This window comes from Petromyzon marinus, chromosome 42 (genome assembly GCF_048934315.1).
Source record: "Petromyzon marinus isolate PM22_M1 ecotype Great Lakes invasive population chromosome 42, UKy_Petmar_22M1.pri1.0, whole genome shotgun sequence".
NCBI classification, from domain to species: Eukaryota; Metazoa; Chordata; class Hyperoartia; order Petromyzontiformes; family Petromyzontidae; genus Petromyzon; species Petromyzon marinus.
Genome location: NC_133708.1, coordinates 11,349,577 through 11,606,203, shown reverse-complemented (window position 1 = coordinate 11,606,203; position 256,627 = coordinate 11,349,577). Strand labels below are relative to the sequence as shown.

Below are 256,627 nucleotides of genomic sequence, written 5' to 3'. Positions count from 1 at the left end.
AAACATTTATTAAAAAGTCTATTTAATTAAGTAGAACGTAGTGTCTACATTTATTTAAAGTTGCGCATTTATATGTGACGTCACATTTCTCAACCACCCCCCCCCTCTAGTCACACTTCGTCACAAATGCCTGACCCCACCCCCCCAGGTGCGTGACGACATTTGTGGACGGCCCCTAACTAATTATCGTGTTTTGTTAACGTGACAAACCTTACTCATTGGCTGTGTCGGGTAGTGGCGGGTTTAACGACACATTTATATATTTATGCGATCTCATCAGCCCCCCCGCCACCACCACGGACTGCCTCTCAGCGAGTCTGTCACAAGCATGGGCCGAAATCTTCAATCAAAACGGATGCACAGCCCCGGCAGGCATTACGAGACGTATGGCACATCGTGTTAATGTTGCTTAACGAATGTTGGTGAGACTTCAAAAGAGTACGTGCGTGTTGGAATCTGGGTTTTCAGCCTGCAGTCATTCAACCGGGGTTCTCAAATTTAATACGTCCATGGTCTCGATAAGGACTGCACAAACGCGCCCTGATATTAAATTCAGCGTGACAAAATAATTTGGCGAAAACTACAACTCTCAAAATAGAGAATATAATGCGTAACCGCAACGTGACACATACGTCGGCTCGATGGCAGGACGCGTGGGATTGGATGCTCTTCCAAAGTGCGTTGGCAAGAGGGGTCAACATTGATCTCGTGATATCACCTCTCATTGACAATTAGCTTACACGGGGTAAAACACTACTCGGCTAATAGTTCTGAATGGATTCTTTATCTGGTAATGAAAAAAAAAAGTCAAGCATGGCTGGACTAAAAGTAGTTGAACATTTGTCTTCAATGTTTTTCAAAAGCCAATGTGCAAATTTAACAACAGCGCACAATGAGATCTCGTGCGTGTCCGAACAAAATGAACAAAAGATTAACAGAGAAAGTCAACAAATGTCCCTCGATAATAAGAATACATATTTCGATTTAAAGCTTTCGTGACTGCAATGATTCATCTTCTTTGGTTCTTTCGGTAAAGTCACGTAGAATGAGAATAAAATAATAAATTGATAAAATAAAATAACACAATAATATTCTCACGACGTTTCGGCCACAACACAAGCGGCCTTCATCAGGTGAAGGGACGAGACTGTCTGGTAGGACAGCGCTGGAGTGAAAGAGCCACGTTCAGATCACGGCTTTTAAGCTGTGTGAGAGGAACAAAGCGCCCTCAACTTTAGCACCACGGATAGCTACGGGCCCCGTTCAGACGGACGAGTTCGTCCATGGTCGGAACAGAGGAGGGGGAGAGAGACAGCTGCGAGGCCCTAGTATACTCCATGTTGTAAAACCATACCATTAACCGTGGTGTGAGAGGTATTAAGAGGCAATGCTGGCGAAAGAGCTGCGGTCTGAAGGTCATCGTAAAAATAAAAAAGTTGAGGGCGCTTTGTTCCTCTCACAGCTTAAAAGCCGTGATCTGAACGTGGCTCTTTCACTCCAGCGCTGTCCTACCAGACAGTCTCGTCCCTTCACCTGATGAAGGCCGCTTGTGTTGTGGCCGAAACGTCGTGAGAATATTATTGTGTTATTTTATTTTATCAATTTATTATTTTATTCTCATTCTACGTGACTTTACCGAAAGAACCAAAGAAGAAGAATACATATATATGGTTACGATTCTAGCAATGATCGTTCCCTTCTTATGGAGTAGAGCCATTGCCTCAAATGTGACCGATTTTATATTTATATATTTATGTATCTCTCCAAGGGCAGTTTTATAGAAAAAAATACATTGAGTTTTTGTCATTTGTGCTAACACTACCGGCGCAGAATCACAACACGATGTGTAGTAGTTGGCGCGAGGAGACTCGGACAGACTGTAAAATCCATCGTGCACAGTTTTTTTGTATTGCTGCTCACAATGCCTTCTTCAACGAATGGCAAAGAGGTGTGCTGATGCCTTTGTAGGCCTTGTGCGCAATTGCATTTGGACCTCGAGGTGTTCGAAATAAAAAAAATAACAAAATATCTCTCTCGGCAAAAAAATAAAACAAACCAAAGATCACAAATGTTACAAAGCTGTGAACAACATTTTTTTTCAGTCACAAGCATACAATTATTCTACATTCGCATTTTTTTTTTATCAAATAGAATGTTTTCAAAGTGTGTCTTTGTTAAATTATAGTTGAAAATAATGAAAAGCATCTCTGGTAAGCAACGGTTCATTATTGTAAGTGCAATTGTGACAAATAGCGCCGGCCGATTTAATTAATCTCGCAAATCCCAAGGACCTTCCCCCCCCCCCGCCAGCTTGAGTGCACATCGGTGTTAGCGTGGGAAGACAAACACAACATGGAGGCACTTTTGTGCGTGGCAGTAATCAAGAACGGCAAAACTCAATTAAATTCATGTTGCTTGAATCTTCTCGGCTGGAGAATCGCAGCATAAAAACGCACACCACCACTGTCTTTTGTTATCTTCCCGATTCTCGAACGGTAAAATAGTTCAAGCAAATAAATTAAGCTGCATTGAACGGCGTTCCCCCAGTTTTGTGCCCTAAATGATAATCAGATATGACGGTGACAGCAGGCAGAGCGATGCGTTCAATCTGATGCTCAATTATCTGAAAAATAAAATAAAAAAAAACCCGCGGGAATAAAAAAAAACTTTATCATGCAAACGGTCACAAAACAACAAGAACAGCTTTGGTTAGAAAGAATGTGTTTGTAATAATACGTCAGTCTGAATGACATTGGAAATTTAGTTTCTTCCTATCAACGGTGCTACATCGCAAGGATGATTTACGACTTGCAGTGACAGAGAATTATGTTAGGAATAATTGTACACGCGTGTTCGGGATGCATCCGAGATGTGACTTTGCTATTGTGATGCCTCATCGGCTGGGGGAGACACAATCTCTTCCATACGGATTTTTGTTAAAAATAATTGGACTGACCTTCAGATAACCTTTATTTTTTTTTAAAAAAAGGTAATAATGAACTTCATAATCTTTTTTTGGGAGGATTAAAAGTACGCAGAGCACACATATATACTTTTAAATCTCGATTTCATTTCTCATTTCTTGATAACTGCTTCTTGTATTTACTCTGTTTTCCTTCCCCCGCACCTCTGATTAGCACAGTTTACTACATACAGTGCGAAAGAAGTTCAACATACTATATACATTAGGAAGCCACTGGAGCTATGCACTTTTAAATCTCTATTGAAATACAATTTCTTTAGAACCGCTTTTTGTGTTTAGTTTGTTGTCTTTCCCCCACACCACCGATTATCACGGTTAGCTACGTATGGTGCGAAAGAAGTTCAACACACATATTTAACAATGTACTTGGAAGTGTAGTTAGTCCAACTGTGTCGCAGATGTTGTTCCTTTTAGAGGCAACATTTTTATCTGTAACACCGTAACTCAAAGGGGTAACTGCCCCTTTACCAAACTACAGCGAGTTACTGCTACGAAGGGTCGAACCCTCACTCGGGTCTCCGGCCACGTGGTTGCCTCATAAGAGGGAGAGCTTCAGCTTGAGACGTAGAGCTTCCAGATGTTCAGCTTCCAGCTTGTAGATGTTGAGCTTCCAGCTTGTAGGTGTTGAGCTTCCAGCTTGTAGATGTTGAGCTTCTAGCTTGTAGGTGTTGAGCTTCCAGCTTGTAGATGTTTAGCTTCCCGCTTGTAGGTGTTGAGCTTCCAGCTTGTAGATGTTGAGCTTCCAGCTTGTAGATGTTGAGCTTCCAGCTTGTAGATGTTTAGCTTCCAGCTTGTAGATGTTGAGCTTCCTGCTTGTAGATGTTTAGCTTCCAGCTTGTAGATGTTTAGCTTCCAGCTTGTAGGTGTTGAGCTTCCAGCTTGTAGGTGTTGAGCTTCCAGCTTGTAGGTGTTGAGCTTCCCGCTTGTAGATGTTCAGCTTCCAGCTTGTAGATGTTGAGCTTCCAGCTTGTAGGTGTTGAGCTTCCCGCTTGTAGATGTTCAGCTTCCAGCTTGTAGATGTTGAGCTTCCAGCTTGTAGGTGTTGAGCTTCCAGCTTGTAGATGTTTAGCTTCCAGCTTGTAGGTGTTGAGCTTCCAGCTTGTAGATGTTGAGCTTCCAGCTTGTAGGTGTTGAGCTTCTAGCTTGTAGATGTTGAGCTTCCCGCTTGTAGATGTTCAGCTTCCAGCTTGTAGGATGCAGCGACCTCGGTGCCTCTCCGGGACCCGCCTTATATCCCTCTCTGGTCGGGGGCGCTCCGCCCTCGGCCCTGCCCGCCTTCTCGAACATTCTCGTTCCCTCTCGATCCTTCTCGAGAGCTCTCTCCGGAGACGCGATCATCCACTAGTCCCCCCACCTGGGGCCCCCAGTGTGGACACTCCGGATCACGTGTCTACGGGGTCAACCAGAGTGCCACGGCCCGGGGCAGCCCTGCTCCTGGGCTGACGCTCACCTCCTCTCCCTCGGGGGAGCCCCCACCACACGCTGTGCGTGGTGCCCGCACTATCCCAGTGCTCGCCAAGCCCCGCTAGGGCTGGTGTCACACACAGCCACCCACACGGTTCTGTCCACCCTAGGGCTGGTGCTACACACACCCACCCAGACGGTGCTGTCCACGCTAGGGCTGGTGCTACACACAGCCACCCACACGGTGCTGTCCACGCTAGGGCTGGTGTTACACACAGCCACCCACACGGTGCTGTCCACGCTGGGGCTGGTGTTACACACACAGCCACCCACACTGTGCTGTCCACGCTAGGGCTGGTGCTACACACAGCCACCCACACGGTGCTGTCCAGGCTAGGGCTGGTGCTACACACAGCCACCCACACGGTGCTGTCCACGCTAGGGCTGGTGCTACACACAGCCACCCACACGGTGCTGTCCACGCTAGGGCTGCTGCTACACACAGCCACCCACACGGTGCTGTCCACGCTAGGGCTGGTGCTACACACAGCCACCCACACGGTGCTGTCCACGCTAGGGCTGGTGCTACACACAGCCACCCACACGGTGCTGTCCACGCTAGGGCTGGTGCTACACACAGCCACCCACACGGTGCTGTCCACGCTAGGGCTGCTGCTACACACAGCCACCCACACGGTGCTGTCCACGCTAGGGCTGGTGCTACACACAGCCACCCACACGGTGCTGTCCACGCTAGGGCTGGTGCTACACACAGCCACCCACACGGTGCTGTCCAGGCTAGGGCTGGTGTTACACACACAGCCACCCACACGGTGCTGTCCACGACGTAGGAACATCGAACGGCAGGGCCCTTCCGGGCCGGCACCATACAGTGACATCCCTGACGTCACTACATCAGTACTGAAGTCAAACATAAGAATGTGGAGTTTTAGTGGTGGCTAAGGGGCTCAGTGGTTAGAGCACTGAGCTTCCATTTCTGAGAACCTGGGTTCGAATCCAGGCTGAAACATGTGCTTAAACCAAGTGCCCAAGTTTTGGGAGTTCATGGTCTCAGATGACAACACTGAAACCACGTTCATTTTTGGAATTATTTTTTTACAACATTCCAGCTCTAAGAACTAATAATAAAAAAATACAATTAGATCGACTGCCCACGTGAGCAACGCGTCTACCAGAAGGGCGTGAGGGAAAGTGAGATCACGTTAAGGAGATCTCTGGCATAGTTCTGTGATATCACTTTCCGTGGAATGATGCATTGGAGAGGACAGTAGCAAGCATCCTTACCGGACTGCGGGAAGTCGACAGTGGCTGACTCAGAACCACAGGGATGTGCAAGTTGTAGTGCTTGTCTCAAGACAAAAAAAACAAATAACTGCTCATGTATGCAAGGAAACACACAGCCTGGGACTGATTTGCATGTTCCTCCTTGTCCAATCATTATCAACATAATTCCTCCGTCTCCTTTAAAAACATTACATTAAGTTGTACATCTGGCCCAATGATTTTCTTCGTCTAAAAATAAGGACAAATACATCGCAGTTGTTTCAGTGACAAATATATATTTATCATGCTTATATAGTAGGTAATCATACATAGATATTAAAAATTTGAGATGATAGTTGCGTCACATTATGGATTCACTCTGTATCACTTTCTGCCAGCGCATACTGTTGAATACATAACAAGTCCATTGCCTGGGCTGTTTAACATGGTAAGATTGCAAAATGAGTTTAAGTTTAAGCCGACTCTTGTGATAAGAGCTCGACTCTCCTGTGCTTGCACACTTGAATTAAAGTAGAGCATTTGTGTAACTGCGCTGGGAGGAAAATTACCCCCACCAAAGGCTTAGAATATATTTCTCAATAATGAAATGAATCTCGCCTCTTTAAATGTATTCCTTAAAAAAACACGTGTCTTAAACATAACTGAAAAACAGTTCTGGGAAGGGCGAATAACAACCACAGACTTAATCAATAATGGGTAAAAAAAATAGAGCATTTTTATATTATGTTTTACGTAATATTTTCTGAAAATTTAATATCCTTAGCCTCTGTCATAGATGTGTCTCTGATCGTTTGTACATAATTGCTCACTCTGAGTACAATTATCATGAGTTAATAAAACAACGCTAATTATTGATTTTACTTGTGTCATACCTTATTCATATTTAAAGAAATAAAGTATTGATCTATTGTGAAGATCCATTACTATTATGCATGAGTCGGTCTTGTTCGTTGTTTAAACGTGAAGTCACTTAGCTACTATGCATTGCTAGCACGGTATTGATTTTTGTGTTGTCATTGAAATTGAGAGTTCCCTGAAGCCTCAGTGAGTTTCAAGGTATTTTTCAGAAGGGTGCTGTAGTTGGGCCAGTTTTTTTTTTAAGAAGTGCTTTGCATGTGGAATAAAACGGTGGTGCTAAGAATAACCCAAACCAGAAAAAGAACAATCCTGTTCAGGCACTGAACTGAGCATTTCACTTCAAGTCCCGAAGAAGACCCTGGAATATGGAGTGAAACGTCAAACATCGCCCTGAATGACACGCAGTACAACCTCAAAACACATCGGAGAGCTACACAGCCCAACTGCAAAATCCCACTCCAATGGTAAATCAAAATTTAAAATGCCCGGTCTTATGCCCTGATTGATGAATGTGTGTTTTTGTCCACCTCCTAACTTATCATTCAAAAGTACCCCCATCAACGTGTTACACGCCCACATATATAATAAAAGCCTGTGAATGTTTGCCATCGTTAAAAAATATGTTTATTAATAGATAAAGTGGCCAATCATTATCGTGAGTCATTACAATTTTTGTAATCAGCGTGGCCTTTCACGGTGATGGAAGAACATTATTATGGTCCGTTAGTGTGAAGCGTGTGTGGTGCAAAAAAAATAAATAACAAAACGTATACATGTCTGCTTATAAAGAGTACTTTTATTCGTGACCTGATATAAAAGGAGGCTTTTGGTAGTTTTAATGAACAAATTACAAAAAACATGTTTGACCACAAGGGAGATGAGACTCCACAAATTGCGGTCTTCAAGGAATAACTATGACTTGCAAAAGCTCTGTAATTATAACCCTTTTGGAAGATGCCTCTAATTAGTGCTCTCGTTCAAAAATAGATGTAATTCATTATTCAGTCTCCCCGGTTTGTGTGGATGAATGCTCAATTAGTGAGTTGGGGGGATGCTTGCCTCGATTATGCGACGGGCAAATCGCGTTCATTTCGGTGCAAGTGTTGGGTGGCTTAGCCACGCCATGTCCACGGAAATCAAAGTGCCGTCAAGCAACCTTGCGTTTCCGTGGCTGTTAATGCAACACTCGCTGTCATTGAGGCTCGAACAATATGCCCCATTCCAGATACTCATGAGCGACGCGTGCAGAGAATAACGGAGCATGCTGGAGAGACGCGTGGCAGGACGAACAGGGCGAGACGTTGACATCGGGCACAATCTGTCATTGCAATTCAAAATCAAAGTTTTGAGACCAGAAACAGGAAGACTCTCTCACAATTCTGGCAACATCGCCTGATGATGCTGCTTCTTGTAATCACCAGAGAAACGTCACGGTACCCAAATAGTAAATGTTGTGGGTTTACTCTCCAACACACCGGTGTGCTGAAGTAGTAACTAATTGGCAAGTTTTGTTTACGTGACAAACCTTACTAATTGGCTGTGTCGGGTGGTGGTGGGTTAACGGCACATTGTTATTTACGCGATCTAACTCAAACAACATGTTAAGTTATCATTGCAAGTTAAATTTTCTCAAAGCGAGCATTGGGAAGATAGTGGTTCGAATTCCGCATTCTCAAAGTAACAAAAAAAAACTTTCATCCGTAATGATGTGGACATATTTTGTATGAGTCAACCCAACAAACATAACTCTTTTGATTTAAAGCTTTCGTGACTGAGAGATTCGTTCATGAGGCTATCCACATATACAAACACAGAGACAATTTCAACCGAGAAGATGGATTCTATCTTAGCAATCATTGGAAAGATTTGATAAATCATTTCAGTTCTTGATTGATTGTTCACGCTTACAGTGGCTTTCAGACAGCATACATAAAAACAAATTTCGTCTCCCCCCTCCTCTTTTCAAAAAACAGATGGACTAGTCCTGGCAAACAGCCAATCGTTGCGCGTGACGCAAACGTTATTTATATATATAAATAAATAAATATGCCGTTTTCAAAATAAATTTATGCAAACCGACACACCTGATGATGACCGTTTGAGTTATGGTCGAAACGTCGTGAGAATTTTTTATTGTTTTATATATATTTTGTTATTTTGTTGTTTCTCTTCAACGTGACTTTACCGAAAAAACTAAGAATATAAACATAACTCTGTCTCAATACTAACTTTACCAATTGCTTTCTAATTATGTTTTTGCACGGGGGAAAACCAGAGTGGCCCAAAACAGTCCACGCGTTTTTGCAGATAACACTGAAAACTTAAATATATATTTCCCTAATTCTATGCAGATTGTGCTATCAGTGTCCTGTCAGGAAGCGAAACGTCCATTTCGCTGTGGCGCAGATTCGTGTGACTCTCTGTGGCCCAGAACAGTCTGGAGAAGTGGATATCACAGAGCTACCTCTGACATCCTCAAGTCAGGTCTGGTCCACACAGTGGAGGGGCAGTACGCTCTCAACCCCTCTGATGTAAGACGGCAATATTTGTTGTCTCATGACAGTCCAATACCGATATATTAATTGACAGAGCTGGGATTTGGGCAAATAAAGTGCAATCCCAAATTGAAAGTAATGCTTTTTTTGTGCTCAGCCATTGGAGGCTGGGGTAAGACCATCATCACACTACACTGGACAACTTGGCTTGCTACCTGGATTCAAAAGCAAGATCTTAGCAGTACCAGCTCATAACTCTGACCTCTGAGCCATCTTGTTTATACTAAAACTTGCTCTACTGCCTCCTACAAGTACGATCCAGTTGCCTTTCTTGTAAATGTCTCGTGTGCATGATCTGTGCTTGATCCACCAACCCCCACGTTCAAGTCATATGATCATTGTATTGGGATTTTTGATTACGTTGTACATATTCATGATACCCCACATCTTGAGTTAGAAGGCTCTAAGCAGGACACGTCGCTAGATGGGACGACAGCCGATGGTCAAGAATAATTACGGAGTGGCAGCCGCGAATTGGAATGCATTTCTAGCTCTCGTCCACCGAGGAGATGGAGCGATGTAATCAGCTCGTGTACGGATGTTAAGCAAATTATTACAGTGCAGAGTCGTGAATAATGGGAGTGGATCGGCTGGAGGGGGGGGGGCTTCTTCATCCAGCAGTGGATTGAGTAATGGCTGCTGATGACGAAGACAACACATGAACTGCATTTGTATCAGAAATGGTGGGAGGCCTGCATAAAGGGTTTTGAAGCTTTGAGGGCTCATCTCTGATCTGCTGTTGACTGTTCATCTCGTAAAAAAAAACACAAATAAAGCTGCCCACTTTGGCACTTTGCAGACATAAACATAGAAGCCGTGGAGTTTAATTGGCTCATTTGCACATCACAGGAGCGGTGTTTGCAGAAGGGGAAACGTCCCTGGCTGTGCCATGCCCCCCACTCGGGTAATAAGGCTGCTTTTATGGCCGTGCGAGCGAGATGAGATGAAAAAAAAATGAGGGAGCTTTCGTGTTAGCAGTCATTACCTTTTTGCGGACTCAGGGATTGCTGTTGGAACAGCATGCTTTGGGCAAATATACAGCAGGGAAAGGAGTGAGATATGTATTCAACGCACTTAACTGAAATAACAATGACCGTAACAATTAAAGGTAACATTTAAAAACATGCATGCCTCAAGTCTAAACAATTTTAGCAAATATTTCTTCGTCATTTCGTGTGTTTTTTTTCTCTCGTGTGTATACATGAAGTCAGGATGAAATGCTGCATTGATATATTTTTGTTGCAGAAAAACGTGCTATTTTTTTAATACTCTATGAGGGGAAGCTCTGCTATGTTTTGCCGTTTTCGAATTATTCAGATTTTTACATGATAAAAATCGCATTTTGCCGTTCAAAACCACTTAAATCCGAAATATATAAATACAATAACAGATAGATCAATGGTTCTCGCTTTAATTGTAATTTCCGAAACAAAAGCAAACTTATATTTTGAACGGGTTTCTGAATGACACGCACAAACATGTTTACGGAGTTACTTTAAAATGAAAAATCTCGGAATCTATTATTGTTCTTGCTGTTTGTGTCCTAAAAAGCTACATATATACCAAATTTCAGCTTTCTACCTTGTCGGAAAGTACCCTGGACGTTTTTGAGACATACAGATTAAGGTATTTTCTATATATATGTGTAGATTTTTAACCCCGTAAAATGGTTAGCACATTGAACGGTGCTTTCGTATGAGCTCCCGGCACGGCAGCTGCAGCAAAGGTGCGGGCTTCTCAAACCACCCTCAACCTCTGTCCACCCAAGCAAGACTACAAAGGGGCATCACCAGTTCGCCGGTCGGATTGGTGGCGTTTGGTGGGTGGGCAAAAATTGTCGGTACTTCTCACCTCTTCTGGAACGCCCTGGACCAGCATGCAAGAGTCAGCCCCAAAAAATGCACTCAAGTTGGGCTCTCTAGAGCATACTCTAGCGGGAGGCACTCCTGCCAGTAGTGGTGTGAGCGAGCAATTTGCCGGGGGACTGCAACCTTTGCCCAAAGTTATACGCCAATATTGCAACTTTGTCTACAAAACGTTCAACACACTGCATCGCAATCAAAGTAGACGGGGTTTTTTTCTCCCCACCTTGAAAACAACAACAAGGGAAATAAGGAATAATGTAGCGGGCACACACACACGCACATTTGCTTTTATGCAGCTTGCGGTAGCTTTGAAAATGTAAACCCCAAGAAAAAGTATAATACCTTCCTCACTGAAATATGTCTGCTGGCCTTGATCGAAGCCAAGCTTAAATTAAGTTGTGTCAAACGATAACGGAATTCTAAGCTGAATTCTCCCAGACCAGACACATTTATGTTTAAAATAACTAAAGGAAGATAGTTTGGAATATAGATATGTTTGTAGACAGGACTGCAATATATCACCCTGCCTATTGTAAACATCAAGTAAGCGTAATTGAGACATTGCGAGTGATAGAAATAGCTGACGATGCAGCAACAGTAAGATTTATTGCCGAGTGGTACGTATTTTATCGGGCCCAGAGAGATACTGGGCTGAGCCAACCCTCAACCAGGATTTGAGCTCGCAACCTTTATATCGTGAGCCGCCTGCTGTTCTGCTCAGCCACCTGGCCACGTTACTAACGTTCCTTCCCTTTATAGAGATGATCAGTACGTGCACCATCTGCTTCACAGTGGGTGTTTAAAGATCCGGTGATGCCATTTACAAGAGTAAGCCATGGTGTGCCATCGTCACGGTCCACATCTCTATTATATCACTGGTCTACAATTCTTTAGACGTCGTCTGCTTCAGAGATTAAATGTGCTGTTTATTATGGAATTTGATGTGCTGATTTCAAATATGACAATAAAAACACTGATTTGCTACTGTTCCAAATATACTTAAGTGTTGTCATTTAACGTCTATGTATATTGTGTAGATAGTACAGTGTTACTCATAAATTGTTAACCTAGGTCTTTTCATGTGTTTATGGTTGCTTTATATGATAACCTGTTCTGTTCATGTAACACATTAAAAATCAGCAAAAGGGTAAGTTTTTATAACATTTATTGTATTTATTATGAGTAAAAATGCATGTTAACTTATAAGCATATGCATTATTGTACACTTAATGACATTAGGTCATCCGCATTTTTCTCCTTCAGAAATGTCGGTTAGGAACGCAACCCCAAATCCTAACATTACGTCTATGGGAAATTAGAGTTCGCTTTAAGTAATTTAGAGTTAAGCAGAATTTCCCAGGAACACATCCCTTATGTTCCTGCATTACGATTTTGATAAGGTAAGTTAATGAATGTGCATTAATACATTTTTGTTTAAATAAGTCTATTTGTTTCTCCCGCCAAGTTTTCTTTAAAACGTTTTCCCACGCGCGGTAATTCCAATTGCGCTGTCGGCGTGACGTCATTTACTAAGTAACACACCGAGGGGTAGGATTTCAGATCTGAAATTTTGCAAAACTTAAGCATGAAATAGCAGTAAATGAAATGTTGTTGTTGTTGTGTGTATGTGAGGTCATTGGTGACTACTCTCAGAAACCCACATTGCTCTCATTGAAAATCCAGTTTAATAACAGGTGGCTCAAATCCAAATTCAAGTAAGCCCCAGGGTTTCAGTCGTGCTGGTTCAGCGCTTTGACCCTCTGAGCTTGCCTGGCCCATTGCCTTTGTGCTACATATTAATGGTACCCCAGTGATAGAAGATCAGTGTGTGTGATGTCGTGGCCAACGGTAGTGTAGCGGTTGGCGCACTGCGCTATGAGCCCGAAGAACCGAATTAAATTTCCACTCACGCTTGACACCAGTGACGATTATTTGAACCGGTCCAGGGCCTCCCTTAGTTCGATTCAGCCTCAAATGAGTACCTGGTGCCATGTGTAAACATCGCCACCGGCGAGACAAAGGCGACCGGGCGTGGTGCTGGCTGGCCACCCACCCATCTCATGCGCCGTTTCAGCCTTCATGGGTGCTCGCTAACAGCACTTGCCCCAACAGTCTGTTACAGGCTATACGGGGCATCTTTGCCTTTTTGTCGTAGCTGCGCGGTGGCGTCGTAGCGTTGTTGGGCCACGTACTACGCCACGTGCAACGCCACGTGCTACGCCACGTGCTACGCCACGTGCTACGCCACGTGCTACGCCACGTGCTACGCCACGTGCTACGTGCGTTTGGCGGCACAAACCGCGACGATCGGTGAGCGGCGGCGACGCCGACGGCTGGGACATGGAGCTGGGATGGAGCTGGGATGGGGCTGGGTGGGGGCTGGGGGGGGCTGGGGTGGGGCTGGAACGTGGGACTGGGACGTGGGGCTGGGTGGGGGCTGGGGTGGGGCTGGGTGGGGGCTGGGACGTGGGGCTGGGTGGGGGCTGGGGTGGGGCTGGGGGGGGAGCTGGGATGGGGGGGGGGGGCGTGGGGCTGGGACGTGGGGCTGGGTGGGGGCTGGGGTGAGGCCGGGGTGGTGGGGCTGGGGGTGGGACTAGGGGGGGTAGTGGTGGGGCTGGGGTGGGGGGTCTGGGACGTGGTGCTGGCTGCTCGCACTCGGGAGAAGCTCACGGTCTGCCGCACACGGTGCGAACGCAACGTCGCTACGCGTTCGACATACGGGGGGGGGGGGGGGGGGAGGTGGAACAACAACCGCAGCTGACACCGTTCCCCCGGAAAAAGCGAACCGAAACGAAACGAAACAAAAATCTCGCGCGTTAATTTTACGCGGCGGTTATTTTAAACTGCGTCCGTACGCGCTGCGAAAAAAAAAACCCCAAGATTTTCATTACCCTCGAAATGAATAGCGGCGTGGGAAAGACCGCACGGGAATTAATGCGTGCTCGCTTCGCTTATGGCCCCAACCGCGGCGTACGGCGGAAATTCTCCGTGAATAACGAGCACGAGCGCCCCACCAGTAAATGCGAGCATTTGCTCGCATAACAAATGCAACTGTCGTGTATTTACGATTTTTTTTTCGAATGCGCATTTAAACATATCCATTTACAGCTTGTTTGAGCATTACATTTTAATTGTTCACATTCCACTCGCTGACATAATGTGTAATATAAATAGTTTATGCCTCGTGCACAGACTAATGTTGTGCCGCCAAGCAACACACTGACTGTTATGGGGATTCTGGGGCCCATCTGATCTCTGGTGCTCTGTAGTCAAGTGCGGATTTTCCGAAACTATTTGACACCGACCTAGAATGGAAGAAAATGGCTTCTTGTCTGTTAACATCGGCCACGTTCACCAGCATTTGGTTCAAGCGAGCCCATGAGATGCTCAATGCTGCTCATGAGCTGCTCAATGCTGAACCGGCGCTGCTCACAATATACACTCCCAGAAGGCTGCGCTGCCGATGGGAGGCGTGAACATATATGTTGCTATGTGTAGAGAGATACACGGGATGGAAACATTGTCTGCCTGTTTCTTTCCGCTTCTTATGTTCACCGCAAACGATGCCAAGTGATTGCCACGTGCTACAATATCATTCGGGGGTTTGTGAAATGGGGTTTGAATCGCACGAGGACGTTTCTATGTTGAACCGTACGTCGTCAACCGTGCTAATCAGAGGTGCACTCGATGTAGAAGGTCAACCTCTACTGAAGGGTTAGCGGGGTTGTGCCTGTGGCAGGAAGTACAGCAAGTGGGACGATGGCCTATCTCGGCACGATTTGGAGTTGCCGTTCGAGACTCGCGTGCGAGTTTCCACGAAACAATGCCCTTTTTCTCTCTGCATGCAAAACAATTCCTTGAAAAAACGTTATTGCCCAAACGACGAACATCAGTGGCTAGAGCCCTCCGGCAAAGGAGTCTTGACACTCGGTGAGCCTTTCCTAACACGAGACCGTTCGTAACAGCTGTTTGGTAATTACATGAGTAGGGCATTCAGTATATGCACACACTTATTTACAATGCATGCGATGAAGAAAACACATTCCAGGTGAAGTATATCTTAAACAATTTATTCAAACGAATGTAAATTCAAATACATAGCGACTTGTGTGCTCGAGTTACCAATGTAACTTTTGGCAAATTGTAGCAAACCAAAGACGAATGCTATATTTGTGTTGGTGAAGTATTGTCCACATTAGATGAGCACCAAAAGCATTGTATTCAAAGTGAAAAATGAGAGAAAAGTCACGCCTCCAGCAACAGATGGACTTCCGATAGGTGCGATTTTTTGTTTTTAGCAAACGAGACCACGTTAACAAAGCTATACTGTATTGGGACAAGTCTCTATTCGTATATCTTTTTTGACAAATGCTTTATTTCTTCGTCATTTATTATATCAGTTTCATTACAGTTGCGCTATCGGCAACGTGTAACAAACGGTGCATTCTGAATTCGCGCAGATGCGGTGCATCGCTCGGTTGGTCTGCGGGCCAAATTTTGTTTTAAGGAGCGACCTCCACAGTGAGACGGCGTGCATTGGCAACACTCCTTCACAGTTTACGGAGCAGCTCACTGCTGATATGATTAAAGCCGTCAAACGTGCATGGCGGCACGCAACATTTTATTCAATGATTTCAACTCGTAATGCAACGCACGGTAACCGCTCAATGTGGTGGAGACAGAACGACTCAGAGGGGCGAGGAGGAACCGCAGACGAGCGGCAAGGCAGCCACGCGATGAGCCGGAGCAAACAATTGCCCAAGCTCCTCGCTCCTCTATATATTAAGGTGCTACGGGTACAATTCATGAGTGTTTACATGCGGGTGGAAACCGGAGCACCCGGAAAAAACCTACACGTGTGAAGGGGAAACGCTCTATCCCACACAGACTGGAGAGGTGGTCCACATTTTTCGGTGCACTGCCCTCTCCTGGCCAGGCAAGGTTATGACACCTCCCAATCTGTTGTGATTGTTGTCGTGTATCAGTGTGGCGAGCAGTGTCAGGGCGATTGAATCGGCACTCAGTCGTTCTCGCCAGCTACTTGTATTGCTCTTTCATCCCTATTACCATGGTTACTCCTGAAGTTCACTCACAGACTCCTCCAGCAATGTTGAGGACGCGGTCTGCCAGACACTGACTGTTTTGGTCCAGTCCACGCTGTGTTCAACCGCCACTCTGCAGGTCAGAACAGCCCTCTCAGTCACGCACTCACTTACCCATCCATCCACTCACCCACCCGCTACCCCACTCACTCGCTCACCACACTGGAGGACACAACGCGACTGTCTTCCTTCTTCTTCCCTCGCACCGACTCCACTTTGGAATTCTCCTCCCCTCGTTGAAAAGAGGCAATGGGGGAGGGAATTATCAGCTTGATCAATTGAAGAAACGTGTCAACTCTTGTACAGGGTGCTTAAACAAATGTTATTAGAAAAGAACGGATAATACATTGTAACGTGATGACAAATGTAATGTTGATCGCTTCAAAAAGTCAAAGAGTCTCCACGTGTTCGCCATCGTTGTCAACACGTGGCCTTTGAATCTTCTCCAGGTGGTCTCCAGAGCCCGGAGGGGCACATTTCTTGCGTTATTGTTGCAAATCCTCGTAGGTGTTTACATTGTATTCAAGCACCCTCGATATTACAATTTAAACAGTGCTGTTTGTTGCTGGCAGCTCGGCGTTATTGCCCTTTAGTTCTGTGCTCAGCAATCGTGATGAGGAAGGAGGAAAACAACAACAACAACAAGGTGCCACTGTTCTATACGAGGCGGCCAAGCTATGGCAGTACCGCGGATAATTTCCACGTGCCCATCTGTACGGCGCTTTGGGCGTTATCGCCTGTAAATGCGTGGCGTACCGCAGCACTCTTCTTATCGCCTGACGGCCTTCTAATCACCTGGCGGTCACCGGTTCATCTATTACCTTCAAAGCCATTAACGCGCACCAACCAAAAGCGGCGGACACCAACCACGCGCATTTAAAGATTCCCAGCGCCTGGCTTTGTGACGCGTGGCACGGCGCCGGCTGATAAGCAAACGTAACATTGTTAAGGAGGCTTTTCTGAGTCTTCAGGGTAGTCCATATGTCGTATGACCCCCCCCCCCTCCCCCATTTAATTGACTAAAAATAATGTTTATTTAATAAGAAATGAATATGCAAAGGGAAAAAAAAATATTCGGGGTCAATTAATTGAGGGTTACGAGACGACTGGACCACCACCCTGTAGAACTTCTTTCACAGTCTGAACGGGATGGGATTCTGAAGGGGCCAGGTTTGGGTTGCGCGATGGACGTTCCACGTGTATCCCATCCGAGCTTGTTCCAACCGTCCCATCGTTCCACGTGCAGGCCGTGAGCACGCGTTTATTGTTCTGAAACGACGCTCCCCATCACAGGCATGCTCGCGTTTCGATTACAGCTGTTTCGCCCATTCATGTTGCGTTGACAAAATGAAGGCAGCTGTCACCAAACGGAAGCTTCATCCTTTGATTAATTTCACCTGTCTTTTAACACTCGGTCAAGAGCAAAAAACTACACTCCCTCCTGAAGCCATCTCCTAGTCAGTACCAGAGGTTCTTAACCTGGGGTGCACGCTGCACCCCCTGGGTGTGCGAGATGCCCTTTATGGGGGTGCGAGACATGGCCAGGTTTTTCATATTAGGTAAATCATCGAAAAACACAAATTAAGCACGGGCACGTAAGCACAACTACTTTGTTTAATCAAACACTATGCATTTTATTCACATTTTATATATTGTGTTTACGATTGAGAATCAAAGTGGTACAAGGCTGCAGTAAATGTTGAGAATCACTGCTCCAAGCGGCGAGCAGACCGCGCGACATTGGCATTTTTCTCCGGAATATATTGCGATTCGCAAGAACAGGACTCCGGTGACCAGACTCAGCGAATACTGGGCAACGCACCACTCACATTCAGGTGATCCCAGCCATGTTGGAGCGAGCCAGTCATTGGCATTGGCTGTTGCCATGCCCTCCACCCTCTCGAGTTTAACCGACCCCACTTTCAACAAAGTTACGCCACATCGCCGATCACGAGTGCTCTTTTTTCAGGAGGGTGCTGAATTATTCGAATGTTTGGCCAATTGCATGACTGAGTCATTCACTTACAGTTTGAGATCACCCTTGACGGCTCGGTGTCATGGAAACGCTTGTGAGTTAGAGTGCATTTGAAGTGATTTTTGAACATGTAATTGGGCAAACTGTCTGCAACTGCCCTCGTGTCGTGCAGGTCACTTGGTCTTCCTGCCCTTTCCACTCCCTCTGCTCTGAAACATGGTAATTTCCAGAAACATTTTCTTAATGTGCAGTGTTTATATTATATGGTGATGTTTAATTAAATAGTTCGTGCACCGATACCTTTTTGTACGGATGCTGCTGTGGTGCAATGGTCAGCCCACCGGGCGTGCAATCCAGAGTAACGTTTAAAATCCTCGAGAGGGGCTCTCTCTCGAACTTCCTCTAGTGGAGGCCCTGACCCCAAAGACAAAGACCCCCCCCCCCCCGTATAGCATCCACAGACTGTTGGGGCAAGTGCTCTTATCGAGCACCTATTTTGATGAGCACAGCACGCTAGGGGCTTGGGTTGCTAGCACCACGCGCGGCCACCTTTGTCTCCCCAGTGGCGTTGTTTACACACCACACCAGGTACTCATTTGAGGCTGAGTCAGCCTAGGAGAGGCCCAGGACAGGTTAAGAAAATCGTGGCCGGTCTTTTCCATGAGCTGGAATCGAACTCAAAGTGCTTAACGCTCCACTCCACTATAACAACAACCGCTGTTCATCACTAAGTGGCGGTGACGTGAGCACAGCGCTTGTGCCTTGCTAGGTGCACTTTGAGGTCACGTGAAGTGGCACAAGCATGCTGGTAGGTCACGGAACAGACCCAGGTGCCATGGATTGACTGACTGAGATAGCTGGCAGATGCATTAACGGCGCTCCCCATTGTGCCAAATCTCTATGGGGCTATGGGGCTATGAGTCTAGGAGGCGACACCTATTGCCCTGTGCACTCAGAAGCATCTTTTTTATGTGAATTGAGAGGTATTTTTTTATTGGGGGGAGGTGGAGGGGAGGGTTCGTCATTCTTTTGTAGATGGGAACCTCTTCAGTGCTCCTTTGAGCAAAGAGGGAGAGAGTCACTCTGACTTCGTCTTTGTCATCGTTCAAGGTCCCTTTGTTTTCGTTGACAATTTAGTTTATTGTTACGATGTAAACAGGCGCTGGATGTTCTGTTTGTGCAGACGCTCGGAGCACAGGGTCCCCCACACCGCGGTCTGACGGCACGTAGCAAGTTCGACGTGACAAGTGCGATTTTGATTACGGGGCCTTTGACGAGGGAGACCGACCATTGCTGCCCCAAGGCATTAACATGTGCCATCTGCTGAGAGATCACAATACGGGGAGGCCTATCATTGTGGAAAGCCCATTCGGGCGTTGTTTATACACACACACACGCGTGTACACCTACACACGCTCACATGTGCGCGTGCGTGTGTGTGAGGTTTGTACAACCGCGGTGCGCAATTGCGCGTTTGTTGAAAGTGTCACTGGTAAGTGCTGGTTTGATACGTTATGGTGTGTTTTTGTTTGAGTGTGGAATTGTGGGGGCCAACACAAGTGACGATTACCTTGACTCGTCATGGCCGTCCCTAGGTCCACTCAGCCTCAAATGAGTACCTCGCGCGATGTGTAAACATCGCCACTGGGGAGACAAAGGCGGTCGGGCGTGGTGCTGGCCACTCACCCACTCGTGTACTGAGCCGGCCTTCATAGGCACTTATCGCGAACAGCACTTGCCCCTACAGTCTGTTGTCATATGCCCCTGATGTTAGCCATGGTCAGGAATCAAACTCAGTTAACTGCGCTCAGAGGCGAGGGGCCAAACAACCTACACGCCACGTACGCGCAACTCTTTCTCAGCATGAACTGCTGTGCCATATTTAGACAGTGATTCGGTGTTATTTAGGTCTGGTAGCGCAATAGTCCACAATTCATCCCGAGCCAACGCTTCGCTTCCGTTGCCTCTCTTAATAACGCCCTTAATGATCGCAATATTTTCTAAAACGAGGGTGCACTCGGCATATGGTGCTGATATCATAACAGCCTGAAATGTCCAGAATTATACCGTGGTTTATTTCGTCTGCCATCACCTCATTCAATTTACCGTTTCTTGGCTCGGCGCACACGGGCCATCTATCTCATTTGTAATTGTAATGGCATGTGACCTCCTATTGCCGTGCGAGCTACACCACAGGGTAAATTGAATTTTACATCCCAGCTGTTCGACTTAGCAAATAATGGAGATTTCAACAGTAAATTATACAGGTGAGTGTACTGTGCGCGCGTGTGTGTATGTTCGTGGGTAGGGTGGACACGCAATAGCTCACTGCGATACAAACCTTGTGACCTCAAAATTCGATACCTGGTTAACATTGGTGGAACGTGATATCTGAACCCGTTCTTGGGGCTTCCCTATATTGACTCAGCCTTCAAAGACTTTCTGGTGCAGTTGGTAAACATCATCATGGGGGAGACAAAGGTTGACGTGCTCGCCCTTAATCGGCACTTGCTGACAGCTCTGGTCCCCGCGGTCTGTAAACGGTGACACGGGGAGATCTTCCCTCTTGTGTATCTGCGTTTGCAGGTATTACCATCATGTTTTTGCGGAATGTATTACTTATATCCGCAAGTTTTTAGCGGAAAATTCATCCGCTTATCCGGTTTTTTTTCTCCCCTCGACGGATGTGCAGAGTGAAATCGAAGATCCCCACGCGGATAATAGGATCGACGAAAATTGGTCCCTTGCATCACCAACGTCACGAGGAGCCGTCCTGCACTGCTCTTTTTATGTGGGTTGTTGTTCTTGTTGTTCATGTGTGTATTGTCTTGGAATGCAAATTTACAGGAATAAAATATTAACTATTTACAATCCGTTGCTGGATTAGGACCTGCCCATGTTATTTCGGTCATGGGAGGTTTTTTAAATTTTATTTTACCACATTTGTCAGTGGAGGTTGGTGGAGAGAGGGCCCAGGACAGGTTCAGGGATCACTCACCGCTGCTGTTAGGTGTGGGGTAGCCTTAAAACTCGAGTTGTATGTATGTTGAACTTCCTTCACACCGTACGTAGCCAACCATGCTCATCCGGTGTATAGTACATCGCGCTAACTGTTGTACCAAGCTCCTTCGGTATCTGTACAGCTAATATTCCTGATGTATTTGTGTGTGCGTGTGATTGTAACCATTGACAAGATGAGTGGGTGAAGCATAATACATCCTGAAAATCAAGGCCCATTTTTAAAATCAAGAACACCCCGAGTAGGCGTACTTTAATTGTTATTTAAACATCAGCCGTGTTTGCGTGCCCTGTGTGTTTTATCGTACGCACTAAGTGTGCTCAACGTCTGTTCACGGAATCTCTCGGCGCTGATCCTTATAATTAGACACCGCATTTTGGCACGGCTTTGAGTAAAGTTGACTTTGTCAAATTATTCCCTGTTAAATTTGTCTGTGCTTAATGGCGCGTAGCTCCACCTTAAAGATGCCATTACTTAAAGCTAACACTTCATGCTCACGTCATGAATTACACTGCCCTCTCATGCTGGTTCTGTGTCGGGAAAAAAGTTAAATTGGTTGAATAGTAATTGGACTTACTTCGCCTAGCTGGCCAAAGGCATACACACTGCCTCACCCCGGCGTGTCTCCATCACAAAAGTCTCCCCGCTCAAATGGGTAATGAGCGGGGACTTTTCTCCATGGGTTGACTGCCATTGACCTCTCCACAATTTTGTGCTCAATTTGAACGACCCTATGCGATGATGGATGCAGTCCTCAATGGTAGCTCCAAAGTAAATGCTTGGTATTTATTGATTATATCCTGAATGGCCCTGCGGCTGGAGGGAGTTGCTTGTCAGTTGGCATAAAGGTTTGAGGTTTAAATTCCTCACTCCAGCCTGTTTGTTCCTGCAGGGTTTTACCAACTCTGAAAATGTAGTGCAAAACGCATGCTTAGCCTCCTTGCCCAATTGGGCAGCTACAATCCAGTCGATTGAAATAAAAAAAAACCCTAGCCCATCAACTCAACTACACCTGTTCACCTGGTTCAAGCACGGACAGATTAGAACCCACATCCTCAGAGATCCAATGCGTCGATTTCTCTGAGCTGCACCGGGCAACTTTTTTCGGGCGTTGAATACGCAACTAAATCACCGAATAAAACATCCACGCACCACCCTGGCTACCACCACCACCACCCCTCAGTGTGCCCTCCCCCCCCAGTCCCTCATTGTTCTCACTGTCGGTCGGCACGCGCGGGCGCCACGCGCGTGCGTGCGCAAATAGAGACACAACAATGTCACCTCCCTGTTACAGCAACATTTTTTTTTACTCAAAAAGGACACAGCGGTTACGCATTGAAACCTCAACATGTGGCTAACAGAGATATGTCAATACATGAGAGAGAGAGATCAGAGCCTGCGCGGGCTTTTGTACGTCCGAGATAACGCGTTGTCTTGTTACTCCCGCGGTAGCTGCTCCTCGCCGGGGAACCCATTAGCAACAACAACAATAACGACAACACCGGGGTTGGTGGATCACGGGCCTGATGGAGCTCCGATCTGCAAGAGATTACAGCCTCACAGGGCAACGACGCACACCAGTAACCCACCGTGCGAGATGCCAATCCGTAGGGAAATGACGTGGCACCTGCTGGTTCCTAATGGGATTCCTGTGTTGGGATTTTCTCTGGGTTTTTTTTATTTTTTGGCCGACCTGCGGACGTTGGAGTCGTACCAAACGCTTCGAAGCGGGAGGAACCCACCTTGCAATGGTTCCGAGACTCTGTGAGGCTTTCTTTTTCGCAGGCTCGGAATGATGCACCGAATCGTACACGCATCCCATTGCTCGTCCGAGAACCAACCTCCGATTTAGCACGGTTGGCTGCGTACGTTACGAAATAATTTTAACATACGGTGAATAATATATGCAGTCAGTGTAACAGCGTTGAACGTAATGGATCAACGTGTCCCCCAGCAGCTACTAAATGTACCAGATGTACCACGAACATATAGATAGCCAGGTACTGGATCAAATCGTTATCCAAATTGTGATATTTCACCAAATAAAGAGGTCGTGTTTTAGGCAGGTGGGAGATCATACACGCTTACTCATCAGGGTGGACAACAATTCCACGATGATGATCATGTATGTTTACCTTACTCAATGGAATAACGTCAATACATATATTAAGAGAGTTGGTACTGGGGGGTGGTGGTGGTGTGACACACAGGTGAACAATGAGTATCCGAGTATCGAGTTTGGGTTGACACCCTCAGGGGGAATTGGCATCTGTATTCGGGTGGAGGGAAATTGATTTGTACAGAGATCTGGTACCGTTATTGAGTTTTCTCCCCTCCACATTTAGCAACGTGCATTGAGATTATTACGATAATTTTGCTTCTTTAAATGTCCACATGATGGGCCACTTTGTTAAGCTATCATCTGTGACCAGGACGCTTATGAAAAATAAGTTAATACCTCAATAGGCTTTACCTGGTAAGAATTGTTTTTAAATTTGTATATTTCTTCAAGTGATTTGTTTACCTTTCCTATACTTTGCGATCCTATCGTGCTTTTGTAGTGATTGTTGTAACGTTCTTACCCGCCCCTTACTGGACATCTGTGGAAAAAAATAGCTTTACAGCTCATCGGATTCCTCCAGTGTGAATAAACATTCCGACGATTCTGAAATAATTCTGCGCGGTTGTTGACCCAGAAATAGCACACGTCTGGATTTGCTCGGTGGAGAAAAAGAGGTGGCGATTCTCATCCGTTTTGAAGACGCCCAACGGGTTTAAAAGTTATCGCAGCCGCACTCTGTGGGAGTTTGTGGCATCCCCTACTGGCTAACCGGTTCCCGGTGGGGGGAAACTGCTTAACATTGCAGATACTAAATGGGGACTGCGAAACGGTCTGTTACTCGCACACATGCCGTGGCGATGGTAGCATGAGTCACGCGAGTGCGAATCACAAGTACTGCAGTTGCTGACTGTATGAATGTGTAATGTGTGTGCGTGCTATGCGGATTAATGTGCATGTGTCTTTGTGTGTGCTGATTGAATGTCTGTGGGCAGCGCTACGAAATGGGTGACCCGATTTATAATTTACTTTCGAACGTCCTTCGTGTTGAGTTTACTCGTGACCAAAGTTCGATTCTTACTTCGTGACGAATATCTCAACTGGTCCAGGCCCACCGCCAATTTCGACTCAGCCTTCAGCACCTGGTGCAGTCTATAAACATCAGAAACTGGGGAGACAAAGGCGGCCAGGCGTGCGTGGTTTAGGCCACCCACTCCCTCGTTCGCCGTGCTGGCTTTCATGGGTGTTACTCGCTTACAGCAATTGCCACCAACAGTCGGTTTAAGTCTCTACAGGAGGCGTTCGTCTTCTTGCCGCATGTTGAACGGTCACAAGTGAACCTGATGGCGGGATCCCGGGGTCCCATAAGCCCCAGGCTCTCGCATAAACTGCCTTGCGACGTCATTTTATGTCTGTTGAAGGCGAAAGATACGGCAATGTATTCCTCTCGACGAGCTCTACACGATGCGCTAATTAAGTTTTGTTTATGACTACGGCAATTTTGGCAAAGACGGGTGCTTGGTGAAGAAACGAGAGGGTTGGTTTCCGGTGGGTCGCGGCGTTTGTGTGCGCGGTGGGACGGAGTCGCCAAAAATAAATTCATTAATTACGATTTTGACTTCCGTTTATTCGGGACATCGGGGTCCCTCCATAAGGTTCGATCAGGGATGTGCCACTCCCGACTCCCAGTCTAGCTCGAGAGTGGGCTCTGTGTCGCGTTTTCCTGTTCCTGCTGCGAGTACGGGTCTGGTGGTAGGTGTCACCTCGGCATCAACCACTTGGTTGTATGAAACCATTGCATCCACCGAATGTCGGATTAAGGTTTTGTAGGCCCCTGGGCTACAGGTACTGTGAGGCCCCCAGTAGTATTTTGAAAAGGAAATCAAAGTAAAAAATTTATTTTTACAAGGCTAACAACAAACAAAATTCAGCATTCACAAATGAAATAACTTTTCACTTAATCTCTGGAGGCCCTCCAGCTGGCGGAGGCCCCTGGGCTGCAGCTCCTAATGCCCCGTGCCTTAATCCGGCCCTGCTTCCACCAAATGGCGTAGTGACTACAGCATTAGCTCATGAGGTGCGGCAATTGATGGGGTGGGGACCCCAATATTTGATTTGTCTCGCACGGTCGCATCTAGGCTATTATATATCGCAGATCCTCTTGCCTAATCACAACATCGCTACGCTCACGGTCTCGAACATTTAACGCTGTAGGGGCTGCTCCATCTTTGCAAGATGCAGCCACTCCAGCTCCGTAGTACTTCTTTGCAATATTACATTACTGCTCTAATTCAATTGAAATAAAACGCGGAACGTTCATGAAAGCATTTCCATGACATACATTTAAACCGCGTTTTAAATAAGCGCGGTGTTCTTTTGCACTGTTGTTGAAAACATATCTCAAGGTGGTTGTCAAGGGGGGTCCAACTCGTATCTTTGGCCACCACGGGGTGGGCAAGACATCCCCCATGCCTGCCCCACGCTCGTTACTCCACTGCATCCACCTTCATGGTGTGCACGTCGAATGAATCAGCCAGCTGCACGTGCATGTATGCATGCATGCATGTACGGTATGTTTGTTGAACGTCTTCCGCACCGTACGTAGCCGACCGTGCCATTCGGAGGTGCCACCTGCAACAAGAGCGAAACCCGTGGATGGAACTCCGCTGACTGGCACAACTTCGAGCCGGAGAAACATCGTTGCCGTTTAGCCAACATCCCCCTCGGAGCAGGCGCCACGCGTGTCGTTTGAGATCTCATTTTATTTCGGTGATTTGAAAACACCACTGTTTTTGTTTTCGTTTTACCGCTGAATTTTCATTTCATTAAAGCGTGAGACGTATTCGGGGGCAGAGCCTGCAATTGTTTTGCTCTTTTTGTGTGTTTTTTGTGTGTTTTTTTGCTTGCTGCGACCTAACATTTTGCCTTCACTGCCAGGGCCCGATCAACCCAGAGGCGAATAAGTCCTAAGGCCCCCTCGCATATTGTAGCCGCTCCTTGCAACACGTGGGACGCGTTTAACAATCCTCGGGCGCGCGGAAAGACGTAGCACAGCGTGGTGGTGGGTCCCGAGGACTGTCCCCACTGGTGGTTATTGAGTAGATCACTGATAGGATCCGAACAGCCCAACCTCCACTTTATCACAGACGAGAGGAGTTCGACTTCACGATACTTATACTCAACCTACGCAGCTACGGACCACTGACTTGGTAACTCGGCCGACTGTGAGTGTGTACTTAAAGGTTTCCTTATCGGCGCGGTGACTCAGATATATGATCAACCTTGTCGTATATGTTGTGGGTGTCTCTTAGACACATTTAAACAACATTGCCAGTGTCCAGACGCCCATGAAAGCCAACAGTGGATGCACACTTTGCATGTACCCAAGCGATGGCATTGATTTTGAGGCCAGAACGAGCTGAAGACTCTCGGTGAAGTCAAAACCAGTCGATAGTGTCGTTTCGTTTAAACATAGTATCTGCTCGTGGCACATATTGATCGAGAAGGGCCAACCAAAGCATTGTTTTGTGTTGCTGCGTTTACACAAACTCGAACTGAGACACCACTCACTGCCTATCAATGTTTCGTCTTGACGACCAGGCCTCTACGATGACTTCAAAGCCACCTGGCCTCGTGGGCAGTGTAATGCTTGTGTAGAGCAGGCTGCGTATAAGCAAGTATCATTCACACGTCTACTGATTGGGTGCCGCGGTGGCGAGATGTTAACTACCTTTCTTGGTATACAGGAGGTCGTGGTGTTCGATCCCGACCCTTTTTCATGTATATTTGAAGTTTGCGTGTTATCCCCGTGGTCACGTGGATTTTCCTCCAATGTTTCTCTCCACATTTAGAAACATGCGTTTAGCGTATTTGGCTGCTATAGATTTTCACATCATGAGCCACTTCGTTGAGCTACCAATTGTGGCCAGGTCGCTTCTGAAAAAAGAGCTGTATAGCTCAGTCGGCCTCACCTGGTAAAATAAAAAGAAATGTTTATAGATTGCATTTGCTTTCCGGATTTCTCCTGAGTTATTTTTAAGCAGTTAGATTAGGAATTTATTCGGCTAAATATTTTTAAAATAATTTATTTCTCTTAAGTGCACACAAAGATACCCGACAATCAAATTCCAACATCCATCCCCGCTAAAACGTGGTCTGAGCATGCCTCATTTGTGTAAATAACTCTCAAGAATTGTCTGCACTTACACTTGACATGAGCGAATACTGAAATAATTGGACATTTCACAATTTGTGGCACGGTTAAGTGTGTGTGGGGAGTGGCACACGGGGAGCGGTAGTGTAGTGGTTAGCGACCCGAGTTAGATTCCCTCTCACGGCCAACGTCGGGTGACTAATATCTGAACCGGTCTTCGGCGTCCCTTAGGTCGACTCAGCCTTAAAATTAATACATGGTGCATTGTCAAAATATCAGCATTTGGGAATACAAATGTGGCATGATGGTCGCCCACCCTTTCGTGTGCCTTGTTGGCCTAAATAGAGGTTCGCTAAAAGCACTTGTCCTACGAAGGGACTGATCCCAGCTGAGGTGATGTGGAATTTCCACCACTGCCTCGTGCTTGCTGATCAGGATGAGTGCCACCCCATTGCTGGTTTGAACAAGGAGACATTGACTCTTTTCGACACAACGTTACACGACTAAACGCAATGGGTTCCCCTTAAATGAGAAACTGTATTCTTGGCTTTCGAAATATATATAGACTGCAAATAGGATGTCATATCTTGTCGTAAGCACATATTAGCCACGAGACGGCACGGAAGTAATCTAAACACGCGTCGGATACCCAGATTAACAGTGCTATAAAATACCACCGAGAAGATGGGCCATTTTTAGAACATGATAAACACATTGGTGGTGACATTTAAAGAAATGAGATTAGCAAAAGATGCGACGATTGGAACCGTTTAGGCATTTAGAAATTAGCACGTTGTGGAGCTTGAAAGCAGAAAACACAGTTATCGTTACGTTGGGCAGCTATAAACATCGGACAATACGTGTGCATGTTTTAGTTCTTCCCATTGATGCCGTTCAGTTGTGTTTCCCGAAAATCTTCGAACGCAACGCGTAAAATGAACGCCCACTCATATGATGGGGCTGCTCGGATGTACAGCTTTGGGCGAATTTCAAAAAGGGACGTTCGTTGAAGGTATTTTTTTACAATTTTTTTTCATCTATAAAAAAAACTCGCACAAAAAAATCGTAGACTGGCCAGACACGTTGCGTCGCAACACCAACTCTTTTGTTTCGTTAACTATCGAGTGAAAATTTCACTTTTTTTCCCCTCCCTCCACGCACTTTTTGTTTTTAATTCCCACAAATTACGAAGGACGACAAAAGTCCCCCTCTGCGACTAGCCAAGCGCCGCTTGTCCACCACGATGCGCTTCTTCTTATTCTTCCGGTCGTTCTAGCCTCCTTGCGTCGTTGTCAGCCTGTGAGTCCAAAAACATTGTCCCTTTTTTGTCATCTTAGAAAAATAAACGTCGCTTCAGTTCTTACGGCAAAATGGCCTCGGGCGCTCGGAACGCATACTGCTCGAATGTGCTTAAACTTACACTGCGTACTCAAAGTAAAATAAAAAAAGTGTAAAATGAAGTGAAGTAGCAATAAATAACGAAGAAACAAGATGTAAGTAAATCACCAACTGAGCAAACAAACTTTCATTGTAAGATAATTGACCGACGGGCTTATTGACAAGGCCTTGCCTGCAGCACAGTTCGCTTCAGTGTGGCTGTAGAGCATTGTAACTCTTGCTGGTATCTACCGGACAAAACCCACCACCACCGCCACCGCCGCCACCGCAGCCGCCACCACCTCCGACTCTCCCGGGGACCGGCCACCCCTCCGCGCCGCGCTCCTCCTCCCACAGCGGCGGCGGCGGCTGTAGCTCCTGCAGCGAGGAGCAGCTTCCCGCGGAGAACTTTCTCAACGGGCGCTCGCAGTAGCGCTGGCATCGCCGACGCTGGTGCCACCGCCGCCGTCGCCGCCGCCGCTGCTGCTGCTGCAGGTCAAGATGGCTCGGCAGGTGGCAGCGCTGGCGACGGCCTCGAAGCGCCGAGCAGGCGAGCAGCGCCAGCAGCGCGGCGAGGCCGAGCGCCGATCCCAGCGCCACCGCCAGCGCCGCCGCGCCCGTCCCGCGCCCGACGGCGTCGCCTCCGCGGTAGCCCTCCTCTCCCGCCGGCGCGCCGGGCCGCTCGGCGCGCGTGGTCACGTTGACGCAGGAGCGCTCGGCGCGGCCGGAGCCGCGCGGCGCCGCCGACACGGCGAGGCACACCTCGTACTCGGTGCGCGGCTGCAGGCGCGTCAGGTTGTACTCGTGCACGCTCACCGGCACGCGCGCCGTGAAGGCGACGCGCGGGCTGCCGATGCGCACCGTCGCCGACGTCCAGCGGAGGTCCGGGGCGCGGCCGCCCGGGCGCAGCCGCCACGAGACGAGGACGGAGCGCGCCGCCACGCTCAGCACGTCCAGCGACAGCAGGCGGCCCGGCACGTGCGGCACGGAGCCGTTGACCTGCACCGTCACGGCCCTGGAGTCGAGGCCCTCCGAGTTGCGCGCCACGCAGGTGTACAGCCCCGTGTCCTCGTAGCGCACGTCGAGGATCTCCAGCGTGCCCTCCTCGCTCAGCCGGTACTTGTCGGACGCGCCGCCCGGCGCCACGCTGTCGCCCGACGGCGTCACCCAGTAGATGTCGGCGGGCGGCTCGGCGACGGCGCGGCACACGAAGGAGAGCGTCGCCCCCGGGTCGGCGGTCGCCCCGGACGGGAAGGCCCCGTGCGCGATGGCCGGCAGGCAGCCGTCGGCGACGTCGGAGGAGGGCACCGAGCGCACCGGGCTGCCCTCGTGCTCGGCCGGCGAGACGCAGCGCGTGGACTGCGGCTCCATGAAGCGCACGCGCGTCGCGTTGCCCGTCATCCAGCGCACGATGCAGTCGCAGCGGATGGGGTTGCCGTGCAGGTTGACCTCCCGCAGGTTGGGCAGCGCGTCGACGGTGCGCCGGTGCAGGGCGCTCAGGTCGTTGTTGTTGAGCATGAGCGTCTCGAGGCGCGGGATCGCGCGCAGCGAGTCGGGGTGCACAAACGACAGCCGCGGGTTGTTGGTCACCTCCAGCTTGGTGAGCTGGGGCAGGTCGTCGAGTGCGTGCCGGTCGATGGCCACCAGCTCCATCATGTTGTTGACGCCCAGCTCCTTGAGCTGCAGCATGCTGCGGAAGTCGCCCTCGCGGATCACAGCGACGGGGTTCTTGTTGAGGTCGAGGAACTTGAGGCTGGGCACCTTGCGCAGCGCCAGGCGCGGCACGGCGGCGAGCTTGTTGTCGTAGAACGAGAGGCTCTCCAGGTTGTCGAGTCCCATGAGCGCGTTCTCGGGAACGGCGCGGAGCCCCATGCCCGCGAGCACGAGGCTCCGGAGTTTGGAGAGCGGCATGAAGTTCATGTCCTCCACCTGACGCACCGGGTTGGCGCCCACCATGAGGATCTCCAGGTTGGGCGTGAACTCGAACCAGCGGCTGTCGATGGCGCGCAGCCGATTGGAGTTGAGGTGCAGGCGGATGAGGCTCCTGAGGCCGAGGAAGGCGCCCGGGTGGACGCTCTCGATCTGGTTGTGGTTCACGTAGAGCTCCTGCAGCCCGCCGAGGTCTCGGAGCTCGCCCTCGGCCAGCTCGCTGATGACGTTCTCCTCGAGGTGCAGGATCACCAGCTGGCCGAGGCCGGCGAACGAGGGGCTCCCGGCGTGCGTCAGATTGTTCTGCGAGAGGTCGAGCTCGGTCAAGTTGCCCAGGGCGGCCAGCTCGGCGCCCATCTCCGCGATGCCGTTGCTCTGCAGCAGCAGCACCTGCGCGCCCTCCGACAGGTTCCGCGGTACCTCGCGGAGCCTCAGGTCGTTGCAGTCGACGGTGGCCGCCTCCTGGTAGAGGGAGTTGGGCGTGAACCAGGGCCGCACCTCGCACATGCACCGTGACGGGCACTGCGAGGTGACCAGCGTGGCCGCCCCCAGCACGGCCGCCAGCGCCAGGCTCACGGCGCGCCAAGGATTCGCCATCGGTCTCCTTTTTAATTGTTTTGTTTTTATCGATTCGCCTGCCTGATGCAAGGTTTGTATCCGTACGCGGTGCAGCGCGTCTTGCAGTTCAGACGTTGTTGTTGTTGTTGGGTTTATTTTTCCCGTCCTCGGTCGTAGACCGCCCTTACGCCACAGCCCTGCTTTTTTGTTGACTTTCAACTCTTCACCCCTCGCGCCGCCTTGTGCCGAGGAGCGGTCAAGGCGGAGGGCTCAGGTTGGCTTCGTCTCTATTCACGTCACAAAATCCAGCACGGCTTTTCGGTCGCAGCGATGTTAAGGTTTGCCGTCGGGGCACAATCTTGAGCGTTAAAGATTCTCTAAATTCCTGTAAAAACAAAAAAAGGTGGGGGGGGGGGAGCGAGAGAGACAGATCACACGAGCGAGAGAGAGAGAAAGAGAGAGACATTAGGAAAGCCATTTCGTATTACCCGTGGCCCTTTCGCACATTCTGTCCATCACGGTAACCTGTCAAAAAAAATATGGTTAGGATCTGTCTTTGGGGGGAAGGGACAAAAGGGGCTTGTTTTACTGCTCACGGGGGGGGGGGGTATGGGGGGGGCGCAATGGATGACTCTTGTGCCGCTTTGTTCTGCTTGTCCCGAGGCGGACGCTGAATTGAAATAGTATCCGCTGGCCATCATAAGTCAACCCTAAGTGTCTTCGCCTTTCCATTCCTCATTTTTTTGCTTCGTGTTTTCGGGGGGCCTCTGTGAAAGCACCTCTTTAATCAGTGATCTGACGCATTAGTGGGCGCCGCTGACTTCTGCCGATTTGAAAGCGGTGATTGAAGCGGCGGAGCCGTCGGTGTCTGGCGTACGCAAAATAAAAAGAGCACGGGGTGCTGATCACCTCTGTCGGTGTGGGCCTGAGCCGATGGTGGATATTCCACAGTCCTATGGCGGTGGTGAGTTTCTTCATAATGCAAGCCACAGCAGCCTCTCCAGGTGCTGTTCACACACGAACTGCGTGAACGTAGGATACAATTTGTTTTAAATGTACGTTTAGATATTCCTGTGGACTTCCATGGTGCATTTCCCATGAAAGATTGCATTTGCCTCCCACAGTCTCACTCTGATTGCCACACAGAGTTACACTGAGATGCTTTAAAAGACAAAGAACCACCGTATAGCATTAACAGAGTGCTGGGGAAAGTGCTGTTGGCAAGCACCAATGAATGCCGGCATGGTACACGAGGAGATGCGTGATCAGCACTACGCCCGGCCACCTTTGTCTCCCCAGTGGCGATGTTTATACACCACACCAGGCACTCATTTGAGGCTGAGTCGACATATAGACACACATACAGTCATAAAGGCACTCAGAAATGCATTAACACACACAGTATTAGCAAACAAATATACACAATGTAAAACACCTTTAGTCGTGTAAATAAATAAACATATACCATGTCTAGACATCCACTCATATAGACAAAGGTATACTTATATTCACCGAAATGCATTCACATAGACACATGGAGACACTCTTATCGATGCACATATACTCGTGTGCGGTATTTACGTGCACATTTATCTACGCACGCTCGTACACATACACACGTTCAGATAAACGACCTACGCACGTGTGTGTACATGCACAAAAGACAAAGATCCCCTGTATAGCCTTAACAGACTGTTGGGGCAAGTGCTGTTAGCGAGCACCTATGAAGGCTGGCACGGCACACGAAGGAGGTGGGTGGCAAGCACCACGCCCAGCCGCCTTTGTCTCCCCAGTGGCGATGTTTACACATCGCACCAGGTACTCATTTGAGGCTGAGTCGACCTAGGGGAGGCCCAGGACCGGTTCAGATAATCGTCACTGGTGTTGGCCGTGAGCGGGAATCGAACTCGGGTAGCCAGGTTCGTAGCGCAGCATAGCGCTAACCACTATACGACCGCTCCCCATTGTACGTGCACACATGCACACACTTATTCTCATTTTCACAGCAAGGGTGATGGACATAAAAAGGACTGCTTAAACAGATATCGAGCTTCTGTTTTTTCATGTAATGGTCTCAAAAGGAACCGTAATATTAAGTCTGAGTGACAACTCGACAATTTTTTTCTTCATATTTTGTTCCTAAACACTTTGGGCTCCACCGTTACATTCACACCGACACGCAACGCCGTGCACACGCTGCGTGTCTCAAGATATAATTCATTTACGTACGGAATGCCAATGTGCATCATTGTTTCGCCACTAAAGGCCTTCGGCCCCCAAAGTGCATCAGTCTCGTCCGTGATGTATGGGAAAGCCCGAGTATAAAACAACGCTGCGCTGTGAGATGTGGGCCCTGTCTGTCCGCCACCCCACTGCATTTATGTAGAGCATGGACCTTTCTTCTCCTCGACGTTACATCTCTTTTACACAAACAAACTAAAAAACATTTCCAATAAGGTATCTCATTTATTCGGCGATATTTTTTTTTCTCTCTCTCTCTCGCCCGCGGCTCTGCGCGGAAGCAGCTGTGGTCGAACCCCCCGCCGCCCCGAGAAAATCGACGGTGACAAATGGAATGCGAATTCGTCAATTGCCCCCCCCCCCTATTAAAGTGCATTCCTTCCGTAATTACTGCGTTTTGTTCGTGATTTGGGTCGCGCGATGTGTCAGGGCCGCGAGGCGCTCGCCTTGGTGCTGGCGAGTGCACCGCGGACTTGCGCTCTGTCTTTCTGGCAGAGTGAAGTCTGATAAATATTCACGAGGCGTACAGTGTCTGCTTTTTCAATGGGTATAGTGAGGTCCACTGTTGTGTGTTGCACACGCAACAGCAGCAGTAGGAGCAGCGGCGGCAGCGGCGGCGGCAGCAGCAACAACAGAGATCCTGGCGTAGTGTCACGTCGATTGTCCTCCACTGTCGTCGTCTGCAGGTTCACGCTTTCATCGGCTCGGCTGTTGTCGCGCAATGAACGAGTCCCGAAAGCCGAGTGACGACACCTTGCGTTGGTGCTGGCACAACGAGCACAACTCGCAGAAGCTCAACGCGTGCCGTCAGCAACATTGACCAGAGAAGACAACTCAGGAAATGGTTGCGAGTTCCCAATTCCGGTGGGGTGGTTGACTCGGCCCATCATCCCTCCCGGGGGTTGCCAAGATAGGTACCGCTTTGTGGGAAAGTTTATCTTTTTCCTCCCCTTCCCCACCACCTGCTCAGGACTGAGAGAGATGAGCAGATGAGCACCACCTCAATGCAACATTTGAGGGGGATTATTAAGTAAAACAAAATTGAAAGGGAAAGAAATGACCAATGAAGTGACGTTTTGAGCAATGGTCCTTCGTCTGATAAGAAAGATGAAGGAGTGCCAGTGCTCACAACGTCGCTTAAAATATGAAGGTATTATTTGCGATTGTGCTATTGCTCTTCGGGCTAATGCGCGTGCGTGCATTAGAGCATTACGAGTCATTGCGTCCGTGCTTGCATCCACACGCAGCTACTCGCTGCATCTTAATAATGCTCGCACTCTGCGATACGCATCTACGTATTCACGGGCACACACACCACACTTGTCAGTGCATAATGAGTTCATTTTGACATGCGGTCATATGCAAATATAAGCATGGTTAGGTCAGTCTGTGTGTACTTTAGTACAATCAATAAAAACATTCATTACAAAGTTTATTGCGTGTAAAAAAAAATATGGTGTGACCTTTGGGTCAAAATTTGACCCCTATAAGGAGTGTCTGAGACCTTCGCCGTTGACAGCGCGCCTATACAAGTGATAATGCCGTTTTATTTGCCCAGGAAAGCACATGCTGAGTCTCAAGACGCATTCTCAAGGATTCCTGCAATGGCACGTTTGGCCATTCCATATTGCCAGAGAAAGCCCGCTGCTCTGCTGCCACTCTTGGGCCACCTTGAAATTCAGAGCCTACGCCTTTCCGGCATTGCCAAGCGGTTTCCCACCTCATGCACTAAGCCACATTTCAGGGTGATTTGTTTCGCGAGGAGATTTGCGATTGCCGTCAATGTGACGACCGGCTTGCACCGCACGACGAGCGCGGTACATCGCGTCAGAGTGGCGACGCGGGGCTAAAGCAAATTGCAAAGGAGGTGTATGGCCCAAGCAGCTCGAGGGGCTCGCGGATTTATGCGGGGGGAAAATATATATATGGGTGCATCAATTACCATCTCAAATTCAAATCGTAATTAACATAACGAGCCAATGAACATCAACCGGCCGATGAATCTCTCTCATCTCTATGTAGTCCCTTCTGTCATCTCACTCCACCTCATTCTGTGTCGACATTTCCCTTATCTCACTGCATCTCGACCTCTTGCCTCTATATATTTTTTTGTCATCTTCCGAGGAGTTTATAAATTAAAAGGGCGGGGTTGGGGGGCAGCATAGATATATTAAATATATTTAAATAAATAAAAGTGTGTGTGTATATTTTTTTTTCATATGTCATTTTTGCTTAGGGCACCAAATCGTTCAGGACCACCACCGCCAGTGACATTACGCATCTATACACGTGCATACGTTCGTATTCCACACACCCATATTTATATATTATTATTAATTACCATTAGGTCGCTTCATTTTCCCGACCGAATCATCGCTTGCTTTGCTCGAGCCGTGTCGGATGCATAATGCAATAAACAAGATGTATACTTAATAAGCGAGATGTTTTATTCATTCCGCCCGAGTGCTGCGGTTGACGTGACGTCAGGAATCGTGACCGTGCGCAGAGGAACGTCAAAATACATCGCAGAAAAAAGAAATCCGAAGGCTTACTAAATAAAACAGAATGTGTTCGGATAAATAACTTAGCATTTCATCCTGTATGAGCGGTACAACTTGAAATGCATATAAGGGTTTATTTATTTATTGTTATGCTTTTTATACGCGGAAAAGCCTCATTGAATCTCAAGACGCTTTTTTTTCAGGAGGGTCCTGCTAAGTCTGTCTCTGATGATGGGAGCGATGTTGCTACGTTTAATCCCAAATTACCGGGGTTTTTTTTTTTGCAGAAAATGTTGCCACAGGTTGCGCTGCGTTTAGCTGCCGAAACAGATTATGGTTTGATCTGCTAACGTGTTGGTGCCAATCCTCTCCCCGCCTCTGATTATCACGTTTAACCACGTACGGTGCGAAAGAAGTTCAACGTACATGCAGAATAGATAGATTATTAAGTTTTTTTAAATTATCTCTGGGATAAAACCGAAGAATTTGGAAGAACCCCATGCAGAACAGGGAGCGAACACACAAACTCCACGAAGAGAGAGGCACACGGGTCAGGAATTGAACTCAGGTCCTTATTGCTGTGAGGCACAAATATTACCGCTATACACGCCTCCCCCCAGACCCCATTGTTGTTACGATCATTGTTACGAGCACATTATGAACGCGACAAATTATTGCACGCAGCAGGATATTATCATGCAGTCGGTCATCATCACCCTGAATAAGCCTCATCTTGTCAGTTCTTCAAAGCTAAGCAGGTGTGAGCCTGGTCAGTGCAGGACTTGGATGGGAGACTGCCTGCCAACACCAGGCGTTGTCGACTTGTGTTACGACGTGACCAGCAAACGGAAAGTTCAGAAATTTATTCTGGAATCTAACGCAGCACAGCACACTACCACCACCGCCAATCATCATCATCAGCCATGGTCAATCTACTGCTGGATGAAAGGCCTCTCCAAACTGCTGCCATCACCCCTGGTATACTGTACAGTATACAGTACATATTCGATACATCATCGAACACCTCAGATAAAAGTAAAGCCTTCGTCAATGAATAATAAATCAGCATGAAGTTTAAAAACAGGTCTTTGTTTGAGTTATTTAGTTGCGGTGTATGGAATACAGCAGTTTACAAGCACATATGTTCAGAACGACCATGCGATTAATCAAATTGCCCCGTAAACTCTGAGAAAGAATAGTTTTAAACTTAAACGAAATGCAGCGATACGATACACAGGACGAACATCGTGATACAAAGGACGAGTTACAGAGGCATTATTTATCATTTTGATGTAACCCATGAATTCCGAGGCACGTCTAAGATTGTGTGAATTTATATGCTGAAATAATCACCCAGATAGGCTCCGCGAACACAAACGTACATCGCTGTTGCGATGTGACTTTGTGGGAATATCGCTTATGTGCAGTCAAAGTACGGCACAATTTGGTGGTGGTGCTATTATATCTATATAATATATATAATAAGTCACATTTTGGGCAATAGCCAGTCTTCATAGCACGTGATGCTGTAAGAGAAATAACTGAAGGTGATCAAATACGTTTGTAGTAGAATCAAAACTCGTTGATCTCAAACAAGTATGAGCTAGGAGTATGCTCAGAAGTCAGAGGAATTAGCCAGCACTCCTGGGTTTCTGCGTTCAAATCTGGGTTTCTGCTACCGGTGATTAAACCGGGGTTTAGAGTGTTGTGGGCTGATGGTTGCTGATGGCTCCCGAAAAAAAAGTATCGCGTAAAAATTGTGTGCTTCAATTGGTTTGGCTCAATTTCAATTTTTTTTGGAAAGGTAAGAATATCGGTTTGACTGCCATGCAACATTTTTTTTCTGTCCGTAGTAGGGAGTGTGGGGGGGGGGAAGTACACCTTTAGCATCTAGAAAGACATAAGAGGTAATTTAAAAATGATGTCAGAAGTAGTGCTATGATATCTGCTTCCATGAGTTTCAAGCAAGACAAAAAATGCACAAATTGCACCACTGCCTATGTGTATGTGCAACAGCAAAAAACACCCTTCAGCATTTCCTGAAGAAGGGCATTGTGGTCCTTTTTTCTTAAATCGCCATCAAAATAGATTTTATGAAATGTGACCGGCCGACAGCAGCAGTGATAGACAACTGAATCATTTGGCGGGACCCCGGGGTCCCGCAAAAATCAGGTCAATAATTATTATTATTTTTCAGTCCGCCCACTCGTGATCCCGACAGCAACGCGCCGCCCGCCCAGACTCGCGCCAACAAGCGCCAGCAGCAGCAGCAGGCGGCGATCAACACGATGGGCGCCACCCCGCCGGCCAAACGCGAGCCCCGGGGGGCGTCCGCAGCAGTCGCGCGCGGCGACGACGCCCTCCGGTCAGCCGTCGATCCTCAGCTTCTTTGCCAAGGCGAGCCCGCCACCGCAGTGAATTTAACGTGTTTATGTAATTTTTCAAGTTTTTACGAAATTTAGTGCCCCGAGTAGCTCTCGAAGAGGCCAATCGATTGACACTAGTTTTGTTGTTGTCGGTAAGGCAAGACTCGTGTCGCTACGCGGTTTTTCCCACCCTGGGGCAGTGATGGGACCCCGGGGTCTCGCCAATTGCTTCAGTTACTGTCGACTGGTTTCATCATAATTAGGACTCATGCACACCACGTAGTCACAAATTCGCAAGGGCTGTGGTGCTTTTAACACATTTCTGTGAGTTGTTTGACACTCGGGATTTTCCAGCCCGCACTATTATTCTCTTATGATGGGATTCTCTCATCATTTAGCGATGACATATCTGCTTCCACGGGCCATTTTATACAAAGAAGTTGCACTCTTCTGCGAAAATCCAAAAGGGATATATATTTCCCTGACATAACGGTAGTCGCAGAATTGGAGTCAAATTGGGGAGAACAACAAAGGATATGAACCAAAGAGATACGCTGTGCATCTCCCGTGTACAGCCATGAGCCTGCGGTGTAAATTCCACATTCATAGAGAACGGCTGAGTCGATGTAGGGCACAACTGATGTTGACTATCCACAGCTCGGTTCTCAGTTTATTCACCAATTATTCAACTATTTTAAATTTTACCAGCTAAGGCCCACCGAGCTATGTATCTCTTTGTCAGAAGCCGCCTGGCCACAAATCATAGCTCAACGGAGTGGCTCATTACATGGAAATGTATAGCAGCCAAATACACGAAACGCATGTTTCTAAAAGTGGAGGGAATAACCGGATGTCCCAGAGAGACAAATCTACGCGAACACGGGGATAAAACGCAAACTCCAAATGCACAGCAGGCATCAGGGTCGGGATCGAACGCACAACCTCATGTACACCACGAAAGCGCCTAATCAAGTTCGAACCAGTCGAAGTAGTTAATATATCGCCACCACGGCGCCCAGTGAGTACCGAGTCACCCACCGATTGACATTTGAACTCATGGCTTTCCAGTAGTGCGCTTCCCACTTTCACAGCAGGGACACTTCAGCTGGTTATGCAATGCCCCTTCTGCATTCATTCATTCACACGGCCACACACGGCCTTGCCGACAGGCCCAGTTTGCAACGTGCAGCAATCAGTGGCAAGCGCGAAAGCAGTGTTAGACTTCGTAAACACGCGGGGAATAAAAAAATAAACATTTAGCATGAAAACCTACGATGAGAAATTAGGGCAGCCAGCTGTGGCTGCACTCATCACGAATGAGTGTTTTTTCGTGTGTGCTATCAAAAATCTATTTTATGTTTGTAATTTAATTTCACTGCCATCAGAGTGTATTACATGAGAACTATTTTTGCTTGTTTTCTTCCACTGAAAATATATTTGGAGCGTAAAATAGTGCAGGCTTTATTTATTTATTTATATGGTGTTTGCACGCATTTATTTTTACTCAAAAAACAATCAAGACCAGGCTGAACGGTTTGAAGCATTGCAAATAAAAAACATTCACCAACAAAAACACGACCAGTGTCGCCTGTGCAGCATAGTTTTTCACATCACAGAATCCAAGATCGGAAAGTGAGTATGTTTTTTTTTTCTTTCTAAAAATGAACCTAACCAAACAGCACCTCTTTCAAACCGCACAGCGCACGTTCAGGAATATTTCAATAATATAATATAATTCCCAATTTGTTCCGCACCTTTAAAAATAATCCAATTATGCAGTTGTCATTTTGGCACAAACTGAAGTATTTTTGTTTTGACTTTCAAAAGTCAGATGTCTCTTTGTGAAATTCATAGGACTCTAGTTACAGGTCTGCACTGAAATAGCTCCTGGAACAATCAGACTCTGCTCCTCTCCATTCTGTGAAGCATTTAGTCCACGGGCCCACACTAAATATTGCACCGGTGAGTACCACATCAGATGACAATATCTGAGTTGCATCCAACAATTTGAATCACCGAACAAAGTGAATTTTATGCAAACACCCTATTTTAATCAATAGGCTATTCTATTAGCCATAGGCAGAAACGTCTACCACTAAATATTTGCCACCTCCAGTGGTACCTCATTCCACCTCTGGACCATACTAATTCATGAACATAGGCGCTATGATTCAGAGACATAGCCTACAGCAGTTTCAGAGTGGGGGCGATGTTGCTACATGTAATCCTGATTGAGGATTTTTTGGATATTTTTTTTACTTGTCAAATCTAAACCATGACACTGGCACACAATGGCGTAATTGTTTTAAATTATTGTCAAGGGATCTTTAAAATCTATTGTGAATCGGATGGCGCGGAGTATTTTATGGTTACTACCGCAGCAATAACCAGGGCGGCCTGCTGGATTACAACTGTGAACCTCTCCAACAGGTGGCGAACGCGCTCGCTGTTGACCGTGTCGTGGTTGGCACTGTGTGCCACCGGCATACATCAGTGTTCTTCATTGCAAGGCCCGCGGGCCACTGGCGATCCCTGGTGGCCTTTAGTGCGTCCTCTTATGTGCGGACTCCGACAATACATTCATTTGAAACCACCCCTCATCATCGTGCTGGCACACTCAACAGCTTCAAATGTGTGGCGGCCCTCACACTGATGTGTTATTGGCGACAGTGCCCCCCATGAAAATTAGTGAACACCGGCATACATTATTCAATGGAGTACATTTTGCAATCTTTAATGACTGGGCCCAAGGCCATAAACTGGAGTAATCTACATTGACTGAAGGTCTTATTACCCATCTCCCTCAACTTTGAACATTTCAACGAGTAAGTCTTACAATACGAAATTATTTCATATTGTGTCCCAGGGTTCAAACTACCACGTACAAAAATGTGACAACCCTCAACCGCTTGAGGACAGGCCAGGGGAAGATGCGTTCCACTTGCTCCACAAGTGGAACGCGATGAGCAGCCCACATCGTGACTGTGACCTCCCACCCAAGTCAGACGATCGCCCCACATACTGAACTTCTGCCCCGAGAGATCCATTCCCGGTGCATCGCGACCGCTCACTCTGCCTCACCTGAAGCCGATTACATGGATCGCTCGCCTCGACATCAAACTGCAGCTGCTTCCCCAGCCATACGGAGAGGAAGATTGTGCTCAATTAAATAATTATTCAGAGGCCTTGACCTCCGCAAGGCTGTCAGTCATGGGAACATGTTTGTCCATACCTCATCACTCTGGTCTGTGTGGGTGATGTAGAGGTGGGTGTTTGAACGGGTCTGATGTCAACGACCACTGATATTAGCCGTGGCTGGGAATCGAACTCGGGTCACCGAACTCGTAGCACCGTGCGCTAACCACTTCACCGCCACTCTCCGTTATGTGTATAGAGCTGCAGATATTTGAATACTGCATATATACATATACGTTTAGTGTATATATGCAGTATTCAATGATGATGACCAAAAGCATATGCAAATTCCATATGCATGATTTCCTTCTTTTTATTTCATGCCATCATCCAGTGGCCAGGCTAAAACCGTTCCAACTTCCTACACAAACCGATGCATCCTCCACACAGGGGTCAAACCCCCTTGGTGTGTGTGTGTGTTTTTTTAAAATCTCTCTTGAGGCCTCGAGACAAGGCCTTGGCAAAGTTCTCCGTCCATTTACCCTGACTTGCAGACTCCGCGATTGGGGAAGGGGGCGGGGGGGGGTACCACAACATCTTACCTGCCCACGTTGCAGCAACGGCCGTATTCCGGCGAAGTATGACAACTGGTGAGCGTGCGTGCGCGCGGCAGTTGCGCTCGTTCCGCCAATTATTTGCGGTGCCGCCGGTTGTTGGATACACGGGCACCGGGGGGGATCTCGTTGCCACTGCTAATTATGGCGCGAAACACACGCGGAGGGGACGTGCGTGGGGACGGCTGCCGTCAACTGATTGAACTGCGTCGCTCTGAGAGCGGAGGAAGATTGGCGGCACAAATCGAAGACGCAACGCGGCCGGTCGGTGGTGCAATTGATGTAACAGTTGACTCGTAATTGGCAACCGTGATAGGATAAACTGTACCCTTTTGCACGAGTGAAAAAAACATAAACGGAAATGATTGAAGATCGTCTGAGTTGGCCTTAAAGCTGTTATACACTCGGGCAATTTATGGCGAAAGCTCGGCTTTCTTAGCACGTCGAGAATGCTTTCATCATCACGGGAGCAATTCTATCACCGTGGGTGATGCGAGTGGCAAATTTGAAGGCAGGGAAAATATCTAAAAAAAAAAAACACCGGGGGCAGATTTCAGGCAGTCGTAGTCGGCAATTGCCACCATCGACGCATTAACTTGGATCGGCGTCGGAAGCCGAGAATGTGGCAATGCCATAGAGTGGACAAGTTCCGTAGAGTCAATGAAAAAATATTTTGTTGACAAGTGTGTTTTATGAGCAGTGATTGATCTGCAAAGAACACAACTATTCTGGCGACAATTCCCCGCGGTCACCTGCCCAACATGTTGACGTGTCACGTATTTGACATGATTGCCTGGTAAACGTGCCACATTGGGCCTACGTTGGTATGCGGTTGGCCCCACCTTGGTCCAACGTTGGCCCAATGTTTCATGTCTGCTGCATGTGGAAGCCTTGGGTCCGTGTTTCTATTCTCCCATCAGGCGTTTAGTTCGAAGGCAGTGGTTTTCTTTCCTTTTCTTCGAACGAAGCATCGGTTGTTTTGCACTCACACATCACTGCCGAAGACAGCAAGGAGCCCAAAATAAGTATTTTTTTCTCCCTTTGATCTTTCAATTCCCATTAAAGCAGAAAAAAAAATGTTGAGAAGTTAATTAAAACTGAAGGTCGTTTAAGAAAAGAAAAAAAAATGTTGGTTGGTGCATGAGGCGGGTAAATGAGTGTAGCCACAGGCAGCTGGCGAGAGAGGCACCCCGAGGACAGAGGAGCGATGGGGGAGGCATGAAAAGTGCGAGCGCAGTTATCTCTTCTCGGTGTTTACAGAGCCCACGAGTGCAGTGCCAAAGGTGGCAGCGGAAACTAATGAGCTGCTGCTGTAATTAGAAAGGAGGAAGCCGCTGAGTGTAGTCACCTTTTGCAAGGTTGCGGCGATGATGTCGATGCTAATGATGACGGTGATGGTAGTGATGTTGATGCAAGTTAGCGACGACGGCGACGACGATGATGATGATGATGAAGACGATGTTGCTTACTTATGATGATAATGACGGTTATGGGTGAAAACGAGAGTGACAAGTGGATGCTGATAAGAGTGGTGATGCTAGTGACACTTGCAGATGGTGATGATGGCAGCTCAGAGGTTAGCGCGCTATGCTACGAACTCGGGAACCTGTGCTCGAGTCCCGCTCATGCTCAAGATCGGTGACGAATATCTGAACCGGTTCTGGGCCTCCCTAAGGTCGACTCAGCCTCAAATGAGTATTTGGTACGTTGTGTAAACATCGCCACTAGGGAGACGAAGGCGGCCACCCACCCCCTCGTGTGCCGCACCGGCCATCAGATGTGGTCGCTAACAGCACTTGCCCCTAAAGTATGACAAGGCTATACGGGGGATCTTTGTCTTTGTATACCTGGTGCGGTGTATAAACTGAAACTAAACTTTTTTTTTTTTACTTTACCAGGTAAGACCCACTGAACTATGTAGAAGCGACCTGGCCACAAACGATAGCTCAACGAAGTGGCTTATCGTGTAGAAATGTTCTGCAGCCAAATCATTTAATCGCATGTTTCCAAATGTGGAGTGAAAACCCGGAGAACCTGGAGAAAAATGCATGCGACCACGGGGAGAGCACGTAAACTCCAAATATATACAGGCGTCAGGGTCTGGATGGAACCCACGGACTTGTGCATACCAGGCGAGGCGGTTAACATTTCGCAGTCGGGAGACAAGGGGTGTGGTGCTGGCTACACACCCCTCGTGTGCCAGGGCAGTCTTAAACAGGTGCTTGCTAACAAAATTTGCTTCAAATGTCTGTTAAAGACAGTTAATGACGATGCTGTTGGTGATTGCGAAAGTGCTGATGAAGAAACATGGGTGATGATGAGGATAATAACATTATGAATGATGACACTAATAGACCTGTTAAATTATGTATCTATATTTGAAAACGTTATGCATAGCATTAACAACAAAATTAAGTATTTCATTAATGGTCATTTTAAGGGAGTTCGTATATTTTATTCGAGAGCTATAACACAACTTTATTGCCCCACTGACTTTGGCAAACCGTGCATCAGAGCAATCAATTATGTCGACACGGAAGGGAACATTTTAACAGTTTTAATATAGTCCATATTGAAATGAATAACTCAGAGCACATATCCATGTGCAGTGGGTTCACTTGAGAGACATACTAATGCAGGAGGCAACACGTTTATTCTACGCCCACAACGGGGTAACTACATAACCAGTAACCACAATGGGATAACTACATAACCGGTAACTACCACGGGGTAACTATATAAACGGGTCGGGTGAGCCGGTACACTGCCTGACCCACGATGCCGAGCACGAAGAGCGGAGGCCGAGGAGAAGACATACCCCGGCGGGTTCCATTCCTGCAGACAGCCCCGATGGGACCCTGGGACCTCCCTTTAATGCCTCCCAGCGTAGCTTGGCTCCGCCCTCGGCCACGCCCTCTTTTGGAACTTACCAGAAGATTCTGGGCCATACACCACGTGTCCCTTCTGTAACCTTTAGCCCACATCTTTACCCTGTTCCGTCACGTGCCCTTGCCAGCCAACCGGGCTGCAACGTCCTCAGATGCCCCCTCTCTGCCAGCCACCAGAACCATGCCCCCTAGGGACCCTTTTCCATGACATAGCGTTCCCTGCTGGCAGAGAGGGCTACTACACTCCCAGTTCCCCGATCAGTAACTGGCGCTAGGCGCCGTAGTGACCCATTATATGTCACTACACAGTTTTGCACATCATAAATGTACAATGAATAAGGCAGAGCATGAGTCTGAAGAGGTGTCCGTGGATACATATTGTGAAATAATTTTAAAACAGCAATGTGTGACAATCGCAGCGAGGTGACATGAAGGAAAATGACACGTTCACGTTGGATGTGTATGTGTGTGGTCTGGCCTTCTTCGCGGTCGACTCGGCCTCAATTGAGTACCTGGTGCGGTGTGGAAACATCGCCATGGTGGAGACAAAGGCAGCTTGGCGTGGTGCTGGCCACCCACCTCCTCGTGTGCCGTGTCAGCCTTCATAGGTGCTCGCTAACAGCATTTTCCCCAACAGTCTGTTAAGGCTACACGGGGGATCTTTGTGTGTTTATGTGTAGGGCTCTCTTAGGGGGGTTGATGCTGAAAGCAGAAACACTGAGCCAGCAACCTCAGATCACCTGGGTTCAAGCCCTGGGGCAGGATTTCTTTATGGGAAACTGATGCCCCTGTGGCTGAGAACTGAACCAGCACGTATAATATCCTTGGTTTAAGCCCTGCAGGAGACAGGTGAAAAATGAACGGTCATTTTTCAGCTTTCAATGCTTCCCCCCTCCCCGCGCCGTGCAGTGAATTTGAGCGATCTTGGCACAGTTGTCAAAAAATGTGTGCTTGAAATTAATCGAGCTGTGCTCAGCAACTGCTATGTAAACATGCAGGGCGTGCAAGGCGGATAATTAGCCAGCCCAAATGAGAGTTCTGAGTGCAAGCAAGTCGGACGTGACACACAGCCCAGGGACACAACCAGCGGTCTCCTGTCAGCTGAGAAGACGACCAGGGGACACCCAAAACGGAGACAGTGTTGTACATCAGGGCACACGTGGGGACTGTGGTCTGATTATGGGCACGGTGCAGGACCATAAACAGTGGCATCAATGCGGGAGGCATTTAATGCTACCGTGGATTGAGAATGGATAATGATGATGATGATGATCATGCTTTTGAAGCTATTTTAAGGCGTCTATCAATTCGCACATACGGTACTTCGGGATGTAGTTTTCACATTTTTGAATTGCGATTCAATGGAAAAGTTTCGTCTCTTTATCCCGTTCATACGGTCTTGATTGCATTTTCTGTATCGCCCGTCTCATTTGTTCTGCCTCGTTCATTCCATTAGCCTAAAGGTAACATTTGCATCTGGTTTGCATAATTCATTGATCATTGAGTGCACAATCCATGCATATATCACGAGAATAAGCATTGTTACAAGCTTAATGACGTTGATGATGAGAACTGAGATAATGACAAATATTGTGGACGAGAATATCATAAAAGAGATCACGGTGGAGCGACAACTTGCTTTGAAGATCGGTCGTACATTTAACTGTTTGAGTGAATTTCAGTTCGTAATAAATGTGTTCGGTTTATTAATGCAATGCTAATGGGAATGAATGGTGCTTGCATTCGCCACTCTCTGAGTCTAATAAATTGTCGATTTGGCGGCTCTGTATAGGTTTGTGTTAGCATTATAACTGATGACTTTCTGTGACGGGCGGCCTCAGCCTAACGTCTACGCCCAGAGAAAAAAAACAAGTCCCATTGTTCCGGCGTGTAGAGTCGACGGCTTTCATTAATATGTTAACAAATGCCTCGCAGCCCCAAGGAATCCCTCTTCATTGGGTGCAATGAGGCCGCTTAATAAACGTCCGTTTTAAACGCGGACGCAAAAAAGGTACCGCGCGTGCTTCGATTGGCAGACCGCAACGGATATTGTTGGCGCGCGTGCGAACTCTGGCTGATCCACATGCGGCAGTGTGTCGCGATAATTTGATGCCAGGCTCTGCCACGTGCACTGTGCGCCCAACAGCCTGAGTTCAATTCCTGGCCATGAGATGCTCTAAGGTTTCAAATGTCAGCGGAATGGCTATCGACCGCGGGACCCACGCGTGTACAGTATATATGCATACTCCCGTATACAAAGACAAAGATCCCCCGTATAGCCTTGTCATACTGTAGGGGCAAGTGCTGTTAGCGACCACCTCAGAAGGCCGGCACGGCACACGAGGGGGTCGGTGGCCAGCACCACGCCCGGCCGCCTTTGTCTCCCAAATGGCGATGTTTACACACGTTACCAGATACTTATTTGAGGCTGAGTCGACCTAGGGGAGGCCCAGGACCGCTTCAGATAATCGTCACTTGTCTTGGCCGTAAGCGGGAATCGAACCCGGGTAGCCAGGTTCGTAGTGTGGCGTGCTAACCGTTACACTAACGCTCCCCACATGAATACATATTCATATATAGATACAGATACATAATGTATACTCCTGGCTGGTTGATTTGTGGTTGGTTTGCAATGGGTAGAGCAGAGCTTTAAATCCCAGTCAGGCGTTGACTCAGACTTTTCATTGGTCGGGATCTAACTAAAACAGAGGAAGGTATGACACAGCTTCGCCATTGTAACATGGAATTTTCATCGCCGGCTCAAAGCTGTGAACTGGTGATGCCCATTGCCGCCCGATTATTTGATTTGAAAACCTTTTTTTTATGCACGTGCAGCTTATACAGGCAGCGTATTGAGTCTAAACATCAATGACTGCTGCGGGAGTACATTTTCCAGGTTTCGGGGCCAAATTTGTAGACACTGCCCATGTCGTCAGCAGGAGGAGTGTTTTCACATCAAACATAGCTCAGGGCTCGTGTTCTCTAGGGTTTGAGGGGGGCGGCTGACAGCTCTCACCCCACATCTCTCACCCCACATCTCTCAACACTCCCACCCGATTTCTCAGCCTGGGCCACTAACCTGAGATTGCACCATATTTTCCCAGCCATCTCAGTTCACGATGTCTAAATGATCAATCATCAATTATGTGGATTAAAGCTCTCCTGTCCGCTGTTCTCTCCGGGGCCGGAATAGAAGTTCGCCGCCAACCAATTTGTAAGGTCGTCGGTTCAAATCCCGGTCAGGCGGTACATTCACCCCATCGTCCCTGCGACGTCAATAGAATTGGCGATGGCCGTTCAGTCGGAGTCAACAGCGGTTATCACAAAGAGAGGCCAGCCTCCGCCATGCGAATGTGGAATTCCCACCGCTGACTCAGGGCCACCGCCGTAGAGGAGCACTGTCATCCCGTTGCATGCTTAAACAATCTTCGGCCGCATTACCATTTCTGCCGTTAAAAAAAAAATGCCCTCTGGGTGTGCGAGCGGAGTACCCACTGAGTGCTCTCTGTCACATCAGGCGACGTGAAGATTGGAAATTAATTGTCAGCTGGGAGGCAACGTGAAGGGGCCCTCCGTGCCGTTGCGCGAGAGGGCTGGTCACGCGGCAGGGAAGTGAGCGGGCGTGGTTAGATCTTCAGGTCTTCCGCTGCCGACTGGAGCGGTGAGCGCATCCCTCCCGGTCTGGCCACTGCGATGACTCACCCTCGACTGTGGCCGGCTTGCCAAAAGGTTGGCCCACGACCCCCTCCTACCGTCCACCCACCCACTCACTCCCTCCCTCCCCGCCTTGCAAAAAAAAAATTCAATAATGGGAAAAAGCAGACTGGCAAAGCGTTTCGATGCCGTATAAAGTATGCTGTACATGGGACAGGTCGGACTGATGCTCACCCGCGGAATATGGAATTGTCACCGATGGCTGAGCGAGGGCTGCCCAACGGCGGCGACCGCTGCGTGCGTTCAGGCCGACGACAATAATTATGATGAAAATAAATCATTATAAAACGCCGCCTACCAACGGAAGTGACCACCGCTCCGTTGAAGTGCTCGTCACTCTGGCTCCAGCCGCGCACGAGAGCACCTCGGGAAAGACACATTTCGTGCGACAGTCGATGCTCCCTGTCAGCAAATTCCCACGGCGCTGATGCGGTGAGCCGTGCAAAACTCCCCGGTAGTGCGGGACACAGATCGGATTTGCGACAAAGCTCTCGCTGTGGCCCATTGTCGGCGACAGAGACATCGGCGCGGTGATTTTTTTTTTCGCGTCATAACCGCACAAAAGGCGACGCCGCCCGCCCGCTCGCTCGCTCGCTCGCACGCGTGAATCGGACCCCTTATCTCCATCTAGATTTACATGAACTCGCCCGATATCCCTCGGCACCTGAGGATACGTGCATGCAACGTTGAATAATAGGGGTGTTGGAATCAGTCATTCCCCCTTTTGCCATTAATCCCTCTACCCCACCCCCAACCCCCTTTTTCTTGGTCCCTTCTCCCGATCAGTAGCTCAGATAGGACAGCGCTGGCACAGCTAATTCCCCACTTAAATTCTTCCCCACATGTCCGCGCGTCGCGGTGGCGCGCGGCACGCGTGAAATCAACGTCTGACTGAAATGGCAGCCTTGGTTAATCTTGGAGGGAGCCAGCACAAGAATACTAATGTGACCTCCGGCGAACGCAGCCTGCTTACACGGCAGGCTGGGGCGCTCTCGCATGTCCCGCCAATGGGATGTTTGAAACGAAGCAACAACAACAACAACAAAGAAGAGGGGTCGCAGTCGCAGTGCGTGCGCGCGTGATGTCCGCACGCAGCGTGTTGGTCAGCGCTCTGGGACCCTGACCCTTCGACCCGGGTGTGCGATTCCCGCCTCCCCCTGGATCGGCTAGGCCTCAAACGAGTACCTGGTGGCGGTGGGTAAACATCGCCACTGGGGAGACAAATGCGGCCGGGCGTGGTGCTGGCCACCCGCTCCCTCGTGTGCTGTTTCGGCCTTCATAGGTGATCGCTAAGAAGCACTTGCCCCAACGGTTTGTTAAGTCTATCCGAGGGATGTTTTTATTTGTACGTAAATACACGCGTGCAGCGTGCATCTAAACACTGTAGCGTGCGATGCTAATTAAATCAATATAAATACAACACGTTTATTTAATCAACCGGCTTATGATAACTGAAGTAGCAAGTTTCTCGTTGTGCGTTGTGTGTGTGTGTTTGTGGACGTGTGTGTTTGCTTGTATAGGGAGTGGCAATGCATTGCATGACCCAATGTGGGGGTCATTAAAGTCCCGGTGTCATTTCCTCGATGATGTGCATAGACACCAGTGGCGGCTCGTGACACTTCCACTAAGTGGGGCTGTTTGTGAGTGACCTCTGAAAATTTGGTGTTCTAATTAAGAAAAACCTCCTCATGTTATTGGCCTTCCCGTGAAAGTTATTTAACTGTGTTATCTACCAACGGTAGGAATTTATAAACAATACGAAACAAAACAACAGCGCACTCAAATGCTGTCCCCGTGACCCTAAAGTTCACACTGCACAACCACTTTTACACTGCCAAAGAGCCCGTGAGCTGCTCTATTTGCACGGTGTCACCACGCGTCATGACATCGTCTCATTACAGCCACGGGCGCCTTTTCACCGCCCTGAATTGGTCTCAAACGGCGTGGCTACAATGCTAGAAGCTCATCGCAATGAATTGAAGAGGAATCTCTCACTGGGACCCCTTCACAGCCGCCTCGAGACCTCCCCGAGGCACAAATCAGCCTGTGGTGTTGCAGCGGTTTCTAATGTGAACAACTTAAAATGTCATCTTCATTAGGCAATTCGCATTTAAATAATCATTATATTTTAGTTTTATAAACGCAACAAAACAATTGAGAGAAAAGTATTTTCGATTTAAAGCTTTCGTGACTGCAAGGATTCATCTTCTTTGGTTCTTTCGGTAAAGTCACGTAGAATGAGAATAAAATAATAAATTGATAAAATAAAATAACACAATAATATTCTCACGACGTTTCGGCCACAACATTTGAAAAATAATGTCTCATCTCCAGCTGTTGGGTGGGACGGCGTCCCAATGCCCCTAGCGGACGAACCGTGCTTGATAGACACTCTTACGGGTGTATTGGAACACTTCATAATAGAATTATGCCAAGGGTGACAGGGCTGTAATGTAACGGTTTTATTTGCGTGGGCAGTTATTTTTGTGGGTGCTGAACGCTTGCTTTATCAAGGTTGTGGAATTTAAATAATATTATCGCTTTATTGGATTTTTTTGCGCATGAAGAAGTGTAGACGCTGCTCTGGTGGAATGGATATTTACTTCAAATGTTCGAAGGTGAGGTCGGATCTTTTACGGAGTAATATTATTATAACAAAAATGGTCAGAGTGCAGGGGTGAGAGATGGGACTGGCGGGGGTGGTGGGGCGAGGGACTGGGAGGTAGTGTAGCGGGTAGCACGCTGCACTACGAACCTGGCGACCCGGGTTTGATTCCCGCTCACGGCCAACACAGGTGACGATTATCTGAACCGATCCTGGGCCTCCCCTCGGTCGACTCATCCTGAAATTAGTAATTGTTGCGATGTGTAAACATCGCCACTCCGGAGACAAAGGCGGCCGGGCGTGGTGCTGGCGACCCACCCCCTCATGTGCCGTGCCGGCCTTCATAGGTGCTCGCTAACAGCACTTGCCCCAACGGTCTGCTAAGGCTACGCGGGGGACCTTTGTCTTCGGGGCGGGAGATGGGAGAAAGAGAGATGGGACGGAGCGAGAGGGATGAATATTCGTGATGAATGTATTCAAATATTAGAATTACGCACAATACACCCCCCCCCCCCCCCGCCACCACTCAAAATAATACTGCTAACAATTGGGCGCGATTTTGTTGAATTATGAAGTCAATTTCAAGGAACAGCTATGCAGCTGCTGAAATATCTGTCTATAAGTAACAAGAACTCAACACGTTTTTTTCTTCATTCTACGACGGTGCTCACAAAAGCAACGTCGTATATGATGAGCGACATTTGGGACAATGAAACGTCTCTACGTAGCGCATTTACAAATGGCAGATTTCACCTTTGTGCGCTGCGAAGAACAGCAATTACGATCATCATCCAACCGTTACAGCTATCTATTTTTCCCTTTAAGTGCAGTGTTATTGACAAATGTTTCGAGTTAGTTCCCCCCCTCCCTCCTCCACCCCCTGTAATTTGTACTTATGCACCGTTGTCAACACAGCCTCGCGCCAACACATGTTCTGTAAATAACTTGCTGACCCGCCCATACTGGACATCTGTGAATATTAGCTTCATAGCTCATCGGATTCCTCCCGTCTAAATCAAGATTCTGTTTCTGAAATAGACGAAAGCTGCTAATTTGACTCTCAAATCCGGGCTGCTGGCTACAGGACATCTGTGTGCGCTGCTCTTTGCCAATCTCGCATCCCTCTGCTTACGCCGGCTCCATAGGATAAACATCGAGTGACTCCCAACAGTGCAATGTAGGTCACGCGGTTCTTGGGATTCTCGTATCGCGAAGGGAGGTAATTCCATCAAGGGCTTCGATGTCACGAGAGGCCACTGTGGCAGGAAGCCCGAGAGTCATGTGTTTTGTTCACGATATATATATATATTTTTTATCTCATTACCGGAGAGTCAAACCCACATTGGACAGGTGTCCAGCCGTCGAACAAAGACGGTGGTCACTGCATCGCTTTCGCTTTCAGGTGCGCTTCTGCGGCCGTCTGGAACGCTCTTGCTTCCGATATTCGTAAACCACTGGAGCTATGTACATATACATCTAGATGAAAAACTCATTCTTTTACAAATGCTTTTTGTGTTTAGTTTACTGTCCTTCCCCTGCACCTCCGATTAGGGTGGTCGGCTACATACGATGCAAAATCAATTTCGCATACATCCAGAGAGTATTTGCTTTCCCACTCGTGCAATCAACCCCGACTGTTTAGGATTGGGAGTTGGAGCCATTAAAGAGCATCTTATCTCGTTACTGTCATCATAACATCCTACTTACAACTGTTTCGCACATTGCCAAAATGCCTGCACTCAAAGTATCACAGGTGTGATGCTGAACCGAGGCTAGTATCTAAAATAAAAAGCACAATTGCTCTAATCAGTTGCAGTCTCCTTCTGCCTTACACCAGTCAGTTCTGATTTCTGCAGCTGTCAATATGGCTCCCAGTATTTTACTCGGAAACATTATTTGTTGTTGTTGTTGTTGCTCCGTCACTGAGGATCAATCGTGTCTCGTTGCAAGCCGCGCAGAGTTTCGTGGCAGCTGTGAAAATGGTATATTATTTAGAACATCAATTTAATCTGAAAAGATTAACTGCGCCCTCAATGACTCTTTTTCTCAGAATGGTTCTGCTAGGTATTTGCAGGGTATATATGATGTTCCGATGTATTTACAAATTCAGCCCATTTTTGGGGAATATCTAAGATTTGTAAATAAAAAAATGGACAATCATGCCGGCACATACGGCCTACGCTTTTTCGGATTAAGTAACGGAATCCTTTTTTTCACGCCCACTGTGAAATATAAACTGCCTATCGTTCAGCTTAAGACACCCGCAGTATTCATCAGGACGGTCCACGAACTTCTGCATCAAATGTGGAGGGAATAAACCGGAGGACCGTGGAGAAAAATCCACACGATCACACAGAGAGAGAGAGAGAGAGAAAAACGCGCACACTCCAAATATACAGCAGGCGTCAGTGTCGGGATCGAACCCACGACCCCCTGTATCCTGGGCGAGGGAGTTAACATCTCCCATACCACGGCACCCCGTACACTTGCCGTGGCACGCGTGCGAGAGAAACCTGCGTCGCAATGCGGGGAACCGCGAAGGCAAAACAGCTGCGCGGCAGCCAGAGCGGCGCGCGGGGCGCATTGCGGGCACATTGCGAGCGCGTCTGCCCAACACTAATAAGTCGTGTCGGAGGGAGCCGGCGATATTCTGTGAGATGCGGTGTGACGCACGCGGCTCCGTCCTTGTCGCACGCCTGGGCACGCGCGATGGCGAAGACGAAGCGTCGGCTCGCGTGTCGCGCCGTCTCGCAGGGCTCGTTCCACCCCTGTCCGTCGCCGCTGCTGGCGGAGGGAGGGTCACGCTCGCGGAGTCTGAAGCCGCTAAATGCGAATTGCCCAAGCGTGGCTCTGAGTAGATTAAACATTCGCGAGAAGTCTTGACAATTGAGCAGATGGGGGTGGAGATGGGGGGGGCGCGCTTGGCAGGTGGAGCTGCCAACACTGTCTCCCCGTCAAGTGGTTTGTTTCGGAAAGTTAATTAAATCCCCAGGACCAGGTTCTTTGTTCGTGTCACAAGGTAAATATTTGGCCTTTAATACGTAGTCACGATGTCATCATCATCATCATCATTTTCGTCATCAACATGAACCGTGATTATCGTGGAGCTTCACCATCCCAGCACCACAAACATCCAGAACGAGTCACATAACAAAAGTGAATTCTCAATCGCCAACAACACTGCACATAAATAGTTAAACGATATATAATATGCGACGTGTTTGGCGGTGGCCGTGATCCATCGTATGCCAATGTGTGCGTGGCGAGGTGGCTCCGAACGGACGTGTCACTGCACAAAGTGAGCACCGTTCAGATCCTGCGTTCGGATCTGGGTTTTAGCTGCCCGTGGTAAAAACAAAATTTTTATTTCTCAACTGTGTAGTGAGTTGATAGGCTCAGCCTGGTCATTGTACTGGTTAGCAGGTTAGTCATGATTAAACCATTGTCTTGGTTGGCCTGTGGTGGGAATTCCTCATCTAAATGGAGCCGCCGTTGACTTTCTAAGAAGTGGTATTCATTTTTTCGACCTCCGAACGATGCTTGGTTGAATTGACCCAAGATAGAGTTTGAACTTGCAACCTTCCGATTTGGAGTTGAGCTCCCTGTCACAGCACCGCCTTTTCCTGATTATTTTCATAACCACTTTACTAATATTCACAAAGTGTTTCCCTCACGCGTACTCAAATACAAGAACGCTGTGCAGCCATGCAGATTATCGGCGCAAGCGCTATTAGCAAGCACCTATGAACACTGGCATGGCCCATGAGGGGATAGTTTGCTTCAAAACCATTCCCAACCACCTTTGTCTCCCCATTGCTGAGGTTTTTTTTGTTTTTTACAAAGCACAGCAGGGAAGACCAAGGCAGGTTCAGATAGCACTTTCCACATTGATGCTTGCCACGGTCAGGAATCGAAGCTATGTTTGCAGGCGCATACGAGTGTGCAAATCATCGTCCAGCAACATGCATGTCAGTGGATTGTGGCTGATGGTGGCCTTTGATTGTGGAAGGGAAGGCTGTGTAAAAGATCAGCTCTATTTTTCCGTACAAAGTGGCATGCACGATGAAAGGCTCTTAACTAGATGCTGTTGTGATGCGGGACAATTAACGTAACATTCCGGCATTCATTAATGTCCACAAAGGTAACACCAAATAAAAGCAGACTGATATATCTCAACTACACTCACAAGCACAATGCTGTAACACTACAAAGTGGCAGCAGCAGCATCTTTGTGGTTTCTGGAACGATGTTTTCATTTATTTTGCCCTGAGGTTGTTTTGAGTTTGTTTTGTAACAGAAACGCTCGCAGTTTGCGTACTGTCGACACAGTCGAAGTGACACTGTGGGCGAGACACTTGCCTGGCATGCGAAAAATCTCACGAGCTTAAAATCCTGGTTTCGGTAGTCGATTCAACCCATCATTCCTGTAAGGTCGATCAAGTGAGTAACACTGTTACACTGCGGGTTTCCTATGGATAGGCTGGCGTCTGCCCATTTGCGGTGGCTTTCACACAGCAGCAACGAATGAATATTCTAGTCTGCTATGCATCTTGTTAAGCCAGCCTCATAGATGGGAGCGCCAGTGGTGGGACGTTAACTCCCTCGCCTGGTATGCAGGAGGTCATAGGCTTCGATTCCCGACCCTGACACCTCCTGTATTCATAATAAAGGTTTTTGGGTTAGATCGCGTTTATTTATAAATGTGTCGTAACCCTCCACCACCCGACACGGCCAATCAATGTATATTTGGAGTTTGCGTGTCTTTCTCCCCATGGTCACGTGTTTTTTTTTTGCTGAGCTGTCATTTGTGTGGCCAGGTCGCTTCTGAAAAAGAGCGAATAGCTCGTTGAGATTCACCTGGTAAAAAAAAAGTAAAATATTTTAAAAGAAAATAGTATTTGCGTGTTGTCAGAGTAAATCGATGCAAGTTTATTACCCCCATTGCACTGCAAACTTCAGCAGCTACACCTCCTGCAGTTGCTATCCGTTTCACCACAACGAAGAATGGCACGCAAGCCCCGCCTCTCCTTCTTCACCGTGTTCACACTCTCTCGAACCCGTATCACATATCTTGCCTCATGGCTAACAGATGTTAGCGAGCCAGTGGCTACCACACTTAATAATTTCATTCATTAAATGTGTGTGTGTGTGTTTTGTTCACCGAAGCTCTACGGGTAAGGTAATGCCGTCTCGAAGACAAAAGTGACATTTTTGTATCGCTGTGTTTTTTTACCGATTTCTTGCTGAGTCTCTCGTACTCGCACTACTTTTGGGCTATCAAGTTATGAGTAAAGGACAAACAAATGCCGGTTTAGTAGGCTCACGACGAAGATGATGATGATGTTAGAGGCTGATTGCATTCTATACGTACCAGTGGTCGATTGCGTAATTATATTTCCCATTTGTTTGCAATGTATATCTACGTGAACTAAGGAAATAATAACAAACAGATACGGAATGAATGTTCCGTAATTGGTCACAGGCATATAGACGCTTGATTACATCTCAGTTACATAAGCAACTCGCATCGCCCCTTTGGGGACCTGTAAATAATAAACACTTTGTGGGAAATAAAAACGTGGGTTGTCAACAGTTGGTTGTCCTATGGAATGTATGGCCTTCTGCTATAGAGATTTCGGACTTTTCACCACTAGTGCAGGGCACCAATGGACTTGATCACTGACCCCAAGCTCCTTTGAGCAGGTAAACACCTTGAATTGTCGCAAACAAAGCTCTTTGGGATTCTGACACCGTTGCGAGTGAGTGGGGACAGCCCAGATTTCGAGCACTTATACACAGGCACACCTTGAGCGTTCTTATTTAAAGGCAGGGTACTTAAGCAGACATGTAGCTGAGTCTCTGTTCAAATGCCAACTCGTAACGGGAAGCCCATACGATTGTGGGGATTCATTATGGGTGAGTTCGCCCCGCCAGTCTCCAGGACTACTGCGTAATAGGACTGGGCATAAGTCTCGTGATATAAAACAAAGTCTGCCTTGGAAGTCAAGGTTGGTGGATTACGCAGCGGTGGATCTATCAAGTCTAGACACTGAAACTAAATCTGGGCAGGTAGCGCAGTGGTCAAAGTGCACTGCTTGCAATTGGGAAGGTTATTATTTCAAATTTCAAATTCTGGTTCAGGGTCGGCTCATCGTTTTGTCCATTTCGTTGGATGAAAAAGAAAGCACCATTGTGCAGCTGTTATGGGAGAATATCCTATGAAAGACATGCCCCTGTCATAGGAATGTGGAGTTTCCACCACCGGCTGAGGGCTGTGTACAGGAGATGAGCATCGCATGGTGCTTGATTTGTTTTCTATAACTTGAGCCTCGATTAGTTCCAGTCATAGTCAAAGAACAGCACACTATACGTGCCGCGAATCAACGAATTATTTAAAAATCCATCAGATAGTTTTCACATGACTGGTTCTAAATTAAATCCATTCAGGTCAAAGTAAAATGTAAGAAATATTTCCATGAAACCAGAAATCATGTTTGCACCTGCCTATTTTAACGTGTCAGATTCATCCAATAATTAACATTTGGTGTGACTATATAAAGGGAATAGCTCTCCGTATACTTTTAACGGCTGCCTTTGAAGTGCGCACACGCTACAAATATTAAGCAGACTTCTCGATATTTGAAACGCCTCAAAACACATTAGGCGATTTCTTCATGAGACCGTAATCACATTAAAATGACCATTAATATTTATGGATCACTGTAGCACATAAAAAAGCACGGGTAACGCCATGTGGTTTCTCTTGAAGCCAAATACTAATAGCATTTCCCCTTCGCTAATTGAACCCCAAAGCATTAAAATGCAAATTTTCACGAGTAAGGATGCAGCCAGTTTTTGTTGTTGTTGTTGTTACAAAAAAAATATAGGTGGCTGTGCGTTCCAGGTAATTATAAGTATTTTCTTTTAATCTGATTCATGATTGACTCTTTGCAAGGGGGAATGAGAAATCAATGAGCCATCTGTAGCATAGAAGCCAGAGGATTAGCTTATCACAGTGCTGTTACCACTGACTGGGCCTACCCATAATATTTCTCACACATTAACATATAGAAACAGGATAAAGCGATTACTTGCATTTATATGCATACATGATGGACTTCTTTCGCACCGTACACAGCCAACCATGCTAATCGGAGCCGCGAGCCCACGATTAGCGGTAAGGGCCTCCAATTTAGAAACTCCTAATTTCGTGGCCTAATTCTGCCTTCTCCGCACACTGGCCAGACGCGTCGGAGAGAGTCGTGAGAGCGCCCGCCACTTTGCCCCACCGCAAGCAGCCGGCCCGATGGACTCACCGCGCGGTGCGCACCCAGCAGCACCAGCTGGTGCGGTGACACCTACTGGCGCGGTGACACCTACTGGCGCGGTGACACCAGCTGGCGGGGTGACATCTACTGGCGCGGTGACACCAGCTGGCGGGGTGACATCTACTGGCGCGGTGACACCAGCTGGCGGGGTGACATCTACTGGCACGGTGACACCTACTGGTGCGGTGACATCTACTGGCGCGGTGACACCAGCTGGTGCGCTGACACCAGCTGGCGCGGTGACACCTACTGGTGCGGTGACACCTACTGGTGGGGTGACATCTACTGGCGCGGTGACACCTACTGGCACGGTGACACCTACTGGCACGGTGACACCTACTGGCGCGGTGACACCAGCTGACGGGGTGACACCAGCTGGCGGGGTGACACCAGTTGGTGCGGTGACACCTACTGGTGGGGTGACACATACTGGCGCCCTCTGCAGCGCGACTGCGGCGCGCTAACCATTACTTTACTACGGTGGAGCATTGTGTGCGCATGTAATTCAAAGACGGCTAAACTTAAATTGAAGAATGTGAGAGATCGTATCCACGTGGGCCCTGCATTTTAATATGCAGAAGATACGAGGCTTGCATCATTGCAAATGAAAGGTATTTTATATTCTTGGGCATGTCTTCTCTCAAATGTATTTTTTGTTTTTACTTCAGTTTTTGTGTGTGGATTGTGGCATTGCAGGACCACGAGGAATGGTGATGGCATGGGTAGGATCTTCACCAAGCAGTTTATAGACAATGAGCGATTATAATGATAATAATCAGACGTTGTTTATTCTATTTTTTATCATGACTTTCATTTATGATCATGCCCCGAAATTCCCCTCTCCCCTTATTGTATACGATGCTCTCACTGCAGCAACCCAGTTAAAATCATAAAGCAAGAGCCTCCCCCTTCCCCTCCATTCATCATAGGCTGCCCTCCCCCTCCCTCCCCCTGTGCCCCCATCCACGAATAGTCCTCAAGTCATCTTTGTGAAATGTCATCGCTACCCAACCCTTTTCATCTCTCCTCTTCCTTCAGCCAGCGCTCCCACCCACCTCCCACCACCCCACACACGTACCGGGACATCGTCTCGCGATGTCGCTGCAGTTGAGATATTCTATTGAAATTAAATGCTTACTCGAGTCTTCACTCGCTTGCTCGCTTCGCCGCGTTCCGGCTCTCCTTTTGCTGGGACGCATTGCGGACGCGACCGAGGTTGCCGGCATCGCCCGGTTAATGACATCGAAGGTTCGGCGGCGCTGATGAACAAATGAGCGTTTAAAAAAATGTATATAAATATGTGTGAAACAAAAACTTCGAGTGACAACCTCCAGAGTGGGCTGGTGCTGTGCGAGAGTTAGCCGGTGGTCGTCCGACTTACCATTACTAGTTACCGTTACGAGTTACCGTTACTAGTTACCATTACTAGTTACATTCTCTCACACACACACAACAACAACAACCGCCATTCGCCACTAAGTGGCGGTGACGTCACCACGACGCTTGTGCCAGGCTATGTGCACCCTGAGGCCACGTGAAGTGTCGAACGCCCGCTGGCAGGAGGTCACGGGGCAGACCCGGGTGCCACGGGTCGACTGACTGAGATGACTGGCTGATGCACCACCTGTGCCCCCTACTGTGCCAATCTGCTGTGCTTTAGCCACCCGGCGCTCCGCTCGTTGTTCTGAGCGTCGCTCCTCCACCCTCCGTTGTTGTTGGAGGGCGACTGCCTCTAACTGCCCAGTAGCGTCCTTCACGAGCCTCCTCCACAGAGGCCGATCTTGACACCGCTGGTACCAGTCATCGGCAAGTCCACTCAGCTCCACGTCCTCCTGTACCACATCACTCCATCTCTTCTTTAGCCCGTGCCGCGCCCGCTTAGCCCCCTCAATCCGGCCGAACAAAAGCTGTTTCGGCAGGCGGTGGCTGGGCATGCGGGCTACATGACTCAGCCATCGCAGCCTTCCCCGCCGGAGGAGCTCACCGATGGGACCTTGCCCAGATCTTTCAAGGATTTGTGAGCTCCTCACACAATCCAGTCTGGTTAAACCCAGGATGGATCGTAGGCAGGCCAGCCTAAATGTTTCTAACCGGCGAAGATGTTCCATTAGGGGGGTCCACGTTTCGCAAGCGTAGAGAAGGGAGGGAATGACCGTGGCCGAGAAGACCTGAAGCTTAGTGCGGAGTGACAGACCAGGTAGCTTCCACACAGCGTTACGCAACCGATGAAAATATATTGCCGCTCGACTGAATCGGAGTGAGACCTCTGCTGTTAAACTGGAGCCAGTCATAAGCACACTGCCCAGGTATGGGAAACTCTCCACTCTCTCCACAACTGCCCCATCACCGATTGGGAGTTGTGGGGGTTGAGTGTCCGATGGTACAAAATACCCAGGCAGGTGCTTAGTTTTGGTGGGGCTGATGGTAAGGCCCCACCTCTTAGTGGCACGCTCCAGTCTCAGCAGCAGCGCCTCCAACTCCTCCTCTGAATGAGCATCTATTACCAAATCATCAGCATACATAACGTGGTTGAGCAATAGGGAGCCATCCCTTGACCGCACCCGGGCATCAATCAGCCTCCCATTATATCTGTACCATATGGAGATTCCCCCGGTACAGCTATTGAAGGCTTCACGAACTACGTGGTCAAAATAGATGTTAAATAATGTGGGAGCCGGAGGACATCCCTGTCGCACCCCAAGGTGTACAGGGAATGGCTCTGACTCCCGGTCACGTAGTTTTACCCGGGCCCGCTCACCATCATGAAGGTCCTTAATGATCGTGAGCAGAGGGTCAGGTACTCCAAAAGCACGAAGAACAACCCAGAGCCCAGGCCTACTGATGGTATCATAGGCCTTGACCAGGTCAATAAAGCAGAGATGTAGGTCTTGTTGGAATTGCCTACACCTCTGCTGTAGCAGACGGACAGAAAATATGGCATATGTGCAGGACCACCCTTTCCTGAATCCGCATTGGGGCTCCGCAAGCCTCTCCTCAGCGTGCCTGGCAAGGCGATGCTGAATAATCCTTGCCAGGACCTTTCCCGGCACACTGAGGAGTGAGATGCCCCTGTAGTTGTTACTGTCTGTGCGGTTCCCCTTCTTAAAAAGGGGGACCACCAGGGCATCCTTACAATCCTGCGGAACCCGTCCAGTGGTCCAGACCGTTGTTATGATGTCATATAGGCCAGTCTGTGCACAAACGCCACCCTCCCTCAGCATTTCGCTTGGGAGATCATCTCTGCCCGCTGCCTTTCCTGGTCTCAGACTCATACACACGCACACTCTCACACACACACATGCACACTCTCACACACACACATGAACACCCTCACACACACACACGTGCACACCATCACACACACACAAACACTTGCACACTCTCACACACACACAAACACTTGCACACTCTCACACAAACACATGCACACTCACACACACACATGCACACTATCACACACACATGCACACCCTCACACACACACAAACACTTGCACACTCTCACATACACACAAACACATGCACACTCTCACACACACACATGCACACTCTCTCTCACACACATGCACACTCTCACACACACACATGCACACTCTCACACACACATGCACACTCTCACACACACGCATGCACACCCTCACACACACACACACATGCACATTCTCACATACACACAAACACTTGCACACTCTCACACACACACAAACACATGCACACTCTCACATACACACATGCACACTCTCACACACACACAAACACTTGCACACTCACACACATGCACACTCTCACACACACACATGCAAACTCAAACACACACACACAAACACATGCACACTCACACACACACATGCACACTCTCACACACACACAAACACTTGCACACTCTCACACACACACATGCACACTCTCACACACACACAAACACACTCTCACACACACACACACAAACACATGCACACTCACACACACACATGCACACTCTCACACACACACACATGCACACTCACACACACACACAAACACACTCTCACACACACAAAAACACACTCTCACACACACACAAACACATGCACACTCACACACACACACATGCACACTCTCACACACAAACATGCACACCCTCACACACACACATGCACACTCTCTCACACACACACACATACACTCTCTCACACACACACAAACACATGCACACCCTCACACACACACATGCACACTCTCACACACAAAAACACATGCACACTCTCACACACACACACTTGCACACTCTCACATACACACACAAACACATGCACACACACCAACACTTGCACACTCTCACACACACACATGCACACTCTCACCCACACACAAACACATGCACACTCACACACACACACACTCGCACACTCACACACACACACACACATGCACACTCTCACACACACAAACACATGCACACTCTCACATACACACATGCACACTCTCACACAACACAAACACTTCCACACTCTCACACACACACGCACACTCTCACACACACACAAACACACTCTCACACACACACAAACACATGCACACTCACACACATGTACACTCTCACACAAACACATGCACACTCAAACAAACACTCTCACACACACACAAACACTTGCACACTCTCACACACACACATGCCCACTCTCACACACACACAAACACACTCTCACACACACACACAAACACATGCACACTCACACACACATGCACACTCTCACACACACACACATGCACACTCACACACACACACAAACACACTCTCACACACACAAAAACACACTCTCACACACACAAACACATGCACACTCACACACACACATGCACACTCTCACACACAAACATGCACACCCTCACACACACACACATGCACACTCTGTCACACACAAACACATACACACTCTCACACACACACACAAACACATGCACACCCTCACACACACACATGCACACTCTCACACACAAAAACACATGCACACTCTCACATACACACACAAACACATGCACACTCACACTCACACACAAACACTTGCACACTCTCACACACACACATGCACACTCTCACACACACACATTCACACATTCACACTCTCACACACACACACATGCACACACACAAACAAACACACTCTCACACACAAAAACACACTCTCACACAAACACATGCACACTCTCACACACACATGCACACTCTCACACACAAACATGCACACAACAAAGACAAACAAAGATCCCCCATATAGCCTTAACAGACTGTAGGGGCAAGTGCTGTTAGCGAGCACCTATGAAGGCCGGAACGGTACACGAGGGGGTGGGTGGCCAGCACCACGCCCGACCGCCTTTGTCTCCCTAGTGGCAATGTTTACACACCGCACAAGGTACTCATTTGAGGCTGAGTCGACCTAGGGGAGGCCTGGGACCGGTTCAGATAATCGTCACTGGTGTTGGCCGTGAGCGGGAATCGAACCCGGGTCGCCAGGTTCATAGCGCAGCGCGCTAACCGCTACACTATCGCTCCCCACCCACACACACACTTTCACGCAAACACATGCACACTCTCACACACATACACACACAAACGTGAACACACAAGAGCACATCCACACTCTCAGTGGCTGAGAGCATCACCTATCAATTTGACGGTTGAAATTAAATGTTAATACCCGCTTGAGTTCACACGCCGCAGTGCTTACCGTAAGGTGAAACGGTCAGGATTATACAGAGCCCTGCTAATACTTTACCAGTCCAAAATATAAAAATCACTCTCCAGAGGAGCATTATTGAGAGCGCACAATACCGTCCACGGACTTGCTTGTGAAAGTCTACGCCTTGCATTATGTCTCCCTGTAAGCTATTTGTAAACGTATTTAAAATGTCTCATTGCGACTGCAAGAGGTGAGTACGGCATCGTGCGTGAGTATTACTCGCGTGTGTACGCACGCGCGTGTGTTTATGGAGGCCCACGCGGTTATTGCCTGGATCTCTCTGCGGAATATAGCAAAGTGCCACAGTGGACCCGGTCACGGCTCATTTCACCACAAGGGGTGGACAACATTCAACAAAGGTTGAGTGGCTCGCTCTCGAATGTACGCTTGCCTATGCAGGCCAGATGAAGATTTTTGTATGACCCTGGGCTACAGGTACTGTGAGGCCCCCCAGTAATATTTTCAAAAGGAAAACAAAGTTAAAGAAAAATAAAAATGTATTTTTTTTACAAGGCTAACAACAAATAAAATTCAGCTTTCACAAATGAAATAACTTTTCACTTCATCTCTGGATGCACTCCAGCTGGTGGAGGGCTCCTGGGTTTCAGCCCTTAAAGCCCCCCATTATGCCATGCTCATCAGACGGGGGAGTGTTCAATTCCCGGCCACCCGTTAACATGAAATGTTTGACATCAAACGTCAGCCCCGACTCGAGAAGATATTCGTACAAATACATTCAAAGATAGAATCGGGTAAGATGCGATCAGCATTCAACAAACATACATGCGACTCAATCTTCAATGAGTAACCGATTGGGTGGGTAAAGATCAGCGCTGGGGATACAAAGGTGGCCAGGCTTGTTGCTGACCACACCTCCCACTCCTGTGCCGTGGCTGCCCTGAGAGGTTTCCGAGCTCAAAGCGCATTTGTGGTGCCACGGCATCGAGGCCGCGACTACGGCGGGGGTCCAGCAGCAGCAGCAGCAGCATGGGGGTCACCCGGTTTCAGTCGCGGCCCCTCCCCCACCACCCCCCACATGAACACACACACACCCCACATAGAGCCCCCACATGAACACACACACACCCACATAGAGCCCCCACATGAATACACACACACCCACACATAGAGCCCCCACATGAACACACACACACCACATAGAGCCCCCACATGAACACACACACACACACATAGAGCCCCCACATGAACACACACACACCCCACATAGAGCCCCCACATGAACACACACACAGAGAGCCCCCACATGAACACACACACACCCCCACATAGAGCCCCCACATGAACACACACTCACACCCCACATAGAGCCCCCACATGAACACACACACACACCCCACATAGACCCCCCACATGAACACACACACACACCCCCACATAGAGCCCCCACATGAACACACACACACACCCCCCACATAGAGCCCCCACATGAACACACACACACACCCCCACACAGAGCCCCCACATAAACACACACACCCCCCACATAGAGCTCCCACATGAACACACACACACCCCACATAAAGCCCCCACATGAACACACACACACTCCCACATAGAGCCCCCAGATGAACACACACACACACCACATAGAGCCCCCACATGAACACACACACACCCCAACATAGAGCCCCCACATGAACACACACACACTCCCACATAGAGCCCCCACATGAACACACACCCCCACACAGAGCCCCCACATGAACACACACCCCCCACACAGAGCCCCGAGGGGAGGTCACCTGGCCGACAGGTTTTCACCCAGAAGCCCTCTCATGGGACCAATCTTCACGGTTTCCTGCGACCAGGGGATTGGGCGACCTCCCCGAGGCTAGCTCGCACCGCGGCACCGTGACCTGGATGGTAGTTGCATGGTCACAACGGGGCTGCTCAGCCGCCGCGGATAGAGGGGCACACTCGTGACGGGTCAGCAGGCAGGTAGAGGGTGGGGCGGAGTAACGAGCGGCGGGAAGAACAGGGCGGCCCTCTGATGGCCAGGACGAATGCGCTTGCTTAAAGAGTAAAAAGTGGACGTCGGAGAGAGCACCGATGCGATTAGAGAGGAGCGGGAAATCCGAGGCTCCTGATTGGACGAGAGGCCAGCGGATTAGCGGCAAGTTATCTTTGATGTAGGCACACTAAAAAGGGCAGGGAAGGTAGGGGCAGGCAGTCGTGTTCTTCTGGGGTCAAGGATCGGAGGACTCATCGTGCCTGCCACTGGATCGTCCGTGAGACGAGTCGCAGCGCAGCCAGGCCCTGTTCCCAGCGAGGACTACGTGCAACCTCGCCTTCCCGTGGCTTCCTACACCTCGGAGTCGAACCGTGAGTACGCAGGAGAGAGGTGAGATTAAGGGGAATATCCGTAGGGAGAGCGACTAGGGAGAGACGGGACAGATTGAGTCCTAGACCACCGGGAGATAGGTTAGACCTGCCCTGCTGGCCCACACTGACACGGGCAGTTTAGCTTCGTTATTCGCGGAGAATAAATCGCCAGTAGTCAATGAACCTTGTCGTGTCGTCCCTACGAGTGCGGAGAGGAGTGCACGGTGCTGTGAGCCTTCTCGTTGTGGTATCCTGTGTGTTCGCGCACGAGCGTGTATTTTACCCGCGTGTGTGCGCTCGCCGCTGCGTGTAGCTCGTAGTTAACGTGTACGCGAGGTAGACGGGCATCGTGCACGCGAGATTAGCTGTGTAGCTCGTGGTTAGTGTCTACCGAGAGGTGCACGGGCGGCGTACCCGCGAGGTTGTTCATACAGCCCTTTAAACCGGCTCCGGGGCACCTCCTCCAATCGGTTGCGCGCGTACGAGTGACGCCCCTGCCCTCTGACCCCCGACCCCGGGTCCCGCGCGTGCGATTGGTGCGCGGCGCCGGGCAGGTAGCCGCGTCGAATTTTGGTGGCTGCGGGCGCGTGAGTGTGCGCGACTGCGTACGGCGTGCGTACCGTTTAGAGGAGCACGCGAGGGGGAGTGTGTGTGCGAATTGATCCCAGGTGGCTACGCACCAGCCGCGGATTATGCCAAGAAAAACTGCGGTGAGCGGGGGGGGGGTCAGAGGGCAGTGACCCTCCCCCGAGCACGCGAGAGGAGAGCAACGGCTCTCCAGGGAGCGAGGAGTCGGAGGTCAGCCTCCCCGCCATATTCCCCATCAGTGCAGATTGTTGTGCGGTGGTATCTTGGCCTATGTGTTATGGGGCCCATAGAAGTTCACTACTTTTGAGCGGACATCTGAGGGAGTTTGATACTTATCAACAGCCTAATTTGATTGTCCAGAGTGCCAGCGTCTGTACTTCAGTGTTTTAAACGACGCATGACCTACATTTCGTTTGGCTGGAGGACAAATAATGAGATGAGAGTCACTTTCCAGAACAAATTCGTAAAGCCCTCCAGAAGCCACTTATTTATATATCCAATTAATGCCGTTGTCCTATATACAATTACAGCTGCTGGAAAATTGTGGCATTGTAATTGTGTCATCGCTGCGTGTGATTGAGCAAAATGAAAATACAATTTATAAAAATGTCGGCCCCTAAAAATACTTCACCATGAGTATTATTATTTAAATATAAAAACCCTACTGACATTTAGGTTGAAGTATATTTAGAAGCCAACAATTTAGGTAAATGCCCTTTTTTGCAGAACATATGTGAATGGTAAGTGAAATGGATGTGACATGTCTGGGAGAAAGGTTTAAACGAGTCGCTTTGAAAAAAAACCGTTTGAGTGGGAGAACAAAAATACTACGCACGTGAATTATTGTCTACGCATAAAGTTGTTCGGTTGCTATTGGCACCATGGAACGATAATCGGTAAACCCGTAGTCATTTTCGAAGTTGATTTCCAATACCGAAAGACGCGAATTGGTCACTGGAATCGCACCCCCGATTAGCATGGTTGGCTACGTACGGTGCGAAAGATCATCACGCATACGTAAGAAGAGGTGGGCAAATCCACACTTTCCCCCCCCCCCCCCCAGTAAAGGCAATTGGCTTGCCGATTAACTTCGCTGTGGTTATAACCTTGTACATATTTACACGTGATGAACAGAGACGGTGCGGAGGAGGCTTGGGGTGAAAAACAAACAAAAAAACGTTGCGCCATGCTCAATAAAACAATGCCTTTTTAAATCAACAAACCTGCCTTTGCCATGTCTAGATGGCGTAGTATGCATACCGACTGTGATGAGTCAGTTACTATTACCCATAGCAGAGGCTTTTTTGGGGGTTAAATCCCGTAAATATAAATAAGTCGTTAACCCAAACGTGTTTTTTCTCTGTTCGATGACGATAACGTATCTCGAAGCCCAGCTTCGTCACGACCGCCCACAACAACAGAGAAAATCCGCGAGAAAAAAAATCAACCACGAGCACGTTGAGTGGATGCTCGTTTGTCTGTGTTGTACCCACGAGAGCGTTAAACTAAACGAGTAGGGGACTTTTAATAGCGAAGCTCTGAACCAGACGCGGCGTGTTGTGAAGTGTCACTGCGTAATTAAAGTGCTTAATAGACTTCTTGTTCGGTGAGTAGACTTCGCCGGTGCCCAAGAGGAGACTGAAACGCACTGCGGCGGAGGTGATGTCGGTCGCGGCCAACTCGATAGCTCGACGCACGATCGCGATCATTGCTAAAGTGTGGAAAAGTGCGCGCGGAAAGCGTGGAGGCGGAGGGACTGTGGACGAGGAACACGTTGATCAAGGAACAAAAGCAAAATGACGGACGAGCGTTATGGAAAGTACGTGGGCCTAGGACACTCAACTTTGGTGTCCAAAACGAGAACCTTATTGAAAAACTCTGGTTCCTCTCTGCTGCCCTGGTAATTTTGGGGACTGCATGACGTCGTGTCCCAGTAACAACAACAACACGTGGAGACATTCTGACCGGTGAATTGCGGCGAGAGGAGAGAGGATGTGGCTGGGAGTGGTGCGTGCGCCGTTCTGGACTCTCAAACCTAGGCTTTCAGAGGATGCTGGTTATGAGGGTTGTTCTCTGATCACGGCAGCTATCCCTAGGAGTTACACAGCCAGCTTATAAGCGCCGATTTGAATTGGACGAGAATTGAGGCGAGAGGACTAAAAAGGCTCTCTCGTGTGCTCCTGAGCTATAATCTTAGTCGCTTTGACAGCGGAGGTGAACAAGAAAACGCTTTGAGTTGTATTAATTCAGTCTCTCAACATAGCTGTGATAGACATCTCTCAAGGTGTTGGTACATACTGTACGTGTACTTTTTTTTAAAAGATGTATGCGATTTCTGACAGAAACGCAACTTGTTCTCACAGTGAGAATTTCGAATAGAAAATGTAATTTAAAGTGATCGCGGAAAAATGTAACCTTGAAGATTTTGAGACCAGGGACACTGGAAGATTTAAGGCGGTGAATTATTCACAGTTGTGAAGGCGATAGAAGAATGTTTGCCGGGAGATGTTTAACTTGCATTTGAGGTTCACAATTGAGATCGGAGGTGGGCTATACACATTTAACATTGGGGATAATGTATTTTCTCAGTCTGCCGTATGTTTTTTTGTTCCACCATTGACTACTTTGGGCCACTACGTCGGATGTATCCTCAGCTTTCTTAAGACGTGTTACAGCATTTAACTGCCTCCACCAAGAAATCTGGCCCGTGTGTAAAAGTAGGCCATACAGTATACACTCTAGAGTGATACTCTATAGCTTTCTCTAGCGGATACATTTGCACCAACGGTGGCATAAAAAAAAAACATGCAGGGCTGTAGCTCTATGTCCCCCCCCCCCCCCCCGCATTAATCTACATGATGATGGTAGTGGTTATATTTGTGTGCTTCAGCATGCTGGAATTTTTTTCATCCTGATTAATTTTCTCATTATTTTAACATGTTACTCGAGTAACTGATGTCTATTTTAAACTCTATCCCTGCTTTCGGCATCTGCAAAGAGATGCCCAAAGAAGGTTAATTAAACGGAATTCAAACGAAAATGTTGAATCCTCGAAGTTAGAATCTGTAACATTCAGTGTCAAAACATAACCGTAATAACGTCCTTAATGTGTCGAGGATAGCCACGCTGAGCCTCAAAACCATGTTTTGGAAAAGTTGAACATTTACATATTTGACCAATCCTATTGATGTTTGGCCTGCGGGAGAAAACTGGCAGTACTGCAACTGGAGAAAAAAAAACTTAAATTTTTGTATTCTTTTATGTTACCAGGTAGGGCCCAGTGAGCTATATATCTCTATTTCAGAAGCGACATGGGCACAAATGTTAGCTCAACGAAGTGGCTTGTCACGTAGAAATTCATAGCAGCCAGCTACTCTAAACGCATGTTTTTAAATGTGGAGGGGTCAGGATAGAACCCACGACCCCCTGTACACCAGGTGAGGCCGTTAACATCTCACCGCTGTGGCGCCCCATTAATGTGAATGTGTAATACTCATTGACTACACTGTGTAACAATTATTTTTTTTGTTCCTGGATAGTAAGTGTTATTTCCTAATTCCTTATGCCTCAAAAGTACAGAAAATGGCTATTATTCCCCAAAAACTTTGCTTTTGTGAACAGGACAATGATATTTAAAAATTTACATATTTTCCAGAACATTCCAGATATATTCAGTGCTTAGTAACTTCTAAAATATAAATAGTAGTATAAATACAGGAGCCTTAAGCCCACCAGTTCAGTTGAGTTCCAGCTGCCTAAGTGGATACATATCTGCATTTTTCTGAGATGGCATCAAGAGGCTGCAAGCATCCGGCAGACGTATTTTTCTCTGTCTGCGGCCAATTTATCAAGACAATAGCGAAACAGTACTCTGTGGAAGCATCTGCTAGGATGTGTGAGGCCTACAACAAGGCATATTTCGGTATGCCTGTCGGGGATCAAGACAAACCCTGGGCACCTCATTTCACCTGCGAGCAATGCAAAATCTCTGGAAGGTAAGATGGACAATTGTTGCTCGGAATTTTGTTATATAATTCGTTGAAAGTTTTTTAAATGGCAAAAGTTTTTAATTTTACAATGTTTTACAATGTTCAATGTTATTGAAAAAATATACAGTATCACGTATGAAAAATGTTGCGAGAATCTTTTACACATTAGTCATGGGTGAAATGTATTTCTGTAGGATAGTACAGAGGGGAAAAGAGAGCCATGAAGTTCGCTATCCCAATAATTTTTCGGGAACCCACTGACCACTCAAGCAACTGCTACTTCTGCATGGTGGACCCTTACAAACGTCAGACTGGCAAGAATATACCTGCCATCACGTATCCAGACCTTCCTTCATCCATTGCCCCAGTTCCACACTGCCATGAGCTCCCCGTACTCACTCCTCCAGAGAGAGAGCAGCCGTCTTTAGAAGAGCGCAGCAAGCCAGAGAAAGAGGAAGACGTTGTAGATCCAGGTGACAATTTCAGAGGTGGAGCTGAGGAGAGAAACCCATACTACCCCAACCAAAAATACCTCAATGACTTGATCAGAGGTCTTGGTCTCGCCAAGTCCAATGCCGAGCTTTTGACGTCTAGGCTCAAGCAGTGGAACTTTTTGGATAAAAGTGTGCAAGTCGCAGGTCAGAGGAAGCGTCACCAACCTTTTTTGCAGGTTCTTCACCCGTCAAGATGGGCTCTGCTTCTGCCACATTGTGACCAGTCTGTTCGAGGTAATCGGAATCGCCTGTAACCAGAATGAGTGGCGCCTCTTCATTGACAGCTCATCCAGGAGCCTCAAAGCCGTGCTGCTCCATAATGGTAACAAGTACCCGTCTCTTCTCCTGGCTCACTCGGTGCACCTCAAAGAGGATTACAACAGCATCAAGACCTTGCTGGATGCCTTGAAGTATGATAAGTACGGCTGGGAGGTCATGGGAGACGTCTAAATGGTGGCATTCCTGATGGGTATCCAAGGTGGTCTTACCAAGTTTCCCTGCTATCTTTGCCTTTGGGACAGCAGGGACACCAAGCCGCATTACCACAGGCGAGACTGGCCACAGCGGATCGAATTCTCTGTAGGGAGGAACAACGTCAAGTGGGAGCCACTGGTGGACCCCGGAAGGTGCTGATGCCACCACTGTACATCAAATTGGGCCTTATGAAACAATTTGTCAGAGCTGTAGATAAGGAGTCGGCAGCCTTCAAGTACCTTCAAGACTTCTTCCCTAAGCTGTCTGAGACAAAGGTCAAAGCCGGTTTCTTCATCGGACCACAGATAAAGAAGATCCTGGAGTACAATGAATTCCCCAAGAAGCTCACTAGTAAGGAGAAAGCGGCTTGGAACAGCTTTGTCGCAGTGGTTCGTGGCTTCCTGGGCAATCACAAGGTCGAAAACTACGTGGAGCTGGTTGAGACTCTGGTGATGAACTACGTCACAATGGGCTGTAGGATGTCCCTCAAAGTCCATATCCTTGACGCTCATCTTGATAAATTCAAGGATAACATGGGAGCGTACCTGGAGGAGCAAGGAGAGCGCTTCCACCAGGATATACTGGACTTTGAATGTCGCTACCAAGGACAGTATAACGAGAACATGATGGGAGACAACATTTGGGGGCTGGTTCGTGAAAGTGATTTACAGTATAATCGTAAATTTAGATAAAATTACTCACTTCTTAGTATAAAAACATGTTAATTTTGATTCATATGTTTTGTTTCTGACTTTATGTGTACGAAAAGACACAAATTTGCCCGTTTTCTCATTGAAAATATCACTGTCACTGTCCTACATAATGGGACCTCATTTGCTGGTACCAAAATATGATAATATGGTTTTCTCCTTTTTTCTGGCAACAAAACAGGCGTTAAGATGTTAAAACACCAAACTGAAACCTTTTACAAGGAATCATGTCTGCATTAACCACAATGCTTGTGGTCAGAATGCAAACAAAAAACATACTCTGATAATATATGTGGCATTGTCTTTGGTGTTAGACCAGAGGACGCCTTTTGGCGTCTTTTGGCGTCCTCTGGTCTAATACCGTTTGAGACGAGGCTCAAAAGAAAGCTGTCTCTGGTGTGGACCAATCAGTTTCAAGGACAATGCATCATATATTATCAGAGTATGTTTTTTGTTTGCATTCTGACCACAAGTATTGTGGTTAATGCAGACATGATTCCTTGTAAAAGGTTTCAGTTTGGTGTTTAAACATCTTAACACAACTGTTTTATTGCAATAAAAAGGGGAAAAACCTATTATCATATCACTGTCCTGGTCACTAAAGCAAAGTTTGTGGGAATAATAGCCATTTTATATACTTTTTAGGCATAAGCAATTATGAAATAACACTTACTACCCAGGAACAAAAATTGTATTACATAGTGTTATTACATTTTATCATGGATGTGGCCACTCGGCCACACCAGAAACAAGCTATACTTTGGAATAATTGTTATGGTTGTCTGCATTATTAGTAACTTCAAGAACGGTTACATTCATAATTGGCTGTTGTAGAATTAATTTGAACATTTACTCACGTACGCTTGCTGGTAACACGAGTCACGTGGCCGTGCTTTTGTGTTTACTGTTGACTCCGAACATTTCCATATTTTGAGAAAAATGTGCATTTTTACAATCGTACTTGCATGTGGCAAATGTTCACACATAGGCTGATTGCATAGCACTTTGGAGCCAGATTATACGATGTAAGCATTTTTTTTGCATTTATGCCTTTAACATTCTTTTTTTTTACCCATGTCCTATTGGAGCCTGTCATAGAGATAAGCTCGCGTTTTCATCGTTTGAATCCTCAACTTAACTGGGAACGGCTCATCGTTGAATATATTTTTCTGTCAGTGGCGCGCTGATCATGTTCTTTATTTTTCAAATCACCTGCTTGTTTCAACATCTCTCTGCCGCTAAATTATTGCACCCTAAAATCCGGGCACGGTTGGAGCGAGAGAAAATGCGATTTTTTTTTAAATGCGATCATTTCCATGCAATCGCTGGTGCCAGAGCTGAGGTCATTAACCGCTCTGTGCTCGTGAACTTTTCATTGCCCCAGGGCGGTCAGACACTAATTTACGCCGGTCCCCATGAGGATCTCGAACCCGAGGATTCCAGCGCTGCTGGCTCAGCGGCCACCCGACGCACTCCTCGTTAGCCACCGCCGGACGACGCGCAAGCCACCTCCAAAAGTACACCGACGATTCTCGAGCGGCAGCAGCGTCATCCCACACCACCGACATACTTAGATATTCGTACCGCATTCATTTGCCATAACAAAAAAATACCCCCGCCCGGACAACCTCCCCACCTCCCCCCCCCCGAAAAAAAAATCAGCCACGACACTTTAGCGTGCTCATTTGCTGACACCGAGCAAAGCAAAAAACACAAATAAATAAATAAATAAATACATCTCTAGGACGGCGCTTTGTGGTGGGCGCATGACAGCAGAGAGGTAAGAGGCAGACTTCGTAGGTTCACAAGCGATCGTCATCAGGAGGATGACGATCGCTTGTGTTGTGATCGAAACGTCGCAGTTTTTTTTGCGTAGTTTCTTTGAACCTATCTACGTGACTTTACCGAAAGACCCAAAGAGTATGAATTCCTGCAGTCACGAAAGCTTTAAGTCAAGATTCAAGCAGACATCGCTTTTGCTTTTTGGTTTTCTCGCGAGCGTTTTAACCTATCCACGGCACGGCCCCTTCGCGAACGCTTGCACGCTGCCACAGCTCGTGCCGCCCAGAGCGTTGTCCCGGGGGTCCCCCAAACGAGCGGAGGTGCGCCTGGACGCGGGGGTGGGGGCGGCGGCGCACGGTTGCGAAAGACGCTCGAAGCACGCGTGCGCGCGGCGGACACGGCACATCCCGTGCGCATCATTGCCGCAACGATGATGCCGCACCTGGACCACGTTGCAAAAAGTGTTCTAATCTCCCCCCAAGCCGAATGTCCGCTTCAGCAATTCCTGTTGCAACGGGGGGTTTGGAAGGGTGTGGGGGTAGGGATGCTGTTATGAAATAGATGCGTAGCTGAAATAATTACATTTTGACCATCTCGCGCTGCTGACTACGATCGTATTTATGAAACAGTTCTGCCGGCATGAACGTATGTTGCTGGATATAAGGAAATGAGTTTGTGTGTGTGTGTAGCAGTGCAGTGAGCACTACGGACTTGTGTTTGTGTGTGGATATTGCATCTGCGTATTATCCCGTGATATCAGTTTCCCATCATTTTGTAATTAAGCTTCACATTATCATCGTCTTGGGTTAGTACCTTGCTGTACTTCAAGCATGAATAAACATCGCTTGAGAGTTTTTTTCTTAACTGCGGTTCACCCAACATAAGTCTACGATAAGTCTCCTCGTCATGTTTACTTCGCTATTATAACGCACACGTTGTCATTAAAACGCACGTCATCATGTTGCTGTTGGAACACACTTTATAAAGCCCTTATAATATTGGATAAATGCTTTTTTTCGAACTTCTATGCTTGCTGTGAACTTCATTTATCGATGTGTCACTGATGTTTTGCATTTAAGAAAAAGTTATCAAACAACGATGCAATCACGCAACGGTGACCTCTTTCCCCTAAGCAGACGACGCGTTTCTCATGGATCATATAGCGTACAATATTTACTGTGGTATCTCCGTCTCGAATCGAGCCTAGGTGCTAGCTGGCAGTGATATCTTTACGTTTCAAGCTTCGGGTTTTATTCAGTTTTAACCAAGTGGGAATTCTATCCTATCCTGAGTGACCCCGGCAAAGTCCTGTAATTTTTAAGTGCGGCTCCTCTACCAGTGCTCATAAGTAAATGGAGATAAATCAAGATTCTGATTTTGAATAAAAATTTGTCTCCGCATATTGATAGAGGGGAGCTCGATATGCCTTCCTCCCTGCAGCTTGACGGCTAAGGAATTAAAATAAGAGGTGATTTGTTATTGCCGACAATTGTTCCTTGCTCTAAATCTATTTTAATTACATTTGCATTATTAATTATGCCGGGGCTGTCTGTGACTTCAAAATACAATATTTTGGGTGCCGCATTTAAACATGCGCTTAATAAGGCGATGCAAACTATGACGCTTAATTGCCATCAAACATAAAAACTGCCTTGATCATCGATGATTAAACAAAAATTCATAAAAGCATAACATCACTCATGGCCTTTCCTTGAAGTTGTATCGATACGTATATGGTAAATTATTATCGGACTTGCCAAACTCAATTTTGAACGAGCGCACAGTTAATCAGCTTTCCTCAATAAAAATAAAATTGCGATAAAAGAGCACCATTATTAATCAAATAATAATAGCTTCAACTTGTAACGTGCCACTACTCAGAATGAACTTGCTCTCAAAGATAGAGAACAACTCAGAGGCACAGACCAGCAGGAAATAAGCAAGGCGATGAGCCAAGCACCACCAATTGCCCAAGCTCTGCGGGACTGTACACACCAATATACTTTCAGCCAATTAATGAGTGTTTACAGTGTGGGTAAACAGGAGCGCCCAGAAAGAAAAAAACCCACACGTGCGAGGGAGCAACGCTCTATATCCGACACATATGGAAGACGTGGAGTCCACATTTTCTGCCCTGCATTCTCCTGGCGAGCCAGAGTATGGCACATTGACGTCAGCAGGAAGGGAGTTTCACAACATCGGTGCGAGGATCCACCAATCCTCGTTGCCTACACAGGGGCTGGATCACATGCCAGATGCGGTGTGGCCATCGCTGCGCCGGTATAAGGCAGTTAACAAGCTCAACCGCCTTATTTTATGAGCCGCATTGATCTATGGCTATGCATATTTTATCACGAGAATGGTAAGGGCTCCCAAAATACCTTTTTTAACATTCGTTGTTTCAAGAGTCCGTGGTTGTGGCTCGTGACTCTTGAGGGCCTGCCTCAGCCGCACAAAGTGACCCAGGCGTAGTTTGGAAACAGACGACGCCTCGAATAATAAAAACAACTAATAATACTCAATTTACATAGTGCCATTCAAGCCAAAAGCATCCCACAATGCTGACGGGATGGGATTGTGGGGGGGGTGTAGGAATTAACTGTGCTTGGTGCAAACGTGTGAAACAATCTGCTGATCCTCAAGTAAAATAAAATAAGACACTTCAGGGAAATAAGGAACAGGACGCCAAACCTTAAGTGCCATACTGTAACGAGAACTAATGTTGCACCATTACAAAATATTTTTTCGTGTTTTTTTACATTACTCTATCTACCCATGTGAATTGTCTTGGAATAACAAACACGCATGCTGTACAAAACTGCTTGGGAATGGAATAGCCCCCGAAGGGTTTGATCATGTAAGCAGAACGAATATTCGGGCAAAATAGTATGTAAAGTTTCTGGAGTTTTAAGGGATTTCCCGCTAATTTGATTTGATTTATATGGTAAGCAATCGCATTTTTTAGTGATACGATTGGCTTTACAGTTTTTTACATTTCATAAGTTGTACAGTTAAATTGGGAATCGTTTGTTTTGCTTTCATCAGCTTCTTGAAAGTGTCATTTTTATCACGTTTCTTTTTAAAAATCTGCTTTTAATTAAATTTATTTTCAAATTTTAATTTCCTCCGAGAACACTCTTTTATTACACCGACACGTAGATTTTGTAGGTGGTATTAAACAATTCGTGTTTTTTTTTAAATAAATTAATCGCCTCGACTTGACCAGTTTAAACATTCTATCATATTTAAATTGTTTACGGTATATTATACTATTCAGCGAGCAGGCCTTTGTAGCAGTGTATTTACAAACATGCCATGTTATTTTATAATATACTGGCAAGCTATGATGCATCGTTTCAGCGACAAAAAGTAATTCTTGATGCACGTGCTTCGAATCACGTGGCCGAGATTCCATTGTTTCAAGTGGTCCGCTAACGGTTGCATACAGGATCATGGAGCACACAGAAGGGAACGTTATTACATCGCAAAAAAAATTAGATGCTAGGATTTAAAAAAAATGTATTTCATCAATATAGTGGCCACAAAATAATGTAATTTCATCCAATTGGTGGGGGATGAGGGATAGTTGGGTGGGGGGGGAGTCAAACAGCAAAGCAGTGCTCATGTCGATTAGTGGCCCACATCCGCGGTAGGAAATTCCACATTCACGTGACAGGGCCCAGTTTAATTGCTGCGGTGCGACTAAAACTGACTTGCCCCTACGGGAAATCTGTGGCTTAGAGCTCCCCGCACCTACAAATAGCGCGGTTGGCTTCACGCGCGGTGCGAATGAAAATTCAACGACGCGTAACATGCCGAGCCCGTCGGATTCCTCCAGTCCAAATAATAACGGTTCCGATTAAAAAGGTTCTGAAACGGCTGCTCATCGCATCAGCGCTTGCTGGATTTGCACCGGACCCGAGTGAACTCACAGGCGCGGTTTGTGTTCGAAAACCTTTCTTCCCCACGGTGTGTCGATTGCCAGCTCCACGACCAAGCCAGCTGCGGGTCTACGGAGCATTTGCATGCTCGGCAATGACCCTCACTGACGAGGGCTTTTGACAAACTTGGTGCTGTGACATCTTTCGGTTGTTATTTATTATTTTGCTAATTCGGCCGCGTTGCTTGTTTATTTCGAGAACAAACATCAAGTCGCATTGATGAACAACGCACTCGCTGATGTGGATAGCACAGCTCTAGATTTGAAGCTTTCGTGACTGCAAGGATCCATACTCTTTGGTTCTATTCTACATAACTTTACCGAATAGAACCAAAGAGGATAGCACAGCTCCTCGCGTAAGTTGCGCTTTGATTGTCTCTAAAAATATGTGATAGTGAAACGGGCAATTTACAGCATCACGTAAAAAAATAACTATTCACCAATTACGTAAGCTCTGACGATGAGATGGATTCCGAGAGGGAAATAAAATATGCACATTTCCTACTAAATTAGACGTTCTCCAGTTTGACGAGCACGCATTAAACAACAGATAACGGTGCCTGTAAAAGGTCCGTAATTATTCAGCCACGTTTGTGTGAGTGACATTCCTTATATTCTGCAGCAGCAGCAGCAGATATTATAGCACGTCGCTGGAGACAAAGTTAATAAGTTTCCGAAAATCGCTTTCGTTGCACGAAAACTAAATACCGTATAAGCATTTCATGTACTGCTTGCATCTGCATGAAATGTAAATCTTAGCACACAAATATAACTTATTTACATACATACATACATTGGTAGGTGTTGTTTTTTTACCATAGAATGCAAGTTGTTAAATAATAACCTCGTCAGACATCGTCTCTCTTCGGCTGGATGAAGGCCTCTCCATGCCATCACCATCCATCGTGGTCTTGTGATGCCGTAATCTATGTCGCTTCAGCCTATGAGTTGGTCTCATCTCTCCCTCCCAGTCCTGGTTACCCTCTGGGTAGCATGCTTCCCTTCCAGTGCCAGGGCATGTTGCCAGCTGTGGCATATGGATCAGAAACATAGACACTTGCAAAGAACCTGGAACAAAAGATGAAAGCAACGAGGCATGGGGAGGCACTTGCTTGGGATGAACACCGATGGGACGAAAAGATGAATGCACGTATCGGGGAACAAACGCAAATCGCAGAAAGTGAATTTATGTATATGAAACTTATTTTGTCGCCAACCATGCCAATCGGAGGTGCGGGGGAAGGACAGCAAACTAAACACAAAAAAGCAAAGTGAAAACAAACGAATAATTTTGTTTTCAATATAGATGATTTAGAAGTGCATAGCTCCCGTGGCTTGCTAATATCGGGAAGCAAGAACGTTCCAGACGGCCGAAGAAGCGTGTGATGCAGTGACCGTAAATGGATGTGGGGGAGCAGTAATATAGCGATTAGCACGCTGCGCGACCTGAGTTCGATTCCCACTCACGGCCAACAGCGGTGAAGATTATCTGAACCGGTCCTGGGCCTCCCCTAGGTCGACTCAGCCTCCAATGAGTACCTGGTGCGGTATGTAAACATCGTCACTAGGGAGACAAAGGCGGCCGGGCGTGGTGATGGCCACGAACCCCTCTCGTGTGCCGCACTGGCCTTCATTAGGTGCTCGCTAACAGCACACTTGCCCCATCAGTCTGTTCAGACTATACGGGGGAATATTTGTCTTTGTCTTCTGTCAATGGGTGTGGGCTGGACACATAACGATCCACAGCGGTGGAAGATGACAACAGCAGCACCAGAGGTAGAGCGGTCAAGTCCACCTCGCGTGGCACAACACGTTCCTTCTCGCGATGTGTCTGCCCAAGCCAGCTTACTTTTGTAACAGTGTACATATTGTGCATGCGCGCAAGTGAAATGTTTCCGATGATGATACTGGTGGCACGAACGCACTGATCAGGTAAAGCCCACTGAGCTATAAGCTCTATTTCAAAGGCGACCTGGCCACACGTGTTAGCCCACCGAAGCGCCTCATATCGTCACACGTGGGAATTTGTAGCAGCATTCTAATAATCGAAACGCCCCTTTTAATAATATAATCTAAATGATCCTTCTCTTCAACGGACTGCGGCATCTCAAGGCCACTGAGGGAGGACGATGGCACGGGAAGCCCTTCGTCCAGCAGCTGACACGCAGTGACCGACGATGCGGTGTTTTAACGCCAGAGACTCAACGAGGCAATCTGCGGAGAACCCCGCAGGGGAAGCAGGAAAGTCGTGCCAAGTTTGGCCCTGCACTGCCGCTGCCGCTCTCCTTTAGTCAGAGTCTTGTTTGGAGGCGGCGGCGGTGGCGTGGGGGATCTTTAGACTCGCTCTCTCCCGCGCTCCTCTCACTCCGCCGCGCTCCTCTCACTTGCTCGCCCTCCTCTCACTCGCTCGCCCTCCTCTCACTCCGCCGCCCTCCTCTCACTCCGCCGCGCTCCTCTCACTCGCTCGCCCTCCTCGGACCTGGGCATGAGCCGGAGCTCATCGCCAATTAAAATGCTGCCATTTTGGCCTGACAGGGACGGCCATGAGTTATATGCATGCTCTGAAGGCTGGTGCACATTTTATTCCAACACCCCTTGCCCCCCCCCCGTCTCCCCCTGTTGACAAAATATATATATTTTTTCTGCAAGGGCCACCACCTTTTCACGGATAAATGCTGTGGAGATTGCTTCTTTTTAATATTATTTTTTATTATTATTACCAATTCATCATGCCACGTCGATTGATTTATCTGCAGCTTTCTCTTGTTTGTGTCTAATGATCTTTGCATATCAGTGTGAAATATGTGCGTAGGTAAAATCGCTGGGCACGGGAAAAAAGAGAGAATGCTTTCGAGACCCTCTTTGAGTAAAAGCCAACATTTTCCAAAAGTTCAATTTTTTTTCCCGTATGCTTTGTATGTGTAGTGTGTAGCTCAATGGCACAGGCAGTTGCCACAAATAATTACACGGCCAGTTTTGTTTCACACAGTGAGGGCTTCTCATCCCTGCATCAACTTGGGCATTAATTGAAGTAACAATCTAATTTTAGCCTATTTTGAATCCAAGCACAGTATCTCATCACATCAACGCACCCTCCAGAGATGGTGAATGTTAGACTCTCACCTGGTGCATGTACGAGCCATTGGATTAATACGTATTATATTTGCGTGCAGGCTGTGTACGCATGATAGTATCAATAATCGCACGCATTCAAGAGAAGATAATGTCAGCAAGTGCCTATTAAGGCTGGGTGCAGTGCTATCGTCAGCACCAAGTTGCCTTCATCTATAATTGCTGAAGTTTCCACACTGCAGCTTTGATTAAATCCCATGCAAGAGCATGTGCATCCACAACTTTCATTCTTCACTCAGAGGTTGCAACATGGCCATGGCACTGGCGCCAGGCTAGGTGCACTTGGAGGCGACGTGAAGCGTTGAAGTCTCGCTGGCAGGGGGGTCATGGGACAGGTCCCCGGGAGTGTCGTTTTGTGACGAATTGAAATGACTGGCAGACGCAACCACCCACTGTGCCACCTTGCTGTGTTTAAGCCGTCCGGCAATTAGCAAGACTGTCAATTATTCAACTTCAAAAATTGCGTTAATATACTGTGGGGGGCAGGGGGGGGCGCAGGGGGTATTTTCACAGTGGTGCGCGCACTTCGCTACAAAACCACCCTGAGTTTGGTTTCCACTCACGGCTTGAACAGTTTGAACAGTTTATTTAGAATTGCCCTGTGAGCTAAGAAGCTCTTCAATCGGGTTTCATGAGTGTGTTGAGTGATGAACTTGGGCAGCCCTCTTCACCATCACAAAACCGATTGGCATTTGAATGGTCAAACAACTGGCATTGCTGGCAAGCATTGTTAGGTGGATGGGGAGGTGGGGCCTTCATCGAGCATGGGTTTTCTCTCTCCTTCACATTTATAAAAAAAAGTGCATTCCGATTATTTAGATTATTTTGCTGCTCGAAATTTCTACACGACAGTAAGCCACTTTGTTTGGCTATCAATGGTGAAGATACCAGGTCGCTTCTGAAATATGTCAATACCTCAGTGGGTTGTGCCTGGTACGACGGGGATGGTTAGTTTTATTTGAATGGTTTTTGGGTGATTTGTTTATATTTAATGTACTTTGCACAACTATCATGTGTTGTATTGTTTATTTTTGTAGCATCCTGACCTGCCCCTCCTGGACATCTGTGAAAAGGAGCTGTGTAGCTCATCGGATTCCTTCAGGATAAATACATATTCTGATTCTGACCAAGAGCTGTAAATTGTTACGTCGTCATTTCCACATATAATGGACACCTGCTGTGGTGTAATGGTTGGAAGAGGAGGCCAACTTCTCTCTGGAGGGGCTCTCTGGACCTGCTTTCAGTTCAGACCCTTCTGCTAGCAGTGGTGTGAGCAAGCAGTTGCGGTGCTGCACCTTTGCCTTTATATTTTATTACACGTATAATAAGCACGTAACATTGAGTGTGTGTGTGTATATGTATGCGCTAGTGTTGTCACCGTAATAATTGTTTGCAGGAACACACAGTCTAACACTCTTGCACCTGTAATAGCAATTAGCAAGGTGTTATTTCAAAAGTGAAGGAATAAAAATAAATACAAAATACCCTACCCAGTCCTATGCATCCTTATATCTCAATTAACAAGCAATATAAAGAACAATTCACAGCTCTTTCCAATGCACTTCTGGACGGAGGCCTCTCCACCTCTTGTGGGCGATTATTATTCTTTGACCATACTTCACCATACTGGTAAGTGGTGAAGGAGGTGTGAAGGGAGGCGGGGCGGGGGGGGCGGGAGAGAGGTGGGGGAATGTTCCAGATCAAATTCAGACATCGCCCGCCGCGCACGACAGCCATGGCCGGGGACCGAACTCGAGTCCGCCTGGTTCATAGCGCAGTGAGCTAACCACCGCTCCCACCCATCCTTTTTTAAAATTTATTTTTCTCCACTTTGTTTCATTCCCTTGCGTCGTGCCGCCATGAAACGTCGAGGCACGGAGCGGGTGTGCGCTTCGAGACATAATTGAAGCGGGCACATCATTTACTGCAAGGCGCAGATTTTCCCTGATAGCTGTCACTAAAGGATGGAGAAATTATTTTTTTTTACAGAGAGATGGATCTTTTTTTTTAAACCCCCCCCCCCCATCACCCTCCAGCTACTCAAAAAAACGAGAGCAACCGCTTATTGCACGTGCCACAGACCTCCGACAGCTTTCAAATACTATTGAGAGAGCGTTAATAGTCATCTACATTTTTTTAAAAAAGATGCATTACGGTTCGGCCATCATGCAAGGTTGATAATGCCCATTACTTTGTATTACACGCCTCTGAATTTACATATATAGCGCATCGATATTTATTTTTGCATTTCCATACAAATTAGTTTGGTTGATGGATGAGACATTTGCTCAGAAACCTGCTCTTGTCATGGATATTAGCTTTGTGGGGTCTAAATTGTCCTTCAGGAACTGTAATATTTAATGAAGTTAATCGCTGTATAAAGTACGATTGTTGTGCTGTGATTTATTCTCAGTGCACAGCTGCACTATTGTTTGCACACTGCCAGAATATTTTTTTTAGATATATAATACGGACAATTTTGCAATAGCAAATGCTTAAGTGCACTCGGTATAATTGGGATTCTAGTGCAGTTCATTTAAACTTTTACAGACATTTTATGAGAAACACAACACACATTTCGTGCGTGGGGTCATGTACTTTTGTGCACACATACGAATTCGTGTTGCCCGGTTGGTAGCCTAGCACGCTAATCACGACCCTAATGCTGCCCACATATATGTGTGTGTGTACGAATCGGTCTCTCTCTCACCACACACAAACGCTCATACATAATAAACATGCAAACATAATGTAGAGTGCTGCTGCTGCTGTGCACGATAAGAGGGACCCTGCTTATTTCTTCGGGGTTGACAGGTAATGTGGGAATATTTACCGCAGAGTCACGTGACGCGGGGCCACTCTGTCGAGCCGCGTGCCTTTGATTTTCACTCAATTAAACTCGTAATTCTCGAATGTCAAGCGCTGCAATTTTCAATAAAGACCCATAACGAGTGACCCTTTCATCACGCCACCTTTGCCGCCCGAACGCACCGCCCACCGGGCAGACTCGCCTGTCTGTGGTGGCGTGGCCACGGTTTTTTCATGCCACCGAATAAATAAAAAATAAAGACAACGGGACTGGCGGTGGCCGGGCACCTTTGTTTGCCGCGACCACCTTTGAAGGTGACCCTCTCTCATTGTACGTGTGTGTGTGTGCGCGGTAGTGTAGCGGTTAGCGCCCTGCACTATGAGCCCGGTGCACCGGGTTCGATTCCTGCCCACGGTCAACACCAGTGACGACTATCTGAACCGGTCCTGGGCCTCCCCTAGGTCGACTCAGCCTCAAATGAGTACCTGGTGCGGTGTGTAAACATCGCCACTGGGGAGACAATAGCGGTCGGACGTGGTGCTGGCCACCCACCCCCTCGTGTGCTGTGCCGGCCTTCATAGGTGCTTGATAACAGCACTTGCCCATACAGTATGTTAAGGCTATACGGGGGATCTTTGTCTTTGCTCGTTCACATGTACGGTCGTGTGTATGCTCACGTGCACGGTCGTGTGTCGAATGTGGGGAGCGCTACGAACCCCGGCGACAGGAATTCCGATTCCCGCTCACGGCCACCAACACCAGCGACGGTTATCTTAAGCGGTCCCGGGTCTCCCCGTGGCTCACTCGGCTTTAAACGAGTACCTGGGTGTTGTGTGTAAACGTCACAATTGGGGATACAAAGGCGGCCAGGCGTGGCGTGGCGTTGGCCAACCCACACCATGACGGGCTACACAGACGTTCCCTCACAACACTTGGCCCAAAAGTCTGTTAAGGCAATTCGGGCAGCTCTTTGTGCGCATGCATTTTGTTTTGTATGAACGCGGCGGGGGATTAGCCTGCGCGACACTCCGTTCCCCGGAACCCACGTTCTATTCATAGCCGTTATTCCGCAACATCAGTGGCAATATAGGTAACTCAGCCTGGCTTGAGCGTCCCTGAGGAAAAAAAAAAAACATGCCCAGTGAGACGAAGGAGGTAGTAGCGCGGTTGGTTACGTACGCGTGCGCATTTGCGTGTTTTGGTGGTTTCGGTGTCAGCGCACAGCTCTATAATCGTGCTCACTTGCAATTTTTTTTTCCCCAGCCACGGTTAATATTCGTGACGAATTTTATCTTCACCGGTCCGAGGCCACTCCTAGATCGACTTAGTCTGAAATGAGGTGCGGAGAGGCAAAGATGACCGAGTGTGGGATCTGGCCACACCACCCCTCGTGCGCCATGCCTGCCCTTAATAGGTGCTCGCCAACAGCAAGCACTTCCTCCAACAGTACATGATGCTACATAGGGACATGGGGGGGGGGGGGGGTCAGCGTCTCCGTGTGCCTGCTTGCCTTCCATTATGGCAGCGGTGGCTCGGCGCTTAACGTGAGTTGTGTCGAAATCCCTCGTGACCTGCGCTGGATCATTGGGCGCGATTTCACAATGTCAGTGGCAATTTCAGCCTCTGAACCTGGCATCAGCATCTCCTGGGTCAACTCGGCCTGAACCGATTCCCCGGTGCGGTGGCGGCGAACATGGAACACCGGAGAGACAAAGGCGCTTGTGGGGCGGTATGCAGTGGCAACCACACCAGCCCCCTCGACTGCCGTTCGGTCATCAACGGGCTCTCGCTCACCGCAACTCGCCTCTGCAGTGTTTGCACGGCCGTGCCATCGTCCGCGCATATTTACATGCGTGCAGTGACTCTCTCGCGAGGCCTCGATCGAGCCCTTAGTTGAGAACGGCCGCCGCTCACCATAACGGGTTGATGCGGACGATGGCGGCGGCGTCAGCTACGCGAGGGCCCTGGGCATTCCAGAGGCGCAACGATTTCTTTTTTGTTCGGCCCCTCGCAATTTGTAGACCATTGGCTCTTTTTCCCAACGTGCGCCGGGGGCGTTAGTGGCGCATGGGGGGAGGGGGGGTCATTGGCTTGCAGAGGCCCCCGCTCACGCCGCGAGGCATCGTGTCTTTTATTGGAATGAGAGCTTGGCTGCGAGCTCCCTGGCTTGGGTGGCACCGGACAATGTCGCACTTGACGCGGTCGCGAGCCTCCGCCACGCCCGGAGAGGAATCAGATGCATTGCAGCTTTCAATTCAGCCGCTGATAGAGACTGACTGAGTATGCGACATATGAATGGACGTGGCAGGGTAACAGGGTAAGCCTTTTGTGCTCGCTTCCTTCGAGTGGGTTGAGTAATATGCGTTTGAACCTGTGTATGTAGATCGAGTCACGCGTTTTAATACGACCGTGACGACGCACCTGCCTGCCTATCCACCGCTGCCGGTGTCATGATTCGCCACCCCCGAAAATTCTATTACATATCACGTTTTAGGGTCTCGATTCAATTCAAGGATACAGTGTCTGCACTCTCTTGTTTTAACATCTCCGATTTTTATTTTTACACCTCCAGTTAGCACGGTTGGCTATGTACGGCGTACAAGAAGTTCAACATACATACAATGAAAGGCACCTCCAGTGGACGCAGAGGTGATCTGGACCCATAACACACGTGCACGATGAGAAAGCCATCGAAACTCACGCACTCGATCCATGACATTCGTAAGCTTCGATAATCAATAGTTAATCAATTAATCAATCAATCAAGGAGGTGGGAGGCCAGAGAGATGATTCCCCTTCACAAGAGAGACTGGGAATAAATACATGATTTAAATACAATATATAAGTCGACTGTGCGTGACAGTCATAACGATGTATTGCGAATTTAAAAATTTATCCCACTCAACACCCACTTCTGGGTGGGCCAACCACTGCGGGCAGTGCAGTCTCCGCACCCAACTCAACGCCATACACCCGCCCCAGCCACAGTTTGTACAAACAATCCTGCAATATTTTTTGTTAATCCGCGTTCCCCCCTCCCCCACCCCTTTAACAAGGCGACATGAGTGCTGATCGCGCCGATGATGGGACACCTTTAAATGCACAGTGGGTGTCACGCGCAGTGCAGAGCCCAGGGGCCAGTAGTTACGTAGAACTCCCCTCGTCCGTCGTGAAGCGTGGAGGAGTTCTTTGCGGATCATGGCTGTGAATCGAACCAGTGAACACTGTTGGGAACTGTTGGCTAAGTGGGATGCCACCCTCTCCCCCAACGGTGGCAAGATGTTAACTACCTCGCCTGGTATACAGGAGGTCGTGGGTTCGATCTCCTCTCTGACCCGTGTCAGGGAGGAGATCGAACCCATCTCTCTCTTTACCCGTGGTCGCGTGGATTTTTTTCCGAGTCCTCCAGTTTTTCCCTCCACATTTAGAGTATTCGGCTGCAATAAGTTCCCACATGATGATAAGCCACTTCGTTGAGCCATCATCTGTGGCCAGTTCGTTTCTGAAAAAATAGCGATCTTGCTCAGTGGGCTTTACCAGGTAAAATAAAATAAAAAATAAATGGTTTATAGTTGTATAGTTTCAATTGAAAGCTGCGATTTAATTCACAGCCTTGAGTCATCTCTGTCTCGTCTTAACCGACTCGTTCGTATTGTTTCTAGTTCGTTTTTTTTTTCCTCCAGCCCGGTTGGGCAGTTCAGTTTGCTCCGTTTTGGAACGAGCGTTACGTCAGCGCAACATCAATTCCCACGCGCGCGCGCACGTCTGCGCGTATCTTGAGCCTCTCGCATCATCGTCAGTCGATGAATTGACGGGTCGTTACAGCCGCTACTATATATCGATATGAAAACAAAAATACCTGGCACTGAAGACTCAACGTAAGCGTGTGTACACAGTTTCATGGAATGTGTTGTGCAACATTTTCAGCAAGCAGCATAAGCGGGAATTTTCGATTTAAAGCTTTCGTGACTGCAAGGATTCATTTTCTTTGGTTCTTTCGGTAAAGTCACCACGTAGAATGAGAATAAAATAATAAATTGATAAAATAAAATAACACAATGAAATTCTCACGACGTTTCGGCCACAACACAAGCGGCTTTCATCAGGTGAAGGGACGAGACTGTCTGGAGGACAGTGCTGGAGCGAACAAAGCCATGCTCAGATCGCTAAAGTTGAGGGTAAGAATCCACCCATTTTTTCGCCATATAGCATTGTGATATATAATGACTCATTGTTGGTAGCTTAGCTGATTGGAGAATATATAGAGTTTATTGATAACATTGAGGTAATTTATATTTTAGTTTTTTTATTGGTTTACTATATAGTATTCATTATATAGTGTAGTGTATACCCAGTTACTGTGAATAGCTCAGATGTGTAGGATTTGACTTTAACATAGCCATTTCTGTGACCAGTCACAAGCTAATCACTCAGTTATTTCAATGCTAAATTATCCTAGTTATTTCAATGCTAAATTCTCCTGTTTGATTTGTACTAGGTGCCTCTGTGAATGTGTATGCTTTGACTTTAACATAGCCATTTCTGTGACCAGTCACAAGCTAATCACTCAGCTATTTCAATGCTAAATTCTATGCTAATTCCTTTGTCAAGGCACTTTGTTTCTTCTCACACAGCTTAAAGGTCGCGATCTGAGCATGGCTTTGTTCGCTCCAGCGCTGTCCTCCAGACAGTCTCGTCCCTTCACCTGATGAAGGCCGCTTGTGTTGTGGCCGAAACGTCGTGAGAATTTTATTGTGTTATTTTATTTTATCAATTTATTATTTTATTCTCACTCTACGTGACTTTACCGAAAGAACCAAAGAAGATAAGCGGGAATCTTTATATATTTTTAAGCCTTAAATTTCATGAAGGTATCCATGATAACAATTCCATTGCATCAATTAATTTAATTGCGGGTTTTAAGAAAGAAATCGCCTCATACCCTATCGCTGTTACGAGCCATTAAAGGTTCTGGCGCAAATCCTGTCGGCTCCATTAAAACGGCTATCCGTGCAAAGTTGCGGAGAGATGCCGATGGATTTTAATCTGTGCTCCCTCGTGGTGGCGGGAGTATCTTTATCTTTATTAAAATGTTCAATGTAGTGCTGCGCTCTGCCAATGCAGATCACTTATTTGTGATGGATTACAGCCTGGCTGTAATTAACACGGCTAGAAATCCTTTTTTTTGTCGAGGCTATGTGATCTGTCCCAGGGCAGAAGAGAAAATTCGCCCATTGGTCTGCATTCACAATTGAAAAGGGCAGCTCTTCCCACAGTGCTCAATGTGACATTGATAACAATAATAGCAACCTTGTATTTTTACAGGAAAGCCTCACCGAGTCTGTTCACAAAAGAAAGTCCTGCTTGGATTGTTTAATAGCGTCGTTTTGAAACAACCAATAATCACGCTAATTAGGAAAGTAGTGGTATAGTGCGTATCGTACCGTATTTTATATTTATAATGCACTTTCGTGTCAGCCTGGCATCCTTAGATCAATTTTAAGACACAGCTGATGTAAGTTTTTACGAGTCATTTCTCATCATCAGAATATTTAGTTATTCTGGAGGAATCCGATGAGCTCTCAAAGATCTTTCTTACAAGATCTCCAGTAGGGGCAGGTCAGAGGTTTAACACAACAAACAATACACACGGTAAGAGTGCAAAGTATAAGAAAGGTAAACAAATCACAACATATATATGTAGAAATAAAACTTTTTTTCCCCAGGTAAAGCCCACTGAGCTATTAGCTTCGTTTTCAGAAGCGACCTGGGTGCAAATTACGAAGTGGCCTATCATGTGGAAATGTATCGCAGCAACAATAATCACCATTTCCGCACTGACTGAGCCAACCCCCATAACCATTACGGCATGGGGAAGTTCATTCAGCAGTGGTTTAACATAGGGCTATCGTTTACTATTTCACCATTAATAAATGCTTATTATTTACCCACGAGTGCCTCACGGACCTTCAGATTCTCTTTCAGGAGAATCCTGCATCGGGACCTTCAGCCATTGCCATTCACGACTGTTTGGCTACACGTCGGAGGAAACCAAAGTGCGCAGATTAGAGAGCCACCGCAGAGGAAAAACACCCAGAAGCTCCGCGCAGATAGAGTCAGTCCACGGACGGACTCGGTGCAGCGAACGGGACAAAATCTGTCTGTGGATCGCACCCAACTGCCGTAGCGCCATCGACAACCGCACCGACGGAGGGCAAAAACCCAGCGGTTCTCACAGTGTCCAGAGCAACCCCCACGCAAATGGGTCAGCGACCTGCTTGCTCTCCTGCCTAATACCGGCGCCCTCGCTGTCTATACCCGAGGTGCTGCCACCGGCACCGCACGAGCGGGCCACGTGCGGCGTGAGCAGGTTCGTGCATCGACCGCTGCCATCGTCGCCTAAGCTTCGCGCGCGAAGCTTAGGCGACGCGTTCCCAGTGAGCGCATTGCCCGGCGTGACACGTGCGTCGCACACTTTGATCGCCGGCACGGAGAGGGAGAACGGCGCCAAAGCTAATAATGATCGAATGGAGAGAGAGAGACAGAGAGAGACAGGTTATGGAGCATAAACCATCGCCACACGAACTCGGGGTCATCCTCGCAGCAGCGGCGGCTTCTGGCTGCCCATCGAACAGAGAAGGCGGTCACCGCGTCGCGCGCTTTCAGATGCGCTTCTGCGGCCGTCTGGAACGCTCTTCCTTCCGATATTAGGAAGCCACCAGAGCTATGCACTCCTAAATCTAGATAGGAAACCCATTTTGCTTAGAACTGCTTTTTTGTGTTTAGTTTGTTGTCCTCCCGAAACTCCGATCAGCCCTTATGGCTTCGTACGGTGCTAAAGAAGTTCAACTTAGATAAGTGCTTGTGGAGGTAGATAAGTAAAAACATAAAATAACGCCATTGAATCAGAAGGCAAAATCGCACCTGTGCCACCACACGTCGGCGTGAAAGGGTAGAGTGATATTCTGGGGCTTGTTCACATTTGAGTGAAAGAATCAGCTTGGAAAACAGTATTTTATGGGCCTGTATAATTGCACATGCCCTTGATCAATCCACTGCTGACTGAAGGTCTAATTTCTTTCTTTGGCTACGTACGGTGCGAAACAATGAAGTTCAACATACATACCACGTTGGTCAATTGTAGCGTGGTAAACATGATGCGGGGCGACGGGGGAGAGGGCTGGTGGGTAGTGCATAACCAATTCAGATATCACTCGCCACCGGTGTTAGGCACGGTAAGGAATCCAACTCAGTTGTCCGGGTACATAGAGGAAGAAGTGAACCACGGCACCACCGCCTCCACTCCGCATTGAGAATATGTAGCAGTTCCAATGATAACAACGCTGATTGTTTACCCAGTGGAGCCTGGGGTGAGTCTTAAGACTTGTTTTCTCCTTCTTTAGTTTGCACTGTTGTTGCCGTCGTGAGCCATCCGAACCCGCTGAGCTGCGAGTCGACGACCAGACGGCAACACTGCCGATATGATTGTATGACTCGCTCGTGAGATTTCTCCGGATATGCTACGACGACGTTAGACTTATAAAGCGCGTCTTGAGATGCTGCACAATAACGGGGGGGGGGGGGGGAGGGGGGCGGTGGGAATGGGTGGGGGTGTGAATCGCTGGAGGGAAGGAGGCGTTTGTGATCTTTGGGATAATTTTTGGTGGGGAAAGGCAGAGAAAGAGAGAGAGACATACGCAGCAGTGCCAGACTAAGCTAGTGCGGGGCCTGTAGCAATTGTTATAAAAGGGCCCTAACTAAAGACACGTAAATATGAAAAACAATTTTTTTACTTGCATAGTGAAGTAATTGTATTTTTTCAATTTGCTATACAGCCAGATAATACGACAAATCGCTATCCTTAAACACCCAGTCGTTCATAAAAGTTGAAGGCAGTACAGTACTATAGTAATAGAGCGACTGCACAATCACTGAACCGGAATTGATAGCTTGAAAGCATTTAGCGCGGGGCCCTTGAAAGTACGGGGCCCGTAGCTACTACACGTGTAGCTACTTTTGCTATTTGGATAATCCGGCAATGATAAGCAGAGAAGCAGGCATTCAGCCTGGCCTTCAACATGAGTTAGGCAATGAACAACGCAGACGGTTGGTGGGGGGGGAGAGGTTGCTCCAGACAGTGGTGGCAGCACCGGAGAGGGAGTGACCCCCCCCCATCCCCCACATTTTCCCCCTCCAAGAGATGTCTCTTCCAAAGGACAGATTCTGAATGTATTCGTCACTAAGACAGCTAGGAAGGTGAAAACATATAATAGGTAGCAGGAATGTTAGGGCCTACGGCCCTTTATTGACAACTGTGTTGTCATATTATTATGGTCGTCCTATACGCTTTGGTTCTTTCGGTAAAGTCGCGTAGGTATAAAATCAAATAAATTAAATAACGACGTTTCGGGCGCAACACAAGTGCCCATCATCAGGTGGAACAACCACAGCAAGAAACAATTGCTGAAGTGTGTTGGGCCCGAAACGTCGTGATTTAATTTATTTCATTTTATGCCTACGTGACTTTACCGAAAGAACCAAAGAGTATGGATCCCTGCAGTCACGAAAACTTCAAATCTAGATCATGGTTGTCCTCTTTGGGGAAGTGTTATGAGTCAAGGTGATGAATGCGTTGAGTTTTTCTTACTTGTGTTTGGTGCACCGCTGCCAATGCAGTAACACGTCTTTGTTATTGTTGTTGTTGTTTATTTATATGTACAATTTTAAAACTTCGGTTAGGTTTTCCTCGACACAACGAAGGGCTAAGTGCATGTTTACTTCTGTACGCTCTGTTGACTTATTTATTTACGTCCACGTTTGCCTGAATGCACACATTTTAAAAAATGAGCTACATGAATATTTGTATATTGCATGCCCATCTCGTGTATACAAGCTACCCAATGGCCAACGTAATGCCGCGAGAGAGAGAGAGGGGTCTGCAAAGGCGTTGCATCTGTTGCTGTGAATTGTAGCAGCAAGGCGTGATGCCAGCCCATTATACGGTGCGCACAAGCGCATTTCGCATTGGACGTGAGTTACTTAGCAGGGGAAACGCTTCGGAGCATTGAACCGTGACAGCTCAATGGGTCTGTGGCTTTCTCTTTCGAGAGAGAAACAGAAGCAGCTCCGTAAATGATCCAAAGGCAACATCATTGATGCTACAGATATCAATAGGCAGCACGGGCTTTGTGGGCTCATACCCTGGAGCTTTGCAGTGTTGTTCTATATTTGTGTGTCCTCCTTTTCCTCCTTCTCCACGTTCTCCCGTACCAAATCAGTGGAGCAGAGCGGACTTGTTCCCCACTTGCACCCGCGGTGTCGAAGATGGACCTCTGGAGGGGGCTCATGAAAGTTGCTGCTGAGCAGTTGGCAGACGCTCACAACAACGAGCGGAGCACCGGGTGTCTAAATGCTCAGCAAGCTGGCACGGTTGGGGAGTGCAGGTGGTGCATTTGCCATTCATCTCGGTTAACCCGTAACATCTGGGTCTTTCCAATGACCTCGTGCCGATAAGCCTTCGACACTCCAAGTGGTCTAAACGTGCACCTAGTCTGGCACAATGGTTACATCACTGCCACTTAGTTGGGAATTTAAGTTGTTGTTGGTCTGTGTGTGGAACAGTGGCGCAGCAGTGCAATGGTGACCTGGGTTCGATTCTAAACTAAAAAATAAAAATTTTAAAATAATTTTAACAGGTAAGTCCAACTGAACTATTTAGCTCTTTTTCAGAAACGACTTGGTCACATTGGCTTATCACGTGGAAATGTATAGCAGTCAAATACTCTCAAGGCGTGTTTCTAAATGTGTATGGAAAAATCGGAGGACCCGGAGAAAAATCCACGTGACCACGGGGAGAACATGCAAACTCCAAATATACAGCAGGCGTCAGGGTCTGGATCGAACCCATGACCTCCTGTATACTAGGCGAGGTTGTTAGTATCTCGCCACCACGGCGCTCCCATGTGTAACACTAAAATCACATGGTATATGAATCAGTCCTGAGCCTTGTCTATGTTAACTCAGGCTCAAATGAGTACCCGCTGCAGAGTATACATTTCATCATTGGGGAAACAAAGGCTGCCAAGCATGACACTTAACCGCATCCCTGCTTGTGTTCCGTATCCGTCTGAGTGCAAGTTGCTTACTGCGCTCGCTCCCAGGGCACACGAGGATACGTGTGGAATATCTACGTGTGTTCGTGTGCGGGAGAGAGAGAGAGAGAGAGGCCTGTTGCCCACACCTCAGAAATCTGAGTTCAATTCCGAGAAAGGTATAACAGTGCCAGTCCGTGCCTGAAACTCATCTGGGTCTCCCCTCGGTTGACTCTGTCGAGGATCAGCACTCGCGGTGTGGTCGTGCGGCAAATGTGAGTGCTGAACGTGCAAAAGGTAGCCAGGCATGCGCCACCCGAGTAAGCGTCACGACTACCTTAATGGGTGCTCGCAAACATCGCATGTGCGTGTTGGCTGCTTAGTTTAGTTAATGGAGCAAATTGTCCTTGGATGGCTGTTCACCTGCCACCGTGAAGCTTTTGGTTTAATAGCAAGTGAATGAGAAAAGTGGTGACACATTGTATAGCTTGCTCACTGTTTAGCATATGATAGGTTCCGTGACTTCTATATAGGGCAACGCACATTGGCAGAAACATTAGCTTAGGATATCCATAATGTCTACATTTTAAAATGTCTCCTGCATAATATATGATGCCTTCCAGCATCATAAAAGAATAATAAGAATAATGGAAGAGATTTCAAAATCTGAAACTCAGTTTAATGCATATTTCCATTTTGTTGGTCTTGGAACAGCATTGTGAAATGATGCACTGCTCCTCTGACTATGCATTACAATAATGTATCGGTAGGAAGTCTCTCGGTAATGTATGATGTCACCTGCATTGTTCTGCAAGCTAAAATAATTAAATATTGTAAAGTGCTATATATTTATATATCGTGTTTCCTTTCAGAAACACTTCACATATCCCACATTACCATTCTGAAAGGATAAATGATAAAAATATATATATATACAGAACTTTACAATATCACCTCTGGCTGAAGGACTTATTACATCTGGTATAGGGGTTGTTTGACCCCATTTCACCGTGTTGGTCAGCGCTGGATAGTGAACGATATATTGTGTGCACTAACATTAGCTATGGCCGGCAAATTTAACTCAGGTAGCCGGATTCATAGTGCAGTGCTCTAACCACTAGTGCCACTGCTATACCCCCCTATAATGTTGTGATGTCACCCTTGACTTACCGAATGTGTTAAAGCCTGGCTGAGTTGTAGGTGTTCTTTTTAAAGGAGTTTTTGTTGTTACCGATTTTCATTTCATTGTTCATGGGTGGAGATTGGAGCAGCCAGAGCACACCCATGCACGTTGCACAGGAGGTGATCGTCCTGAAAGATCTGCACCGATGGGGGTCGCGGGCATATTTGCCGCACTGCCACGTCGCAGGCCGGCAGGTTGAGTTTCACTGGAAATGGTGGCCTCTGTGTGATCCACCAACGCTCGACCAGAGCACTTCATTATTGGACGTGTGCCTTCACTCCTGGCGGTGAAAAAAAAAAAAAAACGGGGCTATCGAAGAAGTTATCCGCATCGATCTGGACAGGACACATCAATACAAGGGATGTTATGGTGATGTTCACCGATTAACGGCAGAGTCGTAGCCGAGGAATGGATCGCTTCCGAGAGGGGATGGAGCAATGAAATATATATTTTCTGTGCTGGTACTAGGTCTATTATTGCATCGCAGGATCTTGAGAAGAGTCAGCAGCATGTGGAGGCCTTCATCCAGCAGTGGATTGAACATGGCTGATAATGATATAACTACATATCTTGCTAATCTCGTTGAGGAGCATACACCGTCACAAGAGCTCCGGTTATCCTCGTAGCAGCAGTGGCTTCTGGCTGGCCATCGAACAAAGACGGTCACCGCATCGAGCACTTTCAGATGAGCTCTTGAAATCGTCATGAACGCTCCTCCTTCCGATGTTAAGAAGCCACTGGGGCTATGCACTTCTAAATCTAGTTAGGAAACCCATGTGATCAGAACTGCTTTTTGGGTTTCGTTTGTTGTCCTTCCCCCGCATCTCTGATTAGCACGTTTGGCTATGTACGGTGCGAACGAAGTTCAACATACATGCATAAGCTTTGTTTATAAAAGGCCATCCTGTGGTAGACCTGAATGTTCCTTTGTTTTTTTTTGTTTTATACCATCAGTGCAGCACATGCTACATTTACATAATGTTGATGTACTGTGCTGAACAGCCGTATGATATTCCAGGGTAACTCCTGAAAGTAAATTTCGATTTAAAGCTTTCGTGACTGCAATGATTCATCTTCTTTGGTTCTTTCGGTAAAGTCACGTAGAATGAGAATAAAATAATAAATTGATAAAATAAAATAACACAATAATATTCTCACGACGTTTCGGCCACAACACAAGCGGCCTTCATCAGGTGAAGGGGGCGAGACTGTCTGGTAGGACAGCGCTGGAGTGAGAGAGCCACGTTCAGATCACGGCTTTTAAGCTGTGTGAGAGCTTAAAAGCCGTGATCTGAACGTGGCTCTCTCACTCCAGCGCTGTCCTACCAGACAGTCTCGCCCCCTTCACCTCCTGAAAGTAAGTTTTTATTTTATTTTGTTTACGAGGTCACATGATGCTGATGAGACTCAGACGGCCGAAACTGGTCCTGGGTTTGCCTTGTTTTGCAAATACTGCTGGAAAACATTTTTCCAAAAGGCCACACCGGCTCATGGCCCTTACTGCTATTATTATTATGAACCGACACTATAATACAAACCATTACATTTTGCTTTGATCCAAATATCTTCATGCAGGGCATCCAAAAGGTGCCTTACGCCATGAACTCAGACAATAACAGAAGCCATTGGGCCGATGAATCCTGCCGAAGGCTGAATGAGTAGTTATAATGAAAATAAATGTTTTAAAATTGGACTTACAATACAAACAACTGCACCTGAATTCCTGATATGCAAGTGCAGTTGGCAATCCGAACAGGCCATCATCCGTTAACCTACCTACCTGTCTACGTATCGATAAAAAGCAGATGCTGTGTGCATATCTGTTAGGAATGTAAATTTCATAGACCTGGCGAAGGAAACAGGGTGAATTCCCTCTGCTCTGACTACAGTGGACTGCTCTTAACCGTGTCCCAGCAACACATGGCAGCTGTGCGGACGACTCCACCAGCTACCCCGATACAACACGCGTACTCTGGTGGAACAAGCAGACTACTCCACTCAGCTACCCCAATACGACCACGTGTACTCTGGTGGAACAAGTGGACTACTCCACTCAGCTACCCCAATACAACACGTGTACTCTGGTGGAACAAGTGGACTACTCCACTCAGCTACCCCAATACAACACGCGTACTCTGGTGGAGCAAGTGGACTCCACTCAGCTACCCCAATACACCACGTGTACTCTGGTGGAACAAGCGGACTACTCCACTCAGCTACCCCAATACAACACGTGTACTCTGGTGGAGCAAGTGGACTCCACTCAGCTACCCCAATACACCACGTGTACTCTGGTGGAACAAGCGGGCTACTCCACTCAGCTACCCCAATACGACCACGTGTACTCTGGTGGAACAAGCAGACTACTCCACTCAGCTACCCCAATACACCACGTGTACTCTGGTGGAACAAGTGGACTACTCCACTCAGCTACCCCAATACAACATGCGTACTCTGGTGGAGCAAGTGGACTCCACTCAGCTACCCCAATACACCACGTGTACTCTGGTGGAACAAGCGGACTACTCCACTCAGCTACCCCAATACAACACGTGTACTCTGGTGGAACAAGCAGACTACTCCACTCAGCTACCCCAATACAACACGCGTACTCTGGTTTAACAAGCGGACTACTCCACCAGCTACCCCAATACAACACGCGTACTCTGGTGGGACACGCGGCCTACTCCACTCAGCTACCCTGATACAACATACATTCTCTGGCAGAACAAGTCGATTCCACTCAGCTACCCTGATACAACACGCGTACTCTGGTGGAACAAGTGGACTCCACTCAGCTCAAATGATAATAAAATAAAAAGGCCCAAACGAAAACCTCCTGCCTTTTATCTAACGCCACACAAGATGCAACCGTGTCGGTGGGGGTCCACGTTTTTTTTTTCTGTCACCCAGAACGCCCAAAGAGAGACCGGGCCGTGCGGTCGGGCTGAAGTCTGCACGAGACCCGCAGCGTTGCCGACAGCGACGCCAAGAAATGCCTTGATTGCGGCGGGGCTCCTAAGAGATTGCTCTTAAGGCTTGGTCAGAAGGTAACGTTTGGTTGCAACAATTGGAGCAGCATTTGAGGCTGTCACTTGCGAAGCACCGTGATAGGCGGGGGGGTGGGGGGGCGTGGAGGGTGGGGTCCGGATCAATACCGCTCACACATGCCGCGCGTATTCACGCGTCCACCGGTTATCACCGCGCCTCTGATTCTACTTGATTTTACTCGGTGAGAGAGGGCGAGCGAGAGTGGGAGAGTGCGAGCGCGCGCGCGCACGCCGGAGGAGAATGAATGAGCGAGCCGTTATTGTTCGGGGGGCTGAGCCAGAGGCGAGCTCCAAATTCAACGACCTGCGAATCGAACGCAGCGCCTCGTGACCGTTACAATCCACTTTCGTATTATTATTTACGTTTACGTTTCCTCTCGTCTTAAGCGTATCGTACGCCCCCGTGATATTATCACACGTTTCGCGAACGGGAATTTGTGTTCCCAAAACAATTTGTATGATTGCTTGAGCATCAATGCTGAAATAGATCGTTCTCATCGTAAGCGCATTTAGTCCACTGTTGTATTACATAGTTGTACGTTGTTCCAGTTATTTGTTTAATTTGTGCGTTTTGATGTTTGGTTTTTAAGAGATCAGCAACAAATTGACAACCTGTTTTCAAACCACTGCTGGTTAAATATCTGCCCACTTTACATCGGCTACGGGGATTGCTTGACCACATTTCACCGCTCTGCTTAGTGAAGGTTGGTGAAGGGAGGGTCTATGACCGGTTCAGATATTAGACACACACCAATGTTAGCAGTCGCTGGGAATCTCACTCAGATGACCGGGTTAATAGCAATACATCTTTACACTGCTGTATTTATGGGGGCACTGCAGTGATTTGACTGAGTGGTAATTTGTGAGGTTGTTCAATTCTCAATCTTCATCCGTATGTCGCTCCCTATTTCGTAAAGTTATTACCGTTTGTTTGAATGACGTCAACGGTGGGCTCTCCTGTGGAGAGACTGTCCCTGGACATATAAATATGGAAATTCTATCTCTGGCTCAAAGCTACCAACAGAGATGACCAACTCCCTTCATGCCAATTTGAGCAGGTAAACACTTTGGGAGTAGTTTTCACGATTGTGACAATTGCTAAAAACATTTTTTTTTTATCTCACTTGTTCTATTATTGGTGGTGATGGACAATTCAAATGGAAACGAACAATCGCCAAGATGGGAACGACGCCACGTTACTCGCTTTGACCGGGACCCGTTGCTTGTTTGACTGCCAGCGGTGGGATAAAATCTGAGTATTCCAATTTACGTCGCCTCATCTGTCTTGTGGGAAGAGTTGGCCAAAAGCCACACGCAAGAGAAAGGCCATTTTCCTGCAGTGCCACGCGATCAATATGGAGGGCATATCATTACGTTTTTACTGAATAGCCTTTCATCGTATTTTATTTATTTATTTTCTACCTTGGACAATGGGCCGCTGATCCCCATTGCATAACTCTCGCAATTCAGTATCGAGCACACCCCTGACGAGTTACTCGCTTAACTTTATGCAGTGGCCGGCCAGCCGTAATCAACCTCCTATACAATCGTAAAATCGTACCGGCTTTCATGTGAATCACTGGCCTACAGCAATGCCGTGGACCTGAAGCCAGGATCTGGATTATCAGCGCACTGCCAAGGTCCAAATCAAAGTGTCTCCTTTGCTCAAATCAGGACGATGGCAGCGTTCATTGAATATCGGTGGCCCCGAGCCAGTGGTAGAAATTCCATTTTTATTAAAGCGAGGGCCAGCGTCTTCAATATGATTGCCTTTGATGACTTTCCACAAAGCCGTACTCATTGTATCGATCATGAGGGGTGATGGGCCGTGTCGACCACCGATTGGAATTTTAACTCTCAGCCTTGCGATTATTATCGTCACCACCATCACCGTCACCGCCATCACCGTCATCACCGGCATCAATCAGAAGCGTCCCGACTGTCGCACATTGGCTTAAGTGGGGACAGAACCCATCGAGGGGAGGGTGGACACACAGGACCAGTTTCAACTCGCGGGCTCAGCACATCGATGAATATCAATTCTGAGGCGAAACCTGCGTAGGAATATGCGGTACACGCATCGTACGTTGTGTTTAGAAACCGACGCTTTCAAATCGCGTGACAACCTTGAGAAACTCGTGGTCGATACGTGAACTATTCGGTATTCAGTGTCTGGGCTCTCCTCCAGAAGGAGCCCTTGAATAGGCATGCAGCTTTCCCCCAGACCGACGCGAGTTGAGTCTGTGCGATTCCCCGCTGTGCATGCGGCTAACCTATTTATCCCGAAAATTCGCTCTACGATGCGGTTTGAATTCACTCATATGCGGCTTTGCAGTCGGACTTTGGGCAACATTACGTGGTGCTGCTTGGCGCTGTGTGTGTACCGTGTGCACGGTGTGTGTACCATGTGTACCGTGCGAGCTAATCGACAGGCGGCTGTCTTCTCATGAGGTTTCGCCTTGTTCGTGCCTCTTTGTTCGGAAAGCATCGACAACTACCGCAGACGGCGAGGGAAAACCTGGACATGGTCATGTGACCATGTTAATGCGGTAATTGCACACATTTCGTCTGCGTGGTAGACATTAGTAACATGAATAGACCACAGAAGGGTAGAAATAGTAATAACATACATTACAATGATATTTCTCCACCCTCGATGGGATGTTATCCCCTAAGCTTTATCGCAAAGGTGGGAAAATCTCAGATGATCGGTAATCTTAGCCCATCGGTAATGTTCACATTCATATGCGTGGTACAACATTAGTAACCTGAATACACCACATAATGGTAGCGATAATAATATTATAAATTATAATATTCATTATTATTCGCCACTCTCGATGGGTTTTTACATCCTGAAGTTTATCGCAAAAGTGGGGGAAAATCTCAGATAGACGATGACTGATCTTCCGTGTTGGCGTAGCAGTGTCGCACTCGGTAGATAAAGGGGTGGGGGGGACGATAATGATTCACAATTCGAGTCACCCGATGCCTATTCAAAGTTATACACGAGGAGATGGAATAAAATAAAATCATCGCCAGATCCACGAGATGATGGATTACGCAATTCATAATCCTCTCCCGATGAATCTTCACGTTAATTGAGATTCACGATCTCTTGCCAGAGAAACCGGTCGTCATAGGAACTCGCAAAATATATGTATTTTTTTGTCGCGTGTGTCACACGTGTTTTACCCGTAACGATGGCGTGGTTATTTTTATGGTTCATTGTATTTTCAACAACAACAACGACAACGGATTCGTGATAAGCAGAGAAGTGCCAGAGCACACGCCACCTGCGTTACAACATTAAGCGTGTGCAACAATAGATACCCCCCACCCCTCCGAGCTGCGATCTAGGAAATAATAGCGCCGCGGTGGTGAGATGTTAACTACCTCGCCGGGTATACAGGAGGTCGTGCGTTCGGACCCAACCCGGACGCCTGCTGCTGTATATTTGGAGTTTGCTTGTCTCGCTCCCCGTGGTCGTGTGGATTCCACCCCCCCCCCCCCCGGTCCACCGGTTTTTCCCTCCACATTTAAAAGTGTGCGATTCGAGTATTTGGGTAATGTAAATGTTGCACGTGGTAAGCCACTTCGTCGACCTATCATTCGTGTCCAGGTCGCATCTGAAAAAAAGATATCTAGTCCAGTGGGCCTTACCTGGTGGAATAAAAACAATTATAATTTAAAACATTTAAAACGGCAAAACCTGCGTGGCTCGGTGACCAAGTTTAGCTACCCACACGCAAACTTTGATCCTTACCTGTGTATCGATAGTTCAATTGCAACGTGGAATTTTATTGGAGGGACTGTGCGTTGTCTTGGTATGGTCTGCTTTTGGTTTTGCTGCCTTGCCCAAGACTGCATTCGGCGTTGAAGAATCTGTAGTAATTATTGCACTTATTGGGTTACACGAATAGACCACTAGACTTTGCACCCCTATCCTGCTGTTGTGTTCGTTACGTCGTTGTAGCTTTCTGAACCGCCCCTACCGGACAATCGTGAAAATTAGCTGCCATAGCTCATCCTATTCTTGCGCTCTAAACAAAGATCCTGATTCTGATCTAGCCACATCTCCTGAAGGAGATCCACAGCATAGTGAAAGGATTGATTAAGCAGAGTCAACAGAAAGTGAGACCAAATCTTCTTACGAACGATTGGCGAGCCCTGTGATGGCTGGGTTAGTGTTTCGTAGAATAACAGGACGTGAATGAACACATCTCTCGATGAGACCCAACGAGCAGAATCACAGTAACCATGGAGCAGCACTGTCCATTATTTAACCACGAGATGGATCGCAGACCCGTTGAGAACACGTGATACATCGCCTCTTTTTGCAAGGGTGACCTGGTTGATGTCAAGTCAAGTGATATTTCGAATGAGTTAAATTGGCCTTCATCCAGCAGTGGATTGATCGTGGTTCGTGATTATTACGATGACGGACCACGGGGTTTTTGCACTCCCTCTATCCAAAACGAAATGGGGTGCTTCCCTGTGCCGATGCATTTCTATTAACTTTGAGTCTTTAGTTTTTTCTCTTCAGATGTGTACAGACGTTCGGATTGAGCCAAGTCTGATAAATGCTCCACCACTTTTGTGTTCCTTCTTTAATTCTCAACACTTTGGCGGTTCAGGATGGGGGGGGGGGGGGATTGTCTGAGCTCAGCATAGCAACGTCTTATTCAAAACTAGTTCAGTAAAACAGGTCTGATGCCCGTTTTCTCATCATCCTGTGTGTGATGAATATATGAATGGGCCCTGGTCGACTCAGCCTCAAATTAGTACTTGCCGCAGTGTGTGACCATCGCCACTGGGGAGACAAAGGCGGTCGGGCGTGGTGCTGGCCACCCACCCACGCAACTCGAATCATGTTGCCGGCCTTCCATAGGTGCTCGCTAAAAGCACTAGCTCCAATAGTCTGTTAAAGGCTATAATGGAGAATATTTGTATTTTATTACATACATATATATTGCACTTGCACTTATTATAGAAAGGTCATGCAGTCACGCATCTGAGACACACTCTACACAACATTGATCTGATGCCTCGTTTTGGGATAATTATTTACTGTTCAAATTCCCAATCTAAAGTTGTCAAAGCAGCTGCTGCTATCATGAGAGGGCACGGTAATTTCCGGCCCAGCTATTTCTCACCCCCAAAATCCCCCCCACCCACCTCATCCCCATTGCCTCCCACCCAGCACACCAACCACCCACAACCTCTCCTTCAAATCGAATGCTTCCTCCTTGCATGCCCTATGCATCCAAATCCCTGGACACAAAAGCTGCCACGTGTGACTATTAACTACATGGCAATGATAAATAGTTCGAGCGAAGGAAGATTCAGCGCCGGCTAACTTGAGAAGGTCAGCGTTGTTATCGATGTGTGTGCGTATCCATGCATGGCAAATGGTGATGAAGCACGTTCCGCCATGATCCTGGCAACCTGGGTTTGATTCCTGCCCAACAGTATGTATTGGTAATTGCTTTGGGTCTCCCCAACCCACACCACCATAGCCGACAATTAATACCAATGGCAGTGTCCGAAAGAAAAAAAAACTGTAAGACAAATGACTCAATTGGGATGATACATAGCAGCATACATTACCCCCCCCCCCCGCTGCCCCCCTTCATAGGCGGAGTTTGACTTCTATATTTGTAAGGGGTGGGGGGAGTTCGTTGTGTCCCTCATATGAGGAATCGCGGGTGCATGCAATTAATGTTTCATATCTTCATTGTAAACTACTGAAACTAAATTAATAAAAGTGTACAGTTTCTTGGGGGGAGGTGGGGAATTATCCCCCGGTGCCCCCCCCCTCCAAACCCCAAAACTCCGTCCATGCCCCCCATTCACCGTCTTATAGCCGTTTGCAGGCTAGGTGTTGAGGCACCTTGTGCCACGCAGGGACAGCTGCCACTGGGGGTGCCCATTTCCAATATGGTGAGATGAGATGTAAATGGCTCTGCCATTTTGATGCGCGTTGCATCAAAAACAAATGATAATTATCAGAAACATTGCTGAGCCACCTGTGGTTCTGACCACAGTCTTACCCCATTATGTGCCATGCCAGTCTTACTGAAACAAATATATGTCCATAGAGAACAACAATTGCATGGTCATAAACAACAGAAAACGCTTAAAATTAATTGTGGTCATTGTCTTTTCGCCGTAGCAATGTTGTATTGTTTGCATTGAAATGTAAACATTGACATCACTAAAATGTGATGAAAGTCAGTGGCGAAGGATGTCATCGGTGATTTCATTTTTCTAAACAATTGGATTGTGTAACGTGGCGTTTTTGAGGGCGTGTTGAAGATTACATTGTGGGAAATATCTGAACAACATTTTATATATAATGCATTAAAGCTTAACAATAGCACTGTGATTCTTTTCCTTAAGTATTTAAATACGAAGTTACAAAAAAATATGGCAGTGGATTAGAGGTCAGAGCACATTTGATCCATTGCCACTTATAGCCTGGGTTTCAATCCAGGTTTCAGCCACTGTTGATTACGCCTCTCCTTTAATTAATGATTCCATTATAAAATCCAGCTGTTCCCCAATTACCTCACCGCCAAAGCTATCATCCTGGATGAGCGTCCACAAGGCACAGAGTTGGCGAGACGTTAACAATCTCGCCTGGAATACATGGGGCACGTGGGTTCGATCCCGACCCTGACGCCTGTTGTATATTTGCGGTTTGTTCTCCCCGTGGTGGCTTGGGTTTTTCTCCGGGTTCTCCCCTTTTTTCTTCCTCATTTAGGAAACTTCGGTTTAGAGTGTTTTTTGCTGCTGTACATTTCCACGCGACGATAAGCCACTTCATTGAGTTATCATTTGTGGCCAGGTCGCTTCTGAAAAAATATATATTTATATAGCCCAGCGGGCCTTACCTGGTAAAAATTAAACTAGTTTTAGTTTTATCTTCAGAGGGGAGTTTTAAAGTGCCGTGTGCTGAAGGCCTCAAACTGTTTACCAATGACTGCAAACACTCACATGCACACAAATAAATAAATACCTGCTTATTTATCCAATGAAACCACGCTGGTTACAAAGACTCTTTATATGCGTGGGAAGAAACCCACGAAGGTGAGGTTGCATTAAATCCAATTGTAGGAAATTTGGCTTTTCACTTAAAAATCCACGTCTTGGATAATTAATATTTGGCTGCCACACGCAAAACATTCCCAAAGCGAATCACGTGGTGACGTTTCAGTGCCTGTATTGTGAATGAAACGTCACTTCGTAGGAATCTGAAAAAAGTTATTCCATGCTATCACCTTCCATGTGCTGTTCTATAACACAAGGTGATGCACTGCTCTGTGGTCATTCTGAATGGTCATTCTTTCATGTCACGGCGCGTGATGCCTCCAGTATAATGGGAATATAATTGGTGCGGGGGGGGGGGGGAGGCGACACAAATAAATAACAAACAAAACACTTCATCTCTAAGCAGTGCTCTCAATCACTCCCAATTTGGACACTTTAATTAGAGTTCCTTAATCTCTTTATCCATGGTGAATTGTAGCTAATTTGACACGAGCTCCATGAAAGACTTAACAACGTGGGTCAGAGCCTCGACAGTATTCCTGCTTAGGATGTACGCGTTAATTGCACAATGCCTCATCAGTAGCTTGCACAAGAGAGTCTCGGCAGATTGTGAGACAGGAAGGTAAAGGAGAATTAAGGGAAGTAGAATGTAAATCTAACTTCATTGACCAATAAAACTTGAACGAGACAAATCCTCAGGCAGTTATGAGATTTTGACTCTTTCTGAATGTTATCGGGAGTCGAATAGCATTTTTCCCTTGACCATGAAGGAATGTTCCCGTGCCAGCGAAACTTGGCACAGGCCTTGGACCTTTTCTGTGTAGTTTAAAGCCAATGTCACACACGATTCCAAGCAGTGTATGCGATTTTTTATGGCATTGGAGGAGTTCTAAAACAGAAGTCGTGTTTTGATTTAAAGCTTTGGTGACTGCAGGGATTCAAATTATTGGTTCTTTCGGTAAAGTCACGTAGAAGGGAAACAATAAAATAATAAAAATATAAAACAATAAAATTCTCACGACGTTTCGACTGCAACACAAGCAATCATCATCAGGTGTGAAAACCACAGCAAGAAAATTTGAAAAAAATGGCGGGTTTTTTGGTGCTAACGTTAAAAAAACGCCACTTTTTAAAATTTTCTTGCTGTGGTTTTCACACCTGATGATGATTGCTTGTATTGCAATCGAAACGTTGTGAGAATTTTATTGTTTTATATTTTTGTTATTTTATTGTTTCCCTTCTACGTGACTTTACCAAAAGAACCAAGAATAATATAAGTCGTGTTGTTGGCTCTGACACCAGGATTCAAAGCAGTATTGCAGCCTGCCGCTATATGGAATGCCAATTTTCCGAAACTTCCCGTACGGAAATCGATACATACTTTCAATCTCACATAGATGCTTTAGAATGACTATGTCACCCGGGCACCAAATTTTGCTCTCAAATGAGCTTTGTTTATGGTCAGAGGAACATTTTTTCGATTCCCCGCTTTGTGTAGAATCATTGGTTCGGAAAGCCCATTGGTCGATAATCTTAAATGTGACTTTGGGCCACGCCACGACATTCAATGATAGCTGTTTGCCTTAAACACCAAGCAATGCAGTAGTACGCCAGCAGGCCACGATATATAAGAGAGGGGGACATCGAGGGGAAAGGTCACAGAGGGGGGCCCATCGGGAAGTCCCGGGAACCCGCTAGTAGGTTCTAGAAAGGGGGCGTGACCCGGGCAGAGCGAGGCCACGCTGGGAGTGTGAGAGGGGCCCCTGTGAGAGACCTCGTGGCTGTGGCTGGAAGTGGGATTCCCGTCGTGCCGTTCAAGATCGTCGTCGACGCCATCTCGTCGTCATTACCATCTCGTTATTGCTGTCGTTTCGTCGCCGTCGTTGCTAAACGTCTCCGATAGATATTTCACTACGAAGGATCGTAGTTGGCTATCCCAGTTAACGCCGTCAGTGTTAGATGGCTGGTGTTGTGCACAGGCTAGGCTGAGCTACTGTGGAGAGTGTGCAGACGAGACCATGAGATTTGTTAATAAAAGAAGTGCCTCCAAGTCTTACTGCCTCCGAGTTGAGTCACTATACAAGTATATGACACCTGTGGGTTACAGTGGTGAACCAGGGTTCGCCTTTCTCCTGAGTTCAATTCCTAGCTGTGGTTGTCATCAGTGGTGAGTGATATCTGAACCAGTCATGGCCACGCCCCTTCACCAACATACACCGACCAGCATGGTGAAGTAAGGTCAAGCAACCCCCATAACTGAAAGGCAGAGAGATGCCTTGACCTTCATTCCACAGTGACAAAAGGGCCATAAATGTAAAAAAAATTTTTTACCATGCACATACCAGCTATGCTTGCACCGCGAGGTCATGAAACAGATCAATTTCCATTCAGAAGCCTCATAAGCGAACAGTGCACCCCCACACGTCAGATAAGGGCAACTCACAAAGGTGGCATAGATTTCATTAAGTGACAATCCATAATGAGTGAGAGCCGTTTTTGTTCTCCAGCAGTCATTCATCGGTGCCCAGACTAAGAGCATAGACTCGCCTCACTTGTGAGAGTCCCATTTCGTCATATGCCCAGGATATACAGTTCTACAAATGTCAACTCTCGGTACATTTCACCACTGCCATGACACGTGACCGAATGGCCCCCTCGATGTGCCACGATCTCATCAGATCTTAGAAGCTAAGCCGGTTTGAGCCTGGATAGTGCTTTTATCAGTGAGCACCATGCCTAACAAGCGTTGTAGGCTACTGCGGGACTAGATTGTGCAGGAAAAAAAACACATCATCGTTGTACTGTACTTCTATTCACCAACTTCTGTGTTCTCCGCCTTCACCAACCCGCACTGACCAGCGTGGTAGGTATGGGGAGGCCCTCATCCAGCAGTGGAATAACACAAAGGGCAGTTAATGTGGCTCCGTTCTTACCTTCACGTTTAAATTTTGAATTAAAGCTTTCGTGACTGCAGGGATTCATATTATTGGTTCTTTCGGTAAAGTTACGTGACTTTACCGAAATAACCTTCACGTTTGTTTACAAAATTCCGCAATTCCTACACTCAAGAAGGCACGGAGTGTGACTCCAACCAACGAACTCGACACAATTTACAACACTTTACAACAAAATGCTCATTAAATGTGCATACTATTGTGGTAGCAACCAGCTCGTTCTATTATGGAAAGAACCAGTTGTAAATATAAGCGAAGCATTTAAGAAACAGCAAACGGTAACACCGAATAACTTGAAGCATTGACACCCAATGGCGCACAATAAATATATTTTTTCTAATCGTCGAAGTTGGTTAACCCCACTGATTATCATGAAAAAAACTGATATTGACCAACCGCTGTCAATTGCTACGTGACTTCACGACGATCATTGTGGTTACAATGAACCTGCATTTGTCAATATTCGCTCGTTTGGGCAGCGGTGACACCTTGAAATCAAGACAATTACAAAGATCCCCCGTATAACCTTCACAATGGTTTGGGCAAGTGCTGTTAGCGAGCACCTATGAAGGCCGACACAGCACACGAGGGGGTGGGTGACCAACACCACGCCCGGCCACCTTTGTCTTCCCAGTGGCGATATTTACACACCGCACAAGGTACTCATTTTGAGGTTGAGTCGACCTAGGAGAAGCCCAGGACCGGTTCAGATAATTATCACTTGTGTTGGCCGTAAATCGAACTCGGGTGGGTTCATAGCCCAGCGTGTAAACTGCTACACTACCGCTCCCCCCCCCCCCACACACATACAGTAGTAACACGTTGCATGAACTTGCATGTATTCCTGGATTGTATATTATCACCCATGTCTACTTCATAAACATGCAGCGATAGTGCACAACATTATTTTAGTTTGCAATTGCAATCAATACTTTCACTTGACGTGGAGCGATGGGCCATTTTATGAATCACGTTGCTCATATTGGCAACTCTCAAAGAAAATGTCTTACTGCTTTGTTCAAATGTATTTTTGTCCGATCACACCGTGCCTTGACCAAACATTAAACTTCGATTTAAAGCTTTCGTGACTGCAATGATTCATCTTCTTTAGTTCTTTCGGTAAAGTCACGTAGAATGAGAATAAAATAATAAAATAAGACAATAAAATTCTCACGACGTTTCGACCACAACACAAGTAGCCTTCATCAGGTGAAAGAACAGTTCAGTCGGTACGACAGTTTTGTTCTTTCACCTGATGAAGGCTACTTGTGTTGTGGCCGAAACGTCGTGAAAATTGTATTGTCTTATTTTATTTTATTATTTTATTCTCATTCTACGTGACTTTACCGAAAGAACCAAAGAAGACAAACATTAAACTTCATCACCAAGGCAATAGACTACTTCTAAAGTGCGCTAAATACGATACGAGACTTATATGGAAGATGATGAAACCTGGCATCAATTAGGTAGCGTACAGTGAAGTCCGGTTAATAAGATTGCCTTATTATGCCTCGACTTCACTGCAACATGAATAATGCATGCAATTACGTTTCCCTTTAAATTTTATTTTATTTCATTTTATTGTACGTTCTCCCCCTAGCCCGCTCCCAACCCAACCACCGTGTCATCCCTATCAACGTTGCAGTAAATTAACCTGCCTCGCTGGGCCCGAACAAACCCCCCAAAAAACGAGACCACCGGTGTGATGCTGCTGAATCTGCCGCGGCTGATGAGAGGTGGCTCCCCCGCTGCTCGAGATTGATAACAAGCGACCGATGTCAGTCACGCACGCCAACCAACCCCCCCACCACCACCACCACCACACATCGGGTGTGAACTTCTGAGCCGCGGCCGCCTTGCGGGGGACCGGCAGCGGTGAGCTCACGGACCACGACGACCCCGAGTCACCAACACCGGTGGGGATTATCCGGATCGGTCCTGGGGATGCCCCCGAGGTCGACTCGGCCTCCAACGAGTCACTGCTGCGCTCTGTAGACTGCAGGAGTCAAAGGTGGCCCCGCGTGGTGCTGCCCCCCCTCCCCCCCACCCCCCGCGTGGTGCTGCCCCCCCCCCTCACCCACACCCCCCCCCACCCCCCGGCCTTCATAGATGCTCGCTAACAGGACTTGTCCCAAAAGTCTGTTCGGGGTAAATGGGGGATCTTTGTTCTATGTTGCCGCAGCTGCCACCACCATCATCCTCGCCATCTCCACCGCCGCCCGGTGCAGCGCTCTTCCTAGATTACAGCCGTCGAGTTGTGCGCAGCGGCACAGCGGCTGTGACTCCGTGGCGTGCCATTGCCCTTGGCAGCCAAACGAAGTAGTCGTTTGGCGGCAATGCGAACAGAAGAGGGGAACAGGTGAACGCAGCGTGCACGCACGCAAAGAGCTCGGAATCAGGATCTATACGTATCCTCGAGAAATCCGATGAGCTGTGAAGGCCCTTTTCGCAGATGTCCGGTAAGGTGCGCGTTCGGCTGCAGAGTTTCACCGCCAGTTTACCGGACCATACTCGGAACACACGTGCCAGGACTGCTCTATTGTGTGAGAGATGAAGCGTGCCATGGATGTGCAGGGTACATTTTTCACCCAGGGCTTATTTTTTCACTTGAAATATTTGTGGAATTCTGCTCGGCTGGTTTGGAGTAGAGAATAGAGGTATAAGGCACTACCACGAGGGAAAAATGTATGCCTATCGAAACTAAATCTATATGATCGGGACATATATATTTCTACAATTCTATGAAGAGGTTTAGGATAACATAATTTTAGATTGATGTGGCGTGCTAAAGTAATTCCTGGAACAGCGTTCCAGACTGTTCAAGGCTGAAATGAATCGCTGTTCTTACCTGATTAGATGTTCATGGAGCTGCCAGGGTGTAGGCTCACAGTTGCTTGAGAGGGGGTGGTGATATAACGTAGCTGTGAACACAGCGTGCTGTGGCCAATCAAGAAGAGGGGGCAATGCGAGCGAGAATATATGGAGCTCTATGGAGGTGCTACATGAAAAATGACAAATTCAGCCCTCTTACAGGGCTAAACGCAAGGTCTACGGAGCTTTGAATGCTCCATCGCAACAGACTTGAGCGTATTGTCCATGTTTCCATTGGGAATAGATGTTGTGCACGATACTGTGCAACAGGGCAGTGCTGTTCGATGTTGCGATTTTGCAGTGTTTTAGCATCAGCAATTACTGTAAAGATTATAGCAATCATAATCCATAATTTGTTTCATTTAATTAATTAATCTACGTGAATTCAATTTAAAATTCTGATTTAAATTAAGTATTCATGCAATGCAATGCATATATTTTTTTCAGCTCGCTGCTTGAAGAGGGGCAGGAGTATAGTGTTGAGCGCAGTTCTCTGCGATCCCGGCAATGCCAGTTCAATTCACCCTCATGCCAGCATCGGTGACGGATATCTGAACCAGTCCTGGGGTCTTCCCCTAGGCTGACGAAACATGTAAATAAATACCTGGTATCGGGTCTGAACATCAACAGTCGGGAGACAAAGGCTGGGTGGAGTGGTGATAGCCTCCCCGTGCTCCATGCCGACATTCATAGGTGCTCGCTGACAGCAGTCTATTAAAGGATACGTGGCGGATCTTTGTCTTGCATGTAACTTGTGAAATATGAAGAGTCTTGCTCGTCAAATAAGTATAGGGTGGTGTTCGTCTACATCAGTGGTGGACATCCCACATTCATAAGATGTGTGTCATTCTCTTGGTAAAATCGTGTGTGTAAGACGATGCATTATCGATTACGTTCTTCAAGTTATACACGGATGTTATTTTAGCTTAATGGAGTGAACACGACTCCACAATCGAGAGTGAAACATTCGTGATGAACAATACAAATGAGACGGTGAAAATGAAATGAGAGAATCAGCATCGTGACATTCTTGCAATGTTACTGACTTGGGAGCTGTTTCGCACCCAGTGCTGAACCTGGTGCATGCAATGTGTTCTTCCAGCCTCGTCGCAGTCTCAGCGCTGGTTGTATCACGTCGATGCACAACTTAGCCAGTTGGAACTTGACCAATTACAGTTGTTGTTGTTGTTATCGGATTGTTTGTTTAATTTTTATTTAAAGCTTTCGTGGCTGCAGTGATTCATATTCTTGGTTCTTTCGGTAAAGTCTATGGTGTAACAAGATCCCCGTCGGAAATTAGTTTTTTTTTGTTTGGCTCAATAGGTTTGTACCTGTGCCTGTTTATGAATATTTGTCTCTGTGTGTGTGATACGTGTTGACAACTCATCGCGCCTCTGTGGTGAGCAGCCGCCTTTTGTTTACATCAACAGTTGTTATGCTTTGGAGAGATTGGTTGCAATGTTGAGAGCGATTGTTTAAGGGCACTTTATACACGTAAAGTATTATTATTGATTTCAGTTTGAACGCACCGAGACTTTTGAGCTAATTTATGTTGAATCACTTTGTCATTCCGCTGGTGGATAAAGGCCTCCCCAGGCCGTGTCAGTCATGGAGGGTCGTTTGACCATACTTCACCACGCTGGGCAGTGTGGGTTGGCGATGGGGTGGCGGCGGTGAGGAAAAGGTCCCATATCAACTCAAATCGAGAATCGAATTCAGATGGCTGGGTTCATGGCGTAGTGGGATAACCACTCTGACAATGCTTCCCTCCTATTGGTGTATATTAGTGTGCATGTTTTCTCTACTAAGCAGTGATGGATAGGAACAATTCGTAACTCACCATCCTGGGGTTATAATTATTAAATATGTGTCCGTGTGTGTGTATAGCGGCGGTGCAGTGCTTCGTGCCGTGTGCAAAACCACCGTGGCCTGGTATCGATTTCTCGCCATGAATAGCATCAAGTGGCAAGGGGTAGCTTAACCTGATCAGGGCATCCCCTAGGTCAATTCGGCCATAAACAAATAACGTAGATGTTGGCTCATTTTAGACATAGGTTTTCACGACCGATGTTACGATTCATGATACCCAATTGTGAATCAAACAACACAGAATTTGAAAACCAGCAATTGGGTGACAGATGCGGCTGGGTGTGGTGCTGGCAACACCATCCAATCGTGTGTGCCGTGTCAGCACTCGCCCCGACAAGGTGAAACAGGGGATATGTTTTTTCGCTTCAAGGAGTCAGAGTGATTCATCGGTCAAACGAGCATGGAGGTGGTAACTCTTCTGCTGTTTACTGCCCTGATCCAGTGAAGGAAATTCCACGTTCTTATGGTGTGGGCGAGCATCTTGATAGGACAACCACTGTTGACTACCCCACAAAGTGGTGCTTGTGTTATTGACCCGAGGGATGCTGGACTGACTCGACCCCCGCCCCCCCCCCCCCCCCCCAAAACCAGGATTTGTACTCACAACCTTCCGGAACGCGAGCCGCCTTTTTTATGCAGCGGTTATAGGGCACGTGTGCACGCGGTGGAGGTAAAAACCCAACATCCCAGACGAACGAGCTGCGTGTAAAGTTCCATAACCCCTGGCCCTCATCCACCGTGCCTTACAGCGAACGGCTCAGTCCAACGAGCTCTGCCACCACCGTGGGGGCCACGTGGCTTGCCAACAAACCTCCAATTAATAGGTCGACCTCGCGCGACCTTGGCTGGGCGGCACCCGGCGGCTCACAGATGGCACCGCGACGCGCCACCGCGGTGCCCGCCAGCGCTCGCCCGTGCACGTTCGAGAGCGGCCCGGGAGACACCGCCGCGGCGGGAGAGGCGAATGCCACGGACCAGGGGCGTCTGCACGCGAAACAAACGGACAGCGGCCTGGCTGGGCGGCGCGCGTGCCCACCGCGTCACGTCGCAGCGGCAGCTTCTGGCCTCTGGAGGTGTCGATGGCCGCGTGTGAAGTGCGACACGATAGGATCAAGACCAACTTGCGTCGGAAATCCACGGAACGTGTTTTGTTGTTGTTGTTGTTGTTATTTTATCGATACCCCGAGGGATGCTGCCACAGTTGAGTGATGGTTAGCGACAGAGGTCGCCGGTTCGATCCCCCCCCCCCCTCGCCAGCTCCCTCCCCTCCCGCTTGCTTCGTTGCTTCTCTCCACCCCAGCAGTCTACGTAGGAACACCACAGTTCGTTAATTGGCAGATACCACGTGATGGGGCAAAGTGTGGCTACTCCCTCCAATTACAAGACATCTGGCCAGTGTGGGAGAAGTAGGCCAAAAACCCTCTAGAGAAGCTCTCTAGTGTACGGATGTATGTTGGTCGACTTTTGCACCGTACATAACCATCCGTGCTAATCGGAGGTAGAGGATGCCCTTCTGCCAGCAGTGCGGTGAGCAGGCAATTGCTGGGCTGCACCTTTACATGTAAACGGGACCACGACATCCCAGTACTCCAATCGCTCTCAATCCAGTCCCAGATCAACTTTAGGACCATCCTCACCATCTTCAAGATCCTCCATCGACTTGACGCTGCCTACTTCTGCCCTCTCATTTCACTCTACTCACATTCGCGTGCTCTTCAACCTCTCCCATCTCGTCTAATTCGTCGCTCAATCTCTCTAGGTGGACTTCCTCTCGGAGGCGTTTCATTCCTTGGCTGCCACTCCGTTAACTTGATCTCATCAATACCTAAATAGTGTCAATATAAACGTGCACACCTGTGCCTGTGATGCTGCACATGTCCGACAATCTTGTACAACGTAGTGAGACCGAGTAGCATTTAGACACTTGCAATGCAATCCAATGCGCATTCGACTTTCAAAAAACATTTCCATTCTGCCAGTGTTGTCAAATAAGATGTTGCGAGCTCAAATTCCAGTCGGGGAGGTCATCTCAGCCCATTGTCACTCTGGGGTTGTAAAAAAAAAAGTGTGAGAAGTCAACAACGGTCATTCTTTGGGGTAAAAATTAAGAAAAAAAGAAATATCTCTTGCCGTGGCAATGGGGAGGTTCCGTCACCACGCTCAGGCTGGCTGGCCGGAGTGTCGCACCGACGCTTGTTTGTTCGGGCGGAGACGCACACCGTTGATGCAGCTTTAAGATCGTGGCATCGATGTCCAGACTGGAGTAGGCCCGGCAGTCGGGGGCTCACAAATCAGAAAGGCTGTAAAGTTTAACTCCTGGTTGGGTACATAATGGGACCTCCTTTGCCAGTACCAAAATATGAGAATAGGTTTTCCCCTTTTTTCTGGCAACAAAACAGTTGTGATAAGATGTTAAAACACGAAACTGAAACCTTTTACAAGGACTCATGTCTGCATTAACCACAGTACTTGTGGTCAGAATGCAAACAAAAAAAATATACTCTAATAATAAAATTCGAGACACATTGAGATCCTGCTTCAATCACGGAAGCCTGAAACTTGGATTTGAATCTGAGATCTCAGCAGCATTGGCTCCATGCTATGTCACAAACATCAACCACCAAGACGCCTCCTGGCTCCAGCCATTTGTTAATTGTTCCTTTCCCAGCCACCATGCTTAACAAAACATAGACGCTTCGCATGGTTTATGAACAAGGGCACATGTTATATACAAACCACTGCCTATTGGTGATTAAGTCGTATCGATTACTTGCATTGTATCTGAATTAATGTAATAAAATGTAATTAAATTTGCTGAGACGTTAAAAAAGGTGCAACCCTCTTTGTCAAACAAGCTACCGCTGAGATGGTATGGATATGTAATTAGCAGTGATCGAAATAGATTAGTAAAGAGCGTTACGGCGAGGCACATTGCGATGTGGAGGCAGCAGCAGCAGCAGCAGAAGACACGGGTTATTTGATTCTGTCCAAAACCACCTGAGAAATGTGGGAATTAGCTTTTGAGGCCACTCCTTTTGGTTTGGCGGCTGATGAAAAGAGACACGGATTTGCAATAAAATCCCAGCGAAACCTGCAAAGTGTTGCTCTGAGGTGTGGAAGACATTGACATCAGAGTGGAGTAGAGAGGGGGAGGGAGAGGAGTGAAACTTGGTCATAAATAATTTCGGTCCTGTTGAAATGCAAATCTTGGCTTTTAGGCAGAATTAATTAAATGACTTGTGTGCAACGGAGCAGGCATAGAGCCTTACTTTTATTTTCTCAAACGAGCGGCACACCGCTAAACTGACCAACCCATTACGAAGAAGCACCGTGTGCTGTTATCGTCTGCATTCTCTCTCGACGTTTCGAGGATAACGTCCGTCAAGTCTTGGTGGCAGCTCTCGAGATGGCTCGCTGAGGAGTCCAATCCTAGATCCGCAAATATTCGGCCGTTGTGGGGGGGCCCGGGGGGGTGGGGGGCGAGGTGGGGGGGGGGTGCCGCACGGTCCCTGGTAGAAGTTGGATCCGCAGTGCCGGGTCGGCTACCCTTTTCCTTTCTCTTTTTCTTGTGGCTGCGATTCAAACCCTCGGCGTCGAGCCGTTTGGGGTCACCGGCGCCACCCCTTAGGCAGTCGGCAGGCTGCTGCTACTCCGGCTCTTGAAGGCCGAAGTTTCCGCGCTTCAGGGAGGACTTGAGGGTGTCCTTGAACTGCTTCCTTTGTCCCTCACCTCGCCCGCTAGCCATTGGAGAGCTGGGAGAAAGGGATCTGTATGGCGAGGTGTTATCTAACTCGACTGGTGTACAGGAGATTGTGGGTTTGATCCCGGCCCTGACACCTGTATATTTGGAGTTTGCATGTTCTCCCCGTGATCGTGTGGATTTTTCTCCGAGTTCTCCTGTTTTTTGCCTCGACATTTAAGATTATTTGGCTGCTATCTATTTTCACGTGATAAGGCACTTCGTTTGGTAAAATAAAAACACATTTTCTTTCAGTGAATATGTAAGTAATTTGGCCATTCTCAAACTACCGATGAATGAAGGCCTCCTGACATCATGTCAATCGTGGAGTTTTTTTTTGTTTTTAACGTGCTTAACCATGCTGGTTGGCGACGCCTGGTGAAGGCATGCAGCACAGCTGCTGATGTACTTTGCCACATATGGTAGTCGTGGCCGGGAATCCAACTCATATGATCCGACTCGTGGCACGTTGCGGCCAGCCGCCGCACTGCCGCTCGACCCCCCGGTATTTCAAACACGTGTACAGAACTTTATCCAACTTGTCAAGCCGTCCACGGATCATTCGTTTGTTTCCCTGTTCATTTATTTACGTGGCAAGAATAGATACCTGCATTGCAAGACGTTCACCTCACCACCCCCATGCCTGTCATCTCCGCACACAAATAATAGACAATCATTCACATGCATGCATGTTGGACTTCTTTCGCACCGCACATAGCCAACTGTGCTAATTGGAGGTGCGGGGGAAGGACAAGCAAGCTAAGTATAGAAAGTTATTTTAAATAAATTAGTTTTCAATGTAGATTTAAAAGCGCATAGCTCCAGTGGCTTCCTAATATCGGAAGGAAGAGCGTTCCAGACGACGAAGCGCATCCGATAGCACGCGATGCGGTGACCACCGTCTTTATTCAAAGGCTAGCCGAAAGCCGCCGTTGCGAGGATGACCCGGTGTTCGCTCGATGGTGTAGGCTCCTTTACGAGGAGAGCGAGGTGAATTTGCGGCAATCACTTTGCGCGTAATCAGTGCGACCTCATCAAGTATTTCGTTCGGCAACTGGCAGCCAAGGACTGTCGTGGAGAGGGAGCTTCTGTGCATGAGTAAGATGGACCGCTGAGTCATGGGGAGTGGCGTCAGCAAGGAGACGCCTTCGTCGAGCGGTCAGTAAACATTCGCTGCTGCAGATGATGATGGCGATTATCGTCCTCAGATACATTTAAATGTGGATAATACGAATGTGCCGCCGCCAATTGTTTGTCACTCCCCTTATCCACAGACATGCACATTATGGGAAGAAGCCATCCATGAATGATGAGATTGTTCACGACCACTGGGGCCACGGATAATTGCAGTCATGGGCAATAGGGCCGTGGAAAGGAGTCTTATAAGTCTAAACTGCAAAACTCATCTCTGCCTGTCATTGTAATCATCATCATCATCATGATCCCTGTACTATTCTCTAGGAAGTATACATTGGTTGTCCTGCAGATTTAGCGAGCTCTTACGCAAGTATATAATTCTCAAAAACCATTCAGAGCTGTTCCGAAAGGTAAGTGGGGCAGGGCACGTCGCTAGAAGGGACAATGGATTGTGGTCGAGAGTAATAGCGGACCGACAGCCAAACAGTGGAACAGAGTAATATGGAGTGATGGAATCTGTTGGTGTGCAAGGCCAGGAGATTATTCTTACATTGCGTGCGCTGCGAAAGTTCGTCGGTGGCTTGGAGAAAGTCTCCATTCAGCAGTGGATTTGACCACTGTTAATAAAATGATGATTCAGGATTACCAATGGAGTGAGCGCTATACCCAATTCCTTGCTTATTCATCCCAGTTACTGAGCAGGGGTGGGGGGTCTGCAATGAAAAATGACGAGCTCGAAAGAAAACTGAAGTTAAGATAGCAGATGAGAGCTAAATTTTGACTTTAAAACTTGCAGTGACTGCAGGGATTCATATTCTATGCTTATTTCGGTAAAGTCACGTAGATAGAAAAAAATAATAATAAGCAAATAATAAAAATTAAAATGAAGTGAATACAAAATAATAATAAAAATATCACTACGTTTCGATCGCTACACAAGCGGTCGTCATCGGCAACTGAATTGTTTGTGTTGCGAACGAAACGTCGTGATATTTTTGTAATTTTTTTATTCACTTGATTTTCATTTCTTTATTATTTTATTGTTTTCATTTTTTTCTATCGACGTGACTTCACCGAAAGAACCATAGAATAGAGATGAGAGCTGACAAGCCTCTCGAGTTGCGTCCGCTTGTTTGGGATTTAAAAGAGAGGACGAGGTTTCAAATGTGATCTGCGCAAGGAAATGAAGAGTTTATCACGGAGAAACATGCTCCTTCCTGCAGGCAGTTTCGCTGGAACTTTCATTTGAGGTTGACCTTGGGTTGAGAAATGCCATTCGGATGTAAGTGCAATCAATGTCTTGCCTATTTGCATGAAGGAAATACATCGTGCAGCAATTTAGAGCACTCATTTACATTGTTTGGATTTAATTTGATGTAATTTCATTTCAGCTCCAGCCACTGCCAAGAGCGAGTTCGTAATCGGGGTGCCCGCCACCCCCCCCCCCCCCCCCATGTTATCGGTTTAATGTAAAAAAAAATATTTTGGACGATTAAAAAATAGTTTTTTCGCTTTGGAGCAATCGAAAAGTATAACGTCAGATAAAATGATGGCACGTCTATTATGACACTTCCACGCCACGTGGCAGCTTGAGGCTGTAACTTTGCTGAACAAGAAGGGGCGCGACAATGGTACTTTGGATAAATGATGCAACAACAAAAACCGACAAATAAAATACATGCGGAATTGCACTTGGACGATATTTTAAATGATTTCTCAATGGAAACTCATCCCTGGTATGTGACGATTCACCACAACCCCTGACTGTATATTTGAAAACTTTGGCACAATTAATGGAGCTCGCAGTCAAATGTAATTATTGACGAATTCTCAGTCTGGTATGTATTATTTATCTGGATATCCTTTTTAATATGTTGTCTAAATGTCTATTCTATTCACATGCCAATGTTGTATTGATGAGTATGCATTTAATATGCACAGTATTCTGCGGATTATAACACGTCCAGCAATTAAGATGAATGCCAAACTTGTGCTCGATGTCAGTAAAGTCATGCAAGTGAGCACACACGCCGGGTTGTAAGACTTGCTCCCAACGTTTAGTTTAAAACAGAGGAAGGGGGGGGGGGGAGGAAATATCTTAATATCTGTAGAATATGTTACATATATACTACAATATATACAGTACTAAAAAAATACACCATACGCACAGAGTTTGTATGGTGTATTTATTATCACAGTTTTCAGAGAACATCATGGGTAATTCATTACAATCAGGTGGTGTTTGTTTGCCAAGTTTTGCGATTTAAAAAAATATGCGGCAGTCATGCATATTTCATGAAGCAGAGCTCAAAGCTGAAGGTAGGTAGCTGGCCACGAGCAAGCGGGGCATTTCACAAAAGTAGGTCATACCCAGAATGCACTCGTGTCACTCCTTGACCTCCTCCACCCACCCACACTCTGACACCACGACCACAAAGCCTCACTTCTCTGGTGGGTAGAAGAGGAATGTCGAGGTGGATGACTGATGCCTGGGACCATTAATAGGCAGCAGCAGCAGAAGAAGAATGTCCAATGCTCTGCTGTATTGTTCAATTTTATAGGGATAATAATAAAATCTCCTTATTTTATTTCACTCAGGAAAGAGTAGACACTGGAGGTCGCATCTTGGCTGCTTAACAGCTGCGGGATCTGGCAGAAGGAAGGAAGCAATGGTGAGGTGTGGTGGCCTGGACGGAATTGACCTTAAGTTGGAACCACTCTGAATCATCATGTTTATTTATTTTTAATAAAGTGTCTTTCTTGGGATGCGTGGTCAATTCCACAACAGGCATTTCTGCATCGGGAAGGAAATTCGACTCATTTTAAATTTGACTTAGTGAAGAAAACTTAAATATACAAGGCTACAAAGACTCTGCCACCCTAATCGAGTGTGACATGTTTCAAATTTTTAGCATTCAGTTGAAATTCTCACGACACAATGAGCCAAACCAAAGCATCCCTATTGGATGTTTTTTTTGCTTAAATTCAGCGGCGAAATGTCACAAGCAATCATCCCACACAGCTTCCCAGTTTATTTTTAAGGTATGTTTCACAGAACTGCATGATTTTCACCAGTGCACTGGTTGCATTAAACAGTTCAAGTGAAAATGTCCACCGCTTTTACACTGATTCAGATTGCAGACCGAGGAGGAAATGTCACGAAGCATATTCTAAAACAACTGGGTTGCGCCGTTTATTATTTTTATTATTTGTTTTTTTACCTACATTTACGCTCAAGTATCTTCTTGCATGTGCGTGCAGGAGAGGTCATTTTACGGGAGCGCATCGTCTGGGATGCTAATCGGTTGCGCGCGTGTTGTCTGGAATATTCATTTGTTTTGCATGCCTCTCTCTCTCTCTTTTGCTCTGGGGAATAATGCACATTCAAGTTGTTGAGTAACGGAGGACTGAGGTTAAGTATCTTGATTTAAAATGTTCCTGTGCGTTGCGTAAGGACACCAAGCACTGATAACTAATTTAATTGAAGAGGACAAGGGGTCAAAGCATATCCCACACAAACACCGGAGCCGCCACAAATTACCGCAGCTTCCTCCTCCCGCATCACTCTCCTGTCGCGGTATGGATGCCTGGCATGCGAAGGTTCGTCTCGACAAGTCTCATCGCCACCGGAAAAGCTTGAGGCATTCCCCTTTGTTAAGTGACCCCTGGGCACCCACTTCAGAGCATGTCTCACTAAATATATACTGAGAAAAGGCAAGATCCACATCTTGACAATAAACCAGCCACAATATTTTGCCACCGTCGTCAAAAGTTGGGTGGAGGGGAAGAATCGTAAACACGCGATTTAGGACATTATCGTCATTGCAAGCAGCGAGTCCTTTCGGTATTTCCTCACATCCTGCAAGACTATGGGGTGTGGCTACGAAAAGCATGCAGGTGTAGGTAATCTATTAGCCAGATATAATTCCTTACTTTCATTTCCGCACAAACCCGCACACAAATAGCTCTCCTCTCATGAATAATGTCGTGGGATTTTTTTTTACTTGCGCACAAATTAATCAACCGTGTTGTTGATGGCGTTTCTGTGGCATTCAAATAATGAATCTGGATTTTTTTATGTGAATTTTAAACCATAATTAACCAGACGGTCACCAAATTATTATTTAGTATATATTCGTGAAATGTATTTGGACTCATACTCTTTGGTTCTATTCGGTAAAGTCACGTAGGTAAAAAATAAAACAACAAAAATCACGACGTGACTTTACCGAATAGAACCAAAGAGTATGGATCCTTGCAGTCACGAAAGCTTAAAATCTAGAATTGTATTTGGACTACATTATTCTCCTAAGCATGTGTACATTTATATCCTGCTGCTCAACTTAAATGGACAATGCATATTTTTCGTAAATCCTTATTGAGCCTCAACAATATTTATTGCGAGGATCCTGCGTTAAGGTGATTGGCCAATTCCATTCTTGAGTTGTTGTTGTTCTTTTCATGTGGGAAGAAACTGAAGTTGCCAGATGCAATATAACAATCAGACGTCTGAACAGAATGAGTTTACAGCCTACTTTTTGTACTGCCACATTCTGGTCGTCTTGTTGACACCAGCAAGTTTTGAAGCTTCGAAAATGTTAGTACACGAAAACATATTCCAATGTACTGAAACAGCGGTGTGTGTTTGTCAACCATACTCGACTTTTAAAGTTAAGTTAATTTATTTTTGGTGAACACGTTTGAAAAGGGAGGTCTGGACCTCCCTACTCAACACGCTGTCATGGCGACCCTCACCGGGACAAGCGGACTGAGAAACTAACGAAGGAAGGTTTGGAAACTCCAAACATATACGTGCGTGGAGGAAATAATACAAAAACAGATACCTAGTGAGGTGTACACATATATAAACACGCGAGAGAAGCTTTCAACAAATTAAAATCCATTTTCTCATTAGCAGCACGAAAACTAACGATTATGTCGCCTACACATTACTATTCAATATAATTTGCCGAACGTGTAATTTAGAACCTTTGCCTGAAATATCGGGTGTTGGGTGCAGGGCTGGGCCGTGTTGCCTCCCGAATATAACAGTTGTGTTTGGACCTTATCTGTGAGTGTCACCTGAACACATAAAATGTGATGATAATAACAATACGAGCAGAAGCAACATTAAACAAGCCATTGCTGGCGCGCAACCAAGTATCTGTAACTCATGGCTGGTTGGTTGCACCCTTGAGCAGCATGGCTAATAACAATAATTAATAATAATGTCTTTTTATATCGCGTCATGAATGCAAATTGCATTTCTAAACGCTGTAGGATTCATAATGCGCACAATTTCCACACGGATGTGTGGGAAACCTCGTAAAAAAATTAGGAAGTTCGCCATAACTGGCGCCAACATTTTCCCAAGCATTGTGGTGCTACATTGGCAAGTTCGGCCAGCTCCATGAATGAGCATACATGGCAGAGGAAGCCGGAGAATCCGAGGAAAACGCACGCATGCGAGGAGGATAACAATGCTCAATCCCCATGCAGATGGAATACGGGTGACAGTTAATTCCCTTGCTGTGCTGCCATATACCCTGGCAGGCCAGGAAATACCTTGGCAGCCAGGAGATGGGTGGGGAGGGAGGAGATTTCATGGGTTTACGTGATCCACCAACCCTTGCCTCCAATGTACTGGATTACTGGCACGTGAAGCCACCAAATCGGTCCATTGTGGTCAGAAGTTAGACCAGACTGGTCATGGCCACGATTTAACGACACAAGTGGACAGCTAGGAGCCTCCCGTTATCCCGCAAAGTCGAACGCTGCCATTGCCAGGCAGCGTGTGAAACGGGAAGGCGGTCTTTACAAGCATCGGTCATCACAGCGGCACACTTGCTGCACATAGAGACACAGCGGAAAGGAGCCTCACGCAATCAACTCGAGACGGGGGGGGGGGGAGGAGGGAGAAGGAGACATGTATTTGATTCTTGATTGCCCCACATGTTTAAAATAGCCAGCTAAGGCCACCTGTCTGAGCGACTGGTTTAGTTCGGTGGTCAAGGCTGTGTCGCATCTCGCCTTCGTGAAAAGGCCACGCCGCTTACCCAACGTCGCGCCTGCAACATTTTGTCCATTGTGCGGTGATCAAGAGCGCGAGGACAATTCATCGCTAGAGCAACGCTTTCCTCGTGAGCCATTAGCCGACCCGCGTGATTCGAGGGCTCGAATCGCATCTCAAATGTCACGAGTTCACATCCTGGCTGGGAGGGCCAACTCAGAAAAATCATCCATCCGAGGCCATTAGAATTAATTCTGCTTAGTTGGAATTCAGTTGTGGTCGTCATACAGATATAAAAAATGGCTCCTGCCATGGAAATGTGGAATTTCCGCCACTGACTCAGGGCCACCAATGGAGAGGAGAACTGCACCCCCTCCCCTCACACGAGTGCTCTGATTTGATTTATTCTGAGAGTGATTACAGTGGTTCTGTAATAAGAATCCACAGTTTACTACAACTACTACGCCGATACATCAGTGACGGCACATCTTTTGTCAGTGCTATGGCATCGTTGCAGTGTCCCCGGGAAACGCCACGTGGCAAAAACGAAGGCGGTTGTTTCAGTGAGCACATGCACATTCGCTAACATTAAAAACTGCACTTTTTTTTTTACAAATGTTTACTCCATTTGTTTTTTTTTTAAGACTATGAGAAGGAAAGACGTGTTCGTCGATAGCGCCTCTTCTTATTTGTCCCATCGTCTGTGTAAAAAGGATTGCCTGTTTAATCTTGTTTTATGGGTTTGGGGCCGTCCATAAATGACGTCACGCGATTTTGGACGATTTTCGACCCTCCCCCCCCCCCCTCGTCACACGACGTCACAAAAAGTCAGACCCCCTCTCAAATACGACGTCACAAAGCTCTGCCCCCCCCCCCCCCAAAACCTTATTTTCATTTTGAAAATAAAACATGCTTCAAATCGCTTTAAACTATTGTCATTGTAGTGCGTATTTAATGTGGCGCTGCACTCTGATGTTGTAGGAGTGTTGTTATAACAATTAGTGTTGTTATATTTAAAGTTGCGCATTTTGATGTGACGTCACATTTCTCAACCCCCCCCCCCCCTCGTCACACATCGTCACAAATGTCTGACCCCTCCCCCCCCTCTAGGTGCGTGACGTCATTTATGGACGGCCCCTTTGTCACGTGCCACGTTGACGATTGACGCAAACGTTGAGAACAATTCTACCGTTCCGTTGTTTTGCATTTGGTCCGATGTTATCACTAATTGCCGCCCGTGATTTCGCATACTTTGAGATTACTATTTAACAAGAACACAAATACTATTTCACAGCTCATTTTCTTATCCAAAGCTGGATGAAGGCATCCTCATGTTGCGTCGGTCCTCAGGGGTTGTTTTACCATACTTCACCACACTGGGAAGTGTAGGTTGGTGGTGGGTGGTAGGCGTTCACGGCCATTTCATATACAGTATCGCTCACCACCGATCTTCGCCGTGGCTGGGAATCATAGTGCAGTGAGCTAACCACTGCACCGCCACTCCACTGTTCCCGCCATACTTAACCATGCTTGTTGGCACGGTGCACCTAATGCACTGATGTTGATTATGATCACAAGTATATGTCTTCTCTCTAGTTCCCTTCAACGTGACTTTACCGAAAGAACCAAGAATATGAATCACTGCAGTCACGACAGCTTTAAATCAAAATTTAAGCTCTATTAAATTGACATTCTAATACACTTCGTATATTTCATTGCGTTGTATGGAATTGCATTACAATGTTGCCTTTTACATTAAAAGAAAACAAAGTGGGTTTTTTTTAAACGTTAATCTTCACAAATGATGCAAACAAACATATGCATGTAACTATTGGACAAGTATACATTGACAACGAATACGCCGATGCTTGCCAGTGTGGATTAAATGCATAAATGAGTAAGTTAAAATGAGCATCAATCATCGTGCTGTGAAGCTGCATTAAGCTCCTCTCCATGAATTGCCTGCTAGTTTTCAAGTCTCAAGAAATATAGCGGTTTTGGATATAATAACAATTAGGGTTGTTTGTTTTTATTTGTCGGCACACTGCCATTAGACTCCTACAGCCGGCGGCAACTTGGCACACGTGTTTCAGCGTGCGGTCAGCACTAGGAGAAACATAGGTGGCAGGGCATGCACGGTTGTGGCCCTGATGCACACAGCATTTAACCCCCCCCCCCCCCCAGAAGAGGATGAGTCTTCGTGATTTAGGATCGTTTTCGATCATCCCTGGTATTCTGTCTTGAACACTTTCGTTTGCTCAACAAAATTCTTCGCCTTTAATATCACTCCTCTTTGGCTCTTTCGGTAAAGTCACGTAGATAGAAAATTAATAGATCACGACGTTTCGATCGCAACACAAGCAGCCGTCATCAGGTGAGACAAATACAGCAGGAGAACTGCTGACGCAGTGATCTATTAATGTTCTATCTACGTGACTTTACCGAAAGAACCAAAGAGTATGGATTCCTGCAGTCACGAAAGCTTCAAATAAAGTTTAATATCACTCTCAATTTAGTTTTCTACATTTTAATAATAAAAAAAACCACGGGCATCCGTGCGGACGAGATGGTTCCGTCTAAAGGTTGTTTTCCGGGTGAAATAATTAAAAGTATTAAAATAAAACCAAAGGTAGTATACCTTTTTCGCGCAATCACCAAAAAAGTCGATAAATTACTGGTAAGATGATGGTGGATAAAAAAAAAAACAACTGCTAATAACAATTTTTGCATTCATAGCAAAAAGAAACACAATAGACATTCCTTCAGAGAGGGTGCATTGGGAACCCGCCAAACTAAAGCAACTTTTTCCTAAAGATCCAAAGGGTAGCTGGAGAAACGCCCCATGCCGTCCCTTGCAGCCACTCCGCATTTTGTCTTTGTGCATTGGTCTCGTTGTTTGTGAGTTTCTCTGAAGACAGCGGGCCAGCAACACAGCTGTGCTGTCCTGCTGTCTCCCCCAAGCATTCCCCGTGCTGCCAACAGATAAGCAATCTTCCCAACATCGATCCCTTTTGTAAGTGACCCGGCCTCGTGCGCGAAAGTGACGCATCTATGCCCATGGCCTTTAATACTCGCTGTTTATATTATTTGTCATCAAATCTAAAACCCTTCCATTTCCATGTGTGTGTGTGTGTGTGCGTGTCACATTATTGGAAGCGGTGGCATCGTGGCCATCCGACACGTGTTTGCATTCTTGCCGCAAACACCATAACACCAGTGTCAAAAGGTGTCTGAATTTGCCCTGAGCATGCCCTAGGTGAATTCATCCTAGATACAGTACTCTACGTCTGTATGTATGCTGAATTTGTTTCGCGCCGTAAGTAAGCCAACCGTAGTGTTTGCACGTATGACTGGGGATATAATGATGGCTTGTTATGCAGTTGCTAGCAGCACCTGCGCTAACAGTATAGACCAGCAGAGCAATCGTTGTTGTCTTTTCCTACGTACGAATGAGTATGAGTCGGTGAGTGTGTGCGTGATGAGCTATCATTTGTTGGGCAGGTCGCTTCGGGAAAAAGAGTCTTTATAGCTCAGTGGGCCTTACCTGATAACATAAATAAATATATATCGTGGTCAGTGCTCTGCGCTATACAATTGGACATCTGTGGGAAAAAAAAAAACTTCACAGCTAATCAGATTTCTCTGAGATAAATACTAAAAAAATCTGATTCTGGTTGTATTACTAAAGTTTCTAAACTAGGCTCAAATGCCAACCGTGAAAAACATTGGTGGCAAGTGGTATCCAAAGCTGTCCTGGGTCTCGTACAGGTCGACTCAGCCTTAAACAGGCACCTGGCGTGCTGCGTGAACATCAGCACTGGGAGAGGCTGTCAGGCGGGGTGCTGGCCACACCAACCCAACCTTTCTGACTTTAACAGGTGCTCGCTAGCAGTCCTTGCCCAACATGTCGATGGTGGCTTTATGTGTTATCAGTCTTTGTCTCGTCGTAAATAAACACATTTCCCCGAAGCTTGCAATGCTCACAAGTGGAGTACATATGAGTTGAGCTGCAGGGTTAAATGCAAAACCACACCACAGCGCCCCCCCCACCCCCCTCCTTTTTTTGTTACCGGTGCCAAAAAGGCTCGTTTAGAGAGTTGTGTCATCACGCCTATTCAAATGCCGCTTGCCAAGCAGCGGGGAGTTCTAGAGTTATGGAAGGCCTTTTGCTCATATCTGTCAGTTGATCAGACGAGAGGACCCGTGCCGTTTCGATTTGGTAAAGGACAAGCGGTCGTTTTTTTTTTTGCAAGGGGATACGTTTGGCTCTGGTTTGATGTTGATGTTGGGGTACTTTGCATTCAAAGGGGTTTTTTGTATTGTTGCTGCCACGGAGGTGATTCAATGAGTAGGTAAATAAGCTGACAGGATGAATAGAACGCGCGTAAATTATTTTAGTTGCATCTTTTAAAGCCGTTTCATTAGCAGTGTGTCAAATGAAAGTACCGCAGGTACAGGAGTAAAGGGAATTTGCCTTTTCAGTGGAAAAAAATAATAATGCTTCGAGGTTATTTCTATATTTCTAGAAAGAAAAATGCCCAAGGCTAAAAAGATGGCGTGATTGGTTGAATATGTTATTTGCAATGTACGCAGACAATGAGTTAGTCGTCAGAAAACACGAGGCTAAATGTAAGGTTACTCGGTAACGCTACTGACAGGCCAGTACACTGAGCTGGCGTAGCTGATATCCTGGGTTTGTATCCATGTCCCGTGATTAAGCCGCCTTCTCAAGCGTCACCTGTCAACGGTCTGCAGAAAACAAGTGTATACCTTACACACCAAAAAATAATAATCATCATCAATATACGTGAGATTTTCATGTTAAAAATTTACATTTGATTGGCCCATTTTGGTTCTATTAACATTTGGTTGACATATAAACTCGTTGCAGGAAAGACAATGTTTCGTATGTCCTCAGCATGGGTAAGGAGGACTGTTTCACAGGAGCTCCAGAATAAATCGTCCACGATATCATCTTCCACGGCATTCTGTGGCACTGCCTACCGCGAGGGTTACACACGTGCATCCGTTTTTTTTTTTTCACGAAACGAGACTACACGTGGAGGATACGTTGAGGGAAGAAGAAAAACACGGAGAGAAGAAAAACCAAAACGAACAAAAAAATATAGTTTCTTCTTAGAGACCAGCCAAAAGTCTCAAAAGCTGAGATGAAATGCATTTCCCCGTTTGGCAACCTCCCTCATCAACGAGCCATCGGCAGCCACGAACGCCGCGCGCTCTCACAACACGCGCACCTCGCTGCGCTTCACGCACCTGTCACTGCGACGACGTTTCTAAGAGAGCATCCCAGAATTTGATTTAATTTCAGAGGACAAGGTCAACGCCAAAGGGCGCAGCGACACAAAGTAGCGGTTCCAAAGCTTTGCCTATCTCTGCACCGTAAATATCTCTCAATATGTTTGATAAATCCCTGTCGGGGATGGGCCTCCGTCACCATAGTATCTCTTCCTGAATTGCTATATTAAGTCTCAGTCCCGCAATTGATGAAGTGGCTTGCCACAGGATCGGCTGCAGATGCACTGCTTCGTGAATTGCTTTGATCGGTCTCGACAAAACGTTTGCAGGGGGAGACGGCGTTATTGGCTGGGGTTTGCATTTCACATCAAAAAAAATCTAATTCCAACAATGCATACGCACGCATTGGCCGTTTGTAAATACTATAAACTGCATATAAAGGGTGTGTGTGTGTGTGGGGGGGGGCAGTGGTAATGGCCTAGCGGTTGCGTGTTTACTGGTTCGATCCCAGCAGCCAGCCTCGTTAATGCCACGGGTGAAGTGGACCGCAAAGAAGCGCACCGTTTATTTCACGGCGTAACGTTAATGATCCCGCGACGTCAATCGGAAAAGTGTAGGCCACGTGTGCTGGTTATAACAGTTTCAAATTACTTGATTGAGTAAAACCACGTAGCAACATCGCCTCCCAATACCGGTAGATGATACTCGCCCTGGTGAAACGTGGAGCCCTGGTGAAAGCCTCGCCCCATACGAATGTCGTGAACTGCCCAATGGACGCATTACCCGGTTTGGTTATGGTCAATGCTTCTGTTTGGGTGCTTTAAAAGAGCACACTTTTTAGCTTTGCAGGAATGGCAAGAGCTCCAAAATCTAGAGTCCACTTTGACAAATGCTAATTTTTGTTCCGTTTCTTGGTGAAACTGTGACAAGTTCTCCATTAGCAATGGTGTGGCAAGGCACCAAAATAGTGCATTTCAGCTGTTTCACAAATATACAAATCTGGCACCAAGGGTAAAATTATTTTTTACCCCCCCCGGGACATTTATAAGTTAAAGTATATTTCAGATTGCGTTAATATGGACAGGCACTCATCCAGCAGTGGATAAAAAGTCACATTATTTGACAGTGGCGCTCACGACCATCATAGAAGAATACACACTCAAAACAAAGTGTCACTACAGGCTAACAACAGGCTTAGTTTATAAGCCATGTGCACAAATTACCATAGTGGATATCTGCTTGTTTTAAATCAAGTTATAACATCAAGGAAAAATATGTTTGAAAGATTAGCTAACACATTTAAAAAAAAATCATACAAGTTTGTTTTTAATTCGAAAGCGTCACGTGACCTGCACGTTGGGCAGACGTGTTTAATGGAGGGAAACAATAGCTGGGCAACCACCGCCTCACTGCCATCTGCGAGTCGCAACGCGATCCATATTGACCAAAATTACAGGGGCCGCACGATGGTGCGTCAATAATGACGTTTGTAAAGTCTGCATAATGACGAGAAAAGCTCATCATAGCAGACTAATAGTGTTAGCCGGAAATCCATACTTTGTAGCACGCGTATTTGCGTGTTACTTGAAACAATAAGGCGTGCGTTTGGACAAGGCAAAGAGAGTGATGGGGATCGCACGCCATTCATCACAGAAGCCAACTGGGGTGGTGAGACCGTGTCAACATTGGCCACTGAAGCTGGTCTTCTTCGAGGCGAATGCCAAGTACGTGTAGAATATGCGTCCGGGTTTAAGTATGCGGGCCATTCGATAGCTTCGGGAGTGGCACAACTGATACCGTTCACTCCGCCGGAGAGCGGACGCAGAATGCAGTTGTTCGCAAGATGGTCTGTTGTTTGGTGAGGCCAGCGTCGGTGACTGAAGCCACGAGTATTGTTGCACGGATTCGACAATGCATATCTGTGCACAAATCGTACAACCATTAACATGGACGCGTGATACTGCTGCAGATTGATCGGCTCGTATTCTTTAAAGGAAATTAACGGTGATTGCTTCTCTGTGACCTGAATGTGGAATTTCCGTCGCTTGGTCAGAACCACCGATAGAGATGAGTACTTGTCAATATGCCTTTGAGTTTGGGAACACAATGTGACTTTCACGAAAAGTTTTACACAATGAAGAATCAATGAATGCTAGTGATGAGAACTGTTTTTACAACAGCAAGCTGGAATTGTTTCATTCTGCTGGAAGTGTGGATCTTTAAACGGACTACAATCGTTAATGGAACTGCATTTCACGAGTGAACTTAAACCCCATTCCGGCTCCTTCCTCCACCACCAACTAGCTTTTAAGCTCGTCAAGTTTACGAATGACAGGAGAGATTAGATATTTTACACCCCCCCCCACCACCCCCACAGGATTGGAGTGGTGATACATTTTTTTTCCGTCAGTTATTTCTAGCCGAGGACAAAAGCTATTGGTCATAATTAATTCAATATCATTACCGCATATTCCTCATTCTTTCTGATCAGAAATGAGTCCCTCTCCGAACTCTGCACAACATAAATTACCCGAGTAGGTTCTGTGACTGACTCGTTGACCCACAGATGGGCGAGTTAAGTATCTTATCACGCGGATGCTTGAATAAAATGCTGACTTAAGTATAAAATTACGATCGCAATTACGGCGTTTGCTCACTGTCGCCGAGAAAATAAATGTCTCGTCCTGCTGGCCGAACAGCCTTCGGGAAGCTCTAGTTGTTTCGGGCAGCTACCCTTCGTGAGGAAGCTTCCGCAATATTACGTAAAAATAATTTTCTCTCAGCGATGGCCATAAACCTTAAGATTTTTTTTTTTTACGAAATCGTTATTCATTGCGCGTGTTCGGCGAAGCAGCAACTCTCGTGCGCACGCGTTCATAGTTCCGAAGGGAAAAAAAAAACCAGTCGATTGTGCGATATGAAGAGCAACGGTGAAGCGAGTTGGACCGTCATTATCATCAGCTTAGTGCCATCTTGGCTCCGCTCTCTCCCCTCCCCATGCGGCTTTCCATTCCCCAGAGCAAAATCTCCCACCCACTCTGTGGATCATTGAAATTCACTGAGAACCCATGGTGAGCGTCCAAGATAATAATAATAATCATCAGCCATGGTCAATCCGCTGCTGGATGAACGTCACCAAAAAACTGCCTCCAACCCCCACCCCCCTCCCCCGCCGCAATCCTGCGCCTTAAACACGAACGGGTTTCCTTCGCTCCATCTCCACGGTGCACGTGATCCTCCACCCATTTTCCATCCGAGTGGACGGAGCAGAGATGATATGAGTCATTTTAAACTATTTTTTTTCATGTGCATCGTCGCTTTGCATAAACACCCACGGAAAGCCCTTGTACGAGTCACAATACGAGCTTTTTCGAAGGCATGGCGTGAATAGGAACACGTTAGATCATTACTAATCACGATAGGTTTTTTTTTTTATTGCAGGATGATTAATAGAAAGTAGTTTATATGCAGAAGTAGAAGGTAGTACATGCACTGACAGTTTCATTAGTGCCTCGCTCGGTTATTCATAGCATCATAGTCCATGGGATGTCTGCGACAACAATTTTCCAATGCAAATTGTATTGCTAATAAATGAGCGTAATGATGCGCTGTTACGGTACAATACTGCACCCTCTCCAAAGCGCCACTGCATCTGCAATGTGCCCGGTTTACGAATAGAGATTGTAATGATGTCCCATTTCCCAATGGAAATGTCTGATTGGAAATGGGCATTGCGTAATAAGTGCGCGTGTTCTGCGAGTCTGTGCGCGCGTGCACGCCTGTCCGTTACGGGTCTCTTAGACACATTGGCCCAGCGGAATGCATCACGAAGGCAGAGTTTTGTCGGCTTCTTCTTCTGTAGAACGCATGCCATAAAAGAACTGTCCGCATGACTCACAAAGGTTTTGTTAAAGAGCGCTCAAGCCATCATAATAGGAATATTCCAAAAACCTCTGAATTCTTTTGGCAAATGACAATGAAAGCGATGTCCATCCATTACGCTTCTTTTTAACAATACAGCGATGGGACAAAGACACGAAAGATTTTTTTTTGGCAGGACATTCAGTCTCCTAATCAATATATGCATGCACCTATATGAGAATATGCAAACAGACACACAAAGACAAAGATCACCGCATAGCCTTAACAGACTGTTGGGGCAAGTGCTGTTAACTCGCGCCTTTGAAGGCCGGCACGGCACACGAGGGGGTGGGTGGCCAGCACCACGCCCGACCGCCTTTGTCTCCCTAGTGGCGATATTTACACACCGCACCAGGTACTCATTTTGAGGCCGAGTCGATCTAGGAGAGGCCAAGGACTGATTCAGATAGTCGTCACTGGTGTTGGTCGTGAGCGCGAATTGAACTCGGTTCCGCCGGGTTCGTAGCGCAGCGCGGCTAACCACTACGCTGCCGCTCTCCCACACGAGACGCTGTGATGTCGCACGCACACAATGATCCCCACCTCCCCGTAACACGTAACACACACGCACACACACACTATCTCACGCACACACAATTTTAAACCGAATTCGTGTGTTTGCAGCCCCGAAAATACACAGTTAAGTGCATTGCGGCCAAACCCATTTAATGTACAGTACAATTCACATATATATCACTTATCCCACCTCCCTGGACCCTGCATCACAGATGATTCGCAAAGCTGAGCAATGCATACGCAAGGCTTGCGACAGCAAATTTAAACACCACGTCCACCACGAGCAAGCAGAAATAACGGCAACAGCTAGCAACAATCCTGCCACCCTCTATTCAGCAGATATATTTTTCTTGTGTTGGCTTCATATATAATGTATGCACAGCGGTGTGTGTGTGTGTTGTGTAGGTGTGGGTATTTATATGTGTCTGCATGTGTGCGTCGTCGGTGTGTTTGTGTGGTGCTTGTCTCGTCGCAGGCAGCGCGTTGCGCTCCGAGCCCGGCGACCCGAGTTCGATTCCCGCTCACGACCAACGCCGGTGACGATTATCTGAACCGGTCCTATGCCTCCCCCTAGGTCGACTCAGCCTCAAATGAGAACCAGGTGCGGTTCGTGAAATCGTCGACACTGACTGGGGAGACAAAGGCAGTGAGGCGTGGTGCTGACCACCCACCCCATCGTGTACCCTGTCGGCCTTCATAGGTGTTCGCTAACAGCACTTGCCCCAAAAGTATGTTAAGGCTATACGGGGGATTTTTATCTTTGTTTATCTGTGTGTGTGACCATATGTCTGGGTGTTTTTTTTTATGTCCGCCTGTGTTGGTCTGTGTGTATGTATGTATGTGCGTTTATGCATATGTATCTGCATGCAAGTGTTTTCTGTACAACAGCATGCGGCTGTGTATTTGTACCTGTCACTTTCTATACCTGTGTGTGTTTCTGTTTGTATGTCTGTATGTATGGGTCTGTATTCCTGTGGCCTTCATATGTGGTGGTCGCTAACAGCACTTGCCCCAAAAGTATGTTAAGTCTATACGGGGGATCTTTGTCTTTGTATCCCTGCACTTGTTCGTGTACGTAAGCTTTTTTTAACGTGTGTCTGCATACATATGTCTGTGTTGTTCTGTTTATATGGTCTGTGTGTGTGTTTCACGTGTGCATGTGTGTCTACGTGACTATCTCTATAGCTGCGTGTGCATTCCTATATGTGTTTCAATTTGTGCATGAGTGTTTTTGTATATTTGTCCATGTGTTTCTGTCTTTCAATCTGTATGTTTCTGCAATGTCTGTCTTGAGGTGTAGGCGTTTGTGTCTATCTGTACATATGTCTTCCGTATATATGTTTGTCTCTCACTGACAAAATGCACGTGTTTGATGTGTCTCTATGTTACTGCATGTATGTCTTTGTACATGTGCTTATATTTCGTGTATATATCCACGTGCTTTTTTCTGCAGTGTCTAGTTGTCTGTGTGTATATTTCTATTTGTCTGTGAGTATGTGTTTGCATGGCCTGTATGTGGGGAGCGGTGGCGCAGTGGTTAGCGCACTGTGCTACGAAACCGGTGAACCAAGTTCCATTCCAACTCATGACCAATAACAGTGGTGAAAATCTGAACCAGTCCTGGGCCTCCCCTAGGTCGACTCAGCCTCAAATAAGTACCTTGTGCGATGTGTAAACATCGTGACTCGGGAGACGGAGGTTAGCCGGGCGTGGTGCTGGCAACCCACCCCTTCGTGTGCCCTCCCGGCCTTCAAAGGTGCTCGCTAACAGCACTTGCCCCAACAGTCCGAGTCAGACTGTACGGGGGAGCTTTGTCTTTGCAATGCCATGCATGTGTGTCTGCGCGTGCATTTCTGGACGTCCAGCCGACGTCTCCGTGCGCGTGTGCGTCCGTGTCCACACGTGTGTCCGTTTACTCGCGTCAATGACATGCAAACAGAACGAAGCGAGAACGCCAGCTCCGTCGCAGTGATGCACAGCCGAGGCTTTCAATTTGAGAGAGAATGAAACGAGATGACCCTTACCTGCCGTTGGGCCACGCACGTCTTGAGAACCACTGAGGAAGGCCGCTGCTTGACAGAGGTGTGTTCTTTCCACTGCTGGGAGTCTCAGTGCCTTGCGTTCAATGAGGAGACATGCAGAAAAGGGGGGGGGGGGGGGTGTATGAGCAAATTGTTAAAGCTGTTGCCAGCTGTCACACACTCGTCCCTGCCGTCTTCAGCGCGCTAAGCTGGACACGTCAGGCATCGCTCGTCTTGGATCAACTTCTCTGCGACCGGGACGAGACGCTGTCCCGTCATTAATAAACCATCTCAAATAGCCGAGCAAAAAATATAAATACATAACCGCAGAAAACTGTTACACGGCAACTAAATTCATTTGGCAGCAAGGCTCAACAGCACGCACGGCATTGAGACAAGTATAGCTACACCGCTAACTATCCACACACATGCGCCCTATGCATACGCTGTATGTGTGTGTCCATGTGCCGTATATGTGTCTGTCTTTTATCAAGAGCTTGGTACTACTGCCGTGGTGTTCCTCTGCTCTCCATCTATCTCTCTCTTCTCTCTCTCGCTCTCTGTGGCAAACTAGACTGCTGAGTTATTCTCCCTTCCCAGGCAGCTGCCAGGATACCGGGAGGGTGGAGACCATCGGGTGCCGTACTTGTGGACGAGGAGCGGACCGCTGCGGAGCGCCGAACCCGGGGTTTTGGAGCTCTCCCAACCCAGAGGCGAAATCCGTACGCGTGTGAGAGAGCGAGCGAGCAGGCGTGCGTGTGGGAGAGAGAGAGAGAGAGCGCGCGTGTGTGTGTGTGGGAGTGGAGCTGTCATTGGCTGATCCTGCGGAGAGAGAGGGGGGGCCGGCCTGTCACAGTGCTCAGCTCCGAGCAGCACATGTGCCCAGATGGTGGTGGAGAGTGTGGCGATCTTCTGTTACAATTATAAGCTGTGTGTGTGTGTGTTGGTAGGTAGATATGTATGTTTAACACGGAGGTTTCCACGACCAATATCATCCATAATACAGGTTTTTTTGGGGGGTTAGATCGCGAAAATGTATAATTGTGTCGTTAAACCCACCACCACCCGACACCGCCAATTAGTGAGGTTTGTCAGAAAATAAAAATAAGCCACAACATTTGTGGCTTTGCTCTCCAACACACCGGTGTGCTGTACTAGTAACGAATTGGCCACGTTCTTATTCTTAGCTCTTTCGGTAAAGTCACGTTGAAGGGAAACAATGAAATAATAAAATATATATGAAACAATAATATGTATTATTTATTGTTTCCTCTTCAACGTGACTTTACCGAAAGAGCTAAGAATATGAATTACTGCAGTCACGAAAGCTTTAAATCCAAATTTGGCCACGTTCTGTTTACGTGACAAACCTCACTAATTGGCTGTGTCGGGTGGCGGCGGGTTTAACGACACATTTATATATTTACGCGCTCTAACCCAAAAAACACTCTATAATGGTAGATATGTATGGTTGCATGAGCTTATGTAATAGTATGAATTAGCCTTTGCAACGTCTTTTGTTAACCCCCACACTCTGCCAATCAATCATGGTGGCCGTTTGACCATACTTCACCACGTTGGTCAGTGGAAATTAGGGAAATGGGGTTGAGAGGGGGGGGAGGTCATTAACCGGTTCAGATATCACTCACCACCGTTATTACCCGTAACCAGTTCACTGGGCGGTGCGCAAACCACATATCTTTGAGCGTCTGCACGAGTGGCTGGTTGCACGCGTGTATCAGTGCACGTGAGAGCAACACGTGTACAACTATTTCATCAATCTGCTGCTGGACGAGGGCCTCCCGAAGCCTTGTGTGTCTTGGGGGGTTATGGGACCACTACTTCATCGCGCTGGTCAGCGAGGGTTGGTGAAAGTTTTTGGAACGTAGATACGTGAGCATGGAAGTACAGCACAACAGTGGAGTTTGTTAAGGTGGTCTCTGCTGGTAACACAGTCCCGCAGCAGCCGACAACACAGTTGTATGCATGGTGGTCGCCTATCCAAGCCCTGTCCAGTTTAAAACTTGCTCAGCTTTTACAATATCATGAGATCGGATCGATTCCGAATAAATTGGTCGTAATTTTAATGCTTGTTTACGTGTGAATCTAGGTCTAGTTATGAGGATGTTTATGTCTGAGTGTACAGATGAATGGTAGGTGTTTTGTTAATGAGAGTATGTATTATATATAGGTGATTGTAATATGTTAACATAATGTTAGTGAGCGGCTGTGTAGCGGTTAGCGCGCTGCGACAAATTCAGCGACAGAGTTCGATTCCTGCTCACGGCCAACATCAGTAACAATTATCTGAACATGCCCTGAGCTTATCCAGTTCAAAGGTATACCTGCTGTGGTGTGTAAACATCGCTACGTTCATAGCTTGCTCGCTCACAGTACTTCCCCCAAAAGTCTTTGAAGCTATAATGGGGTTATTTGTCTTTGATGTCTATATACATATATGTGTGTATATGAGTATGTATGATCGTATCTGTCAATACAGATTGTTAATATCATTAAAATATGACTATTAGTGGCTGGGACCATAGCTGCACGTAAATTATGTAAATAACAAAATAACTTTAATAATGTTAATGGAATGCGTACAAAACACCGATTGTTATAAATGTAATCATTTATGTCTCTATCGTCTTAAGACAAACCTCACATGCCCCCTCTTCCCCCGTTTAAAATCCAGTTCCAGAATACTTCGCAGGTTAATTTAATTATGACTGCTCCAAATATATATATTTCTAAATACTTACGTACAGTATAATATATGTTCACGAACCCCCCCCTACCCCGCCGCCGCCGCCCACCAACACGCCCGCATTCGTTCTCCCTAAAACAGACACCAGGCAAAGGAGGGGAAACCACTGTCCGCTTTATCCACAGATCAAAGGGGTTCCGAGTGGCCCCCACGTACAAACGCGCAACGGGTGCGCGGTGTCTGATTGGCTATTTTCGGCCGGCCGTAATACAAAAAAAAAGATGGTGCAAGCCGGTCCCGGAAAAAAAATAAAAACACAATTTAAATTCCGCGTGCGTCTTACACGCGCGCCGTTCCCCGATGCCCCTTGCAGTTCCGATTTGTCCGCATTGGGTGGAGCTGTGTTCTGCCTTGTACGCCTGCGTCCAGCTGCTATGAATATTGCTGGGGGGGGGTGGGGGGGGGGGCTATGATTACATTGAAAGGCTTGTTGAGGCAGCTTCCCGTGAGACTGGCATTCGCCGCTGTTGTAATTTTAATTTCTGCAAAGTGTCGCGTGCACAATTGAAACGAGGCGTTTCTCTCCCCCCCGCCCCCCCGCCGCCACTCGCCCACCTTACGCCAGAAGGCCCTTCCTTTCGCACTCTCAGATCAGCGGGGAAGCTGAACGTCTTTCGTGGTTTTCCAAGAGGGGTGTTCGAAATCAGGAGGGGCGAAGGCTTTCAGGGTTGCTATGGACCCTGCCTGTGGGACTCGGGATCTCGTCGTATCAGGAATGCCGACAGAAGTTGCTTCTTTCAGAGTCACATTTTTAAACGAGTACGTTTGCATGAGTGCATTGTTTCACTGCATTCATTGGTCAGTGGTTATTATATTTTTCATTGTAAATTGGCCCTTGGATCTTCTGTATTAAGAGCACTATTTAAAAGCTAAATGTGATGTATTATATATACAGTATATACAAAATACAAAAGTTAAATCAGATGTTTTTTGGGCACAATTAAAATATTTAGATTACTTCTTTGCAAGGTTTGTTACCTAATAATTATCAACAACCCAAAGACAAATCACCCAAGAGCCAAATACTCTTAACCAAATGTGAACTATAACAACTGTAAACTATAAAACTATTAAAAACAACTATAAAATCTATAAAAACTAAAATAGTACATGCAGGGCCATCTTGGGAAATGAGTCTCAAGGCCAAGAAAGGCATTTCCTGGGAAAGCAAACCCACCAATAATAATAAAAATGAATTAAACCCCAACGTACGCTCATGTTCAATGTCCTTCCTTATATTCAATTCATATGCCCTCTATTTTCTACCTTTTATAACTTTGATAATGGTCCACTCACTGAACATTTTGTATATTTTATACAAGCCTATACATAATTATAAAGCAAAACACCGCACCATAGGAATGTGGAATTTCCACCGATGACTGAGAGCTTCCAACATATTTTTTCATTGGAGCAGGGAGAGACCCCACGACGTTGGCTCCACCGCACAGCCGACTAAGCTTGGACAAATTTGAAAGCAACATCTGTACGCGTAATTAGCGCTTGCCTGCTGTGTGGAAGTCTTATATTAATTATATGAATCCGACGAGGGTTAAACAAAATAAAATGAAACACTTCCCTCCAACAGTAATTATGCAGGAGTTATGTGCAGTGTGGAATTAGTGCGCGGATTGCCCAAAGGGACCGTGCATCGTACCGTAAATATCTGAGCAAAGCGGTAAGTTGGATCTATCAGCATTTTAACCCTCATGAGCAAGGAGTAACGCTTTCCCGGCTAAAAGTAATTATTCATCGGCAGCGTTTGTGTCTACAGTTTTTTTTTTTGGCACAGGTAATCCCATCCGAGGTTTGTTAGCCTTACTCTAACGGTCAACACATTGGGACTTGGAGTTCAAAAGTCACCCGATCCATCTCCCTGAGTGGCAGGTTAAAACTACAGGGCAAGGTGTTTATTTATATGTTTTTTCCTTTAGCTCTGTCCACCCAGCAGTGTAAATGGTTCCACGGACAGCTAGTCGGCCGATCCCTTGTGTGTGGGGTTAAACGTGGGAACTCCCACCAATTGCGAGGCGTCGAGGCCAGCGCTTGCTTGCTTGTGCCTGTTGTCTTCACGGATGCGTAACGTTGTGCCCTCTAGTGGGGCACTATAGACTTCAGTGCAGAGGTGTGAGCAGGGGATTTGGAGGGATGGAACTGTCGTCACCATCACCTTTGAAACACATTGGAAGCGTTCACGGTCGCAACGTTACAACAGCAATGTCCTGAGTGTTACATCATCCCTTTTTATGGGTTTATCTCAGTTTTCAGTTTATTTATTTTGGTATAGCCCTGTGAGCCATTCGGCTCTTGAATCGGGTGCAAACACAACCAATAAAAAAAAACACACGAACAGCCACTCCGGGTTTCCACTAACTTAAAAAAACCCCTTCAATAATGGATATGTGCAAACAATTCAGGACCCTCACGAAAGATTGTCGAGGCTCAGCGATGCTTTCCTGGATGCATAAATTGTCACATCATTATTATTACGTCCAATCTGAAAGCAGTGAATCAGAGCCAAGCAAATGTGATTGAAAACATGATCCACAAACCCATTGCATTACCAGCCCCTGCATCCAGAGACTCAATGAATAATCGCGATTAGTATCATAAATCAACATTCCCGTCAGTGGCGTCACTTCCAGTGGCTGTAGATGTGACGTTAACCCATTATGTGTACATATAAAGAACCGGGTTTCCCCGGTAGAGCCTTAACAGACTGTTGGGGCAAGTGCTGTTAGTGAGCAGCGCCTCTGAAGGCACCACTGTGGCTCACGAGGGGGTGAGGTGGCCAGCACCACGCCCAGCTGCCTTTATCTTCCGAGTGATGGTGTTTTAACATCGCGCCAGGTACTCATTTTAGGCTGAGTCGACTCAGGGGAGACCCGGAACAGGTTCAGATAATTGTCATTGGTGTTGGCCGTGAGCGGGGATCGAACTCGTCTTTGCTACCCACAGCACATATGACAAGAACACACGCATCGTAAAATGGAGTAAAAAATTACTAACAAACACCTTGTGAAAGACCCGACATAGAAGATCACTGGGTTTCATCTTCCACGAAGTTCATGGTCCACCCTAAATCGCATCAGCACAAACCATGGCAGATGTGCACACTTGATGCAGAATGGGGAAAAAAAATCTCTCCACTGTGCAACTGTGGTCATCCAGAAGACCGTACAATATACAATTCTCGATCCACAAATACAAAGGATACATTACAGCGATACACTCAGCTGCTTTTGACGCGATTATCTGGCTTGACGACCTGAATGTGAAATTGTTGTTGTTGCTCTCTGCATCTACATCAGCCGTACGATAGAAGAATACGATCGGAAATGTCAATTCCTATAAACCGGATGCGATGCATGTATCACGAGTTTAGGAATCAACACATCATTGCACCCACAATCATTTGCACCATTATTACCCCATCCATTCCACGTAGGTCACACAGGTAGGCTTTCATCCAGCAGTCGATCGACAAAGGGCTGTAAATTATTAAGTATTATCATTAATCATCATTTATTCAATCCACGGCGGGACGAAGACCTCCACAAACCGCCACCACATCCCAGGATCCTGGAATGTCAAGGAGCCACTCAGCATCCGTAAACTCATTCCGATTTCATTGCCTAGTTTTCTTGGTGCGTGTCCCCCAAAGAGACGGAGCGATTGAGTACCGTTGCATCCAATCTTAAAGCCATCCGTGAGTGCCAATCAATTACAGATTTTAAATTATTCTGAAGAAAAAAAAACAATGAATTAATGTCAGTGTGATTCACCAAGTCCCTTTCAATCATCAGATTACTGTACAAACATTCACCACCATGGCCTGAAGATCTAGAAGGTTAAACCATTGAGCTAAAATAAGTCATTATTTGCAGAAAATTCCGTAATAATTTTGCACAGTCTTGTTTAACAGATATTTTCGCATTGTACTATACAACCAAAAATAGAACAGAAAGAGCCCTTGCCTCTAAATATCTGGCAGTTCACCTGCATCGCTTGAGGCGTTCCGGACTGCTGATGAGACACCGCATATGAAATCCGGTCCACCTTCTGTTGATCCAATGCCGTTGAAATGATGCACTCGATGGGATGTACATATTATATATTAAAATAACCTTTAGTTGTTATGTATATTTAGTTTAATCTATTTTTATATTTTCGTTATGGACGGGCAGATATGTGACAGGTGCATATTGCACTGCAACTCACGGGAGAACCTCTCCACAGAGCGACTCGCAAAACCTCCCAGCCACACGATGGACCGGCTCCGCTACTGTCAGGCGTCATCGCGGCCCCTGGCCATCTGGCATGTGGCCACCGTCCCGTTGCACACTCACGGCGGCGTTCAATCTACAGCTGCCTTGTAGAGATGCATAGATGGCTCCGCACTTCACAGGTCACGGTCAGTTATGTCCGTGAAATATCGTTTATAAATTGAATTATCATTGTTATTATTCGCATTATCATCGTCAGACTATTTTATAACTGCATTCATTATTGCTTGTCGGGGAGTATAAATAGGTTAACGATGAGTGTTAATCAGAGCTGAGATGTAAAATAAATTGGAATTTATTTAAAACGAGTTGGAAAGCTGAAAATATATTGCCTTAGCAAGTAGAAAATTCCCCGAATTACACATTCTGTGTTAGGTAAATTACGTATACAAGTGTTTAGGCAAGTGATATAACCACCTATTATCACACTCGACACCAGTGTCCCGAATGTGTTAATTAAAGCAGAGTGAACCTTGCGACATTATTATGCATGTCAATATATATGCACATTTATTTAATTAGTCGACTGTGAAATAAATTACCATAGAGGGCTGACTGTTGATTACAGATACTGTATAGTAATTGTTCAGAAAATATTATTTGATTGACAATTATCAAGTTATAAAAGTGTGTGTGTGTGTTTATGACCGTTCATGTATGTGTATGTAAGTGTGTGGGTAGCGGTAGTGTAGCGGTTAACGCACTGCGCTACGAACCCGGCGACCCAAGTTCGATTCCCGCTCACGGCCAACATCAGTGAAGGTGATCTGAACCGGTCCTGGGCCTCCCCTAGGTCCACTAAACCTAAAATAAGTATCTGGTGCGGTGTATAAATATCGCCATGGGGGAGACAAAGGCGGCCAGGCGTTGTGCTAGTCACTACACCCCCTGGTGTGCCGTGCCGGCCTTCATAGGTGCTCGCTAACAGCACTTGCCTCAAAAGTATGTTAAGGCTATACGGGGGATCTTTCTCTGTATTATTTCGTTGCGCTCATGGCTGGGGAGCGGTAGCGGTTCGTGTGCTGGTCTTCATAGGTGCTCGCTCACAGCACTTACCATAACAGTCTGCAGAAAGACAATCGATGGAATCTTTGTTTTCGTTCTCAGGAACAAACAGTATATGTAAAAGGTGCAGCTCTGCAATTTCTAGTTCCCACCACTGCTGGCAGAAAGGCCTCCACAACCACAGGAGGGAGCTCTGAAGCAAACCTTTACGGGGTGTTTAGCCTACCCTTCCTCTCCAGCCCGGACTACAATTCCAGTGCGCTGCTAACCATAACCACTGCGCCGACTTTGGCAGCATCCCGTGTACACGTATCTCCAGCTTGTTGATTATATGTACAGGGTGCTTCAAAAAAATAATGTTAACACTTCTGAGAATTTGCAACAACACCGCAAGAAGTGTTGTGCCCCTACAGGCTCTGGAGACCACCTGGAGAAGATTCCAGGCCACGTGTTGACAATTATGGCGCACAAGTGGAGACTCCTTGACTTTTTGAAGCTAATAGCGTACATTTGTTGTCATGTCGCAGTGTAGTATCCGTTCTTTTCCCACTAAAGACGATAGTCCCATATAAGTGTTAAAAAAAAAAATTAAGCGGCCTGTATATTTCCTTTAAAATTGTCTCCCATTCTCCCTTGGGGTATATTTCCACGAGGGACGCTGGTGTCGCCCGTGAGATTTTAGGGAGGCAGTCGGCGGAGGGCCGCGAGCTGTTGCCGGGGTACCTGCCGCCCTCCTTGTGAGCGATGGCTTTCCTTATCGCCGAGGAGCAGAAGAGCGGGACAGCCCGCGCCCGATAACAACGGCCCTCATCCTCGTGTTCATGAATCTCAACTTTGACCGCCTCGTAAATCCGCGTGGCATTCCCACCGATTTAGCAAAATATATATATATATATCACTTAGGATGTTTTGCAGCATTTTAATGTGTGTTTGTTTACGTACATGTTTTGTTCCTGTGCATCCGCCCAAGCTGTTTCATTCACCGTGTGATGAGCAGGCTAAACTGCGATCAAACTTGATTGTCATCCGTGGGCAACATCAGCAGCGAGTGATATGGTGCCACGGTGGCGAGATGTGAACTACCTCGCCCGGTATACAGGGGATCGTGGATTCCATTCTGACACTGACGCCTGCTGTACATTTGTAGTTGACATGTCTCTATCCCCGTGGTCACGTAGATCTTCGTCCAGGTCCTCCGGTTTTTTCATTAACATTTAGAATCAACATGCGTTAAGAGCATTTGGCTGCTATAAATTTCGACGTGACGAGCCACTTTGCTGAGCTATCATTTGCAACCAGGTCGCTTCTCAAAAAGAGCTACATAGCTCCGTGAGCTTTACCTGGTAAAATAATAAGAAAAAAGTTAACTTCTTAGAATTTAGTCTCACCCTGTATCCTAAGCCAATTCGTAAGAACGTGATTTTCGGACAGCTCATCATCTCTGAATTACTAAAATTAGTACCAAAATGAGATCCAGTTTGTGCGTGATCACCATCGTGTGGTACCCATTTTGATAGTTTGCAAATAATAGACAAATGCGGATAATAGGAATAATTTCGCAACGACTACTAGGTCACGCGTCTTATCTGCTGGGTTTTGTAGATAATATGATGAATAATCGCTTCTGGGAGACTATCTCCGCGTGACTCAACCACAGATAAGTGCAGGTAATAGGAGGAACGTGCAACTACTTCCATTATTTTATCCGATGTACGGATAATATAACTTTTCTCCGATTAATTTTCAGGCATGAATAATGGAAAGAGCAGATTAAAGGAGGGCAGATAAAATGTATTTCATTGGATATGAACATACATGTAAGATACATGTATGTTATTGGGGGGAGTGATGGCATTGTGGTTAGGGAAATGGTCATTTGATCGAAGCCACTCGACTTCAATCCGAGGCTTTGCATGAGACCTGCGGCAATTACCAAGCGAAACCTGGCTTCATCCTCTCCCTCTGCCACTCTGTTAACTGGACAGGCCTTTGCTGATGCGCTCCGGTGAGGTCGAAACCAACCGTGCCTCACATGATGCGGGCAGCATTATGCCGTTCTCGATGGTTTGCCGGCTTAAGGAGGGGGATGCAGTTGTCTGCCAGTAAAACGTCACGCTTGACGTGTCATTGTAAATTGACATTCATATCCTTACTGTCATCCAGTCCACAGATACAACTGCCGGGCAAGATCAGATAATTTGTCTTGCAGCTGAGAGAGTCAAAGTTTAGCTGATAAAGAGCCCATGGATTCTATGTCACGATAATCATACATGTTTTAAATAATAATACAACAAAATAGAACAGTCTCTTTGATATGGTAGCCATATCATATACCTTTAATCATAGCCATAGCATGAAATTTAGCCCTGACCCGAAGCCGTTATGATCAGCGTGGTATGAACTCACTTTAATCCCTTTAGAGATGTATTCGAAATACCATCAGGTGTAGATGCTGCAGTATACCGTGTTTTATTTTTTTGTGGATGTGCCTGCACAAATACAAATCCGATGCACGTTTTGTTGATTGAGATTCCCTCTACAGAGAGACTCCACCCCAAAAAAAAATAAACGTTGAAATTGCATCATTACATTTTTTTTCAAAATGAATACTTTTTTGCGGGAGTCACAGCTGTTGTTACACCGTAATTAATGCACTATTTTGTGTTTCCCACATTGCGCAAAAATGTATGCACTTTTTCGGATTAGTTTAAAATGTAATGTGCACTTTTTTCCTTTTTCCCAGTCGTAATTGACACCGCAGTTGCTCGTTATGGCGGTGCTTGCACGTGGCACTGCTTTAGCGCACAATTCCATGGTGTAGTTATTGAGTTATGTTGATTATTTTTTTAATCGGTCTCATGCTCATCTAAAAATAATAACATATACTTTTCTTCACAAGTAACAGCTGTAGAATCACAGTAATTAATATCGATTCTTAAGCGCATAGTAAAATACAACTATACCCTCGTATAGCACTTAACCAGACTGTTTGAACAAGTGCTGCTAGCGAGCACCTATGAAGGCCGACACGGCATACGAGGGGGTGGGTGACCAGCACCACGCCCGGCCGCCCTTGTCTCCCTCGTGGCGATGTTTACACATCGCACCAGATACTCATTTTAGGCTGAGTCGACCTAGGGGAGGCCCAGGACCGGTTCAGTTAACCATCACCGGTATTGGCCGTGAGTGGAAATCGAACCCGGGTCGCCAGGATCGTAGCACAGCAGCACGCTACCCGCTACACTACCGCTCCCCACTAAGCTCACGGCACACACACGCACACGTTTAATCGTATAGCGAACAAATAAATGCCATGTTTTTTTGTTCGGCAGGTCGCGTGCGTTGTGGTAAGTGGTGGGTTCTTGCCTCCTCGTCCAAGACGTCTGGCCAATGTAGATGATGGAAGAGTAGGCCAAATACCCTCTGGAGGGATCTCTTTCAAGAGGGAGCTCTCCGGAGCTTCCTCGAGTGGAGGCCCTTCCTCCAGCAGTATCACAAGCAAGCAATTGCAGTGTTGCGCCTTTACATAATGTTGTTTGTACATGGTTCACGGCATCCCTACAGTCACTGGAAGCTGCTACAGTCCCCACAACGTTTAACAAAGAATAGATTTTGAATCGAATCACGACACCCTGAATTGTGACCATTCATAGGGTTGTCTGTTCGGGAGACAGAGGGGGAGGAGTTTTGGTGCGTGGGTGGGTGGGTGGTGGTGCGTGAGTGCGTGGGTAGGTGGTGGTGTGTGGGTGGGTGGTGATGCGTGGGTGAGTGGTGGTGCGTGAGTAGATTAGTGGTGGTGTGTGGGTGGTGGTGCGTGGGTAGATGGGTGGTGGTGCGTTGGTGGGTGGTGGTGCGTGGGTGGGTGGTGCGTGGGTGCGTGGGTGGGTGGTGGTGCGTGGGTGGGTGGTGCGTGGGTGGGTGGTGGTGCGTGGGTAGATGGGTGGTGGTGCGTGGGTGGGTGGGTGGTGGTGCGTGGGTGGGTGGGTGGGTGGTGGTGCGTGGGTGGGTGGTGGTGCGTGGGTGGTTGGTGGTGCGTGGGTAGATGGGTGGTGGTGCGTGGGTGGGTGGTGGTGCGTGGGTGGGTGGTGGTGCGTGGGTGGGTGGTGGTGTTGCGTGGGTGGGTGGTGGTGCGTGGGTGGTGGTGCGTGGGTGGGTGGTGGTGCGTAGGTGGTGGTGCGTGGGTGCGTGGGTGGTGGTGCGTGGGTGGGTGGTGCGTGGGTGGGTGGTGGTGCGTGGGTAGATGGGTGGTGGTGCGTGAGTGGGTGGTGGTGCGTGGGTGGTTGGTGGTGCGTGGGTAGATGGGTGGTGGTGCGTGGGTGGGTGGTGGTGCGTGGGTGGGTGGTGGTGCGTGGGTGGGTGGTGGTGCGTGGGTGGATGGGTGGTGGTGCGTGGGTGGATGGGTGGTGGTGCGTGGGTGGGTGGATGGGTGGTGGTGCGTGAGTGAGTGGGTGGTCGTGGGTGGATGGGTGGTGGTGCGTGGTTGGGTGGATGGGTGGTGGTGCGTGGGTGAATGGATGGTGGTGCATGGGTGAGTGGGTGGTAGTGGGTGGATGGGTGGTGGTGCGTGGGTGAGTGGGTGGTCGTGGGTGGATGGGTGGTGGTGCGTGGGTGGGTGGATGGGTGGTGGTGCGTGGGTGAGTCGGTGGTCGTGGGTGGGTGGATGGATGGATGGGTGGTGGTGGGTGGGTGGGTGGTGGTGCGTGGGTGAATGGATGGTGGTGCATGGGTGAGTGGGTGGTAGTGGGTGGATGGGTGTTATTTTCGTTGGTTACAATTACGATTAGAAACGATGACTTTGCTTGTTTAAATAAAAAAAACGCATTAATTTCCCGTATAATCTCAAGGTTAACGAGGTTAAAGTGGAATACCTCTAATGGAAAAAAAAATGTATTTTCAAAAAGTATATTTCGGTCTCTCCCCAACCAATGTTCCCAGATCACATTGAAAAATGCAGCACTTATTTGAGCCAAGAAGCAAATTGAAAATCGCGGACTCAGAACCCGAGCAAATATGTACACATCCTTGTGATTTTGTTAAAATATTTACACACGTTATAAAGAATATAAAAAATGGGAAAAAAGATAAACATGTTAAATTATTTTGTATTATTATAAAGATCTGCTTCCTATTTTCAACTAAGTGACTCTCTCAATGAGTTATTGCTACTTCTACACTCTACTCAAATATGACACATGGTATTTCATATTTGATAAATATACCTACCGATGTATGCACGAATATACAACATACCCTATTGCCTTTTTTGAGTCGATACAATGAGTACCACTCCGTAGGAAGTCAACAGCGGTTGCTTTATGGGTAGACCTACCCTTGCCATAGGAATGTGGAATTTCCACATCTGCTTCAGGACCGCCAATGGAGCTGAACACTGCGCTGCACGCATTGTGGGTGTGGAAGACACACTTTAACGTTTGCACGTATGTACTCGAGTCAAAGTAGAGGGCCCCACGATATTTCATAAACCACTTATATAAACGTCCTTTTGAGATAGCTTCTGAGCCACAAGGTAAACAGCAAGCCTCCATTTCCTTTGTCGAGCCTCCCGGACAGAGCTTCAAGCGCAACCCTATAAACCGATAAGATGTAACATCAAAGCCTTGTAGGACATCTCCAAACATCCGGTAATGGAGCTCTCTGTATTGTTCACCTACAAGGATCGACCCCCTCCCTCCCTACCCGCTCCATCTAGGCCCAGAACCGAGGATGTAGGCGCCACTGATCTTATATTGAGATGTGTCGCCCAATGCGTTTTGTAATATAAAAAAAATATCGAGATAGATATGCGAAGAGACGAAATATTTAGGAAGGTGGCGTTATTTAATTCTCCGCAACGACCGCTCAACGGATATATTTTGTGTTGTGTCCTTGTAGACTTTTGCGTCGAACTTGGACCCATATCGTACAGATTGGATCATTGCCGCTTGCACATTGTTTGCTAAAGAAAACCTGACGGCGCTGATGAGGAGTTGAATGTCACAACTGGTCCGGAGTTTTCTTGGAATGAATCCACCAGCGCTGGCTGATAAGATGCGCTCCCAGAAGGCCGTGTGGCTGATGGGGTTTTGTATATTTTTTTCTCTTACGTGCAGAAACACACGTGGAAAAGGGAGCGTGATTTATTTTATTATTAACACTCCATAACAACGCCTAATAATAATGTTTTGATATACAGATCCCATTCTTGAGTTACGACTTAATGAAGCCTTTTTTTGTTTTATGTTGTTAAGGCATATTCTTTGGTTCTTTCGGTAAAGTCGACCGCTTGTGCTGCGATCGAAACGTCGTGGTTTTTATTTTCATTATTATTATTTTTATATCTACGTGACTTTACCGAAAGAACCAAAGAATATAAATGCCTGCAGTCACGAAAGTGTAAAGTAAAAAATGTGTTAAGGCGTATAAACAAGAATATTGTATACATTTTAAATAATCATAACAATGTGCAGATGTACAGCCATTTGTTAATTTGCTGTCGATGAAGGCCACTCCGCGTCAAGGATCACAATGGAGGCGAGAAGTTCACGACCTCGCCTGCTTTAGGCATCTTCTCCCCGTGGTTGCGTGGATTTTTTCTACTGGATCCTTCGGGTTTTTTCCCCCTCCACATGAATAAACATGCGTTTAGAGTATTTGGCTGGCAATAAACTTACACACGATAAGCCACTAAGGTGGGTTATCATGTGTGTTCAGGTCACTTCTGAAAAGAGCCATATAGCTCAGTGCGCCTTATCTGGTAAAAAAAAAATGCTTTTTTATTTTTTGTAACTATACTTCAACGCATTGGTCAGAGGGTCTCAGGACCGGTTCAGATGTCACCCATGGCTGGATTCATGGACCAGTGCTCTCACGACTAATCTCTGCTCCAGCTGCTCTCGTTCAATTTATGCTCGCAATCAGAAGGTTACCTACGTGACTGTACCGAAAAAAACAAAGAGTATGAATCCTTGCAGTCACGAAAACTTCAAATCTAGAAGAAGGTTACGAGTTCTAATCCATGATTGAAGTGAGGCTGAGCTAAGCATTCCCAAATGTCCAATAAAACGAATTACCTTGATCTTGATCATTTAACAATACATTAAAGCCCGGTTGTTTGAAAGTAAAGTTGGAGTGCAGCATCTCAGAGGTCTTATTTTAGCACCGAGGCAAGGACACTGACTTTGTGAACGATAAAACTACGGCACCTTAAACGCCTCATTAGCCGAGTAAAAAAAAACCGCACTGTTGCGTAAAACTCTCTCACAGACGCCCACAGCAGGCTAAGGCGCTCGCTGGTTTCCACGTTGAATTTCGGACGCATTTATCGAACGCTTTTGCACTTTCCAGACAGTGCGGATCGTTTGGCCCGCGCGTACGCGACCACGGAAGCCAAGAGGAGCGTTCACGGTTTTGCTTTGCTCGAGAGAGCCCGTCGCTTCCAGAAGCGACGGGCTCATTGGGCCCTGGTGAGGGTTGAAGTCGACGCGCACGCTCTTCAAGAGTGCGGGAGCCAAGTCAAAGAGGGGCGCTTCATTGCGAGGGAAAAAAGATCAAGCGTCCCCCTGTTATTTGCGGGTTTTACGTTGCACGCAAGGGAAGCCCTCTCGCACGGCGAAGCCGCCGTGCGAGAGGGCTTCTCTTCGTGCTTTGAGGGGGGGGGGGGGGGGTGGATGTGGACTCAGCGCGATTGTTGAAAGATGCCATTGCACGAGGGAAAAATAGCATGCCTCTTTTTGTGTCTCTACAGGGTGGTCTGGATGTCTTGTGACGCCCTGCCCCCCCCCCCCCCCCACATTGAATTCTCCCAAACGTTATATTTTATTTTTGTTAAGAAAGATTTATCTAAAACAGAAATTGATATGCAAAGGGAAACAAAAACATGTTCGGGGTAAATTAATTGGGGGGTCACAACATATCTGGACCAACCTGTACAATGTCGATGTTTTTAAATCGACTCATCCGGAGATCGATGTAATAACGTGCGATGTATAAGACACAACAATTACGAAGGGATGTGGTAGCTCGCATTTTGCGGGGGTTTTTTTGTTTGTTAAATCCTCGGCCGAAAGATCTCGTGTCGCTCCTGATACGAGTACACGGCTTCGTCTTTCAACTGCTCTAGGGTGTGGTGTTACATGTTATTTATGTAGTATATTGTTAAAAATTCGGTCACAGTCCCAATGATCACTGTTACATTGCGTTTATGGCTTTATTTTGGTGATTTCGGAAACGTTTTTTGGTTTGGCCATGTTTTTGTTTGTTGTAGTACGGAGTTAGACTGATGGCCTTAATATAAGTTGTCTCTGTGGTTGTTGTTTGACTTGCATCCCACTGGGATTTTTGCACACAGCGTTGGTGTACGGTGCTTTTTCAGGAATATTTTGATGTTTTTTTCCTGGATTTTCTGTTTGCACAGTCACACGTAGTCACCTTAAGATGTTTTCTTGTTCGTGTTTTTGTTTTTTGTTTGTTGCGGTTGCACCCGATTCAAGAGCCGAATGGCTCACAGGGCTAAACCAAATAAATGAAACTGAAACTGAGACTCACCTTTTAGCCGGCAGTTTACAAAGCCCATTTCACAAATGCTCATCCCTTGAAGAGCCCCGCGGTAGCTAAGCCCTTTAATTTCCTCCCTCCTCCTCCTCCCAGACGCTGCACTCTGCATCTTAAACTTTTGGAGCGGATCCCGACACAAAAAAAAAGCTTTGCGACACTAAAAAGGTCGCGAAGAGTAAACCGGCGCTCAATTCGCGCGATGAACACTTCACTGGCGCGGCACCGATGTCCTGCACGGCGGGTTCGTCACCCTGGGAAGCGGCGCACAAGGCGGGGGTTGGTGTCAGAGGGAGCGGTGGTGTAGCGGTGGTGTAGCGGTTAGCGCGCTGCACTACGAACCTGGCGACCCGGGTTCGATTCCCGCTCACGGCTCAACACGAGTGGCGTTTATCCTGGGCCTTCCCCTAGGTCGACTCAGCCTCAAATGAGTACCTGGTGCGATGTGTAAACATCGCCACTGGGTAGACAAAAGCGGTCGGGCGTGGTGTTAGCCACCCCACCCCCTCGTGTGCCGTGCCGGACTTTATAGGTGCTCGCTAACAGCACTTGCACCCTACAGTCTGTTAAGGCTATACGGGGGATCTTTGTCTTTATCTTTGTCGGGGGCCTGGGCAGATGTTTGTCTCCTGGTTGTCGCTCGTCTCAGATGTAAATGTGTCCCGGCAAAATCACAACAACAACAACACGAGCGTGGGTATCACCAGTGCCGGATTAAGCTAGGGCCTGGAGCATATGATGTTATGAAGGGGCCCTAAAAAAACCAAAACACATAAATATTAAAACGCACATTTTTTTTACTTGCATGGTAAAGTAATTGTATTTTTTTTCATTTGCTATACAGCCTGATAATACGACAAATCGATAACCGTAAACACCCAGTCGTTCATAAAAGTATAGCACTATAGTAATAGAGCAAGCGCAGAATCAACGCACCGGAATTGATAGCTTGAAAGCATTTAGCGCGGGGCCCTTGAGAGTGCGGGGGCCCGCAGCATTTCTAGCTACTTTTGCTACGAGGATAATCCGGCACTGGGCATTACCCACAGCATCTAAGTGACAGGCGCCTGCTCGGTCAGGTTGAGCGGACGGCATCGCGATCGGGAGGATCGGTTCGAACTCAAGTCCTGCCGCTGGGGTTCAATTTGACCCGAATTCCCAACAACTCCACCCCCTCCCGCTTCGTGGGAGAGTCAATAGCGCTTGTCCCATGGATACACTTGTTCCCGCCATAGCAATGTGGCATTTCCACCACCGGGGCTCAGGGCTGTAAACGACTGTAGACCACCGCGTCAGTGCTCACCGGGGCGAGAAATTACTTTGACCCCTTTAACTTGACTAAGTGACAATTACGATGCAGATAAATTGTCAGCGTTCGAGGTAGGGGATGAACAAAGGGTTAAGGGGTCTTCGGAGGCCGGGTTGAAGGGTTAAGTCCACCTTGATGGTGTTTGGAGCCCTGATTGATTTCCCCACTTGCGCACTGCGCTGCCCATTTCTCACTCCCTCTCCCTCCCTGTCTCCCTGTCACCGCGCTGCCACGCATGATCTGATGTCCTTAAGGTCATGCCAGCCTCCGATCAATCAGCGCTTTTTTTTTCAGGCAGCACGGTCCCCCCGCCCCATCTCCATTGTGGTAAAGTGGGGTAACAACAACAACAACAGCAACAAAACAACCCGATGACTAACACAGTGCGAGTTCCTGAGGCAGGTCACCAAGTTCATAGGCCGAGGTCAAATAATGATTGTGCATCACAACAGAGGCTTTACGGGGAAATCCTAAACCGCAGCCACTGCAGCAGCCATGGAAGCAGATGCAGATACTCGGTGCACAAATGTAACATTGTGTCTTTATATATATGCACAAATACATAATCCGGTATGCGACTGTGGTCACCGAAAAAAGACAATGTAACACATCACGACTCAATGTAACACATAACGACTCAATGTAACACATAACGAGTCAATGTAACACATAACGACTCAATGTAACACATAACTACTCAATGTAACACATGACGACTCAATGTAACACATGACGACTCAATGTAACACTTAACGACTCAATGTAACACTTAACGACTCAATGTAACACATAACGACTCAATGTAACACACAACGACTCAATGTAACACATAACGACTCAATGTAACACATAACGACTCAATGTAACACTTAACGACTCAATGTAACACTTAACGACTCAATGTAACACATAACGACTCAATGTAACACATAACGACTCAATGTAACACATAACGACTCAATGTAATACTTAACGACTCAATGTAACACTTAACGACTCAATGTAACACTTAACGACTCAATGTAACACTTAACGACTCAATGTAACACATAACGACTCAATGTAACACGTAACGACTCAATGTAACACATAACGACTCAATGTAACACATGACGACTCAATGTAACACTTAACGACTCAATGTAACACATAACGACTCAATGTAACACTTAACGACTCAATGTAACACATAACGACTCAATGTAACACATCACGACTCAATGTAACACATGACGACTCAATGTAACACTTAACGACTCAATGTAACACATAACGACTCAATGTAACACATAACGACTCAATGTAACACATAACGACTCAATGTAACACTTAACGACTCAATGTAACACTTAACGACTCAATGTAACACACAACGACTCAATGTAACACTTAACGACTCAATGTAACACATAACGACTCAATGTAACACATCACGACTCAATGTAACACATGACGACTCAATGTAACACTTAACGACTCAATGTAACACTTAACGACTCAATGTAACACATAACGACTCAATGTAACACTTAACGACTCAATGGCCGATTCACAAATTCGACGGAGGCATCGCAGTGATACACTCCACAATCATCTGGCTCAATCATCAAATTGTAAAATTCTCGTTGCTGCTCTACATCAACAGTCAGCCACGTGAATAAAGCATAAGATCATAACAGAATAAGGATGCAACATATCGAAATCACAATTAAATATCATCAGCAGAGTCATAATATAAACAAACAAAAATATTTATAATCTTAGTTTTTTCGGTAAAGTATGAACTAAGAATATGAATTACTGCAGTCACGAAAGCTTTAAATCAAAATTAAAAATATTTATGTGCAAGAAATGTAACCACGACAATAAACATCACAACGCTCAAATAATTACTCAAAATAAATTACTTTGGGTCATGTGTTATTTAATGTTGCGTCAAACCAGAACACATTGATTAAACCAATGGTGACTGATTATGAGGCACTGAACGTCATAAGCATCTGCATGTCTTGAGTCAATGCTGCTGAAATAATACGCTCCAAGAAAGCCGTGCGGCTGATGGTTTGTCCAATGAATACTTGCATTTTCATGTGGAGATATGATGTGTGGGTGGTATATGGTACGCTCATTTATTTTGTTTTAGCATATGAACAAAAACTCTATATCCTACAACGTGTTAGACCAGTGTACGAAAAAAGCACGATCAACAAAATAATACTTGATACATAGAGTTAAAGAAATCCATCACTGTAATGCGCCAATGTCGCAACACTAATTCATCAGTGTAACAAATGCACTGAATGACGTATAGATGATAGATCGCTTTGGAGGAAGACTGAAGTGAAATAAATAAGCAATTGGGTGATTATACATTACAGGATTTAAAACATTGATATGCTCCCGGGGGAACAGTCTTCCAGTTTGTGTAAATTATGCTATCTTCAAAGGCATTATTTATTAAATACAATTTTGGGAATAATTTAAAGTGATGCGTGATAAGCAGCGTTATTTTCAAAAGCACGTATATCTCATATATATGTCATTGCGCAAACGATTACGCCGGCTCTCAACACTGATGAATGGTGACAACACTGAAGTGCTAGAATATTGGATGCTAATCTCACACAACACAAACTATCACTCAGAAACATCCCTCTGATAAATGGTAGATTCCACGTGAAATGCTTTATGGACTAAATTGTACAATTCATTATGGAGTATACCATGGACTACTTTTGTTGGGGGAGGGGGAATGCTTTTTATTTACTCAGAACCTGTCGGGAAGTGATAATATTGACGCTCAATTAACGGCTGTTTGACATTGTTCTTAAAGTCAACCAAGTGACATTCAATGTAAATTAAAACCTCACCCCAATTAGAACCAAAAAGCTGTAATTGTCAACATACTATAAAACATACTAAGTATGTATGGTAATCTCAATGAAATAAAAAATATGTTAATTTACGGCCCTATAGCAATCCATGACTGCATGGAAGTTTGCCCATGCCATGGGTTGTTTGACCATACTTCACCACGATTATAATTATCAGTGGGGGCTGGTGAAGGCGGTCTCGAGTATTGGTTCAGATATCCCTCGCCACTGATGTCAGGAATATTTTTTTCAAAAATCAAACCATTACTCAGATGAGGAGTAAAACTATTAAACGTTGTCACGTTCGAAGGAGTGAACACTTCCCTTATTAATAATATTAAAACACATTCAGCTCTCGGGACTAGGATGTGTAACTGCGCACATTGTCAGAGAAGTGGAACACAGTTTATCGCAACACACTTCGGCGACTTGTTTACTAAATGTGTATGCAGAAATAAAGTAACTCGATCGTGGAACGATGCCTCGAGCAATCTACGATGCAACGATGAAGGAGAAACGACTTCAGGATCACAGAGCCTTTGATTGCACGCATTGAATACTTCACGAGTATCATTGGGAATAAAATAGTGATCATTTTGAGTTGCTAAGCATGACTCTAGGAAGCCTGATTTTTTTTATACCATTGACAAGGTACTGTCACTCAGGTGCTGGGAAGACTAACGAACATCACATATCATCGTGTCGTCTTTGTATACCGTGAACAGGGTACAGTATTTTACTCGGTGGAAATTGAGGCTAGCAATCTTTCAAGGTCTACGTGAAGCATATTCATGAACGATAAACACCCTCTCGATTTAAAGCTTTGGTGACTGCAAGGATTCATCTTCTTTGGTTCTTTCGGTAAAGTCACCACGTAGAATGAGAATGAAATAATAAATGAATAAAATAAAATAACGCAATAAAAATGCTCACGAATTTCACCTGAAGAAGGCCACTTGTGTTGTGGCCGAAACGTCGTGAGAATTTTATTGTGTTATTTTATTTTATTATTTGATTCACATTTTACGTGACTTCACCGAGAGAACCAAAGAAGATAAACACCCTTTTTAATCAGTGGAGAAGCTGCACTGGGATTGTGTAAAAACCACACACACACACGTTAGGAGAGTGAGGCATAAGAAACACGTTCGCCCGAAGTTGAGCACACGCACGCGAGAAGGTGGTTTACAAAAAAAAAAGACTTTTATAAATAAATGCATTGATAACTTTCTCAGATCTACTGATGACACAGTCATTCTAACAACAAATGGAAATTAATTATAGGAATAAAAATAACAAAGAGGGCAGAACATCACGGGGGGGGTAAAATTAATTTGAACAAAGCGAAGTTACATATAATACTTTTATTAAGATATTAAGATATCTGCTGGGAGAGCATCGCCTTTAAAAACGCATCAGATTACGCATAGCTCGGGAAATGATTGAAGTAGTCATGATTAAATAATATACTTTTTTGTATTAAATATCGAGGTGAGTGAGAGGGAGGTTTGAGTGCTTTTGTTAAACTGAACTTGATCGTGAGAAGCGACAGAGCAATGCACTGGACGAGTAAAGCTTCAATAAGTCTTCTTCTTCTTCCGTCTGGCTGATGTAAATTTCTTCTTCCGTCTGGCTGATGTAAATGCAGAGCAGCAACTTCCATTTCACATTCAGGTGGTCAAGCCCAGATAGCCCGCGTCAAGAGCAGAGGAGTGTATCGCCGTGATGTCTCCTTCGTATTTGTGGATCGGGGCATTGCGTCGGTATACGTTGTACGGTCTGTTCTGGATGACCACTGGTGCACACTACTGGAGGGTTTTTAATTTCCCATTTGTGCATCAGGTATCCGCATCTGCCATAGTTTGCGCAGATGCGGTTTAGTTTAGTGGACCATGAGCTTTGTGGAAGGGATTGGTCACGTGTATCCTGAGTATAAAAAAAATACAATTGGATTAACGCTTAAAGGTGAAAAAAAAACCACGTGGAAAATGTGAATCCTGGGAACGAACTCCGAGAGACAGAGAAGCCCACCGAGAGACAGACAGAGAACAGACACAAGTCATGGGGCGTGGAGACTTTCGCGACCAATATTATCCATAAGAGAGGTGTTTTAGGGTTAGAGCATGAAGTTATAAATGTGTCGTTAAATTAAATTGTAAATGTCGTGGGTTTACTCTCTACCACACACCGGTTAGTGCTGAACTAGTAACGAATTGGCATGTTCTGTTTACGTGACAAACATTACTAATTGGCTGTGTCGGGAAGTGGCGCGATTAACGACACATTTATATTTACGTGATATAATCCCAAACAAAAACATTTATTGTGGACAAGTTATGGGCAAAATAAAAGTCTGGCAAGAGAAATCCCTCGAAGGATCGATAACCGAGGTCAAGACTAACGAGGGAATGACAGCCAGTGCGGTGCAAAAACTCTCTAGAGGATGATCCATGCGGAGATGGAGTCGTGGAATCAGCTCGCGTGCACGCACATCCCTTGTATAGATGTTTGCCCTATCCCATTTCCTCTTTTTCGCAGTCAATATAGTGTCTCGAATGGTTATTCGTTCTCTGACCCACGTGTTTCCCCCTCTAATTCCCAGCATGCAGTTCTCAATTATTTTTGTTCATTGCCCTTTTTTTGGTTTAAGTTCGCCCTTTCTCTTGTCAGTGTTCATTTTTCTGATCCATGCATTGACCGGAAAGCAATCAATCATTGGACGCCGCGAAGCCTTAGGCTGCTACTATCGGGTTTTCCAACGCAAATGTTGCAATTTCCTCAAGCAATGAGCAAAGGCAAGTGCTGTTATTGTGTTGGCTGTGGTGCTGTTGCCTATACGTTAATGTCTGATCTTCCATTGAAGGGTTCATTACAGTTGCAAGTTGCGGAGCTAGCGGCTGGTTCAGAAACAAAATAAACGAATCGTAAATAAATGTTGTCCATGCGTTATAAGTGGCCCGAAAAAAGTGTTGTATCTCGCGGCAACACTCGTTTTTACAATCCACGCAAGCATGCGAGCATTTTAAACCAGGTTAGTTTAAGCATTAAATAACGATCAATTATGTTAATGATTCCCATGCTAAAGTGTGTCAAAAGTAGCTCGACACATCATTTCAGTTTGGACACGAATACAAATAAAACAATGTTTTCTGCTTCGGCTGTCGGTGCATCTTAGAAATGAGAAATGTACCAATTAACCCTTAATTATTTCTGGAAATTATATTTCGCTTCCTGCAATATCTGTGCCCGGCGTTCCGAGTCAACCTTTGGCTGGCTGTTAAAACGACTGAGCACATTTCCTTTTTGGTACAGGGGTGTTTATGCTTGCGGTTTTTGTCAAGGTGCGATTTTTTTTTATGATAGCAGTGGGAGGACGTTTTGTTTAAATAGGCAATCTCTTTTTTTTATTCTCAAGGAAATTTGATGGCAGAATTTCCTTGCTTTAGGGCATCACGCCAATCCTGGCATGAAAATAAAAACGCATTTTTTTTTATTAAAAAGCTGTCATGAAAACATTGGCTTATCGTAAATATACAAGCAGGCCATAGCTGCACGAATGTTGATCGTCTTTCGCAGCGTACGTAGCAAATTCGTGCTAATCGGAGGTGCGAGGGAAGGACAACAAACTATATGCATGGCTTTCATCATCACAGTCCACTGCTCTATGAAGTTCTCTGTAAGTCATCGCCATTCCGTGGCGGTCTCACGATGTAGCCATCCATCTCGCTCCTGCACAAGAGCGATCTTGTCATTCCCTCCATCGGTTGCTGCTCAGTTCTTAGCCTCGACCAATCGGGCCTTTGACACTTCAAGCGATCGCGTTCTGCCCAAGACCACTTACTTTTCTCAGCAGTCATTATGTTTAGAACTTCCATTTGCTCTCCGATACACATATTCTGCTCCGTTTCTCATTTATATTCCAAGCATGTGCCTACCTACGCTTTTTGTACACTTTTCACGTTTTTGTTTTATTTATTTGCCCATAATCCATGTTTCCAATCCATGCACCATAGCAGGCGACACTTTTTCCATATTGGTTAACTTGATTCTCATTCTAGGCATGGAGAGCTGAATGAAGTTCAAAAGAACTCACAAACAATCGCCTAGTTGTGAAGACACAAGGCAGAAGATCCCTAGGTTTTATCTTCCACGGAGTTCTTGGTCCATCACGAATCACATCCGCTGCGCAAACCATAGCAGATGCGGATACCTGATGCACAATTGTAAAAATTAAACCTCTCCCGTGTGCGACTGGGGTCATTCAGAACGGAGCATATCAACGTATAACGACGCAATGCACGGGTCTGCAAATACGAAGGAAAAATCGCGGCGATACACCCCGCTTGCTCCTGACGTGGTTATCTGGCTTGACCACCTGAATTTAAAATTACGAAATGAAAGATTACGAGTTTTTTCTTTCTTTCAAAAACACTCCAATTTTATATTTTACTTGTGTATTAATTGTGGGGTTTTTTTCTAGTTGAAGCATAAGCTAGGACTATATTTGTACCCAATTTCAGACTTGTGGCCCTTCTAAAACATAAATTTGATTTGCATCAATCGCTCACTCAATCATTTGCTATCAGTTACAAAATATCATACTTTTATTTAACATTGTCTCCTTTGTGTCCTAAGTTATCTGCCGATCTATTGAGCTGTCTATTATAATTTATTTGCATGTACTTTTGTTAGCTAACACATTCGTTGAGGCAGTACCCATATTCAAAGGTGGGGAATCGGCTCCTCGTGAGGAGTACCGTAGCCATGGTTATTCGAGGGGTATCGTTATCGTGGTAATACGAGGAGTATCGTTGCCGTGGGAACTGTGGCAGAGAATTCGACCAACGTAGCAGCTTTTCCTATTCCCCGTCACTGTTTTCAAATCGAATCTCCTTATCTTCCGTTGAGGGCCAGATTGAAAAATGGAAAGGAAATATTTTCCCTTCACAAACTTTGAGACAGATGACTCTCTAACGTATTTTTTCAAGCTTCTGTAAATAATTCCTCCAAAACTTTCCTGTCTGGCTCATACGACACGAAAGCATATAATAGCCTACGCCATATATATATTTTAAAAAGCAAAAATCTCGGCATATCTATGAATCGTAAGGTGTTTCCTTTAGTAATGATATTCTCATTGTTGTTACATTTTAATCACGTAAACCATATTCGCGAATGTCCACGAAGGAGATGGAGCGATGGGATCTGTTTGCATGCAGGCATTAGTTGGAGTTGCTACATCGCATGATCGTGAGAGGTGGGTGGTGGCTTGGAAGGTTCTTCATCCAGCAGTGGATCGACCATGGCTGCTGATGACGACACCATATATTCATATGTTGGTTATGTACGCAAATCTAGACATCTACTGGTTATCTGTAAAAACTAATGGGACATCCGTTAAAAAAGCTTCATAGCTCATCGAATTCCTCCAGTGCAAATACATATTCTTATGCTGAAATGTTTTAATGCGTCACGTTTGACTTGGGCTTGACATGTTTGTCTCATCGTGAATGATCATTGTCTCTGATGTTGGGTCCTGGTTAAATGGACCATGTTCTGCTGACGAAACTTAAGCAAATTTTAAACCCATCAAAGGTTAACTTTGTTTCGACGAATGCCCCTGAAAGCCATTCACACTTCGTATTCTTATTTCGTACGGCTGATGTAGATGCAGAGCAACAGCTACAATTTCACATCCAGGTGGTCGAGCTGGATAACCACGTCAAGAGCAGCAGAGTGTATCGCCGTGACGTCTCCTTCGTATTTGTGGTTCGGGCTTTACGTTGTTATACCTTGTTACGGTCTGTTCTGAATGATCACAGTCGCACACTACCGGAGAGTTTTTTTTAATTTTCATTTGTGCACCAGGGTATCCGCATGTGCCACGGTTTGTGCAGTGGATGCGGTTTCGGGTGGACCACACTTGAAGCGTCATTTCAAAGGAATTAAATATTACTTCCCAGTAGTCAATTCCACTCAATAACAATGAACGGTAATTATGAAGTCCACTGTTAGATCAAGGCCTTCAGAGCCCATGGAGGTCAAGAGGGGGTTATTTGTTCACACTTGAATGGCTACTCAGCAGTGCAGATCGATGAACAATCATCCTCACCAGGTTAGTTTATTACCTCTTTAATCTCCGAGCGCATTATTATTCGAAGTATTTCCCAGATTACATCCGATTTAAATAATTAGGCTGGAAGGAGAAATACATCATGGCCGAGGTCTCCACTTGCTCAACCCAGCCTGTTTTGCCGAATATCCCGCTGCTGTCATCATAGTATATCAGGCATCATGAAAGATGGAGGTGGATTTGTGAGGCCTTCGTCCAGTGGTAGATTTACCATGGCTGGTTCTTGCGTAATCACTGCTGTTGAAGACAATGTTGGCCAGGTTTGATGATATTTGTCCACCTTCCTAAGGATTAGAATTTGCATGTATATGGCTCTTAATTGTCTCAGCAACTCAAAGTGCCTAAAATAACATCTCATCTCAAATATGCCAATGCCCTTCGTAAAAGGTTTTTGGGTTAGATCGCGTTATTTATAAATGTGTTGTATCCCTCCACCACCCGACACGGCCAATCAGCAAAAAAGTGTCACGTTGACAAAAGACAAATAGTTCAATACTTTAGCCCACCGGTGTGTTGAAGAGTGAATCCACAACATTTACAGTTTGAGTACGACGTTTCGCTGGTAATTACATCCAGCATCATCGGGCAATTCGCCAGAATGGTAAAGCCCTCGCTTGCTCCCGGTCTTAAATAGAGCAGCATGGTGACGTCATCATTTAACTCATTCAGGTGCAGTGATTTGAGGCAGAGGGGAAGGGGGGTATTGTAATTATATAATCGATTGGTAATCAGTCAATGGTTATGATTAGTAATGAGTTGTAGATTAGTAATTAGTTGTAATGTGTGTTATTTTGATTATATGCTACGTTAGTAATCCGTTAATTAGTATGTTTCTCCTATAAGGAATTGTAATATGTATTATTTAATAATAAGCTTCCAAGCCGCACTAAGCCTGTAGCTGTCAGAGCGATTAAAGTTATTTCTATTTCTCCCAATTTCAATGGATTCTCTAATTAGTCTTTGCCAGTAATAATTAGTTTTACACAACACTTCAACGTTATCAAAATCAATTGAGTGTCCTTGTTGACAAGCAAGTTCTGCCACTGCCGACAGTTGTGTTTGAGATAATTTAATATTTCTTTGGTGTTCTTTTAGTCTTATGCTGATGGTACGTCCCGTCTGTCCAATATAGCATCTGCCACAAACAATTAATCCGATATACACCTTCTGTTGATAATTTAGGTAATTCGTCTTTAGTGCAAGATACCAGTTTTTGAATTTTTGTGTACTGTACCAAATCTTACTGTAATGTTTTGCTTTTGCAAAACACGGGCTGATTTGTCAGTTACTCCTGAGATGAATGGAATTTTAATTGTTTTAACAATTACAATACCCCCCCCCGTCCGCCTCAAATCACTGCACCTGAATGAGTTAAGTGATGACGTCACCCTGCTGCTCTATTCAAGACCGGGAGCAAGTGAGGGCTTTACCATTCTGGCGAATTGCCCAATGATGCTGGATGTAATTACCAGCGAAACGTCGTACTCAAACTGTAAATGTTGTGGATTCACTCTTCAACACACCGGTGGGCTAAAGTAGTGAACTAATTGTCTTTTGTCAACGTGACACTTTTTTGCTGATTGGCCGTGTCGGGTGGTGGAGGGTTATGACACATTTATAAATAACGCGATCTAACCCAAAAACCTTTATTAAGAATAATATTGGTCGCGAAAGCCTACGTGTTAAAATGCCAATGCCCTTCTGTCGGTCGAGACAAACGGGCCTCCGGTGGCAACTGTCCCTGTGCGTCAAAAGGTGAACGTGTGAAACTGGCCTGTAAGTTGGCATTCGTCAATCTCAGAATAATGCACTGATGCTGTCCTCTTTCAAAAGAACCATCGCAGAATCCATCGCCGGTACTGCCCTCTGATTAAGAATATTGAGACAGGGGCATTCTGTTTCGCAGCCTATCAGTATCCTTCATTCAGAGTCCTCAATCTTTTAAATATAAGGGCACATGAACCCGACCTGTTAATGGCCAATGTCCATGAATTTGGGTGAGGTGAGGGTGTGTGGCATCATCATCATCACCATCCGTGCATTGTTTTTGAACTCGAAATACGCCACACATCCTACGGGAAACCCCGGCTAGTGCCCGATTTGTTTGTGTAAACGCGCCCGTGCCGTCAGCTGCGTGTTTCACGCTGAATGGATGGCGCACGCTTAGCTCTGACCGCTTTTGCATTCCCCCGACGCTTGTACGGATCCGTGTTTGAATTTTAACTGGGAAAGGCGAGATTGATTGTGTATTCCGAGAGCGAGATAAATATCTGCAAAATAAATGAAAAGCTAATCTCGGCTATCAACGCGTACACTGCTATAGTTGTGGACTACTTTTTTTAATATACCAATTTTTGCCGCATTCCCCACACGCCGAGTTACAATTGCTTTAGACGGAATTGGCTTTTTTATTATCTTGATTGCTGCTGGCTTGTTTTGGCTTTAATTAATGTGTTTTGATTTTTTTTATGAATTGATCTCTCGCTGTTGTCGGCCTCTTAAAGCAATTACATTCACAAATTCCAACGAGCGCTTTTTAATCTGTGAAGTGAAATTTCATTGGGACGGCAGACCGAATAATTGGAGCACAAACAACAATGTAATGCCACATAATTGAGGCGCTGTATCCATCTAAGCGATGTTTACCAGTATTCGTGTTTACCAATTGGACAAAAGTCAACGCACGGTGGTTTTCTGCTCAAACGGACCATTTTCCTGGCGACAATCTCCTGCATACGGCACTGAGCCAGGGGTGAAAATTCCACGTGTGTGTTGGAGCGATGCATTAATAGGTCTAGGCAAAGTTTTGTTTTCTTCATGATGGGATCCGATGTTGACTCTTGGCTCACTCAGTTGCATGCTTCTTGTATGATCTGACTCAATGGAATTCAGGCCACCGGATTCATAGCAGATTGTTGGAACCTCTGTATACCTTCTCTTGAACTCTCAATTGCTTCGTAGAAAGTGATTGCATCCGCTACTTAATACGACGTTCGTGGTTGCCTGTTTACGTGTCACACGCGGCCAGGTGTGGTGGACAACCGACAGACATCAGCAACTAAGGATATAGGATTCGGGGATTGGGGATAGATCTTTAGCATGAGACCTTCCCTGTTTAGGGCAACGTGGCGCTTGCGGGAAGGCAGTGAAGCAAGTAACGAAATAAATGAAGATAATGTGTCTTCTTCACATATCCATCCACACGGACTTCTAGGAGTGCATAATTTTTTTAAAGCAGACTCTAGCCGGGTTTCGACATAGAGTGTCTCATCTGTAGTCAGGCTTGCTTGCATGCATGTATGTTGAACTTCTTTCGCACCGTATGTAGCCAACCGTACTCATCGGACGTGTTAACTGCCGTTCTTATACACAGGCGCAGACCCTTTGGGGTTGTAACGCGTTTATGTTTGATTATTTGAGTTGGTATTTTTCCAACAATGCACAAATGATTATGAATAAAGAACCTTCTGAACGAGTCTTGCGAATCAATGCTACGTTCTTGGGCAATTGACTAAATGAACGTGTTTCAGTATTACATACTTTTCAACCAATGTTCATTGCGCAAGCTCACAGAGAGTATTCAAATCCTTCCCACAATGTGATTTTGTTTTACCCAGTTTCTCGTCCCTGTGCCGAATTAGATTGTTGCTAAAACAACAACAATCCTCTCGCTCTTCAGTAATCTTGTAGTGGTTCATCTCAGGCCCCCACACACGCGAATGTGACATTGTGCCTCAACGGTCTCTCACTGGGTTCATCATTGTTATCATCCATCATCAGAGTGTGCATGCGAGGGTGACACCAGGGATTGCCTCGATGCTGCTAATAGCATCTGCACATTAATCAATGCTGCTGTGAAGTGATGATCAACACGCTGGACTTTCAATGCAGAGGTCGCTGCTCCTATTCGATCTCCTGGAGGGACAGATGAAGCAATGGGACGAGTTTATTAGATGCCGCCGCCTCTGTCCACCCAGCGGTGTAAATGGGTACAATTCTGGGGAGCTCTGACCTCTTTCGAGGTGTCTGGTCAGCGTGAAAGAGCAGGCTAAATACACCAGAGAGCCCCCCCCCACACACACCGCCCCTTGTTTAAAGCTCCTTTCCCCAGCAGTGGCTCGAGTGAGCAATCACAACGCCCCACCTCGTGCAATTTTCCGACCACGTACAAAAACAAATTGTGATCGTAGTTCACGGCGTTGGGTTTTGTAATTTTGAGCTGGGCGTCCCTTTGTGCCGGGACGTGGGGCTGTCCTGTGCCGCAGGGCATCTCACTCTCTCGCTCGCCGCTCGCCACGCCACGCACAGCGCTCCCCCCGTGACGCTGCGTAACGGGGGGAGAGCACATCGTCTTAACCGGTTGGCTTCAATTGCATTACCCGTCAGCCAGATAACAGTCGGGGGGGGGAGGGTGGGAGCAAGCGTGCGGGGGTGTATGTCGTCTTTGTATTATCACTGTGTTTATCCAAGGGGTTTCATTTGGCTGCGTGCAGATGGCTCTGTAAGGCATCCCTGTTACGTCTGTGAAATATGACTCAGACGCACCTCAAATTATTATGGGCCCGGTCATTGGCTGGGGAATGCTTTGGCAGGTGGACTTCAGCGACAGATGATTAATCTCTTTTGTTTTTGAAGGACACTGCGTAACTTTACAATGCGTTTGCATCGTGGACAGCCGCTGCACGAGAAACCTATTGTTTATTCGCAATGCGAGTTTCCCCATTCAGATGCTTGAAGGCCCATGGGCTGATAAACTAACATTTTGAAATAAAGTCAAAATGTAGATTGTTTTTATAGCGTGAGAGAAACGGAAGTTTTTTAAAAGTATAAATGTATGGTCGGTGCATCACAGAAAAGTTGTGAGACCCCGTTCCCTTGGGGGCCAGGGGGCAATGTCCTGGCTCGCCAAGATAATGCGGTACAGCAAATGTGGACTCCTCCTTCTCCGTCTGTAGGGGATAGAGCATTGCTCCCTTGCATGAGTGGGTATTTTCTGAGTGCTCCGGTTTCCTCCCACGTGCAAACACTGATTAAGTAGCTGACAACAAACTTTACCAGCTGTATCGTTATTTTTCAAAAGCTACATAGCCGAAAAATATAGCTCAAAAAAGTGGCTTTTCACATGGAAATTTATAGCAGCCAAATGCTCTAAATATATATTTTTTTATAATAAATGTGAAGGGAAACACTCTAGAACCCAGAGAAAAAAATTAACACGACCACGGACAGAGAGACACAAACTCCAAAGATATAGCAGGCGTCAAGGTCGGGATCGAACCCACGACCTCGTGTATACCAAGCGAGGGAGTTAACATCTCTCAACTGTGTCGCCCAACTTAATATATAGAGGAACGCAGAGCTTTTGGGGAAGATTTTAGCACTGGCTCATATCGCGTAATTTGCTCTCTTTGAGAGTTGAACAGATACTTTGCGGCGGGTACAATTTTTTTAAAATTATGATTATAGGCATAAACATTTGTACCAACGGGAGCCCTGATATAATAAACAATAGTACAGTATAATGCGACAAAGGAAAGGGTTGGAAAGGGGCAGGAGAGAGAAGAATCGCAAGACATGCATTATTCATCTTCATTCGCTGGTGAATTACACAGCACGTATAATGTATCCAGAAGTTTTTACTCCTAACAGTTGTGTTATTAAACCGCTATGCTCTGTGTGGGTGGTGCTGCGGACAAATATTCCCCGTATAGCCTGCAGACAGAACCCTATAGGGCGGGGTAAACTTGGTTCGGTTGTAGGCTGGGGAGGGGGGCGAGGAGGTTGGTAGGCTAATGAAAGGAGTACCACCCTCTGGGATTTGGCGGGTCTGTAGTTGTCCTCTAAAGGTCTCCCTTGAAAAGTCGCCGTTTAATCTCAATGGGATCTCACCTGTTTGTAAGGAAAGGTCGTCTCTACATTTATCTATGAGATAGACTGGCTCTCTTCAAAGGGAATTTGAGCATTTTCCATCACCGATTTAGCGAGAAACAACAGAAATAAACAACTCCCCCGCGCTCGTTTGAGGAGGCAGCCATCGACTTGACCATTATTTTCTTCATCATCACCACCACTGCCGTGATCCAGCACTCTGAAAGCAAGGGGGGTTGTGGATCGTACAAATATGAGTAACTCACAAACACCTGCAGACTGCAAGGGGGAGCGGGTGGCGGGGGGGCATTAAGTGGCAGTACAGCAAGTGGATTTAATCCACCTCTGAGAAAGTGTCAGCGTTATTCCCCCACATGCCAACAACTTTCAATAACGGCAACGGCTATCGGCGTTGGCCTTCAAACATACATTTACTAATGCCACTGCTAAGGGATGTCGTTGGTCAATGGGAGTGATATTTTAGTAATTACCATATTTTCCTCTCTCTTGTGAAGGCAAAACAAAACAGTCACGAGTGGCACCGGCCTAATATCTCAATGCCAGAACCCTCCGAAAAAAGCCAAAAGGCTCAGCGACACTCTCCTGGACACACGCAAATGGCATCATCACTCTTATTATGAACACAGTGTGGAACATTATGCTAATTGACAAGGAAAGGTAGCGACTATGGACGTGAGGTTGTTTTGCAGGCAGCCCGGGAGTTCTGTTTGACATTTCAATGATTAGGAAAGTGCTTTGTTTTGCACGATGACTGATGCCATCTCAGCCACACCGACACCTCTCTAAAAACACTTCAACATCTTCGCCATAATGAGAGGGAGCCTCGCTGTTCCTGTCTTGAACCACTCAGTACAAGTGACCACGTGTGGCATCATAACTAATACTGTATATATGCTTTCGGCATATATACGGTGTATTAGTAATTCAACATGAGCCGAATTGCCGCACCGAATGGTCCAATTTCGGCATGCACGCCGCACGCGCGACCAAAGTAACGACTCAGTCTTGTGGAGGCGCGCGTGGTGAGCGTGGTGAGTGTGGTGAGTGTGGTGAGCGTGGTGAACGTGATGAGTGTTAGTGCAGACCCGATGCTTTGCACTTTACTTGTTTATGCATTTTGTGCAAGCCAACCCTCTTAGAAATGTCGTCTACGCCTACACCTGCAAGCTCCCAAATGGAACCTACCACATATGCCCCTTCTTCGCCTGCAGTGCTGGTTACTGATGGTAAGGGTTACTTTTTTGGGAAAATTATTTTTGTAATACAATTTTTTTTATTTTTTTTTATTTTATTGGGACATGAGGCACTGGAGAGTACCATTGTAAATAATTCGGAATATTTGATAAATCGGCAAGGTTAGAGCCCCATATTTGTCGAATTAATAAGAGTTGACTGTACAGTGGTACCCCGGAGATCGAACTTAATTCGTTCCAGAAGGCCATTCGAACACCGATTTGTTCGAACACCGAATTCATTTTCCCCTTAAGAATTAATGTAAATGGAATTAATTGGTTCCAGACACAAGAAATCTCCCATTATAAAGCATTTATCCACGAAGTTTACAGTAATTACATGCATAAAATCATACAAAAAAAAACAAGAAACACAATCAATAAATAAATGGAATAAATGAACAAATATATCGATTAAATGAAATAAATGAACATTGAACTTCACTTGACCTGTAGTAGGGAGAGTTGATGGCTTTATTCACCTACCCGTGAATGACTCCATCTCAATGGAGTCATTCACGGGTAAGTTTCAAAATTGGCTTAAGTTGTGACCTTACAATGTTGGTGGTTGAATAGAGTGTGATTGAGACAACAACAACAACAAAAAGATATAATCTGTTAAACCAAGGCATTGATGAACAAAGTTCATAGAAAGAGTAACCGTGGTTGTAGCGATAGAAGAGTGGTAAAGAGGTGACTGACCACCAGTGAGTGCTGGATTATCAACAATAATTTAATGGGTTACATTGAATTATATAAATTCTGTGGCCAGGTTCGTAATGCAGTGTACTAACCATTGCACTGCTGCGCACCATACACTCACACAAGCACACTTGTACACACACAAGTGCACGCACGCATGCATAAAACAAAGACCCCCGTTATAGCCCTGACAAACTAGAGGAGCACGTGCTGTTAGCGAGCACCTATGAAGGCTGGAACGCGACATGAGTGGTGATGCTTTACGCACCGCACTAGATACTCATTTGAGGCTGAGTCGACCTAAGAATGGAGGCCCAGGACCGATTCAAATAATCGGGATTTGAACCCGGGTCGCCGGGTTCGTAGCGCATCGCGCTAACCGCTACACCACCACACGCATACGCGCACACACTTACACACACACTTACACACACACTTACACACACACACGCAGACGAGTAAACACATGCATCGTCTTAAAGAGACACGGACGTTAATTGCACCTCTCCATACTCAACCATTGTGCACTTTACGCTTCACAAGTCTTTTGTGAAAGTTTCAAGGTAGTTTTCAAATTGAGCTATTAAATGTGAGACTATTTGACAATTCTGGCAAGTGCATTATGTAGAATTGCCATGCGCACACGCAAAGGACAAATATCCCCCTTATAATCTTAACAGACTGTTGGGACAAGTGCTGTTAGTGAGCACTTACAAAGGCTGGCACGTTACACGAAGGGATGGGTGGCCAGCACTACACCCGGCCGCCTTTGTATCCCCTCTGGCGATGTTTTCACACCGCACCATTTGAGGCTCAGTCGACCCAATCGATTCCGGGTCGCCGGGTGAGTAGCGCAGCGTGCTAACCACTGGGCCACCACTCCCAAAACGTAGAAAAACTTCGCTTTCTGCCTGATGGACTGCCACTGTTAGTTGCAGGAGTAGCATGGTGTGCATGTCTGCCTTGTTTTCCACATTGCTATTTATTAACATTGCTATTCGATGATAATTACCATATAATGTTTTCTCACTGCACGAGGCACTCATTTAAGGCTAAGTCAGCCCACTTGAAGGTCTATATACCCGCTTGGCCACTGGTGTTACCCACGGCTGCTAATCAAACCCACATTGCTGGGATCGTTTTCAAAGTGCGCTAACCACCGCGCTAAGGTTCAAACACAAACTCACGCGCACCCACAACCACATCCGAACGCATAGTGTGTGAGCACACAGACAATTCTCGGATTGTGTCTCGAAGCATTAACCATTGCGCGATCACTCACACACAATTTGCCATGCACAGGCAAAGACTAGACAAAGATCCCCCGTATAGCCTTCACAGACTTCTGGGGCAAGTTCTTTTCGTGGATGAAAAACAGCAGGAATTAGGTGTATTGGTGCTTTCAAATGTCGCCACTGGGGAGACAAAGGCGGTGGTGCCGGCCATTCACCCTCCACGTTTACAGTGCCAGGCCTTCGCACGGTACACACGCGGGGACACGCACAAAACTCGCGACAAAGATCGCCCGCACAGCCTCGAACAGACTGTTGGGACAAGTGCTGTTAGAGAGCACTTATGAAGGCCGGCACGGCACACGAGGTGGTGCACCACTACCGACCGCCTTTATCTCCCGAGTGGCGATGTTTACCACACACCGTTCCAGCTACTCGTTTGAGGCTGAGTCGACCTAGGGGAAGGCCCACGACCGGTTCAGATAATCGCCACTGCAATAGGTGCGCCCACGCATACACACACACGCGTCATGAAGCCAACACACGGACACTCCGGCTGTAAAGAATGACCCTATTCAAGAATTCCCAACCTCGCCTCCGCGCGGTTGTCAGCGGCACAAAGCGGCCAGCGGGCTCGACTCGCGAGAGAGGGATGCAGCCCCGGACGAGCTTGGCAGATTTGGACGCCGCTGTGGGACCATTTCCAGAGCAATATTGAGTCACGTTAGAGGGTAGCGCGGGGTGGGTGGGTTGGGGGTTACGGAGGCACAGCAGATCCAAAGCCACTCTCGCAATTCACCAAACCACCTTCTCGATAGTCCTTCGGGGGTAGCGTGGCGGTCCCAGGTGGCCTAATAGTAGGAACACATCTCAGGCGTGGGAGGTCGCACAACGAGGGGGTGGAGGCTTGAACTGAGAGAGAGAGAGAGAGGGATTTAGTTGTCGGCTTGCGTGGGATGCTGAGGTGCGTGGGATGGTGATGATTTTTGCGGTAGTCTTTTCGGTAAATGATAGGCTTCTAGGTTTTAGTTTGCGACTCCAGGGCGGAGCAGTCGAGCGGTGTGAAGACAACTCTCTGGTTCAGGGCAGCGAGCACGCGCACGTGTGTGTGTGTAGATGCTTGTGTGTGTGTCTAGATATGTTGGGACAAGTGCTGTTAGCGAGCACCAATTAAGGCCGGAAAGGCACACGAGGGGGTGGGTGGCCAGCAGGTACGCCCGGCCACCTTTGTCTTCCCAGTGGCAATATTTTTACACATCACACTAGGTTTTGAATTGAAAGTGAGTCGAACCACGGGAGGCCAAGCACCGGTTCAGATAATCGTCACTGGTCTTGGCCGTTAGCGGGAATTGAACTCTGGTAGCTGGGTCCGTAGGACAGCGCGCACACCGCTACTCTACCAATCCCTCCAGCCGTCTGTCAAGGCTATACGGGGGATCTTTGTCTTTGTATGATGATATATTTGCGTGATGGGCTGGCAATGCGATTCCTGACATGGCTTGTATCAGTCGGGGATAATGAATGCAAGAAAGGAACTTCGATGCCAAGTTACAAATGAATTCTTTTGATGGCAATTTGATGCACACACACACACACACGTAGAGTGTGTATGTGTGAAATAATAATCACATTATACAGTCCTTTGTCCTATCGCATCAGCTTTGTGAAGGATCTTATGTCTGGCTGCAAAACATTAACGATAGAGAAAAAAAAATCCCATTTGAGAGGAAATCAATGGCTGGAGAAAACCCACGGAAAAAGAGGGAAGGACACTGAATCCTACTTACTGTACTGCCTTATTAACGCAAGCGGGTGCCTCGCATACTGTACATGATGTCACCACGTCGCATCGATCCTGTGCGTTGGCGCCACATCCGACACAACGCACGTCACGCGATTGTGGCCGCAGGCAGCTCCGTGGATTATCGCAGCTTTCGGTGCGAGCGACATTTGCCTGCCTTAGCAGACTTCACGAACAGCAGCACTAAATATTAGGCGAGGATTATAACGAGCGGGGCACGTTCACGCGGGGCATCGCCGTCACGTGTTTTACGAGGCACTTCTAACCACCTGCTGCCACGTGTAGGACAGGAGAACGCGCTCAGGCGACTGATGTACACTCTTGTAAAACTCGTAAAGTGTCATCTTGCTGCCATTTAAACCAATTAACACGGCAACGCCATATTTCCACGTGGCTCAGACAATTAACAAGCGCAGGATTTTTTTTAAACGTATTTTTTCGTTAAATCATTTTTGAAAGATTTAAATGCTGCAGGATTCATCTTCTTTGGTTCTTTCGGTAAAGTCACGTAGAATGAGAATAAAATAATACATTGATAAAATAAAATAACGCAATAATATTCGGCCTTGAAGGCCGCTTGTGTTGTGGCCGAAACGTCGTGAGAATATTATTGTGTTATTTTATTTTATCAATTTATTAATTTATTCTCAGTCAACGTGACTTTACCGAAAGAACCAAAGAAGATGAATCCTTGCAGTCACGAAAGCTTTAAATCGAAATGCTGCAGGATTGTTCAGCTTCGACGGGTCTGGGCTTTGGGATGTTGTGCGTAAAGTTCGCATTGCGGGCGAACGACGCGCGGCGTCGCAATTCTGAGTGGGGAATTTGAGCAGTTGACACCTCTGAATATGGAGAGTTTCAAGAATAATTTCACATGCACAGATGCTTAAAAAAGACCATTCTTTAACACTTTGAGTACACAAAAAAGCAATACTCTATCTCAGGACTATTTACTGCTGAGATATTGACTTTTAATTAAGCTCTTATCATAGGTTGGTAAAATATTGCTTTTCACATGATCTCAAGCGATGGGGCTCGCCTACGATACCATTATCATACCAAACGTGTTTATCCGCAGACGAAATTGAAGCCAAACAAAATCAAACGAAAGCCTCACTGCGAAGGCATTTGACGAGCACATTCTGGTGTGAATTTACGCAAGGATCATTAACATTTCTCAATACTTGCTGACTCTGAAAAAAATGCGCGGAATCCAACTGACAAAAATTCCACCGCTTCATTTGTTCATCCCAAAGATTCCAATTGTAATAAATGATCCGCTCTGCACGTTTTATTTCGTCGATTTTTTTTTCCACCGTCCCATTGTTTTTCCTTCCGTTGGTGTCAATTTGGTGGTGTGTGCAGTCACGGTGGTGTCATTTGTTAACGGGGCGATAATCTTTCAAAATTCGCGTTTCTCTGTTATCATTGTTATTTGTACTGGCAGACATTCAACTGTAATGCGCAATGTGTCACAGTGGAACTAATTTTGCTCGCGCAAAATTTCACGTTGAAATGTTATATTTTTCCCATGGTTTGGTTTTCATAAAGACAGCAAGTAAACACAAGTTCTTTCCCCACTTAAATAAGTATGGGGCTGTGCCCCAGTTTACAGCACTACAGCAGTTGTGTAAAATCCATATTCATACTGCAGGGGAAAGTCTGCTAAATACAGTCACTGTTGCCTTCCTACAAAGTAGTAATCAATTAGCCTTGTTTTAGAGATGTGGGGCTCATTTTACTCCCAACAAACTTGCAACCATCTTATGCCAAGTTTTGCAATTTCACTGCCAATTTCCCAATATAATTGCACAAAATATGCTTCAATAATAACACTACATTCACGCCCTTAGTCAACCCACTGCTAAGTGGAGGCCTCCCCATGTTGTATTGGTCATCAGGGTTCTATGCCCAACAGTATCCACTCGTTATTCGCGATGAATACGTTCTGGAGATGCTCGTGAATAACAAATTCCTCGGATAATGATGTTGGCCTGTGGAAACCTTTTAAAAAGTTAATCTCCTTATATAAATACATAAATAATAAATGCCATCACCTTCTCTCTCATCACATTATCTCATGACTGTCTCCCATCACTTTATCTCTCATTACCGTATCTCTCATCACTTCATCTCTCACCACTGTTTTTATCTCTCTCTATCTCTCGATGTAGTCGTCTATTGTCCCAGTTGCGATTAGCGGACAGTCAAAATCGCGGTTAGCAAGTTGGTGAATAACTCGGGAAAATTGTAATGCTCTACTTCACCATGCTGGCAGGGAGATTTGGGAAAATTGTGAGGGTGCCCAAGGACTTATTCAGATATATCACTCATCACCGATGTGAGCCATAGCTCAGAATCGAACTCAGGAGTCCGGGTCCATAGCCACAGTTTTGCGAACCACTGCACCACCACTTCAACGCCGGTGTGCATTGCACTTCCTAAAACAGCCACGTACCAATGCATGCAATGTGTGCCGATTCGTTGGAAGTGAACGTGGATATACTCATACCCGCTATAGGAAATGTGGAATTGCTTTCAATAGCTCCGGGCTGTAAACGAGAGATGAGCATCACCCCGCACTCAGTAAATGGGATGTTTTATGTATTTATACAAGACATTGACGCTTGGTTATAACTGAGGTTGTATAGAGTTTATTAGTTTATATCCAGGTTCAATTCCAGCTACTTTTGCCGGTAACCTGATCAAGTTGTTTATGAACTTGTGGCGAACCCATTGCTGGTAGATCAATTCCTCATATGGCCAAACACGGCTCCCCGTGGGAGAGCAGGACACGACCTTGGAACGAGGAGCAATTGTGCAGTGTTTAGGGTCCCCATCGAGATGCGGTGATGGGGCCTCTGGGCTACTGTTATATATGACGATCCGTGGCCTCCAGTGAGTAAATGCAATTTTCAAGAGAGAAAGAAAAAACACATCGTTAAAATAAATGCTCTTGAGTTAATGTCAGCCAGCACGTCGCGTGTATGAGGATGGAACTCGAGGAGATGGGTTTTACCGATTGATAGCAAAAACTTGGATTTAATTCCTGCTATCACGTTAGACGGGGCAAAGGTGTAGTCCCGCAGTTGCTTGCTCATTCCACTGCTGGTGGAAGAGCCTCCCACTCAAGGCAGCTCTAGACGACCCCGCTATTGGGCATTAGCCCGATTACGTACGGTGCAAAAGCAGTTCAACATACGCACAGTCTGTTCTCACATAACGCCGCGTGTTTTCATGACACAAATTGGATATAATGCGACGAATGTATTCGGTAACACTTTTTAAAAAACGCTGCTGCGAATTGGAACTAATGAGATTGAGTGAACAGAACTACGTCGGGCGAGTAGGAATAAGCGGTCGTACGGCTGCCTCGGTGTAGCATCATCACACAAGGCGGGATGCTGCTGGATGCTTCCAGATGCTACCCATGCACCTCAGTCTGTGTTCAGCCTGCGTACGAATCTCACGTGTTATCGCAGTCTGTGTTTTACCCTATATTATATAAAAATATTACGCGATTTTTTCCATAAAGCGGTCTTCTTCAGAGATGCAACTACTACCACGTTATTGGAGAACATGCTCTACGTACAGTTGGTCTATTCTTTTACACTGGCCCAGACACCTTTTGGAAGAGGTGGGAGCGGGCACACTCCATCCCAACACACTGCTGTCATGTAAGTATTGCAGAAATCAATATGGGACTGCTGTGCTCTCCTGCTATGCGGGCACTTTCGTGAGATGCCTGGTGAATGCAGGGAAGAGGAGAAAGGGGAAAAAAAGGCATCTAATAGAATGAGTGCCTTTAAAGGAGAATATTTTCCTGCGAGAGTGAGACGCTTCAAAAGTTGCAACATGTGGGGGAGAACATTGATTAATGAGCGTCTTTTTGTCTTGAGCATTTTCTGAAATAAAAAAAAGAAAGGGAGAGAGAGAGAGAGCAATAAAAAAAAACTTCGATGTCTGATTTCTGGACATTTTGCCAGCTCTATACTAAGGCGGTGGGATCCGTATTCTGAGCACCGGCTATGGGATAAGTACAAGGCTTGTCATTGCTTGTGACTGCATCACCTTTAGTTAATTGCCGTCACGAGCAGGTTGCACATCATGTAAATGGTGCGGAAGATCTCGCGCTATAATTGTACAGTGCCAGTGGTTATTGTCCGAATAGATTCACTCCTGCCAGAGGAATGTTACATTTTGACTCCTGGCTTAGGGCTCCCAATGAGAGATGAGAACTGCCTTGATTTGGAGAGTGGCAAATTAATTGTTTCAAAATTGATAATTATATTTAAAACAAATTGACATTTTACGACAATTCGTATCCCGATTATGCTATCACCGAATACAAATTGTACAGTATCACGCATCGCGTTGTAAATAATCTCTGGATGTCGTTGTAGATGGACGAAGTATACATTCACGTTGTATTGTAGTGATAATGTGCGTATCGACTCTCGCTAAAGAATGAGAGCGGTGCACCACTGCTGTGGGCCACTTTTAGGGTTATAAATGCAGCAACTATCGGGATGGGCCCATTGTGATTTTGCATAACAACGGCGATGCGGCCTTTGGTAATTGCGCACATGACTCTGAAAACGACGCGTACCTGCGAATGCTTAGCGCGACAGTCGCACGGTGCTAACAGGCAACGGGCAAAGTGACAGGGGCTCTAATTACCACATTTTTACAGGAGCTTGTGCATGAAGAAGCTTCCTTTCATGCCCATCTGTATGCGTGGAGTGTGTGGGGTTGTGCCAAATAAGCACTTAATGATTCACCAACCCTACCCCTCCAACTGCAGCAATTGGATTAATTATCACAATTCGAGGTTGCGATTCGGTTCAAGAATCAATTATTTTATTTTTTTCTAAGTCAGCAATTCTCTTATGCATGATTCGACGCACGTAAAACTAAAAAAAACTGAACTAAGTTTTATTTCACCGTGAGTACACGTACGGGAACTCTTAACCGATTAAACACTACACGCCTAGCAATTTTTTTAAAATATTTCTTCTCAAGAATGTCCTCTTGTGCTGTTTTAGGTATGTTATACTATCTCATTTTATACCATGAAACAGATGGCTCACTTGTGTCTTCGTGTTTTTTTTTTTCATAATTAACCAAAAAAAAATCCGCCAAGAGTGTGCACAATGTTTCTGTGCAACGTTGCTGCACTCCGCCGAATGGAACTTGGGGCCTATGAATATCCGTAGGGCCCTGTTGCCCTGCGACATCTGCCACCCCACTAGTTTTCTGTTTAACAAACCACACCCTGAGGGTAGCCGGGTAGTTTGGGAGATCAGAGCAGCTGCGCTGGCAGGATTGAGTTCTCCTGGATTAAAACTCCGCTAGGCAGCTGCCCGTGATTAAAACCGGCCTCTCAAGTGGAGAAATTTGATGGTCTCAGCCTCATAGTAATCGAAAACTGCATAATAAATGAAACCATCGCGTTAAATTTGGCTCTGTACTTGATCTGGCTAAGGCCCCCCACTCCGTTACGTAAACATATCGTTTGGTATGTCGCGCGATGAACGTTGAACTGTGCGGCAGGATGTGGCGGGAAAGTGTTGCTGCCCCAACTTTGTCGAGTAGAGGTCAAATGGAGGGGATCTCAGAGGTAGCCCTGTGATACCCGCTTCCGTGGATCCTTCTCGATCACACAAGGGGTTGCACTGCTGTGCAAGAGACACAAATGAATTATGCATCTCGTGACATTGAGCCCGATAGTGCGAGTGATAATAAAATGTAAAAAAAAAAGAAAAGAGGAATGGAAAACCAGCCAAGGTTGTGCTCATTGAGACTCGGGAGAAGGGCGAGAGCAAACCCAGGGGTCACCTTCCTCAGAGAGATGCAGGTGGAGAACATTGGTTCCACAGGACCATTGGTTGATGGACGTAAATGTTATTTTAGTTGGGAGATGAAACAAAATGCCTTCATCCGTTGCATTATTCATTTGTCTCTCGTCCCTGAGGTATCGTTTTAAAAGGAGAGGATTCTTGCTTGTTTATAAATAAATTACCAACCTTACATTTCACGGGGCAGATTTCAGTTAAATGCAAATGATTTATAGTTCCTAATTTAAATGTGGCACTTTATATATATATACGTTTGTGTGAGAAAAAAAACCGTTTCTAATAATAACAATCATTGTTTTTAATAATCATCAGCAGCCTTGATATTTGCACGTTACATTATTGATCGGGGTTGTTTGCTCGATATCACTGTGCCACTGAGCTTTGCCGAGTCCAGGAATCCAACTCAGGACAGTGGATTCACAGCACAGCGGGCTGCTATCCACTGTGCCACGAGTCCTCCATCCCAGGCATTTATTGCCACTCAAGAAAGTAGTGACATCACATGTGATCGGATATCAAGCATCCTTACCACTGTATGTGCAGCACTTCCTTCCATTCCCACCCACCGTGGCACCGTTATAAAGACGTACTCGCTCGGGGTGATACCGTGGCTCTGTCAAAGCCATGGCACGTGTCAATAAAAGGAAAAAGAGGAATTATGAATTATTGCCAAGGGCTGCCAAAATACGGCAGCGTGTGAAGAGCTGAGCTCACACAGAGATCCCCGCAAAGCTGTACAGACAGACTCCTGCTTGCATAGGTTTTCGCACCTGTGCTGCTTGTGTCGCTCTCCGATGTCCGCCTTTTCCCTCCATGTAACTGGGAGCTTCTTATTCAATTCCTGAACAGCGCACGGGCAAAAGCCGTAACCCCACTGGACAGCCGTGCAAACCGCGTGGTGAGTATCGTGGTGAGCAGCAAAGGGGTGGTGCGTTAAGCACCACGCAGAGCCACTTTCGTCTGCCGAGAGATGTTTTTCACACTGGACCAGATGCTCATTAATGGCCGAGTCAACCAAGTTATCGCACCACTCACTGCTGATGGTAATCTTAGCTGGAAATTATAGCACTAACAGACTTTTGGGGCAAGTGCTGTCCGTGAACACCTTTGAAAGCCGGCACGGCACACAAGGGGGTGGGTGGCTAGTCCTATGCCCGACCACGTTTGTCACCCCAGTGGCAATGTTCGCACGCCGCACCAATTATTCATTTGAGGCTGTGTTGATCGACGGGAGACCTCGGACTGGTTAAGACAATCGTCACTGGCGTTGGCCACGAGCAGGAATCGAACTTGCTGAGCTCGTAGCGCAGCGCGCTAACCGCTGCTCTATCCGTCCCCATCTTTGACGAAGACAAAGATTCCCCCGTGCAGCCTGAAGAGGCGGTCGACGTACATACAACGAATACATCAAACAAAGATCCCCTGGATAGCCTTAACAGACTGTTGCGGAAAGTGCTGTCAGCAAGCACCTATGGAGGCCGGCATGACACACGAGGGGGTGGGTGGCTAGCAAAAGACCCGGCCGCCTTTGTCTCCCTAGTGGCGATGTTTACACACCGCACCAGGTACTCGTTTGAGGCTGCGTCAACCTAGGAGTAAGCCCAGGACCGGTGCAGATTATCGTCACTGGTGTTGGCCGTGAGCGGGAATCGAACTCGGGTCGCCGGGTTCATAGCACGGCACGCTAACCGCTACACCACCGCTCCACACGTGCGTGCACACACACACAGACATGCATATTAACCTTCTGCATTAATCCTCCGCATTAAAGCTGTCTGCGTACAGGATACATAAATGCATGTTGTTACACATCGCCTCGGCTTTGGCGATGAGAACATGGGCTTTAGTTGGATCATGCATCTGCAGGCCATTGGCTGTTTCACGTGAGTCGTCTGACCGCACAGCATTACCCCGCTAATTAAATTTAATGAAGTGTGGATCCATTTAAATGAATCCTGATCATCCACTCACCGGGGCTGCCCTCCAGCAAGTATCACGTTCATTTGTTTTATTCTTTGGCAAGTTATGCGAGTTCATAATAAAAAAAAATGAAAATAAGGGCAAAAGTTATATTCTGGAGCGTTAATGTTTTAATTATTTTGTATTATATTCGTGTCCATACATAAATGCATACGTCCATTGCGAGGGTGCGCTTTTTCCTGAGTTTAACTCTGCCGAAAATATGCGAGCAGATAAAAAAGAGAATGACAATTTAGCAATGCAAAATAGGTAATTTTTTGGCCAAGAAACTGATTAACTTTAATGTGCATTATTCATGAGAAAATTTAAAGGGACACGCACTTGCATTATGCAAAAGTTAGCTCATGGCTTGCCAGACCTTTGCAAATGAGCCACAAGGTTGGCCAAATAACATGCACTGATTCATGGCATCAGGTGCCATAGAAGTCCTTGAGGGTTGTAAGTATGACGCCCTCTATTCTTTTCCTGGGCATTAATGATGGGACTTTCGTGAGCATGACTGCATCAAGAATTCTGAACTCCCAATGCCATTGATTTGATGGAAATTGAATGTCCAATGGGATCTACAATGCAATCGTTAGTTTAAATTCTTAATGTGGCGGAGCGGAATTATGGTCGCTGGAAAACTGGGCAAAGAAAAGGCAACGGTTGGAAATTCTTGGGATACCGTTTTAAATATTTTCGTGCCAAGTGAATGTTTTGCCCAACGCAAACTCCCAATGTAAATTTGCGGTAAATTTCCCAGTGGCCGTCAAAGGTGAAATCGGTGTCAAATGTTCAAACAGTTTTCTCTGGAGTGTGGAATGAAACTACATATGTGCATCAAACACAGGTATTTCTGTAAAAAAGGGTAAAATACGCAGCTCTGCAATTGCAGAAGGGACCGCACTACAACGAGTTTAAGGGTACATTTTACCTCCCCTTCCTCACTGGCAAGATGTCTTGATATGAAACTTTGTTTTTATTTTACCAGGTAAGGACCGCTGAGCTAAATAGCTTTTTATTTCGAAAGTGACCTGGCTATTACAAACGATAGCTCAACGAAGTGGATAATCACGTGGATAATTATAGCAGCCAATTACTGTAAACGCACGTTGATTCTAAATGTGGAGGGATAAACAGGAGGAGCCGGAGAAAACTCCATGCGACCAAGGGGAGACAGACATGAAAATTCCAAGCATTTAGGCATCATGGTCGGGATCGAACCCACGGCATCCTGTATACCAGGCAAGGTAGTTAACATCGTGCCACTGTGGCACCCAGATACTCCAAAATAGTTGGGAGTATCCCAAACAGTTGGTAGTATCTGCCCTTTACCACACCACTTATACCCTGCTAGGTGGACAGATGTGTCGATATTTGAGAAACTTGATCATTATTTCAACTGCCACGCCCGGAGATCGATCGAACCAGAGAGACGACATCTGACTTTTGAGGTTGAGCGTGTAACCTTTATACTGTGGCAGCGTTCGCGAGCAGTATCTGTCCTTTACTAAATTGAATGTAGTTTAAATTTGACTTTTGAACCTACTTACACGTCGGTCTTAATTAACGCTGTTAGTGAAATTAGAAACATAAACACTCGCACTGGCATGAATTCATTAACATAATTACGAAATTCTTTAATGCTAATACACACCATTTAATCATCTTTGTTAATTTCTCTCTCGTTGCTTTGTTCTCGTATTTTCATTCAAGTAATTCCCCTCGGTCTGAAGAGGTGTGCATTTTTATGTCCTTGTGGAATACATTCAATAAATTTTAAAGGCTCTCGGTGTATCTGTACTTTAGAAACGATTTCGACAGGAGCCCTTAACTTAATCTCACCACTGCGGCCGAGAACACAACATTACAGAAGATCAAAACTATTTCCAAAACACTGATAGCAGTGCGATGATGATGATGGTTGTGTGAATGACACCATGATTCATCCATTCATCAAGCAACCAATCTCAACACATTCGTCAATAACGCTGTGGCCTTAAAAGAAACAATACATATAAGGGGTCGTGTTTTTCGGCAATGGTCCTTCATGATAGCAGATAAATGGAGAGGCCAGATAGACATAATTAATTATATTATATTCTTGTGGAGTGGCTTATCATGTGGAAATTGTAGTGCAGCCAATTACTCTAAACGCATATTGATTCTAAAGCACGGGGCCTGATGAGAATTACATTTTAAAAACGTTTTCTAATGACCGGTTTTTAAATTGGCAAATGAAAAATGATTTCACAGTAGATATGACTACCAAATGAGCTCCTTTATATTCCAAGTAAATTTATTTACTTGCTGGAACAGTGTGGGAAGACAACCGACGGTGGCTCGCATTGAAACCTCGTGCTCAAGGTCCACCTGTGGCAGCTCAAAAAGCAAACTTGCGTTTCGGAAAGACAAATAGTTTCTGCTAATTTTAGTTGCATTACGACTCCTTCATCAACCCGCACGAACCAGCATAGTGAAATATGGTCAAGCACACCGCCGTGTCCGGTACGGTGTGTGGGGAGGCTTTCTTCTAGCATAGGATTGATTAATTCCTGTACATAAACTCATCAATCTTGACTTGAAACTTTCGTGAATGCAGGAATCCATACTCTTTGGTTCTTTCGGTAAAAGTCACGTAAGTATAAAATAAAATAAATCACGACGTTTCGGGCGCAACACAAGCGTCTGTCATCAGGTGGGAAAGCGTGATCTGCTGCTGAGGAAGACTGTTTTTGAAAGTTTGAAATGGGTGTAGCCCAAGGGACGCTTGTGTTGCGCCCGAAACGTCGTGGTTTATTTTATTTTAAACCTACGTGACTTTACCGAAAGAACCAAAGAGTATAAACTAAGCATTATACTAATTAACAAAATAGTTGAGCTGACAATGTATCTTCACATACCCGTCTCTCCACACGAGCAATAAAGTATGTCTTACAAACCCCATTCACATTACGGCATTCTGCCAGTGCATACACTTCATCAGCAATGATTCAAGACGAGCAGCCTCTGGACCGGTTTCAACATGCAGTGTCTCATCAGCAGTGTCGGGCTTGCCAGCACTAATTTAGGTTCTCATCATACGCAGAATTGCTTTACTGTGTAACTAAACCATATTTTAAAAAAGGTCGATATTAGTACAACTGTATAACAACACTACGATCCCTCTCTGGGAATGTTGCAAACTAATGAAACCATTGCCCGTGCGCGTATTCACCACCAGCAATGCCAGCGGTGCCACGGTGCATTGCAGTTGCATCTCCAGCTAAGACATGGGGGGGGGGGGGGACAGGGGTGGGGGGTTGACGTCACGGAGCTTTGTGACGCGACCCCTTGCGCGGTGCGAGTGCCCCGAGCCGCTCGCCCCGTCGATCCTCTCCGCTGCAGGCGGCAGCTTTGTCTCTTGGACGTCGCAGTCGCCGGCGATGCGACTTTTTTTTTTGGCCTCGGCGCCGTTTGAAAATTCCTCGACTGCTCACGGCCGGCTGGCCGCACGAACGAACGAGCGGCCACGTGACCGGCTGGCCGGCCGGACGAATGAATGGCCACGTGACCGGCTGGCCGGCCGGACGAATGAATGGCCACGTGACCGGCTGGCCGCACAAACGAACGAGCGGCCACGTGACCGGCCGGCCGACACCACAGCGACGGCGTCCTTCCCCACAATCGTAAGAGACGCACGGGAGCCAAACCGGTTTCCCCGCTCCCCATTCCTCCCGTCGTTCCTATTCCGCGGTTGCCATAGTTGCACATTCACACAACATCCTCTTTTTTAAGTGAATTCCATTTTATTTTCTCTCACCGGCACAAACGCACCCCCCCCACCCCCGTCACGTTAAACTGTGGTAATGTTGTGGATTACAATAACGACGGCGCCAGTCGTTCATGGCGACGTAATGCGAACCATTACCGCTCGTAATTGAGCCATCTAGGGCTACTGCTGCTTATTAGGTTTCTTCATGGCAACAGAAAGCATCGCGCGTGCGTGATTAGGTCCGAAGGGAGCACGAGTCAGACTTGAATAGGCGTACAGCAGCGCCGTCGTTTTAGAGTTGATCTTATTTCCGCGAGAGCTCGCGGTGTCCAAGGCTCGCTGACATTAGACTCACTCGGCAGCGCTGCCAGTACAGCGCGGCACGCCTGCGGGTATGGCCGTGTGTAACCTTTGAAAGCTCGCCTTGGTGCCAAAGAGCCCGTGGCTTTGTTGTCCAGAGAGGAGGCGGTTGTCGAAGAAGAAGAAGAATAAATTACCTTGGTGTTGGAGATCGTTCTTGCAAGAGTCCTCAAGCGACCGATAGCATCAAATTAATGCAAAGGCTGCAACGTTCGTAACGCAAACGTTCAAGACATTCCACAGACCTGCGCATGAGCATCCTTTGCTTTGTTCATGTATGTGTCAGTCACGTTTATTGGCGACACATCAGGATATTGAAGTTGTGTTACGTTTGGAACAAAATGCAGAGCATCAATCCTGAATTTTGAGACGTTAGTCACATGGCCAGTGGAAGTAATATGACGGGGGGGAAGGGGAGTGGCTGTCCTCAGTACTGGAAGTAAAGAGAGAGACGATTCAAATCCAATATGATCGTTTCGACAAATCATTGGTGACCAGGCTGAGACCATTAAAATGAAATATCATTTTGAGCGAAGGCAATTGTCTGGATTTGAACAAAGGATCGCTGCAGTGAGAGCTCTGTGTGCTCTCACTGTGCTGCTACACAGCCCTCCACGCAGGGCTTCATTTCTCAAGGAATGTTTGCTTGGGCCCCGCATCCCGTAACCCCCCTAGGCACCCCCCTCCCATCCTCTCTCCAGTGTCGGGAAAAACATATTTTCTGTAAATGAACTACGAATAGTTCCGGCTGTTAAAACAAAAATCCCAAAACTGAACTTAAAACTCCCTGTAAATCATCTTCGGTCACCTGTTGGTAAATCAACCTCGGCGTCCTGCAAGGCCGTAGCCATGGAGTCAACATTGGAGGGGACCACATCTTTGAGGGTGTCTGGGGTTCTCCCCCAGAAAAACATCTAAATTTGAAATCTAATTTCCTGCCTAAAATATTACAAAATTCACTAACGCAAGGGATGGACTTTTTTTTTTACAATTATGTCTAATAGTGTCTTGTGTTACATTGCTCTGTTTTTTTTCTTTTTTACCTTTTCTTGTTTCATTGTATGTAATTGCAGAGATTAGGGATTAATAAGTACAACCATAGCCACAATCATATAAACATAAATCTACGCATTGTTTTATTAAAACAAGTCCAGATATTGTGGCCAAGATTTAGCAAATTGTTGCTTTTATTTACATATGTACAAGCTTACTGACAAATATAACGTAATAAATACATTAACGTTAGTTAAATACGCCCGTGAGCACCATTGTTGGTCGCTGGGTGAATGTGTGCCTAATTAACTTTCCAAGTTACTTACTTAGCTATGATAGCTAACGTTAGTGATGGTTGGTTGATTTATTAGCAATCGCAAATCGGCCCGTTTTCACCAAAAACGTTTGTTTCACTCGACAGTGATATAGTCTACGTGACACTCATATTACATTCTAGTTTTCCACTTTTTTATACATTTGAATGGAATGAACTGGAGAGACAGTACACTGTTTGACATTGATTGTACCTACCCACAGCAGTCGAGCAAGGGCCTCGGCTGGGGTACGGCAACACCACTTGGACAAACCACACGCAGAACTTCATTACATTTGCTAATGATTATTTAGGACGGCGGTGCGTGGTTGCCTGTCGTAGCATAGCAATTATTCTTTTTTTATAAATATTTTTTTCATATCAATATTTTGGGGTGGATATTTTGAGCATATTTAAATATTGGGGGAGATGTGTCCCCCCAAATATATATTATTATTATTACGGCATTGGTATCCTGCACGCTCCATTGTAACAAAGCCCTCTCTCCCAGAAACGTGTGCAACGTGGGTCGTGAGCTCACTTCCATTGCCTTAGTCGTGAGCTTGCGCCCTGCAATGATCGAGCTGAGCGCCGTCTCTGAGTGAACTCATTGTGCCAGTGATACGCAGCTCTGAACAGCACGTGCAAAGGACAGCCCCTTTGTTAATCAATCACTGCACGAACGCATTATCCGTGCCACGTTTGTCGCGTGGAGTCTGACCATACTTCACCATGTTTGTCAGCGCCAGTTGTGAATCAGGGCTTTGGTTCGAAACCACTTAGGATGCCACTCAAATCCCTTGGCCATGAATCAAACTCCGTTTCTCGAATTCACATCGCAAGTGTGCTATCCACTGCGCCAGCCAATGCTCTGTACCGAGAATAATAATAATATTATTATGTATGCAACATTATTATCTAAATCAAATGAGTTCGCCTGAATTTCCAAGCGCCCAAAGCAAGGTGCAGGCGCCCCATTTGCCGTAAAGTCTGCACGAAACACCATCAGTCATTCGATTAGCGTGCATTGGACACGGACGGGGCAGACAGCAGTGAAATGACCATTGGAGGCGCGCAGTGCTCACCGGAGCAGAGCGTGAATTAAATTCGATGCCACGCAGTGTTAGATGCTTCCACTCTGAGTGGTGCTCCACTTGTAGAAGAGTCGGATGGGTGAGGCTCGCAGCGCCTCCGCTCGATTGAGCACTGGGCCATGCTCATCTTCTTTGGTGACCAGTGATGGGAAGTCTACAATGCTGTGACAGGTACAAGTCCTTCCACCTTGAAATCACTGTGGATATTCCACCAGGCTTAGCAGGTCACCTCTAGAGGTTGGAGATGGTGTGATGATTATGATTATGACCGAATGTGGCAGCGGTGGTAGTGACGCTGTTGATGATGGTCAAGTTGGTGGTAGTGTTACCGTTGGTAATGCCGCTGATGGTGTTTATGGTGGTGGTGTTAATAGTGTCGAGAGAAGAGATAGATCGATGCAGTCCGGAAGCACATGGAGCTGAGTGGACTTTGTCAATGATTGGTACCAGCAGCGTCAAGATCAGCCTCTGAGGAGGAGGCTGACAAGCGGGAAAGGAAGCCAGGCATGGAGCCGATGCCAAATCCCCCCCCCCCCCCCTTCACAGTGAAACTCTGCAGTCCTCTATATATTAAAACAATACCGGTAAGCTAACGAATATTTGCATGTTCTCCCCGTGGTCGCGTGTATTTTTCTCCGGTCCTCCGGTTTTTCCCTCCACATTTAGAATCCTCGTGCGTTTCAAGTATGCGGCTGCTATACATTCCCGCGTGACGATAAGCCACTTCGTTTGTGATAGCCAGGTCGCTTCTGAATAAAGAGGTGTATAGCTCAGTGGGCCTTGCACCAGGTAAAATAAAAGCAAAGTAAGTTTTTGATAATAGTTCATACATTTTGTAGGAAACCGGAGCACTAGCGAAAAAGAAAAAAATATTGTGCGAGGGAGGGGCAACGTTCTATCCATTGCAGATGGAACAGGTGGAGTCCACATGTTGCTGCCGGCACCACCTCCTGCCGAGCCGGGGTACGGCCCCTCCGCGTCGCCCACGGGTCAGAAGGTTTCACAACTTCCGTGCAATTCGCCAACCCGAGCTGCCTTTCACATTGCTGGATTGCGGCAGCCACGCGCATAATCCCCACCGCTCACCGCCACCACCACCACCACCACGTCCGCACGTGCCCGATGCGCAGCGCCACATCGCGATACCGGCATTTGTGACGGTGTCTCCAGAAACATTTCTCTCGACACTTTTTGCTGTTGTTGTTCTTGTTAGGCACATTCGTTGCGACGGAGCGAAATGCGAGTGAGAGAACTGGGGTGAGGATGGCAATGCACAAGATAAAATGTGTAAAACCAAAACAAAATTGATCATCTTTGCTTCCAGGTGTTCCCATGACAATTCCTCAGCAGTAATTAAGAAAATTTCCGGCACGGTTGAGATGTTGCAATTAGCTTGTAAACAATCACAGGAAGAGGCGCCGAGATGGCTAATCACACACAATGCTTGCCACGGCGCAATCGCTCACACATCTGTCTCCGCCAAATGCCATTTGCGCGCGAGCGTTCGTGCATTCAAAGTAATTGTGTTCGCCCGCCGCGGTCCAGATGATAAGAAGGAAAGCGTCGGAGCGCTTGTTGCTCACCACGTGTTCCAAGGTGGGTTGGGGGGGAGGGGCAGGAGGTGGCAGCACAGCAATGGATTGTTGGATCTATCTGTGCAGATGTTTGAGTGATCCTCTTCTATGCGTGGTTCCCTTTTTCCCATTGCTCCGGTTTCCTCCCAAACATCTCACCGCGGGTCAATTGAATTGGCCACGGATGGAATACCCTACTGAGAAATTATACTGAGACTCAATCGACACGTTCCTAGATAAACTAAGAGCATTATCATTATTTTAAAGTGGATTTCGGGCCCTATATCAATCCAGTGCTGGACGAACGCCTTTCACACCATGCTCGTTATCGGTGTTTGTTGACCATACTTCCCAATACTGGTCAGTGTGGGCTGATGAAAACTGATTGGGTGAGGGTGGGGGGGGGGTTTCAGGGCTGGTCTTTATATCAGTGATATCACTTGCCACTGATGTGAACCATGGTTGAGAATCGACGTCAGGCCACCGGCTTTAGATAATTTTTCTTGTTTCTGTTCAATTGTTTTTTGTTTGTTGCGACAATGTCCGTTTGCCTATTTGATATGATCGCTTTGATTTCAGTCTACCTTCAATATCCGTCCTGTTTACACACACACTCGGCTGCGTTTCGCAATTATATTCCTCTGACAGACATTGTTTGGTGAACATTGCCATATTAACTGACAAAAGACATTGGAAATTATCGAGGCGGGCGGGGGGGTATGGGTGGGGGGGGTGTTGTCTAGTCCTCAATATCTGGGCAGAGACCATTAACTCGCTGCACTCGAGATCCCGGCGTAATCAGAGCGGGCTACGTTTGACATCCGGATTTGAAACCAGGATCTCGGTAATGCTGGCTCAATGTTTTGACGCGCTGAGCCACCCGGCCTCCTTGCTGTTTGCGGGTGCTCTTCCACGGGGGCAATTATCACCAAGGTCATCCACCTCCCCTTTAAAGCGTTGGTCGTCACGTTAAAAAAGAGACATCCGCGTCTTTATCTTCGTGTCTGATAGTGTTGGACACGTCTCACTTTCACGCTTTGATGTAAATGTAGAAATGCACAGGCACAAGCGTGTGATTCTAATGGGGGCAGACAGCAGATAGTGTTTTGTGGCCAGAGGCTTGGTTTTAAACCTGGCACACTCTGACTTCAAGGTAAAGAGAAACCGTTCCGCTTCAATTGCACACACATTGCCCGAAGATTAGGCCCCTTATCTGAGCAGTGGTGCAGTGGGAGTGAGCGGTGGTGCGACGGTTAGTTCACTCGCCCTCTGCAGTGCTTAATTTCAGCTGGCGCGCTGTCCATGGTACTATTTTGGCATGCCGCACCCTTATCGCATCATCTCCATGGTTCATTTTATTGCTACAGTGAGGGGAAAAAGTATTTGATTCCCTGCTGATTTTGTACGTTTGCCCACTGACAAGGAAATAATCAGCCTATAATTTTAATTGTAGGTTAATTTGAATAGTGAGAGACAGAAAAAAAACAACAAAAATCCAGAAAAATGCATGTCAAAAATTTAATAAATGGATTTGCATTTTAATGAGGGAAATAAGTATTTGACCCCTCTGCGAAACAGGACTTAGTACCTGGTGGCAAAACCGTTGTTGGCAATCACAGAGGTCAGACGTTTCTTGTAGTTGGCCACCAGGTTTGCACACATCTCAGGAGGGATTTCGTCCCACTCCTCTTTGCAGATCTTCTCCAAGTCATTAAAGTTTCGAGGCTGACGTTTGGCAACTCGAACCTTCAGCTCCCTCCACAGATTTTCTATGGGATTAAGGTTTCGAGACTGGCTAGGCCACTCCAGGACCTTATTGTGCTTCTTCTTGAGCCACTCCTTTGTTGCCTTAGCCGCGTGTTTTGGGTCATTGTCATGCTGGAATACCCATCCACGACCCATTTTCAATGCACTGGCTGAGGGAAGGACGTTCTCATCCAATATTTGATGGTACATGGCCCCGTCCATCGTCCCTTTGATGCGGTGAAGTTGTCCTGTCCCCTTAGCAGAAAAACACCCCCAAAGCATAATTTTTCCGCCTCCATGTTTGACGGTGGGGATGGTGTTCTTGGGGTCATAGGCAGCATTCCTCCTCCTCCAAACACGGCGAGTTGAGTTGATGCCAAACAGCTCCATTTTGGTCTCATCTGACCACAATACTTTCACCCAGTTGTCCTCTGAATCATTCAGATGTTCATTGGCAAACTTCAGATGGGCATGTATATGTGCTTTCTTGAGCAGGTGAACCTTGCGGGCGCTGCAGGATTTCAGTCCTTCACGGTGTAGTGTGTTACCAATTGTTTTGTTGGTGACTATGGTCCCAGCTGCCTTGAGACCATTGACAAGATCCTCCCGTGTAGTTCTGGGCTGATTCCTCACCGTTCTCATGATCATTGCAACTCCACGAGGTGAGATCTTGCATGGAGCCCCAGGCCGAGGGAAATTGACAGTTCTTTTGTGTTTCTTCCATTTGCGAATAACCGCACCAACTGTTGTCACCTTCTCACCAAGCTGCTTGGCAATTGTCTTGTAGCCCATTCCAGCCTTGTGTAGGTCTACAATCGTGTCCCTGACATCCTTGGAGAGCTCTTTGGTCTTGGCCATGGTGGAGAGCTTGGAATCTGATTGATTGATTGCTTCTGTGGACAGGTGTCTTTTATAGAGATAACAAGCTGAGATTAGAAGCACTCCCTTTAAGAGTGTACTCCTAATCTCAGCTCGTTACCTGTATAAAAGACACTTGGAAGCCAGAAATCTTTCTGATTGAGAGGGGGTCAAATACTTATTTCCCTCATTAAAATGCAAATCAATTTATAACATTTTTGATATGCGTTTTTCTGGATTTTTTTGTTGTTATTCTGTCTCTCACTGTTCAAATAAACCTACCATTAAAACTATAGACTGATAATTACTTTGTCAGTGGGCAAACGTCCAAAATCAGCAGGGGATCAAATATTTTTTTTCCCTCACTGTATAAACCTTTTAATGGAGTTAGAGGAATATAGGATATAAATAATTTAGCATTGTTATGGATAGGTGTACTTTGTAATCGAGTGGTAGTGCTTTACACCGACAATCCCTACTCCAAGCCAACCTAGGCACCGTGCCGTGCCCGGGAGAGATATTTGAGTTAGCCATAGGCCTCCCCCTTTGCTAACCTGATCTGACCAGTGTGGTGAGTTGTGGTCAAAAAGCCAACCAAAGCAGCATGGGACGGTCTTCATTCAGCGGCGTCCTTAATGTGGCTGAAAATTACACTTTATTTTTCATAATGATGTGCTCCGAAGAAGGCCCACAGCCCAACATGTTTCCTGTTATATACGTGTATGTTCACCTTTTAAGGCCACGGTGTTAATATCGAACGTTCTAGTTTTTGTTGTTGTTGTGGTTGTTGTTGTTGTTGTTGTAAGTGATGATTCAATTTAAAGGTCTTGCCTTCAGTGTTCTAATAAAATAAACCACGCAATTATATGTATAGAAAGTTGAATCGTTATCTTTCGATAGTTGCAGTAATATTAAAAAAAAATTTCTTTCTTTTTTATTTGCAACTATTTTTTTAGGAATTCCAATTATGAGAGTAGCAGCAGTGTGCCTTTGATAACAGACATTACTCGGACGAAAGAAAAAAGTCGCTCACCACGTATATTCTCTCGATTTTGTTGAACAATATTAATCAAAAGTACACACGTAAATTGGCCCGGTCTATTTGAATATTAAAAAGGTATGTTAATGGCCGTGGCCTTGTCAATTAAATAATGCACGCACATATAGAAATGAACAGAATACGTTATTTCCTCCTGCAATGTAATTGTAAATTGGCCGTTTCAAAGATTTGACTTCAACGAAACGGGATACGATGAGCTGTGGTGTGGTGTATTTAACCCTAAATCCGCGAATTATCACAGCTTTAGCTGATAATGATGACAGTGACCCCCAGTCATGATGCTGGCCCATTGGGAGCTGTAAATACAAATTATTTTGGGAGACCCCCCCCCCCCATTTTCAACTTATAAAATGCCATGATACGACGCATATAAGGCAAGCGATGGCGATGTGGTGAGATAACAGACATGTCCACATCGATATGTTGTGGGATTAGAGAAGAGAGATGCAGACGAGAGAGATAATATTAGCTTATTATTATCTTGCTATGTTGATTCAGTTCCGTTTCTGGCTCTTGCTCGATCTGTGGGGGCTGGCCGCGAGATGGCCTCTCCTGACGCCAAGGCGTTCTCTGTCTTCGGCAGTTCGCCTGCGAGGAAGTTGTCCCCATGCCGAGCCGTGGTCAAGCCACATTGCGATCAGTCCGAACACTTCTGGGTGATCCCGAGCCTCGCATTCGTGGGACCGAGCCTTGATTTACATTCGTTATGATTAGAATTTGAGATTGTACTTGATGCATGATTTTCTTGCAGGAATCCTAGGCCCCTCTTGAGCTACTTGGGCCGTAAGTATTTTCGAGGTCCACTACAGTGAAGCGATAGGTGGAAACCAAAACTCCCCTCAAAGAAAAAAAAATATATACACATATCTATTGCGTTGTTGGGAAATGCGCACAACCCGAAATTACAAATGGGGGGGGATGCAGGGACTGCTGAATAATCATGAGATTCAGTTAAGTTTCCTGGGGTGACTTTTAACGTTGTGAGAAATTAAAATGTAGCATATGCTGAATAAATAACAAAAACCTGCTTCACTTCAATGTAGGACACGTGCCTCCCTGTTTTAAAAATATATACAAATTATTCCCCTATTGCATGAAGCAAAATCGTTTGGTGTTGTGTGAACTGTTATGACTAAATAGGAATAAATTTTTCACATTGGACCCATAATAATCACACTTTTCGGTAATAACAAAAAAAACATGTTCCGCGATATTTTGCCGTGGCAAAAATAGCATTTCCTCCGAACATAAATAACTAAATAGGATTTAAAAAGTAATCATAAATAAAACACCACTGTAACGTAACACTCGCTATTGCTTCTTGACTTAAAGCTTTCGTGACTGCAGGAATTCATATTCTTTGGGTCTTTCGGTAAAGTCACATAGATATAGAAAATGATAACAATAAACATAGCTGTTGCTTATTAACATCAGCTGACATGTGATAATGCATATTTACACCCCCATGTCCCGAGGGGCCTCTGTGTAAAACACAGATGTGTGATTTTAATTCTAAAAGTACAGCGTTGTATTCAAGAGGTGGTGGTTATACTCCATTCAGTCTCGTTAGCACTGCATTGATAAGCGTTTCATGACCACGTGACAATGTTTGAGGTTGCTGCAAGTGGAGAAGCAGAGACGGTGCTATAGTAGCCTACAATGCTCCATCGGAAGAAGTTACCCTAGTTGTCGATTTCTCCTGATTTGACGATTTACACGGTTTGCTACGTACGGTATGAACGGAGTTCAAAGTGCATACAGTAAGGGAAAAAAGTATTTGATCCCCTGCTGATTTTGTACGTTTGCCCACTGACAAATAAATGATCAGTCTATAATTTAATGGTAGGTTTATTTGAACAGTGAGAGACAGAATAACAACAAAAAATCCAGAAAAACGCATGTCAAAAATGTTATAAATTGATTTGCATTTTAATGACGGAAATAAGTATTTGACCCCCTCTCAATCAGAAAGATTTCTGGCTCCCAGGTGTCTTTTATACAGGAAACGAGCTGAGATTAGGAGCACACTCTTAAAGGGAGTGCTCCTAATCTCAGCTTATTACCTGTATATAATACACCTGTCCACAGAAGCAATCAATCAATCAGATTCCAAACTCTCCACCATGGCCAAGACCAAAGAGCTCTCCAAGGATGTCAGGGACAAGATTGTAGACCTACACAAGGCTGGAATGGCCTACAAGACCATTGCCAAGCAGCATGGTGAGAAGGTGACAACAGTTGGTGCGATTCTTCGCAAATGGAAGAAACACAAAAGAACTGTCAATCTCCCTCGGCCTGGGGCTCCATGCAAGATCTCACCTCATGGAGTTGCAATGATCATGAGAACGGTGAGGAATCAGCCCAGAACTACACGGGAGAATCTTGTCAATGATGTCAAGGCAGCTGGAACCATAGTCACCAAGAAAACAATTGGTAACACACTATGCCGTCAAGGACTGAAATCCTGCAGCGCCCACAAGATCCCTCTGCTCAAGAAAGCACATATACATGCCAGTCTGAAGTTTGCCAATGAACATCTGAATGATTCAGAGGACAATTGGGTGAAAGTGTTGTGGTCAGATGAGACCAAAATGGAGCTGTTTGGCATCAACTCAACTCGCCGTGTTTGGAGGAGGAGGAATGCTACCTATGACCCCAAGAACACCATCCCCACCGTCAAACATGGAGGTGGAAACATTATGCTTTGGGGGTGTTTTTCTGCTAAGGGGACAGGACAACTTCTCCGCATCAAAGGGACGATGGACGGGGCCATGTACCATCAAATCTTGGGTGAAAACCTCCTTCCCTCAGCCAGGCCAATGAAAATGGGTCGTGGATGGGTATTCCAGCATGACAATGACCCAAAAACACACGGCGAAGGCAACAAAGGAGTGGCTCAAGAAGAAGCACATTAAGGTCCTGGAGTGACCTAGCCAGTCTCCAGACCTTAATCCCATAGAAAATCTGTGGAGGGAGTTGAAGGTTCGAGTTGCCAAACGTCAGCCTCGAAACCTTAATGACTTGGAGAAGATCTGCAAAGAGGAGTGGGACAAAATCCCTCCTGAGATATGTGCAAACCTGGTGGCCAACTACAAGAAACGTCTGACCTTTGTGATTGCCAACAAAGGTTTTGCCACCAAGTACTAAGTCATGTTTTGCAGAGGGGTGAAATACTCATTTCCCTCATTAAAATGCAAATCAATTCATAATATTTTTGATACGCGTTTTTCTGGATTGTTTTGTTGTTATTCTGTCTCTCACTGTTCAGATAAACCTACTATTACAATTATAGACAGATCATTTCTTTGTCAGTGGGCAAATGTACAAAATCAGCAGGGATCAAATACTTTTTCTCCCTCACTGTACATGCAGACCCATCGCGTTCCTTATGCCCATCGTTCTTTATTTCTTATGCCCATCGTTCTTTATTCATCCACCTGTTTGTGTTCCTTTCTTATAAATCTCTTCTTTCGACTTCGCCCTCTGCTCTCACTCATTAGACCACAACCGGTCAGTTGGTCTCCCCCGCCCCCCATCCCACCGCCCGACCCCCTCCGTTGCTGGCCAAGTGATGCCCCACCAGGAGATTGAAGCCACCAAGCCGACACTGGGTTTGGCAACTCTACGAGAAGTCACCTTGCATCCCAAATGTCAATGATTCTCCACAGAAACTAGGAATCTCACTACTCCGTAGTTGTTGCAATTATCTCTCCCTACGGTACAAAAAATAGTTGCCACTGAGTCTATGATGAGCTTTATCGATGCCCAAATAGGTCTGAAACTCACGATCTTCCGAATTGGCTGAGGATACAGGGTGAGACTGGATTCATTTTTTTTATTATTTTACCAGGTAATGCTCACGGAGCTATACAGCTCTTTTTGAGAAGCGACCTGACCACAAATGATAGCCCAATGAAGTGGCTCATCTTGTGGAAATGTATAGCGAATACTGCCAACGCATCTTGATTTTAAACATGGAGGGGTAAACCAGAGGACCTGGAGAAAAATCCACGCGACCACGGGGTTAACACGCAAACTCCAAATATACAGCAGGCGTAAGGGTCTGGATCAAACCTACGACCTCCTGTACACCAGGCGAGGCAGTTAACATCTCGCCACCACGGCGCCCGAGGTTGGGATCACCCCACAGAGTTCTGAATGTTGTACACAGAGCGATGGTTAAACGTGGATTGGCGTCCTGTTCCTTCCCAGTTATTCTCTGCACCTCCTGCTGCTTCAGCATCCTAGCCGACACCATTGCTGGATAGGATCCCAGCCCGGTTTGGGGACGTGGTTTGTGTGTGACAGTCGGCAGGGGGGTGGGGTGTGGGGTGGGGGGGGGCAATTGACTCGACTGCACCACGCCGGTCAGTGTGGGTTGGTCAAGGGTGCACATCTTCTTGCCGAGTACCGGACTGGTGTGGGTGCCTCGATCCAGGACGGCTACCTAGGCCTAACAAGGCTCTCAAGGTCCCTTGTAACGTCTCGACAGCGTCCGTGGGGGAAAAAAAAGTTTATTGGTACACGCAGCTGTTCAGCACCTTGTGTACGGCAGGTACCGTCGGCGTCTGGTTCTTAGCCTGTCTTGTATGTGCATAATAACAAACCCTTAAACAGTGATGAAATAATCAAACGTATTCCCAACGAAAGTATGTAAAAATTGTAATAAGTGCCTGCAAAAAAGCATAATGTGCATTTTTGTTTGTTTCTATTCAATATTTTAGTACACATATTGGTTTTAATAAATCATTCGTAGAAATACATTTATGCATGAAACACCAATCCTGCACTTTGCTTTTAAATGCAAATTGGGGTTGCGTTATGATTGTGAATGAATGTGTTTTCACGACGGAAAAAAAACTACAGTCCTTGCAACTTGCAGCAGCAATGGCGATGCAACAGAAAAACGAAGCAACTGGGAACGGAGCCAAGAGAGAGAGAAAAACAAAACAATCCCAAACAATGTATTAACAACTGAGCGTTTTTATTCATAGACAACCAGTCGTGTTCGTTTGCATGAGCGAACAAATGAATAGGATGCCCATTGAGTGTTTTTTTTTAAGGCACGCTGGGTGATAGATGCAATCAATCGCAGGCAAATATTCCGCATTTTGAATCCGCCCACGGACTTCATGGCAGCGGCGGTCTGTTCCACCGGTCCGATCCTTACCACACACGCAAATGCGAGATGTTAACTAACTCATCTGGTATACATGAGCCCGTGGGTTCGATCCTGACCCCGACGTGATGCCTGTATTTTGAGAGTTTATCAAATTTCTCCCCGTGGCCGCATGGATTTTTCTCTGGGTCCTCCAGGTTTTCCCTCCACATTTATAATCGACATGCATTCATGGTATTTGGCTGTTACGAATTTCCACGTGATAAGCCGCTTCGTTGCGCAATAAATTGTGGCCAGGTCGATTCTGAAGAAGAGCTGCATTGATCAGTGGGCCATGCCTGGTAAAAATAAAAAAGTAAACGTTTAGTTTAAGGTTTAGAATAAAAACTTACAATGTGGTGGTTGTGAGTTTAAACACAGGTCACTGGTGATGTGGCTTCATCTCTTATTTCAAATCTGGCAGCTTTCCATGCATTACACTTTGTATTCACGTAACGTACGATGTGTGATAAGTAGAACACGGGCAGCAATGAGAAACCATCCCAAAATAGGGCGATTAGATACACTGTGCGTCTGCAGCATAGGGGTAGCGTGCGATAATACAATTACAGACAGCATTATTTACTTACGTTTTACAACGTGAAATTGGGCGGCGATCTAGAACGGCAAGCAACAGAAGCATGGATAGTTCCTTACGGTTACTGAGTATTGTCTATGTCATGCCAGCATTTAGTTTCGGTTACATTTATCTAGAGAAAATAAGTAAAAGCAATGTACGAGCGTGCATTCTGGAGCTGCCCAGTCATCACTATCGCTAAAAAACCTCAACAAATTTAATGATGCAAGCATCGCTCCGTCTAGGAATCAAACCCCAGTGCATCTCAAACAGTCAAACTGTTCCAAACATTTAGTGTAGCATGCTCTTAGGTTCTTTCGGTAAAGTCAAAAGAACCAAAGAGTATGGATTCCTGCAGTCACGAAAGCTTCAAATCAAGATTTAGTGTAGCAGTTCGTAAAAATATATTGTAAATTCCACAAACCCCCCATCCTGAGTGCTATGGAACAATTCCGTACATCGACTCTGGGCTCTCTGGATCACCTGGGATACAGGCTTAAAGGAGAGGTGGCAAAATTCAGAATGAAATGGAACTCATTCCTGAATAACCCATTTAAACTTCAACCATTGTTTTTATTTTAGCAGGTAATGCCAAGTGAGCTATATAGCATCTTTTTCAGAAGTGTCCTGGCCACAAACGAAAACTCAATTAAATTACTTATCAGGTGGACTTTATAGCAGCCAAATACTCTTAAGAGCAGAGCGTCATCTTTTGGCACCAACACCGTTTTAACGGGGTGTTCTTAAATCGGCTGTTACATAAATCGCAATATGAAATAGTCCTTAGACAATAAGTAAATTCGCATATATATACACACAAACACACGCGTGCGAGAGCATCAAAAAACAAGGGCTTGTTTATACTCGACCGGTGCTAAATGATCGACACGTTCGAGTTTTAATTCCGCCCGTGAATGTGATTCTGTAGGCTTGCAAGCTCCCTCTAGAGTTGCTTTATGTAAATGTTGCTAAACTTCCAAAGGTGTCTTTGGGGAATTTGTTTGTGCCATTTATTATTCATTATCTGACAGCCACAGCTTTTTCGGTACCCACTTTCACATTCCCCTGCACTTCCACTCTCCCTCCCAGTCAACCACAATTCAACAATCTTCACGCAAACATCATTGTGACTTCTGCAATTTGAAACTCGTGATGTCTGAATTATAAAACTGGCTCGGCTAACTGTCTGTGTTTCCACCAGTATGAAGGCAAGCTCACCAACAGGACAGTGCATATTATTATCAGAGTTGTCTCTTGTTTGCATTTTGACTGCTTGTGTTGTGGTTGTTGCAAACATGATGCCTTGAATAAAGGTGTCAGTTTTTGTGCCAGTTAAAAGGGTAAAACCTATTTCTATAGTGAACTGAGTGTTCGGTTAAACCTGACATTTTAGAATCTTTATTTAGACTCAGGAGGAATACGATGACCTATGAAGCTCTTTTTAACATTTGTCCAGTATGGGTGGGCCAGAAAGTTACAGCAGCAAACGATGTGAGTGCAACATAGATAAAGAGGTACGCAGATCACCAAATCTAAATAAGGAATAAAATAAGGTATTAAAAAATATACAAAAATAATGTATTATATATTTGTGGTTGCTATTAATTCACTGTGCAGTGTGCTATCCACGGCCCCACACCTCCCCCCTCCATCCTTCTTGAGTAAATTGAAAATAATTGTTATCATTATTTAAAGATTGATTATTTCAAAAAGAAATCCCACTGGCGTATGGACATTGATGCTCGACGCCCACATGGATTACAGTCGTGGGGGGGGGGAGGGGCTTTTCCTGGTGTCATGCGTGGAAATATACTCAACGGGTGAAGGCATCGTCGAATGTGCCACGTACTTGCTGCGCTGCTGTTTGTCTGCAGCAGAGCACAACCTCTGATTGGAATGTTGTCACCTCCAAGGCGAGACATCGGGTGCGTCGTGTCTGACAAAGCAGTGCTCCTGCACTTCCGTTAAAACATTAATCACACAATGGCCAAGCCTTTAAATCGGCATCAGTTTAAAATATTCTGACACTTGGTCATTTGTCTCTCCTCCCCCACCACCACCACCCCCCCCCCCCCCATCATTACCCATTATTGGTTCGTTGTCACCCGTTTTTGTCACAAATCTAGCTCCTTGTATCGGTCTTATCTGCGAGGGATGTGTGTTAGAGAGCTGCCGGGGTCTGGGGGGCCAAGAGACATCGTGGCTGTCACAGTGTTTGAGACCCACCAGACGTAACAATATCTTCAATCCCAGGTTGGCGATGTTTCATGTCGCGAGCATAATAATGGGATCTTTCAAATTGAATGTTTTCCCTTCAACGACGTTATAAGTGTGTCGTTGGCAAAACTTCGTGGAGGCGACAGGGTGGCGAGATGTTAACTACCTCGCCTGGGATACAGTGAGGGAAAAATAGTATTTGATCCCCTGCTGATTTTGTACGTTTGCCCACTGACAAAGAAATGATCAGTCTGTAATTTTAATGGTAGGTTTATTTGAACAGTGAGAGACAGAATAACAACAAAAAAATCCAGAAAAACGCATGTCAAAAATGATATGAATTGATTTGCATTTTAATGAGGGAAATAAAAATAAGTATTTGACCCCTCTGCAAAACATGACTTAGTACTTGGTGGCTAAACCCTTGTTGGCAATCACAGAGGTCAGACGTTTCTTGTAGTTGGCCACGAGATTTGTACACTTCTCAGGAGGGATTTTGTCCCACTCCACTTTGCAGATCTTCTCCAAGTCATTAAGGTTTCGAGGCTGACGTTTCGCAAATCGAACCTTCAATTCCCTCCACAGATTTTCTATGGGATTAAGCTCTGGAGACTGGCTAGGCCACTCCAGGACCTTAATGTGCTTCTTCTTGAGCCACTCCTTTGTTGCCTTGGCGTGTGTTTTGGGTCATTGTCATGCTGGAATACCCATCCACGACCCATTTTCAATGCCCTGGCTGAGGGAAGGAGGTTCTCACCCAAGGTTTGACGGTACATGGCCCCGTTCATCGTCCCTTTGATGCGGTGAAATTGTCCTGTCCCCTTCGCAGAAAAGCACCCCCAAAGCATAATGTTTCCACCTCTATGTTTGACGGTGGGGATGGTGTTCTTGGGGTCATAGGCAGCATTCCTCCTCCTCCAAACACAGCGAGTTTAGTTGATGCCAAAGAGCTCCATTTTGGTCTCATCTGACCACAACACTTTCACCCAGTTGTCCTCTGAATCATTCAGATGTTCATTGGCAACCTTCAGACGGGCATGTATATGTGCTTTCTTGAGCAGGGGGACCTTGCGGGCGCTGCAGGATTTCAGTCCTTCACGGCGTAGTGTGTTACCAATTGTTTTCTTGGTGACTATGGTCCCAGCTGCCTTGAGATCATTGACAAGATCCTCCAGTGTAGTTCTGGGCTGATTCCTCACCGTTCTCATGATCATTGCAACTCCACGAGATGAGATCTTGCATGGAGCCCCAGGCCAAGGGAGATTGACAGTTCTTTTGTGTTTCTTCCATTTGCGAATAATCGCACCAATTGTTGTCACCTTCTCACCAAGCTGCTTGGCAATGGTCTTGTAGCCCATTCCAGCCTTGTGTAGGTCTATAATATTGTCCCTGATATCCTTGAAGAGCTCTTTGGTCTAGGCCATGGTGGAGAGATTGGAATCTGGTCGATTGATTGCTTCTGTGGACAGGTGTTTTTTTACAGGTAACAAGCTGAGAATAGGAGCACTCCCTTTAAGAGTGTGCTCCTAATCTCAGCTCGTTACCTGTATAAAAGACACCTGGGAGCCAGAAATCTTTCTGATTGAGAGAGGGTGAAATACTTATTTCCCTCATTAAAATGCAAATCAATTTATAACATTTTTGACAAGCGTTTTTCTGGATTTTGTTGTTGTTATTCTGTCTCTCATTGTTCAAATAAACCTACCATTAAAATTATAGACTGATCATTTCTTTGTCAGTGGGCAAACGTACCAAATCAGCAGGGGATCAAATACTTTTTTCCCTCACTGTACATGATGTCGTGTGTTCGATCCCGAACCTGGTGCTTGTATGTTTTTCGAGTTTGTATATGTCTCTCTCTGCGTGGTCGCGTGGATTTTTCTCCAGGCCCTCTGATTTTCCCCTCCACATCTAGAATTAATATGTGCTCAGAGTATTTGGCTGATATAAATTTCCAATTGCTGAAGCACTTCACTGTGCAATCATTTGTGGGCAAGTTGCTCCCGAAAAAGAGCTATACAGCTCAGTGGGCCGTTCCTGTTGAAAAAAAAAAGTTTAGTCAAGAGGATCCAGAGAAAAATCAACACGACCGCAGGGACAACATGAAAACTCCCAATATACAGGTGTCAAGGTCGGAATCAGACCCACGTACCTTCTGCATACCAGGCGAGATCGTTCACATCTCGCCACCGTGGAAACCCCTACCAGTATCAAGCACGGGGTTTCCGTGAATAAACAGCAGGAATGGCTCAAATGCATGAGACAGGTCATGATTTTCAATCCCCACGTCAATTCACTACCGCCTGAGGGGCTCCCCACGACGGCAGCACTTGACTGGCCTTTGCGGTCCTGGTCAATGTGGGTTGGTGAATGGGGAGTGGGCCAGGGCCGGTTCAGATTACCACTCGCCAGTGATGTTAGCCGTGCACCGGAATTAAACTCACGTCGCCAAGTTCCACAGCGCAGTGGTGTAACAATAAAAGCGGACTGCGGCGGAATCACCCAACTTGCTGATATTAGCCAATCAAAATGAAGGGAGTGTGTCCCATCATTTCTCTATACACAGATCGATAGGAAATGAATCGACGCTGCCATTAACCGGCAATTTACGATTAACCCGGTAGTGTTGATGTTTGATTATTATGTATTGCAACGGTGGAATCTATTAAATGAATATCGATTAACGATCCACAATCTACATATTTCCGGTGAAATTCTCTAAGTATTTTTTGTCGGGTGTACGCATTTATCGCTTTATTACAGCGCCACCTCTCCACGCCAACATTCACTTAAGTATTATTCCTAGGTATTCAAATACAAATACTCTTTAAAATAAGTCGAGTTAACTATTTTTTATATGCGGAATTATTTATATGTCGCGGCCATAACTTGGCATCGTTTACTATGATTAATGCATTATTGGTACAGTAGTGCCCCAATTATGACTTCTTGTAATTAGAAGCAATCCATCACTTGTCGCTTATGTTTTTTTTACTTAAAACATAGTCACTGCATCCTAAATGCATGTATTTATGAAAATAAAAGAACGTATTTGTGATTCAATTGCTATTGAGTAGGATACATTTTCTTGGAAGAATTACAGCATGCATTTATATCTTGGCAATTTTCAAGTAACTTGTTTGAATAAATTACACGCATTCAAGTTTTAAAAGGTGAATTGAAACCCCAATGGTTCAAAAAAATGTAGGACAGTTGGAACCTGTCGCGTATAAAGTGAAAATGATGAGAGGCCATCTCTATAATGTTACAGAAGAGATGACTGGTGCTGTAACTGTACCATCTTAATACATTGATATTCGTGCGTTACACTTCACAGCTGACTCCAACCTCAAAGGTAAACGCATTGCTTGAATTGCAGAAAAAAAAGTTGTATCTTCTAAACTCAACAAAGAATATTATGAACAGAAGCAAAGGTGCCATTGAACAGTTTTGACCCAACCAGCAAAACAATGGATCCCGACATCTGTCTGATAGCTAAAGAGGAATGGAAAATTATAATTATTTTATTTCATCTTCCTGAGGTCACCTCTATTGTCGGTAGAAGAGACTTTCGCAAGAGGCAGCTTGGACAGCCGTGGGTTTGCGCGGTTTTTTGGGAAACATGTGTCGGGCCTGCCTTTTGATTTTTTTTAAGGCGACGTGACCTCAATCATGAGCTTGGCTCAGGGCTTGCGCCCCTTTTTTTGAGCTTGGCAGTCAACAGAAAAGCTGCGGGATTTCTCGCCAAATTGTCCGCACCGTGACACGAGGGATGGTGGCAGCGGGGTCCGGTCAAAAAAGGTTCTGAGAATGCAATATGAGGACCATGTACACTCGCGCCCTCTGCGCAGGATGCTGTCTTCGCTGTCATATTATTAACAATTGGAATCACTGGATCGGTGTGCAAGTACAGCGTTGGTGACATTGGAATATTCTTAGCGTCTTCAGCTGCGCGTTTTAGACCGTCAGTAAAATGCGTGCATGTCCGAGGGGCGTTGAACTTGTGTCGAGACAATTTTTCCAATATCCCTGAAAAAGATTTGTAAAACAATCGTAATCATAAACTGAAAAGTTGCACTGGCAAATCACGGAGAGATGCACGTTGTGGACAGAAAGAGGAACACACGGACGAGAGGACAGACACAGGTTGATTGCATCGTCCAAGAATAACGAGTTGAAGGACATGTTTCGAGAAGGGATCGTGGCCCGATGCTCAATAATAACGAGCGGAGTGGCGGCCAAGACATTGCACGGCGTGCAAGAGTCACATCCGCCGCGCGCGGCGCCTAGCGTCGGAATCAGCTCGCGTTGCAAGTACTTGCAGCTGTATTGCCGCATGGCAGGATCGTGACAGTTGACAGCGCTTTGGCCACGGGCATTCATCCAACAGTGGATTGACCATGGCGAACGATGATGAAAAATATCTGCTTTGTAATTGCACGTGTGTGCGTGCGTGTGCGCAAAGCATATTATAACCACGACATTTATCATAATTAGTAGCTCGTTAAAGAATATGTCAGCTCATGGCAGCACCCGACTCCTTATTAACATCATTATCATCAACGCAGCGCAGTCACAGTGGGTCCCGTGGAAGCGTGTCGAGGCGAAGCTGTTTAAGTCACACTGAGCCTAGGGGCTGCTCCGTGCATACACGGCTGTGCTTGCCCAGCTTAGTGCGAGAGCACACACACACACACCTGTATCCCCATAGATGCGGAGGTTGAGTGAGTGAATTCACGTCGGTGTCGAAAGGCTTGTAAACAATTGTTACCCCCCACATTGTTTTCACAATCGCTCAGCACAGGTCCACAAGACACCGAGCAACACGTCCAGCGGTCAGCAACAGACGGCGCCGTTTGAGTTGCATTGCACAAGAGATAATAATATAATTACTTTGTTGAATTTGAGCCAAGGTTGTAAGAATTTGGGGGAGAGAAAAAAAAAGAGACAATGGGAGGGAATTCTGAAGTCGGACGTGTTCGACGGAAATGGTGGACAGAGTTAAGCGTTGTGACCTGCAGTGTGGTGGTGGTGGTGGTTGTTGAACACAGTGTGCTGGTGGTTGAACACAGTGTGATGGTTGTTGAACACAGTGTGGTGGTTGAGTGGTATAGGTGAGTGAGTTGCTGTGACCTGCAGTGTGCTGGTGGTGGTTGAACAGTGGTGGGGGAGACTAAAGGATCTGTCTGGTCAAATGGGTCCTCAGCACGGGTGGATGAATCAAGCTTCAAGTTTCATTTATTAGGTACAGCCCTGTGAGCCATGCGGCTCTTAAGTCGGGTGCAACCGCAACAAACAAAATTTGAACACAGAACATCTTACAGCGACAACGCGTAACAGAAACATCCTGGAATAAACCAGCAAATATTCGACGCAAAAAAACATGTTAAAACGCTGTGTGTTAAAATCAATGTGGTGCAAGCCAACAACAACAACCATAAGACAATTTAGATTAACCATATGTTTTCGAATCACCCAAATAAAGCTATAAAAACAATGTAACAACAGTAATCATAGGAACTGTGATTTTAAATTGAACAATAAACGATATACATAACACGGACGACAACAAAACTGCAGCCATAGCTGGCAGCACGACACTCCCAGTGTATGATGTGTGAGTGAGTCAGCAGCAGCGTGGACATACACCCAACATATTGAAACTTTAGTAATATATATGGTTAGTTAACGAAGCCTAAAAAGATTTCCAAAATTCTAAACAAACACAAGATCCAGGTCCGGTTCAATACAGTACACAAAATTCGTGATCTGATCCCATCCGTGAAGGATGTAATTCCTGACTTACAGTACCCCGGGGTTTACAAATTGAGCTGCACCTGTGGTGATTGCTATATCGGGGAGACGAAGCGACATGTCTCTGACCGAATTCGCGAGCACAAATCAGATTTGAAACACGGCAGAACGAATTCTTCTGCCGTAGCTGATCACTGTTACAACGCTGTGGGTGATCACAATATAATTTTCTCCGATACCAAGGTTCTTTGCAAACCCACGGGTTTTTATCAGAGATTTGTTCACGAGGCAATTCAGATTTACAAACACAGACACAATTTCAACCGAGAAGATGGTTTCAAATTAAGCAACCATTGGAAAGATGTTCTAAATCGAACCAAACATTAAACTAATTTTCAATGGTACAATATATTTTTTCAAGTAGTGGTACCCCAAACTTTCGCAGCTTCTTAAAATTCCCTTTTCACACCATCAATAGGTAGACTCCTCCTCCCCCCCTCGCCGGCCTGCACATGTTCACCCCCTCTACACCGTTCATCATGCTAAGTCCGCCAATTAAATGCTATTTTTTATGCTAAATCCTTTGTCAAGGCACCTTAATTCCTCTCACACAGCTTAAAGGTCGCGGTCTGAGCTTGGCTGTGTTCACTCCAGCGCTGTCCTCGAGACAGTCTGGTCCCTTCACCTGATGAAGGCCACTTGTGTTGTGGCCGAAACGTCGTGATTTTTTGTTGTTTTATTTTTTACCTACGTGACTTTACCGAATAGAACCAAAGAGTATGGATCCTTGCAGTCACGAAAGCTTCAAATCTAGAAAGGAATGTATGAACTTAATACTCTATGATAGCAAGCTCCAATCAAAATATAACAATAGGTTTTAGCGTTTCTGGCAATAAAACAGGTGTTAAGATGTTCAAACAGCAAATATAAACCTCTGGCAGGGAATCATGTCTGCATTGATCACACGCTGATGTCTTACAGTGTTTTAAAATTATTCAGATTTGTACGTCATGAAATGTGAATGTTTTCGTTCAAAACCGATTGAATCGGAAATAAATCCCAGAAACAATAAAAGATAAAGTAATGGTTCTCGTTTTCGATTTAAAGCTTTCGTGACTGCAAGGATTCATCTTCTTTGGTTCTTTCGGTAAGGTCACGTAGAATGAGAATAAAATAATAAAATAACACAATAAAATTCTCACGACGTTTCGGCCACAATGCAAACGGCCATCTTCAGGTGAAAGGTACAGACCTGCCGGGACAACAGAGCTTCAATGAACGATGTTAAGATTCGTAGCGACTTTTAAGCTGGTTGGGAGAAGTGAGGCACCTTGACAAAGGTGTTTACATATCAAATAGCTGAGGGATTAGCTTGTGACTGGTCACAGGAATGGCTATGTTAAAGTCACTTCTCCCAACCAGCTTAAAATCGCTACGAATCTTAAAATCGTTCATTGAAGCTCTGTCGTCCCGACAGTTCTGTACCTTTCACCTGAAGACGGCCGCTTGCGTTGTGGCCGAAACGTCGTGAGAATTTTATTGTGTTATTTTATTATTTTATTCTCATTCTACGTGACCTTACCGAAAGAACCAAAGAAGATAACAGTTCTCCCTTTCATTGTATTCGCTGTTTAACGCTCTATCAAACGAAATAAACCGCAATATTATATTTTGAACGCTATCTGAATGACACTCACAAATATGTGTATGGGGCACGTGAAATCGAGATTTGGGGGCCTTACAATGAAACATCTCGAATTTTCGGATTTTTCCTGTTGTTTGTGTCCTAAACACTGCCTATGTACCACAATTAAGCTTTATACCTTGTCGGGAAGTACCTTAGAAGCTTTTAGACATACAGATCAAGGTCTTTATTTATATAAATGACATTTCTTACAAACTAAATACACATTGTTAAGGAGCACAATGGGTAAAAAGAAAACCTTGCTTCCATTTGTCCGCACACAAAATCTATTAATGTGTTCGTCTATTGGTCTATGTTCCAATGTAATCCAGCAGCATTTTGTATATACGAGAAAACTCTGGACCAGATTTGACCTGTATCTCAACAGCAGGCTTAGATTTGTTCAGCAAATGCTGCTGGGCTGGGCTGCCAGATGTTACTGCTAAGCAGAAGCCAACGCTTGGCTTATCAGAATCAGAATCACAATGTATATATATACTGGAGGAATCCGATGGCCTATGAAGCTCCTTTTTTCACAAATGTCCAGTAGTGGTAGGTCAGAACGTTACAACAGCGAACAATACAAACACACAACAGGAGTGCAACGTATAAGAGAGGTAAACAAATAATTACAAAACGGTACAAATGAAACGAATCAATGTTTATCTTACCAGGTAAAGCCCATTGAGCTATTCCAAACGCGACAGCTAAATAATACTGATCTCACCCATTCGCCACACTCACTTGTTTTTTGAGTCAGAATGCTCCAGGCATTTTCTTCTTTGGCTCAGGGGGGCCAAGGGAGTGAGCAGCCGAGGCGTTGGGACCGTGGGTTAAACCACAGCGGCGGAGAGAAAAATGCTGTCATACCCCTTCCCCCTCCGAACCCTCTTCCCCACGCCCTGTGACCTTTTGGAATTGCCCAATTTTAATTCAAAATTACCTGTCTTGCGACCCGCCGGCATACAAGGCAGAGTGTGGGTCTGCGGGTCAGGTGATGTGAATTCAAATTTGGACGAAACCGTGAAATCAAGGAGGTTCCTGGTGCCAGTGCTGCACATGACAGTTTAACCCCATGACGGGCTGCAGTGCAGCCAGGACCCCCGTTGCAACGTGTGCATGTACTGTACGTTTAACTTGTCTCGGGAGGCTACGCACGGTGCGAAAGAAGTTCAACATACATACATGCATGGCCAATCCTGCTAATCGTCGCTGCGGGGGAAGAACAAACGTGCCACGAGACGCTGCGCGCGGAGAGCAGTATGCTAACCACAGCACCACCCCTCCAATAAAATCCAGTTAGCATCTATATAATAACAGCTTTGACATTTGTTGTAACCAGGAGACAGCTTCACATACAGGGGGGAAGTTTGAGAGTTGTTTATGTCTGAAATGAGAAGTGTCATCACGAGAGAGTTGTAAAATCAATACGTATGCACACCTTATAAAATCCACTGTCCATCACGGGGGTTGTCTGACCATACTTCACCACGCCGGTCAGTGCAAGATGGTGATCGGGGTGGCATCCAGAACCGGTTCAGATATCACTGCCACTCAGGTCACCGCGCTCGGAGAGCAGTGTGCGCACACCACAGCACCGCCACTCCAACCCAAGCCAGTTAGTGTGAGTGGAACATAAATTCAAAGTCGAAGTGACGTGGTAGGTTTTATTCAGTGAACAACCAATGCAATGCTGTTTGGATGCATTGAGCGTATAATGCAGCTGCGTCTCAAGTCCCTGTAAACAATAGTGGGAGATCTCTGGGACCGGATGAATACACATATATTGTACATAGAGTATGTGCCTACGTCTATTTCATATCTGAGCCACTTTGTGGATGGAAGTCGGTGGTGGGTGGGTAATTGCGAAAGAAGAGATGAGGTTCCCTGAGCTTGGGCTTGAACAGGGGCCAGCGAGTCAGCACGACAAATAGCGGGACGGAGGGATGCCACACACTTTGACGACGCAATGCTTTCCCGGATACCCCGTCGTAAATCGGACCACTATCTCCACATAGCAGAAACAGTGGAAACGCATCACTTGCCAGCTGTATTTTAGCAAGGGTTTTTAATCGGTAAAAGTCCACGCGCAAAAAGAAAGATACTGGAGAATTACAAAAGCTCCACGCCAAGTCACATCGGAAACCAGACGCGACTCTGTGCAAATGTGTTCCTGAGTCGTGTCGGAAGATGCGTCAAAAATGCCTTTGGGCGGGGTGGGTGGGGGCACCATTTATGTGGGTCACTTGCGGATGCCACAGCAGCTCAACGACTCCACGCTCTGTGCGTGTGCGGCCTGATTATTAGAGCGGAGATGAAATGGGGGTTGAAACTGGAAAGTTATAAAATTCAAAGGCAGGACGGGCCGCTTAGGAGGCAGCCATGTCTCCTCTCACCGGCACATCTCGCAAGAATTCACGCGGATGGGGCATTTCCTCCGAGGCTTTTGCTGTAATTTTCAGCTGTCAGAGCAAGCCCAATGGAAACCATTTCGGTTCTATTTTTATCCACTGTCCTTCAAGCTGTTGCATTCCAATGAGAATTAATATGGGCACAATGCAACAACCTAACTCCCCTAAGAGTGGGTGGTTTTCGGACCATCAATCACAGATACTGTTTGTCTCTCGGCGCAATGCGATACAAAAAATTTAATTGTGATCAACAAACACGCCGCCCTTTAGTAAAGTGAGCTCAATTAAATGTGTGCATGTTGCATCATCTTCACTTCATTGAATGATACGCTAACCCAGGGCTTCTCGACCTGTTTTCACTCCGCGGCACACTTCAGAATGAGAATCTTTATTGCAAAAGGAGGCACCCAATGAGTTGCGAAGCACTTTTTCACAGATGCACACACTTGTCATTTGCCCGATATATTCGTGGCACAGATAACTAACCAAAAATTCACCGTGGGGTCGGTGGGTGTGTGTGTCGGTGGGTTGTTGGGTGAGTGGGTCGGTGGGTTGGTGGGTGGGTGAATGGGTCGGTGGGTTGGTGGGTGGGTGGGTGAGTGGGTCGGTAGGTGGGTCGGTGGGTGAGTGGGTCGGTGGGTGGATGGGTGGGTCGGTGGGTGCGTGGGTCAGTGGGTGGGTCGGTGGGTCGGTGGGTGGGTGGGTGGGTGAGTGGGTCGGTAGGTGGGTCGGTGGGTGAGTGGGTCGGTGGGTGGATGGGTGGGTCGGTGGGTGGGTGGGTCAGTGGGTGGGTCGGTGGGTCGGTGGGTGGGTGGGTGCTGACGGTCGTCTGCTGCCGCACTGCACCGCGGCCGATGGAGAAGGGGAGGGCGGGAGGTGCGGAGCGGGGCCTGATGGCCATTCAGTGGCGAGATGTTGACTGTCTCGCCTGGTATGGAGGAGGTCGTGGGTTCGATACTGACCCTGACGTCTGTATATATTAGAAGTTTGCATGTATCTCTCCCCGTGATCACGGGCATTTTTCTCCGGGTCTACCGTTTTTTTTTCTCTCTCAACATTGAGAAACATGCGTTCAGAGTATTTGGATGCTATACATGTGTAGTAACTGACTAAAATACACTAAAAGTAGAAGGCACCTCAGCCGTGGCTGATCATTATTTTAACGCTGTGGGCACACGCAAAATTATTTTTTCCAAGACGAAGTTACTCTGCAAACCCACTGGCTATCAGCAAAGATTCGTTCATGAAGCCATCCAGATATATAAACACAGACACAATTTCAACCGAGAAGATTGGTACAACCTGAGCAATCATTGGAAGGATGTTATTAAACAGTTTAGTTAATAACTGGCTGTGTTGTTCCCTTCCTACCTACCTATGTTTGCAGTTATTTTCGACTCTCTGAATTGCATTCACTAACACTGCCACCGTTAGCTGTGTTAGTAAATGGCGGCTTGCCATCCTTTTCCATCTCCATGTGGCGATGGCTCTTTTCCCAGCTCTCTCCGAGCTTACATTTACAAGCAAATGTCTTACATTGACATGCTAATCTCTCACAATACAATGGCCACCCCCACAGCTTCCTCTATGCAGATTTCTCCGATCTTACATTTACATGCAAATTTCATCTCTAGCCCCGCCCACTCACCCTTGGGCCACACCCATCTCAAACCTTTATAAGTCCCTGCCTTAGCAGTGCTCCCCCTTACATTGTTTCCTGCTTCAGCAGCTCTCACCTGATGACGATTGCTTGTGTTGCGATAGAAACGTCGTGATATTGTGATTATTTTTATTATTATTTTTTCTATCTACGTGGCTTTACAGAAAGACCCAAAGAAATATCATCCTTTAGTTATGCAGCAGAGCCTAACCGAGTCTCAATACCATTTCCTTTTGTGATGCAAGCTTTGCACTTATATTGTAACTGAAACGACATCTTTTTTTCATGGGGTGTAGCAGTAGGACAGTGGTTATTAACCCAGTGTCCTGAGTTGTATTCCTAGCCATGGCTAATATCAGTGTTTTAGCAATGTGTGTATTGGTCCTGGGCTTCCCACACTACAGAAACCTGCATTGACCAGCACGGTGAAGTATGGTCAAACAATCGTCAAGGTTGGTATGGCATAGACTGGCATTTACTTGGCAGTGGATTGGCAAAGGGCTTTAACATTTAATTACATTTAATTCGTTATTTTCTATGTGCAGGTATCGATGGTTGTTATGTTTCAAAATTGACCATGCAGCAAAAAAAAACATACGGTTATTTAATTTCTCATTGGCCACATGTTAAGCACAAATAACTCGTTATATTTCAATTGTGGTTTCACTCCATCTCAGATTTCCGAGTCACAGAGTGGAAAACGCTACGAATTTAATAACGCCAACATCTGGTAATCAGATCCAAATGCCCTTCCCATTACTTTTGTTTGCCATCTTCCCAAAACCCGAGGTCCATATTTTGGTTGTGCTCATGTTCAATTCATTGTCCGTGACACCTGCGTCACTTTCCCCCAAATTATGAACTCACTCCCTTTATGCCACTTGTCCTGTGCAATACTGAAATGAATGTCCGCATGTAAATGTGATGACCGGGATGTCATCGATGCTCACTCCTCGGGGTCCCCTGTTCGAATGCGCTGCGGTCGTAGTTGATGAGAGCATCTTTTGAACATCGTGCCATCAATGCAGACCCGCACAATTTTATTTTGTACACTTTTGTGAAGGATCTGACTTTTTTTCTGCAATAATAATTACTTCGAAACGTAATAAAAAATATATTTCTCTCTCTCCAGATGGTGTTAATTTTGAACTCATTGATGTACAAGGTTTAGCATAACGTAAAATACTAAATAGTATTACTTTAACTTATTATGCTGGATGATGCGCTTCCCCATTGCATGTCGGTCATGTGCCTTGTTTTGACCATACCTCACCACACCGGTCAGGGTTTGTTGGTGATGGTGGCAGATTCATCTAACGCGCCTTTGTTTCTGTGAATTGTGAAAGTAATAAAGATGTTTGTGTAAACGTTTGTTTTTTTCAAGAATTGTTACTGCGCAATCCCTCAATTACCATGTGATGGCAGATTAGAGAGACCGATACATCAATCAAAGTGTGACTGGATATTATTACTCATGGTTGAGATGTCTTATTTATAAAATATCAAATGCTATTTAGGAATAGAGAATACACTTTTCTCTCGTGAAATTCTGTGCTGCCCTGGTGGAACGACATCGTTTCGATTTTTAATGGAAAAAATGCTAAATTTACTCTGTTCTCAAAACACTTTGCCAATTTACTCGTGTATAATTTCACTCAGAGCAGTGTTTTGTATAGCTTTTTCAAGGACTGTTTAACACGTAGGCTTTCGCGACCAATATTATTCATAATAAAGGTTTTTGGGTTAGATCGCGTTATTTATAAATGTGTCGTAACCCTCCACCACCCGACATGGCCAATCAGCAAAATAAAGTGTCACGTTGACAAAAGACAATTATTTCACTACTTTAGCCCACCGGTGTGTTGAAGAGTGAATCCACAACATTTACAGTTTGAGTACGACGTTCCGCTAGTAATTACACCCAGCATCATCGGGTAATTCGCCAGAATGGTAAAGCCCTCACTTGCTCTCGGTCTTAAATAGAGCAGCAGGGTGACGTCATCATTTAACTCATTTCAGGTGCAGTGATTTGAGGCGGAGGGGGTATTGTAATTATACAATCGATTGGTAATGAGTCAATGGTTATGATCAGTAATGAGTTGTAGATTAGTAATTAGTTGTAATGTGTGTTATTGTGATTATATGCTACATTAGTAATCCGTTAATTAATGTGTTTCCCCTATAAGGAATTGAAATATGTATTATTTAATAATACGTTTCCAAGCTGCACTAAGCCTGTAGCTGTCAGAACGATTAAAGTTATTTCTATTTCTCTCAATTTCAATGGATTCTCTAATTAGTCTTTGCCAGTAATAATTAGTTTTACATAACACTTCAACGTTATCAAAATAAATTGAGTGTCCTTATTGACAAGCATGTTCTGCCACTGCCGACAGTTGTGTTTGAGATAATTTAATATTTCTTTGGTGTTCTTTTAGTCTTATGCTGATGTTACGTACCTGTCCGTCCAATATAGCATCTGCCACATAAACAATTAATCTGATATACACCTTATGTTGATAATTTAGGTAATTCGTCTTTAGTGCAAGATACCAGTTTTTAATGAATGTGTACTGTACCAAATCTTACTTTAATGTTTTGCTTTTGCAAAACACGGGCTAATTTGTCAGTTACTCCTGAGATATATGGAATTTTAATTGTTTCAAGAATCTGATCGCTTTCAGCAGTGTTGCTTTGCGATCATGATTTGGCATTCAGTGCTCTGTTAATTTGAGTATTATTGTAGCCATTCTGTCGTAATGCTTCTTTAACGTGTTTGATCTCTCTCACTAGACTTTCACCATCTGACACTGTTTTAGCCCGATGTATGAGCGTCTTGATAAGAGAGGATTTCTGAGCTGGATGATGCGAATCTGCATTCAGATAGGCATCAGTGTGCGTTTGCTTTCTGTAAACGCTGTGTGTTATTTTACCGTTTATGCCATGTCCAAGCAAAATATCTAGGAACGGTAGTGTTCTTATGGAGAGTGAGAAAATTCGCAAAGGATGCATATGTTTCGATTTAAAGCTTTCGTGACTGCAATGATTCATCTTCTTTGGTTCTTTCGGTAAAGTCACGTAGAATGAGAATAAAATAATAAATTGATAAAATAAAATAACACAATAATATTCTCACGACGTTTCGGCCACAACACAAGCGGCCTTCATCAGGTGAAGGGACGAGACTGTCTGGTAGGACAGCGCTGGAGTGAAACAGCCACATTCAGATCACGGCCTTTAGGTGCTAAAGTTGAGGCTTAAAGGCCGTGATCTGAACGTGGCTGTTTCACTCCAGCGCTGTCCTACCAGACAGTCTCGTCCCTTCACCTGATGAAGACCGCTTGTGTTGTGGCCGAAACGTCGTGAGAATATTATTGTGTTATTTTATTTTATCAATTTATTATTTTATTCTCATTCTACGTGACTTTACCGAAAGAACCAAAGAAGATGCATATGTTCATTGCCAAGGTGATATAGGCATAAAAAGGCAAACAAAATACTTTTCAAGTGTTTCTAGATCACTTGTAAAACAAAAGTACAGTTCAGCGTGGCAGATTGACCCGTGGGGGCGTTGAGGTCAACGTGATTAAAAAGGTCAAATATGTTACATCGTACTGTACGGTAGATGTTTTTAATTAACAAATCCTCAGGTTCAATGGACAAAGAGCAAAATTATTTCTTAGCATATTATTGTAATGTTTTATATCTCTATATATACTTATGTTAATTTGTTTTACTTATGGTCCTTTTTGCACGAAACAAAGTTAAACGTGTATTCGTCTAACCATCGAACAGAGACAGTCAATGCATCGCGTGCTTTCAAATGCACTTCTGCGGCCGTCTGGAAAGCTCTTCCGATACTAGAAATCAACTGGAGCTATGCACTTTTAAATCTAGATTGAAAACTTATTTCTTTAAACCTACTGTTTGTGTTTAGTTTGTTGTCCTTCCCCTGCACCTACAATTAGCACAGTTGACTCAGTACGATGTGAAAGACGTTCAAAATACATACAAAAATCCGATGAAAATAGATTCCCCATGTACGCATTTGTGTTGGAAAGCAGCGGTGTGGTGGTTAGCACTGCACAGCGCGATTAATTCTTTGAGTCTCATCCACAGCTGACATTACTGAAGAGTTATATATGAACCAGCCCTGGTCTAACCCCTCCCCTTAACCAACTCGCGCTGACCAGCGTGGTGAAGTATGCCAGTGACAACCACCACGACCGGCACGGGAGCCGTTCATCCAGCAGTGGATTGATAAAAGGCTGTAATTATTTATTTTACACCATACCATACATTACACAACGATGAGCTTGTAAAGTCACCTTGTGAATTGTTTTGGCAAGGAATTTCTGATCAAAAGTTTCCTTTGGTTCATCCAGCAGTGCACTGAGAAAGGATGAACACATTTTTGTTACGATAAATGCATCCCTGAGTGTAAGCATATGCATTCATTTATACACGTGTATATATATACGGTATCGATGGTACATACATATATCACATAGTCTGACTTCAAATGATATGTTGTTGCATTCATAATAGTGGAATCACAATATATAGTTCCCTTTTATTCTGACAGAATATATGATTTACCGTTCATCGAGATGGATTGATAACCCTTCCAAAAATACTAAATCAGCTAATAAATGGTTTATTGACTTGGGAAAGTCGAATTGAGTCACGGCTTGATTTTTTGGTGTGAATATTGACCCAAGCTCCCAAGGATCTCAGCAGTCAACGAAATCACCACTGCCCACAATGGGTTCGCATAGACTCCATGGCTACAAGAGTGGTAGCGTGGCACAGCGATAATGCAGCCCAGCTGTAGCATGTCACAGGGGTAGCGTGGCACAGGGATAGCATGGCACAGTTGTAGTGCGGGCACAGCGGTAGCATGGCACAGCGATAGCGCAGCCAGGCTGTAGCATGGCACAGGCGTAGTGTGGCACAGTTGTAGTGTGGGCACAGCTGTCGAGCGTTTGACACGAGCGGGGGCCTGATGAAGACTGTGGCGTGCGTATCAACCAGAATACACGACGCGTGCCGTCCGCTCCACGGTGAGCGTCACAGATCCCGTTGCGTCATTCACAGGCCGAGGAACTCCCTGTGCCGGTGTCACGGTCCAAATTTTTGCCAAATTGGAAAATTACCCCGCAAAATACCCGAACGGGATCACACCCAGTGATCATCGGCCCCTGATGGCAGACCATTGCCTCCCAGGTGACTCTTGCAAATGAGACCATTTACCGGTCCCTTGAGTTCTTTAGTGGTTAATCAAAATACCACTGAAACATTTCCGCTGAAGCAAGTAGTAAGTTACATCTGGCAAGGTGGCCCTGTGATCAGAGTGCATGAGTCGGGGCTCGGAAGAAGTGCACGAGTTCAAATCGAATGTTGAGTCTGTGCCTCTTGGTACTGAAAAAGGTAGCAATTAGACAGGACGACGATTCGCATCTAACACAATGTTTCAATTGAGACGACGTTGAGTATTAATATCCAGGAAGCCAGAATACAAATCCTGGATTTCAGACCGTCGTCTGAATTCCTCGTCAAATTTGTTTGTGACAATTGATCTGTAACTTACCGGTGAGTCGAAGCATTTAAAGGCACGACGATTTGATCTATTTGGATATGTCGGGTGGTGGGGGGTTGTTGTGACACAATTTTTGGCCAGATCAGTAAGTGGCCTAACCAACAAAAAAACATCAACGATGAATCGTCACCTTTGCCTGTGACAACCTACGTGTTAAATTGAAGCATTAAGTTGATGTATTCCTATAATAATGAGAATATAAACATGAAATACAATGACAGGGCACTAACAGAACATGAGGCGTCCAAATGAACGTTTGTTTACCTGAATTAAATGCAACCGATAGGTACAGCAAATGTAAGGCGACTCCTTTACTTACGAACATTCGACTTACACAATTTCAGAGATACGAACAAACCTGTTCTTATGCCCAGTTGCCTGTTTTGGACCGAGAGTTGTAGGTTCAACCGCAAAAGATGGTGGTGGCATCTACATCTGCAGAACTTGAAGAACCATTTGCATCTACATCTGCAGGAGATTACACAACGTTTAAAGCCATTCCCCGTGTTTAGTGTACATGCCCTACAACATATTTGGAATTGACAGGAGTAAAGTTGGACTTCCGAACAAGTCGACTTACGAACATACCTCTGGAACCTAACTCGCTCGTAAGTAGAGGAGTCCTTGTATATATCTTCAAAAGTGCTAATGCACGTGTGCACACAACCTGTTTAGAGTGCTCGGTTTAATTAGTTTGAGAACGGTGTTCCGGTTGGAGGTTTTTCTTTTGTTTTACTTAATTCGCCAAAAATCTGTCTTATTGTCCAGGCATGTTGACCAAACACTTCACAAATAAGTTTGGAAAATGGTCTCATGTGAAGAAAGATGACTTTGTTGTAAAAACAAGGAAAATACATGATACATTTTATATATATACAATCACATATACATGGAAAATTAATGAATATTTGCTCAAGGGGAGGATATATATTCTGGGATATCATTCATTGTATATTTATACATTCTCTGAAACAGTCTTTGGGTATGAGGGAATGCAGGACCCATCACTAATGGGTCCCACGTGGTTCTCCAATGAAGTTAGGAAGGGAAAAAAAACATCTGCATAAAGAATGACCAACAAGAATATTGACTTCACTGGAAATAAATTTCGCAATAATTCATCCCTTTTCACTTGTTCGCTGCCTCGTGCATCTTCGAGGCTGCATGTGCAAGATTCAAAAGGAGCGCATGGAAATTATAAATGTAAAGAAAAAATGTTGCTTCAGAAAAAAATATGAACACTGTTTTTATATTTCTGGTGACAGCTGGCATGTGAAAATTATATTAAAAAAATAATAATGTATCATCCTCTTGAGGGCTGCACTCCGATTTCTTTTGATGCCGGTAATTGTTTTGTATTTTGTACATCGTATCAGATTGTGTTCCTATGGGTGTTCGTTGACTTATGGTGGCCTGGATTTTTTATTCATCTGTTTCATTATTTGTCCTGATTTTTCCTTCAGGTATTTTGACATTTAGGCTCTTCCGTTTCCGTGCCGAAGCATGAAGGGGTTATGGCTGCACGTTGTTTAGCCATTAAACTTTCATGAGCACAAGATTTGAAAAAAAAATATCCGAACATCTCTGTTTGGATTTCGGATAGATTCAAGCAGTCGTGCGCATCAAACATTAATGACTCATATCAACCGCAAGTGAGCAATTTAAATTGTGCCTACAGACGTCTTGGGCAGCTACGCCTTGGAACGATCCCTCGACTGAATGAATATAAAGAACGTTTTAGAAACTCTGGTTGTGCTCACAGAATGCCACGTATTGTTTTCTCCGCGCCTGTCTCAAATGTGTTTTAAATACCTTTTTCACACGAACGATCATGTTCATCACACACACGACTTGTAAAGAGCTCAGATACAATATGTGAGTATGTGTATTTTTATTTAAAAAAAAAACTCAATTGGAGGGCATAATCACACTTGACTGCACCACACGCTATCTTACACATGATGTATTTTGTGGTAAATGCAACATTTGATCTTTGCAAACGTTTGACCGACGTACGACGTGCAATGCCATTGCATCTGCTGTACATTGAACCGGCACGGACCAGCAAAGTGAAAGTATGGAAAAGCAACCATCATGACCCAAAAGGCATGACGAGGCCTTACTCCAGCAGAGGATTGACAAATGTCTGGAGGGGAATATTTATTTATATTTAATTAACAACTAAACAATGCGTATTCAACCCCCATGAAGCTTGGAGAGCAGAAGGGAGTTCAAAATAGCTCGCAAACCAACACCTTGTGAAAGACGCAACGCAAAAGATCCCTGGGTTTGATCTCCCACGAAGCTCATATGGTCTACCCTAAATCGAATTGGCATAAACCATGGCAGATGCGGATACCTGATGAACAAATGGACAATTCAAAATTATCCAGTGTGCTGCTGCGTTCATCGAGGACAGACCGTACTAGATATATCGACGCAATGCCCGATCTGCAAATGCAAAGGAGAAATGACAGTGATACGCTTCACTGCTCTTGACGCGGTTATCTGGCTTGACCACCTTCAATGTGAACTTGTAGTTGTGCATCTTCATCAGCCATATGAAAGAAGACTATTATTGTTATTACACATCTCTACGTTTCCATCAAATTTCACTCCACACAACGGCAACCGCGACTTCAAAAGTTCCCCAAAGAGTGTCGATCACCGGCGGTTATTCTAAACGGTACCGTATTTTAAATTTGATGAAGCGCGTGATGCCGATGACGACGACGAAGACGACGTTGACCACCGATGGAAACGCGATGATGACCAGAGAGCTGGCGCAAGCGTCGTCGAGACCAATTTCTCGACGGCGGCAGGAACGCAATGGCACGACTCAGCTCATCGACAGATGGAATATAACGGAGGAGATCATTCTGGCCAGGTCAGCGTCTCATTGACCTGCCCTAGGATATATATATATATTTTTAATCTGAGACCACCTGCAGTTAACAACACCTGCTGTCCCAGAATAAATAACCCGAGGTGATTTATATGCGGTTGGTTGGTTAGTGCAGATACATTTTAAATGCATTCACGGCGTAAAGCTCGCACAGCCGCTCCGTACAAATGAGAGGCTTTCAAGTCCCTTTCCAGGGAGTTCATCTCTCCCAGCACAAGGTCATCAGCCTCGCTTGTTATGAATGCAGCCGTTGCCGTTTGGGAGGTAATTTTTGATGAGACCACTCACCTTCTGTATCATTGTCCCAGTTGTGCACCAACTAATGGAACAGATACATTTTTTAAATATATATATCTCCCTTCGTGTGAAAATATATATTTGGAAAGATATTTAAAAAACTAGGGCACGTGAAATGTGGGTGCTTGAGCGCATTATTGTGAGCAATTATAAAATGAGCAAACCTATGAGATATTAAATACTAAACAGACGATATAAGTGTATTCAGACTCAGTGAGGCTCTTCTAGCGAAACAAACATAATAATTCAATAATCAGATTTTAAAGGATTCAAATGCGTTATATATACAATCCATTAATATAAATTTGAAATACTAGTGTCATATTTTAATTTCACAATAGCCTCATGTAAATGGCACTCATTCTATATATATATATCACTACAATCAGTGAACAAAAATATTAAACAAGAAATATTATCGTGAAAACATAATTCTACAAAGAGCAATGCAATTATGAATTGGTCGCCGATTACAATTCATATGGGCAATGTGGAATAATGAATGGCTGTGTGACGCCATCGAGAGTGGCGACTGAATATTCCGCCCTCGCGGTCGCATTGACTTGATGGGGGATTGTAAACCCCTCGTCAGGATTGTGCATGTACAGCTCAAGCAAGCACAGCCAAATGTGTGATTCTACCGCTGGATGAGGGCCTAAAAATACGTCGAGCGCCCCAAAGGAACGATCGACCGTACGTCATCAAGCTCGTCAGTGCAGGTTGGTGAAAGTTTGGGTGGTGGTGGGGCGGATGGAGTCCAGAACCTTTTTTTTTTATTTTATCTCACTGACCTCTGCTGCCCACGGAATCAGCTCCGCCTATGGTTTGTATGAACTTTGGCCCTGATATAGAGACGAAGAAAAGAAAACATCAGTAACACTGGAAATGTGGAAAGTTCATTCACCCCCCCGCCCCCCCCCCCCCCCAAAGAAAAAAACACTTGAAGTTTTTTTTTTTTTAAATCTCGATTGGGCATTCATCCTCAACGGCACGGAGCCGCACTGCTGCGGAGAGGCTCCCCAATTGATTCCTCGTGTCACGACAATACAATCATGTAGGAAAAACCGAAAAATATATATCGTTTTTTAATCAAACGAGCGCTCTCTACACGAAGTGGCATACACACGTGCAACGTTGCCAAGCTGGAGCGTGGACACAACTCCTTGGCACGTGCCGTGACGGGTACTGCAAGGTCCGACCATGGCCGACGAGTACTCGCCGAGCTGCATTGGCCACCGGTTGCCGAACGATTGCATGGTAAGGTCGCGCTCGTTACGAAGCAGAGTGTGCTTGCCACAAATGAAGCACAATACCTCGCTGATCTCGTCAACGACCATAAACCATCACCACGCGAAATCCGGCTTCTGGCTGGCCATCGAACAAAGATGGTGGTCACCGCACCGCGCGCTTTCAGATGCGCTTCTGCGCCCGTCTGGAACGCTCTTCTTTCTGATATTAGGAAGCCATTGGAGCTATGCACGTTGAAATCATCGTGGTTGATAGCTAATTTCTTTCGAATTGATTTTTTGTCTTTAAGTTTGTTGTCCTTCCCCCGCACCTCCGATTAGCGCAGTCGGCTACGCACGGTGCGAAATAAAGTCCAACGTACACACCTACAACAGACTGTTTGGGCGAGTGCTGTGAGCGAGCACACGAGGAGGTGCGTGGCCTACCCCATCCCTGATGTTCACAAACCGCGTCAGGTACTAATTTTAGTTGTCATCAGCGAAGCCGCGGGATCGATTCACATATTCATCACTGTTATAGGTCGTAAACGGGTAACAAACTTGGGCCGCCCAGTAAGTAACCCAAATGTGCAAATTGCTACACCACTGCGCCACACACACACACGCGCACAAACAATTCCTTACATTAATTTAAATCAGCGATCTCTCAGGCTACGCGAGTTGCTAATTGTATAACAAGATTGAAGTGCTTGGAGAATACAGCAAACACACTTTTATTTGAATGGAGCAGATCGGTCAACATTGACCAGTGGACGCTGGTGGGTTGCAAGGAATGGCGTGTTGAGGCATCCTGACCTCTTGGAACGTGCTCGAGTAACGAAACAAAACTTAAAACTCCTTGAGGCTCACGCACACAGATCCTCGCGAGCGCACACCAAAGGCTGATCATTTTAATACTGAGATCTTGGCATCTCATCGCCAGCTGAGAGTTCGCATGGCAACGGTGCAACCTCCGTTTCCACGATCGCAATTCTGAAAGCGTCGGCCAGGCTGGCACTTTCTCGCCGCGGCGAAGACGATGACAGAGAACTTTCAGCGGAGGAAGTTGAAAATCCGCCAGCGTTTGTTTTACTGAAGGAAAGTGCGTGCGCGATCTGAGAGGCAGCTACATTTCCAACGGCCGGGAGGGAGAGGAGGAGGAGGAGGGATGGATGTGTGTCTAGTGTGGGCTGAAGAAGAGCAAGAGACAGGGCCAATGCACTTCATACTCCTGCCAAGTCAGAATCTAATCCAAGCTTCTGATTTCTCTTGCCGTGCCAGCCAGGGTAATCAGAGACGATTGCTTGGAGTGCACTAAGAGGAAATTGGCCGTGTGCCTTTTCAGCAACAGCGGAACCCACAGAGGGTGAATTCAAAAGTGGAGTTCTGTCATAGTGCTTTCTCCCACACACTCTCCCCGCCCCAGGGTGCATTTACACATTTTAATTAGAACGGGTCATTTGTAGGCATCGCGGGTGTTGCGCACACACACACACAGACAAAGATCCCTCGTGTAGCCTTCAAATGACTCTTGGGGAAAGTCCTCTTATCGAACACCTATTCGGACCAGCAGCGCATTACTCCTCCACCTCCGTACACACCGCATCAGGTAAGAATTTGAGGCTGAGTCGACCTCGTGGAGGCCCAGGACCGGTTCCAGATAATCGTCACGGGTGTTGGTGGCCGCGAACGGGAATCGAACTCGGGTCGCCGGGTTTACAGTGCAGCGCGCTCACCACTACACTACAGCTCCCAACACATACATACATGCATACACACGCGTGCGTGTACATACAAAGACACGTAAACAAAGTGTACCCCATTGCTACAGCTAATTCATTACTGTTGGGACAAGTGCTGCTGTTTGAGACGCCTATTCGTGCCAGCATGGCACATGGGAGGGTGGAGTGGCCAGTCTAATGCTGAGCTGCATATGTCTTCCCCATTGCGGATGGTGAATGCACCACCCATTTATGTCCAAACTGCACGTAAACATTTAGATTTTGAAATTCAGCACATTAAACATGCAATGATTCGCTCGCCCAGCAATTCGATGTAAAAGTCGAGTATTATTGGTTGTCCTGTCCTTACCATGTCATTAATTTATGATGATTCATTTTGATGATTCTGTACAGTTTTGTTCATTGTTCATTCGGTGAGCCAATTAGCCGAGATTGCTTATTGTGTGATATTATACATAATTATAATCGTACACACATTGTTTTATGCATGACTTGATTGGTGTATAATGCCTGTAAGAATAAACTTGCATTGATGAACTCATGCATCGCTGCAGACTAAAAACTGCGCATCGCTTAGCAGTTGGAAGCCATATCACTGGAATTGTAATGCAGTGCATTAACTGTATGCTGCTAACTCTGCACATACGCGAAAAAAAATCAATAGGGAAGATTCCCTAATTGAGAGAGTCTCGGATTCAAAACTGAAACCCGTGGGTCCAAGGTTGGGGTTGGGGCCATGAGCCACAGGGTCAAGCCGAGGCCAAGACTTGGAGAGAGCCTTTGAGTTTGAGGCCAGTAGCAAGGGCAGTCAAGGCCAGATTCCCCGGACGCTGGCTGATTCGGCACAGTGAGGAAAGCTCGTGTGTGTTGCACTTACGAAAACTGCCAACACTTTTTGGAAGATTAAAAAAAAAATCCGATAAATGACATTTTATTAACTTACTCATAATTACATTTTTTTTAAACAATTAGAATAAAATGTTTTTTTTTTTACAATTAAAAGTAACAGTAGTCAGTCAATATTTAGACATTGTATTCAATGTGTGATGATGATACGTTTTACTTGAAGCATGGTATCCTTTGACAGCGGAAATCCGCGGCAACGTGCCCTGAGGCCTGGCTCAAGGTTGAGAGGCCCTAGAGCCAACCATGAGCCCAAGGAATGGTTTTCCTAATCTCGATCCTGATAATAATAATTAGGCTTAGAGATCGCAGGAGACAGTTATTTTTATTAAGGCTAGCACCCACAAATGACGGGGTAGTGTGTTCAGCGCCATGCCCAACATGCCATTGATCTTCACACGGTGATAATATCAACACACTGCATCAGTTACTCAGATTTCAAACCAACGGAGGCCTACGACACTTGCCCCCGATGATAATGGCGAGGAATACTACCTAAGATTACTGCGCCCACCACTAAACACCAAACACGCGTCTCCAAAAAAATATTTACAGGAAAAGCTCACGGAACCGCTTTCATGTAAATTAATTTCGAAACAATAATAACATATCTCGCAATTACATTTGTAAAGTATCCTTCTCATCACCGGGCCGCTATAGTTAGCAATCATGATTACCTTCGGGGCACACGCGTCTGATTGAATGGGATTCTGACTTCTGGCGTTATTACAATCATGTGATCCGCGTCAGCTGACTCTGGTCCCCTCGTCATGGGAGATTGCAATTGGCCGCTGGAGCTGAATGGGGGCGGTATGAATAAGAATTGGGTAAGGAGATAGCCCCAAGTGTTTTTGATGTGCACGAGATGTGACACTATTGACAATAAAATGCATCAAATCTCCTCTGCTCTAGAATCGCGTTTTATTTCCCCGTGGCAGCGCGAATCCTGTTTTTTTTTGTGTGCCAGCATAACCACAACAATAAACCCGACAGCAACACGCATTGTACGGCATTTAACAAGCTGTGGATGGAAAATGATGCGAATTACTGTTTTGCGGCTAAATTAAAACAAAAAAAGTCATGGATTTTCGAGCGCATGCGAATGCGGTGCTGCTCCGTTTGCACGTCCGCGAGTGGGAGTTGCGGCGGCGTGCTTGGCGTTCTAGCGGCGACATGTCGACTCATTCGCAACACGCCACCTCGAATCGCAATTGCAAGGCCTGGTAATTGTCGCTTCACGCATTGTGAAGTTTGCAACGCATTCGCGCCACGAGTGTTAAACATTCATTGCGACATTCCAGATTTAAAGCTTTCGTGACTGCTAGGATCCATACTCTTTGGTTCTATTGGGTAAAGTCACGTAGGTGAAAATGAAATAACAAAAAATCACGACGTTTCGGCCACAACACAAGCGGCCTTTATCAGGTGAAGGGACGAGACTGTCTGGAGGACAGCGCTGGAGTGGAAGAAGCCACGCTTAGATCACGACATTTAAGCTGTGTGAGAAGAAAAAGGCCAAGTGCCTTGACAAAGGAATTAGCATATAATTTAGCATTGAAATGGCTCATTGAAATAGCTAAGTTAAAGTATACACATCCGCAGAGGTACCCCTTGACAAAGGAATTAGCATCGAATTTAGCATTGAAATAGCTGAGTGATTAGCTTGTAACTGGTCACAGAAATAGCTATGTTAAAGTTAGAGCATATACATTCACCGAGGCACCTAGTACTCATCAAACAGGAGAATTTAGAGAAACACAACCACGCTCAGACATCGGACCTGTGTGCGAGCAAACAAGGTGTTCTGACAAAGAAATTAGCATAAAAAATAGCATTTGATTGGCGTATTTTAGGAAAGAGGTGGTGTACGTACCGGTGGACTCGCAGTTTGGCGCGGGGGGGGGGGGGGGGGGAGGGGGGAGGGGGGAGTTTACCTATTGATGGTGTGAAAAGGGAATTTATAAGAGCTGCGAAAGTTTGGGGTACCACTACTTGAAAAATATACTGTACCATTGAAATGAGTTTAATGTTTGTTTAGTTCGATTTAGAACATCTTTCCAATGGTTGCTTAATTTGAAACCATCCTCTCGGTTGAAATTGTGTCTGTGTTTGTAGATCTGAATTGCTTCATGAACAAATCTCTGATAAAAGCTCGTGGGTTTGCAAAGAACCTTGGTATCGGAGAAAATTATATCGTGATCACCCACAGCATTGTAACAGTGATCAGCCACGGCAGAAGAATTCGTTTTGCCGTGTTTCAAATCTGATTTGTGCTCGCGAATTCGGTCAGAGATATGTCGTTTTGTCTCACCGATGTAGCAATCACCGCAGGTACAACTCAATTTGTAAACCCCGGGGTACTGTAAATCAGGAATGACATCCTTCACGGATGGGATCAGATCACGAATTTTGTGTACTGTATTGAACCGGACCTGGATCTTGTGTTTGTTTAGAATTTTGGAAATATTTTTAGTAACGCCTGATATATATGGAAGTGTGATGGTTTTGACCGGAGTATCAAGTGGTTGTTTCTGTATGGAGGGAGAGACAGCTTGGCGGATGGTACGGTCAGAGTAACCATTCCTTTTGAGGGCCAGGTGTATATGTTTTAATTCACTGGTCAGGTGGTGTTGGTCCGAAATGCAATGAGCCCTATGGTATAAAGTTTTGATGAGATAATTCTTTTGAGCTGGGTGGTGGTGGGAATCAGGTTTCAAGTAGGAATCTGTGTGGGTGGGTTTCCTGTAGACAGAATGCCCCAATGAGCCATCAGGTCTCCTCTCAAACAGAACATCTAAGAATGGTAGCTTGCCATCTTTCTCCGCTTCCATGGTGAATTTGATGGCGGGATGTCTGGAATTGATGTGGTGTAGGAATAGGTTTAGAGCTGGGAGGCCATGTGGCCAAATGACGAAAGTGTCATCCACATATCTCTTCCACAGGGAAGGTCTGAGGGTGGAAGTCTGGATGGCGTCTGATTCAATGCTAAATTCGATGCTAATTCCTTTGTCAAGGGGTACCTCTGCGGATGTGTATACTTTAACTTAGCTATTTCAATGAGGCATTTCAATGCTAAATTATATGCTAATTCCTTTGTCAAGGCACTTGGCCTTTTTCTTCTCACACAGCTTAAATGTCGTGATCTAAGCGTGGCTTCTTCCACTCCAGCGCTGTCCTCCAGACAGTCTCGTCCCTTCACCTGATGAAGGCCGCTTGTGTTGTGGCCGAAACGTCGTGATTTTTTGTTATTTTATTTTCACCTACGTGACTTTACCCAATAGAACCAAAGAGCATTCATCGCGACACTCAACAAAGTATCGGCCCTTGAATCTAAATCGCAGCAAGAGTCAATCACTTGGGGGGGGGGGGGGGACGTTGGCGGTCAATCGTGGTAAGCAAGCTGCTCTTTGGTTCTGGCTACCTGGGTTCAACTGCTGCCTGTGACGTACCCATGCTGACCTTCTTTCGCACCGTACGTAGTCAACCGTGCTACTCAGAGGTGCGACATTGTACAGCGGAGAGCAAGTGACATCACAAAACTTGCATCAGGAACTCACAGCGGTTTCTTGAAATGTGTTTCTTTGTTAAAGTGTGCTCAACGTGGCCACATGGAAGCAACTCCGTGTGCTTGCTCATAGCAATTGTCCCAAGCACGTACGCATGGAGTCATTGTCTAGCCGTGCCAGGCGACTGAACCGTCTTTAACCTAGGACTGGGTTGGACTCAGTGGGGTTAAAGAGACGGCGACAAAACTCGATACGTTTAAATTGTAGCAGTCATAGTTAGCACAGCGGCAGAGGGGACAAGTTGCAGAGGGGAAGGGTTGACAGTAATTGTGGAGAAGTTTCACTTATTCTTAGTGTCCCCAGAAGTCAAACTTACACTTCTGGGTACAAGAGTTCTTCAGAGGACAGTTGTGATGGTGGCATTAATGCTCTCGAAACACTACAAGCAAGATAAATGAAACAGCTCAAATTGACGCTCCAACGAAAAAACATGGAGATTTAAACGGTGACCGGATGTCTGCATAAATTAATAAACATCTGCATGGGGTGTCAAAACAGACGACAACAACATAATGCGTAACGTAATTTGATATCGGAGCAAGCGAAGAGAGAGGAGAACGTCTATTAGATTTTGCAGCCTGCGTGGAGATAATGAATATATTTTTTTTAGAAAGAAGTTTGTATTTAGGTAGAACTTATTTAGCACCGTACATAGCCAATCGTGCTAATCGGAGGTGCAGGGGAAGGACAACAAACTAAGGAAATGAGTTTCCATCTAGATTTTAAAGTAATATCGGAAGGAAGAGCGTTCCAGACGGCCGCAGAAGCGCATCTGAAAGCGCCACGCGATGCAGTGACCGTCTTTGTTCGATGGTTAAAAAGTTTGTTATTTGTGCTGGTGCACCACTGCCAACACAGCATTAGCACGTAATTTATTTATTTTACAGGAGTCGGACAAGGTGATACGCTTTCACCAAGGTTGTATACGTATCGCCATACATATTATAAATATATCCGAGATACAATCGTTTTTAGCTTACAGAATGCAACAGCAATAACAACAGGAAAAAAAACTGTTTCTTTTAATTCCCATATATTTCATGGACTTGTTTCTGCACTCAGATACAAAAACATTTTATTTGATTAAACTGTGGAAAAAGTATCGCCGTTCGTTGTCAAACTAAGTCTCTGAAAGTTTATTGCAAAAAAACAAATAACCTTGTGTCTGATAATCATCGATCTGCGAGAGTCTGGCTTTAGAAAAACGTAATAAAATTCACAGGGTAACATTAATTTAACCCTTTGCGCCTTTTTTTAATGATCCACATTCATGTCTGTTCACAAATACGCAGCGCTTGCAAGAATTGTGCCTCTCTGTGGGTTCGCCAGCCATTACTCCATGAGAGATTATAATGTTGTTTTATTTATGCAAATATCATCGTCAGTGTCAGATGCACTATTACTTTCAAAAATAACTTAATATTATGCACACCCACCGAGACAGATTAGGCAAACGCACCTCAGGACACAGTGATTTAAAGACCAACGATGTAAATCAAGACAGCATTGTTCTGCCTTTGAATTTAATCTCGGCCGTGGCTGTTAAATTGAATGCTATCCTGTGTGCAGTGTGATTTAGAAGAGGGTTAGTGGCTATAAAGACCTGTGTAAGGAGACACCGCTAACAAAGCTGCTACAAAAACAACCATGGCAAACACGGTGGCGCCTGATTTCTGAGGAAACTTTTTTTCCCTTTTACTGCTCTTTTGGATAAACAACAACATGAGGCCTCATTTGCCAGTACCAAAATATAATAATGGGGTTTTCCCCCTTATTTCTGGCGACAAAACTGAAACCTTTTGCAAGGAATCGTGTTTACATTAACCACAATACTTGCAGTCAGAATGCAAAAGAAAACAACACTGATAAATTGTTATTTAAAGCTTTCGTGACTGCAGGGATTCATATTAGAAGGGGAACAATAAAATAATAATAAATATATTATTTTATTATTCCCCTTCTACGTGCCTTTACCGAAAGAACCAAGAATATAACACTCTGATAACTCATGCATTTCCCTTGAAACTGATTGGTCCACACCAGAGACAGCTTTCCTTAGAGCCTCGTCTCAAACGGTGTTCGACCAGATGACGCCAAAAGGCGCACAGTTCAAAGACAACGCACTACCAGAGTAATGAGGGCTCGGGGTAAGCATCTACATCATGAGGCCTCCTTGACCAGTACCAAAATACAATAATAGGGGTTTTCTCCTTTTTTTTTGTTTGCATTCTGGCTGCAAGTATTGTGGTTAATGCAAACATGATTCCTTGCAAAAGGTTTCAGTTTTGTCGCCAGAAAAAGGGGAAAATCCCTAGTATAACAACAACAACAGCAGCAAACAGTCCACCCACCACGTTTCGACTGCAACACAAGCAATCATCATCAGGTGTGAAAACCATAACAATATTTTTTTTATTGTTTTATATTTTTATTATTTAATTGTTTTCCTTCTACGTGACTTTACCGAAAGAACCAGGAATATGAATCCCTGCAGTCACGAAAGCTTTAAATCAAAATTTAGTCCCCCCCACCACCGTTTTGCTATGAGATGTCAGAGCGAACTAAATGAATGCGCCCAACAATTTAACCAGGAGGCACGGCCGAACGGCGGGGTTGCTTCGGAAAATGCTCTGCCGCTCTGCGTGGCAGCGGAGGGGCCCTTCCGCGGCCGTCTGGAACGCTCTTCCCTCCGTAGGAAGCCACTGAAGCCCGTGGCATTTTTAAATCGTCCGGATTGAAAACTCGTTTCTTTGGAGCTGCTTTTGGTGTTTAGTTTGTCGTCCTTCACGGTTGGTTGGCTACGGTGCGAAAGAAGTTCGACACGCGTACAGAACAAGTGAACAGTGACACCCCGATTGACGTCTGCACCTTTAACATCGCAACGCAAAAAAACGCCGTCACTCCATCAATGCCATTCCCCGATGTACTTCGCCTCAAATCACGCTCACGTCGCTGACGGCATCAGCCTTACTTTCTCGTATCCGTAACAAACTCCAAACATGCAACAGGCATTGTCAGGGTCCGGAATCGAACCAATGTGCTCCTGTGGCTTGGCTCTCCAACACACCGGTGTGCTGTACTAGTGACGAATTGGCCACGTTCTGTTGACGTGACAAACCTTACTCGTTGGCTGTGTCGGGTGGTGGCGGGTTTTAATGACACATTTATATTTTTTACGCGATCTAAACAAAAAAAAACTCTACGGAGATAACATCTCGCTCGCCCCACCTCCTCGCCTAGTCGCCACACTTCAACCCCTCTGCCCCCCCCCCACCAATCAGTTGATTCCGGCTGTCCCAATTCTAACTCACAATTTCTCTCAATAGTAAATTATATTTTGTCTCGTGTGTACTATCTTATTGGTAATGCCTGTCGAGGTGACATTCTCTTCATTTTAGATTTATAGCTTTCGTGACTGCATGGATTCATATTCTTGGTTCTTTCGATAAAGTCACGTAGAAGGGAAACAATGAAATAATAAACATATAAAACAATAAAATTCTCACGACGTTTCGACTGCAACACAAGCAATCATCATCAGGTGTGAAAACCACGGCAAGAAAATTTGATTGCTTGTGTTGCAGTCGAAACGTCGTGAGAATGTTATTGTTTTATGTTTTTATTATTTTATTGTTTCCCTTTTACGTGACTTTACCAAAAGAACCAAGAATATATTCTCTTAAATGTCCGTGCTGTCTGTCTCATTCATATGGTCTCATTCATATCCTCTGTGTTACGTGTATTGTTTGTCTTGTTCACATTGTCCATTTATCATATACTTTGTCTCATTTAAGTCTCGTTTGTGCCAATAACATGTGTTTAATAATGCATGTAACTTGCATTAATTGTAAATAATGGATTAATACCCGAGGATACCAATCAATTGTAATCCATTAATTGACACGTTCTGACATGCCTATTAATTCATATTTTGTACGTGGGAGAAACGCGATTGCCCTGAGAAAACCCAGATAAATATAAAATAATAATTTAAATTAGTCTAAAGATTTGGTTTGTGAGTCAGCTCCTGCTTTAGGATGTTTGGCCAATTCAAATGGTGACATTTTATCTTCACGTGGTAGCAAATCAGATGAAAACCCACCGCACATACGAACGGGATGACACAACACTGCCATCGTTCGAGCCCTTGAGGACAACCCCTGGAAAGCCCTGGTAATTACCCATCCAAGTTCTACGCAGGCTCAGCCCTGCTTAGCTTCAACGATTCGAGAAGGTCCAGTTGCGTTGAGGGCGATTTGTTCAGAGGCCGTAAATGGTTGAGCAAAATGCTGTGAGTTACTCGGTCAAATGTTCTGCCCTGTGCATAGACACCCAGTCTGAGCGCCTCCACGTTTGCCAGGAGAGTTGTCAAAAGTAATGGCTTTCGACGAAGGATGATGACGCCTTTATTGAGCGCACCATCACGTACTGTTGCCAATTTATAGTCAGAGTGAAACTCACTTTGGCAGTGGGAGAGATGAGGAAAGGAAACGAGCGATGATGCAACTCGCCCAAGGGTTTACATCGCCTCGCGATCGATTGGGAATCGAACCTATTGCCTCCACATCGCAAGCCTTCTTGCCTAGACGTTCAAGGAGATGGGGGAAATTTGAGACACGTGCCCATTGAGTCGACTGCCGTGCCGGGAAATTGAATTGAACGGGTGAATTCTGGATTGCAAGTCCAGCGTACTCACCATTGCACAGCGGCAGCATGGAAAGCTTAAAAGGACATCTTAAAGTAGCATTCACGCATTAATTTGTTTTCATCCCATTAATATGTTTTTCATATCAACGTGAAAATGTGTTCTAGAAAAGTAAAAAAAACAATGCGTTGAACTTGCGGTTGCAAGCGGCGACTGCCTAGTCATGTAGATAACATGTGGATACTGTTTTTTTTTATTTGGCCAACACTGATCACTGGAGCAACACATGTTATCATCTTTAATCTCAAAGCAATGCAACGTTGCAAAATGTGCCACTTGCCAATATGATCGGACATAAATGATGCGGACTTCCACCTTCCCCCCCAACTTGTATTGAAAGGGGTCAAATTTGAGCCCTGCAGAAGTGATTCAGATGATTCGGCGCTGTGATTATAACCACAACATTTGGCAGTATCAGAGCCGGCGAATTGTCTCTTGCTCTCCATCCCAACTCGGAAAGTGTCCGTGACTACCAATACATTACAGGCTGTAGAGTGTGACCTTTTTTTAGCGGAAACGCTGGCACACAATTGATAGCAATCTCTAAGGATGGACCACCTGCGAAATGCCTGGCGCCTCACACCCCCCCACCACTCTCTACTCCTGTCTGAGTCTCTCCTCCTTCACCTCCCTCCCCCTGCTTCCTCACATCTTCCGTATCCTCTTACATTCTACGTACAGTATGAACAATTGCAGGCGTATATTTATTCGCTCGCCATCTTCTCTCGCCTCCGTTCCATTCGCTCCTCAAGACCCTTAGACTCTCTCCCAATAGGACTATACGCAGTCTAGGTTGCTTTGCCAAGTGTGTACACTATATTGATATATAAATGTGTGTAAGATACTTTTGTGAGTATGTGGTGTAACATGGGGTGTGCACATAGCGTAGTAAGTGTGTAGTGACGTAGAGTGCAGGGTTTGAGTGTGAGACAGTGGAGTGAGGGTGAACGCAGTGAGGGTGACCATCCTGAATCGGAGTGAGTGTGGTGAGGCCACGGTGGCGAGATATCAACTAACTCGCCTGGTATACAGGAGGTCGTCGGTTAGATCCCAACCCTGATGCCTGTATATTTTGAGTTTACGTGTTCTCCCCAATGGTCGTGTGGACTTGTATCCATGTCCTCCGGTGATTCCCCCCCCCCCCACATTTAGAATAAACACGCGTTCAGAGTATTTGGCTGATATACATTTCCACGTGATAAGCCACTTTGCTGAGCTATCATTTGTGGCCAGGTCGTTTCTGAAAAAGCGAGCTGTATTGCTCAGTGGGGCCTTACCTGGTTAAATAAAATAAATAAATGAAATTGAAATGTGGGTCAGCAGATTATATCATTTTTTTCGGGGGGGGGGATATATCGCGTAAATATAAATAAATGTGTTGTTAAACCCGCCACCACGCGATACAGCCAATTAGCAAGGTTTGTCACATAAACATAGCATGCCAATTCGTTACTAGTACAGCACACCAGTGTGTTGGAGAGCAGTGTGTGTATATCCGTTTTTTTTTCTGAATTAAACCTCCCACTTTTTCAAATGTCAAGGAAAACGAACAAAACGAGTTCGAGTACAACACAAGGCCCACGATGGGGCGAAGGTTTTTTTTCTTCTTTCCACTTTCCGCTGGGCGGACTTACAACTCGTCCGTTAACATTTCAGCTGTCGGGTGCATTCACGGAGAAACACAAGGGGCTGCCTCGGAGGCCTCTCTTGCGAGAGCAGACAGACAGCCCTGTGGCCAGCAAGCGGTGATTACACGAGAAAATCCCGACACCGACTGCGCCCGCCAGCACGGATTTAAACAGCCTGGCTCTCTCCTCGCTATCCTAATTGCCAAATATTTTACATATGGGCAGAATGTGGATTTTGTGGCCACTGTAATCCCCACCCTCTCTCTGTAGCAGCCCCCCCTCCCCTCCTCCGTCCTTCCTATCTCCTCTTCTTTTGATTTCTCGTTTTTGACTGAATTCTCCCTACAACTGCGAGTCATCTGAATCATAATGTACAATGTTACATACATATACAGAGGGAGCGGCATTATATTTACGCGAATTCATTATTTTAACCCTCTTTGGTGAATTTTCAGTAAATTGTATTTGTTCTTACGCCTCGGACATTGTGAGGACTTCAACAATGCAGGATGAAGAGAATGAGGTCCATTACGTACGCTGTATTATATTATTTATACTTTATAACTCATGGCAATGCAATAGTTTAAATGTTACGTTACCATGCCCTTCCCATTGCAACCACGTAATTGTCAACCTCGGTTTTGAGGGGATACTATATTGTCTAGCCTGCATGTTTCTATAAATAAAATTGCAAACATGTATATTTTTTTACGGCCAGTCTTTAGTGTAAATGCTTGGTTTCATATTGTTGTTGTTGATAGCTCTGTATGCTATTGAATTATATCCAGCAGATAATGCAATATCAATGCTTTTACTTGCATTCAATGAGTCTCAATGTTATTATTCAGAATGGATGTTTGGTCTATTGATTACAGGCATAATTGTACCAAGCACAAGCGTTAGCATATACAGTACGTAAGCAAATATAAATCCCCATATCGTCTAATGTGGCCAGCACAATTCCCGGCAGCCTTTGTCTCCCCGTTGCTGATTTTTTTTTGTTTACACACAAGGTGCTCATTTTTTTTTGTTTTTTTTTTAAGTTTGTGCAGACCTCGAGAAAAACGCTGCACCGCTTCTTATATGAGGTGCGAGCCGCAATCGTTAGCCGTGCCCGACGATCGCACTCGAGTCGCCGGGTTCACAGCACGGTGCGCTAACCACTGCGCCACCCGCACCTTCCGGGCACGACACGCACAAGTCAGGAGACGCGGCAATGCAACCATCCGTTCATTTTTCGAGCGGTCCGCGGTCATTAAAAGCAATGCACGGGGTATTTATATAAGCGGCGAGTCGCTAATTTGGGCCTTGCGTCGTCGTCGTCGTCGGAAGGTTTGGCGTTTCCACGGCTCGGAATCGATCGGATGCATTTGATTAAAAAAAGGAACAGCGTCCTTGCGACCCAAGAGATGTCCTTAAACGTGGATCCAATCAGCCCCACAGCGCCATGCTTCTCCGTCTAATGGAGTGCTCGCTGTATACATTTCCTATTACCCTAATTTAATCAGCCTCCACAAACCGGCCCGCGTGTTTGTGGGTGAAGGCGCGTCTCTGCATGAGCCTGCTCTGTTGCTTAACTCTTGTTTTTTTCTTTATTTGAAGCTTTCGTCTCTGCAGGGATCCATAAATGTTTGTTCTTTCGGTAAAGTCACGTAGGTAGAAATAAATTAAAATTAATGACGTTTCGAACACAACGCAAGCGTTCGCCTTCAGGCGAAAATACGCGTGCACATGTGCACTATTTTTAATTTAATATTTTATTTGAATGTATTTATTTATACTTACGTGACTTTACCGAAAGAACCAAAGAGTGTTTCTTATTCATCTTCTCTCACGCTCTCTCGGTTGCTTTCTCTCTTTCGTCCATCCAGCGTCCATGTCCTTCAACCTGCACCAAATCATCTTCTTCCCTTAACTCAGCCGCATGTGAGCCCCCCTTTAAACGTCACGTTAGGGGTGGTTTGGGAGGGACAATTGTGTTTTATTTTCATTATCGTGAAGGACTTGCCGTTTAGAAATATCGGCTTCTCTGCGAGGACTTTGATCTGAAAAATCCTTAATTGTGCATTTATTTATGGTGCACATGTGCACGCGCATACTCAAGACAAAGACCGCCACCCAAAGCCTTTTTTTTTAGACTGTTGGGGAAAGGGTTGCGATTGAGCACCTGTGACTGTCCGGAACACCGCACGATGATCTGATGTGGCCAGAGCCAAGCTGGCCCGCCCGCCTTTGTCTCCCCCGATGCTGATATTTACGAATCACACCGGTTACTCATGTAATGCTGACGTGAGATGAGGAGACCCAGAACCGATTCAGATACTCACCACTGGTGATTGATGTGAGCAGGAATTCAAGGCAGGCTAGTAGGCTCGTAGCTCAGTGTGCTAACCACGTGCATGTTCTCATACACAAGACAAAGATCCTCCCGATAGTCTTAACATACTGTAGGGGCAAGTGCTGTTCGCGATCACCTATGAAGGCTGGCACGGCACACGAGGGGGTGGGTGGCCAGCACCGCTCATTGCCGCCTTTGTCTCCCCAGTGGCGATGTTTACATACCGCACCAGGTACTCATTTGAGGCAGAGTCAACCTAGGGGATGCCCAGGACCGGTTCAGATAATAGCCAGTGGTGTTGGCCGCGAACTGGAATTGAACTTGGGTCACCAGGTTCATAGCGCAGCACGCTAACTGGTACGCCACCGCTCCCCACATTATTATCATACACATATATGAAATAGTAAATCACTGTAAACAATATTAGTATAACCAGGTGAAATCCCATTGAGAACACGATATTATTTTTCAAGGGAGGCCTAGGTTACAAAAGCAAAAATCAAGGCCATTTGCATGATCAGGTTTCATTTTTCAAAACCACTGTTACCTACTTCCGTGTAGCTCTTTATTTCATCACGAGCTTGTTTGCCCGTCCTGGGACGAAAGCTGTAATATTTACGAAAAAATTGAGCAGAGTATAATTGTATCTTGTGTCAATTTAATGGCAGTGAATCTTGCCCGTAAGTATGGCATCAAACACTTCACTGCATGTCACTGTAGCACTGTATATAACTGGCCTTCAATTTGTTAAAATTCACTGCTCTTATTCTGTATTCTCTTCTGCTTTCGGTCGCTGGGGTTGAAATAAATTGGAATTCGATACAATATCTGGCAAAATCACCGAGAAATGTCTATTTTACCATAATGTAGCAGCATAAATTAGACTTACCTTTTGTCTCAAGTGCTGAAGAAATAAAGACACCAAATCCACTTTGTTGCTGCGTAGAATTATTTATTAGATTAATATTTCAATAAAAAAACGTCAAACTTAAAGCGAATTTGCGAAAAAATAAAAAAAAATTGTTTGACCCTTTTCTGCGTGAGTGTAAAAATCCACCCACTCATGAATACTAATGCCGGGGGGTGCGGCATGTGGAGTGACGTCACGGGCGTTACACACAGACATTATTGGCTGATTATAGTAGTCATTTTGATCTTGGCACGCCTTCAGGAATTCCCCCCGACTCCACTCACTATGTTGGGGGGGTTTTTTGCAGCTGTTCTCAGCATGTTTTTAAGTCGTGTTCATCCAACAGTTATGATCGTTTATTCAGTAAACCTGTTGTACGTCACTTCTGTTCATATTTATTTTCAGCTCAACCTTCGCAGCAGCCTTTGTCGAGTTCCCAAATCGTTTCCCATGGTTAATTTCCATCCGTTATTACAATGACTATTGTCAGCATTTTTTTACGTGGTTAATACAAACGCTAGTTATGCTAATTCCTTCGCTTCCAAAAATCTATTTTTGGGAAAATGTCTTCTCATGTCAGCGTGAATCGCCTTGGCGAGAGCATACGTCTTTGCGCAATGAGTGTTTTGTTAATTCTACGTTTAAAGTCAGCGTAGCTTTTCCATCATTATAAATGGCTTATATATTATCTATAGATGTGTTTTATATAAAGGCCTTAGTTTCTATTGGAACATGGATTATTGCATCAGTTCCCACTGAACAGAAACCATATTCATAGTCTATAAAAGCCAGGCATCATGATATTCGATATTCATTCGCCTTTGCTCGAAGAATATTAATAGTATGTAAAAGGTCAATGGTAAAGAATTATGTTGCAAATCTACACACAACATTAAATGAGTGCCTGGTGTGATGGATGTACATAAGGAACGGCACCTATGTGATCCTAGCAACAGGACCCATCTTATGCTGTACCGGGCCATAATAGATGCTCGCTAACAGTGCATACAATCTGTAAGGTTTCGGGAACTTGTGTCGTTTGCGTTGACTGAATCGTAACGAATACATAGGTTAAAGCTACAATATGTACGTCATTCGTGCGATTTGTGTGAGAACGATTTAGGAAATGCATTCCATTGCTTTCCGATTTGCGCAAACTTGTACGTACAAGCCAGTCGAATTGCGTCGTACAAACAAGCGACCAACCAGAAACAAGCATCCCGGCTGATACAAATGACAAATATAGCTGCAGTAGTGTCTTCCTTAAATTGAGCTCAATTAGGGCTCACAGCGTTTGCGGGGTTTTTTTCTTTCTTAATTCTTGTCAGCGAGAACCTCCTCCCGCAGGGGCATTGCTTATCCAGCTTTTAAAAAAAAAATGCTTGTACTATCGACTCGAGTGATAATGAGAAAACATCCCAAGATGTTCATTAAAATGTCTCGGCAATTTGCGCGGTGTCCAAACATCCACCGACGTCTCCCTGACAAAGCACTATTGACAAAGTTGTACTCAACAGTTGCTCACCAGTTAAGTCCCGAGCGTAGTAATCGGGATGGCATTGTGTGTGTTAACCTTCTTAAGCCACATCAGCTCATGCTGTGATCGGAATAAAGCAAAATATATCGCAGATTTGAAAGAAAATGAAATCCACACGACTTCATTACCTTAATTTAATACGCGCATTTGCAAAATACGTCTAAGATTATAGGTCACCTAATAGTCGGATAAACACTTGCAACATTTCCCAGTTATGGTGCTTTCACATAATACGTTCATTGAAAATAACTGCATTCATTACGGCCATGTGTATATTACCGAGTTCATGATTGCTACCGGAATTTGACTTTATTTAGGAGATATAACAAATGGATGGTCTCATTTGCCCAGGTTAAAAAGCGGCAAGGAAAACAAATCTAGTTAAGTTATATTTAAATATTATTTGGGTCTTTCGGTAAAGTCACGTGGATAGGTTCAAAGAAAAGAACAAAACAACTACGTCGTTTCGATCGCAACTGATGACGACCGCTTGTGTTATGAATTCCTGCAGTCACGAAAGCTTTAAGTCAAGATTTATATTTAAAAAACCAAACTGCATTATTGATTAAACTTCCACTTTTCAAATGTATATAATAATAAAAAATAATTATCACTGGAATGTAATTCGTATGTTAATCATTTTAATTGCGGTAAGTTAGATTACCCTCACATTCATGGAAACGTTGTATACTTGACAATGACTAAAGCTTGAGTAATTGACATTAAAAGGGCATCCGGAGTGAATGTTCAAAGTGTATAAAATGGGTCTCAAACAGCAACAGGAGGTAATGATTACTATACACCACTGCACTGATGACTCCTAATAATTATGAAGCCAGTTTCCTTGCCCGACTGTAAAAAAAAAGACAAAAAAAAATCGCAAAAAATTCCCACAAACCTCTGCTCGTTTCCACCGTCTCCATCACGGAGCGGAAATTTGGCCGTCTCATCCACGCGTTTCTCCGCGGTGGAGCGTGGGTACTCTGGTTGGCGCAAGGGGCCTTCGTCACCTGCGCAACTCGCTACTCTCTACGGCGACGTCTGGCAAAGCAAAAACGAAGCAAAGCATGACCGAGCCGCAGCGTGCACATCATTCCGACGCGGTTGGGGCGCTCCGCTGTCGTCGCAGCTCCATAGTCATCGTAGTGCCTCTTCTGTGGCATTACGTTACTGCTCTAATTACATTAAAATAAAATAAAAACGTGGGACGGAAATGAAAGCATTTTAGTTTGAAAATGCATTCAAACGGCGATTAAAATAAGTGTGTTTCTTAGTTTAACACGCAGGCTTTCGCGACCAATATCATCCATAATATATATTTTTTTGTCGAGTTAGATCGTGTTCTTTGACAATGTTCTTGAAAACATATCACATGCTGGTTGTCGAGGGGGCCTCGACTCCTAACCAGGGGATGTGGGGGGGAGGGGGCAAGGCATCATCATCTGCCCCGATGCTCGTTACCCTACCGAGAGAAGTTGGTGACTGTCTCGTGAACGTGGCAGCAGTCGCCAGCATCAGCGCTCTCAGCACACATCTCTACAAGCCCAACAAGAACTCAAGCGCAATGTCGGAGCATATTGTAACGTCTGAAGCTTCCATTGTCACTCCCTTTGTTATCTTACAAACACAGCATTTTAGAGAATCACGATGAGATCAAGGGCATATCAGAGAATCATATGTTTTGGCGGTACTGACTGCCAGAGTTTATTTATATCTTTACGAGTTGAGAGTTTTTGTCACTTGTTATTTTTCCCCACAATGTATTGAATTATTCCCCCCCCACCCCCCAATCTTTGATAACTCTCAGCTATCCGTGTCATGCTTGCGGTGGTATTTTCTTTAAAATTATATATAGTACGTGAACTTCTGAAGGCAGAGGTCGCACAGTTAAAAAGGCCTGGCAGTTTCATTCGGATGAAATCTCTCACCCCTGTCTAACATTGATTGACAGTCGCATGGAATCGCTCCAGTGGATGACGCAACATCGCATTGAATTGGTAGCTCGTATAAAAATAGTTGGGGCAGGGGGGGGCATACATATTGATGTGAGGCGTGTTTAAGGCGTATGTCTGCAGGTGCGTATGCTACAATGTATATTAATGTGTTATTCGCTGTCATTGTGTCGGTGTTAATTGTATAGTGTGTATGCACTTATATTGTGCAGATGGTTGTTGTCCGTATGTAATTGAGCAGTTGTCACTCTCTGGCTCTCTTTCGTACGGTTATGCATTGAGTAGCAGCAATGCATCGATGTCTAAGTTGTGAATACAGATGCTGGCTTCAGAGGACAGCAAGTATGTACTACTTGTGGCTTGATTAAGGGGCCGTCCATAAATGACATCACACGATTTTGGACGATTTATGACCCCCCCCCCTCGTTACACATCGTCACAAATGTCTGACCCCCCCCCCCCCCCACCTAGGTGCGTGACGTCATTTATGGACGGCCTCTAAACACTCGCAGTGGGCATTAGATCACACTGAGACACACAGGCTCGCACAGAGACCCACACACTCGCACAGAGACCCACAGGCTCACAGAGTTCAGTTCATAATATGGTAACATGTGGCGCTTTATAAAAGATGTAAATATAATTAAAATCTTAATAGGCATAGATTTTGCACTCGTGTTATGCATACATAATTTTGGGTAAATTGATGGTTGAATTGTAAAAAATACTACCTAATCATCGATAGATCTTCAAGGCTCTCAAGGTAAGACAATTCATTATACAATGGAGCTACCATAAGCTTATTAAATGAAACATGGGATTAAATCAATGAATGCAAATCAGTCGCATCGTCATACGGCACAAACGTATGCATTGTTTACTTTTCAACCCAATTTGATGCTGACGACGATTATGAAGAGGGTTTGGTGATGGTGATGGCAATCACGGTGACGTCTCACGACGGTCATGATGATAACGATTTGCCTTTAAGTTCAAGAACGACCATTGTGTCCACCGCAAGGACTGCTTTTCAAAATGACGGCCCATTGTCTAAATGGGCAGTATTGCTGAGGGTAAAAAAGAGGCAGCCAACTCCAGACCAATCAGACAGCCCATCCCACCTGTCAACGCAGGTCTATCCCATTTGGCCGTTGCATCCAGCAACTTTTTTTGGGCGCTTCAGCTCTCCCGCAGTGCGCTGACAGTCGTTCTCCATTCAGACTTGATGATATCGGCCCATCTCTGGGAGAGAAAAAAAGAGAGAGAGAGAGAGAGAAAAAAACCCCGACTGAAACTCACACAGGGCGAGCACTTCCTTCGACGGAATGGAGCCACGTTGACAGATGGGAGAGTAGAGTAGACTTCTTTAACCAGATCCTTGATATAATGGAGTTAAAATGAACATGACCACAGGGCGGGATGTCAATTTCTGGTGGGGGGGTCATTAAGTGGAGTGTGATGTAAACTAGTGATTCTAGGCTGGCTACGCTTTAATTCAATTCTAAATGTTCCAATTACATGTATTTTTGATGTCAATAATCCAGTGCATGTTATCATTAATTTAATTGTTACTGTGTGATTAATTTCTGATTGGAATGTCAATTTAGCGGTTTGCATTTTTTTTGCCCTGCCGCACAATCATAAAAACAAGGCCTCAAATTTAATTGTGAAGCCTTCAAAATCCTATTACTCCATGGGGTGCATTTGTAATTGCAGTCAAACTATTGGGAAATGCATATAAGCATTACAAATACATAACACATTTCTTTGACATACAGTTAATTAAATTGAGTTAAAAAGTATCTTGGGGATTATTACCAAGAAATCATTCTAAGAACCTGGCAATTTTTATGCTTACAGATTTACTAACGACCCTCCTAAAATATGGTATCTTCATTCAATTGCCACATTTGTCCACATGTGACTGCCCTGAGTCAGCCCGCACAGAGTAGAGAATGTTGTATTATTGCTGTAGAGGTAAACATAACACATTCCTGCGGAGGGAGCTGGTAGGAACGTTGGGTTGCTCGGTCAATGGCCAGGGTCAACGTCGGCGTTGTGTATTCCGCAAATATTCCCCACCCTCACCACTCAGCCCCACCCTCGCCACTCAGCCCGACACTCCCCACCCAGCCCCTCCCCTCCCCACCCACCACCTCCCCTCCCATTTTTGGATGCACGACGGACGGACGGACACAATAATACCCTGTGGGCTGGTGTAACCAGGAGGTTCCTACCAGTATTAACTTTGTCAGTTTTATGTTGTTGTTATTATTATGAAGGAATAATGATTTGTATTATTGGGTGCTTAAATGTCCCAGGATCTCAGAGCACCTTCCATCACATCTCAAAAATAAAAATTATTCCCAACAATCGTTTTCTTGGCGTTAGCCTCGGGAACCTTGCTGATGGCAGCTGCCCTGTGAAGTACAATTATTGATTTGAAAAAGGAATCTCCTGAAAAATGGACAATGCAGATCGTCAGACGTTGTTCGTAAGCGTGAGCTACTGTGTGCAAATTCGATATCACATTCCAATGAGAAAATCAAACCGCAACTCAACATTAAAGAAAAGCACCGATTATGAGAATCATTATTCTTAGAAAATCATATTTTCATCAAACCACTGCTGTATTAACGTCTCCCCATGCAATTGGTTGTCGTGGGAGTTGTTTGACCATACTTCACTATTATGGGCAATGTGGTTTGGTGAAAGGGAGTCCTGGGGATCGGTTCAGATGGTACTGATTACAGGTGTTGGTCCTGGCATGGAATCCAATTCAGGAAACCAGGTTCATAGTGCAGTGTGTGTAACACTGTCCCACCACTCCGCGCTAACTGCTGTTGACCAGATTGGTGTTCAAAATACAATTACGCTCACATTTTGGTTAAGTAATGCATATTTAATTTATATGCCTGCATACATTTGCATAACATATAAGGTCCCACTGCATAGTATGTTTCCTCTGAGGTGCAATGCAGCAGTTATTCGACCCGCTTGACAAACAAAGGTGATATGTTATTTTTCACTCTTTTGTCAATCCACTAATAGATGTAGGCCTCCCCATGCCCTGGCAATAATGGGACCTGTGTCCATACTTCACCATGCCACTCATTAGCAGGTTAGTGAAGGAGGGAACCAGGGCGGGTTCAGATACCAATTGGCACCGATGTTACTCGTGGCTCGGAATCCAATTGGGGTTTTCAGGTTTTTCGGAGCACAGCACGTGCAATTCCGTCCCACCATTCCAATGCGCCATGGGATCATTGAAAAGTTACCTCAATTTATCGTTCCACTACAAATGGCTTTTGTTGATTCGAACTGATGAATGGCGCTATGAGAAGCCACCCTCGATTAAAGATATGCATGAAACACGTAATTAGTCAGAAGATTGAGGACGTTAAACTAAAATGTCACATGGTCTCGGAACAATGGGATGTCCAATTCCCATCCAAAAAATGGTTTGAAAGGCCAGATGATTTATTTCAAGGATATCCACTTGGGACTGTAGCAGCATTGAAAGCATTCTTGAGGGAGCGACAAACATTTTTTAAAATAATATTTTCCAATTGATTTTTTTATCTCTCTCTGCGTAGCTTTCCGTGTAGAAGTTTAAATTTTAAAGGTATGTTCTTTGGACTCGTATTTGCGTGTGTGTGTTTCCTGTAAATGTACGTGTATATGTAATATTCCAGGGTGGAACAGTGGCAGAGTGGTTCGTATGCTGCGCTATGAAAATAATTATCATTTCTTTTATTACTGTGATGTCCAATAAAAATGTGTAACCTTGAACAAAATATGTATATACTGTGTATATATTTATAGTTTGTTAATTCTAGATTTGAAGCTTTCGTGACTGCAAGGATCCATACTCTTTGGTTCTATTCGGTAAAGTCACGTGGCCGAAATGTCGTGTTTTTTCTTGTTTTATTTTTTACATACGTGACTTTACCGAATAGAACCAAAGAGTATAGTTTGTTCGTTTCTCAGTCCGCTTGTCCTGGTCAGGGTCACGGCGGCAGCGCGTTGAGTAGTGGTGGTCCAGGCCTCCCTCTCCCTGGCGACAGACTCCAGCACTACTGCACTATACACTCCTATACACTATACACTACTACACACTACACTACTATACACGACTATACTATACCTTCATATACACTACACATGACTACACTATACACTACTATGCACTACTACCCTATACATTCCGTACTCTACACTATGCACAGCTATTCCTGGGGAATTCCCAGGCCATCCCATGCCAGCCAAGCGACATCGTCCCACAAGCGTGTCCTGGGCCTGCCCCGGGGTCTTCGCCCACTAACTCGTGTCACTATATGTACATATATGCATATCGTGACACGAGTTAAATGCCCAGGCCATGGCTAACATCAGTAGTGAACGATATCTGAACCGGTCACGATGCTGTCCTCCTTCACAAACCCGCAATGAGCAAAAAAGTGAAGTATGGTCAAAAACCATTTTCACCTTTAGCTAGCAGTGGATGGCACAAAGGTTCAAACAATTTTCATTATGTAACACACCACTATGTTTGCAACTTGAATGCAACTATTCTCATTTATGAGGCTATCAGATGCTATTAAATGGATTAATAGCCTCGACATAAACATTCAATGTTGCATGTTTACTGTTTACCATATGAAAGAAGGAAAAGGCACGTTGGCATTCGAAAGTTAGTGGTGGAAATTCCACGTTGCTGTGGCAGGCCCATTTCTCTCGGGAGTAAATCAAATTTGACCTGCTTATGATGGCAGATTGTGTAAATTTATTCACGTCACATAACACGATTTTTTTTTTGCAAAGCCATCGAGAGGTGACATCACGGGTGATTAATGGCCGCGTTCATTGTGACAGGTGCATTGCCCTTTATAAAAATAAAAAAGCCTGGAGTAGTGTTCCCCCCACGGAACGGAAATCAAGCAAGAGGTCCTCTGTCGCTCAATCTCCTTGCCCCACGTGAGCGCAACACAAACTCCCCACAGCTGGCGCTGCCCACGGAGTCATCATGTGAATGTACGCGTGAAGCACCTTCCACCACGCGTTGGCGCACACAGGCATTCGCCAAAAACTAAAAAAAAAATCCGCCGCAATCCGCGCTCGCTCGCTTGTGCACACAACGACAAGGATCCTTCTCGTGTAGCCTTAACAGAGTGTTGGGGCAAGTGCTGTTCGCGAGCAGCAAGCGCCTATGAAGGCCGGCACGGCGCACGAGGGGGTGGGTGGCAGGTACCGCGCCCGGCCGCCTTTGTCTCCCGAGCGCCGATGTTTACTACACACCGCGCCAGGTTTGAAGCTTACTCGACATAGGAAAGCCTCGGGACTGGTTCAGTTAATCGTCACTGGTGTCGATGGCCGTGAGCGGGAATCAAGCTCGAGTCGCCTGGTTTATTTGCATAGCACGCCGCAAACCACTGCACTACAGCGCTCGCACGCACGCAGGCACACACGCAACACACACAACACACACGCAACACACAGCACACACGCCGTTCCACATCACGCTCAAGTGTGGCTGTGCTCGCATGGAACGGGACCCTCGCCGATACCATAGAACAACAACGGCATTGTGGACAATTCTCTATCGCATTTCACACGAATGCTGAATCGCAGCCTGTAGTCGCCGAAATCCTGGTGGCAGAGTGGTTCACATTCCCACAGAGACACCACCAACAGACAATTATAGAAATAGGTTTTACACTTTTGACTGGCACAAAAACTGACACCTTTATTCAAGGCATCATGTTTGCAATAACCAGAAACACAAGCAGTCAAAATGCAAACAAAAGAGACAACTCTGATAATAATATGCATTGTCCAGAGTTGTCTCTAATGTTTGCATTTTGACTGCTTGTGTTGTGGTTATTGCAAACATGATGCCTTGAATAAAGGTGTCAGTTTTTGTGCCAGTTGAAAGGGTAAAACCTATTTCTATATCTTGTTACTGGCAAAAGGAGGTCTCATAACAGACAATTAGTTTGTTGTTTTCTCCGTTAAAAAAAAACCCCACCTCATTTGCAGAATCCTGGTCTCTGAAGCTCGCATCTGTGCCGCCAGAGCGGCTGTCTGTGCACACATGGTGAATGCTCCCAACTTCCACGAGATTTTCATTTTACTTTCATGATTTTAAATGTCCCCGTTCTGTGACCTGCAATGTGTTAATAATTTTGCTCCTGCAGCCATCGTCATCGTCGGCCATGCTCAATCCACTGCCGCATGAAGGCCCTCCCCCAAGCCACCGCCACCTCTCACGATCCTGCGATGCGGTAAACCAACCAGCACCTTCACACGGGATGAGTTCATCACTCTATCTCCTCGGTAGAGTCCAGGCGCAGCATGTAAGGTATCATAATAATGACAACAATCCAATTCCTATCTCGTTTTGAGATATTACCAATGATTCCATTACTGCGCCATTTAATGGCAATGTATAATTGTATAATGACAATGTTTAATTGTATAATGACAATGTATAAGCCATGGGTTCAGGAGGAGCAAAGGAGACAATTGAAATTGCATCCTATTGTATTGCGTAAGTGCTGCTCCATTGCTCATCTGATGTATGTTACTATTTAATTGCATATATTTATATTTCATTCACATTTAATTTTAAAAGGGAACACGTGGATTATAGAGCAAGTGCAGGTTAACCATTCAAACAATTTAGAATTGTAAGTTCGCTTGGGTAGCGAACACCAGAGAAAGGAAAGATGATTGATAGTTACGAATAATGTTAGAGGATAGATCAATAATCGGATATCTGCAGGATAAATACAGATTACGATCGTCATATCGCAAGATTTTGAGACTGACAGAGGCTTAGGGAGGCCTTCATCCAGCAGGAGAGAGCGACCATGGCCGACGATGAAGGTGACGTTGATAATTTCAATAGTTTTCGACGTCCCTACCTTACCACCAATATATATTTTTTTCTGTTTTACACGTAAGTATGATATCGTGATCAATATCATCCAAAATAAAGGTTTTTTTAATGGAGGGAGGGTCTGATCACGTAAAACATTTTTTTTCGTCCGTCCAACTATCCATCAATCTGCCTCCTCCCCTCCCGCACGTCTCCTCTGCGCCAATGCACGGCCCGAACGGAAACATCTTGGGAAGCTCCAAATCACCGGGGCGCTCCGTGCGTTCGAGGTCTCCTCCTCCTCTCTTCCTCCCCCAAGTCCCTCCCGCGGCCCAGTGGACCCCGCGGCGCGATTGTGCAGTGCGCCGTGGGTTTCGCCGTTATGGAACGAATCGGACACGAGCGCCCGGGCTCCCATTACCGCCGCGTCGGACAATAACAGCCTCGTCCCTGCGCGCCCCGCCGCTAAAGAGCGAATAATCTGCTCCCTCGCCTCCTTTATACCGCCGCGCTCTCGTCTCTCCAAGGTCACACAGTTCCAAACCAAAGCGGCACCCCCTTTTATAATTTATATTTCCCACTCCCCGGTTTATACACCTCCCCGCCCCCCCCCCCCGTCTCTTATTTTTCAATTTTACACTCGATTGCTTTTGCTGAGAGTTGATCGAAATTTTTGTTTTGTATTTTTTTGCGGGAGTTACTTTGTGCCCCGAGATGCTGAAGTGCGAGCAGAGTCAAAGAATCATGGGCATGGAGCAACGAGCGGGCAGTACAGCAAAGTAGGTCCGTTGAGTAATATGTTTAACCCTTTTAACTGGCACAAAAACTGACACCTTTATTCAAGGCATCATGTTTGCAATAACCACAACACAAGCAGTCAAAATGCAAACAAAAAAGACAACTCTGATAATAATATGCACTGTCCTTGAATTTGATTGGTCCACACCCGAGACGGCTTTTCTTAGAGCCTAGTCTCCACTGGTGTTGGACCAGATGACGCCTTTTGGTTGGACCAGATGACGCCAAAAGGGTAAAACCTATTACTATATCTTGTTACTGGCAAAGGAGGTCTCATAATGTAGGTCCATTGACTTTTGTCCGTGTGTAGTCTCAACGTTTCCTTGTTAATGTTGTCTGCAGTGGCTTTCTCTGACCACAAAAAAACCCCCACGGAAAGGAATCGGTCAAACATCCAAAACAGGATCCTCTTGAAGTAGAACTATGAGACTCCATCAGGCCTCACTGCCGAGCTGTCTGCAAGTTGAAAGGTAGTGTCCCATTCACCGCTGAGTCTCGGAACGCGTGAGGAGTTAGCGTTAATGTAATTTTAGAGAAGTGGAGCGCCGTTGTTTTTAAAGACATTCTACTCACCACCAAGAACTCCAATGACACGACCGCAGTCTACGTCAGCTGGCGCCAAACTATGCCAAACGCCCTCTCACATGGCCTTGTGGGAGCCTCGGTACCTTTCCCGATCTGAAGACGTACCGATGAAGTTATTTTATTTTTAGCTATTTTATTTTAGAAAAACTAAATATGTACACGTACGTCATCATAATGTGAAAGGGTTAGGACATCTACAGATCCAAAGAGGGGGTCTCTCTGCTTAACATTCCATGGGGAAGACGTTGATGTGAAATTGGCACCCCTGCACCCAGTGGTTTATAATGCCACATGGCTCCGATCGAGGCTAATCTCTGCAAAGGACCAATGCTTTTACTCGAATGTCCATTGTAGTATTAATACTGGACACAATAAGAACATGCATTAATGAAAGTACTTTTTGTAATGAAATCTGGAATACTTTTTTTATATATATCAAGTTTCCTTACAAAATCGGTCATAATTAAACTAAAAAAATAAAATAGCGTAATAGGCTGTTATGAAGCATAGCACTCAGAACATGTCTGACAAGAAGATTAATACCCAACCGGCTGTGATTGTGCACACGTCATGTGGCAAATATGTGTCGGGAACTGATTGACGTATTAATATTAAACACCGATTAACATTTGAATAGCATTATCTAACTTTCAGACTGGCAAATTAAGGCATGTTAGCGTGAGCATGTTTCACTTCCTGCTGTGCCTTGCGCTTCTGTGTTGGGACTCACATAATTAATGTCTGTACATTATTTCCAATAACATGTCATGCCCGCATAGAGATCGGTCTTTTTTGGATTCCTATGTAAAAATACGTAACAACAGTGTCCATTAAAGTCCCTATCTATTTTATTGAACTTATGGTATTTTATATGTATACGTGTTTCTTTGCAGGACCCTATGCATATGAATGTAGAAGAACGCATGATGGTAGTAACATTCTCAATACAATGGGGCTCTTTGTCATTATGCGAACATCGTTTCAGGACTACAATAACGAACGTTTTCCAAATCCCTGGATTAGACGAGGCACCAACAGGCACTGAACAGCTCCGTCTCCGTGTTGAATGCCTTTGCATTTATTTGCATGGGGATTTATCAAGTCAGAGGCGTTATCGAACAAGAGTCTAGAGACCTGCAAGATTTACCGCATCATATCGGGGGCCGCCGTGGCAAAAAACAAAACCACAGATGCTCTAAAGTAAGTGTGTTCCGCAATGCAGCTGACAGATTTGAGCTGTGCAGAGATATTGGGGGTGCTGGTGTAGAATACGATGCTTAAGTGTTATTCGTAAATATACCTCCGATTGTATTATTGCATAATTTTACCTTAATTGCTTTGATTTCAATAAAATATATAGGGACTTTATGGACACCCTGCATGGTACGGGTAATTAAATATATCATTATTGGTGATGTCGTGGTGTGACGGTTAGCATAATCGAATTGCAATCTCCCATCGGAGGCAGTTGAAACAATATTTTAAGTTCATATTCTTAGTTTTTTCGGTAAAGTCACGTTGAAGAGAAACAACAAAATAACAAAATATATATAAAACAATAAAAAAATTCTCACGACGTTTCGACCATAACTCAAACGGTCATCATCAGGTGTGTCGGTTTGCATAAATTATTTTTAAAAAGGCACATTTATTTATTTATAAAAAACGTTGGCGTCACGCGCAGCGATTGGCAGTTTGCCCAGGACTAGTCCATCTATTTTTTTTTTAAAGAGGAGGGGGGAGACGAAATTTTTTATAATGTATGCTGTCTGAAAGCCACTGTAAGCGTGAACAATCAATCAAGAACTGAAATGATTTATCAAATCTTTCCAATGATTGCTAAGATAGAATCCATCTTCTCGGTTGAAATTGTCTCTGTGCTTGTATATGTGGATAGCCTCATGAACGAATCTCTCATGGAAGCCAGATGGCTTACAAAGAACCTCCGTCTTGGAAAAGTCAATGGCATGTGAGCCTACTGAATTAGAACAATGATCTGCTACGGCCGAGGTGTTGGTCCTACCGTGTTTAAGGTCTGCTTTATGTTCACGAATGCGGTCCGAGACATGGCGTTTGGTTTCTCCAATGTAACTACTACCACAGAGGAAACTTAGTTTGTAGACACCAGGGTATTGTATGTCCGGAATCACATCTTTTACAGACGGAACCAGATCACGGATTTTATGTAATGTGTTGAAACGGACCTGGATCTTGTGTTTATTCAAGATTTTGGAGATCTTTTTTGTGATCCCAGCAATGTAGGGTAAAGTGATGGTTTTGAAAGGCTCCTCAAGAGGGTTCTTCTTCATGGTTTGAGTGATAGCTTTGCGGATTGTATAGTCGGAGTAACCATTTCAACACATTACATAAAATCCGTGATCTGGTTCCGTCTGTAAAAGATATGATTCCGGACATACAATACCCTGGTGTCTACAAACTAAGTTGCCTCTGTGGTAGTAGTTACATTGGAGAAACCAAACGCCATGTCTCGGACCGCATTCGTGAACATAAAGCAGACCTTAAACACGGTAGGACCAACACCTCGGCCGTAGCAGATCATTGTTCTAATTCAGTAGGCTCACATGCCATTGACTTTTCCAAGACGGAGGTTCTTTGTAAGCCATCTGGCTTCCATGAGAGATTCGTTCATGAGGCTATCCACATATACAAGCACAGAGACAATTTCAACCGAGAAGATGGATTCTATCTTAGCAATCATTGGAAAGATTTGATAAATCATTTCAGTTCTTGATTGATTGTTCACGCTTACAGTGGCTTTCAGACAGCATACATTATAAAAAATTTCGTCTCCCCCCTCCTCTTTTAAAAAAATAGATGGACTAGTCCTGGGCAAACTGCCAATCGCTGCGCGTGACGCCAACGTTTTTTTATAAATAAATAAATGTGCCTTTTTTTAAAAATAATTTATGCAAACCGACACACCTGATGATGACCGTTTGAGTTATGGTCGAAACGTCGTGAGAATTTTTTTATTGTTTTATATATATTTTGTTATTTTGTTGTTTCTCTTCAACGTGACTTTACCGAAAAAACTAAGAATATGAATTACTGCAGTCACGAAAGCTTTAAATCAAAATTTAATATTCAAGTTCCTTAAATCCACCCCACCCACAACTCTGTCCACCCAGCAGTATAAAATAAATGTGCAAACCACAGTTAATCGATGAGCAGTGTATGTGTCGTGGAGTCCAGTGTGGTTATTTCAGTGTTTCATCAGCAGGTTCGGGCTCGCTTCCACCTACTTCTACCTCTCCCAAGATGTCTGTCCAGTTTGGAAGAGGAGGCCAAATTACCCTCCAATGGGGCTCTGTAGAATCAAGTCGAGCCGCTCCCAACAGCAGTGGCATCGGCAAGATGTCAACTATCTCGCCTGGTCTACAGGAAATCGTGGGTTCCATCCCGACCCTGATGCCTGCTGTATATTTAGACTTTGGACGTTCTCCCCGTGGTCACATGGATTTTTCTCTGGGTCCTCCACATTTATAATCAACATGCATTCAAAGTATTTGGTTGCTGTAAATTTCCACAATTAGCCACTTCGTTGAGCTACCATTTGTGACCAGGTCGCTTCTGAAAAAAAGATCTGTACAGCTGAGTGGGCCTGAACTGTTAAAATAAAATTTGTAAAAAAAATATTAAACGGATTTCTCAAGTGTATTGAGTTAATGATCTCAGGCCGATCAAAGCCCATGCTTACGAGGGGACAACCGTAAACATCATCTCCTGGCTACCTCACAGGCCCACGCCTATAACACCTGGCAAGCCCTGGCGGTCACCCAAACAAGTGTTGATCAGGCTCAGAATCAGCTTATCTTCTGAGATCCAATACGATCGGACACATTTGTGGTGATTTGCTCGTCGGGAAATGTAATACTTCAAGTAGAACGTGTAACCATCAGTGAGAATTAAGAATGCCACATCTATTGATTTAAAGCTTTCGTGACTGCAGTGATTCATACTCTTGGTTCTTTCGGTAAAGTCACGTTGAAGGGAAACAACGTGACTTTACCGAAAGAACCAAGAATATATAATGCCACATCTGTAAGTTTAAAAAATATATATTTTGTTCCACCTGCTGGGACTATTATTATCAAGCTGTGCAGGACTGTGAAACGTTTGAGACTTAGTCTATGCTTCAGCATGCATTTACGATCGACATGCAAAACTTTGTTCACTTTGGAACTCAGCTGGTGTCATGCACTTGGGAATAGCAATTGCGTGACACTAACAATGCATACCCTTCTTCTCAAACGTAAATAATTCACAATCTTCTGTAATGCGTCAGTTTTCTTTTTTTCACACGTATTTTGCTAAATGTATTTAGGTCAATGATGTGTTAATATATACTAACCCAGCAGGTTTTGTTGTGCTAGCCTAATTAGTTTGCTAAAATGCAACACCCCCGCACACATGCTAACACATCAGCGCAATCCTCGCATGCCCTCAACTGTCTCCCAATCCAATGCTAAGTCGAGTGCAACAACACCCTCATCAAGACCCTCCCTGCGCTTGCCCCTACCTTCCGCCACAATCACACGCGTGCATATATATTTACACCCATAGACTGCAAGAGCAAGTGCTGACGTGAGCATCTATTGAGGACATCGGAAAGCTCAATGTTTATTTATCGTCGCGAGATTCTCGTTACGGGCCGAGTTCACCCAAAGGGATGATAACACACTGTCAGTTTAACACATAGACCGGGAGCAACAGGAGAGCCTCACCATTCCCGGCAAATTGCCCGATGATGCTGGATGTAATTACCAGCGAAAAGTCGTACTGAAAATTTTAAATGATATTGATTCACTCTTCAACACAACGGTGGGTTAAAGTAGTGAACTATTTGTCCTTGGTGAACGTGACACATTTTTTACTGTTTGGCCGTGTCGGGTGGTGGAGGGTTACGACACATTTATAAATAACGCGATCTAACCCAAAAACCTTTATTATGAATACTAATTCACTCTTAAATAGCATCATGTAATGAAAATAATTACAGGAAAAGACGAACAAAAATTGTTATAACTGTGTCCATGTGATGGTTTATTTGCTGAAGCAGTGACAGCTAATTGTAATGCACAGTGCCCAGCACAACCATGTATAATTATATACGAAATTGGAAAGACAAACCCTTTGATTTGTCATCCGAGGGGGGACAAAGCCACTCTATAACACCACCGTTGCTTCATGACTTTGAGCAATTAATTTTAAACGAGCTTGTTTGCCCGTCTTGGGACGGAAGCTGTAATATTGACGACAAAATTGTGCAGAATATAATTGTATCTTGTGTGCATTCAATGGCAGTGAATCGTGCACGTAAGTATGTCATCAAACACTTCACTGCATGTCACTGTAGCACTGTATTAGTGGCAGTGAATCTGGCACGAAACGACGTCATAAAACACCAAGCTGAAGAAATGAATAATTAAATACACCAAATCCACTTTGTTGTTGCGTATATTTTTTGTTTATTAGATTCACTTTCAATAAAGAAACGTCAAACTTAAAGCGAATTTGCGAGAAATAATAATTCCGCTCGACCTTCTGCGTCGGTGTAAAAATCCACCCACTCATGAATATTAATGACGGGGGGTGCGGCATGTGCAGTGACGTCACGGGCGTTACACACAGACATTATTGGCTCATTATAGGAGCAATTCGCACCCCTTTTGCGGGTGGGTGCTACCTTTGGTGCCTCTTTGCTTGCTCGCACGGCTCGCACCTGGAGTCAAGCGCAAGGAAAGGAGGCATTGATGCCGGGTTCCCCTTCGTTCATCTCTCCAGAACTCACTTTTTTACCCACACTGTCCAATGTCGTGCCACGCCATCCTTGTTGCTATCTCGCCCTGACGTGAGCATCTATTGAGGCCATCGGAGAGCTCAACGTTTAGTTAACGTCGTCAGATTCTCGGTACGGGCCGAGTTCATCCAAAGGGAGGGCCGGAACAAATTCCGTCGGATCACGTGGTCGGAAACCGTGCTCAGTTTGCTGGGAGCGTAGCGTGGAACGCGAACCGCTGCATCGTCGCTTGACCCCG

General features: G+C 45.7%; 1 protein-coding gene and 1 long non-coding RNA gene across 2 annotated transcripts; one reads left to right on the top strand and one right to left on the bottom strand.

Moving 5' to 3' along the window:
- Positions 1–15,024: 15,024 nt before the first annotated feature.
- LOC116951166 (leucine-rich repeat neuronal protein 1-like) lies at positions 15,025–136,283 on the bottom strand. The gene is made up of 2 exons (XM_076073524.1): positions 136,189–136,283; positions 15,025–31,527 (listed from the first exon to the last, which is right to left on the bottom strand). Exon 2 carries the CDS (start codon positions 31,179–31,181, stop codon positions 28,866–28,868), a length of 2,316 nt encoding a protein of 771 aa, XP_075929639.1. The 5' UTR covers positions 31,182–31,527; positions 136,189–136,283; the 3' UTR covers positions 15,025–28,865.
- Positions 136,284–222,963: 86,680 nt separating this feature from the next.
- LOC142930615 (uncharacterized) lies at positions 222,964–256,230 on the top strand. The gene is made up of 3 exons (XR_012946572.1): positions 222,964–224,633; positions 248,503–248,589; positions 253,810–256,230. It is a non-coding gene; the product is annotated as an uncharacterized LOC142930615 (long non-coding RNA).
- Positions 256,231–256,627: the final 397 nt, after the last annotated feature.

Coding starts and splice junctions, on each gene's coding strand:
- LOC116951166 (XM_076073524.1), bottom strand. CDS start 31,181: ATGGCGAATCCTTGGCGCGCCGTGAGCCTGGCGCTGGCGGCCGTGCTG.